Here is a 206,772-nt window from a genome sequence, read left to right as displayed (position 1 = left end):
TTACTCAATCTTTTCCACAGGGAAAGGGAGACATTTTTATTTTGCAGAATGTCTCATTTTCGATTAGAGTGAAGGCAGTAAAAGTTAAACAGACCGAGTCATTTGAGAATTTCAAACAATTTCGTTAATTAGAAATTAAGGTACAATGTTGTAAAAGTAGTCTGAATTTAAATATTTATGACCAGACTGTCTGAAATATTTTTAGATATTTTACTAACGTTTTCCCGTGAGAAATAGACTGGATCTGGATATTAAAATTTGTAAGAAATTACTAAAACTCTGCTTTTGTTTCAACATTCTTTAAAAATACAACAACCATGTCAAATATTCCTTAACATCAATTCATTTTCTTTCGTAAATATTTTAATATTTTCAGTGACGTGGGAAAAAAAATCTATAAATAATATCTTTGATGACTTACAGAAATTAAATAATTTTGTTTGCCTCTGATTTAAATTCTGATGTATTTACTTATTTACTTATCAATCAATTTATTTTATTATAACTTTCGTTTTTCTGTCACTTTATTATAAATTGCAGCAATTTTACTTTATAATTTTGCAAAACCGCTTACACAATTTTTTAAAAAGAAGATTTGTCAAAAGATAAATTCTTGAATTTTTATTTTTCCTTAATGTACCCGCGCATTTGCATTTGCGCTAATTTTCGAAAAATGCAATATAATAATTGCATAAATATTTATTTTACGTTCCTTTTCAGATTACATTTATGAAGATTATTGTCTAAATGTAAGTTGTATCCAAATACGAGGCTCCGTATAAGAAATTTATTAAGAATACCGTGAGATTTTAATTGAGTTTATATAGATGCAAAGAAGAATCACTGACAACAGATGTGGACACACAAAGTTTTATGATGCGAAAAAACACTGTTGATATTATATTTTAACCTTCCCTTTTTTAACGTTATTTAAAAAAAAAAAATAATAACGAACTTATCCTGCTCAATATCATTGTACCACCTCCTTCCCCTGGTGACGAGGGGTAACATATATAATGTAGGAGACCGGAAGAGATTGATACGAGTAATGAGATAAACTGAATGGTAACAACACATTACTATTTTTTCATACAATTAACCTCTATTATTGGCACAAATGAAATTTATAGTTTTTGGCGCAAAGGAAATATGAGTTGTGGCGCAGATGAAACTATTTTTAGAGTAAATGCAAAGCGCCCAGCTGAAAAAGTTCATTCACAGCGTGTTTTGAATTTGACAAATGTCTTTTCCTTTTATTCACATGAAATTCTATACAATTTCATTTGTCGTTTGTCTTTCTATGTTTCCTCTTACAATTCCGTACTTTTGATGTTTGATTCAAATCATTAAATCACATGCATACAATATTTAATTTAGGGAGCAAATATAGTAATCGCTTTGTCAGTCCGTCCTTCCGTGTGTCCGCTACAAATGGTTTTCGGATATTATCTTGAGCATCCCTTGCTCGATTGAAATAAATCTTATACAGGTGGAAGATATTTTGAAGGAGAAGAAGCCTACAAATTATGCGGTCACGAGACCAAAGGTCAAGGTCACTTTAATTAAACATCAGGGGGTGGTTCCCTGAATTTTCCTTGCTTGATTGGAATGAAACTTATACAGATGATATATAGGAAAGTAGAAAAAAACTATTGATTTTTGGGTCAACAGGTTAAAGGTCAAGGTTACTACTACTAAAACAGATTTTTTTAATAGTAAGTTTTGGTATCCTACTATTTCAGAATTGTAACACATTTAAACATTTGACAATTAGTACCAATAGTACATGTTTATCTGTCCCCCAAGCATACTAGTATACTAAGAAAGTTTTGCAACACTTCCATTGAGATTACTGGGGGTTCAAATTTTGAGCGCTCATATCTTTGTAGAAAATGGCCAAAATGATCTGAAATTAACATCATTCATGTTTTAAAGGATGTCGCATTGATTAAAGAAAGAAGAAAAAAAATATGATAAAATTTAGGGGGTGGGGGTAAAAAATGTTTTCTCAATTTTGTTTTCATTTTTTTTTTTAGATGAAAATGTTAATTTCAGTTCATATGTAAATCAATGATGCCATCAGATTCACCACCTCGTCAATTTTGTATGTTATATGCATTGTTAAAACTGTGACTTTCAATTTTGACCCCTTCCCTCAAAGTTTGCAAACAGTGTAGCTGTCTGAAATTTGACCAATATAACTGTAGGTTTTTCAATATACAGATGATTGGAGAATAAGAAATCACACACTTGAAAGATAAATCAAGATTTTTTTTTAATTTATTTTCAGTCAGAAGTCGTGTTTGCTAAACCTTTTTAGTACATGTAGTATATTTTGAACCATTGAAATATAATGTGCAGTTCAGGGAGCATCAATGGCAGTGTTAGCTTTTAACTTGTTTATGCTAGAAACTATAGTATAAACATAAAGAAGATTAGGTAACCATGTCGATCGTCACGATCTTAGTCTCATCTTGAACAACAACTTCTCCAGTACAGGAGTGGTCGTTTTTTAGTCAGACGAACCAAAAGTTCACCTCTTTTTGTAATTGCACTTACACAGTCACGTCAACAAAGACATTGATGCTGATGAGTCACTGCAAAGTCAAAGTTAAGCAGCCAAGTTTAGACAAGATGCAAAGTTTTAAGTTTAACGCTGAAGGGGGCTAGGTTTGCACACTTATTTTTCGCAGTTTTTTTCTGTAATAATTAAATAAATTGATTTGATATTTGGTAGTCCGACATTGTTTAGACATCTGACGGCATTTTTTGATTTAGGACTGCCCCCCCCCCCCCCCTTTCGACTAGATGTTGGTACACAATAACATCATGTCAAGTTACAGTTCAAGTTCGACTTTCGTTCAAGTTGGGCAATGTTTGCGAAAGTTGTCCTTTTCAGCGGTGGTCTTAATTTATATCTTAATGTTTTTGCTATTCGAAGAGTTTTGTGTTGATTTCGTACATTTTAGCCGCGCCGCACTGCACTGCATTGCATTATATGTAAACCTGTCAACAGTTGAAGACTACAAATTTGACCTCAAGATGTCTTTTGTACTGTACTGTACTGTACTGTACTGTACTGTACTGTACTGTACTGTACTGTACTGTACTGTACTGTACTGTACTGTACTGTACTGTACTGTACTGTACTGTACTGTACTGTACTGTACTGTACTGTACTGTACTGTACTGTACTGTACTGTACTGTACTGTACTGTACTGTACTGTACTGTACTGTACTGTACTGTACTGTACTGTACTGTACTGTACTGTACTGTACTGTACTGTACTGTACTGTACTGTACTGTACTGTACTGTACTGTACTGTACTGTACTCCGACATCATTTTATCGTTTTGAATGAGCAATATAACAACATATGTAGTTAAATTAGACAACTATCCTCCGGAGTCAAAAAGTACGGCTATGCACAATGAACGAAATCCATACCGTTTTGTCATATATAGATACCCCCGACATTATAAAATGTGAAATAATTCAAACGAAAAAAAAACAACAGCTTGATTTATATGACAAAAAGTAAACGAAAAACATATTTTTTCTACAGTTTTTATGTTAGTTGTTTTTGTACGTCATATATTGACAATATAATACTTCCATGGTGATAACGATCTTTTGAGTTAATATAAAAATGTGGTATGATTGCCAATGAGACAACTCTCCACAAGAGACCAAATGACACAGAAATTAACAACTATAGGTCACCGTACGGCCTTCAACAATGAGCAAAGCCCATACCGCATAGTCAGCACAAAAGGCCCCGACATAACAAATGTAAAACTATTCAAACGAGGAAACTAACGGCCTGATTTATGTACAAAACAATAAACGAAAAACAAATATTAACGCTATTGCTACTGATTTTCACAGTTTGTTTTTATGTTCTGCTGTTACACCACTGTCCCAGGAAAAGGGACAGGGTTGCAAGAGTTCTCACAGATATGTTTAACCCCGCCACATTCTGTATGTGCCTGTCCCAAGTCAGGAGCCTGTATTTCAGTAGTTGTCGTTGGTTCATGTTTGTCGTATTTGTTTTTGTTAATTGTTTTGTTACGTTTCTCGTTTTAATTTCACAGTTTTCATGTTTAGGCCTTTTATAGCCGACTATACGGTAACGGTTTTTCTCATTGTTGAAGGCCGTACGATTGCTTATAATCGCTTACACTCACTTCATCTAAATTCTGGTGGATAGTTGTCTCATAGGCAATTATACCACATCTCCTTACTTTTTATAGATGACAGCTAGCAAACAACGGCAGCCAATAAATAACAGGCTCCAGACTTTGGACTGGATCATAAAAAATATGGCGAGGTTTATGTAAAAATAAGAAGATGTGGTATAATCGCATAGTCAGCTATAAAAGGCCCCGAAATGACAAATGTAAAACAATGCAAACGAGAAAACTAACGACCTGATTTATGTGTGATAGTGGTGTAACAGTAAACACCAGTTGACTGAAAGGGCTTAACTCATTAGATCAATACAAAGCAGAAAAACAAGTAACAAAACATGTTTTTGAGCGCTAAACCCTTTCCTTACCTGGCTGTTTATCCACGAAAAGGAAGAGGTTCGAATATTAACATGATATTGATGAATCATGAATTTCTGTAAATACTCCAGCGTGAAATACCACTTTTTATCTATTAGCATCATTGTTCCACAAATTCTATATATATATGTTTTCAGTTATGGTAAATTTTCCGTTTGACATAAATCACAAAAACACACTTAAAGGTTGCTTTTTTGCACTAAGTTTCTAGTTGGATTATATAAGTGATGATTGAATACATATAACTTTTTTCTTTGAATATTTGGGCTTTAAGTGTTCTTGGTTATGTCGTTTGCAAGTACAAATCAGTACACTACCATTTGCTCGATAACGTAGTTGTAGACTAATATAAGTCCTTTGTTAATTTATGTTCATCATTTTCATTTTGCTTAGTTTCTTGAACTTCTGTTACCTATTCTAACATCGGACTCGGACTTTTTTTAAACTGGGTTTTACTGTGCGTTTTGCTGTATGTTAGTTTATTCTACATTTGCTAGAGATATAGGGGAGGGTTGAGATCTCACAAAAGAAGTTTAACCCCGCCGCATTTTTGCGCCTGTCCCAAGTCAGGAACCTCTGGCCTTTGTTAGTCTTGTGTGTTTTTCTTTAAATTTTGGTTCATTTGTATGTTTCGGAGTTTAGGGTGACGTCCATTTTCGCTGAACTAGTATCCTTTTTTGTTTTGGTGTCAGCTGAAGCCCGCCTCCGATTGCGTGATTTTCTCCCTGTGTTGAAGACCTATTGGTGGCCTTGGGCTGTTTTCTGCTCTTTGGTCGGGTTGTTGTCTCTCAAGTTGACACATTCCCCGTTTCCATTCTCAAATTTTAATATCAACCATCATGATCAAATTGTCATTATTTTATCATTGCTAAACTAGATACCTAAGATGTAGAATCACAGTTTGTAGATATATATATAGTTCTTATGACCTTTCTCTTGTTCATACTCTCATCTACATGCAGTATTTGTTCATTTTCTAAATATCTAGTATTTCAATAATTTTTATTTTTCAAAATAGCCCCGGAATTTCAGTTGTCAGCAAAAACTAAGGCCGTAAATGCTTACAGATGTGTCCACTCTTTCATATTTTGCTATATGCATTCCCCTTTATAATTTGCAATGATTTAAACAATCAAGATATTTTATGACGTCTTTTAAGAGTAATCAGCGTACATGACACAAATTGGTGCCACATGGAGAAATGTGACAACATGCGGTGACTACAACCGGAAGACAAAAGGAACAATCTTTTTCCGGTGTTTTGTGGTTTGATTGATTAATTATTGTCTAATGACAACTGTAATTTACCTTTACTGCCTGTTGTTATTTCCGATATATTCATTGCTGTGTCAAAATCTATTGTATAGCTTTTCTGTAGAATGAAAAGTACAGAAAAAGTTCGCATGTCCATTTTCAAGACTAACCAAATTGATTTTTGAAATTTACGACTTTTTATTCCAATATTTAGCATGCACATTCTTGTATGATAATTATAACTGTAAAATTGACAGCAGTTTAATTGTTTAGTGGCCTCAATGGTCTTGTACGTAGTAAACTAACGTGCTTGCCAGGACTGTTTTCGATACTCGTCATATATGAGGTGCTTGTCGGCTCGGCAGAGTGACGTTTCTTCATATGGACAGCTGCCTCGAAGACTGACAAGTCAAGAATCCGGCTAAGCGTGTCGTTCTAGTTATAAAAACGGAGAGGCTGTGATTCCATCACATTCTCATTTGTCGTCTTCAATATGCACACAATATTTTCTGCTGAATATTTAATGTTACAATCAAAGAACACCCTTAAATTCTTGGCTAAATTCGATTGCTCAAGGTCTATCTGGAGGCTCTTTTGAATATTTTCTCATTATCATTCTGGAAAACTCATTATTCTTAACATAAGAACACACTGTCATATGCGTTAATATTATTTCTTTATGTTGACAAGTATAATACTTGATAGTTAATATGTATTATCTTATCTTTAATGAACTATATGCAATAATGTCAATATTTCAGAATGTAACTGTTGTAGCCGTGGGACGTGAGAGAACTTTATTGTCGATATAATTATATATAAATATCTTTGATTGATAGAGAACTTTCCAAATGCATTACGCATATCTTTAATGAATTAAAGATATGTAAACTGGTATTTGGATATAGTTCTTTAATTAATATTGGGTCCCACCAGAGAGCGAGCTCTTTGATTCGTTAGTGATATTCCTATGTTGATAACAGCCTCAGTTAAATAACAGCGCTCGCTTGTTGGTCAAGTAAAGTACATGCACTCTTATACAACCATACACCAAGCTTTCCATTGTCCAAAGAGCTTTCAACATAAAAGTTCGTTTTAACACATTATAAAATATTTAGACATGTCTCTAATTCAATCAAACGGCTCTTCAGTTCAATAAGAAAAATCTATGATAAACTGAAGACCTCTATAAATATACGTTGAGAACTCTCTAATTGATCAAAGATCTCTTAAAATAATATTGAATGAATAAAAGAAGATGCGGGGTAAATGCCAACGACAAAAATAAGCAAAATACATCTAAAACAATATCGTCTTTAAAAATAAAAAGATGTTTATACCATTGAAACCTCTAAATCGTCCCGAGAAGTTGTGAATATATATAAATTAAACACTGCCGTCCTACACTCAATATCGGTGCTGTAATTTCTATAATATTTGATACATCAAAGTCTTTAACAATACTGTAAGACATGATCATGTGCAATGCCCTTAAACAAACTTTACACAGAATAAAAAGAATTATTCCATATTGATAGAACTTTAGTAGGGTTTTCTATATGAATGGGATTTTGAATAAATAAGCATATTCAGCTGCGGAAAAAGTATATTCACTGCGCAAAACGTCGCGTGCTTTTACGTGCATGTATAATAACGATACAATGTTTGACGTTTAGTTGGTTTTGGTAAATAACTGTTATTTTACACATATTTTTCTCTCTCGGAACATGGAATAAAACAATTACTGTCTTTTGTTTCGATAAATATGTGGTTTAATTGACTTTTGAAAAACCTAGTGACATTCACTTCGGCCGTTGGCCTCAGTGAATATCAGTTTTTCTAAAGTCAATAAAACCACTTATTCCATATTGAAAGAACTTTAGTAGGTTTTTCTATATGAATGGGATTTTGAATAAATAAGCATATTCACCTGCGGAAAAAGTATATTCACCGCGCAAAACGTCGCGTGCTTTTACGTGAATTATAACGATACAATGTATGACGTTTAGTTGGTTTTGGTAAATAACTGTTATTTTAAACATATTTTCTCTCTCTCGGAACATGGAATAAAACAATTACTGTCTTTTGTTTTGGTAAATATGTGGTTTAATTGACTTTTGAAAAACCTAGTGACATTCACTACGGCCGTTGGCCTCAGTGAATATCAGTTTTTCAAAAGTCAATAAAACCACACATTTACCTCATCAAAAGACAGTAATTGTATAACATTTATCTCATCAAAAGACAGTAATTGTATAACATTTTATAAAATGGCTTAAAACTTCAAATTGGCGAATTTATATTTATCCCTAAAAATAAGTGACGTGTAGTAGTTGAACAACAGTAGTATAATTGTAACCTTTAAAGTCTATTTTAAAGTCAAGGGGCGATTTAACCCTTTCGGCGCCAAAACGACATTTTTGTCGTTTACCGCTAGCACGCCAAAACGACATTTTTGTCGCTTTTAAGCATAACCCACAAACCATTAAAAACGTATATAAAAACATCATTTTACTGCCGAAACCATAATAGGTTTGAAGAATAATAACTAAAGTTGTTCTGTTATACAAGAATAACCCTACTGAAAAGTCCGAAATATATATTGAATTTTTGTGGTTGAAAACATTTTTTTTTAGAGAGTGTGCAAATTTGTACACAAGTTATACTCCAATTATAAACTTTGTATGTCTTTATTCATCAACTTAGCTTAGTGAAATTAGTTCTCATGGTTGACTGTAAAAAGAAAAACGGTTGTTATTTTATTTTTAAATTGTAACGTTTACCAGAATGACGTCATCAACACTGGTGCTGTATGTGACGTTTATGCGTATAACAGTGGCAGGAACTTGAAATTACTGGTAACGTTTTGCAGTAAAACCATTGAGTGTTTACCGATTTTCACAATGCTATGAGTTACACGGATTGCAAATCGTTCGATAATTGGTATCACAGTTTGATTTCTGTTTTGTTCAAATTTAGAAGGCTAGCTCGTCAGATAAAGTTGGTCGAATTCGGAAATATCTGTTTTGAATGCACTATTTTACCCAACATATTTCTTGTAAAACTACCCATTTTCTGTTGGTGTAAACATATCTTGGCTTCATTAGTATTAAAAAAATAGCAAAATTTAAAGTTAAAACAATTTCGACAATGTCTTTTAAAATAATTCCTGCGAAAAGCCATATCATACCTTGAATGTTTTATTTATCATTCTAATACTTGATCATGACATACAATTTTCATACTCCGCCTCAATTGTTCATGCGTCCCACTTTGTTGTCAATGTTTGAAAATCGTGTTTTGAATTATCTATCCTTTATGTTTTTATTTACTTTTTGTCTTTTGTCATTGTGTTAGTTTTTATTTTTTGCTTGGTCCCATTCTGAAAAGTCAAACTCTTTTTCAAATGTTTTTGCTATTTGTTATAATGTTATACTGGTACCGTGACGACATTGACAGTTCAAGGTTAGAAGAGGGGATCAGCGCTTATAAAAATATACTGAACTTTTCCAAAGCCAGGAAGATGCTTTTGGCTAAGTGGCTGTCATTATCACATACCCTTTGTTTGTCATGTTTGTTTTTCGATCCTTTAATGCTAAAAGCTTAACATGTCGTGAACTTTTTCATTTCAATTATTTCACATTGTACTATATGAAGGCCAGTCTTGCATACACAAAAGCCTGAGAGGCGAAGGATACCAAAGGGATAGTTAAACTCACAAGTCGAAAACAAACTGACAATCCCATGTCAAAACACGAAAACTGACCAAAAGACAATTAACAGTACACACACAACATAGAACATTAAAGACTGAGCAACACGAGCCCAACCAAAAACTTGGGGAGATCATATATACAAAACTATTGTTGAAGGCAGTACCACGACCCGTAGTTTATAGCTTTGTCCTGATGTCTTTGGTGGCTATAGGTCTTATTTGTATCCATACCAAATATCATGACTTTCATATCATAACAGACTCTTTCACAATAATACTGAGCCAAAAGAAAATTCTGACTTTTTTATTTTCCTAACCAAAATTGTTTAACGGCAGCTAAAGAAAAACAATATATAAATACAGACGGCAGTACATGGATCTATGCAAAAGTTAATACTGGTATTTAAAATTCAAATACAACACACCAAATTGATATACGAACTTGTTTTATACAGAAGTTATTATTAGCATGTAGATTTGTTTCAGTCCAACTGATCCATTAAAACTATTAAACTATTGTCATCATTTTGAATCGTTATTTTTGGTTTTTTTTTTTGTTTTTTTTTTTTTTGTTAGTAGGAAAGATTAAACAAGACTCTAACTATTTCGTATGACTATTTATGAAAAAAGATCAAGATATAATCAAATAGAGCTAAGAAAAAGAGATACAAGTAAAAAAAAATATAATGGGGCCTTTCTTGTAATTCCAAGACTACTTCGTTGTAAGAAATGTTAAACTTTCCGTTTGGCTTTAAAAAATCCAAATCTCGGGTGAGCGAACATTCACTGCGCCACGTCCTCATCGTAATCCTCTAGTTCAATTTTATTTTTAAATTTTATGTGAAAACCTTTCCGTATGGTGGAACCTGAATATTGAAAGTAACAAAGCATTTTTTCAGTTTTAAGAACATACAAGGAAGGGTTGATTAATTCATGTAATTTGAAAATTTCCCTTCTCGTAAAAAGAGTTTTATTTCAAATTTTTCAACTGGAAAATAAAGGCTGGTCTAAAATCACAAGTGCAATTTTCTATCTAACTTATTCGTTATACAAGTGACTATTTCAACTCGGCACCATTTATCCGTGTCAGTCAACGGCGGTTGTTTTCACTCAGGTCAGAGTTGATTTTTGTCCCAGTCGTTGTTTCCATTAATATTTAAGTGTGATTTTTTTATTGTCCAAGCGGTTGTGTTCGTTTATATCCGACTGCTATATTTTATTTTAGGAAATGAATGCTGATAGCAAATTTTAGTACATGTAGTCTGATAATGTATTCACAGACTTTAGTATACTTTACCATTTTAGTGTTTGAAATATCGTATTATGTCCGACTATTTTTTTAGACTGTAAGTTGACCTCTATTTATATTGTCCTGGGGTTAAAGTCTCATTTACACCGAGTCCGCATCTCTTTTAAAATTGGAGAAGGGTTTTTGAAGTAACCAGTTTGTGATTATGTTTGTGCATGTATCAAATCAAATTCAAAAACTTCAACAACCGCAGTCAAAAGGAAAGTACATCGTCCGTAATTATGATTGGGGTAAACTATAACTATTGGTACCAAAATTTACCACTTTCATGACATACTATTACTTCAAACCATGGAAGTATTATATCAATATAATACTTCCATGTTTAAACTAACAATGTACTAGTTTTGAAAAATAAGTACTACATCATAAAGTAGGAAGCAATGAAAGAAAATAGTTACAGCATTTGGGGCCATATCGATTTTACTGGAATTCCTAAATGAACTCTTGCCAAAAGAGTGTGTCTCTCTCTTTTCATCATCTGCCTAAATCACACCAATGAAAAAGGGATTTATATCAGATTTTCGAAGTCAAAGATCGCAACAAGAAATATAAAATAATTTTATCGACAAGCCTAATTTTATAATGACAAAACTGATTTAAGTCGGACACAGCAAATGATTTCTTAAACCTGTACCTATAAGTGTGTTCTTTACTGAACTTAAGTTCATAAAACTTAAATATTATCTGTAAAATTCGGTTTACTCCATGAAAGGGTCAAGACAGTTTCAACCACAGATAAACATCAAATTTAGACATCAAATGTTGCATAAAAAAATAAAGATTGAGGGAAATTAAGGGAACTTCGCATGCCTTCGACATGAAAAATATTGACTTGAATAACAAAAAAGGTCAGTTTAGGCTACATAAAAAAAAGAAAAATTGATGCTAAAAGTTCACTATTACTGGTTTAGTCAGACAAGTGACGTTCCTCAAAACCAAATCGGCAAATCAAAATGAAGGATAAGTCACACATTTGTAATGTTAAAGTAAACTTATTGCAGATTATACATTTAATTATCAGAAAAAATGATAAGTTATTGCTGTTAATATTCATGAAATATTTGCCGCTGAACGCAGTTGTCATTCGATTTTATGCTCAATCAGTTTAGACTTTGATGGTTAAATCTTTACTATGCTGTATACTAGTATTCCGACATTTGTGGTGATGCGCAAAGTGTTAAGTCGGTCTCTTCGTCGACGGTGCTTTAGAAAAAAAAATAGATCCGCGCCAACTATGAAGAAACTGAGAACACTGATCGTCTTTTGAATCCCTCGATGATATCAAATCTTGCATGGTCCTTTATCTCAAAATACAGTAATTGAGTTATATTGTGTTCAATATTTCTTTATTGTTTGTTATTATATATATATATATATATATATATATATATATATATATATATATATATATATCATGTTATAAAATATTCATTTATTTCCATATTGTCGTTGTTTTATTTTATAGTATTCTAGAAAAAAAAAATAGAAATGAAATCAAATAACTTCGATTTCCAACCCGAAAATAAAACAAAATCACTGAATATACGCAAGGTCTGCTACGTGTACTCAAGTTTAAAGGTTAGTCCCGAGGATATTGGAAATTTCCCCGAATGTACGAGATGTCCAATTTATCGATTAAAGAGGATAACGTGCATGTGCTTGTAGGTAATGTGTTGACGTTACGTTACGTATCGTTTATAGTTTATAGTAACGTCATTCAAATATGTATGGCAACGAAACAATGTGAAAAAACAACGTCTCGGCGCTCAAAGGGTTAAAGAAACAATCCTAAATTTGTTAGCCTTATACACAATATTATTGTGAAAAGTTGATGCGAAATACAACTTTTGATTGAATTCCTACTTCCATATATATACCGTTCTAATCAACCAGATTCCCTTTTTGAAATAAGGGGACTCTTTTGTATACATAATTAATAGAGAACTATTTGGTGAAATAAGCTCTTCAATTCAATTTGAATTATTTCAAAAGTTTTTTCAATTCAATTAGATTCTAAACAAATCTCATAATGATTCATGAGAAAAATATCTCTGTTAAACATCTAGATTAATTGAAAAGCTTTTTTTTATTCAATTATTAAACTATGTAATGAAAAAGGTGAACACATATACATGTATGCTTTATGTACGTACTGGAAGTGCAATGATATGATTAAAGCTTTAAACATTCTCCTTGACAACATGTCTGTACGTTTCGGCAATAAAGTAGGTATTCCTACATGGGCACCAATTGCGCCCTTTGATAGCATACTTGTTCCTATATTGTTACGAATCACAGTTTATGGCCAAACTCAGTAAAGGCCCGTCTAAATTCCATTGAATTGATAAATTCAACAACACTTACCGTTACCATTAATTGATGATATTTTTTCGTTAAATAATCAAGAATTTTCAAATTTTACTGCCGAAATTTACCAACAGTTTTACACGGGAAACTCTACACAAAAATTTAAGACAATAAGGACGATTTTTCTTTCCCTATTGTAAATTGTCATATTTAGACAGTGATGTTTCTTTGGCACCATCTAACGGTGTTTGTATATCCCAATTCGTTCGCTATATATATACCCATGTCTGTAGTGCAGTTTTTGATTTCAATGAACGTAATCTATGTATTACTGGTAAATTATTAAGTCAAGGATTTCGTTACCACACATTAAAATCTTTAATAAATTCTTTCATATATATAGATATAAAGATTTTGTCTGGAAGGTTGGTTGTACCTGTAGAAAACTATGTTTTCCTCTGACTGTAAATGACGTCTTTACACTAGATCGATTGATATTTTAGTCTTAGATGCATGATTTTTTATTAGTTAATTTTGTTTTTGGCTTTGGACTAACTTTCAGTAACTGCGAGTACTTTCAGATCTGTACTTAAAATTTACTGTCTTTGTGTCTTTTGTGTTTTTGTTAGTTGTTTTTGCTTTGAATCGATCTTACGAATTAAACCCTTACCATCTGAATTTTATAGATTTTTCTTATGTTGTGCTGTTCCACTACTGTCTCGGGTAAGGGGAGAGTTGAGTTGCTGTTTATCATATTTGTTTTTCGTTTAATGTTTTGTACAGTTTGTTCCTGTGTTGTTCTGTTGCACCACTGTCCCATGTTTAGCCTGTCCTAAGTCAGGAACATGTATAGTTTAGTAGATCCGTGTCGTTTGTTGCTGTATATCATATTTGTTTTTCATTTATTGTTTTGTACAAAATCTTGCACATCTTCTTATTTTTAGATCTATATAATTATAAAGCGTACTTTCTTATCATATGAAATAAGAGAGTTCTCTGAATATGTAATGATTTTTATTATTAATGAGAGAACTCTACTCCAATCTGATTAACTTGAGATCTCAAAACATTTTAGTATGTTTTAAAACTGTTTCAACATCATTGTAACACATACTCAAATATTATGAATGCATATCAATTGAATAACTGAAATACATCCCTCCACTCGAATGGAATCAAATTTAAGACCTCTCTTATTAATTAAGTGATCATTGTAATGAACTGTCAATTTGGTCAAAATGTGCTTTTATTGATATTTAAATATCTCTCATTTCCTTAAATGAGTTTCCATATACATTACAGATGTTCTCGTTTGAATTGTTTTATATGTTGTCATGTCCAAGGTAATGGGATGAGGGTTGAGTTTAGTTATGTCCCTTTCCCACACCAGGAGCCTGTAGTTAAACCCTGTCACATTAGTTATGTCTATGTCCCAGGTCAGGAGGCTGTAATCCATGCAGTGGTTGTCGATGGTTTGTTTCTGTCGTGATTATTTTTTTCTGTTTTTTTTACCATTAATCCGGCCGTTGGTTTTCTACGGAAGCCGATTAGTGTCAGGGTGTAGTTTTCTTTTTTAAGTCGTTATAACGACTTAGCTAACCCAATTCGCTATAACGACTTAGAAACTCGTTAAAACAGCTTAGCTAACTCGTTATAACGACGTAGTAACTCGTTATGACGACTTAGCTACTTTCTCAATTCCAGGATTTAACTATACCAACTAATAAAAATAGTATAATATAAGGTTTGGCTCCTTCCTCCTCCTCCCCTTATTAAAATGCAACCACTTCCCCTTTTTAAAAGTCATTGATCCACTACTGATAAAACTAAGCGAACCAAAAATAGGCTTCTGTGATTTACCTCTTCCATTTAAACAATTCATCAAGACAAATTAAACAATTTTGATTTATCAGTAAATGTCTTTAAATTTGACACCCTTATAAAGTTCTACATTATCTAGAAATTGCTTGCGATCTTCGATGTATGTATAGGACATTTAAGTAAAAAATGTATTTCATCTTCAATTTCTTTTTTTGCAATCGTACATCTTCAAATTTCTATTTCTAATTAATGTGCACTTATAGTCGAAATTTAGAAATCTATAAATAAAAAGACAATCGAAAATTATTCAAAACCAAGATATTAGGGGATGTAGTTAAGTCCTGGAATTGAGAAAGTAGCTAAGTCGTTATGACGAGTTAGCTAAGTTGTTATAACGAGTTAGCTAAGTCGTTATAACGAGTAAGCTAAGTCGTTATAACGAGCTAGCTAAGTCTTTTTAATGAGTAAGCCAAGTCCTTTTAACGAGTTAGCTAAGTCGTTATAACGAGTTAGCTAATTTGTTATAACGATTTGCAAAGTCGTTATCATGAACGAGTGAGGTAAGCTAAGTCGTTATAACGAGTTAGCTAAGTCGTTTTAACGAGTTGTCTAAGTTGTTATAACGAGTTGCTAAGTCGCTATAACGAGTTAGCTAAATAGTTACGACTTTAAAATAAAACTACACCCTGACACTTACCGGCTTCCGTGGGCTCCCGTAGTTTTCCCCTTTAAATAGTTTTACATTTTTATTATGCCGGGGCCTTTTATAGCTAACTATACGATGCATGGGTATTGCTCATTGTCTAATGTCCTACGATATCCTTTATGTGCGTACGTCATGAAATAATACTTCCATGCTTACATATACGTCATTTGGTCTCTGGTTGATACGTAGTTGTTTCATTGGCAATCCTCCCACATTTGTTTTATATTAAAATGCATTTGAGAGATTTTCTACTGAAAAAGACAAATTACAGGTCTTTGATGCAGGTATTGGGTAGGGGTATCCCTGTTTCAAGTAGGAAGCTCTTTTTTTTTAATTTAAGGGTTGTTTTATAAGATTTATATAGTTCCTACATTATATAATGGCTCTCTATATAACTGTTTCATGTTGTATAATTCTTACAGTCAGAAATCTTTTTTCAAATTAATATCATATAATTTATACGTATTCATTTCACCTGTCAAAATGTTTTTTTTTTTTTTTTTTTTTTTTTTTTTTTTATAATTGGTCGGTAGTTCATCAATGTTGAGCCAATTCATAAAACCGTGACAAATTATTTTTCTTATACCATAAATCTGCACCGTATAAATTTGCAGTTTTAAAAAGACTGCACGCCTTCAAATTACCTCTCTATATATAAATATCTGGATGTCACAGGTGGTTTGGGGCAAATATAGACCCTTTGATTTTCTTAATGTTTCAGCTAATTCTCTCATACTTTCTGTGTCCTTGTTCATGCAATCTAGCAATAACCATAGTTTATATACATGTGCTACCCTTTGACTCTTATTTTCCATCGGGAGAAAGTTTGATAAAAAATATTGACCCTTAAAAAAGAAGAAAAACAGAGAACAATGACTCAGGCGCTAGTGGACAAAATATAGACGCAGTCATAAAATCAGGATGTCACAGACGTGAATGTTCCCTATTGTATTTTTGTGTCGTTGGGTTGACGTATATATATATAGATGACGATTTTTATTTCCAATAAATTGGATATCACAAGGATGTTAGACGTTATCTTCCAAAAAAAAAAACACTGTGCGACAAAGTATATACGCACACAAAGAACAAACAGTTTGAACATTAATAAACTCCATGTATAATTTTGTTTAAAGTATTATACATTTGTACCTCCATTTCTAACACACCTTATAACATTAAAGGTGCTTTAACAAATTGCCAATTCAGTGAGTATATGTCTGCACTGCAGAAGGCAACGAGAGAGACGGCGCTGCATGACTAGGTGGGTGAGTAGACGCACATGATACATGCAATGTTGTTTCAAATCACAAATGAAAAATATGGATTCCTATGCTTATGACTGACGTTGATAATGTCGTCATTTTGCAACCGATATTTTTTTGTATATATAGTTTTGTTAAGAATTTGTAGGGAAAAAAAACCACCGAACTACAAAACGGGTTTTATTATGTAATTTCCTCCTTCCGATTTCTAGTGACAGGTATTCAGGTTTTGCACTAAAAGCGAGATTAATAGGATATGTACACGAAAAATATTGCATGTTATCAATTAATGCTTGTTTTTCCTCATTTAAGATTGTTTATATGAATGGGAGTGTACATTTTTAATAAACATAGGGATTGCGGACTTTAATCATCTTCATAAAAAATTATGAAATAATGAAAAAAAATCTACTACGGGGGAGTTTATCGACTTTGACTTCCCGTGAGGGTCTCATACTCTGCTCACTCTGGCAAAATAGGAAACTGTATAATGTTACATTTATTCTGTTCATTATAGGTAGATACACCGTGATCAAATTATACAGAGTATAGGAGCGATGAACAAATTATATGTTAAAATCCCGGATGCAAAAAACGACGATATCTTTTTTATATTCCTACTAATCTGGTTACCCATATGTTAAAAGTAAATACGTAAATGGTCTTAAAGAGTTTAAAAGTCTGGTCATTTACTTTATGAAATATTGATAAGATTAAGGTTATTTTGAGTAAATCAAAAGATTAACATTCTAAAGAAATAAGATTGGTTAATCGTTTTATTGAATACCGTACAAACATTCGAATTTCAAATAAGGATTGTATATAATTTGTCTTTTTCCTATCTTAACTTCGGAGAAACACAAAGCGTATTAACTCTATCGATAACATGTTAAACATATTTATCAAAAATCACGGGGAGTTAAGTGAAAATTAACAAGACCCTTGGTTTCACCTTAAGATAAACATTATTTGTTTAAACAAACATTCCATTGCTACCAATAGAGTGCACCTTCAAAAACACATTCACAAGGGTGTGCTTATTGCTGCACGTTCACGAATGGTCAGAGTGAGAGTATTAGTTACGCGGGTTAGGAGATAAATGAACCGATATGTGCTTTTCGTGTTTCGTCCACTACCCAAAAGTCACGCCCATTAAAATTTGAGTTGTACAGAATATAACAGACATTCTGATTGGTAAGTTGCGGTTTTACAGGATTACAGTCTATATAGTTGAAAAAAGATTTATTTAAATGGTTTCGTGACTCGGTAACTAGTGATTGATAAGATTACATATAAATAAGAGCAGCAAGTCTCGAAAATGTTCGGTCCGTATAACAGAATAATACATACATCGATTCGTGTATTGGAACATAAATACAGGCATAAAAGGTCAAGCATGAGAGAGGAAAAATTAGAGTTATATTATTCATTGACAGTAACGAGTTATTTTCATTTATGTTTTAAGTTCTAAAGACATTAATTGGGACAGAAATCCCTGTGTTGTGTGACACTATGCATTTATATGATTAAACGTTTAGATTTTTCACGATCAAATCTTAAGTAAGAGTTAAACTGTAGTATGCGGTCTAACTCCGAGTTTGATCTTTGATGATTCAACGTCAGGCAAACTGGTCATTAATTATGCTGTTGTAATAGATTAAATTTATCAAATAACAAAGGCACGTATCAATTATTGAATCATTGGTGTTTGTTTAAAATTTCATATACGCTTTAAACCAAGACCCATGAGACTATAAACATTGTATTGCTCAGAGGCGGATTTAGGAGGGTGGCCCAGGGGGCCCGGGCCCCCCTTTTGTGGGAAATAATTGGTTAATTATATAGGGAATCACTGAAGCATGACTGGAGCGGGTCCCCTCTTAGGCAGTCAGTGGCCCCCCTCTTATGAAAATTTCTTAATCCGCCACTGTTGCAATATCGTTAATATCTGAAACTTAACGGAATGAATTGAATTTACGTTGATTTCCTATTGTGGTAATTTATCGGACAGAGGTAACAACCAGATGCTACTGACCTGTCAGACTGAGATCACCTATATATAAAAATAAAGAGATGTATGGACGTGGATGTAAACAACTATCCACTTGAGCAAATCCCATACCGTATAGTAAGCTATAAAAGGTTCCGACATTACAAATGTGAGCTAATTCAAACAAGAAAAAAAAAACAATGGCCTAATTTATGTACAAAACAACAAATGAAAAACAAATATGATATACAGCAACAAACGGCAACCACTGAAATACTGGCTCCTGACTTGGAATAGGCACATAAGAATGTGGCGGGGTTACATGTAACCAGGTTTGCGGATGCCCAACCCTGCCCTAACCTAGGAGAGTGGTGTAACAGTACAACATAGGTAAAAACTAAAAAAAATCAGTTGAAAAGGGTTTAACTCATCAGATCGATACAAAGCACAAAAACAACTCACAAAACACTTAAGATACAAAGTACCGATCTGAGAGTACTCGCAATTACTGAGACTAGTTAAACGCCAGTACCCCCTATTAAACAAACCATTCCTCCTGGCCAAAATATCAATAGAATAAGTACACATCCAACGGATCTAGTGTAAAGACGTATAAACAAACAGGCCTTGTGCAAAGCAGTGCAATGCCAAAATATAAGTATCAACAGGACAAACAACCGTAAGTGTAAATAACAGTATAGTAATACATATTTAATTATGTTTTAATTTATTGATAACTAAATCAGATCGATACCAAGCAGAAATCATCTAACGAAAACACAGACCGGACGTGGCAGCGTATCTATACATCCCACATAAAAAAAGACACTAAGTAAAGATCTGAGAGTACTCGCAGTTACTGACAGCTAGTTTAAAGCCAATAACAACTAATAAAAAAATCATGCATCTAAGACTAAAGTATCAATCAGTACACATTCAACAGCCAATGGATTTAGTGTAAAGACGCCATTAACAGTCAGAGAGAAAAACATGACCTTGTGCAATGCCAACATATAGGTATCGACAGGTTGTAGTGCCGTGAATGTGCAAATGTGTACAACAATAAAATTTGGTATGGAAAACCATTTACTGATAACAAAATCAATATGTATACCAATAAAACCAATATTCAAAGATCTAATTACAGTGTTGAATTGGTAACCTTTTAGGATAAGTTTACTTAAAGGATTGATAAGTTTACCCGGTTCTTATCTATATTCAAAGGATCGATAAACTTACATGGATCGTTTCTAAATTTACTGGATCTATAAACACATCACCGTAAAACTTAGGATGAAGTATACCGCTAGTAATACGTTTCTAGATGTACAGCCAAACTTACAAACCACATCTTTGTATTTATAAAAGAATTTTGTAAAGGTTTAAAGTAATTTGTGCTAACGAACTTACTAATTTACCAGTGATACACAGATTACGTTTCTTGAAATCTATAACCAGCATAGCGAACGAATCTTTGTTTTTTTTTTTACAATGTAATCTAAAGTGAATGTCATCTTCAATGATTTTTAAGGATGAACCGACTGCAAGTCGTTTTTTTTTTTTTTTTTTTTAAGACGATTTTTATTTTGTGTTATCGGATTTTGGTCACTTTATCTCATTTTTGTAATGTAAAGTCTTCTGACATTGTTTATTTGGTTAATTTTCACTTCAAAATGTGACACATATCAGAAAAATTATTAAAAACAATCCTGCATCAAAACTAGACGTCACACAAATACAAATGGTTTAAAAAATCCAGAAATTACTCCCTTTTTTAAACCAACCAGAATATAACTATAAAATGTATATAACTACACTTTTATGGGTCAACATATAAAACAGGAACCAGAAAATATACCGAGAACAGGAACCAGAAGAAAAGACCATCAGAGTGAAATTTTATGAAGGCCTTGTTCCGTAATACTATTAATAGTGAGAAAGTGAACAAATAGTATCCAATGCTCGCATTACTTAGAACATTTGATACTACTTAAACGCCTAAACACTTGTTTAATTTACGATGGTTTATAAATGCCAAACTAGATTATGCTAGTAGTTCAGTTTGGTTCCGTACAAATAAAAATATTGAAAAAATTGAGCATTTTCAAAAAGAGCAACAAAACAAATGCCTGGTATGAAAAATTAAAGTTATGTGGATCTATTAAGGAAATGCAAACCATGGAAGTATTCGATATTACTTCCATGATCAAACTAACAATACGGGGAGATATGGTGAAGATTTTCAAACTGATTGTGAGTGAAAATATTGCTCAGTTGAATAAGAAATAACGAACGAGTATTTGGAGCAGTGGCGGATCCAGAGGGGGGCGTAGAGGGCGTACGCCCCCCCCCCCTTTTTGCTTGCAATTTTTTTTTTTTTTTTTGGAAAATGATTAATCAGACTAGACTTCGCGAACTTTGCCATTTCCCGTGTATTTAATTTTTATGCGACAATTCTTTACTTATAAAGATATTTTTCGCTCGTATTTACTGTAATATATTATCTATTATGTCAAAGTCATGTGATTCGCTACGGTGGAGTTGACCAGTACGCCGAAAAAAACGTCACTCAGTCATTTTGAAATTCAAATTACAGTAACACATTGCTTAGGCTGAGGATGACAAGCATGACGCCTTCAAAGCGACAAAGTATTGAGCGAGAACGTATTGACTTCTATTTCACAATTCCACCCAACAGAAACTAATACTCTATTACACTCTCATGAAAAAAAAAGTTCCACAGCAATATTATTTACCTACGAAAACATGTTTAATCCAACACGACCCAACCCATTAATAACATTGCTGAATAGTGATCCCCAGTCAGTAAGCTCTAGATATAGATTTAAAGTATAAGGTACGGACCATTTGATTTGAGGGGGCAGTCTGAGATATTTTAGAGAAAAAATTCTGACCCTGATTTTTGCCTTAAACAAAAATGCTGGCCGTATCTGGATTGAAAACAATACTCTTGTCCACTTTTTTGCTATTAGAAAAAAAAAATATTTTCAACAAAATTATTTAGCATTAAATGAACATGATGAATAAAAAACGGGCGTAATTTTTTTTTTTGGGGGGGGGGTTGCATGTGAATCTCATATCTGACCGGAGTGTCTGTTTCGCCGAACTGATATACTGAATACTTTTTTCAAGGCCCGTCTGCAACCTGCCTGCTGGGTGTGGCCTATATGTCTCCATGTGTCGACCGTCATTCACAACTTCATTGTCATTTCCGACTCATTCGTAGCCTTTAGTTGATTTGGAACCTCTCACTTCCCTTGTTGGTTGAAACATTTTAACCAAACATTTGGATAAAAATTGCTTGTTTGTCTTTCTTCGTGTTGGTCGTATTGTAAATTTCATTTAATAGCCGTATATATTGTTTACAACAAGAAATCTGTGAGGTTATGCTAACTAACCATACAACAAACGAGAATTTTCCATGTCCATTTTTTACTGACAAATCCCACATCAAATATATTAATTAGTACATAGCTTTGGATCCATCCAATCATTTTATAATAGACAATTAATGGAGATAATACGGCACCAAAAATGTCCAACCCCTACACTTTAACTATAAAATGCATTTTACGCTTATTTTATGTTTTTAGCCAAAAAAAGGTCCAAAAAATTTTAATACTACGCCCCCCTTTCCAAAATCCTGGATCCGCCCCTGTGGAGTCTGGTGAAAGATTGTCGGTATATATATTTAGGAACCTATTCCAGAATTCATCATGACGGATCTTTTTGTATGTATAATCGAGAATAAGTTGATTATGAAAAAAATAATAAACCAACCATGCAGGGAAGTGTAAATCTACTAATATAAGGGAAACATGACTAAAGAGTACAGTGCTACAGATTAAGACCACAGTCTTTAAAATAAACCGCCAATTATAAATGTTTATATGTCCAAGTTTATAGGTACAAGTTCGAAATGTTCCGAGCTGTTACAGGATTGAAAGTTTTTAAAGATATTAGTTTCTTTGATAGCCGTTTCCATAAATCTCTTCCGCTCACGTAACTTGTAGTCGCGTATGCGCTGAATCCATTCCCAGTGGCGGATGCGGGGGTACCTTTGATAATTTTTGGCATGAAGTATTTTACAAAAAACAAAATGGCCAATTATATATGGTGTATGTTCACTTATATTGTATAACGCCCCCTTTGAAAAACCCTGGATCCGCCGCTGGTTCCCGGTAAATATTAAGTAAACAAAATGATCAATCTATACTAAACCACAAACTATACTTATAGAAGAATTTTCTACAGTAACTCCAAATTCGAGAAATCAATCAAAAGGGAACCAACAGCATTAATGTACCTTTTACATTGTATAAGAACTAACCTCTTAAAGCATATCCATTTGACAGAATAGGTCAAAGATCACTCACGGATTAGTTTTTAATAAATTGAAGCATTTATACGATAGAGATTTGATGGATTTATTGATGAATGTTAACATCCAGTGGCGAATATTACATGGTTATCACAACGAGAAACCGGAATATTACTATAATATATAGACCAACACACTTAGCTAGATTTTAACATCATAGTTCATACAATAACTGTCTGCATGTCATCAAACCCACACATATTATTCTAAATCTTTACTCTTTCTCCTACATGGCATATGTTTTGGACAGAATCAGCAAATACCAACTTTTAAGTTTTCGGTTTAGCCTGTCTGGGGATCCAAAAAAAAACCAACCTCCCGGACTCGAGACGATCACTATAATTGCGAGGCCACCGATGTGATCAATACAGATTTGATTGATTGATTATTTGTGTTTAAAGCCACTTTCGGCACTCTTGGCTATATCATGACTGACAGCTTTAATTTGTTAGAGGAAGACGAGGTATCTGGAGAGAACAACTGACCTTCTGGCAATCTTTAAGTTAATTCTAAGATCGGAGTCGGACGCACCCTGAAGCGAGCGGGATTTGCAGTGATCACAACCTCTATGCTGACATGGTATACATAGTGATCACTGAGCTGAACTACTTAGACCGCTCGGCTACCGAGGCCCCTCTTTGATTTGAATTGACATATTATGTAAGACTTTAGAATCGTATCTAGCAATAAGATATTTCTATATAGCAAGAAATTCGTATTCATAAAAAAGGAAAAAGCGAGGAACTATATGTACATTCTCATTGTCAGCTTACATGCACCAGACTTGTTTTAAGTAAATACTGAGACCAGACGTACAAATAAGTCAGCATATATTTGACATCTTCGATTAAATGTCACATCTATCGAATCAATATCCATCATCTTATATATATCATTGTTATAATCGACATCTTCAAAACGTTTTCAATTGATTTTACGACATGTGTTCATTGATTGTGCTTCTTAAATGCGACTGAAAGTAAGTTGAAACTTTGATAAAACAAAACTAACCATAGCAATTCTAAAAAAATTATGAAAACTTCGAAGAAAACACCAAAATGCATTTAAAAAATGTAATAAAAATGTTCATAAGTACCATGGACTGAAAGATTCCTCCTTTATACATAACGCAGAAATCTAAAGATTACTTTAGTTTAACACCATTGTAATTAAAATCTGCGCATATAGAAGGGACGACCAATGACACAAATGTAATATAAAACAAAATCCATTTTATAAAAGATTAATTTACTCTTTAGTCTTTGGTTCAATAATTACAGAAATGGTATTTGAGAAAATCACTGGTGTCAAGTTGATCGAAAAACAATCTTTATATATTGATAAATTGAGTAATTATCAAAAAAAAATAATGGTCCAACATCCTCAGGCCAAGTTGACCTTAGATAGATTTAGTTATTCTTTTTTATGCCCTGTTTGGTCATATATCGCTTCACGTGTGTAGGTACTAATACATCCCTGGCTTTCAATTTTTGGTAGGATTGTTATTGATTAAGATGGGAACAAATTGATAAAGTGTTATAACACTTTAAATGGGAGATTGCTGAGATCATGCGTGAGTTCCGAGAACCCACAGGTTTACACACACTTGCAGATGAATGCATCAATGGTTGTAATACTCTTTCAACGAAGAAATTAATATTTTAAATCATTATAGCTCGGACTCGTTGTAAGTATACACCAAACGTACTGATTAAACTAAATGCAGCATTGTGTTTCTGATGAAAAGTACATTTTATAATTGACACCAATTACATAAATTCTAATTGGTTTCGCACATTATTTTGATTTTGCATATCCTGATCCAAACCAACAGATGATGAAAATTCCTGTTTTTAAATTACTCTGTATTGAATACTTAGGCCAATGTTTTACAATAATATGATATTTTGTACTTGTGCCACCATTTAATGAGCTGTTTAATATCTTTACGTTATGCCATATGCATTTATATATAATGATTTTATTCGAGTAATTAGGTAGTAATGGCATTGTTTTCTAAGATCAAATATTAAAAATATATGAATGAAACAAGGAATTTAGACTGTACACATTAGAACTTGACTAGTACAGTATCGAGGGGATGGACAGGGGTCTCTGAGTCCCACTTCCCTCCCCCTTACTCCCAGACGAAAACCGGTCCATTTTTTTCCAAGAACATCCCAATGTTTATACTCCCCCTGTTTCACTAGTTCCGCCTTCCTAAATTCCACTTCCTTCTCCCTGATTCCCACATACCTCTTCCTGATTCCTGCTTCTCTCCCCCCTGACTTCCGCTTCCCGCCCCCTCATTCCCATCTTCCTTTACCCCTGTCCACCACCCCTTCAGTTGCATTTGTTACAATTCAAGCTATAATAGCCAGTGGCCGTCGTACCAGAAAATTATAGATAATTGAAGTATTCCTCAGATAAGAATCAACATAATTTGAATGTATTTAAGGAACCTGTTGAAGAGATATGTTAAGTGGTAGTGAAAGAATTTTTATGTCAATAATTATGATGTAGCCATGTGAACTGCTATTTCTTGTCATGAAATTACATTTTCGTCTTCTCATTAATTTACGTAAATCAAAGTAAATTACATTTTTAGTCGTTTTTAATGTAATAATTTTTGGCATATGTCATGCATGTTCAAGATGGCTTGTTTAAGTAGCTTTTTAACACTTTTGTCAAGGGGTTATATTATAATACTTGTATTTTGTTTTTAAACTTTACTGTAATGTTCTATTAATTATGAAGTAAATGTGATTGTCTAAACATTTTGTTGCTGTCTTTTTTGTTTATTGTTAGTTTTGGAAGTATTGGTTCATCATTATTAAACTGGTTTTTTTTTCTATCTTTTCAAAATCTCATCGAAGAGAAAATTTACAGTCTTACAAAAGTTAGTCTTTAAATAAGGTAATTTTTGGTAAGCTATATGACAAGAATGACTTCGTAATAACAAGTTAACGTTCCGGTAAACAGATACTAATGTGATTTAGAATGGCTTAGGATGTTGGGTTCTTATGGATATGTTTCGAGAAATCAAAAACGGAAGAAACGAGTGTGTTTTCGTTTTTTGCGTTTTTGATATCTTAAGAGAAAAAAAGAAAACGATGGTGTGTTCAATTTTGATGTCTTTAGAGAAATTACAAAAACCGAAAGTGTTTTCATTTTTCTTTTTTTGATATCGAAAACCAAAAACGAATGACCGCAAATACAAAGACCGTGTTGTTTATGCTATAAATTTTGTCATAAACTGTTAAATATTTTCGAGCTTAAATTTGCTTATAACAATAAATGAAGTATCTGTATCGTGAATGTACAGTTTAAATCACTGGATGTTGGAAACAGTCACTACTATAGTTATTGTACCGAAATTGATGTGTATACTGTTCAGAATAGGGTGTAAATTATAAACAAAAGTACAATCTGTAAATATATTACCATGCATTCTTCCTGCATGATTAAAAATCTACCCGTCCAAGGGGTAGAAATGCGAGTCTCGCCGAGTACTTCAGTCTTGTTTTGTGTCGAGTACAAGTATAATATATATCGGAGACGATTCCGCGGACCTAATTTCTTTTATAACCAAAATTCTTCGGAAATTTTTCTTTCCAACATCACAGACACGGTTTTATACGGTCAGCCGCTCTAAACCACAAATTTTCGTACTGCCAGTGGCTGTGTACCACAGATGTTTATATCTGAATGTTCAAATCTAAAGAATTTAAACATTTTCATATTTTAAGATCACTTTCATGTTATCAATTTGAAGGGACTGAACGTGGTTTGTATAGTAAAGTATATATGTCAGATTTCACCTTAATATTATACCAGACCTTAAACATCATTAATGGAAAATTTCAGAGAAGGAAAACATCCATCATCGTATAATGCCGATAAAAATATCAGATTATTCCAACTTATTAAATATATACAAAATTATATAGACACAATACATTTGTTATAGGTTTAACCATGTGGTTTCATATGGTTTAGTGACCTTTCCCATTCATTTTGTTTTAATAGAATTAATGTCCAAAATCGTAATGTAGCCAATAGCTTTTCGTTATGTAAAATATCACACAGAAAATGAAAATCTATGCATGTGCGTATGATTAGCTTACATAACAATGCTAGTGATATATTATTTCTTAACATTACTTTATATATTTTTTATTGTCAATAATTTAAATGGATGTTCTTCTGTTGTTCGGAACATACATTTATGTCCAAATGTATATATATATGTATGATTACTGAAATCAGCTGACCTTCAGTTATTTAAGTTTTCTATATACAGGCTATATGTATCAAATATATAAAAATTAACTTGAAAAGGGATATTCCTGTCTTCCAATTTTACTTTACCATATATGTATACGTTCCTGTACTTCGACTATGCGTAGAAATTTCAGTCCCCCTCGATGCTATTTGATTTTACCTTAGACCAATTTCAATCATTTTTATCGGTATAATCATGTTAAAAAACAATCATATATTACGTAAGTATTATTTAAAGGAAGATATACACTTAACCTGAACATTCAATTGAGCATCTACCAATTGCCATTTTGGATTTGCTGATTTTTGTATATTAGGTATTGATTTACTTTATTTATAAATAAAACTAAAGAAATTTTAAGGAAAGTTTATTACTTAAAAAACAATGTATCTCTGAAAGTTATATCTAACTATGTGTTATATAAAAATAAGGAGATGTGGTATGATTGCCAATGAGACAACTATCCACCAAAGTTCAAATGAAGTGGATGTAAGCAATTATAGGCAACCGTGCGGCCTTCAACAAAGAGAAAAACCCATACCGTATAGTCGGCTATATACATGATATTACTGTCTTGTACAAGGCAGGGGCGGATCCAGGATTTTGGAAAGGAGGGGCGTAGTATTAAATTTTTTTTGGGCTAAAAAACATAAAATAAGTGTAAAATGCATTTTATAGTTAAAGTGTAGGGGTTGGACATTTTTGGTGCCGTATTATCTCCATTAATTGTCTATTATAAAATGATTGGATGGATCCAAAGCTATGTACTAATTAATATATTTGATGTGGGATTTGTCAGTAAAAAATGGACATGGAAAATTCTCGTTTGTTGTATGGTTAGTTAGCATAACCTCACAGATTTCTTGTTGTAAACAATATATACGGCTATTAAATGAAATTTACAATACGACCGACACGAAGAAAGACAAACAAGCAATTTTTATCCAAATGTTTGGTTGAAATGTTTCAACCAACAAGGGAAGCGAGGGGTTCCAAATCAACCAAAGGCTATGAATGAGTCGGAAATGACAATGAAGTTGTGAATGACGGTCGACACATGGAGACATATAGGCCACACCCAGCAGGCAGGTTGCAGTCGGGCCTTGAAATAAGTATTCAGTATATCAGTTCGGCGAAACAGACATTCCGGTCAGATATGGGATTCACATGCACCCCCCCCCCCCCCCCCCCCCCCAAAAAAAAAAAATTACGCCCGTTTTTTATTCATCATGTTCATTTAATGTTAAATAATTTTGTTGAAAATATTTTTTCTAGTAGCAAAAAAGTGGACAAGATTATTGTTTTTAATCCAGATACGGCCAGAATTTTTGTTTAAGGCAAAAATCAGGGTCAGAATTTGTTCTCTAAAATATCTCATACTGCCCCCTCAAATCAAATGGTCCTTACCTTAGACTTTAAATCTATACCTAGAGCTTACTGACTGGGGATCACTATTCAGCAATATTATTAATGGGCTGGGGCGTGTGGGGTTAAACATGTTTTCGTAGGTAAATAATATTGCTGTGGAACTTTTTTTTCATGAGAGTGTAATAGAGTATTACTTTCTGTTGGGTGGAATAGTGAAATAGAAGTCAATACGTTCTTGCTCAATACTTTGTCGCTTTGAAGACGTCATGCTTGTCATCCTCAGCCTAAGCAATGTGTTACTGTAATTTGAATTTCAAAATTACTGAGTGACGTTTTTTCGACGTACTGGTCAACTCCACCGTATCGAATCACATGACTTTGACATAATCAATAATATATTACAGTAAATACGAGCGAAAAATATCTCTATAAGTGAAGAATTGTCGCATAAAAATTAAATACACGGGAAATGGCAAAGTTCGCGAAGTCTATCTAGTCTGTTTAATCATTTAACAAACAAAAAAAAAAAGTGCAAGCAAAAGGGGGGGGGGGGGGGGGGCGTACGCCCTCTACGCCCTCCTCTAGATCCGTCACTGCAAGGGGATATGATTAAACTGGATATTACTTCAAATCAAACAGACCACAAAAATGGGTGCACCTATCTCTTATTTAAACCACAAAGCTAGACAATATCTACCAAAAAAAGTAATGTATATCTTATTCAGAAAGTTTTTTTTATTTTATTCGCCACAGAATGGTTTTCCCTTATAATATTTACAGAACTCGAAAATCTTGAACCTTATATCTCTCGAAAATATATGTTGAGTACCCTTCGGAATGAAGAACAATCTGTTTTTAAGTGATTATAAACCATGACGACTTTCCGACCATGCGAGACTATCATGGGTAGTCAAGGTCGTTACACACCCCCTAGTATAGTAATAACGACTCCCATTATACACCGTTTGTCTTGCTAAGAAACATTGTCACAAATATAATATTAAACGACTTGGTACTGTTTATTAGCACAATGAAAAGTAGCTGGAAAATCTGAAATATATATTTTACCATAGGATTTGCATGTCACTATATATAATATTGAAAACAAAGGTGTTTCCCCCTTAGTTTTGGAATGAAAGGTTTCAAAAGACTATATTTCAATATAATACATAATAATTTTGTGAGCTGATATCCGACCAGATTGAAATGAATGAATTTTAAGATAATTACATTTTAATCTAATTAAATCTTCGTATAAATAACAATACCAATAGTTTTGTCAACGATAACAGTATGATTGAATTATCTTAATGAATATCTTTTAAGCCTTATGTCACATTATTTCATAGATAGGAACATATGACACCGGGATAGGAAAATGTTTAATGTCGGTTAAAAGCTATATACAGCAGTTATTTTAACTTGTTATCATGCAGTGTACCAACTTTATATAAAACTTGAATGCTTACAGCTTATGTGTCATGTCGGAGAATGAAGTAGGAAAGGTTCTTCGACACGACTTCATTGCATCGCTTTAAAGCTCCATAGAGCCAATTTTAACTTGTTGTTATACGTACCAACTTTATATAAAACTTAAATGCTTACTGCTTATGTGTCATGTCGGAGAATGAAATAGGAAAGGATCTTCAATACGACTTCATTGCATCGATTTAAAGCTTCACAGTGCTTATTTTAACTTGTTGTTATGTGTACCAACTTTCAATAAAACTATATCAAGCTTAACGGCGAAGAATGAATCGTGAAAGTACCTTCGACACGACTTCATTGAGATATCACCTTGGTCCAGTATGATTTTTTAGATAATTATAACGGGCTTCTTGATGACAAGATAATTAAACATCAAAAAACATTTTATACAATTTCACATTATCTTTACAAATGTACTACATAATTGATTTAACAATATTTTTAATCGTCGGCATCAAGGTTACTATAGATTTGTAAACAATTGAGAAAGTGGCATTGATTTTCTGTCTCGTTACCTGACAGTCTACGACAGGTGTGTAAAACAGAGATACTATAATGTTCAAAGACAAGTCCAAAAGATAACGACATGGCCGATAAAGTATCGTTTACCTAGCTACCAAGTCTATCGGACTCAAATCACAGTTTAACTTTCTCATTTGATGCTTTGCAGATAAAATAAATTGATAACTTTAATTTCTATCTGCTTATTGATGTTCGTTTCGAATATAAACTAGTGAAGGACAGCAACGGAAATAAGATACGTTTGTACTTCATGTCAAATGTTCACAAAAGGCATGACGTTTATTTTATGTTAAATGTCCTTTAAAACATGAGAATGTTCATTTGCTTCAAAGCATGTTCTGAAAAACCATTATGATTGATCCCGACTAATGCTTTTACTGAGATCATCCAGTTTAAATACGTAGCCAAAATAAAAAAAAAGTGTACGCTGATTCAATATAACAGTAAGGGGTTGCTATTAATAAATTTAATGGTGATCAGAGGGGAAATTTATGGTCCATTATTGTCACGTCTTCCTCGACCACAATCAATCCCTTTGTTTTCTGTGTTTGGTCAGAGAAGAACATGAAGTTTGGAGAAGATCAATTCCGCTTAGAAATTCCGTAATCTTCAATCTTTCTTCGCAATAAAATGTTGCGTGAATGCACGTGCCCTTTTAATTGCTTTATAAATAACAATTAGAAGAAATCCATATTATGGATAAGAATTCCCTTATTACAGATTTCATGAAATTAATATGCTAATATAGTGGAATTTCATTTACATATTCACAATAAGAGACGAGTTTACAGTTGTTCTGCAAATAAAATCGACATTTCATTTTTCATGCACGCGCGTTTGGCGTTAATCGTGACAAATGACGCAATAAAACCAAGATTTTATTCCAGACACCCGCATCACGAAATCTCCCATGATTAGTTTCATCATGGAGCAATTATTTAAACCAAAACTAGTTTTATGAACATCAAACTGAGCTCGGCCTCTTTAAAAAAAAACCAACAGTTAAATCAAAGAGAAGTAAAATGAACGATGAATGCCTTGACCAGAGACATGTATATTTGTCTCTACCTTGACAGAGAGATTTGTATTTCCGGAAATCTTTACAGGACTCGATGCAGATCAATACAGTGTACAAAAGAGGTTTGATTTAAGCGATTCGTTGAAAATGCCCTGGCCTTCATTCAAAATACTTCCAAAGTTAACCTGATATTCTAATGTTACTGCGTCGGAACTTAGTAGAAAAGGCTCACATTTTGCTTTCAGTTCAGTTCAATATATTTTCCTGTTAATACGATTTATTTGGGAAATATAACATTCGAATTCAATAAAAGAGAATAAATCTAAAAAAAAATGTCACTGTAGCAGGTCAGTATAGGCGAGAGAAAAAAAAAACAACAAAAGAACTCTATTGTTTGGTCAGCGATCACCTTCAAATGGAAGCGCATGACCGTTTTATTCATATCTTAAAATATAAGAACCTTCTATTGTCTAAACAATTTAACATTTCCTATTAATTGTATGATACGGAAAAGTTTCGACTGTTGTCCGATTTGGTTTGAAGTTTAGAATGATTCATCCACAAATGTTAGATGCAAGAAGCTAGTCAACATGTGATTTAAAATACGTAAGCATGTGGTAATTCCGTATTTTAGATTTCGAAAGTGATCATGTGTTATCTGACCTTGACTACTAAAGGTGAACATGACCATCAGACAAGGATTACATGACATTGACTCCTTAAGGTGAGCATAACTCTGACCTTGACTGCTTCCGACAGGGATTACCAGACGTTGATTTTTCTCTCATAATTTATTGATAAAAATAGATTTTTCGTGAATGGTATGTTTTAAACAAGTAAGGGGACGACCATTTTATATTTTGGGGTGGGGGCGGCAGGAGGATTTTTCTGGATTGAATATTTATTTTCATCACTTGGGCGGAATACGTCATTTCTGGAATCATGTCTTTCCCCGGAAATGATCGTCAATTTCGCACGCCTTTATGACGTCATTTACCAGATGGAAGGCACGCCTGTATCCCTGCTCTTTTAAAAGTTTCCAGCACTTTCATAATCGTCATTCTGTAGGGTAGTATAGAAATAATTATGTTCCGTAAGTACGTAATCTTGATTCCCGTACGACTCAGGGAGGGTGATCATCTTATAAGATTTTAATTTCCCAAATATTTTGTGCAGTATAAAATCAAACTTTTTCACACGTTTGCTCAACATGTGTTGGAAATGACGATGCCTACATTTTGGTCACGTGGTGATGGCAGTCACATGACAGATTCAACTAAAAACCGTCCGGAACTGCCGTATTGCTACGCTTGCTTAAATATTTCCGCGTGTATACATTTGTGTCATGATCTATCCTGCATTATGTGATTCAGAATATTTATTTTTAGCCTGTCTTGTGCGAAGTTATTTATTTTCAGTTCTAACCAAACCAGGTTATCTATTTTCAAAACCCCCCTCTCCCCCAAAATCACTGAATGGTCGTCCCCTAATAGGCCAGTCATATTTGTCCGTAGAATCTCCATTCATTGACCAACGTTAAGTTTTATATTAATGTCAGCTTCGCATTAATTGAGATAATAGGTCAACTATATATTTGATCTGTAAAATCATTGTAGGATGTTCGTCTGACCTTGAAATAATTTTAAAGTTAATTAATCAACTTATATTTATGCAAGTTTTCAAGATGAGGTCAGTTTCTCAATTACTAAAAGTCACAGGTCTACCACATTTTTTTCTGTATAGATAATAACAAGAATATGTGGTATGATTGCCAATGAGACAATTCTCAACAAGAGACCAAAAGACACAGAAGTTAACAACTATAGGTCACAGTACGGCCTTCAATAATGGGTAAAACCCATACCGCATAGTCAGCTATAAAATGCCCCGAAATGAAAAATGTTAAACTATTAAAACGAGAAAACTAACGGACAGATTTATGTACAAAATAATGAACGAAAAATAAATATGATATACAGCAACAAACGACAACCATTGAATTACAGGCTCCTGATTTGGGACAGGCAAATACAGTATGTGGCGGGGTTAGCATTACAAGTAAAGCAGTTTTTTCAGTCAAGGTTTTCTTGAACTTGACTCAGTTCTCATGTTTTTTTTTGTCAACCTTCGTTTTTTATAAATTGTTCTAAATTACTATTGGTAATGGGTTCGAATAAATTTGGTCAATGAATCATTGTTATATGTGCATTGCCTTCTGATTGATTCACCTTGACCTTATTTTTACGTTTTTTTTTAATTTACGTTGAGTTTCGCCATTAGGTCTGTCCTAAATTACTTGTTCGAAAACATTGTCTGCATGGATTATATTGTATGCTTAAAATACCCTAATAAAGATACACGAAGATCGACCTAACATAAGTCTTTTAAAATTAAGACAGTTAATGCCTCTTCAATGATACTTGATGCCAACATATTTTAAAATTCAAAACCTTATACAAATGTTTAAGAATTGGTGAAACCACAAATGACCCAAAATTAAAGCCAAATCCGGACAAAGAATCAGACTTATACAGGAGGGAGATATGTTTTTAAATTTAAATGATTTTAAAAATGTTACAACAGCCAATTTCAATAGAGCAATATTCGTATATATATTTTTTCATGCTAGTACCGTAGTAAACCAAAATTACACTCTGTATAATTTCTAATAGAAACATGACTTTATCGACGAAAACCCCATTGTGGGTTACAGGACAACAAGAGTTAAATCCAGCATAAAGTTTGTCCTCGATTGTTTTCTTGACCAATTTTAGCGAAAAGCCCATCATTGCTTTCATTCTTTTCTTATACCAATTTTTTTCGCGATTTTCTGGAAATTTCTTCGTCCGATTTTTAACCCGGATAGTTGCTCTTAAACTACATGATATGAAAGAAAGGTAAAATGTGTTTAATAATTAATTATATAAAAGTAGGCTTATTACTCTGTATCCTTAAATAGCAAGTGCATTTAGGGTTGTAAATACTGATCTCCAATTATGTAATCCTAATCAGAAAATCACTGATAAATGCATATTAAACAAGATACACGAGAATTAAAATCTAGAGACATTTATAACAGGCGTTTCTCATCGGAGGTATAAAAATTACAAGAAAAATGTTGGTCAGAGATTTGTTGGCCATGTAGTCTCCAATATCCGTGTAGGAACTGGGTGACAAGTCTATTTAGATGTCAAATATGTATAAAGACGCCATCGTTGGTTGTATTGATGTCAATTTTACGATAACAAATTAATATATATATATATCATGAACATATTTCACAGGTGAAGTTCTAATAATTGCAACCACAGGCTGGTCAGTATGTAAATTCGGATGTTTTAACCATATTTTTCATGGTTTTTAACCAAATCGTCAACTTTCCTTTAGCTTTTTTTTTTACAAAATAAATGTCATTTAGACACGCTTTCTGCTTGTGTGACTTATTTTGTAAATATATTTTCATTAAACCGAAAATAGATTTTTTTCCCTTATTCTTACGATTTCACTAAGCGACTTAAAAAATGTAGCAAACCAAATGTTAATTAGCAATGTTATTAAAAATTCGTCCGAATTGCACAATTTCAAACAAAGTGATTAGTTTTGGTTAATCTTTTTTTATGATGATTGATGAACCTTGTTCATTAGAAGCAGCTGTATCAATTAAAACGTATGTTTTCTAGCAATTACATAAACAAACAAATCGTTAGTTAATCTTTTGATAAAGGGTTAAGTGGTGATGATGAAGATGAACGACGAAATCAAATCACATTTTGCCAAGAGATACTGTATATACATAAATGAGTTTTTATCATTTCATTTTAAGTCCCATTGCAAAACTATTGAATATTGAAAAGTGTTAAAAAAAACATAACATCACAGTACCCAAATTGCACCCATTTAGCAAAAATAGCAGCGAAAATCTTACAAGATTTCTTAGGGACTAAATAATCTGTATTTTTATGATTTGGCATTATTCACGTCTTCCAACATAGCTAAATATATTTAAATATACACAAATCGGTCACAGTAAATACCAACAGATGAAGTATTCAGTGAAAAAGTAAAATCAACAGAAATGTCGCCATGCAACGTCCACCAAAAGTCAACTTTTAAAAATAATTAATAAGTAATACAAATATGTCACAGGCATCCATTTCTTAAAAAAATCGTAAGGGGTAAAATACATAATTTAAAAAAAAATCACTTTATCTTTAGGTAGCAATAAACAGTTAGGAAAAAATATTAAAATTTTCCCTTATAAATTTTACCATCCCCTTTTCATTGCCTTCTTGCAATATTAAGCTTACTGTTTGTGTCATATATGTGCATATGTATGTAATCAGAATCTTCCATAGATTTCATATCCAGTATATAAAATGGTAAAATATAATTTCTTTTTGGTGTATCCATGGCAACAATCTGCATTTTTTTGTTACGAAATATAGCAAAAAGGGGGGGAAAATGTCACATATTTCCCCAAAATTTGGCCAAAAGTAGAATTTCAATCACTTTGAGTAATACCTATTCTGAAACTGATTACATATATCTTTCAATAAATCCAATGAAAATCATGTCTTTCGTCTCATTTTTTTGTAAAATTGCGTCAAAAACTTCGTGTAGAAAAAAAGTGTTTATTACATTAATTTCTGGACCGATGACCGGTCTAGCTATGAAAATACGGAGAGTCAAACAGAAAATAGCCCATAAAACATGTAAAAAAATCTTTATGTTCTTATAAACCACCTTTGAAGGCTAAATAAGTACTCAGCTGTCTAAAAATGAATTTTATTACACAATAACTTTCATATTTGAAAAATCCACCGGGGCCAAAATGCGAAACCAAACTCCTAACTGTGTATTGCTACCTTAGATGCTATTTCTTGGTCTTGAAGATTAGCGTCTGTCCAAGTTTCATAACAATCCACGAAGGTTTACAAATGTATCATGTCAAAAAAATTTAATTCCAGACCGTCTGTAAATGTTAACTGAAAAAAACTAAGTTCCTCTATCAAAAAAATACTGCAAACGAAAAAATATATTTTCAAAATTTTGCTTTAGACATTATTTCTCAATCATAAAAAAGCTTCTGCCAAAATTTCAAAAACTTGTATGAAGGTTTGACAAAGAAATTGATGTGTAACAAACTTTAACCCCAGACTGTATCTACTAAGTCCATTGATCAATAAAATACGGAAAAATGAGATTAATAATTTAAAAATTTTGCTATGGATACTGTCTTTTGGTCATAAACAAGCTTCTGTCCAAATTTCATAAAAATCCATGAAGATTTGACAAAGTTATTGATGACTGAAAAACTTTAACCTAGACTGAATCTGAATGTTAACTGTAAAAAAACTAAGTCCATTTATCAGTAAAAAACGAAAAAATGAAAATAACTTTTTTTCAAAATTTTGCTCTGGATACTGTCTTTTGGTCATAAACAATCTTCTGTCCAAATTTCATAAAATTCCATGAATGTTTGGCAAAGTTGTTAATGACTGAGAAACGTTATCCTCAGACTGAATCTGAATGTTAACTGTAAAATAAACCAAATCCATTTATCAGTAAAATACAGAAAAATGAAAATAAAAATATTTTCAAAATTTTGCTCTGGATACTGTATTTTGGTCATAAACAATCTTCTGTCCAAATTTCATAAAATTCCATGAATGTTGACAAAGTTGTTGATGACTGAGAAACGATATCCTCAGACGGAATCTGAATGTTAACTGTAAAATAAACTAAGTCCATTTATCAGTAAAATACAGAAAAATGAAAATAAAAATATTTTCAAAATTTTGCTCTGGATACTGTATTTTGGTCAAAAACAAGATTCTTTCTAAATTTCATAAAATTCCATGAAGTTTTGACAAAGTTATTGATGTCTAAAAAACTTTAACCACAGACTGAACCTAAACATTGAAGCCGCCGCCGGCGACGACGCAATCTAGGATGGCCGTGTCTCGATTTCCGCAGGCTTGACAAAAATGAATAGTAAGCATGGACTATTGTCAAATTGTTCTAAATATTTGGAATATTAAAACAAAACATACATCAGTTATTTGTTTTTTACGGATGTGGATTTAAGCATGGATGAAATTTGGGTACTTTTCATTACAGAATCATGGGTCGATTAAAGGTTGGTTCAAACCCATTTTTCTATGATTAAAAATTAAATTGGCAGAACTATATAGCAAATAGGATACATCTACATAATACACACAGAATGGAAACTTTTGTCTGGGTCATAAATAAACGTAGGTGAAAAACTTAGGTACCCTCACATTAGATGTAATATGTTTGAAATTGTCCAAGAGGTTGTTTTCGGTTACTCTATATAATCCATAATTTATATCAAACCAAATATACATTCATGAAATAAATTACATGTTTTCTTACTCCTGTATAAAAATAGTAAACAACACCGTACTCATCGCTCCATTTTCCAATATGTCACGTAGGAGCCCTTCCCACGCGACATATCAATAAAGGATAGCAAGTGAGTTGTATGATTTAATCCGACTTGTTGTTCTGAAACATCTTTCAATCCGTTTTGCGGGTATAAATAGTAAAATACGACCTTTTCGAGTAATCATTGTTTTACTTGTCATTTTTAAATTTTAATTTTTGTGATTAATTTTATCGTTATCACAATAATTTGATTGCTTACAATTTATAAAAAAATCCACAGTGAAATCCCGAGGATTTAAGTGTCGCCATAACCAAACAAAAGCATTGTTACAGGTTTCATTGCACAACTACCAAATAGGCATTAGGTAACTGCACCACCCATCTTGCATCAGTCTAACGCTTTCTTGTTGGCGTAACATAACAAACCAGTAAAGTTTGTGGATAGTATTTATACTGTAAAGGAAAAGTAGGCAATGACCTCGATGATTTAACTGTTTTTCAACACCCAATCGTTTTGGATATCTTGAAAGTTAGGCCCATACAATGAAATGTTCTCACACATATCATGTAAGAGGTAAGGTAATGTTCCTGTTTTATTTCATCAAAAGGATCACTCATTTAAAACCCCAAAAACATAGTAAAGGGTTCCTCGCCTCTATCGCCTTCTATTGCTGCTGTCCGTGTAAAAGTGTAATGTTTATTGCTAAAAACTAAATGAACTAAGTTCGCTTTTGAGTAAAATATTGAAAAATGAAAAAAATATTTTCAAAATTTGATTCGGACATCTCTTACTCATAAAATTTATAATTAAAGGCCTCTGCCAAAGTTTAATAAAATTCTATGAAGGATTAACAAAGTTATTGATGTAAAAAACCTGTATCTCCAGACTGGATCTAAATGTCAACTGCAAAAAAAAAATTACATAAAATTCCACGAAGGTTTGACAAAGTATTTGATGTAAAAAAAAACTTTAACCACAGACTTAAATTTGAAGACGCCATGTAGGATTTGCTTTGTCTCCGCTTCAACAACTAATGTCAAAGGCTCAACAAAATCCTAAAATCTTGATTAAAGTTCAAAGCATTACAGTCCAGCATATGTACAATATAAACAGTAATATAAACACAGCCTTAATGTGTGTGTATGACTTAGCCTCTGATATTCAAATTCCACTTGATTTTACCAACCTTCCAAATTACCTTTTTAGTTAAACAAGCATATTTAGCAAGCATGTTAACACACACGCATACGTTGCCATAATGACACTGGTCAGATCATAATAATATTTAATTTCTGGACATTTATTGTACAGCACTTATTTTATTATCTTTAGCTTAAACCGTTTCCTTATGACACACATATTGTTTTCAGTCCTCTCAACAGTTTGTTTTCACAATAATGTCAATAATTTGTATTGATTTACGGAAACGTTATCTCTTATTTTTCATATGCTTCCTTTGATTGTAACCAGAAACTCTTAATAATTACTAAATTGCGTATAAATTTTGATAAATGCTGTATTTTGTGGAATTAAGATGAGAAAAGCAATCATTTTGAACACTTTCTATTTTAACTAGGCTTTCGAACAAACCCTAGGGCTATGTGATCTATAACCGTATGTAGATGATATTGTTGATAATAGTATATAAATTGAGATTTTGTTGGCAGTATTTGGCGGCACTATCTAAATTATCCTTAAATCATCAAGTTGTTTTTGTTTTCATTTTACCATATACAACGTTGTATCAGGAATAACTATCATGTTATATTGGCCGATCCACTCAATCAAATGAAAAGTTTTTGCTTAAAGCATTTCCATATCTATAATCCTGACGACAGTTATAATTAAAAAATCAAAAGATTTGTACTAAAGATACATCTAACCGGACAAAATAAAAATACTGACTGTCCCTATGGGCCGAAGTGTCCATAAAACGTAAATATCATTTAAACTGGATATTGATTTGGTTATTTGCAATGAAAGGAACGGTCTATAGATTGTGTAGTTTACAATAAAACATGAAAATACTTTAGGTTCTGTAACCACAGGGGCATTATCTGTCATTGAATGCTAAAGATATGATGAATTTGTTTGGTTTTTTTGTTCATCACCATCTGCAACAATCCAGATACTTGTAAGTTTTTTAGCCATAGAGTATTAAGGACAGTTAAAAATAAAAGTTTTTTAAAAGAATACAACCGGGATGTAAAATTAAAATATTATAGAAATCAAGTTAGATTATAGGGATGTTATAATGTTATAATTGTTTGTATCCCTTAATTGTTGGATTAAAACAACTACTTTCAATGCTAAATTCTGAAATTTCGAACACATGTGAACTGTAAATACTTCATAAATGGCAATTGAAATTAAATTGTTCCAATAAACAAAGCATTACTGAATAGAAGAAAAGTTACTTCCAGATAAAAATTTACTGTACAAGGACATTAAAAAGTGGAACAAAGATGCATGCATATGTAATAGTTTCAGGTATGGTCTAAAATGGTCCTTAAACTATTGTGTTTACACCTCATGTGATGCTGTTTTAAGGTTCCCTAATTTTTTGTTTGTAATGTTACCTTGATTTGTCTCTTCCTAATCGATTTTGAACATCAGTAAACTACTGTATCCCTAATTAAAGGCACAAGCGTATTGATTAAGGTAGGTATATGAATGATACAAATAACTGGAGCATAGGTTATGAATTAGTGTTTTGCAGTAGGTCAAGGTGTTTAATAAGGTAACTTGATATGTATAATGATGGAATGCTGTTTATTTAATGCTCGGTGGAAAACGTTCTTTATATGTAGAGTTATAAAGTTAATATTCAAGATTTTTTAAAAATTGTCTTGGTATAACTTAAAGTAGTAAATTCTGTAAAAAGGTTATAGATATCACTTGTGTTTGCAGTCAAATAGGACGAAAAATGAAAAAAAATGGCAATAAATACAACAATAACAATTAAAAATATAACATTTACTGAAATAATCAGCACGACAATAAACTATACAATAAAGTTCCATAAAAGGTATCTGGTGTTTTGTCATCATATCACATAAAAAATATATCACAGTAAGTGTACATTATTATAGAAATAAAAATTCATAAAATTACACAATGATTTGTACTTCTTTTCATACAATAAAATACTTGAAGCAAAACTGTCTTGACAAGATCATCTGATCATCTAAGTATAAATGTGGACGGTTTCAAATTTAAATCATTGTCTTCTGATGTTACTCACACACCCAAAAGAAATTGGTGTTTCACAGAACTTCCCACATGACTTGACATATCCATTTGAGGTGCAATAGGATTGGATAAGGTGGCATTGAATGTTCCTTTCAATACAGTGTCCTGGATGATTGGTGAAAACTGAAATTATATAAAGTAAATAATTATAGTACTAGTCATCGAGGCAAAGAACTGAAAGCTGCTGTCATTGACAAAGCTATTCCTTTTTTGTTTGCTTATGAACGTTTTGTTGAGCAATATTTGTTAAATACAAATACTAGTAAAGAACAAAGGTATGATGAGACCATTTGGCAGTCAAAACTGAGGAAAGAAAGACCGTACCAAAGACAGCCAACAGTCAACAAACTACCACACATAAAACTAAATATTCAGAAAAACAAGCCTCATCAAAACCGATTGAGTGGTAGTTTCTGATTGAAGAAAATCTGACACCAAAGACGCCTTTAAACTGATTCCAATTACTACTATTAGTCTGTAGCAAAATTACCAAGAAAATTCAAAGTTAAGAATACAATAATGAAATAAAAATAAAACATAAAGAATAACAGGAATTACAAAAATTCTAGACAGTAAAACCGACGACATTAACCACCAACACCTAACTCGGACGAAAAAATAAGACATACAAACAACGACAAAAAAAAAACACGTTGAAGATGCAGGAATGAAAAGTTTTAACAGTAATACTTAAAAGTTGAATTGCAAACCATATACATTATCAAAAAAAAAAAGAGATCTTAATATGAATAAATAAATTAATAAGAAATTCAAATTCCATCGATATCAAGCTTGTCTATTTGATTTTAAGCAACATCTTGGAACAATTAAATAATGCACTTGTAAAATGACATTTTTTTGTACACTAACGCTTAAAGTCATTGTGTTATCATGAGAATCGTTGGTTATTTGATAAAGATGCATCAACGGTCTGATTTAAACTAACATAGGAAAAGTGCTCCAGATTTTTTATTTTTCGATGTATCTCTGTATTTCATGCCCCTTAATCAACATAAGGTTTCAGTGCTCATACACAAGTGATAGTAAATATAAACACATGTAAATTGTAAGTTGTAGTGTCATATGGTAAGAAAAAGTACGATAAAATAAACGTTTTAGATAAATTTGGAAACGAACCAGCTGGTTCCCAACGTATACCAATATCAACATCTTTATCATTATAGTATAGGAAATTCCTTATAAATCATCTTAGGTTAATAACAAAAGGAAACGGACATTATTTATCGAATGACACACGGTATTAATCTGTTTCTGCAGCAAATATAAGGTTCATATCCATATACCGTATTTATTACCAACCATGAATACACAATGCATTTTATTGCCATCTTAAGGTTTTGATGGGATAGAGACTTGGAAAAGGTTTTTCTTATCTTCGTGGGGATCAAATTAGAGCTTGAAATAGTATGCTGATTTTCCCATAAAATTTGTCACTGCCAACATGTATTACTGATTTTCCGACACTTTGTGAATGATTAAGGTACAAACAGAATAGAGGATCTTTTGATTTGATGATCGCAGATTTAAGGTTCATATATCTGTTTTGTTTATAATCTTACGCTGGTATTCTTTTGTTTTGTAGTTAATATAAAAAAAGTTAACAGGACTTTCCGCAAGGAATTTTCGTCATAGATTTTGGCCTTCCAACTGTTTTTAAATTCAACGCCACTGAAAAGTTGTATGAAGACGACGAAAAGCGCGCCTAAAGTACTTAATTATACACCTAGCTAATTGGAAGATATTTTTTTACATAGCACACTTCGTATCTTGAAAGAGTATCAACTCTAACTGATATTTCAAACCATAATTTCAAATATCCACGGGTTATCTAAAACGAAACAAAATGACCAGTGTAACCTAAAGTTAATAAAAAATGCTGAAAGTTGATGCTATGGAACGGTTATTATATGATACTAGGACAATAAATTGGAGCAAGATCACGGAAAGATAACTTCAAACACGATGCATCAAACTCCATTTTACATGCACGTTTTTTTTTTTCGTGTAGGCTTTTCTTTTCATTATCTTAACAGTTGTATGAGGCATTTTAATAATTAACGCTGATCGAAATAATAATAAAAAGAGAGCAACTAAAATTCATTTTTCTATTAGAGACCTCTTAATTTTTCAGACTGAAAATGAAATGAAATGTAGACAGCACAATTGCAAAATGATACCATCAGGTGAATTACATGCAATTAATACCAATTAGTTTGTAACATATAATTGATCCTAATTATGTCTTTTAAACGAATTCATTGACATGTAAAGGTGCGGGAGACAAACAAGCATTAACTTACTTATGAAAACCCAAAAGAAAAAAAACCTAAGAAGCACGCAAGATGTTATCACAGGTTCAATGTTTAACCTAAGGGTCGGGAATCAAATACGACTGATTTATACAAATATGATTCAAGTTTTTCAAATAAAGACAGACATTATCGCGGAAGTGATCACTCTATTTTACATGTATTATGTAGGTGGGACCGTTTACCTCAAACTACTTAGATTGTAATTAGTTAAATAAACAGTCTCAATCTGATATTATAAATTTGTCTGTATCCACCGAGCAATATGTTATTTCAAATAGAAGTCTTATTTGTATAAGAAAACTTTTCTGATTAAGATGACACAAGAATGTCGCCTTGTACATTGAAGATATGGCAGACTTTGTTTATGTCGAAAGTACGTCTATGGACCTGACTAATTATATATGATCTTGCTTCAGAATTACTTTCAAATAATTGTCAAAAATAAAAACAGAGTATGGATGTAAAGTTATAAGAAAGGGTTCTCTGATGTTAGGGAATATTTTAAGTTCAATATGAAAAGCAGAAGCTTTAACAGAGACATGCCGTGGTAAGTGAAGACAAAAAGTGCCATAACAGATAAAAGTTCTAAAATCCAATGAGGAGCGAAACAACCTCAAATCATAGAAAGAAATCCATACGTATAACATCAATTGGAAATATAAACTAAAGCTTCCACAATAAGTTGAAACAAAATAAATTTTAATCTTTCTTAAGAGAAAGGTCTTGTCAACTGTGCTTGGTTTGTGGACTGGGTGGCACAATTGCAGAAAGTTATTATTTTCATACCATATTTTTCGTTTCCAATTTGCTCCAGGAGAAACTGATCATTGTACTTTGAAATGATTGTAAATCATTGAAACAGACATTTAACTTCAAAATGAAATAATTAAATCATCATGAAAACAATTTAATGAGTTTTTCAATTAAATAGATGTTTCTTAACATGAAGCATTCGTTTAGTTAAAATTTAAATTAAATTCTGAACCCATACATAACCAATTGACAACTCCACAAACTGTCATAATGAATGCATAACATTCTTGAAGTAATTGGAACATATAATACATTTTTAGAATTTACATGTCTTGAGGAAACTTGGAGGTCACGTTACATACCTGACGAACTGGAGTGCACTCACAGGGCTAACAAAAAAAATTTGTTACGGAGATGTGAGGTAATCTTCAATGCCACAAAAACATGTATACAGGAGTTAGCAATAAGTTTTTCAATGAGACACAAGGAACCACATCCATCAATTCCCAACAGACAAACAAAAACCAAGAAGAGACAGAGACAAGTTTATGCCTTATAATATGCTCAGGCACATGAGCATTTGGTGGGATTACCTAGTCAAACGATACTGCATAACATCCTCTCCTGATTTTCTCGCACAATTGCAAGAACAAAAGATTCAGTTGACTTGCTCAAAACGGATGAATTCAGTATTCCAGTGGGGACCAACAGAGCTCCTCTTAACACATACTTGTATTGTTAAGAATCACAGTTTTATAGCTAAACTTCATAAAGACCTAACAAAACACCACCTGCAATACCTGCAGATACTTATATGACATATTCTTTGCTTACAATGCGGATTTTTCTAAATATACAAATGAAAAATATACAAACTCACTTTTGTTAAATCTAACGTCATAATAGTGATCGTTGACCCTTTAGAACTAAGTTGATGATAAAATTTCTCTTGATAATTTTCATACAAAAATTTATTAAAAACGAGACATTTCCATGTCAATTGTTAATTTCCTTTCCATGATGGTGATATTCCGTTGGACCCATCTTATCTAAGTACTTCGAGCAACATTACAGATGCCTTTGAATTTTTTTGAGTCATTGGATTGTTGCTTCATTGACGTGTATTCCACGTCTCTTTAAATTTCTATATATTACAGATCAAAGAATACCTGTAAGTTAAGTATGGTACTATAGTAATTTAAAAACTAACTAATAATGACATAGTGCATTCTTGCACTCGAAAATCAGTAACTGCACTTTCAATTATCTTTCATAAATAGACAAAACGAAGTATTATGGCCATATTAAAGTAGTAAAACAAACATGCACACTTCTTCCTTTCCAATGGCTATGTAAAGTGTAAACAAATATATAAATGAATGAAAACAATACAACAGTTTTATTTTCCAAAAAAAAAAAATTGATTGGAATATTGTCGACATAAGCTGAATGTATCAGACTGATAGATTAAGACAATATAAGGAAAGACACATCAATTAAGATGGGTTTCAATCCAAAGTATTCATGACAGACATGGATACTCGATTCGAACATACATCAGACTAGAAGTTACAATGTGAACACAAGACAAAAAAATCACTACACCTTCAAGAAAAGAAATATACATTGGAAATGATAAACTTCAAATAAGACGAGAAGGAATCCAGGAAATCTGCTCCTAAAATAAATACACATACGTTAAATCCATATACGTCAAAACTATAATGGAATGTCTTAATATATTCCTTGTTTAGTTCTAAAAGATCAATTTCTAAAGATACTTGACTGACAATAAATAAAATAAGTTCTAAAACATGAAATCATTAACTTATAAAGTGACAGACAATTTAACTTGTGTTGTAACCTCGACTAAGACAGTGATACTTAGATGATTGCATGTTACCCTATAAGAACAGTCAAATCCATCTTTGTCTAAGATAAAACACTTCTAATTACTATAGACTGACAGACAAATGGAACAGAAAGCAATATCCCACCTCCTAAATCAATACAAAAGAGGCAAAAAACATTTTACTACACCAAATTAAAAGCTGTGCAATCTGCTTGTGTCTTATAGCTGTAAATAAATGGTAGTTTTTGACATGAACAGGATGAGGAACTGACCTTAACTTCGGCATATCTGGTATTAAATTAGAAACTACAGTGATTTTATGCGTTATTGAAGTCATTTGCAAACAGTTACATGGAAACTTCTCTAACAACCTGAAGTATTTCATTTAGCAACATTCAAAAGTCTGATGTCAACACATATTTTGCATTAAAGACTGTAACATCACTGATTCAGAAACACACAGTTCTCAGTTTCCAATGTTTATTTTTATTAAGTTATTATGTGATCGGTGTGTTGACACCAGAAAATCTTTGCTCTTTGAATCAGATTAAAATAAATTCTAACATTAAATCAAACAAATTGCATTAGGTTTTACTTTAATGTTCCAATAGTTGATAACTTATATTTTCATTTGACTGAGTCTGACATACAAAATTTTAATCCCCCTTTCTATGATGAGTTTGTTTTGTAGAAAAGATTGAAGCTTACATATAAACAAATAACTTCTACAGCACTATTTCTATCAGCAGCATGGCAATTATTTGTGTATGTCTAGGGCCTGTAACAAATATTGCTGGGATAAACAGATTTACCATCTTTCATCTGTTTGTCCCAAATTGCTCAAGTTTTGCATTTAGGTTCATTTTTCTGAAATCTAGTAAAATAGGGGTATTTGACATTTAACATGGTCCTCTTAGAAACCATCAACTTAAAATACTTTATATCTTCCCAGCCTTGAAGGAACTCAAAAGTGTCTATATGAACATCCTCATCACCATTCAATATGACCTCATTTATTTTGCATGATAGCTCATTTAATGTATAAACTATAATACATCCTGGTCTTATTTATGTGGAGAAACACAAACCTCATATGCTGCTGGTCCAGGTCCATCTTCCTTCATTTCTTTAAATCTCTTGTCTTTAGTCACCATAAGTCCTCCCTTTTTAGTGATGGTATCTTTCATACTGTATGCACCTGGCCCTAAATAAAAAAATATATAGTATTGTAATATCCGCTACCGTTTTGATTCTGTTTTATTGTATTTTTTTTATTATTGGTTATTTTTTTTTAAGAGGGGTATTCAATTTCTGAGAATAAATTGCAATTTTCATAGGGAAAGTTTCTTGTATTAAAGGTCTTATTAAAAAAAGGAAAAATGTGTAAATGTACAAGGTCATATGGGATATTTATTCCCAAAATACAATTGCTTAACATATGTACTCTTAATGCTGTTTTTGCTTACATAGCAATTATATAGAAGTAAATGCAAGATTCGAAAGATTTTTATCATTCATAGTTCGTGTCAGTCATAAACAACGATAAAATATTGTTTCTTTCAACAAACAGAACAAACACATCCTTGTGACTAGAAATTGCAAACATTCAAGAAACACTAAAAGTCTTCCAAGATAATGCCAACAGTATCCAGAATAGAATGTTTTATCGAGCCACTGTTTTACCTCAGATCTGATCACCTCAGACATCAGCAATTTGCTACAGGAATTGTTATGGTTGTGATAAATAACATATGCAAATCTAACAAGCCAGACTTAGAACTGACTGTGAACATTTAGCGGATTTATGAGTATGTTTACAGAGAGTAATATGCCAGATATGAATGTATAATTATACTTCATACTAGGAATAATCAAATACCAAACTTGTCGCCTGTGGTGTTAGATGTAGAAACATGGAGCATTTCTAATTTGTACCCCCGTAAATCTGGATAAAAGTAACAATGACTAATGCATTTAATCAACAAAATGGGATACGACATCTTCACCCAATATTATGCAGGGTGATATGAGGTCAGCTGTTGCAGGATCACTTGGTGTGAAAACATGAACTCTGAGAATGGAAATTCCAAGATATAAAGGTCATTCAAGGAATTCAGAGAAAACTGGAAACTGGTGCTGTGTGTAATTTACTTTTCATGAGTACTTGCAAACTTGTTAATAGGTGTTTTGAAAAAAGTAATTCAGTAGTAAAAAAGCACAACATGGGTGGTGCTGTTGTTTTATTAAGATATATGGATGTTCTACACGCTTCTGAAATTATTTAAATCGAAGTATCCGTGCAAATAAATAGCTTTTTATTTGTTTTATTGGGATTAAATTGCTGTATAACTAACATTTATTATTCATCGAAATGAGACTTGAGAACACAATATGACTACTAACTGTTTTCCGGGAAAATAATGTTTCAAATTTCAATAGAAATATTGAAAAATGCCGTTTCGTATGATACCATGTGTGTAATTTCAGTATTCCACTTATAAACACTGTACTTAACACAAGACCAAGGAGGGTAAACAAAAAAAAAAAAGAGTTATATAAAAGGCTGATCAAAGTCTACTGGCTAGTCATAGACCTAACATAAAAGTCCTATACAGTTAAACAGCTATCATTAAAATGAATATGTTTGTTATGTTAACAAAACATTTAACATTATCCTAATGGGTAAATCAATTTATTCCGACAAACAAAAATGAAAGCAACAAAAGTTAATGTCATTGACAAGGATGTATTTCCTTGTATAAACAGATAAAGTATCAACAATAAATACGGCGGAGATGATGCGTTTACCGAGTCTACTGAAAGCTCTTTCATGTTACGGAACAGGAAAGTACTCCCAACATATATAGTAAAGCCATCATAGTTAACCTATCTACTCGGGCAATGAAATAAAAACACATTACATTGCAATAAACTCCCTTATGTCCAATGTTATACATTTCCAATAATTAAGTACAATAGGAATCAAACATGAATACGTATCCATCGGTTCTGTGACCAAACTCATCTCATTTCATCTATTTTCACACTTGAGAGTTTTTCAGAACTATGTGAAGGGCAATGAAGCTGAAAGGGACAGTTGTTGCCAACACACGGTTTCCCGTATACAACAATTTCACTTCTGGAGATAAAAGGATATTAATATCGCAAATTATTTACTGACATGCAAATGAAAGTAAAAAATATTACCTCAAATAAAGTACTTAATTACACCAACGTCTTGCTTTTAATAAGAAAATTTACGAATATATATATAAGTTACTGTAGATTGTTAAATATATTGTTGTAAATTTATAATATAGAATTTTGTCCCAAATACACGGGAAGTCTTGTTGTCATGATGTGACATGCCAAAAACCTCGAAAATTGTAACTGGACTCTTTCAAAGCTGTCAAAAGAATCATATCACATAAAAGTTAATTAAGATTAATAAAATGAAAGCCAATCTAATACAAAATACAATATTTTCTATGGATGATTATATAAGGCCGACATTAAAGGCTTGTTAACAGGGGAAAATCTGTACAAAAAGGCAAGACCATAGACATGTAAAGAGAATAGGCTCCGACACACAAAAAGCTAATTATCCCACGTTGTGTTAGGGCTATGAAAGGCAAGAGTTATTACTCATAAATAATAAATTCATAATTGGAATCATTATTGGCTGTGTGTAATAATCCACGCTAGAATTAAGTCTAGTTTTTAACTTTCTTTCTTATCTGACGTTTATTATCCATACATAGGATTTATGCTGCCAACTCTATAAAAAGCTCTGAGACCACCCGTATATAATACACTGTTATCTATTTATCTTTTAAAAGAAGATCCAGTTTTTTTAAGTTCTTTATAAAAGGCCGTACGATAGAATAATGAAAAATCATGCATATTTTCCGGTATAGGACAAAGAGTTATGCAATAAACGTCTGCACTCTGTATGTGGTTGTATGAATTTGGAGGTTTGTCAACTAAAGAAGCAATAAGATTTAAATCTCCGATTCATTAACTAGTAAGCATTCTAATTCGGCAAAGGTCACATTTTATTTTATGTCAAGCTGCAACAGGGAACTTGATATTTGCATATACATGGATCTTTTTGATTTTAAGTCGGTATCAAAAATCTAATATCCATCGGGTGTTTTAAGGCAATGAGGAAAACTTTCTTTACCATCTTACAAAACACAAGTACAGAATTATGTTACAGAATGAATGTGTCAAAATGATGGAAATATCAAACAAAGGCCCGCTGGAACTTACGGCCAAAAGGTTGATAAACTGACAAGAAAATTTTAAAACAACTTAACAGCTATGGTGTCTCTTCGAATTTACAACAAAAACACAAGATATGATTATTGACATTTTTAAAATTAATATTATCATCAAATCCCATAAAACTTAGAAAGGAATGTGCTGCAGTAATGTCAAATCCCTGTTTTACGATAAATTTATGGAACTTATCTGACGTTGCCTACTGAATGACTTTGAAATCGAAAAGTAAATAGCATTAGAGCAAATTATGGCTTTGTGATACGCTATACCTACTCACTCTCTATCTAAATTGTTTGGTTTATTACAACAATTGGAGAAATTTTAGGAAAAGCAGTCAATTAGTAGTGACAATATCATCGTTTCTGTCTTAAAGGATCAAGCATAGGAAAAATCATTAAATATATTTAATTCGTTTGATTAGCTTTTATTGTGCAGTACAGATAGTCGACAGAGGATGGCTTAATTCCATTGAATGTATAACAATTACTGAACATTGTGTAGGATCTCTAAATTAGGGGAACAGAGTAAAACAAAATTAGTTGTTTCCATTGTTCTGCCATTGTTATTGAATAAGTAAATTAGTTATGTAAGAAGTTTATTCAATTATTCTTAAATCAATTTCGCTGTCAGGGATTATAAGTAAATGGTTCCAGGTGCGAGATGAATACACATTATGGTTATGGGTCACTTCTTATAGTTATCATACAGAAATCAAATTATCTTGTATCTTGTTCTACATCAAAGACGAACATATTCCTCATCATAAGTACATTCAGATGGTATACATGTATCTTCCATTATGCTATCAAAACTTTTTGTTTTTATCTGTAAGATTTCTGCAAAGAATATCAAAATATAATTTGACTTGGCAGAATGGTCGTGTCCTGCATTAGAGCGCTGGAACTTGATATCAAGAGCATATTATGAGACCTTGTGCTCGGCTATCTTTTGATTGTTCATGGGTGAAAGGTTGATGTGAAATTAACTATTGTTTTGATACCTGATTTTTCAAATAGAAGTAAAAAAGTCATACAGATTATGTAGCTTCACAAATCTACAATCATTCCAGATTATTATCTAACATTATTGATATGATTTTCAGGTTTTATGGAAATTAAACATCAAAACTGTTGCCAAATAGTTTTGAGACTCCAATGCTTTATTGCTAAAATTCGAGTAAATTTATTTTCAAACATCGTGTTGAATGATTTAACTGACTTGTGCACTGTTAAAAATAAGTGGGTTCAAAAGACTAATTAGAATATATTTCTTATAGCTGATTAACTTCCATCAACGGACAGCCTTATCATTTAGTGTGTTTATATTTTCAGTGTCAGGTTATCGGGGCGGTAGGATGAGCTAGTTGATAGACACTTGTATGTACAGAAAGGTTTGTATATGTTGTAAAACAGTAATGGTCAAGTCTGACTTATTTACTGCCCATTATTTCAAGCACATATTAAAGCTGTCTTCAGTAGAATAAGGACTGTGATAACTAAAAATACTATGACAAATGGAAAAGTTAGTGGAACGAGAACATTAAGATATGTGTTCTAAAGCAAGAAGCATTTTTATGTCTGTGAATCTGTTTTAATATCATAACAAGTAGACACATTAAATAAATCTTAAGTCAGTGGGAAAAACTTGCTGTTGGGAAACTTTTAAGAACAACTTTGCGCTCAATCTACAATACAAGATATTCACAGCAAAAAATCCACTATTTTTTTTTAGTGATATAGGGTGCTGGTAACAATGCAAACATTGCAATGATGTCACAGAAGCATGTGAAATCTGCTGTTTTGGAAATATAATCAGGCCAGTTTTAATTAGCAGCTCTCCATAAAAAACAAAAGCAAATGGTGGATATGAGACCACAACCTGACATAACACAAAAACCCCTTAAAATTAATTAGAATCTGGAGGGACTATTCCATCGTAGTTTGTAAATCTTTTATTTTAATTATCACTTCAACTTTTCTTGGAGATTTTTTCAACATGTAGAACATGAATAAAAGGGGAGGAAGATATTGGGGCAATAAAAAATGTATGTTGAAGAAAAACAGATGAAACCATAGTAAAAAAAAAGAAGTTGGAAAGGTAGCAAAAGTCCACAAAACACTACACAGAAAACTAAAGGAAATGCCAGGAATATGTAGATACATGAAATTGAAAAAAAAAAATCATATTATTTATCTATTTTTAGGATTATTTGGTAAAATTTGATTTCAGAAATCCACTTTGAAATATGCACATATGAAATGCATGAGCAATGACCAATTTGTTCATCAGCAATGGTATTATCATGCCACAGTTGTTTATATCAAAACTCTCAACAGCTGGTTACATATGTTGCATTTCCTTATCCATTTAGTTCTGCAACACAGATAAATTTGAGTGATGACCAATGGTCAGTCTAATGGTAACAGGTGCATGATGAATAATGATTTTATCTTAGACAATTGATATATTGATAAATAAAACCTGTACTTAATGACTCAACCTAGGTAAACTTTAATTGTTTCACTTTTCATGTACAAACATTAAATGATTGGTTTTGTAGCTGAGAATATTCTAAAGTAGTGTTCCTTGGGACTTAAACACACTGATTTTCAAATAGATCACTGTCTTTATACTGCAGGAGAAGTTTCACTCTTTTTTTACAGCAGAAGAAGTTTTACTCTCTTTTTACTGCAGGGGGAAGTTTCACTCTCTTTTTACAGCAGAAGAAGTTTCATTCTCTTTATACTGCAGGGGGAAGTTTCACTCTCTTTTTACAGCAGAAGAAGTTTCACTCTCTTTTTACAGCAGGGGGAAGTTTCACTCTCTTTTTACAGCAGAAGTTTCACTCTCTTTTTACTGCAGGGGGAAGTTTCACTCTCTTTTTACAGCAGAAGAAGTTTCACTCTCTTTTTACTGCAGGGGGAAGTTTTAAGTCATTTTTCCAGTCTACATCACAATCATCCTATATAGACACATATAAGGCTTGTCAGGTTGTCAAGCAAATACTGTAAATTCAGAAATTATTGTGTGCATTTATTATTGCGATTTTGTCATTTTAAACTGAAATGCGATTTTAATTTTTGCGATATCGAGAAAAATTAGACTTATTCAAATAAAAAAATAAAAATGCGAGTTTAAATTATTGCGATTATAACCCTGTCACATTTTTCGCAATAATAAAAACATCGCAATAATTTCTGAATTTACAGTATTAAAATATAAAAAAAAAACAAAGCGTATGTGTCCATATGACACCATGCCATGCTCAACCAAATTATCATTTCAATGTTTATCTGGATCAAAACCCTAATTTAGTATGTATTCTTAAAAATTCACATCATCATGAACATGCATAAATGATTAAAGTTGATGTGACCACAACATCATGGTAAAATGCCTTGAAGAAAAACTTTTACCAGATATGGGACAGACAAATAGACGAGTACGAGTGTCCAGATGCAGAGACTGGTAAACATAATGCCCCGATACTATTAAAGTAGGACATAAAATCTTCTTATAAATCAAATGGGAAAGTATACAGATTTCCATATCAAAACATGGAAACATTTGTATACCTTCCCTTGTATTAGATCAATACATTGAGTTCGATTTTTAACATTTTGGCTCAAAAGGTAATAGTCAGCAGAAAGATGTGTCACAATATCTTGACATATTTTAAGACTCTCAGCAGATCAGTCTTTGCTCTTATTCCCTAATGCTGAGTTTTTGGTGGAGAATCAACAAGTATTAATTCTAAACCCAGTTGGGGATTACCACAACATTCCACACTTAAAGTAAGCAAGGTGATACAGTCCTACCATGAAACCATTTAGGTGGTTTAGACATCCTGAATACTTCTCTTTAGATCTTAAAGGTTACTTGTAAACTTCATTAGATAATCTGATTATATCTTCGTCAGTATGAAGGAGTTGTACTGCTATTCCAAGTCAAATGCTTTGAAGAAATTGTTAGGATTAAGGCCAGAACAGTTGCATGTCTGACAAATAAACTTTTTTTCTATACTTAACATCTCTCTTCATGTTAATTACAATTGGTTACTATGCTAATCCAATGTACCGGTAGCCTACCAGTCTTCTCTCAAGACAAGATATACTTATATACTTTCAGATTTAATCAGGATTTTAAAGTGAACCTTAAATCCTCCACTAGATGTTCAGGTGCAGCAACAAAGTAATACACTTAACAAGGGCAGCTGCTGGCGACAACCAATTATAGAAGGAGAGACAGTTAGATTTAGATCAAATGTTGTGATAATTTTTGTTCTTGTAAGAACTGAAGCAGTTGCACAATATCTAAAGCATCTCCAAGTCAAACATTACTGTATAATTCTCATAAACCTGTCAATATCTTTTAATTTCAACAAGGTGGTCTGTTTTAAAATTAGCTGCAAATACCCAAAGTAGATCATTTGGATACATTCACAGAAATATTCCTGGTTTATCTCAGAATTGATGCAATCTTTGTAAAAGACTCAAAAGATCTTGTATAAATTTAATTTTGCTGCCATGTTTAAGATTACTAGTGATTGCTAGTGACTTGACTAAATGGAATTGTGCATGCAGATAATCTCTCATTTTTGTTGAACTGCAAATGCATTTGAGTAGCTGTCAGATTTGCTTTAATGGGTAAGATAAGATAGTATTGTATAGATGGCTTTTATTTAGAAATTTGTATTCCAGGATGTCAACACAACAATTTACAAGTAAAACAGATTCTGTAGTTTTCAACAGGAAGAAATAAACATAAGAAACAGATTTCACCATGACTCACTGTTTACTCATAGGAAAAAAATGCTCTTGCCGTCATAGGCTTTAAAAAACTTAATTTTGAAGGTAAAAATCTTATATATGTCATGCCATTACTTTTTATTTTGAAGTATGTAAATAAATTCAATGAGAAAGCAGATATTCTATATCATTCTTCTTTTACACTGCTTAATCTTTTGCTCTACATCATAAACCAAATTTATCTTCAGCAAAATTCGAGATATCTTTTTTTTTAACTTGCAAATGAATGAAATTAAAACAGATGTCATTTTCAGAAGAAGTAAATTTAAGTACAAAAATTTACACAAGCTTAAACTAAATTAGATTTTGTTTATGTATTTTAATCATCTCCTGTGTCAGAGAGTCCATTCATAAAGATTATGTGTACTTAAAAATAGCTTTGAAGGGTTAATCAGGTAGTCAGTGTGTACATATACAGGGTTCAGTTTCACAAAACCCCCAGATTTATCTTCAAATAGAAAAAAAAAAATTATTCTAAATTGAGATGAAGAACACCAATAAAAGCGCTGTTCCTTTGCGTTTTGTGGGTTTTTTTTGCTGTGCATGTACTGATATTGTGTCATGGATGGATACCCCATGGATCCTTTGTTTATCTATTAATTGAATAAACTCTTGAGTGGAATAAAAACTAAGGAAATCACACAGCTGTTATATTTTGTTGAACCAAGATCAGAACATTATCACTACTCAGTAAAATTTAAATACATGGATTTCAAATATTAAAATTTTAAAGATGTCTGGAATTGGGTTGGAAGAATTATTTGCCTTTATTTCAGGTATGAAGAACTTATTTAGATTTGAGATATGAGGATATAACTGTTGATTCGTTATTATTTGTTGGATAGTCATTTTGTGAAATTATAAAATTGTTTTGAATAAACATTGAACAACAAAATTTCTTATGTGACGTTTACATTTTCTGACATCAGACACGCGAAGCAATGAATGTGATTTTTAATTTGATAGATGCTTTTGTGCTTTTTTGTAAATGATTGTTTGTTTTGATATTGTAACACAGTGATGACTGCTGTACCCATATTTTGACTATTTTATTTATCATGTCTGTTTTGTTCACGCATCGTTGTAAATATAACGGAATTTGATGAGACTGTCGTACAAGTTAGAGGTTTAGCGCTATAAAACCAGGTTCAATCCACCATTTTCTACATTTGAAAATGCCTGTACCAAGTCAGGAATATGACAGTTGTTGTCCATTCGTTTGATGTGTTTTGTCATTTGATTTTGCCATGTTATTAGGGACTTTCTGATTGAATTTCCCTCACAGTTCAGTATTTTTGTGATTTTACTTTTTTGTGGATTTTGAGGGTAAAGGTAACCATGAATTCAAATGTTCAATGAAGTAAAATTTTTTAAAGGCTTGTATGCAGACTGGCAAAACAATGAAATCAAATATCCACAAAAATACAATTTTTCTTTAACAAAATTTGGAATCCACCAAAATAATTGAATCCACAGCACTTAGATTTTAGAAATGAGGAAATGACTGTAATTTTGGACCTGAATAGATGACTACCTAGATTTAAGATTTATGGTATTGACTTACCTGGATTTTCTAGATCAGGCTGTAGTACCACTGTATCTCTTGCAGGTGCAAATCTTGAAGCAGCAGTTAAGAATGATCCTTGTTTTCTACCAGCATCATCAGTTCGTGGTTTGGCTCTTTCTATTCTAACCTGTGATTTTTGGTAGGATTGGCTTACTTCATAGGAACCAGGTGGTGGCAGTTCCTACAAGCAAAGGAATTCAGTATGTATAAAAATTACAAAACATATATGTAATTGCATTCTTGCAAGACAAGATCTCTAGCCAAAACAGGTATGAAACATGATTGTTTCTGTAGCACAGGACTTAATATCAGGTAAATAGGATGCAGAAAAATAAAGTCCTTAACCAGCATCTGCAGATGTGGATTCAGTATAATCCCTAAGATATTTCTGCACACTGTATGAAGCAATATAGGTAAATCCTCAAATATATCCATCATGAATTAGCCTCTTTTGTTTGCTATTAAATGGACATTTATAGACAAGACAATCAATTTTTAAAGCACCTAGTTTGAAGAGCATTGTTTCTTTGATATTTATAGAAGGACACATGGGATAAACATCAAGGAGACAGCAACCAATTAAAGATACAAACTCATCCTAATAGATATCTATAGTCACCACCCAGACTTTAATAAAGATCATGTCAGTTAAGGATCTAGGAATTTCAAAAATGGGGGTCTTGAGGGACCTAAATAACAATAATAAACAGTCAAAAAATAAAAAAAATATGTATTAAAAACACAAATCTTAGGCCATCAGAGAGACCACTTCATGCCCCTCCCTATGATCCCCCTTTTCAATTACCTGAAAGGCAATTGTGAATAAATTCAACTGATGCAATCAAAGAAAAGATCTTTATACCAAATTCTAAATATATGGGAAAAAACAAGCCATAAAGACAATGATAACAATCAATGAGATTCCAGCTTTGAGAAAGGCACAAAAGTATGTGTAAAACTCTGTCTGATAATTCTGTTTTATTCTATGTCTATCTACAATCAACAACAAAAATTAGAAATAGGATAAGACAAAAAGGAAAAAATGTTTAAAAAAGCTATTTATTATGAGAACAAAAATTATCTACATTTCCAAAATGTCAAATACTAATTGTCTAATCATGTAGTTCTATGATGAATTATGTCTACGGTTATCAGAAATAAATTATAAACAAGACTTTGAGCATGATAATTTTACAAAAACTATTAACATGTTCTTAATCATCATTTTGTCAAAAAAGATGGTTCTAAACTGTACAAAAACATGACAATATACCTGTGTCATTACTAAAGAATTTTAATTTTTTGGTTATTTTGCAAAAAAATGATATTCTGATGATGATTTCATATGTATTTTCATTCAAGTCACCAGTAAAATGTTTACTTGGGGCTATGTTTGATATCTACCTTAATTACATCAATCATTTCCCATTTAAAATTTAAACCACAAATTCAGTGCTGCATGTAACAATCAGTAAAATTCAATTCTTAAGAGATCTGACAAGTATTCAGAAAAAACATAGGTCCTCCTTAATGTGTCAAATAAACAAAAAGTTTCAAGTTTGAGTTCCTGAAAAGTTGCTGTATTAACATTTCTAACTGATACAACGTACCTACTTAATGTCAGTAGCCAATATAACATGGTAAGTTGCACATAGAAAAAGAAACACCTCCTTAATTTGTCAAACTCTAAAATGTTTGTTTATTTGAGGTCCTGAACAATTACTTTAGTATTATCATTTCTAACTGATGTAATGTACCTACTAACTGTCCAGTAGCCAATACAACATGGCAAGTTACACAGTAAGAAAAAATAATTAAAAGGTTAAGAATAAGAGCAGGGAAACTTCTGACTTCTTTTAACATTGAGTGATGGATAGTTAACTAGGAAATTAGAAATCAAAGTGTCTTGTATAGCACTTATTACATAATTATGTGTTATATTCTAACATTGGTCTGAAAGCATTAAAAATTGTCAATTTATATTTATTTTCCCTTTTATTAAAACAAATAACAAAGTTGCATAGCAACTGAACTGTGAATTTGCATACTTTTTTCTTTAGTGATTTCATACCAATAACAATTACACCAACTCATATTTATCTACAAAAAATGACAAGCTATTCATAGAACAATTAACTAGTACACCATTAAAGTAAATGTCTTCATACCACACAGGATAATAATTTGTAACATATTATCAATTATTGAACGATAATATGCATTCATGCCTACAGGAAAAACATGTAAAATATCTCTTTTATAGCCACGACAAATTAACTGGTATTAGTCTTATGATCACAAGTCCAGATTTAGACCACATTTTCAGGTGTTTGTCTCTAGGCCCAAAAGTGACCATTATAAATCAAAAATGTATAAATCATATCAAACATAGCCACTAAGCTTTGGACAAATTAAGGAGGCCCTTTATGTCAAAATATAAACTTTCGAAGGTAGATCATATGAAAACTATGACGAGAGGAGGCATTAAGTTGTCATGTACTTAGCTGTTAGCTTATGGTATGGTCACTCTGACATGCTTACAACTGCAAGGAGTCATGTCATACATAACATCTTATTAAAAAATCACTGTAAATATGACACCTACTGGGAAAAGTCGGATTTACTTTGATCTTTCTGTTGAAAATCTAAACATATATTTTACTAATTTATGTAAAATATATTTAATAGTTATTTCCCTTCCAGTCAAGTTGACAGACTAGATAATCATTAGACCCCAAAATTCCATTATAGAGATTATATTGAGATAAAATATTTTAATTATAAAAAATATAGCTATAAATCAATAGAATTGGGGCTTGGACAACTGATACACTTGTGGTGCTTTTCAAAAATATCAAAATCTAAAGTTTACTTAGGTAAGCTGTATGAAAAAAGTATCATATACCAAGTTAAGTTTGACAAAGTAATTAAAGAATACACCAAAGATTAATAATAAAACCTTTCTGAAACAGGATAATTTACATAAAAATACATAATTTATTAACATGGCAAGGTCATAAATAAATAGCAAGTTCAAATCAAGTCACAAGTTGTATACAACTAATCAAAATTTATATGCCATAAAATAACATAAAAGTAATTGTATATCTTTTAAAACATCTAAAGACATTAAAATAAATTTTAAATGTCAAATTGGACAAAGTCTTGATGGGGTAGATGGTACTTGAGATAAATAACTGGGATGTAAATGGAGAAAAGTTTGTCTAAGCAGATACACAGACCACTTGTGTGTTATTAGACATTGTAAACACAGACTCATGTTAGGGTAGCTGTTTATAAACTGTTACATAAACATTAGTGTAACATATGGCCAATATTACATTGTTTTTATTCTGCTACAATCAAGATTTGACTGACAAGTTAGCCAAACTGATTATTGAATCATTAATTGAAGGAAATCAGAACATGATTTCTCATAAATACTTTAATAAACAACTTCCTTTTGAACTTTATACCGAACAACTTTTCCTTTCAGACTTGTTTAGTATACTCAGATCCCACAGCTAATTGACAATATTAGAGTTAACCTAAATAATACAGTCCCTCCCCATAACTGATCACTTCTAATGTACCAATTGTTGAGCAGCGAAATATAACCAGTGAAATATTCGGGATATAAGAATAAGAATATTTATTGATCCAATTAAGGGCCTTTGATGGGCAACATGACCTTTAAATACACAAAAAATACACTATGATTTTGTAAACATAATTCTAACCCGTACATTGAAAATAAATATTAAATGTTCATGTAGTTATAAACCTACATATATTTCTTCATCTAATGTAAAACAGTAAACTGATTTAAACTAAGGGAGACAACTCTTCTTTAAATTTCATTAATTATCAATAGTACTCAACTAACTCTGCTACGTGCTAGAGAGAAGGCAACACAAACAGCTGATGAAACTTAAAAAGCAATGTTTCAAAAGCAGTTGCTTTTCTTTCTCTGACTCTTAAATAGTTTTTTTTTTATAATCATTTTCATTTATCTTTTTAAGATATGATATTGTACAGTGGTCATAGCCAATCAAACCACAATTTATAAATCTATGATGGAGATTGTGATTCTAAAGGTACAAAGATAACATTACTTCTCAGTTTTACATTGTTCCTAAATATTTGTACTTTAAAATAGGGTTAAGAGGTCTTGTAGAAACAATGCCAATATAATTTGGCAGATTTGACATTTATAAACAGTTTGATAGAAAGAACATTTGTTTTATCATTTAATAGAATCTCCAAAACAATGTAACCTGGGTTATACCAATATACAGCATCTCATCTCAGGACTAGATTGAATCATACAAATCTGCAACAAAATACAATTATGTAAAGCCCTATTATTGCCGAGTGCAATCCATTACGGTGAAATATGTATTGCTGTAAATATGACTAAACATTCAGATAACTATTCCCTAACTTGACCGTCGTAACATAAATCACCATGACTGACTCTGTCGCAGGGATGTTACAGTGTCACTGTCTCTGTGGTTCGTACTACTGAGTAACTCTGATTAAAACTTGAAACATGTGTGATAAAGTGGAAATCAATCGCAGCAATACTGTAAAGAGCATGATATTGGGTCTATAAGAAATTGGCTCTTTGACTTCTGTCTTAATGGCTTTGTCTATAATAGTATGGTACAACCTTAACTATTCTGCAGATGGTTCAATTGATCTAATCAATCCGGTTGCAGTTATTGTAAGTTGTATATTTCACTCCGATACCACATCTTTGATTTCAGAGTTTCATTGATTGAAATCCATAATACAGCTGTAAAGTGGATATATTTTTACAATTCTTTTCTGATACTGAATCTATTTTCAACATCAATTTCAGTATTGTTTTTCATATGTCATCGATTTATGTGTAAAAAAAAAAAAATTTATGCATCTGCCAGATTTTTTTAAGAAAAAAAAAGACATTATTTAAGTTTATTTCAGTCTAATAAACTTTGATATGAAAGTAATTCTGGTGGAGTTTTATCAAATTTCTGGTTAAAATTCTTATTAATTGAATACGATATTGATTTGAATTTCAGTGTAAATCTCATGTTGTTGGATGGTTTTCATCATTTTATCCAGATATTTAACTCAGCATAACATTTTCTTATTTGTCATCTCTGTTGATAAACGAAATTTTGCATTAATTCGTTGAGGGGTCCATAGATGACCACTTGCATGGTAAAATTTTTGCCTTTACCTTAGCTTCTGAACATACTCTTTTTTCAGTTACTGTCCATTTTTCTGGTCAACAAACCTTAAGCACTTCAGTTAATGCCTTATTGTTTAAATTGTTTTTGTTCTGAATATGAATAATATATTTGCCACTGGACATAAAACAAACACAATTAATCAATCTTCTGTTTAAGTCTAGCTGTGGTGAATGTTATCAATTTCTATTGGATTTAATTCTAGGCTTCAATGAAGAATTAAGAAAGAAAAACATGATCTTATTTCTTATATTATTTATAAAGAATTAAAACAAAAAAATATTGGCATCTTCGCCATTGATCATATATGGCTAGCATTTTTCAGCAAATTTGCTTACAAACGTGAACATGCCAAGGGACAATCACACAACAGTAAGTCTAAAACAGACAACACCTATAATGGCTAAAAGAAAAAAAAAGACTAACATACAAACAACTTACACAAAACACTACACAGAAGTCTAAAGATTGACAAGCACAAACCAAACCAAAAACCAAGGGTGAACTAATATGCTTAAAGGCAGGGTCAGTAATCCTGCCCAAGTACCATCATGCCACTGGTGACAATTCCCTTATCTTACCAAATGTATAAACCATCATTAGATGTAAATTCTCTAAACCTAATAGTGACAGAATATGAGAGTTTGAAATAGAATACACATTTCTTCTGGACAAATGATAGACAAGGCTCAAAGTTGTCAAACAAGGGGCTAATGATCAACTTCTTTTTATTTCATACATTAACTGAAATAGATATGATTTTATACAAATAAAAATCAAATGGCAGTTCTAATGTGACAAAATGAATAAAAATTCTGGGGAAATCTTTTTTATGCTAATTTTCTGTTTTATAATTTTTATTGTCATCATTTATTTTGTTTTAAACTTTGAATGTCATTATTTTGATGAGATCCATACAACCTATTTACATGTTTGCTTTGAGAAAACACTTAAAACTTTGAATCTTTTCAATCAAAAGATGACAATGTAATGACACAGGAATGTACAAGTAGAATAACTCCTCCCATAATAAATTGTAGATATAATTATCAAAATTTAAAGCATATATATGGCCAACCTTTAAGAATAAAGAACTTTAAATATCGAATCCACTCTAAAAACTTGTTAAAATGCCATCAATCAGAATTATGAAATAAAACAGATCATATATTTATGATAAATATAAAAACTACATAAAATTCAAATTATATACAGAAAAGGAAGATAAGACAAGTTTGCTACTAAGCCCTGATAACATCTTATCAATGCATTACTGCTTGTAAAATCACAATATTTAATAAAGACTGAGGATTTACAAGTAATGCAAACTTCCTTCCTATGTTATCATCAGCATTATAACTCATCCTGATGAAAGTTAATTTTTGGCATCATTCAAATAACTAATCTGTAGAAATATACTTCTTTTATGAAGATTATAGGTAGATTTCACTGGTTAGTTGGGACAGTAAAACTTAAAAATAAAAAAAAAATTGTCCAATATCTCGCTGGAAGAAGAAATACACATTATTTCAAGTCAGATCTAAAGTCAAGTTTGAAATTTGTGTTAGCGTGGTCGCCGTGTCATTCTATAACCTACAGTAGTTATTTTATGCTTGCTTCTGATTTGAGAGTTATGCCCCTTTTTTAAACACAATGTTGATTCAGCAATTGTTGACATTAACATTGCTGAAGGAGGATTTCAAGACAAAGGTAAGAACCAAAATCTCTCTCTCAGTCCTTACTTGACTCTACATTGAATGAGTTCTGAATCTAAGTAGGCTTTGCATTAAAGTTATTACCTATTTATGGGTAAGATATAAACTTGCAGGACAGCATGGGTGGTATCATGCTTGCCATGAAGTGACGAGTGTGGGACGTGGTAGGTTTAATCCCTGTTCAGGTCATACTAAACAATTGAGAATTGGTATTTGCTACTTTGAATAATGTGTCCAGGGAGGTTACGTGTCTTATTGCAGACTGTTGTGAACTAGCATTGACAAATACCTGACTCAGTGCGTCAGTCAAGTACAAAGCAGGATTCATATTTATATCACATTAATAATAATTTCCACCTCATGCATTGTAATGTTTGCCACTGGAAGTTAAAAACAAAGTGATCCAAACTTTCAAAACATGGGAGGTTGGTTCTTATCCTGTGAGTCAGAATATATTTCTGACACAAAAAGACCAATATAATTATTAAAAAATTTAACATTATTTCGTATTGCAAACTATCATGCACGATTTCTTTCACTTATCTTCCCTACCAAATTTTTTTTCTTCGTTAAATTGGTATAAAAATTCTAGGTGTCTTGAATAAAATAAACCAAATAAAACTTAATGAAGTGGGCATAATTGTGATAAATAGACTCCCCTTTTGACAGTAATATTAACTGTGGCCATGATATTATCAATGTTTCTGTCAATACTATTGTCCCTTAGGCAGTCTATTTATCAGGATAATGCCCTCTCCACAAGTATCAGTAAAAGGAGATGTGGGTTATGTGTCAATGAGACAGCAACCCCAAAGAGACAAATGACAAAAATTACATCTACAGGGTAACAGTCTTCAACAATAGTCTGGTGCTGAGACTATTATCTAAATAACACCTTATTTTAATAAATGCTTGAAACAGTAATTACTTGTATTTATAATGATATAAAACAATTCTAAATACTCCAATTAAACAGAACAAAGATACTACAGATATGAATACAGCAGTCTTACTTTCATCTGCAAATAGACTGCGATAAATCTGAGCTCTGCTATACATCTACATTTCATCTTGAAGAATGGTTACCGGGTACCTGTATAAGTTTTGCTGAAATCTTATTTGTGGGTTAAAAGGAGAAGTGTAGTTCAAATAAAACACTTCACACAGAAATCCTTCGATTCAAATCCTACTTAAATGTAGGATGCATAGCAAAAATGTAATGAAATGGGCTTGAAACTGTTTGGTATAGTTTCAAGACAACTTGTGAATTAAAAATATATGCTGGGTGGACAGGATAACAAAAAATATACTGCTAAATACACTTAAAATGTAAACATATTAAATTATGTAACTAGAAAAGTAATAAAAAAGAGAGGAATTATTTTTTCATCATGACTGATAATCGTAATCAAGGAATTTGCATGAAAAATGACAAAAATGTTCTTGGTTTCTTTGTTTAATTCTTGGCTCTAAATATTTTTTCATCCTTTAGACAGTTGAAGTCCTCCTAAACTGACAGATATTGTGATAAAAGAGGATTTTCTTCTACGATTTTTTCAACAGATTGTAATTTATGTTCTGGCTTGTTTCATTTTAATGATAATAACTATGACATAAATGGGAAATAGACAGTGTATGACAAGCCCTTGAGGTACATTTGAGAAATTATGATTGAATCGCCCACCTTGTTTTCTCCTTTATGAACCTGGACTCCAGCAAAAGGCTACAAAAAATCGGAAGTTTTTATCCCATCAAATTTTTACCTTGATGTCAAAAGTTTATAACCTTTTGATGTATTCCATTATCATGTCCTAAAGATCAAATTGAAAGATCAATAGATAATGGTGAAATCACCACAAAACACCAATTAAACTAGACAAAAAAATTGTTGGACACACCTCACTGTTTTATTTCTATCTGCTTCATTTCATGAGAAATATGAAGACTTGTCTGTTACTTTTTTTCTGTCTAAGAACAGAAGATTTCTGACTCCAAAATAAAAGAACTGCATGTTATAAATTAAGTAAATGAAATGCATGTACCTGAATGCATTAAACTGACAGTTACAAATCTAATATATCAATTTTTTCTGTGCTAACACACATCTACTTCATTACATCAAAGACTACTGATAAACTATGGGGACACATTTTAATACCTTTTTTCTGAATTTGATGTTAATTTTAAAAGAATGCTTAATTCAGGGTTTTAATCATCATTAGTTGTGGTTCAAGGTTCCACACAAATCAACTTGAAATACCTAAATTATTTTTTTCATGGTTTTTGATTAGCCATGAAATCAAAGAAATCCGGTACCCTAAACAAGAAAAGTATTTTTACTGTATTTGTATACAAATCAATTAACTAAATATGAAGAAAATAATGTATAAAATAACTTTTACAGTATAAATTTTACAACTCCAGAAGTGCAATTCACAATTAAAGTCTCTTCAGTGATGTTGGAGGCCAAAAATTTGAAAATCCAAAACATAGAACAAATGTTGAAGAGCTGACCTAAATAATAGCCAAACAGAGCCAGTGCATGAAGGAGATACTTGATTCCAACACCTTAAAATAAATAGTACTTTTATGAGAGAAATGGCTATTTTTGTTCAATGAAATGCTTTTTGATATTATCAACCTAGAATTACCTCTACTTTAAAAAAATATCAACAGATTTTGCATCATACAATTTTTTTGTTCTGGCGTCTTGACAATTAAAGGAAGAAGAGACAGAAAGTGTAAAAAGTGCAATTACTATTACTATGAAGCACATGTTTATTTAGGAAAGCATGTCCCATACAAAGTTTTACCCATAAAAGAATGTAATTGATCAATATTTATTCTAAACATTGGCACTTTAAGATAACTATAATTGGTATAAGAGATGTACAATAAAATGACAATTCCTAGAAACTATCACCCAGATAATTGGTTCAGTTCTATTGGGACTACAACATTTGTTCTATTTAACATTCTCTCATAAAGTTCAATTTCACAAGGGAGCAAGTTTTATTATTGACTTGTCAATCATACAGGATTTTTTTCTAACTTTGTCTTTAAATTAATTTGAAAATATAGTTTCCGTATCTGTTAAAAAAAAAATGTGTCTTTTGTAAGAAACATTTACATCTCTTTGTTATGTGTGAGAAAAGAGCAATGTCAAATGTCATAGTATAGCATCACTTGGGAAAACTTGTATCGAGGAAAAAATAAAAAAGCTATTCTATATTTAATGAGAAATGATATAGAATAACCTGGGAATGGAGTTTGTGTTGCACTTTTTAAGTCTACGAGATAGGAATTGTACAATAGAGTAGCCTTTGAACAACTTACAATTAACACCTTTATATTCTATCATTTTATGTCTATCACTTTCATAATTAATGGAATGTTTCTGACAAAAATCAATTGTCACATTAATAAAAGATGCATAGCAGTCTAGAAAACTGTAAGAATTGTACTCTAACATAAAGGTCTGCGTGTTCAAGCTAAATTACATTTTAATGGACCTCATTCATTGGTAAAACACAAAATTTTCATTAGATGAGATGCAGACTAAGAATTTCAAATTCTGTAGCACACCCACATATTACGGATTTTTTTGTAAAAAAAACGGCCTTTTTTTTTATCTAAATGATAGTTTTTTTGTTTTACGTTATATAAAATATTTATTTAAATGCATACAGAAAGAGAAATACAAGAAAGAAATAATTTTAGCTATAGTTTTTTATGTGTATATAACTTTTGTGATGTGAAAAATTACTTAAATTTCAGCATACAAAACCAACTATAATCCAAGACGAACAAGATTCCATAATAGTTTTTGATCTTTTTATGAAATTCGTCAAATAATACACTGTTATACTGTAAATAATAATGCTCATCCTCCCATTGCATGGTATCTACAAAAAAATCTTCATTTTTTCAAGACATGAATGTAATTTTGAGCTATGAACAATCAATCAGTCTTCTTATTATCTGACAAGGGAGGTGTATTGTGCCCTGGTGCATACTAATCAGGTAAAATATGTTTTATTTTTAATGTTTAACTTTAAATCACAGCTGACTTCTTCTTTGATAACAGTAATCTTGCCCATTTTACAAAAAAGTTACAAAAGTATAAAACCTCCAGGTTTAAATGACAACTGTTTTAATCCTTATATTTTATGACCTAAATCTCTAAACTTATGTTTGTATCAAAGTTTCCATCTATAAATGAATTGCTTTTAAGTCTATGAGATAAAAGGCAATTGCTTTTAAGATTTGTTTAAAATTTAGACATTTATTACTTAATTCTGAGACATGAATATGCTGGAAAAATACCAACAGGAAATCTGCAATCAAATTCATTTTATTGGATAAAATCTAATTTAATTGAAAAAACATACACATCAAAGATCATGATAAAGGTCTAAGGGACATAACCATGTTATGACATGCGGCTCCTTTCTGATATTGCACATGTTTTATCTTTAATCATCACCAAAAGATTAGACATAATAAGACAAAATCAAGAATCCTCTGACCAAAAATTCTGTATCAAATTAGAAATAACACATCATTAATGTACTGTCCTTGATTTACCATCATCAGGTACCTCCCCAAAAAAGTGAAAACCCGAATGAAAAGCTACATGTATATGACCAAAAGAGCAATAGAGCAAATAAAATTACCAAACAAATAAAGAATTCGTTTGCAACATAGTCAGTTTAGCTATTAAAAGAGTTTAATTCCAATCAAAAATATCTAATCCATTGATGCAAAACTAAAGTATTCCTTTTTATGCAATTTAACTATGCCCCTATGTGTATTTCATATGATGTAATGATGAAAGAGAGCAATATCATCAACACTTCATCAACAGACAAAAGGAAATTAAACAAGGGAAGACCACTAAATCACACTTGAAACCAATTTGTTTCAAACTATTTTTTAATTAGAGAGTCGTGGAAACAGTTTATTTTTAACAGCCTTACTACCACTTTGCATATTGCCACAATTTCCAATTCCCAAGTTCATTAAAACAATGCTATTTATTGATGAAAAATGTTTACCTGATTTACAATCTAAAGTTAAGATTTATGACAAAATATTTCACAATCATAATAAGGCTAGTATTGGTTTTACCATTAGTGGAACTTTCTATAATGTTTTAATAGCATTACCAGTCAGATGAAGTATACAACTATAAAAAGAGAATTTTTAACTACAGCATAACACTACAATAAAATAAATCTGGATTTAATCAGAATGTAAACTGATCAAAATTCTAATGTTAAACTATTGTTAATATTAACCTCAATGATAACTTTCAACATTCTCAAGCACTAAAACAATTAACACTATTTCTGAATATTTCTTCTGTTATAGAAGACTAGTATTTCTACAACTCTATCTCATCTGCTATATTCTGCTTGAAAATGGATGGAAAAATAAATGTATATGGTCTATCTGAAGTTATTCTTCTTTAGGTTGAGAACAGTGAGTGTCCCTAACTTTTGGATTTAAATTGATTGGTTGTTGTTTGTTTTACATCCAGTGGCAAAGAGTTCATGTATTTAGTATATATGTAGTCATAACCTAGGGAACATTTAAAAAAAATTAATTGAAAGTTATCTCCTTTTCTTTGAAAGTTGTTTTATTTTCTTAAGTACTAAATAATAAAATTTAATGTTTTTATTTTAAATGTGAGGATACTTTATGTGTGCATATTTTGAAAGGACAAATGTACAATTGCCCTTCAAACAGTAATCAAATTACATTTTGTGTTATGAAATATCTGTTGTGTTTGACAAAATGTAGCATGATGCTACTTTTTTTCAATTGTCAAAGTTTTTCTACAGTATGTTGATGTTCAGGAAAACTAAATGATGTCTTAGTATGAATGCACTTTGCAGAACTATTGTATTAATTGTTAACTTGTTCCCCTCCTGAGTTTGCCTGAAATATTTCCCACTGGACATTTAGCAAACAATAATCAGCCAATCAAAAATGGTATGGCCAGTCAACAAATACTTAACCAAGAACTTAAACTCTTAAACAAATGAGAGACAACACAAAAGTCATTAAAAGTAGGAAAATTGGTCTAAATCAAATTAAAAAATGTAAGTAATTTATGTTAACAGTTTAACATAAATAATAACTTCATGATAACTGCACTTAAACTTATAAATCAATTTATTTTTTCAACAAAAATGACTACAGTTTTGTATATTTGATTTCCCTGCGGCAAAGATTGAACATTAATGACAAAAATACATGATGATATGGAAAAGACATAACAAAATTGTCTAGGTTTTCTATGTTTTCTCCTAGTTGAATGGCAATAAAGATAATTTACTTTGACATTACAGCAGTTGTCAATTTAAATGAACAAATAAACTTGTAGAAACTAACTGTCACCAATAAATTACAACAAAAGTTACCTAGAAAAAAAAACTTTTCTATTGTAATTACAAGGAGATGCTATCCAAACATTGTAAATTTACATGTTTGATAAATGTTATCACAAAGTAATCTAGAGTAACATGCAGTTCTATAGTCTCCAAGGCTTCCTCGGACATAATACTGAAGAAAATTACCCTTAAATTGAGACTTGAAGCTCAAAATTATAATAGAGGGTGAAAATAAGGATGATTATCAACTTATCACTGTTTCTTGATGTGTAATGATATTTAACAGTTCACTATATATCGTGGAGGGTTGTGGTAACTGTAGGCATTATAAAACATAATCATCTACAGTTAATGTCATCATTACATAATCACAAAATATTACACAAAATGAAAAGTCAGCTGACTTTCTAGATAATACACAAGGCAAAGTGATCAAATGGTGTATATCATCAAATACAAAACTGTTAAGCGATGTTGATTTTCCTAGTATTAAAATACATGAGCGGTGCAAGCAATACTGCTACATTACTATTTATTATAAGATAGAACTGTAAATCATATACACTGGCATGCTTAGAATTATAAGTTTTGCAACTTATACCCTCTTTAATGTTTTACTCTATAAGACAAAATAAAATAAATTGTAGATTACATAACATCAATTATTACCTTAACTGTTGGTGGAGGCTCAACAACTCTTGACGTTACTGATGCAAATGTAGACGTCAGGTTTGGATACTTTGTCCTAAACGGTTTCTCTTTTATTTGGTAATGAGCTGGACCTGGTACTTCAACCTCTTCTTTTTTGGTAATGGGTTTTATCCTGACAGATGTGGTTCCAAATACACCCTTCCGAGTACTCTCAATGTAGGCCTTTCTCATGCTCTCTGAACCCATACCAACAATATTATATGCTCCGGGACCTAAAGTACAAATAAACCAACAATTTTATATGCTCCATGACCTGAAGTACAAAAAGACCAACACTGTTAAGGGTTATATGCTCCAGGACCTAAAGTACAAATAAACCAACAATGATATATGCTCCAGGACCTTAAGTACAAATAGACCAATAAGTCAAATTAATATAACACAATGTACTATCTTGTCCCCAAAACTTCTTGATTCTTCAAACTATCCCTGTATGTTACATTTCAGTTGAAGTTTGGACAAAACCAATGACGGAAAGATGTCAAATAGACAAGTATACACATGTTGTAAAACACCAAGGGTAATTCAAAGTATCGGAAAACAGAATGCGCACACACATTACAACTAATTTCTACTGAGCTGCTGACCAAATAAGAAGTCATTCTGTTCAGTAATATGGAAGAAATATGTGACAAAATTTTTTTGTTTATCAAAAATATTTCAAAATTCAAAATATTACCAAACAGGAATTAGGTTTCTGACAGATCCAAAAAGCGCTCATGCCTTACAACACACCACTGCCAAGCTTTCAAATAGGAAAGTCATTCTGTTTAGTTGTTTGTGAGAAAAGTGTGAAGAAAATATTCACTGGACAAAGGAAGGAAAGACTAGGCTATATGCTTTCTAAATAAATTTTTTCATGGAGCATAATCAACCTATAATCGATTCATACTTGAAATAGGTGAACATGCAAATATTGCCATTCTTTATATCTTTCTACACATTCTTTATATCTTTCTACACAAAAATGCATTTAATTTATAAATGAACTGGATTCAATAAAAAGTTTTAGCTGCACTTAAACCAATTTTTATTTGTAGTCTTCCTCTTGTACATGTGTACTTACAATTACATAGCTATAATACCAAGCATTAAAATACCCATTACTAAGACATTACAGACCTCAATATTTTGGCAAAGGTGAAGAAACATCATTAAAAGCTGAATTATTTTGTATGAACATGAAACAAAGCTAACATTCTTGGGACCATTTTACCCTGGCAGATTGCTGGGTCACTTTGTATAACACATCATAAAATATAATGTCACTTTATACTGCAGTCAAATAATATGATACACTGTAAAATGAAATATATCACTTAATTTGAAAGCTTCACAATGACAATATTTCATGAAAGACATGAAATAACACTCCATTTATCCTGTTTTTCACAGATTTTCCTGTTAAAAAAATTGGGTGTAATAAAATTCCATACACATTCGAACATGTAATGGGTTTTCTACTCTCTGTCTCTCTCTTATGGCTGTTTAAGTTACCTAATTGTAAAACAGATATCCTATACCAATCATCAATATTGTGTCTTTATTGATTTTCATATTAAAAAGTAAAAAGTTTGACATCAAAGAATGAAGAACTCAATATGTACTTTTAAGACTTTCCATAATTATTTTACTAGTCACTTTAAAATTAATTGCATTCAGTAAGAAAATTAAATGTGAGGGGCAAGAAAATGGGGGACACATTGCAGCAATATAATATGTACAATTTCAATAAAAGAACCTTGTAAAACTGCTATAAACGATAGGATCAGACTATCTATTTTGTTCTTTTCAAGTAATCTGAAATTTCTGTAGAGCTTCTCAGTACAATTATTAAATTACCCTAGTGTAAAATTTAATTTTTCACTTAATATGTATTTATCATAGCTTTGAAATGAAACAAATTTGGCCATTTCATTGCCATAAATACAAGTTTATAAAAACTTAAAGTTTTCCCTTATTTATAACAACTTTCAAAAATCCACTTATTCAAATTGAGCCTCAATTTTTCTTGAAAACTAGCATGGTAACCTACATTTTGTTTTGTTTTTAAAAGATCTCATGTACACTCATCATATCTAAAAATAAATAAAAAATTGTCAGTGCAGTATGAAGCCATACAGACTCTCCACATAAAACTTTATGAATGGAAAGAGGTTTGGTATCTGTAAACATTGACCGACATTAAAGAAGTCAGAGACTTGAAACAAAGACTATGTAACATTGATTTAGTTTATCTTTGCTGAAATTAATTACCTTGTGAAATAAGGCATGACTTGTTTCCAGGTATATAGATTATTTCCTGTTAAGGGATGTGACTATCTTTAGAAGCTAACTGATAGCATAGTAATCAGCTATACAGTAAAATCAAAATAAATTTTAACTGAAAAACAGAAGAAAAAGAAATAATAGAAAATACAAAAAAAAACATTGATTTGGTGTGTACTATCATTACATCCTTTTACAATGTAAAATGTCAGCATGCATTGAAATAGGAAATATATGGAATAGAAAGGAAATTGTGTATCAATTCATGACACAAAATCACTATGCTCGCATGAAAAAACCAAACCTAATTGAACAGCACTTTAATCGCTTTCTTCATCTAAAAGTCATAATGTGGCCTTCAACATGAAGCAAAAACTCACACCTGACTGCAAGTTAAAGACCTCCCCTGGCACCGGTTTGAGCAGAATTCTCTGCTATATATTCTAGAAAAAAATGTGTGCACGACAGATTTTATTTTCATTTTGACTGTTTTTGTACTTTTGCTCAGTTCAAAAGATATATTTCAAAAACTATTTCTATTTGTAAAGAGACGATTTTACTTTCCTTTTTTTGGTTAATTTAGTCGTTGTTTCCTCTGCATCTATGTTAGAAATATGTTTATTGAAAGGCAAACAAACTAAGATTCCTCACTTGTTTAATAATAATTTCAACTAAAAACGATTTACAATCCTATTGCATTTCATCTGATTAAAAATGTTATGGTCTAAAATATCTTTTAATTCAAATTTTATACCTTCGCACTATATGATATTCAAAATGTAGCCGAAATTTATATGCATTTAACAAATTTATTACAGTTGTATATTTGCTGATCTTTTCTAATCAAAAGATATAAAAACTTTGTCCTTATAAAGATCCTTGACAGTTTTCTTATTGAACAAATCCAACTTAGTGACTCATCTGTCTTTTAATATAAAGAAGCTTTTTCCATACATCATTAATATTCGATGGAGGCCATAAAAATATGATCAATCGGAGAAAACTGATTAATATACTGATAATAAAAACACTTAGGTGTGAAAAAGCAATGAATATCTCTAAGCTTAACATAGAATCCTATCTCTCTCCTTAGCTATTGTCCGACGATTGGTCACCAAGGGAAACTGACTTTTATGGAGGGTATCATTTTTTATTATAGGGGCATCTGTCGTGGTCTTGTTGAGGTCACATGTTGCATCCCGGCTATTTTGTTGTGAACAAAAGAAATACAATAATCAAGCCTGTAAAAAGTAGAAATTATTATCCATTATCGACAAAACTTTCACTTTCATTGTTACAGGAGCTCCCATAACAAACTTAATCCATTTTTTGTGTTCCGTGAAAAACAGTGATTTATAACAAGGGTATGGTCAATAAAATTAGTTCAGACAGTTTTATGGACAAAATGAATAATTTTGCATTTATAAGGTTTTGACATAGATTACTTTTGATTAGGCCATGTTAGATGTAAAGCACTTCTAAACATGTTACTCTCAGTACTGAATATGAACATAAAATTTGTTGTATTGTATTGTAACAAACATTTAACAATACCACATATAATAAATTTTTCTATTAACAATTTGTATAAAAAGTTAGTCCCTTTTCTTCAAAAACAATTATAAACAGAAACAAACTTTTCAATACCATATTGTGGTGTATCAGAAGTCAAGATGGTTTTATCATATCAGTGGGGATAGGGAGAGTTCGCCTAGTCTAACCATTTTGGTTTGAGGTTATGGTTCAATGGCATAGTGGATTAACATAAATGGACAACCAGGAATAATTGATTGATTGATTGTTGGTTGCTTAATGTCCAGTGGCAAATATTTCATGCATATTCAGGACAAGAACAAATTAACAATAAATACAATAGGTAGGTTCTGTAATAAGGACGTGCGGGATTAAGGTCGGAGAAATTTAGACTGCCACGGGAAATGAGGGTATATTGGATAGGGACAAAGATTTAGCCTTGCAACAGGTCACCTACGGACCCCTCAAAGAGTTGTTGCAAGGGTTCTTAACGTTCAAAGAGTGTGGCACTCTCTTTACACGAGGCATCGGATTTAACGTCCCCATTCTGACCGGACGTGGCTGCAAATTTGTACATCCCGCACAGCCAATCGGACGCCCCACTTTAGCAAGGGTTTTACTGCCGGTCGGAGGAAGACCAATGGTGACCGAATCTGGCTTAATCCTGAAGCTTGTTGTGAAAGATCAGAGTATGAGAATAGATTCATGGTAAGATATCAGTTATACATGTGACATTAAAATGTACACCTTACAATGTCATCAATAGGCTTAATAAAATTGACAACATACTTTTTAAAAAGTAACCACAAAATAAAATGAAAATTACAGAACCAAAAGTCAGTCAAGGTCAGGTGAACCTGTTGGATTGACAAAATTATAAGCTTATAATAAATTTTTCAGAAACTAGTATCATCATTTGATTTGAGCCTGAATGACTATACCAAGAAAATAAGGTCCGTTAAGATGGAACCTGTCCAACTGATATGTAACCCTCAAAATCCATTTATGGACCAAATAAGTTCACACATCAATTTAAGCATTAGTAGAACTGGTGCAAATTTAGAATAAGAACTCAAAAATACTGAGTCAGTCAACTATCAGCATGGAGTCCTAGTATAGTGATAGGTATAAGACTGCTGCTTTTTTGCTGTCAATTTACTGGGAATCCAGAAGCCATGATTGGTGTAGTACATATATCATTTGCATAGAAACAAACCAAAAGAAGGAAATGGAAAGCACTTTTTTCATCACTGAACTATGACCTTGAGATCAAGGACAGCTGACAGAGGTCAGACAGAAACCCATGCTGACAGACAATTACACACAAAAATATGAATTGCTTATATCTACTATCTTGTCACAAATAAAAGCTTTATGATGCTGTTCCCAAGCTTTATGATGGTGTTCCCAAGCTTTATGATGGTGTTTCCAAAAGTAAATGCAACCATATATAGAATAGAAATGGGGAATGTGTCAAAGAGACAAAAGCCCAACCAAAGAGCAGAAAATAGCCCAAGGCTAACAATTAGTCCAACCCAGTGAGAAAATCCTACACCCAGAGGCTTGCTTCAACTGGCATGTATCCCTTACAGAATAAACTTTCAATCCACGCCAGACAAAATGCATATATATGTCATTGTCTTAACAGGTATGGTACAAATTCAAATGCAGGCATTATTCAATGAATGAAGTAATAAGGTCTCAGAACTTAATATCAATTAAAAGAAATGGGATATTTTCAATTTCAAAATTAATCTACTAACTTAGATATCAATATTCAAAGTTAATGTTCACATAAAACATCCACACAGTGACAAATACTTTTGAACCATAATGACAAAGAATGATTAATTTTTATGTGACATGAAAAACATCCATTTCAGATTGTATGGTGTACCAGATGGAAAATTAGAAAGCTGATTTACGGTCAACTTTTGTCCTCCAATCAAAAAGTCGACAGATAGTGGCCAAGATAGAAATATGTTGCCAGAAAAACAAAATAGACTGGGTGGTTGTTTATGTAAATTTTAGATTGTGATAATAGTCTCTAAGGTTTTCACTTTAAAATTCAACACATGAATATGTTGACTTTTATGATTTTAAATCAATTGTATTGCTAATTTTTTTTGTTAATTCAAAGAGTACACAATAGTCAATGTCAAAAGATAATAAAATCACTGCATAACAAAACATGCTTATTTTCCCTGGCGTCCAGTTTCCACTTAGCGCCAAGGTCCTAAAATATTGCTACATGCTAACTTTAATAGGGCTTTTGACTAATTTTCACATTAGCAGCTAAAAAATAGCTTGTGACTAATCAACTTCAAAGAAATTTCAATCTTAATCACTTTCGGTATTTTCTACAATTAAATCCAACCCTATAACAGAACAAACAATGATATAAGAGGGAAAGTAATCTGATTATTTTTGTATAAAACAGTAGAAAATCCACTCCTTGTCACTTATATTCAAATTAATAGCCCAATTAACAACTTCTACTTCATAACTGTAATTCCCTCTTCTTCCAATTATTTTGTAAAACAATTGAAAACTTTACAGAATTCTGTGGTTACTGATGGTGATACATTCATTTAAATTAACTACAATGATGGATTTACTTTATCACATAGAGTTACTGTAATTTCAAAACTTTTTTATCATTGGGAAAACTGCTACTGAATAGTAATCGCTAAAATAAAAACTCACACTTTAAATTGATGACATTTATTTGTATGCACCATTTATAATAAATCTCACATTAATGTCAATTTTTTTTAAATCGCACTAAATAAATGCACATGAAAAAATTTGTGAACTTATATTATACTAGAAAGAACATACATCGACGGAGGTGTTAATTCACCAGTGCTCTGTATGCAATCTCCTGATTATCCTTTTGTGTGCAAACATCCATGGCCATAATTAAAATATCATTAAGAATATGACACACTAAATAATGTCAACAATTAAATTATCATTAACATTTTTTTCAAGCATATATAAAAATGATACAAAGAAAATTATCGGATATTGGTTATTTCCGAGTTATATTACCATGACTTTTGAATTTATTTTATTTTTAGTCATAAAATTGTGGACTCTACTTTTCACTACTTAGTACAGACTCAAGTCAAAAATACTGAATGGCTGAATATTTGACTTTGAGTAAAATCAGGTTCATGGCAGTCCAGATATAATTGCAAACTTTTCACATGAACGTATTTATGTGATACATGCCATCTTTAGAACGACCAATGCTTACAGAGGAACTACAGGGTACATAATTTTCTTTGGTGTTAAAAATAAGAAATGAATTTTGGTTCTTTAAGGTTTATGTACCATATTGAAAATTATGCCAATATTTAAAATTTCAAAGGAATCTTGGACAAAATTAGACAACTCAAATACAAGTAAAGATATTCTATCATATGGCTTCTCTAAAATTTAAAATGTGTATAATTCCATCCAGAACTTTTAAGTAATCAAATGGTCATCTATTAGTGGTGATACACACTCCTTAAATTTACATGGAGAAAATTAATCAACAATACCACTTTCAAGCAGTAATAATCCTCATTCAGATTATATCTATGGGACATATTACTGTCAATTACCTGGATTTTTTCTGTGACCTTTTGGTTCAAATCTTACAGATGTCTGTCCAAATGGACTTCTTTTCAATCCTGTTACTCTTTTCATTGATTCAAACGCATTACGTGGATCATTGTATGCTCCTGGTGATGGAGTAACTTTCTTCAAGGGTGTAAATCTCTGTAATTAAACATAATTTTTTCATTGTACATATTTAAATTAAATCGTAAAACAGAAGATAAAATTATTAATATTATATGTCAACGTATAGTATAAAGCAATATAGGCAGATATGTATTTAATCTTTTCAAATCATTTTAATCAAAATTACATAAAAAATTGAAAAAAAAAAAATTGTCATTTTTTTTTTCAATACATTGCTGTAGAATTGGTAAAAATAATATAGCATTTGTAGCACTAACAATCACATTATAATGGGTGACATATAGAAAAACTTTTAGAATTGCCTCTTTTATGATGCTGTGTGGCAAAATATCAAATACAAAGATTGAGTCAATGATTTAGTGGTATTTTATTATGTTGCCACCGTGAATAGACCACCTTAAATTGAGATACTTTGGCATTTTTTATCAAAAAATATAAATTTTGCACTTGTTGTTTACATCTTATTTTGATTTTAACATAATGGAATTTTTTGTTCAAATATTCAGTTGTTGAAGACTAGTTAAGACAAACACCATTATGATAATCAGACGAAAGAGTTGATGAAAAAAGTTCTAACTTTTCCATAATTTGTTCTGGATGGAAATACAATTACAGAAAAAACAGAATTTGCTTTAAATTTTATTTCATTTTTCTTTTTCAGGACTTCCAACAGTCTGCACTTTTGTCATAAAAGTGTTGGAGAGTAAAAATTTGAACGGAAAAAATAATTTTCTGAAATTTTGTGTATCAACAGAATTTGATTTCATTACTAAACATTTTCTGCCCAATCTTCAATTGAAATATATAGCTGGTTTATTTTCCAAATTATAAATAATTCACTGGTACATTTCTTTTGTCCTTCTGTATACCTAACCATTCTAAATAATATGAAGGTTCTTATAGTTTAATATCTAAGGAGTATAAAAGAGAGGCGAAAGATACCAAAGGGACATTCAAACTCCTAAGTCGAAACTGACAACGCCATGGCAAAAAAAAGAAAAAGAAAAAGGTACACAAAACAACACATAGAAAACTAAAGACTGAGCAACACGAACCCCAACAAAAACTGGGGGTGATCTCAGGTGCTCAGGAGGGGTAAGCAGATCCTGCTCCACATTTGGTACCCGTCATGGAGTATGAAAATGTATTGCATTGTAAAAAAAAATCACTGACCTAGAAATATGACCTAAAAAAAAAATTTTACAAGGCCTTCTAGCATGAAAATATTGATTTTAACTACTGGTATATCATAGGACTGCTCTGGTTAATACTGAAATACCACTACCTTGCAGTCACAAGTTTCAGAGTAATGTTCTTAAAGCTAAAGATCTCAACAAATAAGTTAGACATAGAGGTTATATTTATATAGGCATATACAAGGGTCAAGTAATAGCAAGTTTAAGGTGAACTAACTGATTAATTTTTAAAAACTTAAAACTTTTAAACTAAAGTTTGCCAATAAGTATAAACAAAGACTTCTCTCATATTCCAGAAAAGGGGATGAAGATGCCAAAAGCAATTTGACAGTACTCCACAATATTATGACAAACTTTGGCTACCCTCATACTTCTAAGAATTATGAATATTGTACGTTATAAAGTAATATCTTACATACCTTGGATTGTGACATAAATGGTGGATGTTCTACTTCGATTCCCTCTGTGTTAACTTTAGGAGGTTCAGGATCAAATACACCCTTAACATCATACTTCCCTGGTCCGGGAACTCCCTGAAAATGTTTTCAGACATCAAATTAGTTTCAAGTCTTCCATGTCAGATTTTGTAAAATTTAATGCAAATACTTTGACAATGTAAAATGATGTAAAAATAACTGTACAATGGATATTTCAATACTATAAATTCAGAAATTATTGCGTGCATTTATTATTGCCATTTTTCAAGAATGGACAAAAATATGAGTTAAATCACGAATTCAGTCGTGTATTGTCCATGGTTTTTTCTCTAAAATTAAGATTGCCAGACAGGAGTGTGGATTATAGAGTACTATAAGCAAGAAATAGGATAAACTGATACTTAAATAAATGCTTCTTTACAAATTTCTCATTTCTTTTCATAGCATTCCATAACTTAAACATGATTCTGCTTGTTAACTATGCTATGAAAAAAAGGACAAAGTCAGCCGGGGAACCAGCTAAACATAAGGATGTATAAACTACAAAAAGTAATCCGTTATTCGTTCCCTTTTGGTGTTTATACTTTTAGCTAAAGCTTCGTCAAACATTAATGTGATGAATATATCTGACAGTATTTCACTTCAGAACGGAACTTCTTTAGTTTCAAAGTCGTATTCTGTAGTTATACCCCCGCTTTAAAAAAGTGGGGGTATACTGTTTTACCTCTGTCTGTCCGTCCATCCGTCAGTCAGTCAGTCCTTTGTCGCATCTTTCTCAGGAACTACATTACAAGGATTTCTGAAATTTGGTTTCAGGGTTTATATGAGTCAGCTATACCGTGTGATGCGTTTTCAGATTCATCACTCAATAACTTCCTGTTTACCGAACACTTGTATCATTTTACACATGATAGCCAAGTTGAAAATTTTCGTCAAATTTTTCTCCGGAACTTCAATACAAGGATTTCTGAAATTTGGTTTTAGGGTTTATATGAGTCAGCTATACCGTGTGATGCGCTTTCAGATTCATCACTCAACAACTTCCTGTTTACCTTATACTTTTAGTGGGGCAGAGGTATCATTAGTGAGCAGTAGCTCACAGATTCACTTGTTATATCATTAAGTACAGATTTTTCGCATACTCTCACGGTCTCAATGTATTTGTTTGCGATTTATACATTCTATTCGGATATCTGGTTAATGAAATATACAACTTTTACAATTGTTTTACTTATGATTTTGGCTTATTTCAACACTCATGAAGTGTTTAAGAATCATTTGCAAGCATTTTCAACTTCTAATAGATGATGAAAAACTGCATTTTACATGAAAATACCGCAAACCATATCACACCCTTTGAAATTACATGAGTTCCCATAGACGTTTTCAACAAGTGAAAACAAATTTTTTTCCTGAATTCCTGGTGGCGAAAAAGGGGTGCGGACAATATACCAGTGCAGACTTTACAAGACCAGGCCAGTTGCTGTAATTCAGATATATGTATCAGATTTCAGTATGTGAGTTCTTATTATTGCGATACTCACCCAGACGCATTTTTCGCATTAATAAAAACAACGCAATAATTTCTGAATTTACAGCAGTCAATAAAAAGAAATTAACTTTAATTCTTCATCACATGAATCCTGATTTTCAGAACATCTTAATCTTATAATGATTGATGAAAGTAGTTTGTCTACATCTACCTACAAGGCAACTTATATCAATAGAGTGAAGGAATCATTTGCATAAATGACAATGTGTACAAGCTACTTGTGATAGAGTCTGTCATGCCAACGAAGATATACATATTCCTGAGGTATCAGTTAGAATTGATTTCATATCTGCAGTTGATATGCAGTGTAATGAAATACATATTTTCTAATGTGTTTATCTTAAAATCATGCCATTTTGAAATTTGCAGCCAACAAATACTTTGATTGATTTATTGTTTTTTTAGTGTTTATGCCACTTTCAGATCTATTGGCTATATCAAACAGTCAATATTTATTGTGGAGGAAAGTCGGCTTGTGCAGGGTTCAAACTCACAACCCCAGTGTTGACAGGCTAGTGTAACTTTTTAGACCATTTGGCTACCATAGCACCATAGCACAAATACATATTTTGAAAATGGAATGCAACAAATAATTTTGTGAACACCAGAAATAAAATTATGATAATAAATATCATCTAGCTATCAATTTTTGCTATATTCTGAAATTTTTGAATGTTTACATATTTTGACAGTTACTTTGAGATGACAACAAACAAATAAATTTTGACACATAATAATTAATTTAAGGAATCATGTTCTAAGTTCATATCAAATTTCTTTGAATTCCAAGCACTTCGAATGTTGACATATCATGGTGACTATTTTGAAAGTTTTATCACCAGAAATCGATTTGGAATATATTTTGTAACATATTATATCTATCAATTTTGGTTGAAATCCTAGCACAAAAAAAGATGTTTCTCAAATTTTAATTTACCAATGTATTAGGAATGTCTTTAAATACCTTTTTTGATGTATAAACCAAGAAATTATTGTAAAAATCTTAACTAATTCATTTACTTAAACATACCTTCTTTTCAACATCTTTCTGAATAGCCTCATGATAACGTGGAATTCTGGCTTCAAATCTAGCTTGTTCTTCCGCTTGGGAATTTAAATTCTCAGCTTTCATACTGGCATCTCTGTAAGGTTCATATTCACCAGGTCCTGGGCCCATTTTGCCTTTACTTAAATCAAGACGTTTTGATGCCAAGTTACCAAAATGAATACCTTTGTAAGTCTTGGTTGTCTTTGTTTCAGTCTGTTAAATAAATTGATTAGTATGATCATAAAGAAACTGGAGATTAGGTTTACCTGAAATGCATGTTAGTGAAGAGTTTTTTAGCTCAGTGTTGAAGGCCTCACTGTGATTTGAGATGGAGAACAGCAATAAAAGCACTGCTCCTTTGCTTTTTGAACAGATTGAAAATATATTATTGATATTGAATAAATACAACATCACACAGTTTTTGAGTCGATACAAACATTTATTTTCATCTATTTAGAAGATTATTTTTTCTCTCAGGTAAATTAATCAATGAGTGATGGATTTCTCTTAAAGAAATTTAAAGGTCCCAGTGAATAAACTACACAGAGAACAATAGCTATTGCATTTATTCAATGGGACAATAGAACAGACAAAAGTTTAAATACCTTGACCAAGAGGAGATGACTCTGTGGAAAAGTTTCATTTGGTTTGCAATAACCATTCTTTTTTATTTACAAACAATTGTTCAAGCTTGGATTCTTCTAATAAAATTGAGAATGGAAATGGGGAATGTGTCAAAGAGACAACAACCCGACCATAGAGCAGACAACAGCCAAAGGCCACCAATGGGTCTTCAATGCAGCAAGAAACTCCCGCACCCGGAGGCGTCCTTCAGCTGGCCCCTAAACAAATATGTATACTAATTCAGTGATAATGGACATCATACTAAACTCCAAATTATACACAAGAAACTAAAATTAAAAATGATACAAGACTAACAAAGGTCAGAGGCTCCTGACTTGGGATAGGCGCAAAAATGCGGCGGGGTTAAACATGTTTTTTGAGATCTCAACCCTCCCCCTATACCTCTAGCCAATGTAGATAAAACAAACGTACAACAGTACGCACAGTAAAACTCAGTTTAAGAGAAGTCCGAGTCAGATGTCAGAATAGGAAACAAAAGAAAATAAACAAAATGACAATAATACATAAATAACAACAGACTACTAGCAGTTACTGACATGCCAGCTCCAGGCCTCAATTAAACTGATTGAAAGATTATGTCTTCATCATATGAATATCAGGCACAATCCTGTTGATAAATGTACACACAACTACTTGATATATGTATCAACTTACATATTACTTTTTGATAAAGCAATTATTCTTTTAAAAAATGGATCAAAGACTCAAATGGCTGGGTTGCACAGATTGTTTCTTAAACAAAGGAGAATGGTCTTTACTAAACATTTAAATATATGGATATGTAAATTGGAAAAATGGGAAAAAATCTTAAAACAACTGCATAATGAAAGGTGCACAACCTGAAAAGCTTTGCAAATCTCTGTGAATTTCCAAAGATCTGGGTAAAAAACAAAAACTGTTACCGTCTTTGAAATTTTGCTGGTGAAATGACAAAGTTCCTTAGCCTGGAATGGGTAAAAATACCTTTAGCAATTCTATAATAGCAGGCATGTGAATATCTGCAATCATTCTGCAAAGTTTCAAAGATAAGGGTTGATAAGTTTCAAAGATATGGGTTGATAAGTTTCAAAGATATGGGTTGATAACTGTAGTAAAAGTTGATTACACAAAATTGGTTCCATCTTTAGTGATTTGATGAAAAATAAGGTTCCCTAGTTCAGAAAAATGAGGAAAAAAAGCCTCAAATTCATATTAGTATGTGTACACAACTTCAACATTTGTGCAATATTTCAGTGACGGTTCTAGAAATCTGGGTTAAAAACGGTAGGAGGAGTTGATAACACAAAAATGGTACCATCTTTTGCAATTTTTTTATCCCTGGCAAATTTCACATTTGTATTCTGTTGAATTTGTATTTCTCAGCCTTCCATTTTAATAGATCTTCAGCAATGTTTTTCTTTTTTTTTTCCTTAAGAAAAACCTGACTGTTTTACTTACAACTGCTGGTTTATAGAAAGCTGGTCCAATAGACACATCTCTGTCTGGTGGGTCTTGTTTTTTAAGTGTACCATCCTCACATTCCTCATAGCCATAGGCCTGACCAGGCATGGGTATAGATGGGGCCTCTGGTTTTCTGTGGAACTTTATTCTACTTGTCAAAAGCTAATAATAAAGAAGTGGAGATCAAGAAATTTAAAACGTAACTTTTATCCTGCGTTTTCTTTGATGCAAAAATATTCTGAATTTATTAACACTGAAAGCAAAAAACCTATCATTTAGGTCACTTAGTTAACAAAGTAAATTATTCCAGAAGGCTTTGGACTAGAGTGTTGAAAGTCAAGAATGCTCTTCTTTGGATTTTTTAAAATACTGACAAATTGCACAATTAAGAAGGACAAATTACTGTTTTCAACCTTATTGTGATTTCATTATAAAGTAAATAATATTGGTGCAGTTGAGACAATATTTTTTCAGGAAAAAAAAAAGTGTTTTGTTTTTCCAAAAGTATATTTTGCAATTTGCTGGTGCCAAACTGTTTGAAATATTTTATTTTCATAAGTTTTCAAGTCTCAGATGATAAACTTACTTAAACATTGTTATATATGAAATTTATGGTAGAGGATATTGTCTTTTTATTCAAATATCAACAAAAATAAACCACAAATGAATATTTTCCACTTAACAGAAGTAAAACATAATGTACATACTGCTCCAGCTTTATCTTTGTTTGTAAGTATATTTGGAGCAGACTTTGCTGTCCTGAACTCTGTATATTTTTCAGTACTGTAAGTTCCAGGTCCTGGGTTCTCTGTACTGATTTCACTAAAGCGTTTGGATCTATTTGCTAATGTTTTACCACCCTGTAAATATAAACATTCATCCTAGGCAAGGATTTGTATAGAACTCCTTACATTCACACTCTGTCAATTTACAGCATATTCACTATACAAATCCTTGTCTTAGCCAATTTGTTATCAAATCACTAATCGTTATAGTTGACACTTAATTTGATATTGTGTCTAATATATATATATGTAGCTTAATTTGTTTTGTCTATTAAATAAATTGTACATTCCTGATTCCATTTTAGTTGTAAAACTGAGTACCTGAACTGTGTATCAAATCACCTTTATATGAAACTTTCTATATCACACTTAACTCTATAGTTAGATTTCAATTGCACACTATTCTAAAAAAATAAATAAAAAATCAAGAGTTGTCCAGGAGGACACAACCTCATTACAGAAAGTTCAGTTAACAATTATAACCAATGAACCAATTTCACAATAAACTGTTGACACAGAGATATGTCTGGCTTGTAGGCATAAAATTCAGAAAAAGACAACCTGATGGACAGCAACATTGCTATTTAATTCAAAGTCGCTGGACCAACTAGTGGGTATGGCCTCGAAATGGTTGACAAACTGAGATGTACAGACAGCAATGTAACTTTATAGAAAATATTGTCTATTGTAAGTAGTTCCTATCAAACTAACTTAATCAGAAAACTTAATATTGAAAATTGATAATTGATTGAACTTTACTGGACCATGACCTAGGAGGCAGGGCCTCAAAATAGTTGTCAAACTGATATGTATCGATAGCAATGCAACTTCACACAACATATCATTGATCTATCACCAGTATTCCATATCAATCTAACTTTAAAAGCAGAAAACTTACCATTTAAAATTGCCAATTAATTCAAAGTCACTGGACCATGGCCTAGGGGGCAGGGCCTCAAAATAGTCTCCAAACTGATATGTACTGATAGCAATGCAACTTCAAACAAAATATCATTGATCTATCACCAGTAGTTCCTATCAAACTAACTAAGCAGAAAACTTAACATTTAAAATTGCTAATTAATTCAAAGTCACTGGACCATGGCCTAGGGGGCAGGTCCTCAAAATAGTCTCCAAACTGATATGTACTGATAGCAATGCAACTTCACACAAAATAGCATTGATATATCACCAGTAGTTCCTATCAATCTAACTTAAGCAGAAAACTTAACATTTAAAATTGCTAATTAATTCAGTCACTGGACCATGACCTCAGGGACATGGCCTCAAAATTGTTGTCAAACTTATATGTACTGATAGTAATGCATCTTTATACACAATATCAATGATTTATCACAAGTAGTTCCTATCAAACTAACTTCAGCAGAAAACTTAACAATTGTTGACACCGTCACCGCAGCAAGGCAAAAAACCTAATGAGAAAAATAGTGGTAAGTCATGAAAATTTCAGTATACCTAAAGATCAATTTTATTTGTACATTTTTTTGGTGAAAAGACCCATAGATTAAGAAAATTTTTATGTTCTGTTAAAGAACTAAGTCATACCTCAAGGTTGCTTGATTTTTGTTGAGGTTACTTTTTTTCATTCTTCATTTCTTCTGTGTAGTGTTTTGTGGACTATCTTTATTCTTTTGGCCATGGCGTTATCTGTCTTTTATTTGACTTATGCACATTTTCATTGTGTCCAGACACAACAATACTTACAGCAATCTGATCTTTGGCAAATCCTGGATCATAATGTCCAGACACAACAAAACTTACAAAGATCTGATCTTAGGTAGATCCTGGATCATAATTTTAAGACATAATACTTACAACAATCACATCTTGGGCAATTCCTGGATCATAATGTCCAGGTCCTGGTGCTGCTACAGTCTGGTCATTAATATTCAAAAATGTTTCTCTACTGGTCATAGACAAGAAAGGAGCATATCCATCTGAGAAATAAGAATTTTAATTATTTTATTTTAATCATTCAAGGAAACATTTAGGTTTTCCAATGAGAATATCATTACAGCAATTGCAATGTCAATATATCATGATACTTTCCTAAGATAATTTTAGATTTGTATCATTTTCCATTGTCATTTTAAATCTATTATTAAATGTAAAATAACTAATCAAACTGTGGTATGTGGTCTCTAAAATTCAGAATTCATTGTTTGTTATATAAAATTGAGAAGTTTACAAACAGGTTAATTATTCTGTGTGACTATTTTACGGTTAAGTAGGAAATAATATCAATGACATAATTTTTTTTAAGGACCTCCTTCTGACATACAAAACCTGTCAAGTAATAACTAGTTCATTTAAATTTCAGGACCTCCTTGGAGACTCCTCCTCACATTCCAAATCTTTCTAGTTACCATTATTCAATCTTTACAAAAATTTCAGGACCTCCTCCTAACATTCAAAACCTCTAAAGTAACAACTGCAATATATTGCAATTCACTAAAAATCTGTTGTGACAAAAAATTCACAAAAATTTCAGGACCACCTCCTCTGTTCCTATCATTCAAAATATGCTTAGTGACAAAAAATTCACAAAAATTTCAGGTCTTCCTCCTTACATTCACACTTTGTCAAGTTACAACTTATTCACTTAAATTCCAGGAACTCCTCCTTACATTCACACTCTGTCAAATTACAACTTATTCACTTAAATTTCAGGACTTCCTCATTACATTCACACTCTGTCAAGTTACAACTTATTCACTTAAATTTCAGGACTTCCTCCTTACATTCACACTCTGTCAAGTTACAACTTATTCACTTAAATTTCAGGACTTCCTCCTTACATTCACACTCTGTCAAGTTACAACTTATTCACTTAAATTTAGGACTTCCTCATTACATTCACACTCTGTCAAGTTACAACTTATTCACTTAAATTTCAGGAACTCCTCCTTACATTCACACTCTGTCAAATTACAACTTATTCACTTAAATTTCAGGACTTCCTCATTACATTCACACTCTGTCAAGTTACAACTTATTCACTTAAATTTCATGACTTCCTCCTTACATTCACACTCTGTCAAGTTACAACTTATTCACTTAAATTTCAGGACTTCCTCCTTACATTCACACTCTGTCAAGTTACAACTTATTCACTTAAATTTAGGACTTCCTCATTACATTCACACTCTGTCGAATTACAACTTTTTCACTTAAATTTCAGGAACTCCTCCTAACATTCACACTCTGTCAAGTTACAACTTATTCACTTAAATTTCAGGACTTCCTCCTTACATTCACACTCTGTCAAGTTACAACTTATTCACTTAAATTTCAGGACTTCCTCCTTACATTCACACTCTGTCAAGTTACAACTTATTCACTTAAATTTAGGACTTCCTCATTACATTCACACTCTGTCGAATTACAACTTTTTCACTTAAATTTCAGGAACTCCTCCTAACATTCACACTCTGTCAAATTACAACTTATTCACTTAAATTTCAGGACTTCCTCATTACATTCTTACTCTGTCATGTTACAACTTATTCACTTAAATTTCAGGAACGCGCCTCCTTACATTCACACTCTGTCAAGTTACAACTTATTCACTTAAATTTCAGGAACTCTTCCTAACATTCAAAATCTGTCAAGTTGTAACTAATTCACTAAATTTTCAATAACCAGTGGGTTAGGTAGAATGCATATAGCTGGACTCCTTTTACTAAATACAATTTGTTCGTAACCAAAACTTATTTTTAGATGAACAACACTAATTTTCTTTTCTGTATGCATTTCAGTGGAGACCACTAACCTCAATTGAATACAATAAGTAACTACTATTGAACAGAACAAAAACACCTTAAAATTTTTAGGTAATATCCAGTGCTCCACTATAAATTTTAATCCCATTTGACTGATTCCTAACATGGTCAAGTTTAGAGACATACAAACCTGCTTTGAGTCTAGCTTTTGCGGGGACACTTGAATCATATGTTCCTGGTCCAACATTACCAGGAGTAGATCCTATAGTTTTTATCAAATCTCTTGGTGCTCTGTCGTACATTTTTGTGTTCTGAAAATAAATCATGACTTACTGAATATTAGGAAATCTCAGATATATCCATTTATATTTGAAAATTCGAAAGATTGATCGGATGTTGACACATACGTCCTTTATTTTTTTTTTTTTTATGGTCTTACATTTCATGCATTTAGTTTTCCATTTTTATATGCGTTTCTCATGTAATGCCATTAATACTGGCATAAAATTTGAATATCAGCTGGAAAAATTCACTCTTGATACTCTCCAAGATAATGTGTTTTTTTGTGTTTGTGCAAATAGTGAGATGTTGTCTTCTTCAGACCCATCTTCTTCAAAAGTAACCCTAATAAGAATCTCTCTTGGTGAAATATAAAATGCATAGGATCTTTTTTTTTTAACTTAATGTTGACTTCTACAGAACCATCTCCTTCAAATGTAACCCTAATAAGAATCTCTTTGAGAAATATAAAATGCATAGGATCTTTTTTTTTTACTTTATGGGTCCCAAGATATCTTGAAAATTGAGGGTACCACTACATGTATATGCAGTATGCAATTTGTATGTTTGCTATATACCGATCTTAGAGGGTCATAATGGGTTTTCCTTCATGACGAAAAACAGTATTAATTCTTGCCAAATGACGTTAACGGTAATTTTTGGTGCATGTCGATAAAATGTACACTTTCTTTTAGACGATAAAAAAAATCGACTGATTTTGACGAATCACGTTAATTTTTTTCCAAAAATAACTTTAACGATAATTATTTGAGACCTCTGATGAATCACGTTAAGGATATTTTGACGAATCACGGTAAAATTTTAACCAATTTGACGCTGTAAACGGTAGCCGAAAATGACCGTTTGACACCTGACGGTAAATGGCATTCCTACCCTCATATTATACACTGTATTCTTGTACTGTATTGTTTGTATAACTGAATTATGGTTGTATCTTTGTGATTGCCCCCTTAAGCTTAGGGACCTTAATTGGAACAAACACATATTGTATTGTATTGTTATCATTCAATATATAATGAAAATGACAATTTACAAATATGCATGTTTTTATGTAATGAAATAGTATACAGACAATTTATATTAATGAATGTTTTATGAAGATGACCCCGAAATTATATTTTAGAAATCTTGGCGCCCGTAGGCGTACTGTAAAAGAAGGCTAAACAAATTCTTAAAAGAAACCATGTATATGACAACGTCAATGCTGTTCTCCAGACAAAATGTGACATTTCATTCACTTTATATTGTTAAATCTATCTGCCATTATACACAAAATTCTTACTTGCAATTATCAAAGAACTGACACCATTGAAATAGGTAAACTTTGTACTTTTTTTGGACAGACTTTACTGAATTTACATTGTTGTCAAGGAACAAATGGTCGCAACCGGAAGTTAATTGAAAGGGACAGAACTCCGCTGCAGAAGGCAGACTTCGTTCGGTTTATGCCTAAAAAAAATTGGTAAAGTAAAGAAAAAAGAAACGACTTTTGCTGTTACTTCCGTTTGCTACATTAATGTTCCTTATCTTAACATTAGTTCTTGACTTTTTTTTTCAAATGTCATTTTCGAATGAAACCATACAAGGCTTCTGTAGTCATCCTATATAATATATTAGGGTCATTATGTTACATAGGTTTCATGTCGATCCGGCCCCACGTCGATCCGGCCCAAGTCGATCCGTCCCACGTCGATCCGGCCCAACGTCGATCCGGCCCATATTTAAAGTCGATCCGGCCCCAATAAAAAAATATATTTATAAGGAATAAAAATAAAGATATATATTAATTGTAATTCATAAATGTTTATGAATTTTATTATAATGTAAAAGGTGTACGGTAAAAAAAAATGGCCTTTGACAAATATTTTCTTTAGATGAGTATTAAACAAGTAGGTTGATTATGTTTTCATTACAAGTTTTCAAGATTATTGGGTATAATTATAATAAAAACGTATATAACAGAATTTAGAACAATCAACAGTCATCAACATTAATCAGCAGTAATTAGCATTTTCTTTCAATTGACTGTGATCTTAACAAGTCTTTCATCCTGTGTAATAACAAATAGTTACATACACAACGGTACAAGCCGATCCCCAAGCTGATACATACAAACTTTGTTTTTGTTTTAAGTTCTTAAAACTTCTCAAATTGAGAAATGTTGTTTGATTTGCCGAATCCTTTCTATAAAAGAGGAGACAGAATGCGTTTGCTTTTAATATCACACTGGCTTTTCCTTGTGTGGTATGTGACCAACATGTTAGACCTCGGCAGCATGCACATTAGTGTGAGCAATGTTCAAAGTGGCAACACCGTCTCTGTAATACCGGTAAGTTTCTATTTTCACTTTTTGCTTTAATATAAGCAAACTGTAATTTTGTATATAAGTCTTAAATATTTTTTTCTTTGTTTTCATCATTAAACCATAATATGAAAAAAAAGTATATAGTTTTGTTTTAAATCTGGGAATATTAATTTGCGTGTTTTCAGGTTTAAAATGGTAAAAAGCTTATAAATTCTAAATAAAGATTGCTTTATTTATTCTTATTTGACTTTTTGTACAAAACTGAGTGTTTAGATTAATAAAATATTTTAAAGAAAATAGTAAAGCGTACTATAGCTATCCGTTTAAATATTTGAATTATATATTTGCATCATATATTTGTATTATATATTCATGATATTTGCATCATGAATTTGTATTATATATTTGTATTTTACATTATAAAGCCGGATCGACTTTGGGCCGGATCGACGTGGGCCGGATCGACTTGGGACGGATCGACTTTGGGCCGGATCGATTTTGGGCCGGATCGACTTGGGGCCGGATCGGTTTGGGGACGGAACGACCGGATACCGTTACATAATATGTAGCCTAACACCTATTTCCATTAAAAAATACGACAAACTGCATAGAATACCTGGAAGAAGTCAAGAGATAATTAAAGATCAAGGATATACTGTACATCCAAAAATATCTGGAAAACAAAAAATGCATTTCAAAAACCCTTATTAAATTTTAGTCACTCTCATGTGATAATTTAGAAATGGGTGTATGCATATATAGGACTTGTCTATACATTGTAGGTCAAATACATGCATATTTATCAATTTTGAAATTCTTTTTTGTGAATGATTTGGTCAGAAGTTAATCAGCTAATGACATCATTAAACAAGCAATTCTTACTGTAATGTAATAACATAGCAAATTGGTATATTGATAATGTATGGGAAAATTCATGAATGCGAAAGTCTTCTATAGCCTGTTGATTATGGTCTGCATGCTTTTATGAAAACATGTTCATGAACCCTTACTATCAACCGGAAAATTGTTAATGCTTCAAATTGGTTTAACATGTTTAAAGTGTTTATCTTTTAAATAAAAAACTCACCTTGTGTTTGCAGCTATGTTTTTGATTCCTGGATGATTTTTCTATACGAGTATATCCATTTTTGTCAAAATATTGTCCTCCTTCAGGAAATCCTTTGGTTTGTTGCCGCCAATGTTCATTTTTATTCAATTTTAATCAAAAGGATAAAAGTTCAGGTAGATATGTTAGAGTGGGTAAAACTAGTACTTGTTACAAATAAACAGGGTTAGCAAAGTTTTACCCAGGTCCAGGTTTTACTGGGTTGGGCTATAACCCCATAAATTGGTAATGCTGGACAATAACATTTTAAAGCATACTTTTTCACAGAGAAGTTAAGATATACTCTGGTTTCATTGTATTATTTGTAGATTTACACAATTTTTATACAGATGAGCATTGAGAGTTATTTTCAGAGGATCAAAATCATAAAATTTATAACAGTTCACCATTCAATTTCTTCCTTTCCTTTGAGCATTTTATAGATAGCATATTTTGACAGTTCTTGTCTTTTTTATAATTCAATAGCTATACAATCATATATCACTAAATAAACACCCTAAGGGAACATGTCACCCACACTTGTGGAGATGAAAAGACAAATAATGTTTGAGTAAATCAGATTTAAAAAATTATCATCTGAATAACAACAACAACATACTTTACCACCAATTATGGATCCACAAGGGACATAAGGAGCATACATATAAAAGAAAAAAGAATATCTATATGCATAGATATATACAGTATAAATACAATTTGGATGATATATTGGCTCTCAATAATGATGACTTCAGTGTGTACACTAAAGAGATTTATCCTTCTGAACTGACTTTAAATAAAGCTAATACTAACAATGAACACTGCCCTTTCCTGGATCTTGATATCTATATCTTTAACTGAAAGCTTAAAACTAAAATTTACGATAAAAGAGAGGATTTTTCATTTCTTATTGTTAATTATCCATTTTTAGATGGTGACGTTCCCTTGTCACCATCTTATGGTGTTTATATATCTCAACTTGTTTGATTCGCTCATGTATTTGATTTTAATGAAAGAAATCTGTGTATTACTGAAAAATTATTACACCAGGGTTTTCGATATCACAAACTTGTCAAAATATTTACTAAATTTTATCATTGGTAAATATAAATCAATATGCAGACATCTTATACGTTCAGGTATTTCACAAAAGCTAACCAAAACTTTAAACAGACTTTTTAAGAAGGGATATAGTTCTGATACTGTTGTCAGGTCATTAAAGATAGCATTTTTTAAAATTAATATTGATTCACTGATGGGGTCTTTGCATCGGAAATAAACACATTTGTTCTAAAATCAGATTCATCACTCAACAACTTCCTGTTTACCGAACACTTACATCATTTTACACATGAAATCCAAGTAGTTGAAAATTTTAGTCACATTAATCTCAGGAACTACATTACAAGGATTTTTGAAATTTGGTTTCAGGGTTTATGAGTCAGCTATATCGTGTGATGCATTTTCAGATTCACCACTCAACAATTTTCTGTTTATCAAACACTTACAGTTGGGCGGGGTATCATCAGTGAGCAGTTGCTCACATTTTCACTTGTTGTCATTTTGCTTAGTTTCTTCTGTTACCTATTCTAACATCGGATTTCTTTTAAACTGAGTTTAACTGTGCATTTTGCTGTGTGTTTGTTTATTCTACATTGGCTAGAGGTATGATAGGGGGAGGGTTGAGATCTCACAAAACACGTTTAACCCAGCCTCATTTTTGTGCCTGTCCCAAGTCAGGAACTTCTGGCCTTTGTTACTCTTGTATGTATTTTTGTTCATTTATATGTTTCGAAGTTTAGTGTGACGTCCATTTTCGCTGAACTAGTATACATTGTTGTTTGGGGGCCAGCAGTAGGATTTTCTCGCTGTGTTGAAGACCCATTGGTAGCCTTGGGCTGTTTTCTACTCTTTGGTCAGGTTTTGGGCTCTTTTACTCATTCCCGTTTCCATTCTCAATTTTATAAAAGTTTTAGGATGCATACATGTACTATTAAGAAATTTAAATTGTAACAGTGACTGTGTCCCAGGCATACAATATACAAATTAATAGTTAAAATGCAATTCTTGTCTTCACTGCTTGATAGATAAATAAATGTGTAGTTGTTGGTGGCAATTTCCAACTGTATTTAGCTGATTGAGAAGTATTGAAAAATTTAGAACTTTTATGCTAACAAAATTAAAGAGAACAATTCTGTCCGATCTAAATTTTCACATGAACATCATGAAGTAATTAGGAAATGAATTTCATCTTCAACACAGCCAGAGGAGCAATTTTTACAAATTCTTTTGTTTCCTGGTAATTTCAATTTGATGCATATGTGCAGATATAACATGTATAACTAATATACGAAGTGATCTTCTGAGTTAACCAAAGAAAGATATTTTTCATAACCAAATTGTTGTTTGAATTTTATGTAAATTGTACATGATTCATTTTTTATTGAAACACAAATACTCACTAAAATTTATAACCTATTTAATAAGAGCCAATGATTTATTTATTGAATTTATAATACAATTCTTTATTGAAATTTTACAACTTTCCTGACAAACTAAAGGGTAACCTGTAGTTATTTATATCATATAAATCTGTATTTTAGTCTTTTGAGGATAGTTGTCTAATTGGTTATCATGCTGCATCACTTTTTTTAGCTCACCTTGCCCAAATGGCCATTGTGAGCTATTGTCATCACTTGGCATACATCATAAATTTGTTGACATCTATAGTCTTGAAAACCAATACAGATAAGGGAAAATTTGCTGTGGTTAAAATGTTCAGAATGTCAAGATGCACATAGATTCCTGAAGGTGAGTGACACAGGCTCTTTGTTAAGGTTTTAGCATTTCTGATGAAGTTTGATAAAAAAGAAAAGCTCTTCGGACATGCAAATTTATATAAAGTGTTATTTAAATACTAGAGAATTAAACCACAGTTTCAAATTTATGTGTAAATGATAAAAAGAACTTTTCACTTAAGTTATGGATATAATAAACTGTGGACACAGAGATATATAGTTGTCAAACTGATATGTACTGATAGTAATGCAACTTTATAGAAATTATCATTGATCTATAGATCACCAAGTATATCCTATCAAATTAAGTCATTTGTTGCTGAGTATCATATTTGTTTTTTGTTCATTGTTTTGTACATAAATCAAGCCATTAGTTTTCTCGTTTGAATTGTTTTACATTTGTCATTTTGGGGCCTTTTTTAGCTGACTATGCAGTATGGGTTTTGCTCATAGTTGAAAGTGGTACAGCGACCTATAGTTGTTAACTTCTATGTCATTTGGTCTCTGGTGGAGAGTTGTCTCATTGGCAATCATACAACATCTTATTTTTATATAACTCAAGCAGAAAACTTAACAGCGAAAATTACTAACTCCAAACTACACATACATGTAATCATTAACTTTCTACTAACTAGTATTCTTACTACCAGTCATATCACTGTTTGATATTCAATATTCTGCATCCATGAAGTGAGTGCATATCCTTAAGTTCTATGTAGTATATAATCTCTAATGGTCACTTATCCTCATAAAGACCGGCCAGTTGACCAATATTTAATGTTTACAATTTGAACTATCACATCCAGTGTTGTTATTTTTTTTGTCCTTTACATGTATAGTTCGGCTTGGTTTAAGGTAAGGTGAATATATTTTTAAAATAATGTACTAGTGTAATAATGGTTTCAAGACAATTCATATAGGTTATACATTTGCAACAGATTTAACATGCCAATGAACTTTTTCAAAGATGTAGTATGATTGCCAATGAGACAACTATCCACATTAGACCAAATGACATAGATTTAAAATATTATAGGTCACGGTACAGCCTTCAATGATGATTTACAAAGATTTGACATGATAGAGCCTCCAAGTTGAATGTCCATTTTAGTGTAAATAATAACCTAGATATTTTATTCTGCTTTAGATAATAATGCGGAACAGAGGTTCATTAGAAGTGCACCTGGTAACAGGAGGTTGTGGATACCCAGGATATCATCTCGGAAAGAAGCTTGTAGAGAATGGTCATCAAGTGATTCTTTTTGATCTTATTCAACTTGAGTGGCCATTACTAGATGGGATGACTGTTATTCAGGTACAGTTTTATATCTGAACAATAATTTGGTAGAGTATCAGTGGCCCTGTCAGTTCATGGTATACTGATAGAATATATAACCTCATGTCAAGTTAATATCGTGTACAACCTCTTTTCAAACTTATGCTGCATTTTTTCCAACAGATCATACTATCAATTATGATAACATACAGGAATTGTAAAGACCAGTTTGCAAGAAACATATTTTGGTATGGAAAATAAAGAGCTTCTGTATGTTACAAGGAAATATTTTAACAGAAATTGGAATGGAAAATAGAGTTTTGCATGTTACAAGTAATGTTTTTTTAGAAATTGTACTCAGAAATATCTCAGAAGCACACATGTGCTTTGTTTTTATGCCCCCACCGTAGTGGAGGGGGCATTAAGTTTTACCCTTGTCCGTTCGTACGTTCCAAAGTTGGTTTCTGTTCTCTAACTTTAGTTTGCCTCAACCAAATGTTATGAAACTTATACAAAATGCTTATTACCACAAAACACAGATCAAGATTGAATTTTGGTGGCGTCACTTTAACCGTTCTAGAGTTACGCCCCTTTACAAATGGAAAAATTGCTGAATTTTTTGTTTCCGTTCTCTCACTTGAGTTAGCCTCAACCAAATGTTATGAAACTTATACACAATCCTTATTACTACAAAATACAGATCAAGTTTGAATTTTAGTGGTGTCACTTTTACTGTTCTAGAGTTATACCCCTTTACAAATGGAAAAATTGCTGAATTTTTCGTTTCCGTTCTCTAACTTAAGTTTGCCTCAACCAAATGTTATTAAACTTATACACACTACTTATTACCACAAAACTCAGATCAAGTACAAATTTGGGTAGAGTCACTTTTACCGTTTTCAGTTATGTCCCTTTATAACTTTATATGATATGCAAGCGGGGGCATCATCTGTGTCCCATGGACACATTCCCCATTTATTTTAATCATAAAGCTGTGTTGAATTTGAGCGAAAAATGTCAAAATTTAGTAATAATCTCAATCGTCTGCTTTGTAGGTAGTGCCTCACTTGGTGAGCAGAATGTAAAATTTTTAATTTACCCCATCTTTCATATATTGTACCTCATTCAGTGTCTTGCCTGCGACAAAAGTCGCAGAAATGGGAGGTGTACGGATGCTTATCCTGAAGCTTTGTAAACATGATTAAAGCTTAATATTTCAGATGGTAAAAGATCATAATGCTTCATACCTTGTTATGTTGTATTCAAATGCCTTACCGGTATGTTGCAAAGTTTCTGTTTATCATATATATGTCCATTGTCCTTGACCTCATTTTGTGGTTCAGAGACTGAACATTTCTTATAGTTGTATTGTTATGTAAAATACTTGCTTATTATGAGTAATATGATAACAATATTTGGTATATATGCGATCCTTGCAAGGTCTACATGTCTGTCGGACAGGGTTTCCGACCTCGACCTCTTTTCATGGATCAGTGATCAAGGTTAAGTTTTTGTGGTCAAGTCTGTATCTCAGATACTATAAGCAATAAGTCAACTATATTTGGCGTATGGAATGATTGTAAGGAGAACATGTATGACTGGCAGGTTTCATCTGACCTTGACCTCATTTTCATGGTTAATGTTAAGTTTTTATATGACCGCAAAAAATTTGCGGTCGTATATTGGTATCACGTCATCGTCAGCGTCGTCCGAAGACAGTTGGTTTCCGGACAATAACTTTAGTATAATTAAATAGAAATCTATGAAATTTAAATACAAGGTTTATAACCACAAAAGGAAGGTTGGGATTAATTTTGGGGGTTATGGTCTTAACAGTTTAGGAATTAGGGGCCAAAAAGGGTCCCAAATAAGCAATTTTCTAGTTTCCAGACAATAACTTGTGGAATGATGTATGGGTCTCTCTGAAATAATACCACAAGTTTCCATACCACAAAGGGAGGGTTAAGATTTGCTTTGGGGGGTTATGGCTCAAACTGTTTAAGAATTAGGGACAAAAAAGGGGGAAAACAAGGGTTTCCTGGTTAATGGACAATTACTTAAGACAGTTTAAAAGCAGTGTAAGGCAGGTAGTCCAAACACAACGTTTTGATTACCTCCCTTACACTGCTTTTAAATTATGTATAAAGAAATGTTGTATTGTCTTGAGATGATTAGCTGTCAATTTATTTTTGGAAGTTACTATTAAGGAATATTAATTTTAGCCATGATTATGTATGTCATTTTCTATTTTAAGACTTTTATGATGTAATTAAATGGGTAATTATGGTTGCAAACTCCATTGGAAATTTGAATTGAGATTATGACCATATATTGAGGGAAAGAAATTTTTTTGGGGGAAAAAGGGGGGGGGAGGGGGTCAATTTTTTCTCATTTCAGATTTCAGAAATTAAAAAGAAAAATTCTTCAACTATTTTTAACAAATTGGGGGGGGGGGAGGTGTCAATACGCAACAGCATAGTGTATTGCACAAAAGCAAAAAAAAAGGCGGGTAATTTTTTTTTTTTTTTTGTGGGGGAGGGGGGGGGGGTCAATTCGCAACAGCAAAATGTATTGCACAAAAGCAAAAAATTGAATATAAATTCAAATCATATAACCAATTCTAAGTTCTTTGACTACAGTTATTCTGTGTCAGAAACCTATTATGTGTCAAATATTTAATTACAATCCAAATTCAGACCTGTATCAAGCGCGAATATTGTGTCCATTTTTGCCCCAACTGTTCAGGGTTGGACCTCTGCGGTCGTATCCAGCTGCGCTCTGCGAAGCAATTTATTGTGGTTTGGTCTGTTTCTCAGATATTATAAGCAAAAGATCAGCTGTCTTTGATGTATGGTATGATTGAAAGGAGTACATGTCTGTCTGGCAAGTTTCATTTGACATTGACTTTTTTTCTTGGTTGGTCTATTTCTCAGATACTATAAGCAATAGGGCCACTATATTTTGTATATGGAATGATTGTAAGGTGTACATGTCAGACTGGCAAGAGTCATCTGACTTTTACCCCATTTTCATGGCTCATTTGTCAGTGTTTAGTTTTCGTGGTTAAGTCTATTTCTATAAGCAATAGGTTAACTATTTTTGGTGCTTTGAAGGATTGTTATATACATATAAAAAAGAAGATGTGGTATGATTGCCAATGAGACAACTCTCCACAAGAGACCAAATGACACAGAAATTAACAACTATAGGTCACCGTACCGCCTTCAACAATGAGCAAAGCCCATACCGCACAATCAGCTATAAAAGGCCCCGAAATGACAATGTAAAACAATTCAAACGAGAAAACTAACGGCCTATTTTATGTAAAAAAAATGAACGAAAAACAAATATGTAACACAAACGACAACCACTGACTTGGGACAGGCACATACATACAGAATGTGGCGGGGTTAAACATGTTAATGGGATCCCAACCCTCCCCCTAACCTGGGACAGTGGTGTAACAGTACAACATAAGAATGTATGATTGTAAGGTGTACATGTCCATCTAGCAGGGTTCATCTGACCTTGACCTAATTTACTTTGATTATTGATTATGTTAAGTTTATATGATTATTGTAGTAAAACCTCTATCTTAAAGACTTTTAACATAAAATCAATCATGATCAGTATAGCAGGCAAGACATTTCTGATTGTGTACTCTTTTAAATACATGTATCACAAGAGGTTTATGGTACAAATGTAATTGAACCATTTTCAGCCTTTTGAGATTAAAGATCAGCCTTATTGTCGCTTGTCCTTTATCTTAAAAAAATAATGTCTGCTTATTTGTATGCTTATAACAAACTTTACAAATTTTAATTGTAGGGCAGTATAACAAATTTTGATGAAGTCGAAGAGGCCTTCAAGGGAGTTAACTGTGTATACCACATGGCATCATATGGGATGTCAGGAAGAGAACAGGTTAGGTTATAACATTTGTCATATTTACTTAGGGGACAAATCAATTATCATTTTAACATGCAATAAAATTGAAGGTGTCACGATTAAACTTTGTAGGTAGTAAGTCAGTTATTTAAAAACAATCTTGTTCACCACAATTTAACATTGTGGGAGGAGTTTTACAAATAATGTAACAAATTAATAATTATGGTAAATAGATTTTTCTTAGATTCATGACAAAGTTTAACATGCTGGTGTATATTTAGAGATGTCTTAAGCAGTAGTATTTCCTAGACAAAAGCTAGTGGTGGTCTAATGCATACAACATTTGATATCCAGTAATAAAACTTGCAACATATCAAAGATCATGAATCCAACCAAAGTCAGTTTCATGTTATATAATAAGGAAATGTTGTATGATTGTTGACGAGACAACTACCCACCAGAGACCAAATAACATTGTCCATTCTGTTATAGTATATTTCAATTATCATGTCTGTTTTCTGTCTACAGAAAAGTTAGTGTCAATATATAATTCAATGTACTTATTACTGAGTCTAAGATGGCACTTATATACATGGTGGTGTGATCTTATTACTTGATACACATATTCACAGCAATATGGTCCTATAACATACATATATTATAGCTGATTTCACACAGTGGTATGATCATACATACATGGTCATAACAGCATGCTCACACATACATAGTCATAATAGCATGCTCATACATACATGGTCATAACAGCATGCTCACACATACATGGTCATAATAGCATGCTCATACATACATGGTCATAATAGTGTTACGGTTTAGGGGTTAAGCTGTAGGTTTGTACATACAACTTTTTTCGGGCTAATCAGTAAACACTCACTTCTATTTTCTCGTCCATCGTTTACTGTTAGCCAACGTGTATATAAAGACATTTGATGAACATTACATATACTTTTATTGTTATTGTATGTAAATATTGTTTGTAAGATATCTGGGAGTAAAGATATAGAGTTTGTCTTCACTGTTTGAACAGGGGGGTCCCTTGACTGAAGACAGTTCTCATCTTCTGTTTACCCTTATTTCACACGTTCCTGCTTTATTACCTTGCTAGTTTATTTGCGTAAGGCCTGAAAAATTGTAACCGCGGCCCATACATGCTAAGAGTAAGCTTAGTTAAGTACCGTTTGTCCATTTCCCGACTTGACAGAATGTCAACATTCGCAATCGCCGCCATTTGCATCATCAAGAATATTGACGTCGTGACCTAATGACCTGAGATCAGCATCCAATCAGCTTTACGTAATTTGCCCACAATCACCATAGGGGCACGAGACTTTGTTGGGACAGATGTATAAAAGCTAGTGCACATTAGTCTTCAAGGAGACTGCGGCCAGCTACCAGGGCGTTCACTCCTGATACCAAGGAAATTACCAGAACAAACCAGATACGCCGCAGTCGATGCAACCCGTAAAATACACCAACCTTTGATAGTGTATGCATTCCCGTTGTACAAATGGACCTCGCCATGATTGACCTAGATGTTTTACTACGTTTACTACGATGTTGACAAATGATTAACGTACCAAAAAGGGGGGGGGGGGGGGTCTCTGTATATTTCATAACTTAAGTGATTTGGTGGGTTTTCATGTAATTTATACTTGTAATAGTATTGAATATTTTATTTATAATAAATTGTAAAGCTTAAATCAATCTTGTTATCTGTTGTACATGTGATAAGTAAGTCAATGTTAATGAGTTTCTGAGCTTCCTACCGTAAACCAACTTATTTTTGCGATTGTCAGCCGACTTCATGGCGATTTATTTTCGCGGTTTATTCATTTTCTTGGTGTAACTATATGAGAGAAGACCCCAGTGCTATATATTCGCGACAATTTATTTTCACGTCATTTTTCCACTCGCGAAAGTCGCGAAAATAAATCGCTCGCGAAAATTAGTTGGTTAACAGTAAATTGAAACCAATGCCTTTTCTGTTTTGCCTGCTACACTACCTTTGACTTGACCATTTAGCCTGCTACGCTACCAGTACACTTAGTTTGTAACTCAAAAGCAGGGTTAACAGATATTAGAATTTACCATTAAAAGAACACATGGTGTTAACCTGAATAAATACTTTTTATTTATGGAACACACCCTCCCGTCCCGTAACAATAGCATGCTCATTCATACATAATCACAGCGGTATAATCATACATTGCTACAGTGGTATGATCATACATCTTCACAGTAAAATGATCATACATACATGATTACAGTGATATGTTCATACATACAGCTTCACAGTGATATGATTATATTTCACAACAATGGTATGATCATACACCATCACACTAGAATGATCATACAGACATGTTGGCTATGGTATGATTATACATCGTCACAGTTGTATGATCATATGTCATCACAGTGATATGATCATACAAACACTGTCACAGTGGTATGATCATACATTATCACAGTGATATGGTCATACATACATAAGTACAGTGGTATGATCAAACATACATGATCACAGTGATATGGCCATACTTAAATGATCAAACTTGTATGATCAAACATACATGATCACAATGGTATGATCATATATCTTCACAGTTGAATGATCATACATCGTCACAGTGGTATGATCATACATCGTCACAGTGGTATGATCATACATTGTTGTAGTGGTATGATCATACATGATCACAGTGGTATTATCATACATCATGGTCCAAGAGTTATAATCATACATAATCACAGTGGTATGATCATACATTGTTATAGTGGTATGATCATACATGATCACAGTGGTATTATCATACATACATGGTCACAGTGGTATAATCATACATAATCACAGTGGTATGATCTTACATTGTTCACAGTGTTTGATCTTACGTGATCACAGTGGTATGATCATACATAGATATAAGAAGATGTGGTATGAGTGCCAATGAGACAACTCTCCATCCAAGTCACAATTTGTAAAAGTAAACCATTATAGGTCAAAGTACGGTCTTCAACACGGAGCCTTGGCTCACACCAAACAGCAAGTTATAAAGGCCCCAAAAAATGACTAGTGTGAAACCATTCAAACGGGAAAACCAACGGTCTAATCTATATAAAAAACGAGAAACGAGAAACATTTATGAACCACATCAACAAACGACAACCACTGAACATCAGGTTCCTGACTTAGGACAGGTGCAAACAAATGCAGAGGGTTTAAACATTTTAATAGGTACCAACCTTCACCCTTACCTGAAACAATAGTGTAACATCACAACATAGAAAGACACACTATAAAATATCAATTGAAATGGCTTAACTCAATCAAAAGACATATTAACTCAAACAAGTGACTATACACTGAACGAATAAATTTGATCTATGACACAATGTAAATACAAAATCAATAAAATAAGAGATGAGATGTTAAACAATTTCAGACAACCATAACTTTGAACAAAGTGCTGCCAAATAGAATAATTTACACAGGTTAATGAAAATAATTTTGTACAGTAATGGAGAACGGAAATATTTTTTACAAAATAAATAATTTTGTTGTTCATAGCACAAGAACAGGAGTGAAAATTTATAGTCATACCAAACAATTCAAAGCTGGTATATATTAAAATAAAGAGACGAGATATAACTTTAAATAAGTAAACATTAAAAAACAAAAAAGCATTACAAATTGTATCAACAGGTCAAATACATGGTAACAGTGGTATGATCATACATTGTCACAGTGGTTTGATCATACATACATGATCACAATGGTATGATCACAGTGGTATGATCATACATACATGATCACAGTGGTATGATGTTACATACATGATCAAAGTGGTATGATCACAGTGGTTTGATCATACATACATGATCACAGTGGAATGATCATACATACATGATCACAGTGGAATGATCATACATACATGATCACAGTGTTATGATCATACATTGTCACAGTGGATTGATCATACATACATGATCACAGTGGTATGATCACAGTGGTATGATCTTACATAAATGATCACAGTGGTTTGATCATACATACATGATCACAGTGGAATGATCATACATGCATGATCACAGTGGAATGATCATACATTGTCACAGTGGATTGATCATACATACATGATCACAGTGGAATGATCATACATACATGATCACAGTGGTATGATCATACATTGTCACAGTGGTTTGATCATACATACATGATCACAGTGGAATGATCATACATACATGATCACAGTGGTATGATCTCACATTGTAACAGTGGTATGATCATACATGATCACAGTGGTATGGTCCTACATACACGAACACAGTGGTATGATCATACATACATGATCACAGTGGTATGATCATACATACATGATCACAATGGTATGATAATATATTGTCACAGTGGTATGATCATACATTCATGATCACAGTGGTATGAGCATACATACATGGTCACAGTGGTATGAGCATACATACATGGTCACAAGGGTCAACCCTCCCCCTATACCTCTAGCCAATGTAGAATAAACAAACACACAGCAATACACACAGTAAAACTCAGTTTAAAAGAAGTCCTAGTCCGATGTTTGAATAGGTAACAGAAGAAACTAAGCAAAATGACAAGGATCAACATAAATTAACAAAGGACTACTAGCAGTTTCTGACATGCCAGCTCCAGAGTCCAGACCTCAATTGAACTGATTGAAAGATTATGTCTTCATCATATGAAAACCAAGCACAATCCCTCCCTTTAGTATCATACCATCATAAAATATAAGAGACGAACATAACCCATATCATGCCAACAACTGGTTTTAGAATAAATGTGTTTATTTCCGATTCAAAGACCCTATGAGTGAATCAATATTAATTCCAAAAAATGCCATCTTTTATGACCTGACATAGTATCGTAACTATATCCCTTCTCAATAAGTCTGTTTAAAGGTTTGGTTAGCTTTTGAGGTGAATGATGAAATTTTTGTGCTTTGTATAGAATATTACCATAAAAGATAGGATGTGAAATACCTGAATGTATAAGATGTCTGTGCGTTGATTTATATTTACGAATGATGTCCTTGTACTGACGATAAAATTAAGTAAATGTTATGACAAGTTAGTGATATTGAAAACACTGGTGTAACAATATTTCAGTAATACAGATATTTCTTTCGTTAAAATCAAATATGTTGTTACATACACCAGGGAATCGAACAAGTTGAGATATATAAACACCATAAGATGGTGACAGGGAACGTCACCATCTAAAAATGAATTATTAACAATAGGAAATGAAAAATCATCTCTCTTATCGTAAATTTTGGTATTAAGCTTTCTGTTAAAGATATAGATATCAAGATCCAGGAAAGGGCAGTGTTCATTGTTAGTATTAGCTTTATTTAAAGACAGTTCAGCAGGATAAATATCTTTAGTGTACATACTGAAGTCATCATTATTGAGAGCCAATATATCATCCAAATATCTAAAAGTGTTATTAAATTTTACAGTGGTATGATCATCCATACATTGTCACAGTAATTGATTATACATACATAGTCACAGTTGTATGACCATACATTGTCATAGTGGTATGATCATACATTGTCACAGTTGTATGATCATACATTGTCATAGTGGTATGATCATACATTGTCACAGTGGTATGATCATCCATACATTGTCACAGTAATATGATCATACATACATAGTCACAGTGGTATGATCATACATTGTCATAGTGGTATGATCATACATTGTCACAGTGGTATGATCATCCATACATAGACACAGTGGTATCACAGTGGTATGATCATACATACATAGTCACAGTGGTATGATCATACATTGTCACTGTGGTATGATCATACATTGTCATAGTGGTATGATCATCCATTTCACAGTGGTATGAACATCCATATATGTCACAGTGGTATGATCATACGTAGTCACTGTGGTATGGTCATACATCATCACAGTAGTATGATCATACATACATGATCACAGTGGTATGATCATATATACATAGTCTCAGTAGTTTGATCATATATACATATGACAAACCTATCAATTGAAATCAACGAACTAAACATTGTATAAATTATACACTTGATGATCTATCTATATTTAAAAACAATGGTAAGCATCGATTATTATGTAAACTGGGTCAAATACCAATTAGTAAATTACATGATATTTTCAAGGAGTATGACACAATCTCATTCTTCAGCCCACTCTATGAATATTCGCGTATAATTACAGCTTATTTCCATGTGTATCATTAACCTGAAGATCATAAACGGCACTTTCTGAAAATTAAATATAGTAACAGAGCTATTGATTTCTTCAACTTATTGAGTATATTTAATGACTCTACCATTCCAAATTTGGGTTTGTACCGGTCAACAAAGTAGATAACAATGTGGTGGTGGTATGCCGTAAATACATGTACTACATGGATGTTCTTAAGAATAAAATTTTTAATTCATCTACATTCAAGTCTGTGCGTTCCACAGAGAGTCATATAGTAAGAAAACATATCATAACCACATCACAGCTTAAGGCCTCTTCTGAACATTTCAAGGTCCCTACTATGTATTGGTTACCTAAACTACACAAAAAAACAGTGACTAGTAAGTGTTCTACAACTAATCTTTCAGTGCTTTTAACTTGTTCCTTAACTTCTATCAAAGAACTTATCATAAACTTTTGTAATAAAATATATGAAAACAGTTGAATTAACTATTTTTCGAGTGTAAAAAATTCTTTGGATGTTTAAGATAAATTACATGCTTTTGATGGTCCTTTTGATTCTGGTGACAGTTTTGACTTTTCAACTCTTTACACTACACTTCCACACAATCTTATCAAACAAAAGTTTTCCTATTGGTTGTTTGGTAAATCTGAATGCAAATATAATTGCTGGAACTCATTTAAAGCCTTCTTCTCTAATGAGAAAGGTAAATATGCTAGATATACTTACTGGAGGTGTGATGAGATGATTGAAGTTGTTAATTTTCTCCTTGATAATATTTATGTACATTTCATCAATAAAGTTTATGGACAGGTTGTAGGTATTCCTATGGGCACCAATTGCGCCCCTTTAATAACAGACCTGTTATGAATCACAGTTTATGATGAAACTCAGTAAAGACCTGTCTAAATTGCATTTAATTCATAAATTCAACAACACTTACCATTATCTTGATGATATTTTTTCGTTAAATAATCAAGAATTTTCTAAATATACTGCCGAAATTTACCCAAAGGAACTTACTTTAAATAAATCAAATATAAACGTTAAAAACTGTCCTTTCCTAGATTTAGATATTTCAGTTTTACACGGGAAATTCTACACTAAAATTTATGACAAAAGGGCAATTTTTCATTCCCTATTGTTAATTTTCCTTTTTTGGATGGTGATGTTCCTTTGGGATCATCATACAGTGTTTATATATCACAACTCGTCGCTATGCCCGTGTCTGTTGTTACATTTTGGATTTTAATGAACATAATCTATGTATTACTGGTAAATTATGAAGTCAGGGATTTTGCTACCACAAATTACTTAAAACCTTTACTAAATTCTTCCATATATCTAAAGATTTAGTTTTGAAGTTTGGTTGTACATGTACCGGTAGAAAACTTATTTCAAACAGGATAACACATCCTCATTTTTACGGAGATGTTGTTTACCAAGCCCGAAAATTTAGAAACGATCCGTGTAAACTTATCAATCCTTTAAATAAACTTATTCTAATAGGTTACCAAATTAGATCTTTGAATATTATTTTTATTGGTATTAATATTGACTTTGTTATCAGTAAATTAAAATCAAAGTAATATTATTGTTATATACATATGCACATTCATTTTTTTTTTCTTCAAAATTACAAATAAAGAAATAGAAAAAAAAAAACATCTTGAACATGTACAATAATGAAGAGAAAAACGCTATTGATAAATAAAAAAAAAATAAAAAATATAATAAATTAAAAAAAACACATAAAAAAAAAAAAAATTGTCTATAGCTGTTTATAATACGCACCCCCTCCACCAACTACTTTTAGGGGATAAAAAAATGCATACTATACACACCTAAAGATGGTATGCAGTATGGGCTTTGCTCATTGTTGAAGGCCGTACGGTGACCTATAGTTTTATGCCCCACCTACGATAGTAGAGGGGCATTAGGTTTTTTGGTCTGTGCCTCCGTTCCTTCGTCTGTCTGTTCGTCCGTCTGTCCCGCTTCAGGTTAAAGTTTTTGGTCAAGGTAGTTTTTGATGAAGTCCAATCAACTTAAAACTTAGTACACATGTTCCCTATGATATGATCTTTCTAATTTTAATGCCAAATTAGAGTTTCGACCCAAATTTCATGGTCCACTGAACATAGAAAATGATAGTGCGATAGGGGCATCAGTGTACTATGGACACATTCTTGTGTTTATAGTCTCAGTAGTATGATCATACATCATCACAGTAGTATGATCATATATACATAGTCACAGTGGTATGATTATATATACATGATCATAGTGGTATGATCATCCATACATTGTCACAGTGACATGATCATACATACATAGTCAAAGTGATATGATCATAAAATTGAGAATGGAAATGGGGAATATGTCAAAGAGACAACAACCTGACCAAAGAACAGACGAAGGCCACCAATGAGTCTTCAACGCAGTGAGAAAATCCCACACCCGGAGGTGGTCCTCAGCTGGCCCCTAAATAAAATTGTGTACTAGTTCAGTGAAAATGGATGTCACACTAAACTCCAAAACATATAAATGAACTAAAATGAAAAAACATACAAGACTAACAAAGGCCAGAGGCTCCTGACTTGGGACAGGTGCAAAAATGTGGCAGGGTTAAACATGTTTTGTGAGATCTCAACCCTCCCCCTATACCTCTAGCCAATGTATAATAAAGAAACACATAGTAATACGCTCAGTAAAACACAGTTCAAAAGAATTCTGAGGCAGATGTCAGAATAGGTAACAAAAGAAACTAAGCAAAATGACAATGATAAATAAATGAACAAAGGACTACTAGCAGTTACTGACATGCCAGCTCCAGACCTCAATTAAACTGATTGAAAGATTATGTCTTCATGATATGAAAATCAAGTACAATCCCTCCCGTTAGGGGTTTAGTATATACATTGTCACAGTGGTATGATCATACATATATGATTACAGTGGTATGTGATATTAGATACAAATTAAGATTGGTGAGATCATGAATATAGGTTTATAGCAGTGTGATCATGATGACATTGTCAAGAAGCTGTGTTCCTTGAATAGTCACAACAATATGATTGTAAATATGCAAAGTCACACTAGTGTGTGATCACATGTACATATTCACAGTGTTATGATCAAATATTCTTACAGTCCTGTGGTCCATATAAAGGCATACTGTTATCATTTCTGTGATAGGAACACATACTGGTTGACAATGTGTTCATGGATTTATGGTCACAATATTGGTGTCATACATACATGATTAAAGTGCTGTGATCTGCATATTGTAATCCTACATTCATGGTCAAATTCCAGTTAAACCTTTTATTGTCACAGTTAAATGATCATTCACATTTAAGTTTTCTATATATGACATTCACTGAGGATGAAGGCCGAGGGTGAATGTCATATCTCTGGAGTTGATAAAGTTAAGTCCAATTTCTCAGATGAATGCTATAAGCAATAGGTCAAATATATTTGTTGTATTGAATGATTTTAAGGTGTATATGTCTGTCTGGCGAAGTTCATCTGACCTTGACCTCATTTTCATAGTTCATTGGTCAAAGTTAGGTTTTCATGGTAAGGTCCATTGGTCCATTGATAATTTTAGGTTTATGTGATACATGTACCTGTAGTTAAGCCATATTTCTTAAAGACTTTCAACATAAAGTTCAATCATGAGCAGTAAAGCATGGCATTACAGTGTACACTCTTGTTATATCAACAATCAGTACTATCAGAACAATAGCTCTTTGAACATTTACTATATAATTTAGTTTGGAATAAACTGCAACTTTAGGTGTGAAAAATGCAGCTTAAAATAGGAAATCTATTAGTAATGTAACAATTTGTCTAATTGTTCCATACAAGAGGTAAAGACTAATCCACTGAACCCTAACCCAACATATACAAGAACTAATTAAGACTGTTGATGGTCTGTAATAGTAACAGGCAAATTAAAGACAAGGTTTGTGTTCCCTCATTGATGTTGCACTGAGTGCCTGTGAACTCTACACAAATTTCTATCATAATTCACTTCCTCGTTCTGTTACTAATTGGATCATTATAGATGTTTTTTGCTAGTTTCACTTTCTGTTGTTTAATTTGTAAATTGCTGCATGTTTTATTAATCAGCGTTTTGTTTATTGTGACAGTAAATATAGAAGATTTTCATGGTGTAATAAGTCTGCTTCGCTACATATATTTTGACTGCAATATGATTATGTAAGAAACAATGGAAATAACACATTTCAGTTATGCTGCTTCTCACAGTTGCACTGGGTATTTTATGATATAGTGTAATTGTGAGCCACAGCTAACACATTTGTTCTATTACAATTATAGAATGGTGTTCTTCTTTACATTCTAGAACAGTTTATGTTGTGGGAATGTTCAACCAAAGACATAATATTTGAAATTGAATTCTGTAAAACACATCTATAAAAATTGACAAGTCTTTTTTGCTATCACTAAAAGGATTATAATATTTTTAATTACACAATATCTGTAGTTTGGTTAACAATAATGATAGATCAATGATTTATCATAATTAGAAAGGTTGAACAAGTATACTAAATTTCTATACTTCTAAACTCTTATTAATATGCAGTATCCATTTTTTCATAAGATTTTATATCTGGTTATATAATATTTTACAAAAACTATCATTGATTAGAAATATTTACGTGTTTATTCAGACATTTTTGCTATCAAATTTTCGACCCTCCTAATGAAAATATGCAGGAAAAAACATTCTTCTCTGAAGCCTATTTGAGAACTGAGGATAAGAGCTGTTAAATCTGCTAGATTTACTGAATTTAAGTTTATATGTTATCATTGTATATTACCTTCTATGCTTTTATAGCTTAGTATGTGTTTAAACAATTCAACTGGAATGAGAAAAGACAAGCACATATATATTATACTAATTACAAAAGTTGGGAGTATTGCTATCCTCATTTCAAAGTATTAACATGAAATTTTATGGGACAGTTTAACAACCAGCATCTGTACAAGAAAAAGAAAGAATAGTTGATTCTTTTTCCATTATCTACGTGCTGAGGGTTTTGGCAGGTGCGAATCTTGTTTATTGCCCTTGGTTCTAATTAAAATTAATGGTAAAAAAGCAATAATATTTATAGAGATATACATAAACAGAACTGGATCTCTTATAATTGTTTCATGATTACTTTAACATCCAGTGAAAAATACCAATTCAGTTTAATTACAGCAACTAAAGATTTATTTCTACATTTTGAGCCATAGTTCTAGTCCAAGGCTTAGATCCATTGAGGCTGTAAATGGGCATTTTTCAGTTGCTTGGGAAAACTTAATTAAGAAAGATTGAATTTAAGGTGCACTCTGCAAAATGTACACTAAAATTGTCAAATGTATTTGTTTAAAAGTTGGGTGTTTTAAGATCAGAACGATTAAAGTCAATGTGAATAAATGTCAATAAAACAGCAACCCAACAAATTAAGTTATAAAAAAATCCATCAGCATTCTAGAGGTCAGCATGTGGCCTGTTACAAAGGACCACACTGTTGCCAAGCTTTAAATCCCCCTTAGTAACATGATACATGTATCTACTAAATTTAACTTTGCTCATCCTTTCAAAATTATTTAGTTGTTTTTTATATATAGTTAAAATTTGTTTGATAATAGGTATGCTACTTTAAAATTTATTATATCTAACATATTAATGTGATCTTAGATACATCCTGAGGGGGCCTTGGCAGTCAAGTGATCTCAGTAGTTCAACTACTATATCTAGCATGTCAACACTGAGGTTGTGAGTTCAAACCCACATGTGACAGGTGCCTTTGACTTTGTCAGTTTTCCTGTCGAAGGTCATGGTTCTCTCTGGGCATTCCAGCTTCCTCCACCAATAAAAACTGACCATTAGTAGCTAATAGTGCTGAAAGAGGTGTTAAGCACCAACAATCAATCAATCATCAGGCAAGAGACCTAAATTATTGTTTTTTTTATTTCATATACTAAAATTAACTTTCAGGATTTTTTTTGTTACTTGGCTGTCAATGATGGTTAACATCCTCTTCAGTTGTTTCAAGATCCAGCATAGGTGGAACATTTTATAAGTAAGATAAGAATCTCAATGTTTTATCTTAGTGTAACTTAAATACAACAGGATTAATGGCATTACACATAAAGTAGTTATTTCTTTCTTCTTTGAGGAGATAATTGAATTACGTCAATAAGATGATGCATTGAATGTGTGCAGTCAATTATAAATGTGTTGAAAGAAGCACAACTCTAATTAAACAAGCAAATTTATTGCAGTGTATATGTATCATTTTGATTCTGTTAGATCACATAGAATCCAGAAAATCTGCAATTAATATCAATGTCATAAAAGAACAAGAAAATAAAATAATGGTTTTGAATTCGGAAATAAATTTTATAAAATGAATGTTTGATTTTTTTTTGGGAGATGACACACAATAAACGAAATGAAATTTTAGCTGTATTAAATTGTAGCTTGAAAATAATGAATTGTATGAGAGTTGAAATAAAGTCAGCTGGGAACTTCCTATGAATTCATAACTATTATTGAGCTTCATCTTTATGTAGCAATAAAATGGTGAAAATTGAATCCAAACAATGAATATGTAATATTGAAAAGTGAAATGTTGGTATCTGAATGACTTTTGTTGGAAATTGGATCATTGAAGCATCATCATGATTGTATTTCAGAATATAATATTTGTGCACCAGGTTATGTTAAACATATGCTGTACAATCCATGACATTTATATTGGATGTTATTGATTCTAACAGCACTATTTATTTCTAGAAATCTTCCGCTCTTTTATAGTAACTGTTGGATGACTACAAAAGTTAGGCATTCTGAAGACATCCACTTTTTCTAAGGCCTAAAACAAAAACCTGTTTTTTTGCTAACATTCTGAAAAAAGGGTTGGTAACATTGGTAAATAAAATATTTTTTCAAAAGGTTTTGACTGGTTAAGGATGTACTTAGGTCAGGTTAAGGAATTTTTGTCATTTGTTCGGACTCCTTGGTTTTTTTCCTATGATACAGGGTAAAATATTTTGCCCCATAACACCCATTTTTCTTTTCATGTAAGACTTCAATAGCTAATAAAAGGTCATTTACCAAAATTTAAGCAGATTCTAGATTTCTTTTCTTTCGATTTGAGACCCAAATAATACCAATGCAAATATAAGGTAAAAGTCCAAGTCAGCCTTTTCCCCGCCATTTTTTAAAAATTAAATATCTCGAAAAGGAGCTCCATAACCTATCAGTATTTTAAGCTTATTTTGTTTCTTAACCAATGCTCTTCTGACTTATAGTATCAATTTTAAATTCTAATTTTTTTTAATTTCACCTAAAACAGGAGAAACAATCTTGACTTTAAAACAGCTTGTTCAAAAATGGCAAAAAAATATTTAAGGTAGGCACTAAAAAGAAGAAGAAAAAACTAGATACATTGAAATGTTTATTTTATAAGGCTTGCAATATTCAAATTTCCTACTAGCATAAAAATAAGAATATGTGGTTTTATTGTCGATGAGACAACTCTCCACCTGGAACCAAACGATTTGAACATATTGGGTTCATGGACACTTTTGATATTGTAATGAATGCGTTAATTATTCCATGATCAGATATTGTATTTACTGCAATGTGCTAAAACCTTCATTGATATTTTCATTATGTAATTATTTTATAACTTTGTAATTGTTTATTTTATCTTAATGAGAATTTATTTATTTGACATTTGGATTATATTGCATCAGCTTCAGCCATTTCACACTGTTTTATAAATGACATAACAAAACAATTAATATTACATAACAGCATTGAAATATGAAAGATAAATAATGTAATTAACTTACCTGTATATGTTTAAATATCAACATAGCAATTAAAAGCAGGAAATTTTACCCATTTTCAGCAATTTCAAACCAGTAGTCAATAAATTCATCTAAGTTTTGTCACAAATGAGACTTCTTTTCTTCATTAATTTCAAAACAGATATTAATGTTTATATCAAATTATGATCTATTTATGATATTTCATCTTTTATTTGGAGGTTACAGCCTCATTGAACAGATTATTGCCGAGTATTATGATTGCATTCATATGTTTTGAAAGTAGGAAGTGCGTGGACTTGTTACTAAAACTGCTTGCCAATGTATATTTCAATTGTTCTGATTACGTTTCATTGTTGATCCTTTAGGCAATCTAATTTTTAGAGTCATCGCATCAATGCCAAAAGTAGCATACAAATTTGTTTTTCTGTTGGAAGCTGTCTAGAATGTAGCTATATATGAATAGATGGAATATATAATTTTGATCGACCTATTTGGTCACAGAATGAGGATAAAAGAATTTTTTCACTCACATCAATCATTCCATAATGAAATATTATCATATTCATTAAGGTTTTCTGTATATAGATATTCTTTTTTATCTCCAGATATTATTTCTTATTACTCTTCCTATTGTTAGGAAATTGATAAAATTCCTTTTGATATATAGTAAGATTAAATATCTTAATTATAAAGAAAATCTATGTACTCATGCATGAAAACATGCTATTAATCTTATTTCTGTCAGATAGAAGGCTGTGAAAAAAAATTATGTAGGATTTGAAAAGCTCAGCTCTAAATATCATTTACTGTCAGTTAAAATAGTATTGTTGGGTTTGTGTTGCTCAGTCTTTAGTTTTCCGTATACTGTTTTGTAGTCTGTCTTGTTCAGAATCTGTTGTTTTTCTTTTTGACCTTGATATTGGTTATTTTCAACTTAGATTTTTTGATTGTCCCATTGGTATCTTCTGCCTGCTTTTGTTTAAAGGATTGAGCTGTGTAACTAAGTGAAAAAGGGCTATCAGAAAGTTCAAGCACAAATTATGTTTTTCAAGACTAATTCTATCAATGTGATTTGAATGGCACTATTTTGTTCAAGCTTATGGTTGGGTGAACTTCTGCTGTTAAAATTAAGGGTGACATACAGAAGGTGAAAAGCAGGGGTAAAAATATTCAAGTAAATATAATGCTTGGTCCATGTTAAAATCCCAAACAAACCATCTATAAACATAAGTTCTTTTGGATTATATCAGTAATCATCAGCTGTAAATACCAAATATAAGTATTCAGTATTTATTGGTAATCAAAATTCATTACCATAAAGTTGTTATGACTTGTAACTTTCCACACTCCATTTCTTGACATTGACAAACATCTTGTCTATATCCAAGAACTTTTGACATCCACAAATATCATGGAACTACTGGAGTGACAGAAAATTTGCATTTTTTCATCATGTTTTATCAATTCTTATATTTTTCAGTTGAACAAAAAATTAATTGAAGCTGTGAATATTGGAGGAACAGAAAATGTAATAAAAGGTAAGGATAAATCAATGGGAATACAATTTATCAACCAGTCTGACAGATAACTAGTCTGTATCATACAACAGGGGCAAAACATCATGTCATGGATCTAAATGTTATGTTTCCTTTTTTTTAGCTTCTATAAAAAAAATACAAGCATGTTTATAGACTGGACACTTTTACTCTGTTTTTAAGGCTGTATATAGTACCCTGCAGATATTTTGTATAGGACACTTGCCTATTTTTATAAGGCTGTATAGTGACCTGCAGATGTTTGTATAGTACACCTACCTACTTTGTCAGTCTGTATAATGACCTGCAGATGTTTTGTATAGGACACTTGCCTATTTTTATAAGGCTGTATAGTGACCTTCAGATGTTTGCAAAGGACACTTACCTACTTTGTTAGGCTGTATAGTGACCTGCAGATGTTTTGTATAGGACATTTGCATATTTTTGTAAGGCTGTATAATGACATGTGGATGTTTTGTATAGGACACTTTCCTATTTTTATAAGGCTGTATAGTGACCTGCAGATGTTTTGTATAGGACACTTGCCTATTTTTTAAGGCTGTATAGTGACCTGCAGATGTTTGGTATAGGACACTTATCTATTTTTTAAGGCTATATAGTGACCTGTAGATGTTTGGTATAGGACATTTGCCTATTTCATAAGGCTGTAAAGTGACCAACATATATTTTGTATAGGACACTTGCCTTTTTTTTAAGGCTGTATAGTACCTGCAGTCGATATTGTTTGGTTGTTTTCCTATTGACATTTACTACAAATCTATTATATAATTGAAGTTATATCTTTTTCTGTCAAACAACTGTCGGATAGGTCTATAATTCTTAACAGTTTTTCATCAATTTGTCAAAAATTTGGTCTATTTTTTCAAAGGAGCTAGTGTGTTGAATCCGTTTTTTTTTCAGAATTTTTTGCTGAATATTCTGACAAATGCTATGAACACTTCAAATGTTTGAAGTTTTCTTAGATTTGCTATAAAGTGGAAAAAGTTTTTGAGCATTAGTCAATTATTTTTTTTTTGTCCCCTACTGATGAAGTCGAAGGGGACTTTAGGTTTGCACTCCGTCCATCTGTCCGTCTGTCAGTCTGTCCTTCTGTCTGTCCGTCCGTCTGTCCATCCGTCAGTCCGGCAAATCAGCTTTCCACACTTTTTTTCTTCGTTCTGGAAGATATTGATTTGATATTTGGTATATAGTTTAAACATGACAAGTTATAGATCAAGTTCGAATTTTGTTCCGGTCTGATGATTTAGTCCAGAGTTATGGACCATAACTCTGGACCATATCTAATGTTAGAGTACTATGTTAAACCATATTTCTGTACAAAGGGAGATAACTCATTTTTTTTAAAAGATTCTTTGTTAAATTATTTGAAGAATTTTTTGGCAGTTTTGTTTGTTATTTAGTATAAACTAATTTTCTGAATGCTATATATATATAAAAAAAAATTATGAAGAGAAATCCTTTAATTAGATAATAATCTATTTTTATTAATGTATATATTTCAATACATTCCATTGTGTAGATAAAAGTTGTTGACAATTTATAGATAAGTTACAAATCTATATTAGTTTGTGACAAATGAAAGAAAAAATATTTGGAGCTATTAATTATATTTGATTATAATTTGAAAATAGATATACACTGATCATATCTAATTTTAAAGAACTATTAATCATATCTAATGTTTTTTTTCATCATGCTTATAAGATATTGATTGATAATTGGTATATAGTTTTATTATGACAAGTTACTGATCAAGTTCAAATTTTTTGTGTTTTGATCTAATAATTTTGTGCAGAGTTATGGTCCTTGGACTTGAAAAATTTACTCATATAATCAGTTTTCCACACTGTTTTTAGTCATGCTTGAAGATATTGACATGATATTTACTTTTTGTTTACACCATGACAAGTTATAGAACAAGTTAGCATTTTGTTCCAGTATCATGAATTTTTACCCGGTAGGGGACTATGTATTGCCATGCAATACTCTCAGAATGCTTGTTTATAAGTAAAGTTACATACACAGAATTTGCCTTTAGCAGCCATTTAGAATTTTGATATAGCCTACACTCGGATAATAAAATTGGAATGTCAGTAGCTAAGAGATCTAGGTGACCTACTTATACAGAGTACCTCAGACTATCTTAGCTATATGTGTGGGGAAAGTAAGCCATTTTTTTTTTAATTTGAAAAATAAACAAGGCAATTTTTCATATGTTTTACAATAACTCAAGTATTTTTTTCAGAAATCCTATTGAGATTTTACACTGTTATGTTCATTCAATTTATAGTATTAGAATTTTCCATGTTCACTCATATTAAACTGACCAGGAGCAAAAATATTAAACAAATTACTAACAAATATGTGGTTTATACTGTAAAGAGTATGTAACTTCTGTAAAATCAGAAATTATTGTGTGCATTTATTATTGCAATTTTTGAAGAATGGACAAAAATGTGAGATTATTTCTTGCGATTTCAGGAAAATCTCCATACAGAGTTATGTATCAGATATCAGAATGCTAGTTCTTATTAGTTCCCTACTGACAAAGTCAAAGGGGACTTTAGGTTTGCACTCTGTCAGTTTGTCTGTCTGTCCGTCAGTCTGGCAAATCAGTTTTCCACACTTTTTTTCTTCGTCCTTGAAGATATTGATTTGATATTTGGTGTATTGTTTTATTATGACAAGTTACAGATCAATTTTGAATTTTGTTCCGGTCTAATGATTTTGTGCAGAGTTATGGTTCTTGGAATTAGAAAAGTCACTCAAATAATCAGTTTTCCTCACTTTTTTTCGTCATGCTTGAAAATATTGATTTGATAATTGGTATATACTTTTATCATGACAAGTTACAGATCAACTTCGAATTTTGTTCCGGACTGATGATTTTGTGCAGAGTTATGGTCCTTGGACATAGAAAATTCACTTAAATAATCAGTTTTCCACAGTTTTTTTCATCATGCTTGAAGATATTGACTTGATATTTGTTATATAGTTAACACCATGACAAGTTATAGATCAAGTTGGCATTTTGTTCCAGTACAATGAATTTTTAATAGGTAGGGGACTATGTATTGCCATGCAGAATGCTTGTTATTGTGGTAATCACCAAGTTGCATTATTCACACTAATAAAAACCTCGCCATAATTTCTGAATTTTCAGTAATCATTGGCTTCAAAAGACTGTTTCCAAATATTTTTAATAAATTTAACACCAATATTGTTTCATTTAAAGAACATTTCAAAGCAAAAAAGTAAGGTATCTTGTTTTTTCTATTAGATTTTAAATAATGAATTTGCATTTAGATCAAAGTGATGTGAACATATTTGCACAAATCATTGTCATTAATAAATACGTTATTTTGGAATATTTATATCTATTTTATAACTATTTTTTATAATAAAATACACCTGTTTAATGGGTAAATTATATTTACTTTTGAATTCTATTATCCTAATTATATCATTTAATGCAATATATGTTGTTCCTCTGATTAAATCATGAATTTTTGTAATCTAGAAAAGTAGAAAAGTGATAACCAAATGTTTAAATGTTTTACTGCTACATTTTTCTCAATCAAAAGTATATAATAAGTCTGTATTTCACCAAGTTGTTTTTGTCTTAGGTTATAATAAATACTGAGAATTATAAGGATCAAGTACATTTTTTCATGAGAAACTTATCATGAGTAATAGGTAACTATATTTGTCCATGGTTATTAGGTGATATGTCTATTTTCAGGATTTACCTTTTTAACTCACCTGGTCCTATGGGACAGGTGAGCTGTTGCAATCATTTGGCTGAGGTTGTCCATCATTTTCGTTGTCCATTGTTGTAACATTTAAGAAAATCTTTTATTCTGAAACCACTCAACCAATTTCAAAGAAACTTAGGCTGAATGATCCTTAGGGTATCTGGTATAAATTTATGTCTTTTGTTCCTGCCAATTGACCAAAATGGCCACCATTGCTAAGAATAGAACATACATTGTATTTAATGTTTCAATTTCTTGAAACAATGATGTATATGTAGATTGAAAAAATCTTACAGGGCAAAAATTATCTTTCCTGGCCCTATGGACCAAGTGAGCTTTTATCATCACTTGTCGTCCGTACTCCGTTGTCGTCTTCTGTCGTCCGTCGTCGTCCATTAACTTTTACAAAAATCTTCTTCTCTGAAACTACTGGACCAAATTTAATCAAACTTGGCCACAATCATCATTGGGGTATCTAGTTTAAAAAAAATTTCCGAAGACCCGGCCTTCCAACCAAGATGGCCACCATGGCTAAAAATAGACAAACGGTTTTCAATTTATAATCATTTGAAAATTTAAAAAATAATGTGTCTATCACAAACGGTTTAACAGGTACTTTGAGGGGCAAAAAGAAAGGAGGGTTTTACTATAGAACCCTATGGGATTTCATTTTTTAAAATTTTCAAATGATTATTAATTGAAAACCGTTTGTGATAGACACAATCTTTATAATTGAAAATGTTCTAAATGATAAAGCACATTAAATGAAACAAAAGTTTAGTCCTCTGGGGTTATCCCCACCCCCTGCCATTTGAGAAAGTTTTAATATCTTGTAAATGGTCGAGATCCCCACCCCTAAACCATACATATTCTTGTTCGTCATGTCTCGAACATTTGAATGATGTATAGGGTCAGTCCCCAGGGGTTTCCCCCACCCCACATGTTCTAATATCTTGTAAATGGTCGAGATCCCCACCCCTTAACCATATATATTCCTGTTCGTCATGTCTCGAAGATTTGAATGATGTATAGGGTCAGTCCCCAGGGGTTCCCCCCACCCCCAATGTTCTAATATCTTGTAAATGGTCCAGATCCACACCCCTTAACAATATATATATATGTAGGACTCTGAACCGCGATGGTACTCCGAACCGCGATGGTCACGCTGAAGTGCGATGGTCCACGCTGAAGTGCGTTGGTTAACACGCTGAAGTGCGATGGTGACATTGTGACGCTAACTTGTTGTTAAATACGCTGAAGTGCGTTTGTGGGTTCGCTGAAGTGCGATGTTCTAACTGTGACGTTGTGTATACTAGCTAAATGCGATGGTCTGAAGTTAAAACCCCATTTAATGTGGCGGTGTAGTGGTTAGCGTGCAAATTCGCATTTGGAAGATCGGATTTTATTTCTGGTCGGGTAAAACCAAAAACTTTAATTTTTAATTTGCTAATTATTCGCTTAGCACACAACAGTATGGAGTCCGATACTGAACTGACAAATAGACTGGATGGCTCAGATTAAGAATAACAGATTCGAGTTGGGAGGACATGTCTTTATATTGAGTGTTCAAGTGCGATAAAAAAAAAAACGAGTTCAGCGCGGCAGTCTATAGTACTAACTAAGTAGGATCCATCTAATTTTATCAAATATACTAGTAACTTGTTCTTTGTCAAGTCATAGCTAAGAAATTGCTCACAACACTCATTCATCCATTTATATGATATCAACAGTTTTTAAGAAATAAAAACCACCATGTACATTTATGCTTGACTCATATGAGACGTGACGCATATTCTGTCAAAAGCTTGAGAATAATCTGCTTCTCCGTTGAGCAGCAGAAATTGAGAAGTACACCAAGTTGGGACCATTCAGGTTTATTTTGGTCTAACCAATTGCAGAAGATTAATACTGTAAACACAATAAAATTACTAAGATTGCATGTTTTTTTACAAAGCAGGATTCATCTCAAGAATAAAACAAAATTATCGCTACTTGATATAACGAAAACATTGCTAATAATTTATTTTATTTTATCATTAGATTGTTCACACAAAATCATGTGATGTATACTTGAAGAGAAGTCAAAATTAATATTAAGATCAAGATGTTTTATTTGTCGTACAAATCGTTTGCGGCATACATTATACATGTTTCCGAACACTGGTTAGTCCATCTGAAGACCAAGATCATCTTTTAGCAGCCTTGTTCCCCATGGTTTGCTGTCTGATTTAGTTTTACATATTTTTGTAATCTCCACCTCTAATGATCAAAACTGTTCGGGACTTGAATCGTTCGTTTCATTCTGTTTCCTTTGCACACATGAAACCTTCATCTACAAATCTTATCCTCCTGCCTGTGAATCCATTTAGTTTAATAACTATTTAAAAACGTCACAATATCCAAACGTCATGCAAAACCATCGCACTTCAGCGAAAGGACCATAGCACTTCGGCGTAGACCATCGCACTTCAGCGTCCCCATCGCACCTCCGAGTCCTACATATATATTCTGGATTGTCATGCCAAGATATTTGAATGATATACAGGGTCAGTCCCCAGGCATCAATAATGCATATAACTTTACTGGACCAAACCAATTTTCACTGGACTTTGCCCAATGTCAGGCAACCCTGGGAATGACGATTATGGGAGCTTTGTTTGGGAGACTTTGTAACAGCATCCTGTTACAATCATTTCTTGTTTAAAAAATGTGTCCGATGACCCCGCCTTCCAACCAACATGGCCGACATGGCCGACATGGCTAAAGATAGAACATAGGGGTAAAATGCAGATTTTGGCTGATATCTCTGAAACTAAAGCATTTAGAGCAACATGACAGGGGTAAAAATGTTCATCAGGTTAAGATCTATCTGCCCTGAAATTTTCAGACAAATCAGACAACCTGTAGTTGGGTTACTGCCCCTGAATTGGTAATTTTAAGGAAATTTTTCAGTTTTTGGTTATTATCTTCAATATTATTATAGATAGAGATAAACTGTAAAGAGCAATAATATTCATCAAAGTAAGATCTACAAATAAGTCAACATGACCAAAATGTTCAATTGACCCCTTAAGGAGTAATGCCCTTTATAGTAAATTTTTAACAATTTTTTTGTAAATTTTTGTAATCTTTTTTTACAAAAATCTTCTCCTGGAAACTACAGAGACAAATTTAACCAAACTTGGCCACAATCATCATTAGGGTATCTAGTTTACAAAATGTGTCTGATAACACCGCCTACCAACCAACATGGCTAAAAATAGAACATAGGGGTAAAATGCAAGTTTTGTCTATTATTTTTTGAAACGCTATATTTTAAATAGAGAAAATCTGAAAGGAGAAAAAACATTCAGAATAATGAGCTCTAAAAATTGTCCATATACATCAAAACTGTTAGACAAATTCTTATAGGAGTTATTGCCCATAAATGACAAATTTTACCATTTTTTTTTTTCATTTTTGCCTATTACCATGAAAACTATGATATTTAGAGAGAAACATTTGTTTTCCGTTATGCCTTATATGATTTAAATAATAAAAGATAAAAAAACACTTTAAATCACAAAAATGATCAGCAAGGGAAGATCTATTAAAAAGTCAAATTTTGCCGATATAGTTAGTAAACTGTCAACTCTTCACAGGAGTGATTGCCCTTAAATGAGGAATTTTTTTTACCCACTTTTATGTTTTGAGCAAAAACTAAAGAAGAAAGAGAGAAACTAAACAGACTAAAAGATCAGTAATACAAGATCAACAAAATAGAGATTTTTGTTATGAAATCTATTCTCGTCTACAGTGTTGGAGAGTGTCCTTTGTTTGATATGCACATAGACCAAGGTGAGCGACACAGGCTCTTTAGAGCCTCTAGTTTTTGCCTATTATCTTGAAAATATAGTTATACACGTGCAGAAACTGTAATATTAAAATGAACAGCTATACAATATCTACAAAAAAAAGCCTTTTTGACCTCTCCTGAATGGATTATTATTGCCCAGAAATGGCATATTTGACTTATTGTAGTGGTTTTGCTTATTATGTAGAAAATTGAATAATTACACACAGTTAACAGCAAAAATAACACAATTAATATATAGATCTACAAAAATTTCAATGTTACCAAAACCATCAGACAACTATATTACAAGTAGCTGTTGCCTTTACATGACAAGTGTTTTGACATAATTTAGAGTTTTCACATATTATCTTGAAAACTATAATAGAAAGACAGAAACTTTAGCAAAATGATCTGTATTACACATTATCGCTATTTATTCCTATCAGGATAAGTTCTAAAATGGTTATTTTTGAAATCTCAAGAAGAGATTTTATATGAATTTATAGGGTTGAATATACTTACCATGAAATTACATTTATTAATATAAATGTAATTTCATGGTAAGTATATTTAACCAAATTCATATAAAATTACACAACTTTTCAAACCAGTTGAGGCTATCTGGGGCCATGTTCAAACAATATTTTGTGCATAAAACTTTTCATAGACATGTTTAATCCATCGTAAACACATCAAACAAAGCATTTTCAATGACTTTAATTTGTCTTTTAAAAATTGCTTCTTAAACTATCAAAATTTTAAAATGTTCTCTTTCCAATCTTTTTCATCCTTCAGATCATTGCTGATGACCTTTGTTTTTCTCCACTTGACTCAACAGGAATTTGTCTAAGTAACTGTTTTTCCCGGATTGGACTAAATAGCGATAAGGTGTATACAAGATCTACAAAATGCATATTTATAAAAATAATACTACTGTTTTAAATTAACTACTTTTTTACTTTTTTCCTTTCAAGATGATGTAATTAAATTAATATTGTCCTCTTGGATGAAATTTTGTAAACATATATGCATAAAAATAGATATAGGATATAAAATTTCTGTGGAACAGCAAACTAGAAAAGTGTATGCTTTTGGTTGCATTGAAATCAAATACATTTGTAAAGAATATAATGCAAAAATTATTCATTCACTGCCAGGGGCAATTAGTGTTTTTGATCAAAATGTTCCTCTTCCTTCTCATACCATTCTATGTATTCAGTTTCTTTCCAGTATGAAGTATTGAAAATCTTCTGGGATTTGTTTTCGTCAGCTGTATGTCATGTGGGAGTTTTATGAACACAGTTAATCTACTCTGATACCTTAAGTGTAGAGGAAACTTGACATGAAATGCAATTGATAGAATATACTTGGGAGAACAATACAATTTTATCATTCAAAAACACAATTGCTGTAATCATTTTCAATTTAAAGGCAGAATATTAATAATTTTAATGGCAGTTTCTTGTCAAAAAGCAATTATATTTTTGTGGTAATACCTCATATTTTTCATAAAGTCCCTATATGTTGTCAAATAACCTTTAGGCTGATATGATATTTTCATTTTATTTTATAGAACTTGTATCATCCACCATCAGTTGACTTTACATAGGGTTTGAAAGGAAATTACAGAACCAAATATAGAAATTGTAATTGATAGGAAATATGTTGTTGTTTTAATATAACCAAGTCTGTATGATGGACACTTATTATGACATTTCTTTCCCCTTACATAACAAAAACACATTAGTTTCCTGTTATTTGGAAGCACCTATTTGTATTTCATTATAAAGGCAGACTTTTCTCCTACTATTCTGGTTATAATGTTTTTCCAGTAATGAACCAATCAAAAATCGGGAAAACTTATCAAAGATACCAGGCTTATAATTTAGTACTCCAGACGTGCATTTCTTCTACTTGCATCCTTGTCTATCACAAAGCATTGAAAATAAATGCAATGAAACATCAGTTAAGTTACCCAGTGTAAATACATCCTGGAATGAGAGATAAATGCTTTTTCCCATGCAAGTAAAAACTATTAAGCAATATTTAGATGGGCAGATAAATTTAAAACAGTCTCATGACCTTTATGATATTCAAAAATATAACTTAATAGTCGTGTTTCTGTATTTTTCTTTTTAAATTTTTTCATTTTTATGGTTACATAAACTTTTCATTTTTTACACTTGATGTTATTATTTTGAAAAAAAAACACTGCTGGAAATTTTCCAGAATATCATGGAATGGAGACTGATGGGTTTAAAAGATATCCAGAAATACCAGAGAAATTGTATGAAATGTCTATGCAATTATTACATTTACCAAAATTATGCAACAAATCAAGAGGAGGGATCAAGAAAGGAGAGACCAATTGTCACGTTCATTATAGATATCCATAATTTTCCTATCATTGTAACGTACAGTCATTTCTTGCAAAAACCACTTCTTCAAAAATATTACTGCTACATTATCAAAAAGATAAAATCACAGCATAAAAGTGTATTAAATTGTATGAAATATATCATACAGCCTACACCATAGAGAAAGAAATGAGATTATTATCAAAATAATACTATTTTTATTTCTGCAATAATACAATGAAAGTCAGCAGTGATTACACTTCAATACTCAGGAGCTTATTATCTGGGATATAAATTTAGCAATCTTACGTAATACCTTTGTAATGTATGAAACTTTCTGATGATAACCCTTTGATCTATTGTTTCTGGTATTTGTTGTTTGATGGTGTACTTGTTATATCCTCCATTTGATCTGATAACTTTTTGATGGAGGTGGGGAAAAACTAATTTCCAGAGATATAGAATAAAAAATGTGGAATATATAACTTCCATTAAAATTTCCACAACAAAGTATTATATTGGACATCCAAGGTTGAACTTATAACCTGCAAAAATTAATGCTATATGAGTAAATGTTGAAATCAAATTTAGACTCTTTCTGTCGCTCACTTCAAAATAGTTTTGTGAGTTTATAACAAAGTTTTTAGGAACAGGTTATAACATCATTGTAATTATTTGTGTATAAATCAAGACCAAACAACAGCCTATTTTGTATTCATATGAATTAATGCTTGGGAACAGATTGCTCTGATAGTTACTTGTCCTGAATTTTTGTTGAATATATAGGACATTCCTTAAAACAGAAGCTCAAGGATTTGCCAATCCCTCTTGTGTCTCCACATTGTGGATTAAACTGATTTGAATTTCTAAAATTTTTATCTGAAATACAATATGTTGACCTCTGTAGATAACATTTGGTTTTTTGTTGGGTTGATGTACCCAGAACTCATTTTATTTTTACATTTTTCATTGGATGCTTTGAATGTATAGTCTACCCAGAATTATTATCGCCTGGTATTTTCTCATTGTTTTAGACTTCAGCTATTAGTATGGGGGTTTTCACATTTTGAACTCATCATCTGAATGAGATACACAAAAGTCATGTACATTGCAGATTGGCAGGAATGTTGTAGATGCTTTAACAGAATTATGCTTATAACTTTTATTTTATCAGTTCAGATTCAAATTCCATTAATTTTGGAGCCTAAACAAATTTAAATGACCATTTTTTTCCCCCGTTTTTTTTTTTTATGGCCCCCTTCCAATCTTCCCTCTTTCTTTTTTCTTAAGCATTTTACTAAAAATATGCATTGAAAGGACCTTTATAAATGATACACAAATCAAACATAGATACTAATCATACCAATGTTTATTTATTTGGTATTTTGTAGCATGCATGAAAAATAAAATCACCAGACTTGTATATACTAGTACCTACAATGTTATATTTGGTGGACAGGAGATCAAAGATGGAGATGACAGCTTACCTTACTTACCTCTAGATCAGGTAATATTTACTGAATCATTACTGTAGTTACTTCCAGACCAGGTAACAATCATACTTATGCTTACCTGATTTACATATAGACCAAATAATAATATTAAAATGTGTCTTCTATGCCTGGTACCTTATTTTAGATTACTGTAGTAACCTTAAGAACTTAAAGCTTACCTAAATTTACATGAGATCAAGTATATGTTAGCTACATTTCACCCCTCGAAAAGACATTGTCATTGGCTTTGTATCAGTTGACAATGTTTTCTAGGGGTAACAATCTGCTCTATCACCCTCTCAGCTATGTGTTATTTAAATAATGTGACGCTTCATCTTCTCACTTAATTTAGTGAAGATTACTTTATATACCCTAAGATAGGGATGATTAATGTGATGCTCAATATAATGTTACCTATTGAAGATTACATCACTCACTCTAAGACCAGGTAACTGACTTAGCTCAATATAATGTTACCTACTGAAGATTACATCACTCACTTTAAGACCTGGTAAGTGACTTAGCTCGAAATAATGTTACCTACTGAAGATTACATCACTCACTTTAAGACCAGGTAACTGACTTAGCTCAATATAATGTTACCTACTGAAGATTACATCACTCACTTTAAGACCTGGTAACTGACTTAGCTCAATATAATGTTACCTACTGAAGATTACATCACTCACTTTAAGACCTGGTAACTGACTTAGCTCAATATAATGTTACCTACTGAAGATGACATCACTCACTTTAAGACCAGGTAACTGACTTAACTCAATATAATGTTACCTACTGAAGATTACATCACTCACTTTAAGACCTGGTATCTGACTTAGCTCAATATAATGTTACCTACTGAAGATTACATCACTCACTTTAAGGCCAAATAACTGACTGAAAAATTACATAACTTACTTTAAGGTCAGATAATGAAAGCTAAAATACAGTCACAAAAACATGGTGAAACACAAAAGCTTAAAAACAAATAAAATAAATGCTATATAACAGAAAATGTATGAAACAAGAAAGGTCATCGCTGTAATGATCAATCTTTGTTTATAATGTTGTATACAGATGAACTTGTTTTCATCCAACTAGAATCAATGTACATGCTAGCATTTTGCATACCACTGAGACTGTGACATTTGGAAACAAAGTGAACATTTATTTTTTTCTAATTGACTAGTGATATTGTAATCCAAATCAAAAGTATCCCATGGTTTAACATTGTATTTTAAAAATACATATCAGAACATTTACATGGCTTGTCAAGATAATAAAACAACTCAGTTCAAAATTTTTAAATCTTTGGCAGTATCTTGCTGAGGGAAATGATGTCTTATTATCCCAGCTTCACTAGTTGTATAGAGTAAGGATTTATATTTGGAAGTTATTTTAGTAACCGACATATTTTTTGTTTTCCTGAAAGTTTTTACCTGGAAAAAAAGAAATTGATATATAAGATCTTTTTTTTTTATTGAATTTATGACAAAAATGCAAATTATAAATTTGGTGTCTTTTGACTGAAGAATTTTGTTTTCAAAATGAATTAAGATGTAGTTTTTAAGAAATGTTATATTGAAAATCTTTATGAGTTGAAGTAAGCTATCATGAAATAACTACCTATTTTGTAAAGAAGATATTGGTAATTCTGAAAACTAAGATATACTTATGGAACATGATGGACATTCTCAGAGAGGATTGTCGCTTATTCAAAAGTTATTTTGATATGCATTAGAGTCTGTCACTTTTTAATGTGAAAACTTGCATACATCAATCTGAACATTTTTACCACTTGAAAATTACCTTTTTTGCTGAATTTTCATGCAAAACAAGTTGTACAAAAGTCTGTATAAATTAACATTGACAAGTTTTATTATTATGTGTTGTATAAAACCAATTTAACCAAGACTGTAGGAACTAAGGAATAGATGAATATGGGATCAAACCTCAATATGAAATGTTGATGTAGCAAGGCTAATGAAATTGCTAAGTTTTAAGAAATAGTAAGGCTAGTAATTTTAAATTTTCTGTACATCCCTTGCATTGTTCTATTTTTATTGTAATAACATAAAGGATTCAATTGACAAAGTGAATTGTTTATAGAAATCTTGGATATGGACCACATTCATATTAAATGGAATAAGGTCAAAAATTGTATGTTGTTGATAATCTAACTCAATTGTATTTTCTTTCATTCTTGTCTGTTTTGTGTGCTTAACCTCCACTTTCTGTTTTTATAAATGGCATCACATTTCCTATTCATTTAGAAAATGGAATGTGCATGTTTCTGTCTTTAGTTTTGTTTATCTTAATTTCTCAGTTGTCATGTTTGAACGACAGGTCGTTGGAACTTTGTCTATAGAGAACTGTGTTTTGCTTTTGAATGGATCTTATAATTATTGGAAAATTCACCAAATTTTGTAATTGAAAAAAACAAAACTATTGATTATGTTTCATACAAAATAGAAACTCAATATTTTTCATAAATATTTCAAATATGTTATGGCATATTATGAAATATTGAAAGGTAATGTTATATTTTGATTATGACTGATTGCATTTTTTACAGGAGTATTATTTTGTTTATTGCACTATTTGCATACATTTAATGATTTTCAATAAATGGAGAACACTAGAATTTAGATCTGACAGAAAAGAAGGTATATGATGTAGTAATTTATGACACAAAATCCTAACACATACTTAACAGAACCAAAAGTAAATGAACAATGTTTGATTGCTGTTCTTCATCTTATAATCACAATTCGGCCTTTGATATATAGCAATGGCTAACACATCACTGCAAATTCCAGATGGCTCCTAGCACTGATTTGAAGATGCATGAAATATTTGCCACTTAACAGTCAGCCAAAAACCATCAACCAATTAATAAACAATGCCTATCTGAATGACTGAAGCAATAGAAATAGCTCCATATCACTATATGTTACACTACAGGTATACCAAATATGTTTAAATTGGGTTTTGTCTCAGGTGCTATGGTTGTCCCCCAATTTGAGACTTAGGTATGCTTATCCACTAACAGCAGCTCTTTGCATAAAGCTTTATATTTCAGAAGGTAGATCACCAGGATACTACAGAAGCAGTATGTTCTAAGTTTTAATGGGCACATCTGTTCCTCATGCAGATACTTTAAGCAATAGGTCAAATATATTTTGTTTATGGAGTGATTGTAAGGTGTACATGTCCATCTGGCAGGGTTCATATGACCTTGACCTTATTTCCATGGATCTTGCTAATGTTAATAGATATAAGAAGATGTGGTATGAGTGCCAATGAGACAACTCTCCATCCAAGTCACAATTTGTAAAAGTAAACCATTATAGGTCAAAGTACGGTCCTCAACAGGGAGCCTTGGCTCACACCGAACAGCAAGCTATATAGGGCCCCAAAAATGACTTGTGTAAAACCATTCAAATGAGAAAACCAACGGTCTAATCTATATAAAAAACGAGAAACGAGAAACACTTATCAAGCACATCAACAAACGACAACTACTGAACATCAGATTCCTGACTTAGGACAGGTGTTAAGTTCATATGATATCTGTAGTAAAATCTTTAGCGTACAGACTTTCAGCATAAAATTCAATATGATCAGTAATGGCTGTATTCAATTTGACTGTGGCCTAAAATTATACAAATGATTTTATAAATGTTAACTTGCTTTGCATGTATTTTTTGTTTAAATGGAGTCGTGCCTAATCGAATTATTTGAAACAAGAGTCTTTTAAGGGCATACATTACAGAAAAGATCTCTTGCTGATGCACTATCCAAATATGTAAAGAAAAATATGCCTTCATGACTTACTTTTTGACATATTTCAGTTTGAAATTTGCATGTTTTATGTTAAAACACAAAATTTCATTTTTCAATACTTTTTTTTACCAGAAAATTATACAACTTTGAATTTCATCCATTTTTTTGTAAAGTGTTCCTTCATTTACAGGCCTTTAAAAAAGTCCTAAGATGAACACCGAATGTGGTGAAATATTTGTGAAATTATACAATTATTTGAAATAAAAAGACGTAGACATTTTTCTCAACAACAGAAATATAGAAAAAAATTCTACTGTTGATATTTTCTTACAATTTTAGTATCACACTCCTGCAGTAGCACATAGTCAATTGCAAAGTAAAAAATTCAGGACTATGTGCTCATTTTTTAGCTAGAAATAAAAAACCTAGTTTATTTTAATGCTGGAGATCCAATTTTCCCTTTTTTGTTGCTAAATCACATTGCAGTGTATTCTTAATGCAACATTGTTGTGCAGCTATTCCAGCTGTACACCAAACTGCTATACAGATTACTGTCATATACCACTTTTTTGATGATATAAAATTAAACAATCTTCATTTGCCTCTTATTTTATGCCCCTGCAGTAGCTTAATTCACTTGCTCAAATAAACAATATGTTCATTTTCCTTTGCAAATACTTTCAAATTCACTTTACTGATTTGATGACATAAGTGATTTTTCTGTAAATTTTAGATGATGATCATTAGCAACATTACCAAAAAAAACGCGTTGAATTTGGATGCATTATTATCTGTTCTTGCTACTGTATTGTATGCCATTGATAAAGTGACATGCAACAAATACAAAAAGAAAATACAAATATAAACTGAAACAAATTTGAGAATAGATCATTAATTTTTCCAATAAACTACTGGAATTTAATGTGGTTGATAAAGTTTGAAAGCTTGACATATTGATGAATTTCCCACTTCTCCTTTTATTCATGTAGGCCAATAAATCACAACTATTCCTGTGATATTACAATACAATTTTCTTCTAAAACAATTTTGATCTACATTTTATTCTATAGAGATTTCTGTAAAGTGTTGTATTTGTCATGATTAGGAACTTTTTTTTATGAATAATACTTCCAATACATCCCTTTTATGCTTCATAGTGAGTAGTTCTTTTATATATGGATTACCTTTACCTATATTTTATGCTTGAGGTCCTTGGTTAAACTTTTGCACTGAAGACAAAATTTCAGAGACTTCATAGTTTCTGGGGTAAGGACCAAACAAGGCAGTCATTATGAGACATTTAAATGCTACAGTTCTAAACACAATTCCTGAACATTTAGGTCACCATAACTAACATTTCATCTTTCAACAACTTGGGGTATAATTCACATATATGGCTTTGTTATAGACATTCAAAGTGGTATATCTATATTTAACTACACTAAATTCTGACTGTGTCATAAACACAGTTCTTATGATCATTAAAACTATCATTTGCTCCTCTTGAGATATGCATTTAGGTCCAAACTTTATTTTTTTAGTTTTTCTCTCAGGGTCAACATCAGTATTGTATACGCATCATCTAATTTTAGAAAATAAGAAAATTTGTAAACTTATATGGTCAACTGTGGACATGAGAATTTTTTTCAGATGAATGTTTTCTACTAAATATATGGAGCAATTTATTACAGAAATTTTTGGGTTTTTTGTTTATTGACATTCTGTCAGTTTTCATCAAGTTTAGTTTTCATGTTTCTTAATTTCCTTAATAAAAATGATATTATTTCGCCATTTAGTCAGAATGTTCAAAATGGCTGCCTTGTCCTAGACAACAGTAAGTGAAGCAGATACCACATGAATACATCACCAGTTATCACAGTCTGAACTTTTGTAAATGACTCAATTTAAATGACAAGAAAGTCATTTGACTGCATAAGGGCATTGTTATTTATAAAATATTGTATGAAAGAGTAGTAAAGAGTGATCATGGTTCGTTAGTTATATTAGTTGATTGTCAAGTCATGTGTTATCTGGTTTGTAATTAAATTATAACAGGATGAGTAACTCTTCATTCTGCAATAAAGACGAAGCTTATGCATAACTTTCAAATGTTCTTCTTTTATTAAATTGTTTGCTAGAAACTATTTTTATAGATGTATTTTTTTCCCTGAATTAAGCGATTTGCTTGCATTTCAAAGACAGCAATATATTCCCCACTTGTCTTTACTTTTCTCTAAGTGCAAGTTGCATGATTGAAAGTTTGATATAAAATTGTCATACATCTTTATCTCAAAGGCATATAGCAATATAGTCCACACTTGTCTTTACATTTTTATCTCAAAGGCATATAGTCATTATAGCAATATAGTCCACAGTTGTCTTTGAATCTTTATCTCAAAGACATATAGTCATTATAGCAATATAGTCCACACTTGTCTTTACATCTTTATCTCAAAGGCATATAGTCATTATAGAAATATAGTCCACACTTGTCTTTGAATCTTTATCTCAAAGACATAGCAATATAGTCCACACTTGTCTTTACTTTTCACTAAGTGCAAAATAAAATCGAAGTTAGTAATTATTAGGCATCCTTATGCTTTTATTTGAATCATATAAAATCGAATTTAGTATCTGATTTTTGTCTCGCCTTGACGGAGTCAAAAAGCGAGACATAGGTATGCTGTTTCAGGCGTCCAGTTAGGTCTAGTTCATGGTGAACCACTAGTGGTAGGTCAATGATATTTGGTATGCAGTTGTATTAGCATTGGCACATCTCATTACCATGGAGATTATTTGGCCCCGCCCCCTCAGTCAAGGTCTATTGACTTTGAAACTTTTCATAGTTAACATGTATTAGTTTGTGATTAGGTCAATTTATGGGGAACCACTAGTGGTAGGTCAATGATATTTTGTGTGCAGTTGTATAAGCTGGGGCATATCTCATTTCCATGGAGATTATTTGGCTCCGCCCCCTTCGTCATGGTCTATAGACTTTGAAAATTTTGCTAAGTTTACATGTATTAGTTTGTGAATAGGTCAGTTCAAGGGGAACCATTAGTGGTAGGCCAATGTTAATTGGTGTTCAGTTGTATAAGCATTAGCACATCTCATTTCCATGGAGAATATTTGGCCCCGCCCCCTCAGTCATGGTCTATTTACTTTGAAACTTTTGCTTAGTTTACATGTATTAGTTTGTGATTAGATCAGTTTAAGATGAACTGCTAATGTTAAGTCATTGATATTTGGTATGCAAATTTATTGGCATTTACAAGTATTGTTTCCATGGAGATTATATAGCCCCACCCCTGATCATGGTTCATTGACCTTGAAACTTTTACATAGTTTACAAGTTAATGTTTGTGTTTAGGTTTGTTTAAAGGGAACGACTTATAATAAGTCAATGGTATTTGGTATGCAGTTGTATTAGCATTGGCACATCTCATTCCATCGAAATTGTTTAGCCATGTACCTTCAGTCATGGTTCATTGACTTTGAATATTTGCATTACTTACAATACATGTTAAAGTATTGCAATTTCAATTTCAACATTTGCATTATCAAAATTACAAAAAGGCGAGACATATCTCTGAGATAACAGTTTATTTTTTAATGCAAAAATCTTTTTTCTATAAAATCATGTTACTAGATTGCCCTTTTAAGCCATTATTTTTAATGAAAATGGTTTAATACTTTTTATCTGCACAAAGTTAATGGGGATATGATAAAGTAAAAAAGAACTTGCACTTTGATAAACTATTTTTAACTATTTTCAAAATGTGTTAATGATTGTGAGAGTTCCAGACAAGTTTTTACAAGATTAGGAACCTGTAGAAGACCCTCATTAACAGTATTCCATGCCTTCCTGTAGCGGCTACAACATTCAAGTACGCTTTTAGAACAAAAGGAAGCAATATTAAACCATTCTCAGTCAGAATCACACTAGTCTCCAATCAAATTATACCAAACCAATAAAACAATATTAAAACAACACATAAAATACAATTATGTTATGCTAATCTAAAATAAATAATGGAAACTCTCTGTCAAAATGAGAATCAGTAATATAAATTCTGAACCAATCCTGGACTTAAGTTTGTTTATATTTAAGCTGGAAAAAGCAACATTGCATTCATCTTCTTGTCTTTTTATTGACATTTATGAAGCTCTTTATTACATTATATCTTTTGTTTCTATAACAAAGGGAGAAATAATCAAATATATTTTGTTTACTTGCAGGACACTTGTGGCTTTGTAGAAATAACAAAATTACAATATTGTTTCAGTAATTCATTTACCATATACAATTTTCCCATATATATCAGTGACAATTAATTAGTCAAAAAAAGATGACCACAGATTTATCAAAGGCATAAGGGGTTCATCTATTTGTTTTTAAGCTGTTTTTCATTTTTTTTTATATTCAAAGGAAACCTAGCATTACTCATAGTTAACTTGATTTTATTCATAGAATTCCAATAGTTAGAGAGTAAAGTTAAAATATTTCTTCTGCCGATTTTTAAACTATTTTATTGAAATAAGATAACAATCCCATGGTCAGTTCCCCTCTGTTACTCTATTGTCTAATCATAGACATCGCCCATTTTTGTAATTAAATAGAAAGACCGATGACTGTGTTACATTCAATACTCTATACTTATATTCAATCTAGAACACTTAACAGTGACAACATGATCAATAGATTTGCACAGCAATTTCCTTATACCATCTAAAATAGCAATCTTATCTAATTTTCCCATTCTGTAGTGATGTATCCATTTTTCCATGACAATTCCAGACTATATTAATTGTTATTTTGTTTGTCAATTATGGTATTAGGATAGACTCCACTGTTGTAAATAGCACAAAGTACTTGATTCTAAGCACCATATTGTTGACATAATATTCTGAAATATGGTCTTGACGTGACAAGAATGGCAACAGCCTTGTAAATTTACTATATTTATATATTATTTGAAGCAAATAGAAGTGTAAACGGTTGTATTTTGTTGAAAACATATTGTCTTAAGTGAATCATTTTGTAACAATGTTTTTTTAAATGTCATGCAGTGTAACAGTGTTGTGATTAATTTAAATTAATGAAATTTAATTTAAATTGGTCTCAGTTATAATTGAATCAGAACATATTTGCATAAATTTTTTTTCTTTTTACATTTCTGGTTTAGTTCTAAATAAAAAATGTTAATGGGAAAGTAATATAAAAATAAGGAGAGGAAGTATGATTGCCAATGAGACAACTATCCACCAAAGTTCAAATGAAGTGGATGTAAGCAATTAAAGGTAACCGTACGGTCTTCAAAAATGAGAAAAACCCATACCTTACAGTCGGCTATGAAAGGCCCTGAGATGAAAAATATGAAACAATTCAATTGAGAAAACTAACGCCCTAATTTATAACAAAACAATTTGCGAAAAACAAATATGACAGACATGAACCAATGACAACCACTGAACTACAGGCTCCTGACTTGGGACAGGCACATGGTTAAACATGTTTGTGAGCACTCAACCCACCCTTAACCTGGGACAGTGGTGTAACAGTACAACATATGAACAAACTATAAAAATCAGTTGAAAAGGGCTTAACTCATCTGATCGATACAAAGCAAAAAAATATAATGAAAACACAGACGGACATGGCAGCATATCTATAAATCCCACAGCAAAAAAGACACTTAATAAAGATCTTAGAGTATTCACAGTTACTGACTGCTAGTTTAAAGCTAATAACAACTGATAGAAAAATGATGTATCTAAGACTAAAATATCAATCAGTACACATCCAACATCAAATGGATTTAGTGTTAAGACGTCATTGACAGTCAGAGAAAAATATGACCTTGTGCAATGCCAAAATATAGGTATTGACAGATTGTGGTACTGTGAATGTGCATATAACAATAATTTTTAGTATGGTTTTGAATTTCTGATAACAAAATCAATATTTATACCAATAAAAACAATATATATTAAGGTCTAATTACAGTGTTGAATTGGTAACCTTTTAGAATAAGTTTTTTTAAAGGATTGATAAGTTTTCATGGATCGTTTCTAAATATCTGATTCTAAATTTTAAGTCTGGAATGAGATTGTATGTATGTATCATTAATTTCAGTTTCTTGATTTTATTTATAATTTCTACAATATCTTTGCCAATCATAGCAAACTATTTGCTAATGATAAGTAATAATAACATGGAAGGGACTGGAATAATCCTTGACAGGGACACAAAATCCCTTCATGAATTTGACAAAACCAAAAACAATGTAACTGCACTTTTATTGCTGTTATTCATTAGTTTTTTTATTAGCTCACCTGGCCCAAAGGGCCAAGTGAGCTTTTCTCATCACTTGGCGTCCGTCGTCCGTCGTCTGTTAACTTTAAAAAAAATCTTCTCCTCTGAAACTACTTGGCCAAATTTAACCAAACTTGGCCACAATCATCATTCTAGTTTTAAAAAATTTGTTTATCAGGTCAAGATCTATATGCCCTGAAATTTTCAGATGAATCGGACAACCCGTTGTTGGGTTGCTGCCCCTGAATTGGTTATTTTAAGGAAATTTTGCTGTTTTTGGTTATTATTTTGAATATTATAGATAGAGATAAACTGTAAACAGCAATAATGTTCAGCAAAGTAAGGTCTACAAATAAGTCAACTTGACCAAAATGGTCAGTTGACCCCTTTAGGAGTTATTGCCCTTTATAGTCAATTTTTAACCATTTTTCGTAAATTTTTGTAATCTTTTACAAAAACTTCTCCTCTGAAACTACTAAGACAAATTTAACCAAACTTGTCCACAATCATCATTAGGGTATCTAGTTTAAAAAATTTGTCTGATGACCCTGCCCGTGAACCAAGATGGCGGACATGGCTAAAAAATAGTACATAGGGTAAATTGCAGTTTTTGGCTCATATCTCTGAAACCAAAGCATTTAGAGAAAATCTGAGGTGGATAAAATTGTTTATTAGGTCAAGATCTATCTGCCCTGAAATTTTCAGACCAATCAGGCAACACGTTGTTGGGTTGCTGCCCCTGAATTGGTAATTTTAAGAAAATTTTGCAGCTTTTGGTTATTATATTGAATATTATTATAGATAGAGATAAACTGTAAACAGCAATAATGTACAGCAAAGTAAGATCTACAAATAAGCCAAAATGACCAAAATTGTCGAATTGACCTCTTAAGGAGTTATTGCCCTTTATAGTCAATTTTTTACAATTTTCATAAATTTTGTAAATTTTTGTAAATTTTTACAAAATATTTTCCACTGTAATTACTGGGCCAAGTTCATTATAGATAGAGATAATTGTAAGCAGCAAGAATGTTCAGTAAAGTAAGATCTACAAACACATCACCATCACCAAAACACAATTTTGTCATGAAACCATCTGTGTCCTTTGTTTAATATGCACATAGACCAAGGTGAGCGACACAGGCTCTTTAGAGCCTCTAGTTAGCAATTCTTCGGACCTTAATATTAGTTCGCAACATAACTTTCAACAATGAAATACAATAAAAATGTTAAATCAATTTCCATTCGTAATTTAATTGCACTTTGGTTAGGACTTAACTTTTGGATAGAATAACTTGTCATTAAAACAGGACAAGGTTGACTTTCACTGCTGCTGGAATTACTGTTCCAAAATTATTGTCTCAAAATAGATGAATACTTGTTAGAGTCTTTTGAATTTTTGGACGAAATATACACCATAAAATGGATGTACATTGTGCTGTTAGGAGAGCATCTGTTGGTTTTGCCAACTTTTAAATTGTTTTCAGTCAAAACCGGTAATTAAAATCTTATTTTAATGCCCCCGCCGTAGCAGAGGGGGCATTAAGTTTTACCCTTGTCCGTCCATACATCCCAAAGTTGGTTTCCGTTCTCTAACTTTAGTTTGCCTCAACCAAATGTTATGAAACTTATACACAATGCTTATTACCACAAAACACAGATTAAATTTGAATTTTGGTGGCGTCACTATAACCGTTCTAGAGTTATACCCCTTTACAAATGGAAAAATTGCTTTCCATTCTCTAACTTTAGTTTGCCTCAACCAAATGTTATGAAACTTATATACAATGCTTATTACCACATAATACAGATCTAGTTCGAAATTGGGAGGCATCACTTTTATTGTTCTTGAGTTATGCCCCTTTATAAACATAAAAATTGCATAATTTTTCGTTTCCGTTCTCTAACTTTAGTTTGCCTCAATCAAATGTTTTTAAACTTATACACAATGCTTATTACCACAAAACTCAGATCAAGTACAAATTTCGGTAGTGTCACTTTTACCATTCTTCAGTTATGTCTATTTATAACTTTATATTATATGCAAGCGGGGGCATCATCTGTGTCCCATGGACAAATTCCCCATTTATTTGTATTTAGATACTTCATGTTCTATAAATAGTGTTTTGAATTTTATTTCAGCATCCTGATCACTATTCCAGAACAAAAAGTATAGCAGAGAAGAAAGTGTTAACTGCTAATGGTACTGATGGATTATGTACCTGTGCCCTGAGATTAGCAGGAGTATATGGACCTGGAGAAAAAAGGCATATACCTAGAACTTTGGTAAGAAACGGTTTAATACTCATTTGCCAAGGTTTTTTTTAACGACCTTGACTACCCATGAGGGTCTTGCACAGTCTGTCTAATTTGCAGAATTTACACTATGCATAGAAACATAGCCATCTTATATCCAACATTATTATACCTCAGTATGTTTATTCTACATAAAAAGAATTACCGGGTAAATATTTGTGCTATTTCATTCCACAGACCATTTGCCAGTCAATAGTTTCAAAGACTATTACCCAGGTCAATAGTTTTATGAACATATTTCCCGGATATTTCATACTAATTTTACATTGGACAACAATGACCTCATTGACTATTCTGCTTGTTTTGTGTGCTTGGCAACGTTAAACTCTGAAATATCAGTGGTATAATCTGTATGTGTCTGTTGTTTCAAATTAATATATTGATTACCAGAAGCAATTAAAAAAAAGGAAAATGTACGTGACATATTTTAAGAACTAAACATATCAAATGTATGGTATGAGTCTGTCGTCGTTTGCATAATCTGCTTTGGTGTATGGTAATATATTCTATATAGCGTTTGTTATGTGCACAGGAACTTTTACTCAAGGATTCTTGGTCTTGATTACAGTACTAAATAAAATATTGACAAATAGCACACGAGCCAAAAAAAAATGATATTTCATCTTGTGCATGTTTAAGTGACTAATTTTTTTTCCAGATGGTGTATGTAAACTTTTTAGAAAGATGTTTCATTCGGTATAATAAAAAACTTAATGACTGGTTATGAGGGTAATAGCAAGTTTGCCACTATTGTTTCGCCTCGATCAATAGTTTGCCACTATTGCTCCGCCTCGATCAATAGTTGGTATCTCAGGGACAACAAACTTGCTATTACCCTCATAGCCGACATGGGACAGAAAAATGAATATGTTTACACTAGGACTAACAAATAATATACCGCTGGATTGACAACAACACTTTAGTGAACTGCAAGTTTTATTGTGTCGACTAGTTTCGCCGATTAGATCGGCGTCTTCAGGACAAATTATATAGAAATAACAATCCCTGAAGTATAAAAAAATGGTATCTAAATTTTAACGCATGATGTGTTTACTCCATTGTCTTTGTTGTTCCTGGTTACCAATGTATGAATGAAATGAAAAAATTACAAATGTATGTACATAAAGGTAGTAAATTAAAAAATATGTGTAACATGAATGTAAGTACAATGTCAGTGTACAGTTTGTATAAAGTTTCTTCCTAATTTGGACAACACTTTAAGGGCACACCCCTACCACTTCGACTGGCTTCCCTTTGGGCAGAGGTACTACTTCCAATTGCGTCGGGAATGCCGTAAAGTGGTTTACCGTCGCAAAATTTCTAGGCTATTTAGGGATGGTCTCTCTGTTTTTACATTTATTTAAATAATTTTGGTATTGCTGGCACCTAACTATTTTAACATTTAATTTTCTGAAGGCACGGAATGATGGTACATTTATTTCTCGAATCCTATGGGCTTTTCTTTGTATGTGGATTCTGCTGTCTGATCTTCATTTGTTCTTTTCCTTTTATTTGTTTGTAGTTCGGCAGAGGTTGATTGTATCGGTTGATTGCTGGCTTCTTCAAATTCTTCGGTATCGTTCGATTCCATGGTGGCCAAGTGGTCGGCGCTGTGTGGTATAGGCAGATCGGTGGATGCAGGGGTTCAGAAATCGGGATGAAAATGCTGAACCAACACCTTTGTGGTGAAGTGATGGTAGAGTCACTAAAGAGGATACCCGATAGTATGCAGGGTTGTCAATAAAAATAAATAAATAAAATACCGCTGGATTGACAACAACACTTTAGTGAACTGCAAGTTTTATTGTGTCGACTAGTTTCGCCGATTAGATCGGCGTCTTCAGGACAAATTATATAGAAATAACAATCCCTGAAGTATAAAAAAAATGGTATCTAAATTTTAATGTCATAATGTGTTTACTCCATTGTCTTTGTTGTTCCTGGTTACCAATGTATGAATGAAATGAAAAAATTACAAATGTATGTACATAAAGGTAGTAAATTAAAAAATATGTGTAGCATGAATGTAAGTACAATGTCAGTGTACAGTTTGTATAAAGTTTCTTCCTAATTTGGACAACACTTTTAGGGCACACCCCTACCACTTCGACTGGCTTCCCTTTGGCCAGAGGTACTACTTCCAATCGCGTCGGGAATGCTTACACTAGGACTAACAGTTTAATATGCCCAGAAATTAGATTTTGTCACTGTATAGTACAACACTGGATATTCACAAATAAGATTAACTGATCACTTTAGATTTTGGTCAATCTAATCGTTCATGTTGGTCAGCTTTGCCATGATCTATCAAATCATACCTGGGGGGTATAAATAATCTCACTGTAAATTATTCTGTTGAGAATGATCAGTCTAGTCAGGAAAAGGTTAGTGATTTATTGTACTTTTAGGAAAAAAAAATAGAAGTGCATAAAGTTAAGCAAATCTTTGTGATTAATTCTTAAATATTTGGTTCATTTATCATTGAAGTACAAATGTTAACAGGAAAAAAGTGTAAAAGGGTAACTTTTTATAGTTTAAACCAGACTTATTATATCTCTTAACTTAAATTATTTAAAAGGAAGATCTTTTTGCAGTAATCAGTGTCTACAATGATCATACTTAAGAATTTATTATCACAGAAAAAAATAAATTGGAATGCAGTTAATGTGTTTTTTCTTGCAGGAATTGTCTGAAATATTTAAAGAAAAAGTAATGAAACAATTCTCATGTTTATTGAAGAATCGTAATTTTCCTGTAAATAGTCATAGATTTGAGTCTAGACATGAAATGTCAATGTATATATTTGGTGAAAAATCTTTACACCAACTGTAAGAAATGTTATTCAGAATTAGCAATGTGACTAGACTGGTATTGAAAAGGTTGAAATAAACTTAAGGGCTATTTTTTTTACTAAGCATAGTATTACAGTCATCACTTTGATGAGATTTATTAAAAAAGACATGCATTGAAAACTTGGAAGAAATATATGTATATCTACGTCAATTTTGACTTTCATGCTGATGGAAGTAGGACTAGATATGATTTAATCAAAACATATGCCAATTATGTCTTCCAATTTCCTCCGAGTAATTTTAAACCAGGAGAGGATGTCAGACATTTACTCAGTGTATACTTGATCATAACTACATTAATCAGTGATATGATGGATGTGTTTTTTACCATCTTCTAGAAGTTAAGGTCAGAATTTGACGTATGAGAACCAATATTCTTCGATCTATCACTTGATGATGTCACATCCTGTCTTTGGTGATTACTGATTTTGTGATTAACACAGCCCGAACAATATTGTCTCAAAGTATTAGATATTTAATCAACAAGTTAGTGATAGTTTTAACTTATTACGAGTTTGGGACATATGATCCAATTCCCGATTTTATGTCGAATATTTCCTGTTAAAAAAATCAGTTACATAATATATGACTTTACAAAAATAACCTCGGTGACATGACTGTCAATTATACATGAAGATAATTGATGCTAGATGGACAGTAGTGATACAATGATGAAATTTTCATCGATTCTTAGATTACTGGTCAAGTTACATTTCAAGGACTAGACATTTATTTAATTAGATTTTATATAATTTGATCACTTGCAGGGTGCAGTGCATTGATAAATTTAGTCAATATCATTACAAAATCTTATTACGAGTGTGGTGGGACTAGTTGAAATTAAAATAAGTGAAGTAACAGATTTATAAATAGACAACAGTTTCAATTAAAATTGAAGGTCTTTCCATAAGTAAAGATCTATTTTAAAATAAAGATATTAAAATTCGGTTTAAAATGTCATTTCAAGCGTCAAATGATGGCTTATTGTACGCTAATTTCAAAAAGTATATTGTTTCTATACAAAAAAAATTAAAAATAAGGAGGATAATTTGAGACTTCCGGTTTGAAAAATGATACTTCCGGTATAATTTGATAGTTCACTTGACACTGATTCCAAAAATATGTGGTTCTATATACTTTTACATTAAATATGTACAAAAAATAGCTACTTCCGGTTTACACAAGGTCACTTCCGGTTTGCTTTCCAACGTCAAATGATAATGCAAAAAGTCCCATGACTTTATCATGTATACTTATGAGGTAAAAACAAAGGTCAAAATCTAGAACATCAAATTTACCAATGACCTTGAGCTCAATTTCAAGGTCATAAACCAAGGACCTCAAATCAAAAGACCCTACGTCTTAATTATATATGGTTAATGAGTTATATCACCATGTGCGTTATTTTAAATATAAGGGGGGAGAAAACTCCTATTTAATGTTAGTGTACCCTTTCAACCAAAATGTATGTGTTACGACATGTCGCAACTAACAATTTAGTAAAAATAATTTGTCAATTTCTATTACAATTTTTGAAAAGTGAAAATAAGCCAAAATCAAATTTTAGTATATGACCTTGACCTTTGACCTTGACCTAATTTTCTTTTTTTTGGACCAAGGACCTCAAATCAAAAGACCCTAGGTCTCTATTACTGATGGTTTACCAGTGAGAAATGCATATCACTTATATCAAATGCATAAGGAGAAATAACTCTCATATGGAGTCTCCGGACTGCTTCGGTGAAAACCAAACTCAACATCCTGAAGATATAGCGAGCAATTTGGTAAAATAAATTTGTCGTAATCTTTTACGGTTGCGAAGAAGTAGCAAACACAAGAAAAACAGTGTTCGGGAGATAACTCTTACAAAGAAAAGTATTCGGTTAAGCAGGGTCAGATTTGAAAGCGCATAAACTGTTCGCTATCATATACCAAATATCAAATCGACATCTTGCGAAATAACCAAACAGCGAAAGAAAAAAAAATTAGGCAGAAGAAAAGAAAAAAAAGATATATAAATCAATTGTTTTAAAAATAATTGTTAAACGGTCTTTCCCCTCCGAAACATGATTAATTGGTTTTTTGCTTGATTGATTGATTGCATGGCACTTTCTCTGTGCGACGCAGCTAACTTAAATAACGCCTATATTCTGACCGAACGTGACTGCATACTTATTCATCCCGCACAGCCAAAGGGACGCCTGAGATGTCCTCATAAAAATTGATCCTAGCATCATTCGTTTATAAATTTTCTCTAGTTTCTATGTTACCTCGGACTTCCATTTTTCATCTATTTGTTGTGTATGCATTTTGATTGAATTTGTAGGAAAACGGAGTAAATTTTATCTTGGAAGTTTTATTTTCCTTATTTGGATATGAAATGTTTTATTCTAAATTTAGGTCCGAGCGCGAGATGGTGTTGTGAAGTCACGTGACCCTCGAATATATATGTCTGGAGTTAGAATATTAATTTCTTTTCAGGGAGACTGTTGAACAGAGCACATGTGTACTGATCGGACAAACATGATCACTATTGGTTTTATTATTTACAGGTCATTGATGACGGATCATGCATGCATCTTACGTACACATGTTTACGGGAGCACAGATTTGTATTTTAATGCATGATTAAAAAATTTGGTTGTACGATTTCAGCAATATTTATGATTTTTCTACGTCATTGAATTTTATTTCTCAATCAAGCGGACCGCATCTAACGGGAACATGAATTGGAGCCGATTTTTGCAGGAATGAATTTCTATTTAAGAAGTTTGTACATCAGAAGGATTGCATTTTTACAGTAAAATGTACAGGACTGAACTTCAAGGCGAAATGGGATTCCTCAAAGTGGAAGAAAAAAAAAAAGAAAAAAAGAGGGGGGGGAGGTGGAGGATGGTGGACCTTGGTTGATAAATTAAGATAAGATGCATGTATACATCATGATAGCTGCAAAGTTTGAGGCTATAATTAGTTCATTTTGTTCATTTTACTATTTCAGTGGCATGGAACCCCTAAAACAATGACGCGTACCATTTTGACAAAAACTTTCCAGTTATATCATGTCGCAACTAACATTTTGGTCAAATTTTTTTTATACAGCTTAGGGTTTACGTGTTACAAAAACATAACGACAAATTAATTTGGTAAAGGCAGATAACTCCTTTAAGATCTCACTGGATCGCTTCGAACCAAATAAGGCAAAAATTCCTGAGGATGTAACAAACAATTTAGAAAAAGAATTTTGTCGATATCTTTTTTTGTTACGAAGGAGATGCACACACTTGATTAACAGTGAATAGGGAGATAACTCTTACAAAGAAAATTGTTCGTCTTAGCAGGGTGAAATTTAAAAGCGCATAAACTATACGATACAATATGAGAAATATCTAAGCGACATATTGCGAAACAAATATTTATCACAAGAACAAAATTAGGCGGAAGAAAAAAAAAAAAAAAAAATAATCAGAAGAAAACCAATAGGTCTTTCCACAGAAAAGTGGAAAGACCTAATAATCAGAACAAAATCAATAGGTCTTTCCACGGAAAAGTGGAAAGACCTAATAATCAGAACAAAATCAATAGGTCTTTCCACAGAAAAGTGGAAAGACCTAAATATAAATCAATTGCTTTAAAAAAGCAATTGTAAACGGTCTTTCCACTCTGAAAACATGATTGGTTGGTTGGTTGGTTTTATTTGTTTATTTGTTTGTTTGTTTTATTTGTTCAATGCATGTTTTAACGTCTACCAGTCAATTGTTCACATTACAAGGAGAGAGAAAGAAAAAAAAACACAAGTAATAGAAAGAAACAGGTTTAATAGCCCCCCCTCCCCCCTAAATAAAAAGAGGGGAGGGACCCAAGTCCTCATTTTCAGACAAGAGTCCATATTATTGTGTTGGTTAAGTTTCTATAATTAGTATGGAAAGTTTTTATTCTATTTTAGGTCCCGCACGCGTCTTTGTCTCGAGCCAGATTGTGGCGTCATGTGAGGACGCTTTATAATAGCGAAACTTAGCATTTTTATTTCTTTTTAGATGGAAACGTTGGACAGACAACATGTATAGCGACGGAATACACACAATGTATTTCTTTTGTCATTGTAGGTAATTGACGTTTTGATCACAGTTCACGAGCAGTGCATGCTTTGGATTTAATTGATCCGGTGTAACTTAAAAACACGTTTATCGATTATTTTCATACAATGTACATTTTTCAGTAGCAGTTTGTAACACAGATATGTATTTTAATCTAGGAGCAGACATTTTATTGTAGAATTTCACTTGAGATTTATGGAGCTAGCAAGCGATTTTTACGGCATTGAAATTTCTTTTCTCTACGAAAATTCTTGGGAGGTAGCTGCACAACGTTGTAAAAATACGACAAACTACATGTATACCCTGGTGGCTGCAAAGTTTGGGGTCGATTGGACACGTAGTTTTAGTACAGTAGGGGACACAAGAGTTTGGTCAATTTTTATCGAGAAGAATTGTAATAACAATATTGAAAACCAAAATATTGAAAGGTCTTTCCACCAGTAAAGATTATTTTGAAATAAAAATATTAAAATTCGGTTTAAAATGTCATTTCAAGTGTCAAATGATGGCTTATTGTACGCTTATTCCAAAAATATATTGTTTCTATACAAAAAAATTAAATAAGGAAGATAATTTGAGACTTCCAGTTTGAAAAATGATATTTCCGGTATAATTTGATTGTTCAATTGACACTGATTCCAAAAATATATAGTTCGATATACTTTTACATTAAATATGTACAAAAAATAGCTACTTCTGGTTTACACAAGGTCATTTCCGGTTGGCTTTCCAATGTCAAATGATAATGCAGTCCCATGACTTTATCAGGTATACTTATGAGGTAAAAGCAAAGGTCAAAATCTAGAACATCAAATTTACCAATGACCTTGAGCTCAATTTCAAGGTCATAAACCAAGGACCTCAAATCAAAAGACCCTACGTCTTAATTATATATGGTTATTGAGTTATATCACCATATGCGTTATTTTAAATATAAGGGGGGGAGAAAACTCCTATTTAATGTTAGCGTACCCTTTCAACCAAAATGTATGTGTTACGACATGTCACAACTAACAATTTAGTAAAAATAATTTGTCGATTTCTAATACAATTTTTGAAAAAAAGGTAAAAATAAGCCAAAATCAAATTTTAGTATATGACCTTGAGCTTTGACCTTGACCTAATTTTCTTTTTTTTTGGACCAAGGACCTCAAATCAAAAGACCCTAGGTCTCTATTACTGATGGTTTACCAGTTAGAAATGCATATCACTTACCGTAGAAACTCGCCTAATAGTCGATCCTACTATAAGTCGGGGGCCCTTTTCAGCTCCAAATTCTAAGGATTTAGTCTTGACCCTCGTATAAGTCGGACAAAATTTGGGCATTTTTTTTTCAGCTGACAGTAACTGAACGCCGGTAAAACCAATGCAAATCCAGAAATAATATTCATTTCTGCATTAATGTTTGTTTGGTTTGAATTTAGTTGATGCTGATCATGATAATTTATATTGCTGTTAATAATAAAGATATATTCATTTCTCTTGTTTTGTTCACTGTTCAAATGTTAGATTAGCCATGTGTTGTTTACGTAATGCATCAATGATTTTGTAGGGTATGACTAACAACCTATTGTTTGAGAAAAGCGAATATAAACCAATATGAACCTGAAAAATTTAAAGTCAATCAACACTTGATGAAAATATTTTTCACAGCATACATAACTCGGTGTTAAATGAGCATGTACACTTCATAATTCTTATTATATTGTGATGATTAAAGGATTCAAAAAATTAAGTGAAGCTAATCAATATATTAAAATAACTAACTCCAACTCATTAGTGTCACCTGTTTACCTATCACTGATAGTTTTCACACCTTTAGTAAATACAACTCTTTGTCTCTTAATTGGGGTTATCAATGGATTATATTGGCTTGTCAATCAATTTTGTAATTTTTGTTTACCTGAGACACTTTAATGAATAATATTTTGATTTTGGGAATGAATCTTAAAATTATTTTTTGATTATTATATGATTTATAAACATTGAATTGATATCATGATATCACAATAATGACACAATAACTCCGCTGAAAACATCCTTTCACATATTTGGTACATTGTTATCTCCTTTTCATTTTTGGTTCTTGGCTCTTCTTTTGGGTTTATAGGAAAACCATGTGACCATGAAAATCAATACACAAACCGGAAACAGTAGAATTTCAAAACGAATTTGCAGAAAATGTTAACCAAAGAACAAATAAAACACAAAGACAGTATTGTAGTCATTTATTTTCAACAAAAACTTTTTATTTATTGATTTATGTAGGTTTGGCAATCAAAAACGTAGTTTTGAACAGGAAATTCACTCCTGACCACTTTTCTCAAGCTTGGATTTTTCCTCTGGTCGCTAGATCTCGTCTAATAGTCGGTCCCCCTCTCTGGATTATGAATTTTACTCCCAATTTTCCGACTAATAAGCGAGTAGGAACGGTATATCAAATGCATAAGGGGAAATAACTCTCATATGGCGTCTCCGGACTGCTTCGGTGAAAAACAAACTCAACATCCTGAAGAAATAGCGAGCAATTTGGTAAAATAAATTTGTCGTAATCTTTTACGGTTGAGAAGAAGTAGCAAACACAAGAAAAACAGTGTTTGGGGAGATAACTCTTACAAAGAAAAGTATTCGGTTAAGCAGGGTCAGATTTGAAAGCGCATAAACTGTTCGATATCATATACCAAATATCAAATCGACATCTTGCGAAATAACCAAACAGGGAAAGAAAAAAAAATAAGGCGGAAGAAAAAAAAAAAAAAATTAAAAACCAATTGTTCAGAGAACAATTGAAGGTCTTTCCACAAAAAAACATGTATTTTAATATGAAAATAGTAAAATTCGTTTTAAAATGTCATTTCCAGCTTCAAATGATGGCTTATTGTACGCTGATTCCAAAAATATATGGTTTCTATACAATATTTTTTAAATAAGGGAGATAATTTGTTACATCCAGTTTGAAAAATGTTATTCCGGTATTATTCAAACGTTTAATTGACACTGATACCAAAAATATCTGGTTCTATAAACTTTAACATCAATTAAGTACAAAAAAAAAGCTACTTCCGGTTTACACAAGGTCACTTCCGGTTGGCTTTTCTAAGGTTAAATGGCTTGAAACCTAATGCCAAAAGGCCCATGGATTTATCATGTATACATATGAGGTAAAAGCAAATGTCAAAATCTAGAACGTCAATTTAACCTATGACCTTGAGCTCAATTTCAAGGTCATCAACCAAGGGCCTAAAATCAAAAGACCCTAGGACTTAATTATATTTGGTTCATGATTTATATCACCATATGCATATTTTTAAATAAAAGAGGGGAGAAAACTCTAATTTGATGAAAGCGTACCCTTTAAAACGATATGTATGTGTTACGACATGTCGCAACTAACAATTAAGTAAAAATATGTTGTCGATATCTTATATCATGTTTGAAAAGAGGTGAAAATAAGCCCAAATCCAAATTTAAAAATGACCTTGACCTTTGACCTTGACCCTATTTTCTTTTTTTTGGACCAAGGACCTCAAATCAAAAGACCCTAGGTCCCTTTCACTTATGGTTTACCAATTACAATTACATTTTATTTATTTTAAATACAGAAGGGGAAATAACTCTCATATGGAGTTTCCAGGACCGCTTCGGTCAAAATTATTCTTAAGATCCTGAGGATATAACGAACAAATTGGAGACATAAATTCGTCATAATCTTTTACGGTTGCGAAGGAGATGCGTACACAAGAAAAACAAGTGTTTGGGGAGATAACTCTTACAATAAAAAGTATTCAGCTAAACAGGGTCAGTTTCAAAATCGCAATAACTGTTCGATATCATACACAAAAAATCTAAGCGACATCTTGCGAAACAAAAAAAAGCACCGTCAGAAAAAAGTGGCAGAAGAAGAAAAAAATAATAATAATCAGAAGAAGAAAACCAATAGGTCTTTCCACAGAAAAGTGGAAAGACCTAACAATCAAAACAAAATTAATAGGTCTTTCCACGGAAAAGTGGAAAGACCTAACAATCAAAACAAAATTAATAGGTCTTTCCACGGAAAAGTGGAAAGACCTAATAATCAGAACAAAATCAATAGGTCTTTCCACGTTAAAGTGGAAAGACCTAATCATGATTAATAATACTGTAAGTCAGTTTGCAATTTTTACATATTGAATCTCATACTGGCAGACTAACAGATAAATTGAATAACATTAGAACATCATTGGAACAAGGTTCATTACTAAATAGATACAACTTCACTCAAATATTTCTTTAAATAAGTCAGTTTCACATCCAGTCTTGTTTATGTTGTTGCTTTATGAAATCTACTCAGAAGTACAGTTGAAAGTACTGGAGGGTAGGATGGCAAGATTACTACATCATTACATCAGCATGTTGAGTTCTTTGAGTTGGCTTTTAGAAACTGTGTTAGAATCACTGGTGATGTCAGGAGGGTGGGGAAAGTGGTTATCTACTTAGAAACTGTGTAAGAGAATCACTGGTGATGTCAGGAGGGTGGGGAAAAGTGGTTATCTACTTAGAAACTGTGTTAGAATCACTGGTGATGTCAGGAGGGTGGGGAAAAGTGGTTATCTACTTAGAAACTGTGTTAGAGAATCACTGGTGATGTCAGGAGGGTGGGGGAAAAGTGGTTATCTACTTAGAAACTGTGTTAGAATCACTGGTGATGTCAGAAGGGTGGGGAAAAGTGGTTATCTACTTAGAAACTGTGTTAGAGAATCACTGGTGATGTCAGGAGGGTGGGGGAAAAGTGGTTATCTACTTAGAAACTGTGTTAGAATCACTGGTGATGTCAGAAGGGTGGGGAAAAGTGGTTATCTACTTAGAAACTGTGTTAGAATCACTAGTGATGTCAGAAGGGTGGGGAAAAGTGGTTATCTACTTAGAAACTGTGTTAGAATCACTGGTGATGTCAGGAGGGTGGGGAAAAGTGGTTATCTACTTAGAAACTGTGTTAGAATCACTGATGATGTCAGAAGGGTGGGGAAAAGTGGTTATCTACTTAGAAACTGTGTTAGAATCACTGGTGATGTCAGGAGAGTGGGGAAAAGTGGTTATCTACTTAGAAACTGTGTTAGAATCACTGGTGATGTAAGAAGGGTGGGGAAAAGTGGTTATCTACTTAGAAACTGTGTTAGAATCACTGGTGATGTCAGAAGGGTGGGGAAAAGTGGTTATCTACTTAGAAACTGTGTTAGAATCACTGGTGGTGTCAGGAGGGTGGGGACAAGTGGTTATTTACCTTATTTTGAACACTGTGCCTGCTATGATAGAATTGTTAGAAAGCAAATTTCTTCTTTTTAAAGACTTAAATTGTAATTTTTCAGCAAAAATTTACAAAAAATGATTTTTGTTTCGCCTTGACGGAGTCAAAAAGCGAGACATAGGTATGCTGTTTCGGGCTTCGGAGGTGGCAGCGGCGGCGACGGCGGCGTCAACAATGTATTAGTTTGTGATTAGATCTAGTTCATGGTGAACCACTAGTGGTAAGTCAATGATATTTGGTATGCAGTTGTATTAGCATTGGCACATCTCATTACCATGGAGATTATTTAACCCTGCCCCCTCAGTCAAGGTCTATTAACTATGAAACTTTACTTAGTTTACATGTATTAGTTTGTGATTAGGTCAGTTTATGGGGAACCACTAGTGGTAGGTCAATGATATATGGTATGCAGTTGTATTAGCATTGGCACATCTCGTTACCATGAAGATAATATGGCCCCGCCTTCTCAGTCAAGGTCTATTGACTTTGAAACTTTGCTTAGTTTACATGTATTAGTTTGTGCTTAGGTCAGTTTATGGGGAACCACTAGTGGTAGGTCAATGATATTTGGTATGCAGTTGTATAAGCATTGGCATATCTCATTTCCATGGAGATTATTTGGCCCCTCCCCCTCATTCATGGTCTATTGACTTTGAAACTTTTGCTTAGTTTTCATGAATTAGTTTGTGATTAGGTCAGTTTAAGGGGAACTATTAGTGGTAGGTCAATGATAATTGGTATGCAGTTGTATAAGCATTACCACCTCTTATTTCCATGGAGAATATTTGGTCCTTACCCCTCAATCATGGTCTATTGGCTTTGAAACTTTTGCCTAGTTTACATGTATTAGTTTGTGATTAGGTCAGTTTAAGATGAACCACTAATGTTAAGTCAATGATATTCGGTATGCAAATGTATTGGCATTTTCAAGTTTCATTTCTATAGAGATTATATAACCTCACCCCCTAATTATGGTTCATTGACTTTGAAACTTTTACATAGTTTACAAGTTAATGTTTGTGTTTAGGTTTGTTTAAAGGGAACGACTTATGAAAAGTCAATGGTATTTGGTTTGCAGTTGTATTAGCATTGGCACATCTCATTTCCATGGAGATTGTTTAGCCCTGTACCTTCAGTCATGGTTCATTGACTTTGAATATTTGCATAACTTACATGTTAAAGTATTGCTATTTTAATTTCAACATTTGCATTATCAAAATAACAAATAGGCGAGACATATCTCTGTGTTAACAGTTTATTATTATGTTTAACCAACTTGTCTTCAGTTTTCAACTCAGGCCCATGAAACTTCACAGAAAAGTTACACACATATTGAAGTTAATCTCCTACTGTTATGGAATTGTTTAAGAAATTCCCCCTTTTTTACATTTCCTTATTATAAAATGGTTATTAAAGACCATTCTCCATTGTTTGAGAAAGTTTATGTCCAGTTGGACATTTGTGTCTTTGATCCATTTTATAAGTTTGTATTACTAATATAGGGATAGAATTTTATATCTAAACACTATAAATCAGTTATTGAATATTTGAGAAAATGGACCAAAAACTTACAAAGACCATCAATGTTATACTGTTGATGCTTTCTTAGAAATTAGAATAAAGTAATAAACACGAGTTTTTATATCAGGTACTCAATTTCTCTGTCAACCAAAATAATCTCCAATTTCCCCTTTATAATGAAGCTGTCATATTGATGTCATTAAATAATGAATGAGGTGTATAATTACAAATAAAATTTTGAGAGATAAAATTAGAGATCCAAACATATCAGATTTCTTTTCTGACATTTAAAGGTTTTTAAGCTCACCTTTGGGCTAGATGGACTTTTGCCAATACTTGGTGTCCGTTGTAGTAAGTATGTTATAAACTTTTTCAACGATTTAAACAAAAAAAATAGACCAAAACTAGTGCAAAAACGTGGTTTCCAGATAGAGTTGTGTTTGTAATCTTCAATATTTAACTTTCTAAATATCCAAATAATATTTGATGTATGATTGACAGACTTATTTGCAGAATAGCATTTTTTTTACAGAATTTTGATTCATTGAGTCAAACTTGTTATTGATTTGGAAAATTAAATGGAAACCAAAACCTGGAGGCTTTGTTTACTTGATAGGAATACCTCCAACATCACTACACTCTTTAGTATAATAAAATAATCTAATTTTAACTTTTTGTTGAAAAAAAACTTGGATGATCAAGAAATCTTGTTTCATTTTAAAACTATTTTCTAGGAGATAGATCAAATGTGTAATGAAAACTGACATCTACAAAGTTTGATCATAAATTTTCATCCCAAAAGATTTTTTTTTAATCTGCAAATTGTGTTTTGAATTTGCAGACAGCAAAATTTTAGATAGGCTGAGATTATACTAATCAATTAGTGTGGTTTATATATATCGGTGGACTTTTGATAGAAATAATTAAGATTATTATAGTTTACAATTGATATTTTTTTATTCCAGCTAATAAAGAGTGTTGAAATTATTAAAAATTAGATTATTAAGTAAATATGAAACAACAAGAGAATGTAGAAAGATTTTTTTTCTACCTTAAAAGATAGTTCAATTTGGCCCCTAACCGAAAAGGTCTTTTTGATTATTAGGCCATTATTTTCATCTATATTGACTTTTTCTAAAAACAACACTTGTAATAAGAGTCCAGGAAAAAGAAACCATGTACAAATCTTGCTGATAACAATAAAGATATTTGCAGTTGTAAGGTGCAATGTTTAGATATAACAATATAACAATATTGTTTCTGTTCTATTGTTCTTTCACTGTGGCTTATTATTTCATTATCATACTGGATGATTTTATAAACTTTAATATCCTAACATGTAATTGAAGAAATTGGGATTGGAAATCTTTTTTTTTTTTATTAATATCAGAGAGGGGAGAAAAAGATAAAATCTTTCTGTCTAGATTTGCTTTAAATGTATGAGTCAACTATGAGTATGATATGTGTCTGTATCAGAATGTAAGTAAGGTAACTATTTTGTGTAATCAGCTTTTGGAATAATGCTACAAACTTTGCATGGTGTGATTTCACACTGGCGTTCAGAATTTTTCAATATTTTTCAAACTTTGAGAAATTTTTCAGTATTTTTTTTCAAAGGAGGTATCAGTTTATTATTATCTACTTTTCTCTATATTTATCTACCACATGTTCTAAACAGAAGACATGCTTACATACATATATACACTTCAATTCCAGTTATTTCTTTTGTCTAGTAAGTCTGTGTATTTCTATATTCTAGTGTATTCTGTTGTTGCAGCTTCAAATGAACAAACCTACCAGATGAATATATTTCCTGACTAGCATTGTTTTTGGCAAATTTTAACCCATTCCTATGAAATAAGACATCATAAACATTCATGTATTGTTCAAAGATATACAATGTAAAGGTACCATTTGTGTCGGACTAATTTAATCATCAATGTTTTCTATTTTTTGGGCTCTCATCAGGGTTATGTGGAACAAGGTCTTATGATAATGACGTATGGAGGTGGAACCTTACAAGACTTTCTACATGTAGATAATTTGGTTCAAGGACATATACTGGCTGGTCAAGCACTGTCTGCAGACAGAGAATGCATAGCTGTGAGTACTTTGTATGCATATACAATGTAATCAGGCATTGTCTTAAGGATTGAAGTAATTTATACATGCATGTCAGGCACTGCAGACAGAGAATATTTAGCTGTGATTACTTTATTTTATCATACTTATGAGGGTAAAGCATAGTCTATAGACAGGATATGCTGTAGCTGTGAGTATTTTGTAATCATACACTTTGGGGTCAAGCATAGTCTACAGACAGAGACAGGATATGCTATAGCTGTGAGTACTTTGTAATCATACACTTTGGGGTCAAGCATAGTCTGCAGACAGGATATGTATAGCAGTGAGAACTTTGTGATCATACACATGAGGGTGAAACATAGTCTAGAGACAGGATATGTATAGAAGTGAGTACTTTGTAATCATACACATGTGGGTTAAGCATTGTCTACAGACAAATATGTATAGCAGTGAATACTTTGTAATCATACACATGGGGGTCAACCATTGTCTTTAGACATGATATTAATTGCGGTGATGACTTTGTAATCAAATACTTTAAGGGTCATGCATTGTCTACAAACAAATATGTATAGCTGTGATAACTTTGTAATCATACACATTTGGGTCAAGCATTGTCTACAGACAGGATATGCTATTGCTTTGAGTACTTTGTTATCATTCAAATGGGGTTCAAGCATTTTCTACAGACAGCATATGCTATAGCTGTGAGTACTTTGTAATCATCCAAATGGGGGTCAAGCATTGTCTACAGACAGGATATGTGTAGCAATGAGTACTTCGTAATCATACACATGGGGGTCAAGTATTGGCTGCAGACAGCATATGTATAGCTGTGAGTACTTCATAATTAAACACATGGGGGTCAAGAATTGTCTACAGACATGATATGTATATCTTTGAGTACTTTGTTATCATATACACAGGGGTCAAGCATTATCTACAGACAGGATATGCTATAGCTGTGACTACTTTGTAATCATACACATAGTGGTCAAGCATTGTTTACAGACAGGAATATGTATAGCTATTAATGCTTTGAAATCATATACATGGTGTTCAAGCATTGCCTATAGACAGGATATGTATAGCTGTGACTACTTTGAAATCATACACATGGTGTTCAAGTATTGCCTATAGACAGGAATTATCGGAACAATTTTTCAACATTTCAGTTAAGCATTTAGGTAATGGTTTGAAGCCTTTGGGTTTGGTTTGAGAAAACTATTTGCAGATGTTGGTTATATAAATAATTTTGATTAGATTATTGGTTATATAAATAATTTTGATTAGATTATTGGTTATATAAATAATTTTGATTAGATTATTGGTTATATAAATAATTTTGATTAGATTAAAAGTTACTTTACTTTGTAAAATTTATGTGTGTAAAGAAATTATAGCCAATGATCTGTAAGTCCTAGGTTGTACTGATGTGCCATTATCCCAACAAGTTCAATAAAAAGGTGTTCAGGTTTTAGAGCAATCTCAGTCTAATCATCTTTCTGAACTTTTTGAACAAAAACAGGATGAATTGTCTACAGACAGTGAACTGGTAGTTATTGCACTTGGTAGACATACAGAGACATTCATAAGTCTAGTTATAACTAAGTGTAACATATGAACCATTACACAATGATGCTATAAAATGTTAATAAATTTGGCTGCATTTATCATGCTTTACCATAAAATAAGATCAAATTGCTGATAGACCCCCCCCCCCTTTCCCTCCTTAATAAATGAAAGCTATCATTTGGCATTAGCCATAATATCATGGTGAAAATTAGATACACCCCATCTGGCTAACATCATCAGCGATGTATCTTATTCTTGTTATTAAATAAGTTATCTGTCCTGATATTTTACATTTCATTAATATCCCTGGTGAATCCAGTTGTACAATCTGATACATACTTGACAGAAATATTGATTACCGGTAACTGATTGATTGGTGGCTGCTTAGCATTCATACCTTTGTACCATGTTATCTACGAGACTGACACAGTGAGTCAGATTTTCAACATGCTGGCCTTTAAGGTTACAGTCCAAAGGGGACATATTATCCTGATGGACTAATGATTCTGACTCATAGTTAACCAGTCTTTCATCTTACTTCCTAATTTTGCATGCTTTGCAGAAAGCAGCGATTACCAATTTAAGGGTCTCTGGTTTAAACCAGGCATGGGCTGAACACACAACCTCTTACACTCTAGGGCAGAGTCGATGTGAGCATGAGAACATGGAAGTAGTTAACAGAAAAAACGTATGAAAAATAAATATTGATAGTTATTTCTTTTGTATAACTGGATAGGTTAAAAACATGTATATCATTGAATAGCTTTATGCAAACATATGCTGGTCAACCATGTTTTTCCACTGTTTTTAAATATTATGCTGTTCAATTTTATTTTAATCAAAACAACTTTTATGTGCATTCTGTACATTTATTTCTAAATTTAAAGATTTTTTTTGGTTATTTGTGTCTCTATAAAGTTATGTATATCTTTTTATGCCCCTTTACAAATGGAAAAATTGCTGAATTTTTCCTTTACATTCTCTAACTTGAGTTTGCCTCAACCAAATGTTAGGAAACTTAAACACAATGCTTATTAACACAAAATTCAGATCAAGTTTGAATTTGGTTGGTGTCACTTATACAGTTCTAGAGTTATGCCCTTAATATATGAAAAAATTGCTGAATTTTTCGTTTCTGTTCTCTAATTTAAGTTTGCCTCAACCAAATGTTATGAATACTTATAGACAATGCTTATCACCACAAAACTCAGATTGAATTACAATTTGGGTGGTATCACTTTATCAGTTCTCCAGTTATGTCCCTTTATAACATTATATGCAAGTGGGGACATTATCTGTGTCACATGGACACATTCTCCATTTATTTTTTAATGTCCAAACGTAGCTCCCCGTGCCTAAGTTACAATTGAAATTTTATAAAAATTCCTGAGATCACTATTTATATGCCTTGCTTTAGTTACATATCCTTTATTTTCAGGGAGGACAAGCATATTTTCTCTCTGATGGTGCTCCAGTTAATACTTTTGAATTCTTCAGACCATTAGTAAGTCAGGTTTTTTAAAAGTTTTGTTAAATTTGTCTTATTATTTGTTTATTCTAGAATTCATCCCAAATAATACCTTACTAAAACAAAGGAGGAGGTATGATAGAACCTGCACCACCATTATTTGGTCATAGAAATAGCAAAAAGTGTAAATAAATATTCTTAATGCTCTCAAAATAATGTTAATAGCTCTATATTGTCTACAATAGTTATTCTAATGCTGAAATGGTTAATAGGGTGTTGCTGTGACATTCTAGACATAATTGATCTAAAATGATAATTATAAATTTACATTTTTTTTTTGTTTTTTTTTTATTAAATTTAAATTTGTATAATTGTTATCTATGGGAAATATCAAAGAGCTTTACAACCTTGGAAAATATTTAAAATCTGCATTAAAAAAGTTGTAACAGCTAATTTTTCAAATATAATATATTTATTTTTGTAATTTACTAAATTCATAAAGTATTTAAACTTTGCTTGTTTTGAATATACATTGATGAGGCTGTATTTGCTTACGGAAATAAAAGCATTTTTATAAAATTTAATATGACCAACAGGATTAACTTAAAAATTCAATTGTATCAATACCTATGAATAATAAAACGTATGGCAAAGGAAATGTTTGGATAAGGATGTTGCTTATATTGAAATAGAATTGAATGATCTAAAAGTGTGCCTATTTTAGCAGTTTAGGCAATTTTCTCTAACATGCAGCAAGTTTGAAGGCATAAAGCAAACATGCCAGAGAACATGGAAAGGTCTATTTTGATAGATTTATAATACTTTGTTATTTCAATGGACAAAATATTTAAATATGACACAAACTTAATATCTATTTTTTTCTATCTTCAGTTTGAAGGATTAGGATATAAAATGCCAAAAATGACATTGCCTGTATCAGTAGTATATTTCATAGGTAGGTACACTTAATGGGTTCTAAGAAAGACAACTCTGAAATTATTTAATCTCACACTAATGTGAAGTTCGAGTTACTTTTCTTTTCCAATTAGGTTGAGCACATTGAAAAATCAATCTAACAACTATTACCATTATCTTTTTTTAATATTTTGAAACATAATTATTCTACTTAAAAACAAAAAAAACCTTCTGACTTGTACATGTCCTTAATGCCATAGAGATGCTAGACTTTTGACTAGGATTTTTTTTTAAAGCTTTGGTATTTTTTCTCTAACATGCAGGAAGTTTGAAGGCATAAAGCAAACATGCCAGACAATCCTGCCTTGAGAACATCTGAAGGTCTAATTTGATAGATTTATAATACTTTGTTATTTCAAATTTAATGGACAAAATATTTAGATATGATTTAATTGTTATCTATAGGAAATATCAAAGAGCTTTACAATCTTGGAAAATATTTAAATTCTGCATTGAAAAAGTCGTAACAGCTAATTTTTCAAATATAATATATTATTTTTGTAGTAAATAATGCATGTTAGAGAAAAAATACCAAAGCTTTAAAAAAAAAAAATCCTAGTCAAAATTGAGTATTTTCCAGTTAAACCAATCATGTTTGCTTTGTAGTTATACTTTTTTTATCTTTTTCTGTCTTAGGTTGACATCTGATGTCAATGGTTGAACAGTCAACCTGCCCTATGGACCAAGTGAGCTATTGCCATCAGTTGTGGTCTGTCATCGTCGTTTAAATTTTCAAAAGTCTTATCTGTTGAAACCAATTTCAACCAAACTTGTGCTGAACGATCCTCAGTATATTATCCTGCCAATACCATGGCTTAAAATATAACATAAGGGTAAAGTGCAAGTAAATGTCATATATTTTGAAAACCATACTAGATAGAGAATAACTGGAATAATGTTGATGAAACTTTACCATAAAATTACATGTGTTGACTCTGAAATTCTCAAAATTGTTGTTGTTGCCATGGAGACAGCATAAATGTGTATTTAACGAAGACTGGTTAACATATTTTGGATTAGAATTTAATTTTGATTGTGAAAAAGTATACCAAACCTAATGAATCTTTACAGAAATATTTGCAATTCTAGATATTTTTACAATTGTTTTTAGTGAGATTGTTTCATGTCCTTTTGTTTTAACATAATCTTATCCATATTTTGAGTTAAAGGGGCATTAGCTGTCAAATTCATGTCGACTGATTTGACTCAAATTCTCATATTTGACTTATAACATACTAAAAGGTATATCCAAATTATAATATGTCTAAAATAAACAATTTACAATGCATGGGATTGATAATATGTATCAGAATTTCGTGTGTAATTTATTCTAGACGCCATCTAATTTACTACTGTGGATTCATTATTATTCGTTGGATACCAATTTTCGTGGATTTCGTGGGTATCGGTGAACCACGAAATTAAAAGATCAACGAATGACAAATTTTCTAAAGGCTTGTATGAAGACATCGTCAAAACCACGAAATTAAATATCCACGAACACGCAAGTTTTCCTTCATCCACGAAAATTGGTACCCATGAAAATAAATGAATCCACAGTATCAAGGTGACCTCGAAGACTGCCTACGGTCATTTAACAAGATATAAACATAAATATAGATATAAAAGATAGTGAACTCATGCAATTGGATTTTTCTAGGTCTGTTTGATTTCATATAATAGGTCAAAAAATATATGTTTATCATCGTTTTTACCTGTATAAGAATGAGTTTTTGTGGATCAAATTAGTCAATGAAATGGTTTACCCTTGTTTCACTTTCAATGTTGACATTCTTTTCCATTTAATAACCAAACACGCATAACTCATGCGTAACCCATCTCTAGCAAAGGGGTTAAATTGAAGGTCACATGAATACGGATTCAATGAGGTAGAATTATTCACTTGCAAGTGAATAATTCATTAGCGATGGTTCTTTGCTTATTTTGTCAAAACTGAACCAAACTAGCTGCTAAAAGCGAATTATTATTTCACTATTTCACTTTCATTAATGATTGATAAAAAAAAATCATATATTATTATTATGCCCCACCTACGATAGTAGTAGGAGCATTATGTTTACTGGTCTTTGCGTATGTCCGTCTGTCTGTCCCACTTCAGTTTAAATTTTTTGGTCAAGGTAGTTTTTGATGAAGGCAAAGTCCAATCAACTTAAAACTTAGTACACAGTAGTTCTCTATGATATGATATTTTAGATTTTAATGCCAAATTAGAGATTTGACCCCAATTTCATGGTCCACTGAACATAAAAAAATGATAGTGCGAGTGGGGCATCCGTGTACTATGGACACATTCTTGTTTTTATACGACCGCAAAAAAATTTTTGGGATCGTATAATGGTATGATGTCATCGTCATCTACTTCGTCTGTGTCGTCGTCCGAAGACACATTGGTTTCCCGACAATAACTTTAGTTTAAGTTAATGGATCTCTATGAAATTGTTTAAGAAGGTTCAATACCACAAAAGGAAAGTTGGGAATGAATTTGGGGATGATGGTCCCAACCGTTTAGGAATTAGGGGCCCAAAACAAACATTTTTCTAGTTTCAGGATAACAACTTGTGTATACGTATTTCGATTGCTCTGAAATTATACAACAATGTTTAATACCACAAGTAGAAGGTTGGGATTCATATTAGGGGTTATGGGGCAAACAATTTAGGAAACTCCGCGATTTTTTACTTATCATCTAAATATGTTCATCTTAACATAAAAAACACATTCACAAAGTTTTAAATTTATATTCTTTCTAATAACGGAGAAAATCAAGTATTTGTAACTTTTTTGGTTGACCTACGTCACTGGGTTGTGACGTTTTAACCCGAATTGTTGAATCATGGGAAAAAATTAAATCTGTTAAAGTCTTAATTGCTTATCAGAATTTTACGTAATTAAAAGCGCACAGATGACCGTTGGTCGTAGTTAATAACCACAATATAAGAATGAAAGAAAATGAATATGTGTGTACCGTTTTGTATTGATTGAATAAAACTTCCTATATGAAGTTATCTTTAAATATAAATATTTTCGAATTAATTTCATAAATTATTGAGATTTTTTCATAAAATATCTATTGAACATTTTTACTGATATTGAACTGAAAATATTTTAAGTTTTATTTACCGTTATAACTTTGATAACCATTTCAATGCAAAATATTTGTGAACAGAGTGTGTATATAATTTTGTAAAGTCATTGTTTATTTCTCGATTTGAGGAGAATTCGTTTGAACTTTACCTTGCAGCAATTTAGCCTCAGGCGTACACAGGTGTGAGTATTGTCATTTTGAATGGATTAACAGAAAGAGTATAGCGTTATTAATATACCCAGATGAAATACCCGATGACAATAGAGAAAAAATAATTAAATTGTATAAATTAATTGAAAACTAACATTCAACTTTTTAATTCCGGAAGTGTTACAATATTAAAATGGAACAATTTTCGGTTACGTTCTATGCAATTAGCATTAAGTTAAGATATGAAGTTAAAAGAATAGTACTTTTAATCTTAAAAATTAAATGTTACATTTCCCAATTAATGATCATTGCACATCTGTTTAATTTACTCTACCGGAATTCTTTAACTTGTATTTAAATCTGGCGATGTTTAAATGCTAACAATCGTAAAACTATCGCAATTTTAAAGTTTTTAATTGAAAAAATACAACAGTACAACATGCATGATTTTTTTTTAATTTTCTTATTAACATTTCATCTTACATAGTTAAATTCATTTGACAATCACTTAGACAAATTATTTGTGAAAAGAATACCAATTATCGTTTATTTCATTAATGAATATACATACTTTATAAATCTAAGCTAATACATTAATTTGTTTGAGGATTTTTTTAGGATAGCCGTCATTAATCCAAATTAGTAATACAGTTGTTGTAATTAAAGGCATATCTTAGTAATGTATTACTGATATTGACGATTTTAGAACAGTTCGTCCCAACCTCGTTGTTCTTGAAACAATCTTTACTAGTATACTTGTAAGTTTCCTGACGTATAAGCGCCATTGAGGATGAGCTCCAGAGATAGCAGACTAGTAGCGTATTTGTTTGTTGGGGCAGGAGAGGCCATGCAACCACTTGTACAGATAAACAAGCTTATGTTGTCAACACTATCAGAAATAGTTCCCATCGTCGGATGGGGTATATGAAGGTTCCAAGAATGAACTATTGACATGTCTGACTCTGAACAGTTAGTAAACGGACTTAACAATGATCTAAAGACATCGACCTCTTGTTCTTGATATTTGAAACTGCATGCATATACACGTTTATGAGAGTCATTATTTATCTTGTGTCTGATGAAAACTAAATGCCTGCATGGTTATCATCTTGCCATACGTTTGAATTGGTTTGGTGGGTGTTCACTCAAAATCGTAATTCAAAAATTGTGTTTGTGAGATGTAGATTCACTTCAATACCGAATTTCGTCTACATATTTCACAAGTGTATACCACGGAGAAGATCTGAAGGTATATTATTCCCATTTTGTTTGGATGTGGACCATCGATGTTTACAGCAATATTTAATGAATAAGATGATGATGGTAGAAAGAACTATGAGCGTCATGAGGAAAATATTACATGCATGTCGGACCATGAGTTGACAATCTGTATAAAAAGATTTCCAATACATCCATATTGAGCAGGAATTTTTACATGCCATACTCTCGTACTAGTATTACAGGGTTCTTGTGTCGTTTAACTCTGACACACATCTTTTACTTTAAGATGTATGAAAGGTTCTAAATGTATATATATATATCTTAAATGTAACAATAATCAAACGCCTATAGGCAATCACTAAAATGGTATGAAGTTTTTATACAGATTTGTTCTTATTTACACAATCATTAACAAACTAAATAAATTTAACAAAGTAACACCGTGACACTACGATATAACAAATGGGATACTAATTATGTTTAACCATGCTATGCAGAAACTTAACACATCAAGCAGGAACATATATATTAAAGGGAAACTTCGCAAAAAAATGAAAAATTCATATTCTGTTCATTATGTATAAAAAAGCACAAATTCATAGATATTAAAGTTTTATTCTGCAAGTTAAGAGATCACCATCGATTGTAAATTTAGAGTATCAATTCTCCGCATGCGGCCATTTTGACATCCTCCCCGAATATTGACCTCGATATATCTATAAACCACAAAGGACCAAAACAAGCATTAACCTAACGTAGCCGTCATTTAGTGTCGATATCTTGTCAAGCGTACGGTTGTTTTATCCGACAAGGAAAGCATAAACAGTTTCCCGGGTCACAAAAAAGATTATGATAGACATGGTTGTGCAACCTTTCCTAACTAACTTGATACGGAAAATGTAATTTTATATATATTATTTTTTAAATAACTAGTACTAATAGTATGGTCTGTCGTTTTGAAACTGTTTTATTTACGAAGTATTTAAAACAAGAAATTGAAATAAGTAAAAAAGTCAAAGTTATAAATAAGTGTTCCGTGTAAAATTGTTTTTGAAAATCTAGTTTGTTCATAATTGTTTTATGTAATAAACTTTTTAAAATAAATTCGGACCTTCCCTTATCTGATCACCAGAATGGCTAAAGGAATTGTTCCCAGAGGTATTGTGAGGTGACACGTACAGGTATTCAAGCGATTTCCTGTCGGGCTTTAAAACTGTTATTACACAATTACATAAAACAAGTTCGTGCATCACTTCTTTTCTGGGGGTATTGATCAGTGTACACGGCCGATAACATATAACTTCCATTTTGAATCTATCAGGTGTAATATACAACTTTGTATAGCGTATCCGATAGTGATATACTAGTCATTGCTAAACTCATACGCTTGTTTATAAATAACATTTTTGGTGTAAAGAATGATATTTAAGAAAATTTAAATAATTAAAAAAAAAAGGTTTGATGAAATAAAAATCTTATTTACACATTTTCCAAGGGTAAATTGGGGAAAATGTAAGTATATACTCGTTGTCAATAATTATGGACATTTTGAAACATACAAATATTGATTAAACAAAATGTGCGGCACTTGTCGATCATTGGTTTATACGCCTAGATGGAAGGTTTAATACGGAACTATGAATAGTCGCAATATAGAACTAATATCATACAAGTATATTGAATATACGAGAGAAACATCCAGAACTAATCTGATTTAAATACAGGTCGATTTCTAACTTGCTTTGGTTCATCGAAGCTAAAGACATAGTAAAATCAGATTTATATTTCAATAAGATTATTTCAAACAGTTTAAGAAATTCGTCATCATCACATTTTCCTGGTCCGACATGCATGTTATATATATATGCCACTGGACGTGCACTAATGATCCCCAAAAGCCTATTTGAAGAAATAAAGAAACTTCACTCCGGATAGACTGATGGTAGTTGTATTTACGTCTGGTCAGCTAGAGGGTTGATTTATTTATTTAGTTAGCTTGTAGGGGATTTAACCACTCTTAATATTGCACTTATGCATTAGATATTAAATGACAGTACCGGTAATATAAGAGAAAATATAAATACGAAAAGTCGCATATCTGATAGAAAAGGACTCACCATGAACTATAGGATTGTACGTACGATTGTCATTCTAAATCGCATAACGGACAGTCATTTAAATGCATGCATGTACGCTGTGATAAAAAGGGGTGTCGCAGTTTCAAAGTATTCATCATAAATCTATTTCAAGTTTATTATTTCCTGTTATTTTTATAAGTTAACGCAGAGACATGTATACACTAGATCTCTATTTAACGACAAGCAACTATATAAATATCTGAATCTGATGTGACTTACCGTTCATCTCTTTCTTTTTTCTCATTTTATTTTTATTTTTGCAGGAATATACACATTGTAAGATATACTGTTCCTCGATTTGGGGGGGGGGGGGGGGGGGGGGGTGTGGTCTGAGGTCATGTCTATCTATCTATGATTAACCTTGACATTTCCGGGTATAACAGAGCTACTTGTATATTACCTGAATGTGGTTAGGTGACGTCCCATGACGTCTTACGTATACATGTTCATATTTATAATGGTTTCTGATATAACAATTAGGTTTTATAACATTCACACTTCTGCATGTTCTGTATACCAAATTCGTATCTTTTTTTCAGACCGAATGAGGATGTGAATATTTTCCAGGATCAAATTCATTTCGGGATTTTTTTATTTCTTTGTATTAAATCTCAGAAATTTACAGAATATACTGCTTGTCCGCTTTAGGAGTTTTCTTGTCAGTTTAAAAAGACGTATATATGTCTCTGGTTTAGAGTGGGTTTATGAATGAATGATAAGTCTTACAAAGGTACAAGATATCAAGCACATTGAAAATTGATTTCGCCGTTCTGTCACCATTTAAAAAAGGAAAGTTGACGTTAGATTGATTCTGTTAATTTTTTTTAAACATCGTTGGTCAAATAGCTTAAGAATTATATAAATACGTTGTGAGATTTATAATATTTTAATAAGGGCATTTCTGATTAGGTAAATGAAGATCGCTTTGGACGACAAAACTATATTTTTGTAACTGATAATTTTCTCTGCACATTTAAATATTCAAGGTTACCGATGATAATTTAAAATAGTACTGTTTTGATTTATACGCTCGTTTTCGTGGGCCATTTATAATATTTATATAATTATTTTATTAAAAGTGATTCAGAATTTCGATGTTACAACAAAATACTCACCTATTTATTTAAAAACTGAGCAAATGCAAAATGTTAAAAAAATATATATATAACGGCGATTAAGGTATTTTGCCACCATATTCCTCCCTTAATAATTAAAAAAAAATCTGTCTCATACCTGCAACGGTGAACCCTTGAGGACAAACACCACTCTAGTGAAGATCAAAGGATTAAAATTACATAATGCTAATCTTTTAATTACCGTGAATTTAACCACGCCTTTACCAGGTGGTGTCAGCATAATACACATGCATTGTATTTACACAGTACTAGACTGAAGCAAGGATATGTATAGCAGAGACATATAATACATTGTATTATATGTCTCTGTGTATAGTAAGACAAATCCTCGACTGAAGTAATAGGGGGGAATACAAACGTGAATTTCTATTATACTATCAGTTATATATGTTGTTCAAAATATCCGTCGAAAAAAAATCATAAAAAAATTCTATTGTATGATTTGCTTTTATTACTATAATCATATCAGAAATCCTTAAAATATAAATCGTAAATTTTAATTTAAAAAAAATGCACGGCTGATCACTTTTCTTTCTCAATTGTTAGTTGGTTAATAGCTACACCAAAAGTCGTTGATGCGCTTTAAATCGCGTTATTAGATGATTAACGAAAAAGACTTTAAATGAGATTAATCCACTCCCGGCATGCAAAAAGACTTAAACTACGTCACATAAGTCAGGAAGTTTGAATAAATAGAATTAATAATTCCCAATTTTCTTCTTTATTAGTTTTCATATCCAGATAAAACTTGGTGAATATGTTTTTAATGGTATTATGAACATAATAAGATGATAAGTAAAAAATCGCGAATTTTCCCTTTAATATACTGTTCCCAGCATCAAGTTAGTGCACGTGAATACCAATTAGGAACACGATACATGAGATTTTTTATAACTAAAAATATCAAAGCGAGCAATAACTTTGTCAAACAAACATTTTTATCATTATGCCTCTCTTTATCTCCGCTCCTTTACAATAACTATTTCGCTTTTCGTCGATCATTCTCTATATTGTTCTCTATTCGGTTATATTTTTTTTTTCACTGCCACTCTTACTCCGCTCCTTTTTCCCCTGTCGTCCTAATCCTTATAAAGATAGGGACATTAGACATAGAAGGGGCTCTCTTATCTTCAATGAATTAATATTGATAGTGACTATAAGTGCTGCATTACTTTATATATCTGCATGTTTGCCAATCGACAAAAGCTTGTATTTGCTTGAAGAATTTTTTTTTCTTCAAAAATAAGGTCCAGAATCATGACAAAACAATATTCATTTTACGAAAATGTTCAAAGGTCATGTTTATAATTTTTTTTAAACTTATTATCAGCAAAAATAGTGGATAATATTATTATCAGAACATCATTCATTAAAAGGTGGAATTATAATTTCAAACACACACAAGATAAACAACGTTAGACACAAATATATGGTTCAATAAATGTTACCTGTGCCCACCGGGTACCTCAATAAAGAGGCCATGCATGAACCTGTATTATATAATTGTGTAATACGAATTTTTAGTTGACAGGATGTCACTGGAATACCCAGGGACGTGTATCTAATATACGTCCTTGGAATACCTAACTGAATGTGTCGCTCTGACACGACATCTATCAATAATTCTGACATACCTATTATCAATTCGGGAGGAAGCCAAAATATATATATATAATAAGATAACGTAAATAAAATTTAAAAAGAAAAAAAAACCTATAAATTTTTCACCGAACATACCAGATAGAGTCACACATTTAACTGTAAAGCTAAGTGTCTTTATAAGTGACCGTTCCGAATTGATTCCGTATCAATTTGATATAATTTAAAGATTAGTTAAAAAAAACACTTTTAATAAAAAAAAATTGAGATGTCCGATATTTCGATATTTACATATCTATGACCTTGGAATATTATACTATATCAACATATTATGTCCCAGCTAAAACCTCTTCCTAACATTGCTCATTGTCAATAGCCGTTAAATTTCATAATTAAAAAAATGTTATTTTATATCGTATATCTTTATTAATTGAAAAATTATCTTGTCTAAATACGGAACTATTCTTTATACAAATCAATGCACTTTATATAAAAGAGGCATACTAATGAATCTTCTGTAAATCAGTGATTGTTACAAGAGCACTGCATTTGTCTTTCTTATAATTGAAACTGTTCTTCCTCATCAAATATATATTTTTTTTATTCAACGAGATCTTATCATATAAGGATTTGATAACTATAGCTATCAGAACTGCTAGGTTATTTTGTTATTTAAAAAGGATAATTACCATCGAATCTCCCTCGTCACAATATTGTTCAAAATGGTCTTCACACACCAACTTGTGATTGCTATAGATGCAACTATTTGCTGTTAGTTTAAGGTTGTACAACCATGTCTGATACAATTCTTTCTTTTTTTGTGGGATTGGGAAAACTATGTAGACTTTTGTCATAACCTTGTCTGACAGAACAACCGTACGCTTGACAAGACATTTTGACACTGAATAACCGTCTACGGTAATCCCCAATTGATGATGGGAGTTTTTAGCGCACGGTCGGTAAATCCCCGATTCTTTTTGTTCTTTGTGGTTTATAGATATCACGTGACTTTTTAGATCGAACATGCCGACAAGATGGCGATATGTCGAGAACTGATAGTGAATTTCAAAAATCGATTTTGATCTCTTTACATAGAGAATAAAAGTTTATTATTTATGAACATGTGGTTTTTTATGCTTAAAGAACAAAATATCAATTTTTCATTTTTTTGCGGAGTTTCCCTTTAAGCGCCTAAAAGAGGCCAAAAACAACAATTTTTGTAGTTTCCGGACAATAACTTGTGTGTAAGTGTATGGATCTCTCTGATATTGTACCAGAAGGTTCCATATCACAAAGGTAAGGCTGGGATTGAGTTTGGGGGTAATTGCCTCAAACATGTAGGAATTAGGGGCCAAAAAAGGGCCAAAAACATGCATTATTCTAGTTTCCAAACAATAACATGTGTTAGATGTGTATGGATCTCTCTGAAATTGTACTACAAGGTTCCATACTACAAAGGAAAGAATTGGATAGAGTCTTGGGGTAATTGCTCAAAGGGGGAATTCCAAAAGTCGGGGGGGATTCTAATTTTTTTTAAGGAATTCATATTTTTTCAAAAATTTTCAAATTTCAAATTTTGTAAAATTTTCAAGAAGTAATCTTCAATTGGACAGTATTGCGCAATAGATTTGTAAGATCTTTTACCACATTTATTTTGTGTTAGAAACCTATATTATGTCAAAAATTTGATCACAATCAAAATTCAGACAGTATCAAGCTTGAATATTATATCCAAATTTGCCCCAACTGTTCAGGGTTCGACCTCTGCAGTCATATCAGGCTGCGCTCAGCGAAGCATTTTATCATATATCTCGTAGCTAGTGCCCCTTTAAGAGCTGGTAGTTTTTATGCCCCCGCCGTAGCAGTGGGGGCATTAAGTATTACCCTTGTCCGTCTGTACGTACGTCCGTCCGTACGTCCCAAAATTGGTTTACGTTCTCTAACTTGAGTTTGCCTCTACCAAATGTTATGAAACTTATACACAATGCTAATTACCACAAAGCACAGATCAAGTTAGAATTTTGGTGGCGTCACTTAAACTGTTCTAGAGTTATGCCCCTTTATAAATGGAAAAATTGCAAAATTTTTAGTTTCCGTTCTCTAACTTAAGTTTGCCTCTCCCAAATGTTATGAAACTTATACACAATGCTTATTACCACAAAAAACAGATCAAGTTAGAATTTAGGTGGCGTCACTCTAAACGTTCTAGAGTTATGCCCCTTTATAAATGGAAAAATTGCAAAATTTTTAGTTTCTGTTCTTTAACTTAAGTTTGCCTCAACCAAATGTTATGAAACTTATACACAATGCTTATTACCACAAAACAGAGATCAAGTTTGAATTTTGGTGCTGTCACTTAAACCGTTCTAGAGTTATGCCCCTTTATAAATGGAAAAATTGCTAAATTTTTATTTTCTTCCAAATATCAAGTAATTTTTAAAATTGGAGTTATCTTCCTTTGTCCATGATTATAGTTGAATCAACTACAATCAATGCTTTATACAATGCAATGTTTAATTTTGACTTCCACTGATAAAACACAGATTAAGTTGAATTTGGGTAGTGTCACTTTAACCATTATTGAGTTATGCCCTTTATAAATCGAAAGATTGCAAAATTTTTAGTTTCCATTCTGTAACTTAAGTTTGCCCCAACCAAATATTATGAAACCTATACACAATATTCATTACCACAAAACTAAGATCAAGTACAATTTTTTTGTTTCCGTTTTCTAAATTTAGTTTGCCTCAACCAAATGTTATGAAACTTATACACAATGCTTATTACTACATAATACAGATTAAGTACGAAATTTGGTGGCGACACTTTTACCATTCTTGAGTTATGTCCCTTTATAAACATGAAAATTGCTGAATTTTTTAGATTGTCTCAACCAAATGTTATAAAACTTATACACAACCGTTCTCGAGTTATGCTTGTTTACAAATAGAAAAATTGCTGAATTTTTAGTTTCTGTTCTCTACTTAAGTTAGCCTCAACCAAATGTTATGAGACTTACACACAATGCTTATTACCACAAAACTCAGATCAAGTTCAAATTTGGGTAGAGTCACTTTTACCGTTCTTCAGTTATGCCCCTTTATAACTATATGATATGCAAGCGGGGGCATCATCTGTGTCCACATGTGGACACTATCCACATGTGGACACTATCCACATTTTTTTCAATAATTTTGTATAATTTTGAAAAAGCAGTACACTTCACTAAAATTCTTACTGAAATTGCACAGTTAAATTTTGCCTCTCTATTTGGTCTGAGAACACTATTATCAATCTATGATTAGTGTTGCCTACAAATAAAACCCTATATTTGTTCCTACTTTTTTTTTCATACAACCCCTATTTATACGTTCATGTTTGATGCATTTAATAGTAAGCAGTGAGATGAAATAACAACTGTAAAAAGGTAGTTTGTAGATATTAAGGTAAAGTAGAGATTTGGTCCAGTATAAAAAGGTAAAAAGTAGGTACATATGAAGCTGTCAAACTGAATCAACCCCTCTTACATAAACTTTTCCATATTGTGAGTAAGAGCTGATAGATTTTTCTATATTTGTTCTTTATTTTTTTCTCCCAAAACAGTAGACTATACAACAAAAATCTTATTATACCTAAAGCAACAAAGTTGCAAAGGGTATAATGTTTTTGTCACTTTCATCAGTCTGTTCGTCAACCATCATTTTGTTATTGCTATGCTAGCATCTCCATTTTATTTGTTGGATAATATTCAAATTTGAATGAGGGTTTTGACTTATCAAAACTTGTATGAGTTAGATAATCAGAAAAATCTGTAATGGAGAACAATTTGAGAGGAGGACTTTTAAAAATATCCCAAATTTATCCTTGGATAGTGCTGTCATTTCTAATCAGATTCTCTTCAAATTTGTATAAAGGTTCAACTTATCAAACTTTTGGATGAGTTCAATAATCAGGAAAATTTTGAAATGGTGCATCAATTTTGTAGAGAGTGGGACTTGTAAAAATATCCCATATTAATTCTTGTTGCCTAAATGTCATCTTCTTTTATTATCAGATTCTCTTCAAATGTGTATGATGATTTCTCTAATATTTGTGCTATTTTCACATTTCTTGATCGGTGTGAGAAAAATATTTCTCCTCACTAGTGAAATATCTGTTCTCGGCAAATGATTGGTCGAAATTTGATTATGACGTCAAATTTTCTTGGTTTCTTCTAAATTTTCCTATTGTGACATCATGAAAAAAGGCGACCATGCCTGAGGAGGCACATATAAAGAACACAACGTCCTGCAAATCTTTGAAAAGGAAGGATAAAAATCATTAGAGAAACAGATTCCACCATTATAACTCGTGTATCATGATATTTCTCCACTCTCAACAGTTAAATTTTAATCATTTAAAAAGCTCGGCAAGCCTCGCGCTTTAAATATTAAAATTTAACTGTCTCGAGTGGAGAAATATTGTAACACACTTGTTGTAGTGGTGGAATCTATATTTCCACTCATTAAAACCTTGGATGAGTTTGGTTATCAGAAAAATATGAAATCAGGGACTGTTTTCGGAGAGGGTGACTTTTAAAAATATCTCAAATTAATAATGTTGGGCATGGGGTACCGGTATGCGAGCTTGCTCACTAAGGTTTCTTTCTTGTAGAAATCACAGCTGACAGCTGGATTTTTTATGCCCCCGCCGTAGCAGATGGGGCATTAAGTTTAACCCTTGTCCGTGTGTACGTCCGTCTGTACGTCCCAAAATTGGTTTCCGTTCTCTAACTTTAGTTTTCCTCAACCAAATGTTATGAATCTTATCCACAATGCTTATTATCACAAAACACAGATCAAGTTTGAATTTTGGTGGCATCACTTTTACCGTTCAAGAGTTATGCCCTTTACAAATTGAAAAATTGCTGAATTTTTCTTTTCCGTACTCTCACTTTAGTTTGCCACAACCAAATGTTATGAAACTTATCCTCAATGTTTATTACCACAAAACACAGATCAATTTTGAACTTTGGTGATGTCACTTTGACTGTTCTAGAGTTATGCCCCTTTACAAATGAAAAGATTGCTGATTTTTAGCTCACCTGACCTGAAAGGTCAAGTGAGCTTTTCTCATCACTTTGCGTCCGTCATCCGTCGTCCGTAAACTTTTACAAAAATCTTCTCCTCTGAAACTACTGGGCCAAATTTGACCAAACTTGGCCACAATCATCATTGGGGTATCTAGTTTCCGATGACCCCGCCAACCAACCAAGATGGCCGCCATGGCTAAAAATAGAACATAGGGGTAAAATGTAGATTTTGGCTTATATCTCTGAAACCAAAGCATTTAGAGCAAATCTGACATGGGGTAAAATTGTTTATCAGGTCAAGATCTATCTGCCCTGAAATTTTCAGATGAATCGGACAACCCGTTGTTGGGTTGCTGCCCCTGAATTGGTAATTTTTTAAGGAAATTTTGCCGTTTTTGGTTATTATCTTGAATATTATTATAGATAGAGATAAACAGTAAACAGCAATAATGTTCAGCAAAGTATGATCTACAAATAAGTCAACTAGACCAAAATGGTCAGTTGACCCCTTAAGGAGTTATTGCCCTTTATAGTCAATTTTTAACCATTTTTCGTAAATTTTTGTAATATTACAAAAATCTTCTCCTCTGAAACTACTAAGACAAATTTAACCAAAATTGTCCACAATCATCATTAGGGTATCTAGTTTAAAAAATGTGTCCGATGATCCTGCCCACAAACCAAGATGGCCGACATGGCAAAAAAATAATACATAGGGTAAAATGCAGTTTTTGGCTCATATCTCTGAAACCAAAGCATTTAGAGCAAATCTGATGGTATAAAATTGTTCATTAGGTCAAGATCTATCTGCCCTGAAATTTTCAGACCAATCAGGCAACATGTTGTTGGGTTGCTGCCCCTGAATTGGTAATTTTAAGAAAATTTTGCAGCTTTTGGTTATTATCTTGAATATTATTATAGATAGAGATAAACTGTAAACAGCAATAATGTACAGCAAAGTTAGATCTACAATTAAGTCAACATGACCAAAATTGTCATCCCCTTAAGGAGTTATTGCCCTTTATAGTAAATTTTTTACAATTTTCATAAATTTTGTAAATTTTTGTAAATTTTTACAAAATATTTTCCACTGTAACTACTGGGCCAAGTTCATTATAGATAGAGATAATAGTAAGGAGCAAGAATTTTCAGTAAAGTAAGATCTACAAACACATCACCATCACCAAAACACAATTTTGTCATGAATCCATCTGTGTCCATTGTTTAATATGCACATAGACCAAGGTGAGCGACACAGGCTCTTTAGAGCCTCTAGTTTTTGTTTCTTTTGTTCTCTAACTTGAGTTTGCCTCAACCAAATGTTATGAAACTTATCCACAGTGTTTATTACCACAAAACACAGATCAAGTTTGAATTTTGGTGTTGTCACTTTCACCGTTCTAAAGTTATGCCTCTTTACAAATGGAAAAATTGCTGAAATATTAGTTTTTGTTCTCTAACTTTAGTTTGCCTCAACCAAATGTTATGAAACTTATGCACAATGCTAATTACCACAAAACACAGGTAAAGATTGAATTTTGGTGGCGTCACTTCAACTGTTCTAGAGTTATGTCCCTTTAAAAATGGAAAAATTGCTGAATTTTTCGTATTTGTTCTCTAATTCAATTTTACATCAACTAAATGTTATGAATTTTATAAACAATGCTTATTACCACAAAACTCAGATCAAGTTCAAATTTGGGTAGTGTCACTTTTACAGTTCTTGAGTTATGGCCCTTTATACCGTTATATGCAAGCCGGGCATCATCTGTGTCCCATGGACACATTCCCCATTTATTTTTTATGTATTTATTATATACAGAAATGCACTTTGTCAATAACAATGATCTCTGGGTCTTTTTAGGGTAAAACAATCCTTGTTAGTTCAAACTAAGATTAAGTTAAACAGCCCCTGTGGAATGGTTTTCAGTATAACTACCACTGGCTTCCAGACCCTCATATTAGCTCTATTGATTATGTTCTAACAAGTGAAGTATGTATTTCATATCATTATGAGTTATCTATCCTTGGACGTGTTAAAAATCAATGTTTTCTTTGACACATGGGAACAAATATTAATTCAATTTAGTTAAACTCTGAGTTGTACATTGTGTCAATTTCTCAAGTGGATTCAATTCTGCCCATATCATGTCTGGACTGGCGTGTCTTATATAATATTTTCAATTTTATATTAATTACAAATATCGATTTTTCTGGAAAAAGGTGTAAAGCTGATTAAAATAAAATTATGAATGTGTAAGGAGAAATTTGTGATTTGTAATGAAATAGATGGATATTGGAGATGATATTGTATATTGGATTCTAAACAGTTATGTTTTAAGAGTTAGGATATTTTTCTATTTGAAGCATGATCAAGCATCTGATCTTATACAAATATTAATGTTAAGAAAACCATGACAGTTTTGTTTTTCATAAAAGGCAGATATATTTGATTATTAGAAGTGAATATTAAAAAGATCTCACCATGTCCAAATAAAACTATTTAATCATTTTATATCACCATTCATTCATTGAAGAAAGACTTTTATATTACATAACCAGATGACTGATTTCCAATTGCAGCTTTCCTAACAGAATGGATCCATTACTTTGTAGCAAGGGTTTATAATTTCCAACCTTTACTCACCAGGACTGAAGTATGTATTAATAAAACATTACAACTCCTCAATCTTGTCCATATTGACATAACATTACAACTCCCCTTTCTTGTCCGTACTGACATAACATTACAACTCCCCTTTCTTGTCCATATTGACATAACATTACAACTCCCTTTTCTTGTCCGTACTGATATAACATTACAACTCCCCTTTCTTGTCTGTATCAATATAACATTACAACTCCCCTTTCTTGTCCGTATGGATACAACATTACAACTCCCCTTTCTTGTCCGTACTGACATAACATTACAACTCCCTTTCTTGTCTGTACTGACATAACATTACAACTCCCCTTTCTTGTCCCTATTGACATAACATAACAACTCCCCTTTCTTGTCCATATTATTATAACATTACAACTCCCCTTTCTTGTCCGTATTGATGTAACTATACAACTCCCCATTCTTGTCCCTATTGACATAACATTACAACTCCCCTTTCTTGTCCGTACTGATATAACATTACAACTCTCCTTTCTTGTCCATATTGACATAACATTACAACTCCCCTTTTTTGTCCGTACTGATATAACATTACAACTCCCCTTTCTTGTCCATACTAACATAACATTACAACTCCCCTTTCTTGTCCGTACTGACATAACGTTACAACTTCCCTTACTTGTCCCTATTGACATAACATAACAACTCCCTTTCTTGTCTGTACTGACATAACATTACAACTCCACTTCCTTGTTCCTATTGACATAACATTTCAACTCCCCTTCCTTGTCCCTACTGACATAACATTACAACTCCCCTTTCTTGTCCGTACTGACATAACGTTACAACTTCCCTTTCTTGTCCATATTGACATAACATTACAACTCCCCTTTCTTGTCTGTACTGACATAACATTACAACTCCCCTTTCTTGTCCATATTGACATAACATTACAACTCCCCTTTCTTGTCCGTATTGATATAACATTACAACTCCCTTTTCTTGTCCCTATTGACATAACATTACAACTCCCCTTTCTTGTCCGTACTGACATAACATTACAACTCCCTTTTCTTGTCCATATTGACATAATATTACAACTCCCCTCTCTTGTTCGTACTGATATAACATTACAACTCCCCTTTCTTGTCTGTACTGATATAACATTACAACTCCCCTTTCTTGTCTGTATCAATATAACATTACAACTCCCCTTTCTTGTCCGTATTGATATAACATAACAACTCCCTTTTCTTGTCCCTATTGACATAACATTACAACTCCCCTTTCTTGTCCATACTGACATAACATTACAACTCCCCTTTCTTGTCCATATTGACATAACATTACAACTCCCCTTTCTTGTCTGTACTGATATAACATTACAACTCCCTTTTCTTGTCCCTATTGACATAACATGACATAACATTACAACTCCCTTTTCTTGTCCATATTGACATAATATTACAACTCCCCTCTCTTGTTCGTACTGATATAACATAACAACTCCGCTTTCTTGTCTGTACTGATATAACATTACAACTCCCCTTTCTTGTCTGTATCAATATAACATTACAACTCCCCTTTCTTGTCCGTATTGATATAACATAACAACTCCCTTTTCTTGTCCCTATTGACATAACATTACAACTCCCCTTTCTTGTCCGTACTGACATAACATTACAACTCCCCTTTCTTGTCCATATTGACATAACATTACAACTCCCCTTTCTTGTCCGTATTTATATAACATTACAACTCCCTTTTCTTGTTCATATTGATATAACATTACAACTCCCCTTTCTTGTCCGTACTGATATAACATTACAACTCCCTTTTCTTGTCCCTATTGACATAACATTACAACTCCCCTTTCTTGTCCGTACTGACATAACATTACAACTCCCCTCTCTTGTCCATATTGACATAATATTACAACTCCCCTCTCTTGTTCGTACTGATATAACATTACAACTCCCCTTTCTTGTCTGTACTGATATAACATTACAACTCCCCTTTCTTATCCGTATTGGTATAACATTACAACTCCCCTTTCTTGTCAATACTTTACTGTTCTCTGATTCAGCCATGAACATATACTTCCAAATTCAGGCAAGTCATTTTTTTTTTAGCCTGCGACTTATGTTGCAGAAAGCTCTACATAGGGATAGTGATCCGGCGGTGGTGGCTTTAACTAACTACTTAAAAGCTTTATATTTTAAAAGGTGGAAGACCTGGATGCTTCATACTTTGTATATAGATGTCTTATGTTATGAAGTTTCTGTCTGCCATATGTCCATTGTCCTTGACCTCATTTTCATGGTTCAGTGACTACTTGAAAAAAAGTTACGATTTTTTGTAATGTTAATTTCTCTCTTATTATGAGTAATAGGATAACTATATTTAGTATGTGCGTACCTTGCAAGGTTCTAATGCCTGTCAAACAGTTTTCATCTGACCTCAACCTCATTTCATGGATCAGTGAGCAAGGTTAAATTTTTGTGGTCAAGTCCATATATCAGATACAATAAGCAATAGGTCTACTATATTTGGTGTATGGAATGATTGTAAGGTGTACATGTCCAACTGGCAGGTGTCATCTGACCATGACCTCATTTTCATGGTTCAGTGGTTAAAGTTAAGTTTTGTGTTTTGGTCTGTTTTTCTTATACTATATGCAATAGGTCAAATGTATTTGGTGTGTGGAAATATTTTACGATGTACATGTCAGTCTGGCAGGTTTTATTTGACCTTGACCTCATTTTCATGGTTCATTGCTCAGTGTTAAGTTTTTGTGTTTTGGTCTGTTTTTTCTTAAACTATAAGCAATATGTCAACTATATTTGGTGTATGGAATGATTGGAAGGTGTATAGGTCTGTCTGACAGGTATCATCTGACCTTGACCTCATATTCATGGTTCATTGGTCAATGTTAAGTTTTCATGGTTAAGTTTGTTACTTAGATACTATAAGCAATAGGTCAACTATATTTGGTGTATGGAATGATTGTAAGGTGTACATGTCTGTCTGGCATGATTCATCTGACCTTGACCTCGTTTGCATGGTTCATTATTAAATGTTAAGTTTGCCTGGTTAAGTTTGATTCTTAGAAACTATAAGCAATAGGTCAACTATATTTGGTGTATGGAATGATTGTAAGGTGTACATGTATTTGTGGAATATAGGCTCCACTTTCTGATGACAACATCGTTGTCAACAATTAATGTTAGGTCCATTTAAGAATAAGTAGTCATGATAAATCATTGGAATTTAGTAAACAGTTGCATCAACATCCATGGAACTCAGCTTTCAAAGTATTGTTTTAAGTGATTGACAAGCCATATTTTCTTTTATTCTTTTTGATGGTAAATTATTAAACTATAATATACTTACATATTGTTATTTTTTTCAAATGGTCCTATCTTAATTTCAACATGTTAAACCAGCCACCTGCATAATTTGGATTTCAAAATATTTTCAACTCAAATAATGTGGTCATTTATCTTTCAGGTGTTCAAGACTGGGGTGACACATTACTTTAGCATAGAGAAAGCCAGGAAACAACTGGGCTATAATCCTACAAAACAGAATGATATATCAGAGGTTCTCAAATATTATTTAGATTCTGGACATCATAAAATAAGGAAAGAAAAAAGTGCTTTTTCTGATTTTCTATGGAATGTTATTTTATTTTGTATATTTGTTTGTTTAATAATGTCATTTTTACCATCAGTAAAATAGTTGATCTATGCAATGATTTGTACTATCATTCTTTTTAATTCAATTGGTTGATGTACACCAATAGTACTAAGAATCATCAGGTCAAGTAGGATATACGGGATTGTAGTTCCATCGGAAGAATAGAGGAATAAATCGGTTTATATGTACATAAGTCGACAAGTTGACAGGTTGAACTTTTATGTGCATAGGTCAATAGGTTGACAGGTTGACAAGTTGCCAGGTTGAAAGATCGACATAAATCTATTTGGAATGAAGCCTCTATAAAATTTGTAATAAATTAACAGGTCAACAAGCTGACAAATCAACTAATTAACAAGTCTTCTGATTAGTTTACCTTCATCAATTTGGCATTATGGTGTTTGTATGAAATTGAATAGTTTTGGTCAACTGTCGACTTGTTGACTGTCAACTACTATAATAATTATTTTTGGTATAAATTTGATTTAGTCATTTCTTTTATAGATCGGTCGACTGTCTACTTGTCAACTGTCTACTTGTTAATTGTTACCACTAAAAGCATTATTATGTTGTTTAAATGTAACGAAATAGTTTAATTTGTTGACTTAATTTACGTCAACTGTTGACCTGTCGACCTGTCAACTTGTAATTTTTACCTTACATATTTTGAATATCTTTATAGCCCAAGAATATGCAAGCCTAAGAATTTATTGAAAAAGCCGGAACTATAGTACCATATATCCTACTTGAGCTGACTCATCAGCTTAAAGACAAAACTCTTGTCAAAAAATTTGTTTGTAAATTAAAACAACATCAACAATACCAATTTAATCCCTTTCCACCCGAAAAAAATGTGTTAAATCATACCTGTCAACTGACCCGGATCCTGCGGGTGTGACCCAAGATTTTCACAATTCTGAGGGGTAACCCTGAACACCGGCCGGGTGACCAAATAACCCTGGAATTCGGAAAATAACCCGTTTTCACCCGGATTCCTAAGCCTTCAGACTGATTAGATATAAACTGATTTCTTTAAAATACCGGCAAATTCGTAATTCTTCCTGGACAAGAAGTCCAATTAGCTGTGTAAACTCAGCTCAAGTGACCCATTTCAGTGCATGGCTTCACCTGACAGCTTTGGTGTCAAACACATTGTTAATTAACACCAATTACCTTAGCTTTAGGTCGTAAATAATTTGTGTATTTCAAAGTTGTTTGAAAAACAATTTGAGTTACTTCCCCTTTTTTGTCAATTCACAACATACTCCTTAAACTTATGTGTTTTTTGTAAAAAGATTAAATCTAAAATGAATTGAATGCAAAAACATATCAGAATAATACTTTTACTTATTGTTCTACCTAACAATTAAAAAATAAAAATTTTGAAAATTGCTTTTTTCATCTATACCTCAAGGACTGAATATTAGCAGGAATAAAGGCAATGTAACACAAATCTATCAATGGCCTCCAAGTGGATTGAAATAATAAAATGTACAATTTTAAATTACATAACCATGTGGACATGTTTTGGAAACTTTAATATAAAATATAAGTAAAATGTCCCCTAAATACTGAAATTCAGCTTGAAAAAGTTCGTACGTGTTATGACCTGAGATTTCATTATTCTATGCAGGTCATCACCTGCATTTTAATTGTCATAGGTTGACAGGTATGGTTAAATTATTTGAGTGACATTTGCAAGCCTATGTAGAGTTAACATATACTAATAACAGAACAAAGAATCTTGAGTGAAGCTGCCATTACAAGACCTTGTGAAATTACTGATTCTAACATATAAGAATACACCATTTTGAGGTGGTCCAGTGACTTCTAATAAAAATTACAATGCACTTATAAATTTTTGAGCAGCTACATATCTTATAATATAAAAATAAGGAGATGTGGTAGGATTGCCAATGAGACAAATATCCACCAAAGTTCAAATGAAGTGGATGTAAGCAATTATAGGCAACTGTACCACCTTCAACAATGAGAAAAACCCATACCATATTGTTACCTATAAAATACCTCAACATGAAAAATGTGAAACAATTCAATTGAGAAAACTAACAGACTAATTTATAACAAAACAATTTACGAAAAACAAATATGACAGGCATGAACCAAAGACAACCACTGAACTACAGGCTCCTGACTTGGGACAGGCATATAAAAAATTTTGCAGGGTTAAACATGTTTGCTGGTGCCAAAAGTTTATTTTGAGGTTGAACTACAATTGTAACTTATTAAACAATTATTTTTAAACAATAATTGCATGCTCTGTATTTTGTCGTATTTGTGTTCATTATACTGATATCAAGGGTTATCATTAAGTCATGGTAGATCAAGTGAAACTATACTTGTATTAGATTTGCAATAAACCATACAATAAAATACCAAATATCAGCATAACAGTGGCTGACCACAGAGCAAAAATCTATCATTTTCATGAAAACTTGTCATACCCCTATGATGTGAGTCAAAAGTTGATTCATCACAACAAAAGATTAGGAAATAATAAATTCAGTACCTCTAGTTATATTCTAAACAGTCATTGTCAATATATACTGGTTAGTTTGGGGAAAATCTTATCTTACAATGTTCATATGAACAATTGGTAATTTCTGTCAAGACTTAAGTGGTGACTTGAAACAGGTGCACATACATGGTTCTACAATCTGGCATTGCACAAGGTCATGTTTTTCTTGGACTGTTAATGACATCTTTACACTAAATCCATTGGATGTTGGATGTGTACTGATTGATAGTTTAGTCTTAGATACATAAGTTTTTTATTAGTTGTTATTGGTTTTGAACTAGCTGTCAGTAACTGTGAGTACTCTCAGATCTGTACTCAGTTCTTTTTTGTTGTGGAGATATATAAATACCCTGCCACATCAGATCTGTGTTTTTGTTACTTGTTTTTCTGGTTTGTATCGATCTGATGAGTTAATATAAAAATAAGGAGATGTGGTATGATTGCCAATAAGACAGCTATCCACCAAAGTTCAAATAAAGTGGATGTAAGCAATTATAGGCAACCGTACGACCTTCAACAATGAGAAAACCCATACTGTATAGTCAGCTATAAAAGGCCCCCACATGAAAAATATGAAACAATTCAATTGAGAAAACTAACAGCCTAATTTATAACAAAACAATTTACGAAAAACAAATATGACAGACATGAACCAGCAACAACCACTGAACTATAGGTTCCTGACTTGGGACAGGCATATAAAGAATGTGGCAGGGTTAAACATGTTTGTGAGCGCTCAAGCCCTTTTCAGCTGATTTTTATAGTTTGTTCATATGTTGTGCTGTTACACCACTGTCCAAGGTTAGAGAGAGGGTTGGGCGCCCGCAAACATGTTTAATTCTGCCACACTCTGTATGTACCTGTCCCAAGTCAAGAGCCTGTATATCAGTGGTTGTCGATTGTTGCTGTATATCATATTTGTTTAACGTTCATTGTTTTGTACATAAATCAGGCCGTTAATTTTCTCGTTTGAATTGTTATACATTTGTCAGGTCAGGGCCTTTAATAGCTGACTATGCTGTATGGATTTTGCTCATTGTTGAAGGCTGTACTATGACCTATAATTTTCAACTTCTATGTCATTTGGTCTCTGGTGGAGAGATGGAGACATTTTCAGTCATCAAGGTTTAGTTTTTGTGGTCAACTTTGTTTTTCATAATGCATGTAGTATAATTTAAGCAGTTGGACAACACAATCTGATAGTTAAATACATTAGAATATTTTGATGTAGCACATGCATTATCCAGATATTTTAAGAAGTTCAATACATACTATCTGAACTTAACCTCATTTTTACGATTCATTGGTCAATGTTAAGTTTTCGTGGTTAGGTCCATTTCTTACTATAAGCAAAAGGTCAACTATATTTTGTGTATGGAATGATTGTAAGATGCACATATCTGTCCAGCAGGTTCATCTGACCTTGAACTTTCATGTTAAAAAAGTTTACATATGTTTTTGAAGAAATTTGTTGGCATACTCATGAAATAATGATGAACCTGATGGCCAAAATGACTATAAACAAAACAATTACAAATTAACCAGAACTCATATGGCGTCATCAATACGGTAACTTTGTACAAGAACTTGATTTGATAAAAAGATACATACTACCTTGCATTTGAAGGTGCTTGCATACACATAAGGTATATTGTATCATTAATATCCTGTGGTGGAGTCTACTTCTACAGTATATGTAATGTTATACATAGTGAGTGAATATTGTTACAGTACATTTAAGCTTAATCGTAGTGTGTGTATGATGCTACAGTAAATCGAAGGTTTAACCTAGTTTATGTCTGATGTTACAGTACATGTAAGGCTAAACCTTGTGTATGTATGATGCTACAGTATATGTAAGGTTAAACATAGTGTGTGTGATGCTTCAGTACATTTAAGGTTAAACCTAGAGTGTGAATGATGCTACAGTACATGTATGGTTAAACCGTGTGTGTGTGTGAGATGCTTCAGTACATGTAAGGTTAAACCTACAGTGTGTGATGCTTCAGTACCTGTAAGGTTATACATAGTGTGTGTATGGTATTACAGTACATGTAAAGTTAAACCGTGTGTGTGTGATGCTTCAGTACCTGTTAGGTTATACATAATGTGTGAATGATGCTACAGTACATTTAAGGTTAAACCTAGAGTGGGAATGATGCTACAGTATATGTAAGGTTAAACCGTGTGTGTGTGTGTGAGATGCTTCAGTACATGTTAGGTTATACATAATGTGTGAATGATGCTCCAGTACATTTAAGGTAAAACCTAGTGTATGTATGATGCTACTGTAATTGGAAGGTTATACATTTTGTGTATGACACTACAGTGCCTGTAAGGTTAAACCTAGAGTGTGAATAATGCTACAGTACCTGTAAGGTTAAACCTAGTGAGTGTTTGATGCTGCAGTACATGTAAGGTTATACATTGTGTGTGAATACTGTTGCAGTACATTTAAGGTTACACCTTGTATACATTTGATGCTTCTGTACAAGTAGGGTTATACTTTGTGTGTGTATGATGCTACAGTACATGTAAGGTTAAACCTAGTATATTTTTGATGTTACAGTACAAGTGAGGTTAAACCTAGTGTATGTATGATGCTACAGTACAAGTGAGGTTAAGCCTAGTGTATGTATGAAGCTACATTACATGTAAGGTTAAACCTATTGAATGTTTGATCTTACAGTACATGTAAGGTTAAACCTAGTGTATGTTTGATGCTGGAGTACAAGTGAGGTTAAACCTTGTGTATGTATGATGCTACAGTACATGTAAGGTTAAACCTAGAGTATGTTTGATGCTATAGTACAAGTGAGGTTAAACCTTGTGTATGTATGATGCTACAGTACCTGTAATGTTGAACCTAGTCTATGTATGAAGCTACATTACTGGTAAGGTTAAACCTAGTGTATGTATGATGCTACAGTACACGTAAGGTTAAACCCAATGTATGTATGACGCTACAGTACATGTAGGGTTAAAGAAGTGGGTGAATGGTACTGCAGTACCTGTAAGATGAAACCTAGTGTGTGAAAGGTGCTATTGCAGTGCTATTACTAAAATATATGTAATGTTATATGTAGTGTGTGGATGATGCTACTGCTAAAGTACATGTAAGGTTATACACAATGTTTTGATGATGGTACAGTACATGTAAGGTTATACACAATGTGTTGATGATGGTGTTGGTGATGGTTCAGTTTATGTAAGGTTAAACAAATCGGTGGATGATGCTGATGCTAGAGTACATGTTAGGATATATATACATAGTGCAACAGTACATGAATGGTTCTACACAGTGGTTAATGCTGATACTACATTTCATGTAAGGTCATATATTGTGTGTGAATAATGTTACAGTACATGTAAGGTTATACATAGTGTGTGGATGATTGTACTGCTAAATTATTTTGGAGATTAAACAATGCATGTACGATTATATGTAGTGTGCGGATGATGAATTTGCTAAGGTAAATGTAAAGTGATACATTGTGTGATGATTGAAGTTACAGATACAGTTTATTTAAGGTTATACACGATCAAATGTGAATGATGCTCTTATTTCGGCACATGTAAGGTTGTATATGCTACTGCTACAATACATGTATTGTAATATATACATATAAACTCCAAAGTACTGTAGAAGTAGCATCATCAACACACTTTGTATAAAAAAGGGTTACAATCGTCATTAAAGGGCAATAACTCCATTAAGAAGTCGTCTGACGATTTCCTCCATATTGTCTAAATTGTAGATCTTGTCTTGCTGATCATTTTTGCTTATTTAAGTTTCTATCTATCTATTACAATTTTTAAGATATAAGGCAAAAAGGCAAAAAACTGGTAAAAAATCGTCATCAAAGGGCAATAACTCTTATAAGGAGTCGGCTGACGATTTCGACCATGAAACTTATTTGTAGAACTTGTTTTGCTGATCATTTTTGAAATTTAAAGTTTCTCCCTATCTATTATAGTTTTTTAAGATAATAGGCATAAATGAAAAAATGGTAAAATTTGTCTTTTAAGGGCAATAACTCCTGTAAGAAGTCGTCTTACAGTTTTGACGTATATGAACAATTGGTAGAGCTCAACATTCTGAACATTTTTTTTCAACTTTTTCTCTATTTATAACGGTTTTCAAAATAATAGACAAAACTTGCATTTTACCCCTATGTTCTATTTTTAGCCATGTCGGCCATCTTGGTCGGACACTTTTTTTTTAATTAAATACCCCATTGATGAATGTGGCCAATTTTGGATAAATTTGGCCCAGTAGTTTCAGAGGAGAAGATTTTTATAAAAGTTAACGACGACGACGGACGCCAAGTGATGAGGAAAGCTAATTAGGTCCTTTGGGGCAGGTGAGCTAAAAACAGTCCACAAAAGACTACATAGAAAATTTCAAACCTAGCAACATGAACCCCGCCAAAAACATGAGGTGATCTCAGGTGCTCCGGAAGGATAAGCAGATCCTGCTCCACATGTGGCACCCGTCGTTTTGCTCATATAAGTACAAGCCCAGCGATTAGTCTAATTCGATAGGTCACATTCGAGGAAGTGAGGACGGGATTTTGGTTAAGACAATTGGAACATATCCGTCGTCATCTGCGAAACAGATATTCCATACTGACGGCAGAGACATAAGTATTATTTGTCTCTGCTGACGGTTAACCAACTCGTGACATTTTCGAATGAATGATTTCAACTTTACCACTTCGAACTCTTGGTTTAAAAGCTTCCTTGTTAGCAGAAATCCTCTATCAAGGAAATCATGATAGGGAATACAGGCTCTGGAATATCGTATGAACGGAGATATATACTCCATATGCAGACGCGGCTGGAATGTTGCTACATGAAGAAATGTAAAATTCACAATTGGGAAACTGAAGCCAGTAAATATTCTTTATATACTGAAGCAGGTTGGGAAACTCTTGCAAAGACGAAAGTAACACAAAATTATTTCTAAAATATCTACGTTCCATGTAAAGTTATTGGTCCTTTGAATAAACTTATTTGAAATGGTTTATATCAATTTAACACCGTAGAAAGATCTTTGGTATTGTTTTTATCGACACTAACATTGATTTTGGTGTTTCTTTACAGTTATGAAAGCTTACGGTCCAACATTATGTCGATACTAGGTCATTCTTTTCTGTTGATGACGTGTTTACACTAAATCCATTGGATGTGTCCTGATTGACACTTTAGTCTGAGAGAAAATGATTTATTTATTAGTTGTAATTGTCTTTGCATCAGCTTTCAGTTACTGCAAGTACTATTTGATCGGTACTTTGGAGGTTTTTCTGTCTTTATGCTAGTTTTTGTTTTTGTTTTGTGCTGCGTGCCAATCTGATGAATCAAGTTATTTCCAAATGGTTTTTACAGTTTCTTCTTATGTTGTACTATTACACCACTGTCTAAGGTTAGGGAGGGCTGAGTGCTCACTATCATGTTTAACCCCGGCACATTGTTTATGTGTCTGTCCCAAGTTATGAGCCTGTAAATGGGTGGTTATTTTTGTATACACACACAGTTATAATCAGTGGCCGGATTATTTTATTGTTATCAACAGATATTATGCCATCCCTGTACTTATATATGAATCTACCAGGTATAATTTGCGCAATAGACAAACTTATAAAGTTCCAATATATAACTCTTCTTAATCTGTTTCAACAATCTTTTCTTCGTGCTATTTATCGGGCTCTGGAACAATTCATAAATAGCTATACGAAATTTAAATTATATCCATACCTTTAAAATGTCTTTGCAAAAGAGGTTTTGACAGAATCATAAAATACATTTTATTTACTTTTCCAGTTTTGGGTGTTTTTTTGTTAACGGAAGCTGTAGACTAAGATATATATCATAGATATTGTTTGACACGAGAGATTTTAAATATTTCAACTTCTTTAGTATATATTCTAGAAAATATTGAAGAAAAAAATCTTAATTTGCATAACAATTGACAAATTTTTCGGTTTCCTGTTTTCATGATGAAAATCTTAGTTAATGTCTTTCTTATCATGAAATTTTGTCAGTTTCCGTATACAATCGTTTTTTGTTATGATGTTTAAAATAAAGTTACATTTGACAAATTTTCCGGTTTCCTACTTTCGGAGAATTAATGATTAATCTTAGTTTAGTTTTACCTGAAAATGCTAATTTCTGCATGGTCATGAAATTTTGTCATGCAGTTTCCTTATACAATCGTGTTTGTGACGTTACAAATAGAGAAAATATGTTGCTTTATGATTAACATAAATAGTAAAATTTCCAAGTTTTCATCGATTTAAAAATACGATGATTTTAGCCCAAACTCACCAGTTTCCACCGCTATTGAGTTTGAAGACCTTTAGTATATCAAATATGATGACACTCTGGACACAAAAACACTCAAGTAGGTTTTATTGCAATTTTGTTGATGTTTAAACCTGTTCTGCATATATTGACTTGACTAAGCCACCAGCCACCGATCTAAACTAAACGTTTTTCCAGGGATAAAGATGAGAGCATAATATTTTAACAGATTCGATTACTCGTTATTAGATTTTGCTTTTAACAAATATTAAATCTATAAGATATTATAGATTAGATCTATATGGCCTCGATTGTTGTACTTATGTACTGTTGCACATACATGTGCAGTCTTCTTGATTAACTCGAATGAAACGTTTAGGTGCATATTTATTTGCTTGAAAGACTTATTAAGAAGTGTTAAACTTTGTTGCATATCATTCTGGTTTGGTGATATTCTTTTCTTGAACTTCTCTGGTTTAGTTTCATACGTAAACGGAGAATTGGTGTGTCCCTGTTTGAAGAATTTAAAAAAAAATCATAAAACATTCCTATAGTATACTCAGTTGTTTTTCCAGCGATATATGTTGCTGCTGACGGCATTTTGTCATTGTAAAGTTTGTATCGAAGAACGTCTCCAACCAAATTGAATTATATTGAAATTAACAGACAATATTAAGCTTAACTTCCCACAACATTTGTTTTTTTAATAATGCTTGTATATTTTTTTTATAAATATTCAAAATCTGTCAAAACCGCAGTTTTGGGCTATTTTTAAGCGTTTATGATTTAGTGATATGTTAAAAAATAAGTCATAACATTGTTAGAATCTCGAATTCACAGATAGAGCTGTGATGCTGTGAATTTAAGTAAAGATTACACTTTTTGAAAATGACCGTGGTGTGATATATAATTGTAGGGGAAATTGTTCCTGCTTTTTTCCTTGTGCATTAAACTATCTTAGATGGTCCCTCCAGAAAAGTCCAATATACCTATAAAAAAAATCTTTTTAGGTTTGACTACATTGTAGAAAAGTCTTCCAAATCATTTCAGAAGAAGAAACATATGGCTTTTTAACTTTTAGGAATCTTTTAGTCTTATGGAGAGGATCGGATTGTTGGTGTTCTGTGTATATGTTTAACTTATGCTTTACTTTGGTTACACTTTATTTGTTCTTCTTTGTTGCATTATGATTTATCTATTTCTAGATTCATTTTATCTTTAGTTTTTTTATTTTATTTTTATTCCGGTCCTGAGTGAAATCTTTCTGGTGTTTTTATGTTTTGGGTATATTTGCTGAATGCGATTGATTTATGCATTGTTGGTGTGAACCAACGATGTTACAGTTTTATGAACTCACATACTCAGACTTAGCTTTGAAAGCCAAAGCAGACTGGACTCATGAGTTTGTACCAGGTATTTCAACGGAAGCTTAGTTCTAGGGAAAATAACGTAATTACCATACTGAAAACTCTAGATAGGCCAATGTTTAAACTTGTAACGTTGCATGGTTTCCGTCCTGTTGACGTTAACAACATGTCTTTTTAATTGTATGAATAAATATTAAATACTAAAATACCTTACCTCACCAGTTTTGTATGCAAAACAATGGACATAATAGATTCTGAATGGACTGAAAACTTATGTTAAGATGGAACGGTAATAAAATTAAAAAGGGTAGGGTTAGGTAAAATAATAGTTTTACCCTTTAAAATCATATTAAATCATGATGCCTTTTTATGATGTGTTTTTGTTGTTCTGTTTTTGTGTTATTGACATATACTCAATATTTTATCCATATAACCAATAACAGTCTTTGGGGTATGATGAAAACGGCCATAAATACTCATATACCATTCTATGAATAAAGTACTGAAATGGTTGAATATATGTTCATGTAATATTGTAACGTTCACATGGCACTAGTCTACTACGGAGACTGCATTTGGGAAAAAGATGTATATAGTAAGTATATACAAATCATCGTTAGTATATAAATCCTTGATTGAGGAATCAAAATTACTGTTCCGTCTGACTTATACTTGTGTCATCACAGAAAAAAAGCTTATGGATCGCTATTGCGGAAAGATCGTTATTAGATTTTGGCAGCCACATTTCCAAAAGGCTTCATGTTCTTTTATTGGTTTGGACAATTACCGAATTTGACTCATAAACTATTCTAGCACTAGACAAAACGACAGGTGTGGCATGTGAAGCAGGCTTGTCTTATCCTTTCGTGAAAAATAATATGACTCCTGGCTTAAGGTAGATAGGGTGTCTTCCTCCATCTTGGATTTTGTAATACCTGAAAACAATCGGTCTAGATCTTTAATAGAATGTGCAAATTTTGAGAGTAGTAGGTAATTCATGTGTAAGAATTTTCATTTCAATATAGAAAATGATATGTTTTATCATATTTATGGTTGTATTTTACAAAAAACAGAAAACTTTTGTTTGATTCAATTTTTTCCAACTTTGCCACATAAGGGGAGGCAACTCAAATGTAAGGGCAGATAATTCAGATAAAGGTATTTTTACAATAGAATGTGTTAGGAATTTACCTATTTTATCATGTAGCAAGAAAACGGGTCCGGTGACCCCATTTTTTCTTTTTCTTATCTGAAAACATACTATTAAAGCTATCTTCTCATATTTTATCTCAAAATTCTATGGTGTAGTTTTCGTTTTATGGCAGAAAATTGGGTTTTCCATGCATAATCTATACAAAATCTGTTAATTTTGAACAACCTGTAGCGTGAAAATAAGCCCCGTGACCCATTCTTTTTATCATTTTTTTTTTAAAAGCTTGATATAAACTACATTTTGGCAAATTATTAAAAAATTCTATGGATTATAATTTAGACACCCCATCTACCTTAAATCGTTTTAAATAGACCAAAGTTTTTGGGGATGTGCGTGTTTGTTAATCGTTTGTTTGTCTTTTTCATTTAAAATATTTTATTTATTATGAAAAAAGCAAGGACATTGTATATAAATTAACATGAATTGGGTGCGGAAATTCAGCACAATGCATTTATTTATATGTATAAAAGGAGGTGGTGGTGATCGTCATCATAGCAGCATATCAACTCCCCGACTAAGCATTACAAAATTAGCATAACAATGTAGATCAAAAGAAATTATGAACAACCACGAAATTTGGAGGAAAAAAAGCAACAAAATTTGACACATTTTGTCATTTGAGGCCTTTTATAGCGGATTACACGGTCATAGATTTTACTCATTGTTGAAGGTCGTACAAGTGACCTATAGTTGTTACTGTGCTTATCCTGAAGGCTTTGACCTATTACAATACCAATTGCTCAGACAGTTTAGCTAAATTGCAGTTTCATTTCATCTCATCAAACTGGTAAACTGGTAAAATATTTCAGCAAATTGCTTCAGTTAAGGTTGTTACTATGAAGTGGGTGCAGTGAAATAAAAGTAATTATTTACTTATTGTCTGTGGAATGAAAGTGAAATATGATGATGGGGGTCGTTAAAGCTGTTATCCTAATGATAGCAATCTAAAGGTTTGGTTGGCTTGCTTGCTTTGTTTGTATAAATGTTTGCTCAAGCATTGTTATTAAGATTGACATCTGCAATCAATAGAAAGGCGGGACTTCAGCTTGTTTACATTATACATAACACCCAATAACATTTAAGTATCAATAATGTATACAAGCTGAAGCCCCGCCTATCTTTTGATTGCAGATGTCAATCTTAATAACAATGCTTGAGCAAACACTTTTACAAACAAAGCAAGCAAGCCAACCAAACCTTTAAATTGCCAGCATTAGGATAACAACTTTAACGACCGTGACTAGCTGTAGAGCCCAGGGAGCTTATTCACAAAGCACCCGTTAGCTAACGGACCCGTTAATATCTCCGGTAAGTTTCCGCTAATTTTAATTCGTATTCACAAAGCCACCGTTAATTAACGCACCCGTTAACGTCTCCGTTAAGTGTTCCGTTAAACCCGATAATTAACGGGTATGTTAACGTATCCGTTAAACGGACACTTTGATAGAGTGAATTGTATATGAATTGACATTTTACAATATATTATTATAATATCTTATATGCAATACGAAATCGAATACGAAATTATTTCTATGAAAACTGAAGAACAGTCATAAAAATATGCAAGGTTTACAATATTTGGGTTTATATTTAATTTTTCTGATTGTTTACTCTATATCCTTAGTTTTCTTGCTCCTATGTTTTTTCTTCAGTCACTGTAATATATATCAATAATAAAATATTATTGACTGTAAAAACGAAGGTAGCATGCAATGAAATTAAAAAGATTGAGTCCCTTACTCTGTTCTTAAGACCGTTTTTAACTTAAACACTTTGATTTCTTATAATATATGCAGAATTAGGGTAAATGTTTTCAGAACAAAAAATCATCATTAAATTGAAAATGGTTAAATCTGATCAACATAGTAATCTGTTTTTGTGACTTATTAAGAAAATATAACATTTTCCTTCGCTAAATTACAGTTACAAACTAGAAAAAGTCAGTTTTAAAGCCAAAGAGTATCTTTTTTCTCAATCATATTTTCTCTAAAAAAAAAATACCAGTAAAAAATGTCCACCCCTTTAATCCGGTCGATTAACTTCTACGGAAACTGCTTATTGTATTTATCTATAATTTATTTCTCTTTCTGAACATGCATGAACTATTTGCCACTGGATGTAAATTAAACTATCAATCAAATTCCCTTTGTATCGGAGTGATTGGTCTTTTTTTAAATTGTTACGTAACAAGTTATTATAATAAAGCTAAAGGTTTCAAGGTTGTCAATTACCGTATTTTCATAGGATCGTGATATTTTTTTTACATACCAGACGGGAAGTATTGTCTTTTTCATTTAATTCTTCATAATCAGAAGGGAAAGTAGACATTAGATCGCGTTAACCGATTCCATAAAGCACGATTTTTAGTTATGGTCTGAACAAGTTTAGGGATACTATGGTGTCTGACTAATTGGTAGTGATGTAGCTTGCCTTCTGTTTTTACCGAGGCAATGGGTTTTCTATGTGTCGAAATTCGTATCGAGTAAAATTTCCCCTTTGCTCAGGGGAACGTAATAAGATATCTTTTAGGAACAAAATTTGTGCATTCTATATTTTTTCAGCTAAATGTTTTAGTCTTCTGGATATTGTAGTACTCAATATACATGATATAGATTTGTGTACTATGCAAGTTATTTTGAAACATGCGTCTGTTTATGTAGTTCATACGTGTTTCTCGTTTTTATATAGATTAGACCGTTGGTTTTTCCGTTTGAATGGTTTTACACTAGTAATTTTTTTGGGGCCCTTTATAGCTTGCTGTTCGGTGTGAGCCAATGCTCCGTGTTGAAGGCCGTACCTTGACCTATAATGGTTTACTTTTATAAATTGTAACTTGGATGGAGAGTTGTCTCATTGGCACTCATACCACATCTTCCTATATCTATTGTTTTGGAAAATTTGGGAAAAAATAGAGGTCCTATGTTTAGGGAGTACCATGCTCTTTGCATGTAAAAGATCCTTCTCAACAAGCTTTTTTTTAGTGGTCCATAAGTGACCGTCTGATTGGTAGAATTATTTCATACTGGTTTTTGATTTGATATAATTATCTGTGGTTTATAATTTAACTATTTGGTAATTTGGTTTTCATGGTCTAACTTTTGTCTAAAATCTGTTAGTATAGTTGAGACTTTTTTTTCAATAAAATTGAGAATGAAAATGGGGATTATGTCAAAGAGACAACCACCCGACCAAAGAGCAGACAACAGCCGAAGGCCACCAAAGGGTCTTCGACGCTGTGAGAAAATCCCGCACCCGGAGGTGGTCCTCAGCTGGCCCCTAAATAAAATGGTGTACTAGTTCAGTGAAAATGGACGTCACACTTAACTCCAACATATAAATGAACTAAAATATAAAAAAAAAATACAAGACTAACAAAGGGCAGATGCTCCTGACTTGGGACAGGCGGGGTTAAACATGTTTTATGAGAACTCCCCCAATACCTCTAGCCAGTGTAGAATAAAGAAACACATAGCAATACGCACAGTAAAACTCAGTTTAAAAGAAGTCCGAGTCCAATGTCAGAGTAGGTAACAAAAGAAACTAAGCACAATGGCAATGACACATATATTAACAATTAAAGGACTACTAGCAGTTACTGACATGCCAGCTCCAGACCTCAATCGATTTTTATAGTGCGTCCTTTTATGTCGTATTGATACACCACTGTCTCAGGTTAGAGTGAAGGATGGCGCCAGATAAAAAGTTCGAACCCGCTGCATTTGTTTGCACTTATCCTATGTCAGGAACCTGATGTTCAGTGGTTGTCGTTTTTTATGTGGTTCGTAAGATAACAAACAAACAAATATTTTATTGCTAATCACAGCGCCCACAAGGAGCAGAACAACATACAATAATTTCATACTATGGATTACAAGAGATTCAATTTGATAAGGCATACTGTTAACGAAAATACTTATTAGACAATATGGAGAATACAACAAGCACATTAGTTAGTTTTTTGTTAATAATATAACTGGGTAACGAGGGGGAGCACTGGACATTTATACAACTATTTATTATTTACGAAAATTTTCTATGAGAGGATAAATTTTCCAATGATTATACGAGTTTGTGGAGTATAAAAATATCTTCAGAAGATACATGTGTATAAGCCAAATAATTTGTGATTTAATATCTAAACTGCAAAAAAATTTTAAACGTTGTTTTATTTCATATATAAAAAAGTTAAGACACATATTTGAAAGTTTATGGCACTGAAGAAGATTTTTTAAACGTATATAGTATATCAACATATCTAACAAAATCTCCAAAAATATCTGCCCAGTTCACCAGTAACTGCAATATTTTTTTGCTTTTTTACTTGCCCCAAGTATAAATTTACAATAGTTTAAATGAGCCTTCTCTATACTGCCAGCTCTTTTTCAAAGTTTTTTGAAATAGTGACCACCTGGAGTGTTTATTTTGTTATAGTTAATTTCATCCCATATTTCACTGCCATACATTAAGACAGATTTAAGTGTTTGGTCAAAAACATGAAGTAGAGATTTTATTTTTGGTTAGTGACCTGAGAAACATTTTTTTAGTTTATAAAAGGCCTTTAGCCCCTAATTGTACATTTCATGTTTGACATCTGTAAATGTGCCTTTAATGCTAAATCTTACATCCAAGTATATATTTTTGTGTTCATAAGTTGGGTATTATTTAAATGAAACTGAATAGAAAGAAGTCTACCGGAATTGCTTAAATTCATGACTTGGGATTTGGTAATATGAGAGTTTCTCGTTTTAATTAGACCGTTGGTTTTTCTTTTCTGTTCGAAGGGTTTTACAGTAATCATTTTTGGGGTCCTTTATAGCCTGTTTTTCGGTGTGCGCCAAGGCTCCGTGTTGAAGGCCGTACTTTGACCTATAATGGTTTACTTTAACAAATTGTGACCTCATTGGCACTCATACCACATCTTCTTATATCTATTTGTTTAAATTCTTTTATCTATTATGTATGTTCATTTTTAGTTTTTCATCACCCGATCTTTTGGACATTTACCTATTATGGTCTAATATTAGAAAAATAATGTTAGATTCAGTATATCAAAGAACCCCAATAATTCAATTTTTTATGATTTTTTTTTTACCCTTTGGGGCTCAATGCAACACATAGAATGAAGTTAAGATTTTGAAGTTTAAGTTATGTCTTTCTACATCATTCGTATTACCCTTTGCAGATATATTTATTGAAGAATCAAGTCGGTATATCCTAGTAATTCTGCAAAGATTAGGTGACCCTACTTGATCCGAACGACATCAGGAGTTCGGTTTAACCGGCCACCGTATTTTGCAGTATACCTAACATATACCGATTTGATTGGTTGATAACTTTTTTAACGATTCACGGTACACTGAACATAGAAAATGATAGTGCTAGTGGGGAATCCGTGAAATATGGACACATTCTTGTTTTATAAAGAATCGGGACGATTCAGAGCTAAACATGGTGTGTAAACACCTCTCTTTTGTAACTATCTGATTAAAGGCTTCTAGATGTCCTTTGGTTATTCTTTCGATGTTGAGTTGCTGTCTCATTGGCGTATACGCAATATCTCATTTTATTCATACAGTTTAAATTCCATTTGGTGTTCCGTTCAAAATCGGTTCACGACAACTCATAACCGAAAGGGTTATGAAGACTAGTTCAAGACGTTTTCATTCTAAAAAAAATATGTGGAGAGGAGGAATGAGTAAAAATTTATTAGGCAAAGTAAAACAAAAAAATTTTTTTTTTAATTTTTTTAACACCATCCTTTATATTTCAAGTGTATTCCTCGTCCTTTTATTTTCATATCCAAATTAAATTTAGTTCCAGTAATAGGCCTAGAACAGGGCTAAATATTTGGAAAAACTCCTTGATCATTTTCATTTAACAGAAAACTAAGTCATAGCAAATTCAAATAATTGGATAATAACAAAGAATATAGTCCTAGTGTGGACAGTGTGTTATTTGCCAATTTGATTTTGATACCCCTTCCAAATTTATTTCTCTATGTTTTATGCTTCAAATAGCAAGTAGGGGGGAGTGAAATTACACTGTAAACAAAATATGGGTCACGAACTTTAAAGTAAAGTAGTGATTTGGTCCAGCTGAAAAAGGTTAAAAATTAGCACTTCGGAAGCTGTCAAAAGATTTCAATACCCCCTAAACATAAAATTGTTCATATTTTGATTTTAGGACACTAAAAATTTAATTTGTACAACTAATTTTTATCATCTTCACAGATGTACGAATGAGCTTGTGGTTTTCTTCACTTCCAGTGGCAAATATTTAATAAATATCAAATGAATGATTACAAATAAATCTAATAAAAACCAAGACAAAGAAGGCCAAGAAATTTGGAATGGCACATAAATATGTCAACATGTTCGAAAGGGACACACATTACGAACTGCAATGAGCTAACTGCGAATACCTTAGCATAAAGATTTGTTAAATTAAAGGGTGTTTTAACTTGCATAGAGCATGACACTTTCCTTACACGAGGAATCAGATTTAGTATTCAAATTTTGACAGGACAGTTTTTGTGTGCGTCAAACTAAGTCTAACGACCGACCTATATATGTAGGGGAGTCATACCCATCACAGAGACACTGTGATTACTTAAGGTAGATTCATGGTGTACAGCCATCTCGGATTGTACTATCCCAGTACACAATCAGTCTATTTATTTGCCCAAATCTGCGAATTTGTAGACAGATTTGCAATTTTATTGGTTATACTGTTTATTTATATGGAGAAACTTGCTGATTTATTGCATTATTCAAAATATTTAAACAAATACCAAAAATTTGTGTTTTAGAATATTTTTTTTTCAACTTAGCCATTTAAAAGGATATAACTCTTTTAGTGGACTGATAGAGAAATATTTTATTTTTAATAGTAGCAAGAAAACAAGTTCGGTGACACCATTTTTTCTTTTTATTTTCTTAAAATATTTTACTAAAGCTATCTTCTCACAATTTATTTCAAAATTCTATCGCATAGATTTCTTTTTATGCACAAACATGTGTTTTTTTTCACCGACTCATAGCTTGAAAAATAGCACGGTGACCCATCCTTTTTATTATATTTTTGAAAAGAGCATAGTAAAATCTTAATCTTGGCAAAGTAAAAGAAAATTCTATCTCGGGAAACATTTACTGATGATCTACCTCATAGTGGATAAGTTTTTGATGTCCATCTAACGCCCTTCAACATCTCACGGTATCTGTATAACTCCTTTTTGATCGCCCTTGTGCATTCACCTTCAATGTAGCTTATGAATCGGTCGCTGCTAATTTATGTCGTAGGTTTTGGAATTTTGATATTTTTCATAAGGTCATAATTATTAGTACAAATCAGACGAGATCGTCCATTCTATTTTTAGGGGAAGGGGTGGGGTGCAGACATGTGGATCTTGGAAATAAATATGCTGGCATAGTAAAACCTAAAAAAATAATCTTGCCTAATAATAAGTTAGGATGAAAATAAATATTTTGCCCAAAAATTGCAGAAAATAGGTATATACAAAATTGAATATAAACTAATTTAGCACAGGTGAAACCCCCTCATTCTTTTGATTTAATTTCTTGGAGAAGAGTGAAAAATTGAAATTTTATTTTGAAAAAAAGTAAAATTTAAAAAGATATTGTCTAGACAGCACAACCACAGGAAAAAGTAAAAATTTTTTTTTTATAAAAATGTTAATAAACTCTTTGCTTATTGTAGTGTCGAGTCGATTTACAAACCAATGAAAACACCCGACTTATCAATTACGTCTCATTTGCATAATAACGCGCCCGTTATCACAATGTTTACGGAAACGTTTGTGAATACCACGTTAAATTTTAACGGACGTACCCGTTAACGTCTCCGTAAAGTTAACTTCCCCTAAGTTAAGGCCTTGCACGGTCGGCTACATTGAAATAAACCAATCATCTACTATAATATAAGGCACTGGTTTATAAAGGTCGGACTTTGACATGAAAACTTCTATCCTAATGACATTTTATAAATAATTAGTTCTTACGACTATTTGGTGAGTCAATAACTTATTCCTTTGTTTTCTAACAGAAAGTTTTGTGTAATTGTAGGTTAGATATTTTCCTTCTATAACAATTACTGATCTGGTGGCATTAAAGGGAAATAATTTTTATTCACTCATTGTAAAAGAAAAAAAAGACTGATGGTTTTGTGCGCCAGACACAAGATTTGTCTACAGAAGACTCATCAGTGAGGCTCGAATAAAAAAAAATTGAAATGCCAATTTAAGTACGAAGTTGAAAAGCATTGAGGAAACAAAATTCTAAAAGGGTTTGCCAAATACTCCTTATAAGAAATCTAATCGTTGGGGGGTAGAAAATCCTTAGTAATTTGAACAATTCAATTTTTTTGGCAAAACCGTTAATTTATAATTTTGACCATATGAATGATTATTCATGTCAACCACAGGCACTTGTTTCTATCCATGGGAAGATCCACTATCAACAATCAAATTGAGAATGGAAATGAGGAATGTGTCAAAGAGACAACAACCCGACCATAGAGCAGACAACAGCCGAAGGCCACCAATGGGTCTTCAATGCAGTGAGAAACTCCCGCACCCGGAGGCGTCCTTCAGCTGGCCCAAAAACAAATATGTATACTAGTTCAGTGATAATGGACGTCATACTAAACATCAAATTATACACAAGAAACTAAAATTAAAAATGATACAAGACTAACATCAACGTATATTTTGGATCCCATAAATAGAAACAATTAAGTGCCTTTTATGTCAACACAGAATTGCTGACTACTATATAGGAATCTGAATGATTTATACAACTTTGAATGTGTCACAAATGTTTTTCAGCATCTTTTTTTTCATTTTAATCATCTTAAAATAGATTTATAGTTTATTAATCATGGAAATAATGTTTAGAACAAAATACTGATGAAATGTTAATATGTAGGAAGCTGACAGTTGACAACAAAATATTGCTGATTAAAATGTGAATTATTTCCCTTCATCATTAGCAGATTAGTAATTGCTTATATAAAACTATCCAAATTACAATTATGCAATACCTTCCTGTCAGAAAACAAAGCTATATGAATTTAGAAGTTAGACCTTTTAAACCAGTGCCTCATATTATAGTAAGTCATTATTTTATTAGAATTTCATGACATGGACAGTAATTACCCTTAGTTTGGTGGAAAGTATAACCTTATTTTACTACAAAGAGAAAAAAAACTTATTTTACTACACTCACTTCACACTAACAACATATCACTGAAGCAATTACTTGAAATATTTTAGCAGTTGCATGATCAGTTTTGTGGAGATGAAATCAAACTGCAATTTGGTAAACTATATGAGCAATTGGCATAGTAATAGGCTAAAGCCTACTGAATAAGCACAGAAACATCCACGTCATTTTTGACTCAGGTGGTATTTGTCTCATTGGCAATCATACCACATCTCCTTATTTTTATTCAGTAACGATAATTGCAGGGTCTTCATCAAGAAAATTTTAATCTGGAGCAATGTACGGAAGGTACGAGCCGACAAACGATGCGTCGACTGATACACGCGAACCGACTGAACTTGCAGCCTCTCTTCGGTACAAGTAAAATCAATCGACCGTCGATCTCACAGACCAATCATTTCTCGACTCGTCTTACATAAATTGCTGACTTTAAATCAAACGATGACTCTTGTATAAACATTTCTAACTGTTTGATATTCAGATACATTCAAATAAATATGAAACATTCAAAGCAGAAAATAAAAAAAAAAATCAAATAGAATAGCTAAACTATCTTTGTCCGAACCTTAGTTTAATGAGAACGGTAAATTTTCATCAACATGCGCCAATAATGTATATGGCAGTGGCGTACTAAGAAGCTGTACTAAGAACAAGATGTATACCTACACACGAAAGAAGCAGTAGGTATAGTAACTTATAACAAATTCTTTCTTTAACGAATACAAAGCATGTTCATGGAAATATCTTCGAGGCAAATATACAAAGTACAACAATGGTACAAGTATTGTTAAACACTAATAAAGTTATTAATGAAAAGTTGGAATTTGAAAACAGTAATCATATATTGCATTGGGAGACGTTCGTCTGGTGTGAAACAATAGTTTTGTTTACTCAGAACATGTGAACTAAAGCAATCAGAGATTATTCATTAGTATGGTTATGAATTCTTTTATTTGAAATACTTGTATAGGATGTACATTTTCTACACGATCAAGGATTAAATGTAAAATAAAGTATTATATTTGTCATAAGAGATAAATACAATCAAATCGTTGAAATCTAAATTCTGATTAGACTCACAAACATTATATTAATTGTAACAATATCACTGAAGGTTGACATCAAAACGTGTATATTACATTAATGTATTGTTTGTGATTCTTATCAAAATAAATTAATATGTTTCCCAATGATATATACGACCAAAACGTATTACTCTTGGTGGTAACATTGGTTAGGGCAAATAAGTTCACATTCAATGGTGAAAACTATCTCCAGATGAATGGAATAGCAATGGAAACAAAGAGTGCCCCGTCCTATGCCAAATTTTTTATGGGCAAATTAGAACAGCAAATAAATACTTCTCTTTATCAACCGCTCTTTTGGTTCCAATTTATCGACGATATTGACATGAAGTGGGAAAATACTGAACAAAAACTGAATGTGTTCATTAAACATGCCAACGACGCCCATCCCTCAATATAATTCACATATTACATCTCTGCCTCTAATAAGATCACATTTCTTAACACTGCTACACAAGTGAAGGACGGAATCAAATTTACAGATATGTATTGCAAGCCCACAGACAAACTGAGTTTTCATCCAAAAACACTGCAAAAAGAGCATTCCCTTCACCCAGACCATTAGAATAAAACGGATTTGCTCCACCGTCATACTGTGAAAAGGCGATTACAAGAACTTCGTGGTCACCTAAAAAAATGGAGCTACAGAAGGTAAGACATTGGTAGAGGTCTCATCAGCCGAGATCAAATTTTCCAATATAAGGAGAAAGAGGTCAACAAAAGAGTCACGTTTGTGCTGACTTACCATTCTAAATTTTACAAATTATCACACCTTATTCGCGAAAATTTGAGAGAAATCGAAAAGCATCCTCAATTATCCAAGAATCGTACTGGCTTCCCGTTCGCACAAAAGCCTTAAAGACTTGCCGGTGAGAGCTGTTTTGTCCCCTAGATCAGGCTCTTTTTTGTGGGCACTTGCAACGGTTGTGGGAACAAACGATGTCTGATCGTCTTACTTTTATATTGCAAGTAAATACTGAAAACCCAGACTTTTAACAGTCACTCCACTGGTACGAAATACGCCATATCTTGCAAACACTTTAGCGTAAATGTGGTAAACAGTATGTCGGTGAGTCAGAACAGCCATTTCACAAAACGTATAATACATCTATTATAAGAGTATTATTACAGAAACAATGATAGCAGTTGTGTATGAACTGTTGATTTTACATGTATACCTTCTTTACTATAATCTAAAATATGAATGAATAAAATAGATTAAGCAGCATTTCTTCTTACATGCTAATTTAAAGGTGAGGAATGTCGTCCAACATTTTAATATTTTTTGTGAATGTTACATATTTGTATATTGTTTATTTGTGTTTGTATTTAGTAGCAATCCAATTGTTTGGATTTTATACTTATAAAATATCTTATCTTATCTTATCTTGAGATCTGCTTTGGTGTGGCCAGGGGATGAGAGGAAAGTCTGGTTTACATTCATAGTCACTATATGATTGCCATTCATACGTTTTGTGAAATGGCTGTTCTGACTTATGCCATTAACAATAATTATCAAAATGTCATATTCTTTACAAGAGAAAATAAAACTAGGAACAATATCATAAATTTCATTAAACATTTTCATTCTAGAGTAATTGAGTTGTGTACACATTATTGCAAAGTGGAATTCATCTTCCACCTCTATGTTACATAGGGACACAATCTATTTTCTAAAGCTGTTTTATTATACCTACCACGTTCAATAGATAGCGTGATGTTCCTTATTCCTGTGACTAGTATACTAACAATACATTATGTCCCAGCTTATTCTTATTTTGGCATAGATTTAATAACATTTTTATCTAAATTTAATAAAAGATATGTTTGAAGTTCATAATTTAATTTAAATTTTCTATAAGATCTTACCTTATTTCCAATCATCAAATTGTCAACATTAAAAAGGCTATTTTTCCAAAATGTATTGTAACTTTCCTTATCTAAAGCTTCTTTGCTAAAGCTAAAAGTAATCGTTTTTTTAGAAAAAGTACACTGATTTTCCCAAACATGAGAAAAATTTAATTTGGAGAGTAAAACTTTATATACTTTATACATTAAAGACTCAGTCAAACGACTGGCTGCTACCATCATAGACCACACCACTGCTTGGTCTAGTGAGGAGAGAATCACTCGGGAAAGATTTTGGATAAGAAAATCAAAAACGATGGCACCAAATGGACCAATGAAAAGGTATAGTCCAAATCATGCAGTGCTAGCCGCCGCAGCTAAGTGTGTTAGTTTCATTTGGGATGCATAGATACGCAGTTCCGTTGTAAATATTCAAGTTGCGTGAACTTTGAAAAATTAGAGTTATACAAGCGTGGTTTGGTTTTTTATTTGTATTACGTTCAAGTTTTTTTTTAAAAGTTAAACCAGAATAGATTGATAGGATTCATTTTACATCATATTGATGAAGGATATCTGTTATCCGAAAAATTTATTGATATTTGTATTTACTGTTTTCTCTTTTAAATATTGATGTTGTTTGACAAATCATTTACGAAAAACAGATATAACAGAAATTAACCAACTACAACCACTTAATTACAGGCTCCTGACTTGGGACAGGCACATAAAGAATGTGGCAGGGTTAAACATTTTTGTGAGGGCTCAACCTTTCCCCTAACCAGTGACAATGGTGTTACAAGATTCTTACAACTCAGTTGGAAATGGTTTGACTCATCAGATAGACACGAATCACAAAGAACAACTAATATAAAGACAAAAGACACGAACTATATATATACCGATCAGGAGTACTCGCAGTTACTGAAAGCGTGTGACGTCATCAATAGTCTTTTAAAAGCGTGACCTTGTGCAATGGCAAAATATAAGTGCATACTATCGACAGGTATAGTAGGGCCATCAGGGGCGTAGCTATACCTTTTAAATGAAGTGGAATGACAAACTGAAGGGCGATTGGTCCAGGTAGGGGCAGGGGGGCGAATATATAGTGATTCAACAAAATCACAACCGTAATAAAACTTGTACAAGGTTGTTGTGGTTTTTTTTTGGTCAACTATTCAGTGTTTAACTTCGAGTCGAATGAAGACTTAACATTGTCGTTTGAGTGTGTATGAGTTTCATAAAATTTGGATGTCATCATGAGGCAAACTTAAGTTAGAGTACGGAAATGAAAAACAAAATCAATGTTAATAAAAATAAAAATCATATTCAAACATCTTACAAGGGTGTTGAAATGATATCCTTTACAAAAAAGTTTATTCTGGATGAATACGATCGTATTTAAATTTACGTACTTTATAAACAATCGATTCCCGTAAAAATTAGGATGTGATATCCCGTTTTAATAAAAGGTACAGCAAATCTTCATAGCGGCTCATTGAAAATCTACACCGCCATTACAGAAACGGGCATAGTAAACTGACGAGTTGGCAAATATACACACCGTATTTTTTAAGAAGAGATCAAAAAAACACCACCGTTCAAAAGAGGAAATAGGGAAC

At 32.2% G+C, this 206,772-nt stretch overlaps 2 protein-coding genes across 3 annotated transcripts; one reads left to right on the top strand and one right to left on the bottom strand.

Moving 5' to 3' along the window:
- Positions 1 to 41,396: 41,396 nt before the first annotated feature.
- Positions 41,397 to 91,448, bottom strand: LOC127708851 (sperm-tail PG-rich repeat-containing protein 2-like). Its single transcript, XM_052214010.1, has 12 exons — positions 91,331 to 91,448; positions 89,939 to 90,059; positions 87,842 to 87,963; positions 85,928 to 86,080; positions 85,218 to 85,382; positions 83,118 to 83,348; positions 80,518 to 80,631; positions 78,761 to 78,917; positions 71,304 to 71,557; positions 57,282 to 57,465; positions 47,714 to 47,829; positions 41,397 to 41,810 (listed from the first exon to the last, which is right to left on the bottom strand). Exons 2-12 carry the CDS (start codon positions 90,048 to 90,050, stop codon positions 41,676 to 41,678), a joined length of 1,743 nt encoding a protein of 580 aa, XP_052069970.1. The 5' UTR covers positions 90,051 to 90,059; positions 91,331 to 91,448; the 3' UTR covers positions 41,397 to 41,675.
- Positions 91,436 to 181,617, top strand: LOC127708858 (short-chain dehydrogenase/reductase family 42E member 1-like). 2 transcript variants are annotated; one of them, XM_052214026.1, is made up of 11 exons: positions 91,436 to 91,510; positions 97,404 to 97,571; positions 101,361 to 101,456; positions 117,029 to 117,086; positions 128,443 to 128,558; positions 140,789 to 140,932; positions 156,682 to 156,816; positions 159,812 to 159,877; positions 160,733 to 160,796; positions 177,821 to 177,894; positions 181,371 to 181,617. In XM_052214026.1, the coding sequence occupies exons 2-11, from the start codon at positions 97,410 to 97,412 to the stop codon at positions 181,599 to 181,601; spliced, it is 1,146 nt and encodes a 381-aa protein (XP_052069986.1). In that variant the 5' UTR covers positions 91,436 to 91,510; positions 97,404 to 97,409; the 3' UTR covers positions 181,602 to 181,617. The 2 variants fall into 2 exon arrangements, with proteins under 2 accessions (XP_052069986.1, XP_052069985.1); XM_052214025.1 differs by lacking the exon at positions 91,436 to 91,510 and adding an exon at positions 91,597 to 92,377.
- The last annotated feature ends 25,155 nt before the right edge of the window (positions 181,618 to 206,772 follow it).

The sequence above is a fragment of the Mytilus californianus genome, unplaced genomic scaffold (genome assembly GCF_021869535.1).
Source record: "Mytilus californianus isolate M0D057914Y unplaced genomic scaffold, xbMytCali1.0.p SCAF_7, whole genome shotgun sequence".
In the NCBI taxonomy this organism is placed as follows: domain Eukaryota; kingdom Metazoa; phylum Mollusca; class Bivalvia; order Mytilida; family Mytilidae; genus Mytilus; species Mytilus californianus.
This window is presented reverse-complemented; position numbering and strand designations above follow the sequence as displayed.

Excerpts from the sequence above, each read along its gene's own strand:
- LOC127708851 (XM_052214010.1), bottom strand. The coding sequence starts at position 90,050 with ATGTACGACAGAGCACCAAGAGATTTGATAAAAACTATAGGATCTACT. Across the intron at positions 87,964-89,938 it reads AAAAGCTAGACTCAAAGCAG|ATGGATATGCTCCTTTCTTG; the intron begins GTTTGTATGTCT and ends CTTATTTCTCAG. Across the intron at positions 80,632-83,117 it reads AGAAAGATGTTGAAAAGAAG|GGAGTTCCCGGACCAGGGAA; the intron begins GTATGTTTAAGT and ends AAACATTTTCAG.
- LOC127708858 (XM_052214025.1), top strand. The coding sequence starts at position 92,207 with ATGTTGTTTGATTTGCCGAATCCTTTCTATAAAAGAGGAGACAGAATG. Across the intron at positions 117,087-128,442 it reads AACAGAAAATGTAATAAAAG|CATGCATGAAAAATAAAATC; the intron begins GTAAGGATAAAT and ends GGTATTTTGTAG. Across the intron at positions 128,559-140,788 it reads CTTACTTACCTCTAGATCAG|CATCCTGATCACTATTCCAG; the intron begins GTAATATTTACT and ends ATTTTATTTCAG.